This window comes from Gossypium arboreum, chromosome 2, assembly GCF_025698485.1.
Source record: "Gossypium arboreum isolate Shixiya-1 chromosome 2, ASM2569848v2, whole genome shotgun sequence".
NCBI classification, from domain to species: Eukaryota; Viridiplantae; Streptophyta; class Magnoliopsida; order Malvales; family Malvaceae; genus Gossypium; species Gossypium arboreum.
Genome location: NC_069071.1, coordinates 114088039 through 114311941, shown reverse-complemented (window position 1 = coordinate 114311941; position 223903 = coordinate 114088039). Strand labels below are relative to the sequence as shown.

The 223903-nt window shown below is 31.1% G+C and overlaps 21 protein-coding genes, 2 long non-coding RNA genes and 1 other non-coding gene across 41 annotated transcripts; 10 read left to right on the top strand and 14 right to left on the bottom strand.

Annotated features, from left to right (window-relative positions):
* Positions 1-11071: 11071 nt before the first annotated feature.
* Positions 11072-14309, top strand: LOC108467261 (actin-like). Of its 4 annotated transcripts, none has more exons than XM_017767857.2 (5): positions 11072-11255; positions 12462-12531; positions 12627-13020; positions 13335-13948; positions 14026-14309. In XM_017767857.2, the coding sequence occupies exons 2-5, from the start codon at positions 12472-12474 to the stop codon at positions 14089-14091; spliced, it is 1134 nt and encodes a 377-aa protein (XP_017623346.1). In that variant the 5' UTR covers positions 11072-11255; positions 12462-12471; the 3' UTR covers positions 14092-14309. The 4 variants fall into 4 exon arrangements, with proteins under 4 accessions (XP_017623346.1, XP_052881185.1, XP_017623345.1 ...); XM_053025225.1 differs by having other exon boundaries at positions 11072-11316; XM_017767856.2 differs by having other exon boundaries at positions 11075-11230.
* A 2579-nt stretch (positions 14310-16888) lies between these two features.
* LOC108466322 (pectin acetylesterase 5-like) lies at positions 16889-21927 on the top strand. Of its 3 annotated transcripts, none has more exons than XM_017766653.2 (13): positions 16889-17172; positions 17258-17340; positions 18234-18363; positions 18474-18553; positions 18974-19063; positions 19161-19285; positions 19421-19481; positions 20267-20320; positions 20429-20506; positions 20583-20688; positions 21128-21270; positions 21358-21461; positions 21610-21927. In XM_017766653.2, the coding sequence occupies exons 1-13, from the start codon at positions 16935-16937 to the stop codon at positions 21635-21637; spliced, it is 1320 nt and encodes a 439-aa protein (XP_017622142.1). In that variant the 5' UTR covers positions 16889-16934; the 3' UTR covers positions 21638-21927. The 3 variants fall into 3 exon arrangements, with proteins under 3 accessions (XP_017622142.1, XP_052877793.1, XP_052877802.1); XM_053021833.1 differs by having other exon boundaries at positions 21600-21927; XM_053021842.1 differs by lacking the exon at positions 18974-19063.
* Positions 21928-27067: 5140 nt separating this feature from the next.
* LOC108464120 (metallothionein-like protein type 2) lies at positions 27068-27877 on the top strand. Its single transcript, XM_017764226.2, has 3 exons — positions 27068-27232; positions 27347-27427; positions 27533-27877. The coding sequence occupies exons 1-3, from the start codon at positions 27168-27170 to the stop codon at positions 27621-27623; spliced, it is 237 nt and encodes a 78-aa protein (XP_017619715.1). The 5' UTR covers positions 27068-27167; the 3' UTR covers positions 27624-27877.
* Positions 27878-28689: 812 nt separating this feature from the next.
* Positions 28690-39628, bottom strand: LOC108466889 (E3 ubiquitin-protein ligase PRT6-like). Of its 3 annotated transcripts, none has more exons than XM_053025222.1 (18): positions 39226-39628; positions 37946-39055; positions 36522-37651; positions 36274-36414; positions 35670-35913; positions 34877-35578; positions 34465-34656; positions 33697-34373; positions 32975-33026; positions 32255-32885; positions 31204-31412; positions 30365-30885; positions 30171-30275; positions 29963-30029; positions 29733-29810; positions 29420-29488; positions 29174-29321; positions 28690-29080 (listed from the first exon to the last, which is right to left on the bottom strand). In XM_053025222.1, the coding sequence occupies exons 1-17, from the start codon at positions 39277-39279 to the stop codon at positions 29247-29249; spliced, it is 6057 nt and encodes a 2018-aa protein (XP_052881182.1). In that variant the 5' UTR covers positions 39280-39628; the 3' UTR covers positions 28690-29080; positions 29174-29246. The 3 variants fall into 3 exon arrangements, with proteins under 3 accessions (XP_052881182.1, XP_052881183.1, XP_052881184.1); XM_053025223.1 differs by having other exon boundaries at positions 28690-29028; XM_053025224.1 differs by having other exon boundaries at positions 36540-37651.
* Positions 39629-43243: 3615 nt separating this feature from the next.
* LOC108466321 (probable serine/threonine-protein kinase PBL10) lies at positions 43244-46801 on the top strand. The gene is made up of 6 exons (XM_017766652.2): positions 43244-43731; positions 43857-44185; positions 45021-45156; positions 45231-45379; positions 45471-45594; positions 46101-46801. Exons 1-6 carry the CDS (start codon positions 43680-43682, stop codon positions 46430-46432), a joined length of 1122 nt encoding a protein of 373 aa, XP_017622141.2. The 5' UTR covers positions 43244-43679; the 3' UTR covers positions 46433-46801.
* An 8238-nt stretch (positions 46802-55039) lies between these two features.
* LOC108466890 (expansin-A6-like) lies at positions 55040-57883 on the bottom strand. The gene is made up of 3 exons (XM_017767245.2): positions 57604-57883; positions 57211-57529; positions 55040-55822 (listed from the first exon to the last, which is right to left on the bottom strand). The coding sequence occupies exons 1-3, from the start codon at positions 57767-57769 to the stop codon at positions 55513-55515; spliced, it is 795 nt and encodes a 264-aa protein (XP_017622734.1). The 5' UTR covers positions 57770-57883; the 3' UTR covers positions 55040-55512.
* Positions 57884-67045: 9162 nt separating this feature from the next.
* On the bottom strand, positions 67046-69755 carry LOC108466456 (suppressor of disruption of TFIIS-like). The gene is made up of 8 exons (XM_017766816.2): positions 69601-69755; positions 69004-69090; positions 68820-68885; positions 68222-68319; positions 67985-68110; positions 67571-67897; positions 67418-67483; positions 67046-67332 (listed from the first exon to the last, which is right to left on the bottom strand). Exons 2-8 carry the CDS (start codon positions 69062-69064, stop codon positions 67180-67182), a joined length of 897 nt encoding a protein of 298 aa, XP_017622305.1. The 5' UTR covers positions 69065-69090; positions 69601-69755; the 3' UTR covers positions 67046-67179.
* Positions 69756-79973: 10218 nt separating this feature from the next.
* Positions 79974-81057, bottom strand: LOC108466320 (ATP-dependent zinc metalloprotease FTSH 3, mitochondrial-like). The gene is made up of 2 exons (XM_017766651.2): positions 80745-81057; positions 79974-80647 (listed from the first exon to the last, which is right to left on the bottom strand). Exons 1-2 carry the CDS (start codon positions 80778-80780, stop codon positions 80195-80197), a joined length of 489 nt encoding a protein of 162 aa, XP_017622140.1. The 5' UTR covers positions 80781-81057; the 3' UTR covers positions 79974-80194.
* A 1580-nt stretch (positions 81058-82637) lies between these two features.
* On the bottom strand, positions 82638-87610 carry LOC108467110 (ATP-dependent zinc metalloprotease FTSH 10, mitochondrial-like). 2 transcript variants are annotated; one of them, XR_001868765.2, is made up of 9 exons: positions 87276-87610; positions 86952-87180; positions 86793-86864; positions 86479-86606; positions 85418-85903; positions 84527-85294; positions 84001-84228; positions 83423-83597; positions 83208-83324 (listed from the first exon to the last, which is right to left on the bottom strand). XR_001868765.2 is itself a non-coding variant. In XM_017767624.2 (8 exons), the coding sequence occupies exons 1-8, from the start codon at positions 87333-87335 to the stop codon at positions 82842-82844; spliced, it is 2454 nt and encodes an 817-aa protein (XP_017623113.1). In that variant the 5' UTR covers positions 87336-87575; the 3' UTR covers positions 82638-82841. The 2 variants fall into 2 exon arrangements, 1 of the variants encoding a protein (XP_017623113.1); XM_017767624.2 differs by lacking the exon at positions 83423-83597 and having other exon boundaries at positions 82638-83324; positions 87276-87575.
* A 2371-nt stretch (positions 87611-89981) lies between these two features.
* LOC108467127 (mediator of RNA polymerase II transcription subunit 8) lies at positions 89982-97407 on the bottom strand. 2 transcript variants are annotated; one of them, XM_053025220.1, is made up of 12 exons: positions 96934-97407; positions 96712-96836; positions 96438-96562; positions 96175-96358; positions 95598-95705; positions 95439-95503; positions 94363-94659; positions 93989-94042; positions 92856-93059; positions 91704-91757; positions 90648-90708; positions 89982-90383 (listed from the first exon to the last, which is right to left on the bottom strand). In XM_053025220.1, exons 1-12 carry the CDS (start codon positions 97143-97145, stop codon positions 90184-90186), a joined length of 1689 nt encoding a protein of 562 aa, XP_052881180.1. In that variant the 5' UTR covers positions 97146-97407; the 3' UTR covers positions 89982-90183. The 2 variants fall into 2 exon arrangements, with proteins under 2 accessions (XP_052881180.1, XP_052881181.1); XM_053025221.1 differs by lacking the exons at positions 90648-90708; positions 91704-91757 and having other exon boundaries at positions 96934-97363.
* Positions 97408-102276: 4869 nt separating this feature from the next.
* Positions 102277-105645, top strand: LOC108466498 (laccase-17-like). Its single transcript, XM_053022841.1, has 3 exons — positions 102277-102427; positions 103379-104338; positions 105148-105645. The coding sequence occupies exons 1-3, from the start codon at positions 102277-102279 to the stop codon at positions 105276-105278; spliced, it is 1242 nt and encodes a 413-aa protein (XP_052878801.1). The 3' UTR covers positions 105279-105645.
* A 275-nt stretch (positions 105646-105920) lies between these two features.
* On the bottom strand, positions 105921-109231 carry LOC108461619 (probable protein S-acyltransferase 16). Of its 3 annotated transcripts, none has more exons than XM_017761518.2 (8): positions 108732-109231; positions 107720-107812; positions 107532-107633; positions 107367-107444; positions 107191-107289; positions 106638-106733; positions 106482-106533; positions 105921-106303 (listed from the first exon to the last, which is right to left on the bottom strand). In XM_017761518.2, the coding sequence occupies exons 1-8, from the start codon at positions 108996-108998 to the stop codon at positions 106092-106094; spliced, it is 999 nt and encodes a 332-aa protein (XP_017617007.1). In that variant the 5' UTR covers positions 108999-109231; the 3' UTR covers positions 105921-106091. The 3 variants fall into 3 exon arrangements, with proteins under 3 accessions (XP_017617007.1, XP_017617016.1, XP_052881179.1); XM_053025219.1 differs by having other exon boundaries at positions 106030-106319; XM_017761527.2 differs by having other exon boundaries at positions 105921-106533.
* A 1736-nt stretch (positions 109232-110967) lies between these two features.
* On the bottom strand, positions 110968-113325 carry LOC108461611 (L-type lectin-domain containing receptor kinase S.4-like). Its single transcript, XM_017761508.2, has one exon. It carries the CDS (start codon positions 113163-113165, stop codon positions 111144-111146), a length of 2022 nt encoding a protein of 673 aa, XP_017616997.1. The 5' UTR covers positions 113166-113325; the 3' UTR covers positions 110968-111143.
* Positions 113326-118853: 5528 nt separating this feature from the next.
* LOC108466319 (protein PSK SIMULATOR 3-like) lies at positions 118854-120245 on the bottom strand. The gene has a single exon (XM_017766650.1). It carries the CDS (start codon positions 120243-120245, stop codon positions 118854-118856), a length of 1392 nt encoding a protein of 463 aa, XP_017622139.1.
* Positions 120246-122490: 2245 nt separating this feature from the next.
* Positions 122491-123273, bottom strand: LOC108466318 (transcriptional regulator TAC1). The gene has a single exon (XM_017766648.2). The coding sequence runs from the start codon at positions 123190-123192 to the stop codon at positions 122752-122754; it is 441 nt and encodes a 146-aa protein (XP_017622137.1). The 5' UTR covers positions 123193-123273; the 3' UTR covers positions 122491-122751.
* A 5870-nt stretch (positions 123274-129143) lies between these two features.
* LOC108466691 (transcription factor EMB1444-like) lies at positions 129144-134402 on the bottom strand. 6 transcript variants are annotated; one of them, XM_053025214.1, is made up of 10 exons: positions 133930-134368; positions 133228-133398; positions 132838-132931; positions 132700-132741; positions 132540-132599; positions 130887-131567; positions 130709-130810; positions 130439-130585; positions 130225-130353; positions 129144-129379 (listed from the first exon to the last, which is right to left on the bottom strand). In XM_053025214.1, the coding sequence occupies exons 1-10, from the start codon at positions 134025-134027 to the stop codon at positions 129290-129292; spliced, it is 1614 nt and encodes a 537-aa protein (XP_052881174.1). In that variant the 5' UTR covers positions 134028-134368; the 3' UTR covers positions 129144-129289. The 6 variants fall into 6 exon arrangements, with proteins under 6 accessions (XP_052881174.1, XP_052881175.1, XP_017622554.1 ...); XM_053025215.1 differs by having other exon boundaries at positions 133228-133311; XM_017767065.2 differs by having other exon boundaries at positions 130225-130350; positions 133930-134364.
* A 16741-nt stretch (positions 134403-151143) lies between these two features.
* LOC128284146 (uncharacterized) lies at positions 151144-162985 on the top strand. Its single transcript, XR_008274478.1, has 3 exons — positions 151144-151246; positions 162026-162107; positions 162686-162985. It is a non-coding gene; the product is annotated as an uncharacterized LOC128284146 (long non-coding RNA).
* A 5860-nt stretch (positions 162986-168845) lies between these two features.
* LOC108463517 (delta-1-pyrroline-5-carboxylate synthase-like) lies at positions 168846-174453 on the bottom strand. 2 transcript variants are annotated; one of them, XM_053025213.1, is made up of 18 exons: positions 174253-174453; positions 174082-174153; positions 172954-173057; positions 172762-172864; positions 172297-172458; positions 171940-172217; positions 171542-171857; positions 171387-171464; positions 171216-171305; positions 171040-171126; positions 170829-170915; positions 170265-170361; positions 170068-170171; positions 169698-169951; positions 169553-169621; positions 169411-169477; positions 169270-169340; positions 168846-169164 (listed from the first exon to the last, which is right to left on the bottom strand). In XM_053025213.1, the coding sequence occupies exons 1-18, from the start codon at positions 174301-174303 to the stop codon at positions 169071-169073; spliced, it is 2184 nt and encodes a 727-aa protein (XP_052881173.1). In that variant the 5' UTR covers positions 174304-174453; the 3' UTR covers positions 168846-169070. The 2 variants fall into 2 exon arrangements, with proteins under 2 accessions (XP_052881173.1, XP_017618937.1); XM_017763448.2 differs by having other exon boundaries at positions 169698-169924.
* Positions 174454-191194: 16741 nt separating this feature from the next.
* On the bottom strand, positions 191195-191268 carry TRNAV-CAC (transfer RNA valine (anticodon CAC)). The gene has a single exon. It is a non-coding gene; the product is annotated as a tRNA-Val (tRNA).
* A 2377-nt stretch (positions 191269-193645) lies between these two features.
* LOC108461599 (protein RETICULATA, chloroplastic-like) lies at positions 193646-196364 on the top strand. Its single transcript, XM_017761487.2, has 7 exons — positions 193646-194476; positions 194601-194699; positions 194786-195006; positions 195086-195155; positions 195240-195319; positions 195526-195590; positions 195947-196364. Exons 1-7 carry the CDS (start codon positions 193931-193933, stop codon positions 196138-196140), a joined length of 1275 nt encoding a protein of 424 aa, XP_017616976.1. The 5' UTR covers positions 193646-193930; the 3' UTR covers positions 196141-196364.
* Positions 196365-196682: 318 nt separating this feature from the next.
* On the top strand, positions 196683-198732 carry LOC108466317 (protein NRT1/ PTR FAMILY 2.8). Its single transcript, XM_017766647.2, has 3 exons — positions 196683-196917; positions 196994-197211; positions 197307-198732. The coding sequence occupies exons 1-3, from the start codon at positions 196821-196823 to the stop codon at positions 198699-198701; spliced, it is 1710 nt and encodes a 569-aa protein (XP_017622136.1). The 5' UTR covers positions 196683-196820; the 3' UTR covers positions 198702-198732.
* A 1069-nt stretch (positions 198733-199801) lies between these two features.
* On the top strand, positions 199802-201610 carry LOC128285514 (uncharacterized). The gene is made up of 2 exons (XR_008275954.1): positions 199802-199903; positions 201435-201610. It is a non-coding gene; the product is annotated as an uncharacterized LOC128285514 (long non-coding RNA).
* Positions 201611-205350: 3740 nt separating this feature from the next.
* LOC108466316 (dynein light chain 1, cytoplasmic-like) lies at positions 205351-206431 on the top strand. Its single transcript, XM_017766646.2, has 2 exons — positions 205351-205568; positions 206055-206431. The coding sequence occupies exons 1-2, from the start codon at positions 205431-205433 to the stop codon at positions 206250-206252; spliced, it is 336 nt and encodes a 111-aa protein (XP_017622135.1). The 5' UTR covers positions 205351-205430; the 3' UTR covers positions 206253-206431.
* Positions 206432-209615: 3184 nt separating this feature from the next.
* Positions 209616-213388, bottom strand: LOC108466608 (BEL1-like homeodomain protein 9). Its single transcript, XM_017766994.2, has 4 exons — positions 212076-213388; positions 210509-210876; positions 210366-210426; positions 209616-210276 (listed from the first exon to the last, which is right to left on the bottom strand). The coding sequence occupies exons 1-4, from the start codon at positions 212853-212855 to the stop codon at positions 209830-209832; spliced, it is 1656 nt and encodes a 551-aa protein (XP_017622483.1). The 5' UTR covers positions 212856-213388; the 3' UTR covers positions 209616-209829.
* Between the last annotated feature and the right edge of the window lie 10515 nt (positions 213389-223903).

The window sequence follows — 223903 nt, the reverse complement described above, 5'->3', positions numbered from 1 at the left end:
TAACTCGAATATGAATTACACAATTCGAGTTATCCGGAAATCCGAATAAGAAAAGACAAAACTATATCGTTTTGATAAATGTTTACTTATTAAGTCAAAAGGTAAAACCATTATATTGTTTATGTAGTTAAATAAGTGTACTTCGTCTGCTAGTTAAATAATCAGTCCATGTAAACGCAACATTGAGTATAAATAATAGGATTCGTTAACTCGACTCGACTAACTCGAAATTTTTTTATTCAATTCGACTCGGCTCAATCGAATACTCACCTGGTCTAGATAGGTCTCCTCAAATGTTGCAAGCCTAGAATGTGTCTAATTAAAGAAGGAAGAGCTCAGAACATCTCGGAACATGGCAGACACTTCTAGAACGTATCAGAGGAGTTTAGAAGACTCAGAAGACACCAAAACCTTGTGGAATTGGGTCCAAGCTATCCATGTAGTAGGAACACATGTGTTTAAAATTTGACCCACACATTTTAAATATACTCAATGTTAAACTTGAGCTAACATTTAATGCTCAAGTTGACAGAATAACTTAATTGAAACGATATTGATAATTTCAAAACTTAATCAGAGCGCTCTGAAATTTGAGGACAAACTTAAAATCTGAACTATAATTCGAGGATTACGATGCAATTAACCCTATTATTTGTGAAAGTTGCGTGCATGGTTTATCTTTGCAAAGGGGGGTATCAACTAACTTTGACTTTGCATTACTTTCTTACTACCCAACCATTCTTTTATTATTATTTTTTTCGTTTTGAACTAATTAAAATCTAATTTTGTTCATTGCAAATGGAATATTATGACTCACTTGTCAACACTCGTGTGGTATAAGACCATGTTTTAATAAAATAAAACTTACACTTCAGTCAAACCAAAAAACTTAATACACGCCAATTTCTTCACCTACTCTTCTAGGTTTTTGCCATTAGCACCGGCGGAGCCACATAATTTCCTTTTCTCGGAATTAACTTATATATTTTTACAATAGTAAAATATAATTTCATCATTTTAATAATTTATATATTTATAATTTTTAAATGGTTAAATTAAATTTCTATCATTTTGAGAGAGTCAAAGTGTAATTTTACATTTATTAATTTAAAATTTTATAATTATAAAGAATCTAAATTAAAATTTATCATTTTAAAGAGGCCATGGCCTTCGGGTCTCTACTAAGCTCCCCACTCACCATTAGAATACTCATCTTTGATTTTTTTTTTTGGGGGGTTCCTTTAGGCTCTAGGGAAAGAAGGGAATTCTATGTTGGGAGTGCTTGAATTTTGCTTTAGATTTAGGGTTTTCTTTTTCAAAGCAAATAAAATTAGTTGTTAGTACAACATTGATGGAGGTACAGTTTTTGTTATAGAATTGGTATGCAGGGGTGAAGCCAAAATATTATTTAGGGGTCAATTTTATAATAAATTTTTAGAAGATTAAAGTACAAATTTATCATTATATTAATTTATAATTTAGCTAAATTAATTGAATATGTCGAAAAAAAAGTTAATTGGCCAAATAGGTTGCTTTTTTTTTTTTAAATTAGGAAAATAGACCGTTTTTGAAAAGAGTGTGTGAAAGCTCGTCTAGCTGAGCGCGTTTTTCCTGACATGTCAGCAGGAAAGCTTGTCCAGTTGGACACACTTTCACACTACCGTAAACAAAGCGTGCCCAGCTAGGCACGCTTTCACACACTCTCTCTAAAAAAGACATATTTCCCTAAATTTTCAAAAAAAAACCCGGCCTATTTAACTAATTAACTTTTTTTTTGGCATATATGGCTAATTTAACCTTCTAATTGCATAAAATTTAAAAAGATTAATAGGGTAATTTTACCATGTTAGGGGGCCAAGACCACTGCCTGCCCTCTTGTCTCCTCATCTGTTGGTAAGTATTTTATTGGTGTATTTTGGGAGAGTAGATAAGAAGGCACGTAGTGATAGTGCTCCCAAAATTGATAAATTTACCATTTAATCCCTTCGAAATTTATGAAATGACAAGTTAGTATGATGGGGTAATAAATTATGGTTCATGTCTAGCCCCTCTAAAGTAATTTTTTGACTTTACCCTTGGTGTATTTCAATGTGTCATTTAAGGTTTATATACATATTTGGAATCTAATTTCTAATTTCTTAATAATATATTATATATGCATAGTCTAAATTTAAAATTAATAATTAGATTTAATAACATAATTTAATGATTACATTTTGTTTTCAAATGTAATCATATAAAAATAAAATTATTAAAGACAAAAATATTAAATTTTAGTTTAAAATATAAAAAATATATTTTATCAATCAATATGAATTGATATGCACTTATATAAATTAGTATTTATCAAAACAATTAAAACACATTAAAATTTTGATTAAAACGAAATTTAAATTATGTGATGTTAATTTAAGGATACGAACTGGTAAAAGCGAATTCCAATAAATAAATAAATATAATTATGTATTTATAATAATGTATGTGAAACTTAATTGTATACCGTCGTGTAAGTGCATACAACCATATAATATAAACATTAATAAGAAAATAATTAAGACGCAGAGATTGTAAAGCCTAGAGACTTGGATTAGTACTAACAAGTGGTTGGGTGTAATATTAAGGCACATTACATTCTCAAGGAGAGTATCTAAGTTCGAACTTTAGAGATAACATTATTAGGAGGGGGCAACCACAAACCCCAAACATGGGCATGAAGTATATAAAAAAAAAACTGGATTAGGTTTCGGACTGGTCCTACTATCTTCGTAGCATTTCAAGCTTTGAAAAATAAATACCTAGAAAAGCACATTGTATTATTAGAATGAAAATTTAGGCTCGAAATTTAGAGACAATATTATTGAAAGTGAAATCAGGGGCAGGTAGGGACCTTGATCCCCTAAAATAAGAAATTTTTGTTTTAGACCCCTAAAATCTATAAAATTATAAGTTAATATATGGTAAAATTATAGTTTGCCCTCTCAAAAAGTGATAAAATTTTGATTTAGTCCTAGAAGCGAATCTAGAAATTTATTTTTTCCTTAATTTTGAAAAGAAAAACTAGACTTACTTTTTCATTTTTGAGGGGGTCAAAATATAATTTTATCATATATAAATTTATAATTTAATGATTTATATGGGGGATAAAATGCAATTTTTCATTTTGGGACCAATACCCTTGTCTACCCTCTTGTAATCGCCTTTATTTAGTTCTAAAACGGTAAAATTACATTTTAACTTTTATAAAAAAATATAATTTAATCTTGACTTTTTAAAAAAAAATCGAATTCACCCCTTCATAAAACGAATATAAAAAATACCTAGAGGTGACAGATAGTGGTAGTATGTTAATGAAATTGCAGTTATAATGAATGAGGTCATTGTGGGTTTTTGGCAGTGACACAAAGATAGTAGATCTATGCTTTAATTTTGTAATGGGTACTCCTTTTAGGCAATATGGGGTCACTTTCCATAACTTTTGTTGCAGTGGAGTAGATTATATCTAAGGCTTATTGCATAACTTTTGTTGCAGTGGAGTAGATGATATCTAAGGCTTATTGTGGGGGGAATTAGTAGCTTAGGTTTTCCCACTCTGAAAATGGAATTGAAAGAGTTTGTAATTTTGGTATCTCTTTCATTCTCAACTAACAACTATCACCAGCCCCCATGTTTGTTATTATCAATTTTAATGCACACATATTGTTGTAACCAAAAAAAAAAAAAAAAACTCAAGCGGTAAGTTTATTGGCTGAAGTGAATTCATTTATGCTTGAGATCAGGGTTAAGGGTAAAGTCAGAAACCTTTTTGTAGTGGGTCGAAATTAAATTGTATACTTTTATAAGAGCTAAAATTTAATTTTAATATCTTATATCTTCATAATTTTTAACGGACTAAATCGACATTTTATCATTTTTGAGGGGCCAAAGTGTAATTTTATCATTTACTAATTGGCACCACCCCTAATCAAGGTTCAAACCGCAAGTTTGCCTATGTGGTAGTGTAATGGGTGCGTGTGTGGGTGTGAGAGTTTGAACTTGTATTGTATAAAAAAATTGGTCAAATTCTACAATTAGACCTTGTACTTTGTGTAAATTGTGGATTTAGTACATGGATTTTAATTTGATCAATTTTATACTTTTCGAATTTTGAAATTTCAATCTTGACCCAATGGTGACTATTAAATCCGTTTGGTTAAATTATGTCATTAGTCCTATATTATGCATAAAGTTATAGATTTAGTCCGTGTTGACCAATTGAACATTTTTAGTGACTATATTTTTTGAATTTCAAAATTTTAGTCTTAATACAAATGACAGTCGTTAAATCTATTAACTGAGTTTTTGTGAGTAATATGTGAAAATAACAAATAGATATAGCATTACACATGTGATAATATGTTTGACACATCAAATTTAAAAATAACAGAACTTAATGAATTTAATAGTTATCATTTGGTTAGAACTAAAATTTTCAAATTCCAAAATTATGGGGACTGAAAATGACCAAATTAAAGTATATGTACTAAATCCATAACTTACGCAAAGTACAGGGTCAATAGCAGAATTTGACCAAAACATTCAACCCACATTAAATAAAAATAAAATCTTTTCAAAACTCTTTTGAGATGATAGATCAAAGAAATCTCACTCTCTACCACCAACCTTTGGTGCAACGGTAATACATATTGTACACTAAAAGAAGAATGCAGATTCGAATTATGGAAACAGCATTGTTGGAAAAATAATCATGAACTTTAAACATGAAAATATAAGAATAACAAAAAATTAAAAAAATATCTCTCTTTTAAATATTCAAATATGGATATGAATGTATTACATTACCTTATATTATTATCTTATAAGAGACAAAATTCTTTTGAGATGAAGGATCAAATGAAAGAAAATGAGCATGTCATTTCATGATCTATATGTTATTCGGCTAATGTTGAATTTAAAAAAAAATAATAATAGCTTAGTTGGCATTATCATTATTGCAGCAATTAGAAATATGCAGATTTCAGTGTATTTAAACGTATTTTTCCTTCAATTTAAGAATAAGAAAAAGATTGTAAATAGAATTTGACATTATATTAGGAAAAACTTAAAACCCAAAGTTTCCATGGATATTTTTTTTAGCTGCAAATCAGTCCACTAATTTGAACCAAAACATAACCTTATTAATTATAAAACAAAGACCAAATTATATAAAAGTAAAATATGTTAGAGTTGTATGAGGTGAATCCCATTTGATTCAGTTTGAAAAGTTCGAGGTGCAACTCATTTGTTAAAGAAATAAAATAGAAAAGCAAAATAAGGAATCTATGGGGGTGAAGGACCGAGGACCCAAGGCCATAGCTCACTAAACTCGATTGGGGAGTAGAGCCCCCTGGTATAGACCATGTCACACAGGGTTGTTTAATCATTAAAATATATAGTCGAAAACCTCTTGCATTGTTGTTTTTCAACATTAGTGAATTTCTCCTCTTTTACCCATAGTTTTTCCCGATAATAGTTTTCCACATAGAATTTGTGTGTTCTTAATTTTTTTCTTAATATTTTGCGATCACTCCTACTGCCATTATCGACGCATATTATAACAAAATACAAAAACTAAATTCTCAAATTAAATACAACATACAAATAAAAATTACATTTTAACCCTTTAACTCTTTTTAAAATACTTTGATATAGATCTAAAAGTAAGATATGTAATTAGAGGATGTGTACATATTTGTTGGATTTTAGGTACATGTTAATTAAAACTAGTTTAATAATATCTGTTTTTATAAGGTAATTTAATGAGGGAAACAAAAACTCTCTGATCTGATGCAGAAATTATATTGCATGCCAACTTGCATAAACCACATGGATCATTATTTTGACCCCATTGCTAACCATCATGCATCTGTCCTATAAATGCCCACAAAAAATCTCCATTTCTAAGTTTAATAATATAAGGCTGCCATTTTGGTACCCATGACCCAATTATCTATATTTTTGGACTACCTTTGAGATATGGGTTTAATTTCTTTTTTCCATGTGAATATGCTTTATTTTATTCAACCTTTATGTGTGTGTGTGTTTTGAGACTTGATGGAGCTTGTATTGCTTGATTACTATAGTTAAATTTAGGTGTAATTGTGATCAAGAATTGGGAGAATTATGTGGGTAAATTCTTTATGATTTTTGAATTTTTTAAAATTCAGATAACTCAAACTCGATTCAATTAATTTGAATTCAGACTTAATTCAATCTGATTTGAAAATTAATAACTCGTAAACGTTTAGTCCAAACTTGAAAATGACTCGAACTGAAATAACCCAAACAACTCAAAATGACCTGAATGAACTCCCCATAATAATTGAAATCGAAACTAACCAAACCCAAAATAACCCAAATCCAAAAATTTAAAAACTTTAATTGACTCGATCTCTAACCCGCCAAATTAACAAGTCTATAAGCATGTAGGTAGAACTCGTCCATGAATTAGATAATTCGTTAGTTTGAAGAACCAATGAAAGAGAGCTTAGACTCAAAGGCGAATCTAGAGAGGTCTAATAGGGACTTTTCCTCTAAATAGAAAAATTATTTTTTAGTCCCTATAAAATTAGAGACAATAATTTTAAGCTAGAAGAGCTTAAAATGAATTTAAAATTTTGAAATACGATCAAAAATGTAATTTCATCATATGAATCAAAGGGGCCCAAGCTCTCGTGTCTTCTTAAATCCATTCTATAGCATATAAATTTATTATTGATTGAGCATGATTAATCAAACTTTCAAATAATCTTAACTATACGATCAAACAATAAAAAAAATCACATAATTACTTTAACACAACCACCATTGTTAATTTTAAACAATAATTTAAAATCGAACTGCTGGTCAAATAAGTCAAATACTGATTTCTAGATCAATGGTCCAACTATGTGTTTGACAATAATTAAATAAAAGAATGTACAAAAAATGTCAAAAAAATTATAAACTATTTCAGCAATTGTTTTTTTTTTTTGTCTTGATTTATGGGTTTTTTACCATTTCATAAGCGATTTGTTGTATATTTAATTCTTACAAGTGGTCGAAAGAAATAGAAATGGTCTTCTTTTTCAGGCATTTGGATCAAGTTCAAATTTTGGAGTTGTTATTGTAAAAAGGGCTTTACCTAAATATCACCCCAGCTCGAACAGGTCTAATCTCAAACCATAAAACAGACGAGGACACCTATAATTATACACGAAAAGAAAATTTAAATTATACCTTATTATAATAGAGAAATCGAATAAAATCAAATTGATTTTTTTGAATAATTTTGAAATTTTTCTCTAAAAATACTTCACATAATCACTTTTAACACAATCATCATTACATTAATTTTAGCCAATGTTTTAAAAACCAATTCAATTATCGAACCAGTCAAACAATTAATTCTTAATTCAACCGGTTCGATTATCGATTTAATAATAATTAAATAAATAATAAAAATTTAAAATTATAAACTAATTTAACCGTCAATTTTTTTACTAATTTTAAATTTTAACTAATTCATAAATGTTTAATCTATATATAATTTTATATTATAATTCAATTCGACCCGATTGAATCGAAATCACCTATTTTAATTCACTAGTAACATATTTTTTTAATATATATAGATACACCTAATTATAGTGATGAGACTGAATCTCGAAGACATAAAATTTTTAGATCTCAAATCTTAAAATAAGATGATGTTGTCCACAATGTTGTGTCAGAATTGCTAGCACACACCCACCCTATGTAAACCCTGTAAGGCAACCTTTTATCATCATGATTTGCACGTCTAAGAAGATTTTGATGACAAACAATGTTCTTTAATTTTTCGATGTATGTCAACATGATATCATTGTCTGAAAGTTTTGAAAACAATGATGGTGTAGGGGACCATTTTGATTCCAAATTCCAGGTAGGTCACCATTGAAAAGCACCTACCAAATGAGTTGACTTGAAGCTTTGATCATGGTGAATCATAGTGTGCTGTAACTGCAGCCATTTTGTGTTAACATGTACAATAACAGTGACAATATCTATTTTTCACCAAATGTAATAAATTTAATTTTATTTTTGGATAAATTCCACCATTACTCACTAAATTATAATTCAATTTTTGTTTTGATCCCTGAAGTAAAATAAGTTATAATTTGGTCATTGAACTATTCGAAAGATTTCATTTAAGACACTGAACTATTTAAAAGTTTTTATTTAAGTCATTGGGTAGTTAATCTTTTTTTTTTTGTAAGCAAGCTCCAAGCGATGATTTAACGACCGGTGTTGTATAAGAGAAAAAAGCTACTTGAATTTTGATCTGTTGATTCGTGATGTTCAAAGTTATTTCATGAAAAAAATCGAATTGTAGAAGAGAAGGGGAAAGTGAGCTTTTAATTGGTGCAGACAATGCGAATAGAGAAAGCCATATAGCGTTAATTTTAATAGTCCAATAACTTAAATAAAAACTTTCGAATAGTTCAGTGACCAAATTAAATGACCAAAATAAAAAATTTACCAATAATTTAGTGACTAATGGTGAAATTTACAATTTTCTTTATCTTTTACCCATTAAGATAATCCTTATATCACAACTATTTAAAAATTATAAAAATTCGATGATTAAGTCTTAGCTTGATTGGCATAGATATTGTCATCAATACAGAAGGACATGAGTTCGAGTGCGAACACATTATCTTCCTATTTATGGATTTAGGAAGCATTATGGGTAGTTTTAAAATTATATATAATAAAAAAACAAATTATATCTATTTTTAACTTAATAATTTTCCTTTTTATGATTATTAAATTGTTGTGGGGTGAGAGGATACCCCAGAATTAATGAAGATTAAAAATCTGCTTAAACAATACACCTAACTCCAAATAAAATTTATATATAAAATTTATAAACTTTTAATATAGTACAAACAATGTGTAAATTCATTTTCGTAAATAATTTTTAAATTTATACATGTTATCACAATTATAGATATAATACATTTTCGAATCATTATTATTAAAATCAATTGTTATAAAATATGATCGGACTAATAAATGGTTTTGAATCAAAACAAATCTAAAGAAGATCCACAAATGATAAGATTTAAACTAGAATAAAATTTAGAGAAAAATCATACACGGTTTAAACTGCTTAGGACTCAAACTTGGAATCTCAAAATTATCCAAACTTCAATCTTCCGAAACCTCATTAGAAAATTAGTAAATTAAATAAAATTAAAATGAATTATTAAATATATTAAAATCTAAATATAGGAAATATTTAGTAAACTAGCGATGGAGTTTTTAGATTTCATAAGCGGGATTAAGTGGTTGACAAGTGTCTTATAGTGATATAGTAAAACATTAAAAAAAATTATATTTAAAAAAAAATGGACGTGTCAATTTTTTGAAGTTGTGAAATAGAAAAAAATACATTGTCAATTGTCAATGTACCAAATATTGTTTAATATATACACACATTAATTATGTTTGATACTATATTTTTATTAAATATTACAATTATTTTCTCTAAAATAGACCTATCAATTTTGATGTGAAGTAGAAAATTTAACTCGATCAATACGAATTGGATTCAACTTGATTTGACAACAAAAAGTCAACAACTCAAAATTTTCAAATTAAATCTTTTTGGAACCAAATTAGTGATTGAATTGGTTAGATTACTCATTCACGAACCGATTGGTTTAAATAAAAAATAATTAAAAATTCAAACAAATTAAAAATTAAAAAATAATAAAACTCAATTCAATCATCATTTCAACCGGTTTTTTAGTTAGTTAAACTAGTCAATACTAATTTGCGAGTCAATCAAAATTTTTTTATTCTAGATTGATGTATCGATTGGTCTTGTTCGATTTTGAAAACACTAGTTAAAACTAAATCTGAAGTGTCATAAACCAAAACTAACTCTATCACAAAATTGACCAAAATAAAGAATTATTCAAATCTAAAATGATTCAAATCTAACTTTTTCAAACAAATAATCCAAAATTATTTAAACCAGAACTAATGAAAACCTGAATTGATCCAAACCCGTAATATCTAAACTCAAAAAATCTAAACTTTAAACTCAAATAAATTAAATCCAAAACAAAATAAATCTAAAATCACTTAAACCCATTGTTGATCCAAATGAAAAAAGGATAAATCATAAAACTATAGATGAACTTTGGTTAAACGTGCAATGTTATAAATGGACTTTGATTTTGTGTAATTTTATACATAAAATTTTGATTTGATTTAAATTTCATAAATAACTAATATCATTATCGATATAATATCATTTTACGTTTGTATATTACATACACAAATAACTGTACTTATCCAATATAAAATAAATTAATGTATCCATTTAATTAAATGTATACAATTGAATCAAAATCAAAGTTTTATGTATACATTTAAACCAAAATCAAACTTTAAGGTGTATAATTGCACAAAACCAAACTTCATGTATCAAATAACACATTAAATAATGGGTTAAATCACTATTTGGGGTCTGAACTTTGTAACTTTTTTCACATTGAGGCTTGGACTTTTCTTTGTCTAAGTTAGTCCTTAAACTTGGCAATTGTTCCCACATTGGGGCTTGAATTTTTATTTCAAGTTAGCCCCTAAACTTGGCAATTGTTCTCATATTGAGGCATGAACTTTTTTTTTTAAGTTAGTCCCTGAACTTGACAATTGTTCTCATATTGAAGTATGAACTTGTCTTTATTCCTATATTTAGGTTTGAACTCTAGAGTTTTCGAGGACTAACTTAAACAAAAAAAAATTCAAGCCCCGATAAAAGCAAAATTACCAAGTTTAAACCCAAAAAGTAATTAACCCTTAAATCAAAGTTAAATGTATATTTATTCCAATTAAAAATAACTCGATTCAGATTCCCCAATTGGAACCATTATTATAGCAACTGATGGCGGATAATCTACATGATAGATTGTAGCTGTAGCAGATAACAAACGAATGCATTCAATCCACGTGTCGATTAATGAATGGCCCCATTTGTAAATCAAGTAAATACCCATGAAAATTAAAGGCATATCCGTCATATAAGTATCCCATTTTTTTTGCTTTATTCTTCCCCATTATTTTTTTGAAAACTAAACGCCAGGCTCTAAACGCGGGTAGCAGTTGAAGAAAATAACCTCAAATAACGTGAAATCTCTCAACACAAATTTTTTTTTTGAAGGTTAAATCTTCGAATCGATTTTTAGGTTCTTCTTTTTTCGATTTTTGATTTCGGTATTCGTTTGATTAGTTTTTCAGTTTTTTTTGGTAATGTTTTTGTTTCGGAGCTTGTGATTTTCTCTTGATCCGTTATTTTCTTATGAGGAATCGTTTTTTGTAATATATGAATCTTTTTTCCTGTTAAGTGTGAGAATCTAGAGATTTATAAGCAATATATATCCAAAATGTAATTGATCTTACACTACTTTTTTGTTTGATTCGTTTGCCTTTTGATCCAACCCGTTTTTTAGTTTCTTCTGGAAATTTTGGTTGTGTTTATGCATGGCAATGGATAATGTGGATTATTTTAATTATATTCGATAATGTTTTTGTTTTGGAGCTTGTCATTTTTTCTTTATCGTTCATTTCTTATGTTAAATCATGTTTTTTTGGAATAATTGAGATTTCTTTCCTATTAACTGTGAGAATATATAGAATTATAAGCAATATAATATATATATCCAAAATGTAATTGATCTTACACTGTTTTTTTCGTTTTGTTTGATTCGTTTGCCTTTTGATCCAACCTGTTTCTTTCAGTTTCTTCTGGAAATGTTGGTTGAGTTTATGCATTGCAATGGATAATGTGGATTCGTATAATATATCGATTCGATATTTTAATTATTATCCGTAACGCATTTGGAAAGAATGCTAATTTATTGCTCAAATCCGCTTGCAGATTCCGGTTCAGATTCATATATTGATTATCTGAATTCTGTTTATTACTGTGGATCCAGTTTTAGTTTCTTCAAGAAATGTTGGTTGAGTTTATGCATGGCAATGGATAATGCAGATTCGTATGATATATAGATTCGATATTTTAATTATTATCCATAATGCATTCGGAACGATTGTAGATATTTATTGTTCAAATTCGCTCTACTTTTGCAGATTACCAGTTCAGATTCGATTATCTGAATTCTGTTTATTATTGTGAATTGGTTTTCATTATCCGCTTTATTTTTAAATTTTCTTGGACTTACTAAATTCGGGTTTTAAAGATGATTTGTGCACTCAGATTTTAAAAAAATTGCAAATATCCGATCCTTAGTTGAGTTGTAGGATGTGAGAGTATTAAGTATATTGTTAGGATGTTTCCATTCAGACCAATCTACAATTTTGTTAGATATGACTTTTAATTATTTAGGATTTTGTTACTTGGTACTGATGTTATTTTATTACTAATGTTTCAGATTGTAGAAGATGGCTGAGGGTGAGGATATTCAACCCCTTGTCTGCGATAATGGAACTGGAATGGTGAAGGTACAAAGCTTGGTTCCTTATCATTATTTAAATGCCATTTTGGGTATTAAGTTTAGAGCTTTAGTTTAACATTTGTTTTGAGAATTGTTACGTAGGCTGGATTTGCTGGTGACGATGCTCCTAGGGCAGTGTTTCCTAGCATTGTCGGTCGTCCACGTCATACTGGGGTAATGGTTGGTATGGGACAGAAAGATGCGTATGTAGGCGACGAGGCTCAATCGAAACGTGGTATTTTAACTCTAAAGTACCCAATCGAACATGGCATTGTCAATAATTGGGATGACATGGAGAAAATTTGGCATCATACGTTTTACAATGAACTACGTGTTGCTCCGGAAGAGCATCCTATTCTCCTCACTGAAGCCCCTCTTAACCCGAAGGCCAATCGTGAGAAGATGACCCAAATCATGTTTGAAACCTTCAACGCACCTGCTATGTATGTTGCCATTCAGGCTGTTCTTTCCCTTTATGCTAGTGGTCGAACAACTGGTAAGCAATTCATTTTTTTTCTTTGTCCAAGTTATGATATGTTTTGATTTGTCTCCCGATGTTTTGTATGTTAACTTGTTCGGAATCTTATTGAAAGAAGATCACCTTCCTGCAATGCTTTGTTTCTAAGTTTCATGATTCTTTGATTGTTTTAATTCCGAAATATCAGTATTTAGTCATTGAGGAGCCTGATATATAATGAAAATTTTGTGTTTATCATAGACAGAGGTGTTTTTATAGTTATGTTTGGTTGGTTGTACTTAATTGCGTAATGCAGAGGTATGTGAGATTTTTGTTGTGTGTGTTTGGAGCAGGTATTGTGCTTGATTCTGGAGATGGTGTTAGCCACACAGTCCCTATTTACGAGGGATATGCTCTTCCACATGCAATCTTACGTCTTGATCTTGCTGGTCGTGACCTCACCGATGCCCTGATGAAGATTTTAACCGAACGTGGTTACTCATTCACCACCACTGCTGAACGAGAAATCGTGAGGGATGTGAAGGAAAAGTTGTCTTACATTGCTCTCGACTTTGAACAAGAACTAGAAACTTCCAAGACCAGTTCCTCTGTTGAGAAAAGCTACGAGTTACCTGATGGTCAAGTGATCACCATCGGTGCCGAAAGGTTCCGATGCCCTGAAGTTCTTTTCCAACCATCAATGATCGGTATGGAAGCTGCTGGTATCCACGAAACAACTTACAACTCCATAATGAAGTGCGATGTCGATATCAGAAAGGATTTATACGGCAACATAGTGCTTAGTGGTGGCACTACTATGTTCCCCGGTATTGCGGATCGAATGAGCAAAGAGATCACAGCATTGGCTCCTAGTAGCATGAAGATTAAGGTAGTTGCACCACCTGAGAGGAAGTATAGTGTGTGGATTGGTGGTTCCATATTAGCTTCCCTCAGCACTTTCCAACAGGTAAGTTCATCACACATACATTTTCGTATCAGTTCATTTTACGAACAATTTTTTAACACGGGACCGTATAATTGCAGATGTGGATTGCAAAAGCTGAATATGATGAATCTGGCCCTTCAATTGTGCATAGGAAATGTTTTTAAAGCACAAGCAAAGAAGAGATAGGCTAAGCCTCAACAACTGCTCTGTCTAAGGTTTCTTGCAATTTCATATTTTGGTTTCATTATCTGCTTTTATTTTTGGTTCCATCATGTTGTCGTTTGGACAATAATCTTGAAACATTTGATGATTGTTGGAATATTTATATTTTCAGTTATCATCTGTTTTTCTTTTTGGTAGTGAAAGATAATTGCCTAAGAAATTTTGTTGGCTAGTTTGGTTATTCATGTTTTCATCTTTATTATATTTGCTAATTATCACCTATTTGATAGCAATAATTCATTTAATCAACTTTTAATTATGAAAATAGTAAATTTTAATTTTTTTAAACGTATTTTATTGTCATGTAAGTAAATCATAATTTCTTATATAAATTGCAATTAAAGCAGAACATTAAAAAAGTTTGAAATTCATCATGGTTATTTTCCTTGCATATTCCTCAAATTCTCAATCTTCCTAATTATTAAATAAAATTTGAGGTAATGATATGGTACAATTTTAGAATATCATATATAATGTTTTAATAATCGAATCAATAGTTGAATCAGTCAAACTATTGATTCTTGATTTAATTAATTTGATCAGTTTAATTATTAGACCAACAATAATAAAAATTTCATAAAAATTTAAAAATAAAAATTTATTAAACCAATTCAACCTGTTCAACGACTGGCTTTTATATTAGATTTCGAACAATTTTCGGTTCAATCCAATCGGTCTGATTGATCAATCCAATCATGTTTTAAGAACATTGGTCACATCATAGAAGCTAAGATAAATATTATTGCTAAGTTTAGATATCAAATGAAACTAATTGTAAAAATTATACTATCCTCTTTATAAATAAAACTCTAAAATTCATTATAAAAATTTCCTGCAGTAATTTTTGTTTTATGTGAATAATAATTATGAAATCAACTTAAATAAAATCCATCATATTAGAAAAAGAGATTAAGTAATGGGTATTAAAATTTATCATATTATAGATTTTAAATATATTTTTTGGTAGAAATTTTTAAATATATTTTAAATAAAAGAATAAAAAAATCAAAATTCAGTTTTTGTCTTTGTATCTTGAAATTTGATTCTTATACATTAATTTAACATAATTTTTGTCTTTTATTATTATTAAGGTCATGTTTTATTCTAGACATTAATAGTATTAAAAGTTGTATTTAGTTGGGTGATGTGAACATTTAAAAAGTGAAGGTATGTTTAGGAGTCAACAATTAATTAAGCCAATCATTGATCGATTAATTAAGTTGGTTAACCAAAATTTTTTATTATTGATAATTTTTTAAATTTTGAGTTTAATATAAATTTAAATTAAATTGATCGGTTAAATTAAATTTAAATTATAAATTATATATTTATTAAAAATAATATATATTAAGCTAAGTTGATAGTTTTGGTTATGAAATTCGACTAAATTCAATAATCAATAATCGATATAATTAATTAAAATTATTTACTTAATTGAAATTAACATTAAATTGATTTTAATCGGATTTTATTCACTTGTAATTATGATTATTAAAATAATTATTTTAAAATTTAATATTTTTTTCCAATCTTACAAGTTAAGTATAGTTAGATGAGTGATGAAAACTATAGATTTGACTTGAAGTAAAATATTCTGCAGAGGGGAAGATAAATATAGTATTGAAAGCTAAAACGACGTAGCTTTAGATCTTTTTGTCTTATCCGGTTTTGGTGGTTGGTAATTAAAACATGCATTAAGTCCCTAAACTTTTCAAAATTTTGGAATTTAGTCCTTATATAATTTTCAGGAATTTAGTCTCTTAAATCGGTTAAAGCTTTTTGTTAAATTTCTTGGTGTGATATTTTGAAATAGAAAAAAAGTTCACACGTGGTTGGTAGCCATGTGATTAAAAAATGACGTTAAAATTAATCTAAACTTAACGAAAAAAATTAACAGTATTAATAGAAAGACATAAATTTTGAAATATGAAAAGTAAAGAGATTAAATTTCTAAAAAGAAAAAGTATAATAACTTGTGACATATTTTTATCAAACTAAAATGACGTCGCTTTACGCGATTGTCTTTTTCCGATATGGTGGTTGGTAATCCAATGTTAAAACACGCCACAAGTCGCTGTATTTTTCGAAATTTTAGAATTTAGTGTCTTAACTTTTCAAATTTCAGAATTCAAATCCAATTGTTAACCTGTTAAAGTTTTTTGTTAAATTTGTTGGTGTAATATTTTAAAATAAAAAAACTCACATGGTAACCATGTAATTAAAAAATGACGTAATTAACTTGGAATTAACAAATAAAAATTAACAAATTTAACATTTATACATAAATTTTAGAATCTAAAAGTAAATAAATTAAATTCTTAAAATAAAAGTATAAGGACTAAATTCTTAATTTTTAAAGAGTATAAGGACTTATGGCATATTTTAACCAAACTAAAACAACATCACTTTAGGCCATTTGTCATTTCTCGATTTGGTGGTTGGTAATCCATTTCTAATTTAAAAGAATCATTATACCATTATTTTTTATTGGCACAAATGAATTTTTTTTTTAAATTTCAAAATCTCACATTAATAAATTTTAAAAAATTAACAGTGTTAATTTTAAAATCTAAAAAGTATAGGGACTAAAGTCTTACAAATAAAAGTATAGGGATTAAATTTCAAATTTAGAATGAGTACAGGGACCTAGCCATATTTTAACCTAAAGATAGTATTTAAAACCAAAACGACGCCGCTTTACGCCATCTGCTTTGGTAGTTGGTAATCTGTTTCTATATTAAAGGAATCAAAATCCAGTGTTGCTTTTTATCCAACTTTTTTACAAATGGAAAATACTGGTTTTCGCGCCTTTTGTTGTCGGAGAAAGTGGGTGAAAAGGGATTGGGCTATCGCAACTGTCGCAATCACCGTCATCATCGCCGCCATCATCATCGTCATCCTCTTTTTCACTGTCTTCTCCGATTCTCGTAACCGCAAAACTTCCTCGCCTACTTTTGCTCCTCCTTCCGCCGGCGATTTCGTTCCGTTGACTTTGCTTCAAAGTGCCAAAGCTACAGGCGCCTGTACTGGATTAATCCTCCACCTTCTTCTCTAATTGTGTTATCATATATTTAAATTAAGTAATTAACTTTTTTTTAATGTTTTCAGTTTGCTTAGATGGAAGTTTACCTGGATATCATTTCCAGAAAGGCTTTGGATCTGGTTCTAGCAATTGGCTTCTCCACATCGAGGTAAATTCTCTACTTTTTCTTTCAAATTTCAATAATGAACCTGAATTCAAATCCGAGCCAATTCAATAGGATTGTAAATGCCATCAGTTCAACTCAAATTCGAATTTACTCCAACTTAAAATGATTTACGTTCGAAGTAATTTGAATTTGAAGTGATTCAAGCTAAAATAGTGTGAATAAGTAACTCAAGTTTAAGTGTGAGATTGATTCCATTCAATCAAGTTTTGTGAATTTTCTTTTTTTGACTCATCCAAAATAGTTGGATTTAATTTTCGATTTTTCATATTGATTTTTTATTTTGGATTTTTGAACTTATTTTGAGATAAATGAATTTATTTCAATTTTTAAATATTATTTAATAAAGTTTAAATTTTTTATAAATATTTTAAAATATATATATTTTCAAATAAATAAAAATTAATAACATTTATATCTATTTTTAAAAAATAATTTTATATAAAAACCTTTAAGTTTATTTTCAATATTTTAAATATAAAATATTTATTTTTTATAAATAAAATATTTATTTTAAATCATAAAATAAATTTAATTATAAATTAAATAAAAATAGAATACTATCCAGTTTAAATGATAGTGATTTTTTAATTTGTATTTCATAAACTATTTAAACTTTGGTAAATTTTTCGGTTTCTAAATTAATCCAAATAGTCAATATCAATAAGAATTAAAATTTAATCCAAATTCAAAATCATCAGAACCCAAAACCAACTTCAATTAAAATAAACTCAGAAAATTCAAAATCTAAACTCCCTCAATCCAAATGATCCAATTCAAAACCAACTCACTATTAATTCAATTATACTTGAATTTTTTTTTCTTTTTAACAATAATTTGACTTTTTGTTTATAAAATTTTCTATTTATTGAGTATAGGGTGGAGGTTGGTGTAATTCAATAGAATCATGTAATAGTCGAAAAGGAACATCTTTAGGTTCATCAAATTACATGGAACATCAAGTTCAATTTGCTGGGATTTTAAGCCAAGACCCTTCTCAAAATCCAGGTTTTTAATTTTTTTTTTAATTTTGCTTCATATTTTCTTTTTTATTGAAAATTTGTTGTTTAAAGAATATACTTTCAGCATGAGTAAACTTTTTTTTTTCCCTTTTTTAGATTTTTATAATTGGAACAAAGTTAAGCTACGTTATTGTGATGGTGCATCTTTTGCCGGCCACCCTGAAAGTGAGTTCAAGGTAAAACTAGTTAGTAATTTAAGAATTAAGATTGGTCTCTTTTTGGCATTAAAATGATAATGAGATTATATTAGATAAAAGTACCATGAAGGCTCTTGTACTAAGAGGTGGATTGCATTTTGCTCTATCTATTTAAAAATTGGGTAAATTAGTTTCTGTACATTAGATCAAAAAGCAAACTGATCATTCTGTTAAAAATTTGTGTGGTTATTTCATCAACCATATCAGTTTTTAACGGTAGAAATGGTAAAAAATTTTAACAAAAAGGACAGTGTTCTCTTTGGTCCAATGTACATGGACTAATTTGCCTATTTTTGAGTAAAGGGGTAAAATACAATATGACTTCTAATACAAGGACCTCCCTGGTACTTTTACCAATTACATTGTCATTATTCATGTTTTTGTTGTTGTATTTAATAGAATGGAACAAAACTTTTCTTTAGAGGCCAACTAATTTGGGAAGCAATGATGAATGAACTCTTATCACTTGGCTTATCTAAGGCAAAAGAGGTAGTAGAGATTCATATTAAATGGTGAAATTGTTAATTACGTATTTTTGTAATGCAATCCCTTTTGTTGCAAGGTAATGGATTTTATGAATTTGCAGGCATTTCTTACAGGATGTTCTGCTGGGGGGTTAGCAACTTTTATACATTGTGATGACTTTCGTGATCAGCTGCCAAAGGATGCTACCGTTAAGTGTCTTGCAGATGCAGGTTATTTCCTTGATGAGTACGTTCTTTTTGGTACAAATCAATGCCTTTTCAAATTATAGATTTGTGCATGTTTATATGTATTTATCAATCCATGTATGTATGCAACCATGCATTGCAACAAAATTATAACTATCTAGCTCCTCCATTGCAGGCCAGATATTCTTGGAAATCGCACCATGCTTGCTTTCTATCGCGATGTTCTCCAACTTCAGGTTTTTCAGTTTCCATATATCATAGTATTTAATTTCTTACCATATTATATCATTTGTTTTTGGTCATTTTGACTGTTGTCTATAAAAATTTAAGGTGGTTCAGTGTACATTCCCTTGGGTTAGACCTGTTAATTAGGCAGATGAAGATCAAGTTGGTTTGAATCGAGTCTATTTAGATTGGATCAATTGTCTATTTGGATTGGAGTAATTATTGTTTTAAATTTTCGGAATATTTCAATTCAGGTTAGTTTCTTGTTTGGATTGTTTCTGCTTCAGCCATTTTAAGCGATTGTTTCTGCTTCAACCATTTTAGGCTTAAGTCATTCATGTTTTTTTACATTGGGTCATTCCGAGTTTTGGTCACCTCGAGTTTGGTTGTTTCCTGTTCAAGTGGTTTTGGATTTGATTCAATTCGGGTTTTGGTTGAATGATTTTGGGTTATTGACTTGTCACATTGGGTTAGATCGAATTTTGGTTCACGTTTGTTGGATCTAGCTTTTATGTTCGGGTTAAAATTGACAAGGCTACCTTTGGTCCTTCTATTCACTGTTTTCAAAACTAGACCAAACCGGTTAGATTAGGAGCTGGTCGGAGTACCGATCTGGAATAAGAGGTTGGATTAGTTTACCCACGAATTGGTTGAACCAGCTATTGAACCATTTTTTTTAATAACTTGACTCTGTAAACTGGTGAGACCGAGAATAGGTGATAAGACCTGTTCGATTACCTATCCAGTTACTTGACCCTTGTAAAAGTTGTTAATATCTTGTCTGCCGGCATCTCAGGGCGTAGCAAAAAGTTTGCAGCAGGATTGTGTTGGAAGAATGGAACCGGTTAAGGCAGGTTCTTGCTTTATATATGTTCATTTTTTTCTCCTTTGATGTTCAATGTTCAACAAATTTACTAAAATTGTCTCCCATAATCTACTGTTTGCTTCAATTTTTCAGTGTATCTTCCCTCAAGAAATTATCAAAAATGTTAAGACCCCATTTTTCGTTGTCAATCCAGCTTATGATTCTTGGCAGGTGCCTTGTTATTTGCTAACTTTTTAGTGCTATTTTCCTTTTCAATTATATGTTCTAACACTGACATAATCTTTAGATAGAAAATATCTTAGTCCCTATTGGATCAGATCCCCAAGGCTATTGGAGCAGTTGCAGATTAAGCATTAAGAAGTGTGATGCTACACAAGTCAAAAGACTACAAGGTGGTTGATATGTAATACTTTTAGGACCGTACTAAGAGTCAGATTGCATTTTGCTCCTCAGAAAATGGATAAATTAGTTCATGTAAGCTAGATCAAAGGCCAAATTGGTCATTTCTGTTAAAAATTTATTCACATGTCCTGTTAAAAATTGGCATCACTAACGGAATAACCAGACAATAACATGTGATGCAGACGAATAGAGACTAGATTTAACAGTGAAATGAATGAAATTTTTAACAAAATAGCTAGTTTACTCTTTGATCTAATGTATATGGATTAATTTGTCCATTTTTTTGAATAGTGGGGAAAAATGCAATTTGATTGTTATTATAGAGATCTCCATGATATTTTTACCGACATTGAAATAGACATCATGCCTTGTGAATATTTCCAAGCACTGATGCAACTCTAATGTTGGGGCCTTGCTTCTCTCATTTAGGTTACCGTGATGCTATGCTTAAGGCACTAAGCATGTTTCAAAGAAACGAGGAAGGGGGTATGTTTGTAAATTCTTGCTTTTCTCATTGCCAGACATCATATTCTGCATGGCATTCACCCAATTCTCCAAGAATCAACAATAAGGTAAGTTAATGTCTTACCATGTACCGTATTATGGAGTATCAAATGGTAGTGTTCTCATATTTTCTCTTCACTCGGATATCAAAACAGACCATCGCGGAGTCAGTGGGTGATTGGTACTTCAATCGGAAAGAATCGAAGCTTATCGACTGCCCTTATCCATGCAATCCCACTTGCAATAACGATGACTACACGTGAGTTTTATAAACAACATATCCAGCGACTAGCATTAGTTTTTTTTTTCTTCCAGTAGACCCCAGTTTTAGACTTACCCTGTTGGATATTATAGCATTTGTTTTTTCATTTCTAAGAACCGATATCATTGTTCATAGTTGATTTCAGGTCGTCCGTTTTATCTGCTGCTGTATGAATGGATTCCATGTTTGATCGACTTTTCAATACCCCTGGCAAGTTCGATACACTCGCTCTGTATTCTTTATTTTAAATAACATTGATGTACACTTTGTATATCATCTTCTAATTGGTAATTTCAAAAAGCTTTAAAATCTTTCATTCAAATTGTATTTAATTTGAATAGAACCACTAAGATTAATTTGAACCGATCATTTCAATCTAAAGAGCAGTAAGTTGTTCTATATACCTTGTTGAACTCTAGTACAATCGATATGAGATTTATGGTTGTTTTTTAGGACCATTAAATCTTTCCCCATTTCAGAATTGCTCTTAGTGGCATGTAGATCATTAGTATCTCTAGAGTAAACTTTGATAGCAAATATTGTGGTCTACATCAACCTGCAAGATATTGTTTGTTTTGGTTAATTGAAAAGACAGCCTTGCAAGTTAAAAATAATGGGAATATTTATATATTCAATTGAATTTAATACTTGTGGTGTTCATGCGTTTTTGGTTGAGTGAGTTATATTAGATTTTTTCATGAGTCTGAGTGATTCTTAAGGGTGAGCTTGAAGAGTTGAGCTTATATTGACTTATGCTTGAATAGATTTCAACCAAGCTTGTCTAGCATTGTCGGTAAAGCACAAGGCTCGTTTGAGCCACACGTACGGAATCGATGCTTACTCCAAATACAAACATCTTATTGCCAAAAAACCCCTTGACTTTTAAGTGTTTTTTTTGAGTTTTTTAATTTGCTCATAAGCATCAAAGGTAATGAACTATGGGGAGTGCCTCTTGATTGATTCTCTCATGAAAAATCATAAAAGATGAACAAAGGGGAGTAGTCTTTTTGTTGCTTTCATACTTCCCAATATCAAAAAGATTATATTCTCAAATCCACTGCAATCGGACTTGGTTCATTTTGGACCCATCAAAAGAACAAGCAATTTCTAATTGCTGCTTATTCGATAATGGTCTAATTTTGATATTAGTCCTTTTATTATGTTAAAATTTCGAATTTAATCACTTTAATGATCTCTTTATTCTTAAATGTTAACACTGTGATTCTTTTTTTCTACAATTTCTATTTCGAGATAAATATCAAAATTATACATAAACTTCGATCCAATGTATTTGATATATGATCTGTCAAAAAATGTATTTAATATATAAATTTTGATTCAGTGTAATTATACATATGAAACTTTGATTGTGGTTCAAATGTATACATAAAACTTTCAATCATACAAGTTTTAAAAATAAAGACATTAATTTATTTCTATATTGGATAAGTATACTTATTTAGGTATGCAATTTGTAGTAGATGTAAAATGATGGTATATTGATAATAATGTTATTCGTTTGTGAAAATTGTATCAAAATTTATGTATAAAATTGTTCATTAGATTAAAGTTCATGTATAGTTTTAAATTTTACCCTTCCTAATTCTACCCATAATCCATGTCCTCCTAGTGGCTGAAATAGCAACAATATAATTAAAGTGATGACATTGATTTTTAAAAATTATCATGTAAATTTATTACAGATTCAACATAGTTAATTGAATTTTCACATGAATTTAACTATGTGATCGAATAAACGTTAAATAAATCTACATCTTACTAATAGCGTTATCAATTTGGATAGATTAATAATATTATAAAAATAAATAAAAATAAAGAGATTAAATTCCTTATTTCAACATGGTAGTACTAAATCGAATTAAGCCTTGATAATCACTTGTTTAGAACAGTTCATGGAGCACTTAATGGCTGTTGTTAGTGCTACGATGAATGCTGTTGTGGGGGGAAAATTTTTTGATTTGAAGAAAAGTGTAAAAATTCTCAACCATCCTTTTTAGTCAATAGTGAAGCAGAAAAAGTAATTTCATTTCATTGCTTCACAATGTTTCTAAATCATTTCATTGCTTCACAATTTTTCTAACTTAAATAATCATCAATAAGTCCTTTCTTTCTTTCTTTTCTTTGTTCTTGGGTTATTTAAAATCAATAATTTATTCATCTCAAATAGAGAATATTTACTATTTGATTAATTATGATGTTCGTTATTTTCAACCCGCTATTCGATTACTCAATTGGGATCAATCTAAGACTGTATAGTTCGCCAATATGAGTTTGCATGTGGTGGATTCATATCATCATGTAAACGAACTCACACCTAAAGAACACGTGTTAATCTTAGAATATGATATGTGTTCGCATGCATAGGGTCTATTTAGAATGTCACATCCAGATATCGTATCATATAGATAGATAAATTAATCTTTTCGAGAGAGAAACATATAAAAACACTCAATAATTTTTCCGAAGAATTTATGAAGGTTAATGTCCATTGTTCAGAAAAGGTAAAGAAAAAAGTAGGATACCTTTGCAATCTGATTAGAAATGAGAGGAGAAAAGAAGAATATATGATTTTTTTTTTTTTTTTATGAGACCTATGAATATTGTTGTAGATAGGGTTGACCCTAAAAAAGGGGTATGCCACTAAATGGGTCCAATAGGAAATTTTGTGATGAGGGTATGAAAATAAAATTAAAAAATTGGAGGGTTAAAGCTAAAACTTGTGTATTAAAATAGCTTAAATTAGGGTTTTAATTTTTAAAAGAGATTAAAATGATTAAATTAAATTATTAATATTTGTAGGAGATCAGAATTGTAATTGTACCATTTAATAAAAGGGCAACCTATTGTCTCATTAGTTTATGGTTTCTTCGATAGCAGGTAAATTTATGGTTGTACGAGAATGAGTTTGAATTATTCATTTACATAGATTTAAACAAATTTTTAAGTTATCTTATTAGATTGAATTTTTAAAAATTATCTAAATTTGTCGTCATTCAAATTGAATCCTTTAAATAAGTGCGAAGTTAGAATTTTTTTAGGCCGGAATTAAATTATATATTTTTATAATATTAAAAATGTAATTTTATCATTTTAATAGTCTATATTTTTATAATTTTAAAAGATTAAATAAATTTTCTATCATTTATGGGGAATAAAGTGCAATTCTATCATTACTAATTTAAAATTTTATAACTTATAACTAAATGGAAATTTTTTCATTTGAGGGAGGGCTGGGGCCCCTATTAATATGGGTGAGTGTTCGGTCGAATCGAGTGAAAATATTTCGAGTTAATTGAGTTGATGAATCCTATTTTTAAAAATTTAGCTTTCTTTATGTATTCTTTATAATTTTTTAAAAATATAATTTTGGAATTTTTATAAATATTTTGAATTTTTGAAAAATATTTTGAATTTTTTCTAATTTTTGTTGAGAGAGACAAATTTGCTCATTTTCAAAATTGAAAAGGACCAAAGAAATATTTACACCAATCTATTATTTGATTTATTCGAATTATTCGAATTGCAAAGTTCAATTCGAGTTGAACTCGAAACTCAAATTACTTATGCGAGTTGACTTGAATAACTCAAATAATTCGAATAACTCGATTTGGTAAACTTGAAATTTGAATTTTATTTTCGATTTTTTCGAATCAAATCAAGTTTTGCTCATACTTACCTACAAGCCACTTTGGAATCACCATAAATTCAACATTAAATATTGCCTTTCAATGATAACAAGTTGGACCAACAAGTGTTAGGTATAGTTTTAATATACATTGTATTTTTAAATAGAGAATGTATGTTCGAAATTTAGAGACAATATTATTGATAAGGGCAGTCACAATTTCCGAACATGAACTGTAAAACTAAAATGGAAGATACCCAGAAAAAAAAGTTTGATAACCCTTAATAAGATCTTAAATTTGAGTTTTATAAATGAGAAAACAACGCTGACAGAATTTTACCCCATATATAAAAATTTAAATTATTCGATTCTAAATGGGATAAATATAAAAACTATACACGAACTTTGATTTCGTGGGCCTTTATATATACGTAAAATTTTAAATTGATTTATTTTTTTACAAATCACTTACGACATTATCGAATTAACATAATTTTTCGTTTGGTATATTACATACACAAATAATTATATTATTCCAATATGAGAATAAATATATGTATCTATTTCTTTAAATGTGTACAATTGAATCAAATCAAAGCTTTATGTATACATGTGTACCATAATTCAAATTTCTTGTGTATAAATACACTAAATCAAAATTTATATATTAAATTACACATTAAATCAAAATTTATGTATAAATTTAATATTTATACAATTCCAAATTTAACCTAACAACAAATTGAATAGCCATAAATTCAGCATGGGTAGATAATAAATCTTATTAATTATAATTATCATTTATTGAGTAGTAATAAGTTAATTGATTCTTAAATAATATTTTTAATTTTTTATTATAAATATTCGTTTTACGGTTTACTTTTTACGATATTTAACTATCTCTTTCAACAATACTCGATTTTTTTATCGATTTTTGCTCGCCACTTTGGATCATCTGGAGTTGATTTCATTATTGTATTAAGTGCTTGAGTTGTGACAAAGCCAATGTCAATGTGTCATAATATTCTATTGATGCTGAGGCTAAAGTCTTTCTTGTGTTGGTGGAGCTTGTTCTTTATTATCTACGACGAGTGTTTGCTATTTTTTTTCTCTCTGAATTGTATAGTTCCATTTATTGAATGAATTAATGAATTTACCTTTAAAAATATATATAATATGTCTTGAAATTACATAATTTTGATAAAATTTTATCCTTTATTTAAGTATTCAATCCTATTGATTTCAAATTTAATCCATACTTAATGTAAACACAAAATCCAAAATTTTCATGCCAAAAATAAGTAAAATTATTTTATCGACTCTTCCCACCACATCATCTAATTATTTAATGATATTTCAATAAATTTTTCATGTTATTGATACATAATTTTGATAAATTCTTTATATTAAACCCGACCCCAAATTCAAATCTTTAAATCTTGAACCTTAAATTTAATTCAAAATTCAGGTTCAAATAAATTATTAAATTATATATTAATAATATATAAAATATTATTAAATAATTAAAAATAGACCATAGATAATATCTTAAAAAATAATTACAAATTCATTAATATCACCAGTAAATTGAGACTACTTGTTTCATCTTCAACATAATTTCAATGCAAAACAGGAAAATGAAATGACATAAATGTGATATGAAAATGGTGACAAATGGTTGGACCAAAACCAAGAGAATCATACATCAATATTTCCAATCTCATTAAATTCAATTTGGCCCCATGCCTAAGAAACTCAAACACGCAAATCACATCATCACCGTCCAATTTCACACCATGAAATGAAAACCGACTTATATCCGACGGTGGTAATTCAGGTCGAGGAACAACAACAACCACCTTGAAAACACTAGAGTTCTCCACCTAGGATCAGCATGACGTAAGATCATGAAACGTGGATGGTTGATATCGCAAGTCCCCCTCCCCCTTAGTTCTATAAATATCATAGACTTCTTAATAATAAGCCATTCAAATTGCGTTGTTGTTTCGATATTTGTATTAAGAATCGCCCTTTAGTGATCAGTGAGGTGAAGAAAAATGTCTTGCTGTGGTGGAAACTGCGGTTGCGGCTCCGGTTGCAAGTGCGGCAGCGGCTGCGGCGGGTAATTAAACCATCCCCTCCCTTCTCCGGCCATGAATTTTTCATTTTTTCTCATTTTTCATTAAAGGGTTATCTTCAAAATCATTTTTTCTTTTATCATTTTTGTTCTTAATAGTTGCAAGATGTACCCTGAGATGAACTCTGCTGAGCAAACGACAACCGGGACACTTGTTCTTGGCGTGGCACCCCGGAAAGCGTACGTATCAAAAGGATTAAATTGAATACTAATTAAAAGAGTTAATTTCATTGTAGAAATTCGATGTTTTAAGGTTCTGAACTATGTTTACTAATATGCTTGCAGGCACTTTGATGGAGCTGAAATGGAAACTGGGGCTGAAAATGGCTGCAAATGTGGAGATAACTGCACTTGCAACCCTTGCAATTGTAAATGAGAAAAAAAAAGCTAAGCATATTATGGAAGCTGATCTAAATAATATATGATGTATTTGGGTTTTTGTTATTAGAATAAAGCAGCCATGGTTCATTAGGTGTTTTGCTTCTTGTATCCATGGTTGCTTGGTTTGTGTATGTGTGTGTGTGTATATATAGTGAAATGAAATTATTTTAACTAGCTTTGTTGTGTTACTGCCATGTTATATAACTGATGAATGAATGAAGGAAAGCTCTATTTGCCTTTTGCTTACAAGATATCTTCTTCTTCTTGTGATCATTAAGTTACTTTTTAAATATTATAATTATTAATTTCAAGGAATTAGGGAATAAATTTACAATTTTGTCACATAATTGAAATTGAATAGATCTTAAAATTAAATATCGTATAAATGTATATATGAAATCTTAAAATTTATATAAATATAAATTATTATATTTATATTTGTAAAAATTAAATTAAATTAAAATTTTATGTATTAAATCATATAAAATTATATTTCATATATAACATTATAAATTTATCTCAAATAAAATTAATTAATTCAAAATATTTAAATTAAGAGTTCTTGAATTAAAATACAAAGAGTAAAGATTAAATATATTATTGACACAAATAAGCTAACTTTTTGAAAATGGAGAAGGTGAAGGGATTTTTGGATGTAAAAATCCAAAAGGTCCCTACAAAAGTTTTAGTGAATTTGGTTGACAAGGACATTGATTTGTGTGATTTTGGATGGGAAAATCAGAACCCAAAAAGACTTTTTTTTCGTGGTTTAATGATTGAAAAATAGTGAATTTATGGTCCATTCAAATTATACGAAAATTTATTTTATGGATTTTTATCATATTATTTATGATTTGTTTTAATTATTTAATAATATTATAATAATTTTTTATATTATTAATACATAATTTTTACACTAAACCTCTTGTAGACATAATTTTGGATATTATTAAATAATTAAAAAAGTATCATATATGATCATATATGGTTGGAAATACACAATTTTTTACATTGAATTTACTAAACAGAGTGGATCATGTTGAACAGAAAAAGCTTAGACATTCATGGAAGTGAGACCAAAGCGAATTTATAAGCACAAGATGAGAGCTGCTGTCAAGTGAAAATGTTGAACTATTTACAATATGTTATATATATATGTGCCCTTTAACTTGAGAAAGATTTCAACTGCTTTACATTAGAATTTATGGCTCTACTTATCAGAGATGAAAAGAAAAAACATGGAAAGTTATAGAAGAAACCAAACTGTTTTCTCATAGTGTTGTCTTCTTTGAAACCGGTTCCCAATCAACATGGTGATCTAAAGCCTGAATATGTTCAATTGAAGACTTGTCGGTCAAGGCATTGGACTCTACATGCCAGGGGTTCTTCGATTTAAGAGTCTAACAACATAATATGAAACAAGAGAACAGCAAAATCAGCCATATCTAACACCTGCCAGGAAAAAAATAAAATGAACAAAATCGGTTGAGACATGAAGACAGTCCTAGACCATTTTAACGAGACAAGGTACTAAAATGTTGTTACCTTATGGTCGTTAATATGAAACGTACACAAGGATAAGAATGCTCTCACCCACCACCTTAAACATGAAACCAAACTAAACCGCGAAGAAGGTATCAATGGTAGTTTGACCAAGAACCTTTGAACTCCGATCAAGGCCATGAGAAGCAACCTATTGAGAGAATATAGTATTATGAACATCAGAAAACAAAAACCTTAGTTTCCGTGAACAAAGCCAAAAAAAAAAAAAAAAAGCGATTTGGATATTACCATATTAGTTAGAGCAGCATAGCGTTCCTCGTTCAAGTAGAGCGGTTTTCCTCTACGCATTTCGTTATCCTGAAATAAGAAAATGATGCAGAGAATCAAGTAGACTAGCCTTTAGTAACCAATCATGTTGTAGCATTGAATTGTAACCAAAGAAGAATTGAAGTGGTTCCTTCGTTGATGAATAATGGGGTGATGGGTCAGGAGATATTATGCATTCCCTTCCCTTAGGATTCAAGAAAACATTTGCGGTGAGACCAAATACCTTACCTCTTCACCGACTACGAACTTTGTTAATGAAAGGGAAATACCTTACCTCTTCACCAAATGCATCCAAATAAGGAGACAGCCAAGGAGCTTGACGGGCACATCTTTGTAGCAAGATTGTTGTTCTCTATTACAACAACAAAGACTATTAGCCTTTTTCACAGGAACAGGGCCAAGGGGGGCAGGCAGGGGCACTCAAAGATAAACTTTTGGCTTCGTCTCTGCTTTTTCATGAAATATATTAAATAAAAATTGAAGAAAAAACTAGGAGATTGATACCTTTATCAACAGAAATACACCAATACCAGCTCCACAGGACTTTGCATGAGATTTGCATCCACTCTCCCTAGTTATGAAAATCATGAAGATCAAGGAAATTGGTACTTTAGACTTAGTAATGAAGCTTAATAATAAGAATACAAGAGAATCAATAATAAATGCAGAGATTAAAGCATAAAAAAGGCAACAAGTGATGTTGATCATTAACCTGCAGCATGGTTTAAACCCTGCACAGCATAATCTACCACACAACAGACATAACGCAGGTTCATGAACAACAGTTTTGCAGTCAGGGCAACACTGACTTATATACCTGTTGAAAGATGCATTTTTTCTCATGAATGAAAGTATTCTTGAAAGTGGACCGATATCAACTTGTATAAGGTCAAATTGGTAACAAACCTTAGGAATAGGTCTTGATAAACATGAGGCAGGCTCAGCAACTTAAAAGGAACCGCAGGATTACAGTAGAAAACATTTTGGACACTACTGGTTCTATATACCTTGTGGAAATGATGACACCATTTTAATGCAAACGATCGCGAGACTTCATCATCGAGAATAACATCTACAGGAGGAATCTTAAACATCTTCTCCAGTTTTTGTACTTCATTGAGCTCCGTTGAAGTATTTTTAGTTGCATCCATCATATGAGATGGCTTCCACATGTTATCACTATCACAGAATGGTGATCGGACAGAAGATTTAAGCATCTTCCACAACAATGCACACCTCCGCAAGTAAGGGAAACTCAATCTTCTAATAATATCTTTAATATCACAAGAAAGTTCGACTTCATTTGATACGAAATACCAGCGAGCAAAATCAGATTCTCCAAGAATGTTACAGATATCAGTAATTAGGCAATGTTGGGAACTTAGCTCATTGACGTTATAACCTTGTATCCAACATGTAATTATAGCCTGAAAATCAGCATATGACATTCACAAATTTTGTTGCATTGCAATATTAAGTGACTAATAGTTTCATTCATAGAAAATATCAGCTTTGACGAAATTTTTATTTAAAAATATCATCCTTTAAAACCTAAAATAAAACATCTTCTATGATTTGCATAAAGCAATAGAAATATCTGCCTAAAGTTTGAAAGTTTGAAAGTTTTCATTTGTTCATAACCCCCCCCCCCAAAAAAAAAAATAATAATAATAATAACCACACGCAGGCACACAAATATACTTAAAAGACTGAGGTAGCCTATGTTAAGAGAAATAGTGGCAAACCTGAATTACGGAGACAACATAGAAGACATGCACAAGGGATAGCACGGACTCCTCACATGATAGAAATGGGAATGGAAGAGAGAAGAGAACCCACATCAATGATGAGAAAGGGTCATGAGCAAGAACAGAATCAGCTGCCCGATTCCAAAACTGAATACCGGGATTTAATGCTTCCTTATCGTCAGGGTTCAAGATATGAAGGAGATTGTCTGTCAACACTTACAATCATGAGTAAACATTTAAACAAAAAGAATCCAAAACTAGGAACTTATCTGCTACTTAATTACTGTATTTAAACTAAATCCAAAATTAATAACATCCCATCCTTCACATATGTATATATTAATGCTGCTCTTCATTAAATTAGTTCAAAGAAATGTTCTCTCCCTTTCACTGTACCTCCATCCTCCTTTATTTTGGTTAAGTAGAGAAAAGTCAGTTTATTAGCGTGAGTGGAAAATTGTACCAATTTATTTCAACTTGTTTTCCCGAACGATCAAAACACCATAGTAAATTCTTCATATAGAGTTTATTGAGAACTTACTTGGATAACCATGATTTCTATATTTAAAATATATCTACACCTCTAGAATTTAATAGACATTCTGCATGAATCTAGTGCCAATTTTCTAGTGAATTTCGAAGGTACAAATACCATGGAAGCCCTTGTACTAGGTGTTAGATTGCATTTTGCCCCCACTAAAAAAATTGGCAAATTAATCTCTACACATTAGATCAAAAAGCAAACTAGTCTTTTCTATTAAAAAATTCGTCCTTTCCTACTATTAAAAACTGTCATAGCTGACAGAATAACCAAACAATGACACGTGGCATACTACGTGTGCCCATGCTGACATATAGGGACTAATTTTTAATAGTAGAAATGGAAGAAATTTTTAACAAAAGGACCAATTTACTCTTTAATCTAACATACATGGACTAATTTGCCCATTTTTTGAGTAGAGGGGGCAAAACACAATCCGACTCCTGATACAACAGCCTCTATGACACTTTTACCGAATTTCAAAGCAATAAATAGAGAAAATTGTACCTTCCACTTTATGTCGGGTGCTGTGGTAATCAGATAAAATCCCATTGCAAATAGACTGTGCAAACAGTTGAAGAGCTCTAAATCTTTGAAGAGCGTGAAGAGAATTAGTATTACTCAGGTTCTGGACAACTCTTAGCAACAAGGAAAAGATAAATTCACTAGAAGATTTAAATTCCTTATACAGAGAAGTAAGCGTATAATTTGTGGCCACAGAAGTCTTTAAACCACGAGCAGCAACTTCTGTTGACATAAGAGAATACTTGAGAATATCCCATATGATTATAGTGTGACTTAACCTTGTAGATCCAAAGAGCATCTCCTGGTTTTTTGAAAAGTTCATTTTATACAACGCTTGAGATATAGGTTCAAGATCCTGACTAATACTTTCTGTTCTTTGATGAGAAAGAGCTTTAATGAAATCAGGCCTCCCAACCACCTTTGCCGCAGTTTTTAGAAGAGATAACCCTTGCTGGAGCATAAGGGAACAGATTTCTTCATTTGATGAAGATGGAGAACCTAGAGCAGGCAGTGGATCAACAGTTACACTCATAGCCTGCCTTCCAGTCTTTCCATTCACCGCAGGCAAGATAGCATTCACTAGTTGTCGACACACTGGACAAAGAAACTCTCCCTGACAAGGCAAACAAGTACCAGATAGACAACAAATGTAAGATAAGGATTTTGCAAAAAGAGAAAAGCCAATTTCGAGTAAGCTTGTACCTTATCAAGATCTACAATAAGTGCCCCCTCAAAGAAACTTCTTCGGGCATATCTATGACCACAGAACAAGAAGATATCTTAAACACTTTCAAGAAAGAGCACTTCTATGCAGGCACATGCATGGACAAACCTATAACACCTATTCAAAGTTACCAAGTTAAAAGGCATTTGTGTGAGACTTTTGGTTCCTTGTACAATGAAATTACGTATAATTTTCTTTTAAAAATTTCCAAACTGTACACTCAAGATTCTTCAAGGTTTTTCAGGGTTCACTGTTACAGCACTCAATGTTATAAAAGGCATTCACTGAAAAATGATATTTATTTACATAGAAAAATAATAATTTCAGCAAACCTTATATTTTTATATGCTTCCTACCATGGTTTGTCAAGCATTTTCAAGTCATAACATATCATTGCTAATAGCTAATACACCCAAAGAAAAATCATAGAAGTTTGAGCTTTAGTTTTTAATAAAATAAATTTACACGAAATTTTCATTAATTAATTTACAATATAAAATTATCAAAAGGATGTATTCTTAAGTAATATTATTTTTAATTTCCACTTTATCCTAAAATCAAAGTTTTGAAGAAACTAAAGTCATATTAATATACGGTGGCAAAATGCAACATCGAGATAGTGACATCTTTCCCCTCAACCCCTAAAAGAAATAAGTAAATATAATAAAAATGAAAATGAATTCCCTTTTAGAAGACTTACCTTTCCTTCAGTGATGATAAATAGCTATCAAGACAATCCTGATGAACAGCATGTCCACATGAAGAGAGATGAATTCCATCACAATCTAACAGGCCAAGTGCATCATAAACAAAAGGCTTTGAAGCAGATTCTGTCAACTCTCTATCACCATTACAGTTCTCAAAACCCAAAGAGTTTTCGCTTGTCTTGCTCGAAAGAGAAGCAATGTATTTCCCAGGTCTGTGACAGTCGGCATCCCTGCTGCTTCCCAGAGAACCTCCACTGGCAGGGGATACATCATCCTTTTTAAGGCTTGAGCTTAATGAAGTATCACACATTTCTTTACGAATACGCACGCACATATCTTCTTCTAGTGTCTCCAAATTATATTCACTACTGTCCCTCATGTAACTAGATGAGAAAGGTGCTTGAGTGCTCCTCAGTGAAGGAAACCGAGACTTGATAAACTCGAGAATGACATTTACTTCACCACATTGTGCTTGCTCATTATCACCAGACTCAACAACCGAATTTTCAGTCAACTGAAATGGAGGAGAAGACAACCCTGAACTGCTGGAAGAGCCATTTGATCCAGATTGATCAGTCACGCTATTTGTGGGAATAGAACCTTGCTTCTTGTCTGCCCAACGATCTCCAGAAGGACAACCTCTATCAACAAAGCTCAAAATCCTAGATTTCTTTGTCCAAGGAAGAACAATTAGTTAGTTCTTGCAGGAAAAAAAAATCCATTTGTCTCAAGTGACAGTAACCTAAAGACTAATCACTTACCTGGAGAAGAATCAAGAAAGAAACAGGATTTTTGGAACTAGGATCATGGCAAAGAGAGCAACTTTGTTGCACAGCACCTTCCGTTTCATGTTCAGTTGCAGAATTAGGCATTTCTGCTTCGGAATTTGAATCATAATCAGCATCTGAAGTGATGCTTGACAGAAATTTGGATTGCTCAACTTTCATTTTAGCCTGCATGGAAAATGAAAGAATAAAGAAAACAATTCAAACCAACAAACTAATACACTGGATGATGTTCCATTATAGTTCAACTTCCCATACCATTTACATTTATGATATTATGCACTGAATTTGATTATAGACAATTAACAGCATTTCTGTTTTGAAGAACATAATATCTTTAACTTTTATTCTTAGCATAAATTCACCCAACTCCAGTGCAAAACCTCACCATTATGGCCGCTTGTCTTTCACGAGCTTTTGCCTTATGCATATTAGATGTACTATCAGTAGTAGGAATAGATTTTGACAGACAGCTGACCACTTCGGGTGCAAGTAGTTGCAGTTTGGCAAAGCAGTGGGAATCAACTTCAGCAAACTTCTTCAATAAGCTCTCAATCAGAGGAGAAAAACTAGAGTTGCTAGAATCCAAATAGCTATTTCGATTCACTTGCTGATGCATTCTCATTAAAGCAACAAGAAGTGATAACAAACTTTGTTTGCTGGCAGCATAGTTCAAAGATTCACCAATTTCCTCAACAGCAAAAACTGGCATAGAATATGAATCTTCAATATAACATTCCACATCAGTAGCTCCATTCTGCTGCAAATAAATGTCTAATGCTAGTGAAAGTAAGTGCAATGCTCTCATAAGGATACCATCAGAAGCACGTGATTCGGTGCATTTATCAGTGAAAACAAAATAAAATAACACAGCACGAATAATCTTAAGTGTCACTCTGCATGTAGCAATTCTAGCAACTCTCTCAAGAGGAGGATATATTTTTGTCCACCTAGGCAGCTGAGTAGTCATTGCAGAGACACCACAGAATCGGAAGTATCTTTCTTCTGCAACTTGCAAATCCCTTGATCTCCAACGAGGATGGTACAAATCCAGCTCCTTCCAATACACCCCACGCAATGAATACATTCCCTGACACATCGGCGTTAAGAAATATTAACTAATCAAAACATTTGCTCAACCCATTAATATTGAAAGAATATTTCAGAACACAAACTCCAACCTGATTTAAGTCTGATGGATTAGAGTATGCAGCAACTTTGTCTAAAATTTCCTGAAGCTGATCAAACTTAGAGAGCTCACAAGGTAGAGATTTCAGTAGTTGACTGTGAGTGGCATCTCCAATTGCTAACTTATAAATGAACTCTCTTTTCAGACTGTCAGCTATACTGCATCCACTGAATCGCCTTTCTTGTAATATTTGCATGACCAGAGTGAGCATTTCCTTTACAAGAATTGGCTCATACCTGAAAGCACCCATTGAACCCAGTGATACTGTTGCATTACAACAAACAAGAATTCAGAAACTTATAATCTTAAGTGTGTATGGTGGTCATGAGAGTTTGAGTGCATGTGCCATTTTTACTACTCCAATTTTGCTGTCCAAAGCACAAAAGAACAAATCAAAAAGCTTGGTCCAAACTAGCAAAAGGTATTTCCATTATGATAACAAGGTCCATAACATATGCTTGAAAACAGAATGAACCCTGCTATTGCATATTCAAGCAGACACATTTCTGATCATTTATGGAATCTGTAAAAGGAATTAAAGGACATTAAAAGCATTTCAACGGTACAAAGTAGAAGTTAAGGGGATAAATGCATACTCATTTGATCTTTCAAGATTTAGAGAAAGGTAGTTTAATAGCCCAAATCGTTCTAAAATTCTCGTAACATAGAGATCAGGAGCAGCTAGTGCAGCACAGCATTGCAGCAAAAATAGATCAAGCTCCAAACCTTCTTCAGACCTGCAAGTAAAGGACATCAGAAAGAACTTGACAACTAAAAAATGGGAACTTGGAGGGGAACTTTTTCTGCCTAATTATATTCAACTTATAAAGCACAATTGACCAACCAGCGAGAAGAGCGATACCACTTGTAAGATACTAGTCCAGCATCCCCATTCTTCAGCCACATTCCAGATAAAAATTGAGAACAAAACACCCTGATCCGCAAGGGATGCTCCATAACTGAGGCAGAGAACCCAAAAGGATGGCAGCCCCCAAGGATATGGCCAAAGAAATCTGCATAAGTTGGTGACGACAAACTTGGAGAACAAGAAGAATTTGTTATATTTGGCATTACAGATTCACCATAACACGATTTTAATGCCTTCTGCAGAAGCAAGGAAAGTAATCGATGTAATGGAATGTGAACGGATATCTCTTGCGAACTGACATCATAAATAATATCAGGCCATTCAGACAGACTCAAAACAGGTAGAACAGCTAGACCCGTGCCAGTGCCTGTCTCCATCTCCATGTCATCACTTGCTAGATGTCCATTATATACAGGTGAAGAAGATTCTGAGCAATGATTTTCACTTGAACCAGTTAGTTTACCAAAATATTTGCCTCCTCTAATTTCATATTGTGTTCTTTTTAAAAGATTCCTATCAGAAATGCCATTACTATTAGGAGAAGATATACTCTGAAGAGCTGCAGAGATACCGTCATCGACTTCCATCCAAGTCTCCAAAACCCTTAAGCACTCCTGTATTAACCAGATAGCAGAGGAAGGTACTGAAAGATGAGATATGGAATCAGATTCAACTTCAGTAACCTTTGACATACTCCTTCCTGTTAAACTACAAACAGAACTCTCTTGGGATAGCCTTCCTACTTTTGCATGCCTTACACCATCTCCATCGTCCATATCTTGCTTAAAAGTATAAGGAAGAACATTTGTTCCTTCACTTACAGAAACAGAAAATGCTCCATCCACCAAAGGGGAATGAATATTGGCAATAAAACTGCCTAAAACAAAAGGCAAATGTATGGAATCATTTTCTTCTTCTATATGGAGATTAGTTTCCCTCTTTATAAGGTTTATCCCTTGCACAAAAGCTAAAAGCTTTAGCCAAGTTCTTACAATGTCCTGTTGCTCATGGGTTGCATATTTGGAGACTACATCATGGCTCATAACAAACTGAATATGTTCAACTACAAGGTAAGTGGTATAATACAAATTTCCCAACTTAGTAACCTGCAAAAGAACAAAACACAAGTAACTTTACACAGACCGTAAAAATTTAACATGTTACCGTTCTCATTACTATAACTTGAATGACAGAAAATGCAAACAAACTCCATTTCTACTAGACTCTCTTTCTTATTTTTGAATAATTCATTCTACATTTATATATAGCATTTGTTACTTAAGTTGATTACCAATCCCTTTGAATAAAAGTGACCAAGTTGACCTGCATAGCCATATTACCCCAGTTGACTAAACAGCATCAAGTATGGTCAAAAGAATAGCAAAAGTTTATACAATTACCTTCAAATGGTCATCTTTCTGAGAACAAGAAATAAAAATGTCGCCCAGGCATTTCAGTAGCACACCTAGTAGGTCCATCTCCTTCACAAGACGAGCAGTTAGGGTTGGCACTGTGAATATTTGGGCAGAGAAAGTTGAGATTAGAGGGTACTTGCTCTTGAGAATGCTACCACTGCCATCTTTTATGGCTTCATTTATAACATTAGGGTAATAGCTTAAAAATACTTTAGAAAATTCATTTTTGAAGATAGGCTCTGCGAGCAATTTCAGCAGCAGTTCATGGAGTTTCTTCACAACACCGTCACCTATAAACCTCTCAGTTCTGATCAGAATACCCAATAAACCATCTAAAGAAATCATCCTCTTAGACACAAAACTCAGCAAACTCTCACTATTATTGCAAAAGTCTAAAAGCATCTCAACAACCACGTAAGTTAGTTCATTAGCAGCTTTCCCCTGCTCAGTGCCACTATCACTCTCTCTCGTTTTCCCTTCGAAGATACCTTCTGCTAAGAATAGCTTGTTTCTCCAAAAGTTAAAGAGAACATCAAGCACCGGCCCAACTGAATCCGCTATAGTCTCAGGAAGCTGTTGAATCTGTTCAGCACCTTTATGCTTCGAGCAAAAACCTTCGTGTTTCCATGCTGTTTCATCTCCACAATCACAACAACCACCGCCCGTTTTAAAAATAGAAAAATCATGACCTTTATGATTCCCATTCTGAAAACAAGGGACACAAATAGCACAAGTTGGATCAACCTCACATGTTCGGCACCTATACGCAATGTCATTTGATCCCCAAACCGCAGCACAAACACCTCGTTGATCAACACTCAATTTTGCTAGGCTTATCAAAGCATTCACAGGCTCACCTCGAAACATCAACCACTGTAACCAAACCAAACTCTCACGAAACCAGTTTTTCACAGATACACGCAGCCATTTCTTAGACTTTAGCCTAGCATCTTGTATAGACTCTACCATTTCCTCATCAGTAGGTAAGATTGCGAAAACTATCTCCTGCGACAACCCATTATCACTAACGAAATCGACTATCCCTTCGTAATGCCTATCCAAGTACTCCACTGGAATCCCTAAAGCTGCTAACCTCTGATCATAAATATAAACACAACCCTTTTTTCATCAGATACTAGTAGTTCAATATCAAGCAATATAAATACAAATGCTAATACAATATAATCATAAAGCTTCAATATTTTCACATTCAACCGAATTGAATAATCAAAAATTAAGTAAACAGATTAATACAAAGAACATACCTGTATGACTCGATCATGGGGTTCAATCGACGAAAAATTTGTCGGCGATTCCATGCTATGACAGTAAAATTTTAATCAATTTTGGAGCTTTCAAATAAAACCCGAATTACCCAAGTCCTAAATCATTCTAAATTCCTCGCCTTTTCACTAGTCGTCGACATTGCAGTGGACCAAATAGACCCTTCAGTTTTATTTTTTTCATCAATTTCTACCTTTTTTATTATTAAAAATGGTGACTTTACTCAGAAAACTTAAGCCACGTTGCGGATTTTTATTTGTACGGAAAAATTAAACTTTGTGATAGGGATAAAGATTTCTCCGTAAATACTAATTAATAATATCACATTGGAAAGATAAAGAAATTCAATAGGTAAATGTAAAATTCTCTAAAAGTGTCGCACTTTGATTCAAATCTCAAATTTGATTGAAATAGAATTTATACTCATCAGGATGTTTAAAAATAATATACGATAAATAATTAAATATATAGTTTAAAATTTATTAATAATAACCATGAAATATGTATGTTATTAAAATAAAAATTAGATTAAATTGTTTATCGTGTGTTGTCATTAATCTTGAGTCAATCTCGAGTTAAAGTGTGCATGATATAGTTAAAATGTATAAAAGTATAAAAATAAAACTTTAATTGAGTGGTAAATTAAAAATTTTACTATTGTGAGTTAAAATCTAATCAAAAGTTTTTTTAAGTAAAAATACTAAAATATATTCAAATAATATTACTTATTTTACTTACAAAAGGGTACTATCATAACTTTCTAACTGAGTTTGGTGACCGGATTGATGGTGACAACAACTCAATCAAGAATTTTATTAAAGTAATCATAATTTGCAAAATTTAATCCGACTGAATTAGAGCTCAAAAATTGATGTAACTGAACCAACTTTAGATCAGTCATTTAATCAACTTTAGTTATTGATTATTTTATATTTTTTAAATAATTGAAAATACATTAAATTAAATTTAGTTTTTTTTGTCGAGTCGATTTGAAATTTCAAAATTTAATAACTGATTGAAAATCAAATCTATAATCGAAAAATTGCCCAAACTGAATTTGACTAAACAGATTGGGTCAGTTTAGTCGGTTTTCTCAATCCTAATAAAAAATTTTCCTTCTGCTACCTATTTGGCACTTAGATGACATGATTCAAAACTAAATGTATTTAATAGTCGAGTGATCTACCCAAACTTAATGGCCCGCTTAAAATTGAGAGGGTTGAGTAAAAAAAAAAGTATACTTAAAAATCAGTTTGAGAAAAAAATAGACCCGTTTAAAATATGAGTTAGGATCGAGTTTAAACATTTAAAGCTTAGACTAGACTAACCTATTTCCTAAATTTATGATATATCATATAATTTATAATACACAAACATTAAATTTATATTTAGAACAACTAAGCCTGGGGCAGGATGAATTATGGAATGAAAGAACCAAATTATTGAAGATGGATGAATGATGATGAACGACAAGATAGATGACCTAATGCCTTAGGATGTCTGGATTTTAACATCCATATTTAATCAACCCTTTATTTACGAATTAGATTTGTTCATAGGTTACTTATCTAGGTCAAAGATCGGCTCGAAATTTGAGAGAGTTAAGATAAAAAAATTAGGTCCCTAAAAATAGGTTTTGGCAAAAAATTTTAGGCCCGTTTAAAATACGAGTCGAGTTCAGGCTTAAACATTTAAGGATCGAGCCTGACTTGACTCGACTCGACTCGTTTTTAAGTTTATAATATTTTATATTATGTTATTTTATATATTATATCATTTAGAACACATTAAAAAATAAATATATACTAAATATATAATATTACTCTAATGTAAACATTAAAATAATATTAAGATAACTATATAAAAATTTTCAATAAATAAAAAATGTATAAAATTATTAAATATTAAAACAATACAATATAAATCTTTTTTAAAAAAATAAAAATAATATGGACGGACCTAAAATGGGTTTGGGTTAATCTTTTGTAAATATGGACAGGTTTGGAGATAATTTTAAGCCCATATTTTAAGTCGAGCCAGACTTAAGCAAATATAATGTATGTTACTATTATATTTAGGCTTGGTCCAATCCAACTCATGAACTAAATCATACGATTCTAAAAGTACTAAGCATGATGTTATTAGTAAACCTATTTATAATAAGTATAATACATAATTTGACTCATAATATACCATAAATTCAACTTCAAAAATATCCAATATCAAGTTAGAGTTTAAAAAATTGTGTGTTTCATTTTGAGCTTTTATAGAAAATTCTGCTGGCTCAGGCTTCACTAAAATAATCATAACTTGAGCCCCAAATTTGTTTTGACATTTTTAAAATTGATATGTACCTAAAAGACAACTATTTGATCTAAAAGTAGATAACTCGACCCAGAAATACCTAGAACCCGTTCAAGAATGCTTGCAAGTTGGAAAATATTCTAGGCTTGAGAAATAATAGCTTTGGTGAATTTAATTTCATAAATATCACTCTATCCATACATGTATCATGATTTGTTATTAACTCAAGCAAAATTAATACATTGTACAACTCAAAATTTTTATTATTTCAAAAAGGCCTCCTAAGTTGGAAAAAAAAAAGGGTAAATTAACGAAGATAGAAAAACAAAGCGTTGACACAAATATCGATGTCAATTGTCTATCGACCTGAGAAGGAAGAAAGAAAGGGGGAAATGAAGGGGGTCAAAAGTTTAGGTTGGTGTGGAGAGCAAAAATGTATAAGAGAAAAAAGGTTGATGGTGAGTTAATGATCGGTGCGGAAAGAGGTGATATTGTTGTCAAAAGCGTGCTAATAGTTTCACCATTGGTGGAAGAGACAACTAAAAGAAAAGCAAAAAAGAGGATAAGGGAAAAGGAATGAGGAGAAGAGAAAAGGATGGAGAAGTAAGAAAGAGGGGAGGGTTGTGGTGGGTGAGTGGCCGATAGTCGACCCTAATGCCACCACTCGAATGGTAAAAATGGCTATAAATGAGGAGAGGGTTATCCATTTTAAAATCTAAGTCTAATTTTGTTTAGACCAAAAGTGGTATTTAAATAAATCACTCTTAACAATAACAACTTCAGAATTTGAACTTGATCAAAATACACTCGTAAATCTACTCCCACTTTTTCTAATCATTTGTCAATAATTTTTTTTTTAAGTTTAATACTTGAAAACGGACAACGAGGGAAAACAAGAGTATTTTAGTTGATAAACACTCGCAAATCTAACATGTTTCAAATTCAAATAAAAATAATTACATTTAACACATATTCAAAACTTAATATTAATATTTTTAATTTCAGCCTTTTTTTATCTTTTTAGTCTAAGGAAAAAGTTTTCATTTTTGACACCTCTCTAAAATTATCAACTTAATTTAAATCTTTTGAACCCTTTAATCAAATTAATAAAAAAATTATATTTTAAACTCGAAAATTAAAAATTTAATTCAGTAAACTACCATAATAATCACATTTGTTTGTCTCAGGTTACATTTTAGTCAATTATGTTATTATTTTGTTACAAAATGGTCACTTTGCTATTAAGATCTGTTACCTCCCAAATGACAGTTCAATGTGGTAATGAAAATGGGTTTTAAATGCCAACATAGATATCCAATTGGATGAGAAAAGTTAAATTTTTTTATGAAATAAAATACAAAATTTTGGGATCTCCTACGTGAATGATTTGGGTTTTAAGGTAAATTTTGTATTCTATTTTAATAAAAAAAATTAACTTCTCATCCTAACTGGATATCCACATTGGTATTTTAAACTCATTTTAATTGTATTGTCGTTTGGGAGGTAACATATCTTAACCGTAAAGTGATTATTTCGTAACAAAACAATTACGTAAGTGATTAAAACGTAACATTTCAAACATGAGTGACTAAAATGTAATATGAGGCAAATAAAAATGACTATTTTAAAAATTTACCCAATTTAATTTTATGAAAAGAAAAAGAGAAAATTCAAAAAAGCAAAGCACAACACAACGACAATAATCTCTAAAGTAAATCAAGCGGCGAAGACAAGGGTGTCTTTAAAACGAGTTATAAAATAGTGGAGTTGACTAATCATTTGAGAATAATCAAATGAAAAAGTCTTCTAATTTTATGGAAAAGAAGCCTTCAACCATGTACAAATTTTGGTTGGCTAATCCTTAAAAAAGCAACAGTTCATAATGGAAGAATGAAACCATTTTTTTATTTTTCTTTTTTGGCTTTGCTGATATTTTTATTAATTCTCCTCTTATTCCTAAGCTAAACCCATCTTCCCAAATTTGAAAAAAAAAAAAAAAAAAGAGTATCTTGCAACCCCAGTCACCACCAAGCTTTGTTCTTTCTGAATAAGCAAGTTGAGTTTTTTATTGTCCCCCCCTTTTCTGGGTTGTTTTGAGACAAAGATTTGGGTTTTTTCTCCTTCTTTTTTGATGGGAGCTTGTTGGAGCAATCAAATAAAGTCTATCTGTTCTTCAACCACAGGTGAGCTGAATGAATGTAATTTGGTTACAGCTTTGAACTTTTTGTTTTTGTTCATTAAAGGATTGATCTTTGCATTGCATGCATGTTTCCTATGTTTGTAATGTGAAATTTACAATTGTTTGTAGTTAATTCAAGTAGTGAGGCCAGAAATGATAAAAATTTGAGTGGTTCAAGCAGTAAGGTTTCTTCAGCTTGTACGATACCACATCAACCTTCAAGGAGTGAAGGTGAAATTTTGCAATCTTCAAATTTAAAGAGTTTCACTTTCATTGAGCTTAGGGCATCTACCAGAAATTTCAGAGCAGATAGTGTATTAGGAGAAGGTGGATTTGGTTCTGTTTACAAAGGATGGGTTGATGAACATTCACTTACAGCTACCAAGCCTGGTTCTGGTACTCTTATTGCTGTTAAGAGGCTCAATCAAGATGGCGTCCAAGGTCACAAGGAATGGCTGGTTAGTACCGTACATATATGTGTATATATGTATACTAATATATGTATATATCAAAGCAGTCTATTTAGGTAAAAGTGCCTTGGAGGCTTTTGTGGTAGAAGTCAGATTATATTTTGTAGATCAATTAGCCTCTGAATATGAGATCAAAGAGCAAATTGATTTTTACGGTTAAAAATTGGAATAGCTGATGGAATAATTAGAAAGTAACACGTGATATGTCTCTTGTACCTCATGTTGACCTATAGGGATCACTTTTTAATGGTGAAAATAGATGAAATTGCTCTTTAATCTAACGTATAAAGATTAATTTGCTCATTTTTAGTGTAAAGATTAATTTGCTCGTTTTCTAGTAGAGAGGACAAAATGTAATCTGGCTCTTAGTAGAGAGATTTTCATGGTACTTTTACCTCATTTTGGGGTGAAAGTATCATAGAGTCGCTTGTATTAGGAGTCGAATTGTATTGTCTCTTTTACTAAAAATGGACAAATTAGTCATTATATGTTAGATAAAAAAGTAAATTGGTCTTTTCTATTAAAATTCCATCTATTTGTATTGTTAAAATTTGGCATGGTTGACAGAGTAATCAGACAGTGCCACATGTAGCTCATGCTGACGTATGGGGCTCAACTTTTAATAAAAGGATCAATTTGCTTTTTTATATAACATGCAAGGATTAATTTGGCTAGCTTTTAAGTAAAGAGGACAAATGCAATTTGACTCCTAGTATAAGGATCTCTATGGTACTTTGGTCTATTTGGTTAAAATGTTTTAGATATGGTGAAATGATGATGATGAGAACATCATTTGATTTTCTGGTATATTTTGGTAATACAGGCTGAAATCAACTATCTTGGACAATTATATCACCCTAACCTTGTGAAATTGATTGGTTACTGTTTAGAAGAGGAGCATCGGCTTCTCGTTTACGAGTTCATGCCACGGGGTAGCATGGAAAATCATTTATTCAGAAGTGAGTTTCATTTTGTTGATGAAAACATTCATATAAATGTCTGCAATCTAATGTTTTGTTTGCTTTTAATTTAGAAACAGGAGGATCACACTTTCAGCCGCTTTCTTGGGGTGTACGGATGAAGGTCGCACTCGATGCTGCCAAAGGATTAGCCTTTCTTCACAATGCCGAAACACAAGTCATATACCGCGATTTCAAAACGTCAAATATCTTGCTTGATTCGGTACGTAGCTTAGCATGTTGAAAATATTGGAATTTTATTCATTCTACTTATGTGCTGCTATATATATTGTTGCTATATTCGATATTCACAGGATTACAATGCAAAACTCTCGGATTTCGGGTTAGCTAGGGATGGACCAACTGGTGATAGGAGCCATGTTTCTACTAGGGTCATGGGAACCCACGGTTATGCCGCCCCTGAGTATCTAGCCACAGGTATTGCTCCCTGCTCTGTTTTCTTTTGTAAATACTTTGTACACGTTAATCCGGTGCGATTTTGTTTTCGACCTGCACACTCTGTCTACCTATATTACTCAAACTCGGGTGTTAGTCAGGGGCATAGACAAGGGGGCCAGAATGGTAAGATTGACTACAAGATAGTTTAATGGTAAATATGCACTTTGGCTACCCAAAAATTTAAGATTCATTTCTGACCCCCTAAAGCGATTTTCTAGTTTTGCCCTTAATGTGAGTGTCAGATATGAGTATATATCGGATATGGGTATTTGCAGAGTTCTCAGAGGGTCATATCTTTCATATCCATTGTCTACGTATATGTCGGGTACAGGTACTCTAGAAAAAGAGTCCGAGTAAAATAGCATACGTAGCTATTTGGTTCTCATTGTGCTTAGCTATTTGTTAGTAAATCATATGAATTGAGATGACATATCATATACTCGAGTATCGAAATCGATATCAACATTTTTTTTTCTATTGTAAAGGTCATTTGACTGCCAAGAGCGACATATACAGCTTTGGAGTTGTTCTTCTAGAAATAATATGTGGCCGACGAGCTATCGACAAGAACAAGCCGTCTGGTGAACACAATCTAGTAGAATGGGCAAAACCTTACCTGACCAACAAACGTAGAATATTCCGCGTGCTCGATACCCGTCTCCAGGGCCAATATTCATTGAACAGAGTCCAAAAGGCGGCTAACCTTGCACTTCATTGCTTAGCCAAAGAACCCAAATCAAGGCCAAGCATGGATGAGGTCGTAAAAAGGCTCGAGCAGCTTCAGGAGCCAGGAGGTACACCAGGAAACGCCATGTAAACGCCGGTGAACCAACCACTATACCCTTTGCCTTTGCCGCCTCGTGTGTAAATGAAAATCTTTCGATGCAGCAGTGATATCGTTACTGATTTGAACATCCACGAGAACGGTTTTTCGAATTTAAGCGCGAGGATATGAGAGCATGCATGAAAATTTGCTGGTTTTTAGTGTACATATCATACCATAATGATTGAAAAAGTGAAGAATATTTGTTCAGTTTTATATGGAAAATGCTTTGTATGTAATGTAATTAAGCACATATTGGACCCTGTCCATAGATTAGTGAGCTGCATGTGTGTGTGTGTATACATATGTATATGTTGATTTGATATTTTAGTATATATACATTGAAATTATGTTCATAAATAAGTTACAAATATATTTTATAGTATTGAATTCAAAAATTATTAGTAAAAATCAAGGGGAAAGTCAATTTTTCTAAGGGTAAAATATAATTTCATTATCGTATTGATTTATATTTTTATCGTTTTTAAAAAGATTAGATTAAAATTTTACTATTTTTGAGAGACGAACTATAATTTCACCATATATTAACTTATAAATTTAGAAGTACTAAATCAAAAATTTTTAATGTTGAGGGGTAACGGTCTTGTGCACCTGTCCTTTTATTTAGACTTGTTCGTGGGTCGGGTTGCCCACCCAGGTCCGAAGGTCCGTCAAAATTTGAGAGGGTTTTGACAAAAACATTAGGCCCAAAAAATGACTTAAGCAAAAAATGGCTTAGGCTTGTTTAAAATATGAGTTGGGCTCGAACTTGAACATTGAAAGCTCAAGTCAAACTTGACCCATTTTAAGTTTATAAAATTTTATGTAATGTAGAATACATTAAAAAAATAAATTTATACTAAATATATAATACTACTCTAATGTAAACATTAAAATAATATTAAGATTACTATATAAAAAATTTTAATAAATAAAAAATGTATAAAATCATTAAATATTAAAATAAAATAAAATAAATATTTTTTTGCCTAAAATGGGTTTGTGTTAGTCTTTTACAAATATGGACAGATTTAGGTAAAATTTTAAGCCCATATTTCGAACCCGGTTGGATTTGAAAAACATAAAATATGTTTAAGCTCAGCCCGACCCATAAACACCTTTACTTTTAACCACGTAAAAATTATTAAAATCATAAAATATTTTAAAAATAAAAAAATTAATTTAACTGTCAATTTAATCGATTTGTGAGAATAACGAATTTAACCTTCTATTTTAAGTTAATATTTTATTTAAATTTTTATCTAACCGATTTATGAAAATAATTAATTTGAGTCATTGCTCGTAGAAAAGTATATAAAATAAAAAGCGAAAACGTGTGTGAGGATAACAGCTATGTCTCTCAATCAATTCTTTGATTAGTATTTGTGTTCCCATTATAAGACCTGGTCAAATAACTGTTTGATTTTCAATTTGGTTTTATTAGTAAATTGACCTTTAAATTATACCCTAATTCCAAATTAGTCTTTAAAGTTTTTCAACTAAAAACTATCAAATGTTATTTCAATTTAACCCAAAAACAATATCAATTAATAATAACACAACATATGATACATTCATATCGGAAGTTTGTACACTTTTTGGGTAAAATATGACAAAATTGATAGTTTAAGGAATCATTTCTAACCAAATAAAAACATTAAGGACCAATATAGAAATTGAAGTATAGTTTAGGGGTCAATTTACTTATAAAGCACATCTTTCTTTGGATCAACAAGTGGATTATTTTATTTGTAAGGTGAATGTACTTGAGAGGTCCCTCTAAAATCAAATTAGCCTCTCTACTATTAAATGGATCAATTTGGTCCAACACTATTAAAAAGAATCAAATAAGGTCAAATTGGAATATAGTTAACATTTACTGTTTCATAGAGTTCATATTTTTAAAGTTTTTATGGTTCTGTAAATGAATCTTTAGTTTGGAATTGAACTACAATTGAAAAAATAATTTTTAATATATTTTTATATAATAAATATTAACTCTGTTACAATTTGAGTTTATTTGATTCTTTTACTATAAGGATTAAATTGATCTATTTAATAATAGATGGAGTAATTTCATTCAATCCCCAAAAGACAAGGACCTCCTAAGTACTTTAACCTTATCTTTTAAGATTTTTTTTTGGATTTTTTTTGTCGTGATTTAAAAGGAGAGGAGAGGGGTTGCCTAAAGTTTGAATGTTAGAGCTAATAGATTTCATATAAGAATATTTGGATGTCCGATGTCTATTTTATATTTCATCATAATGCATTAAGATAGGTGGTCATGGAAAAGGATGTTAGATATTTAAAGGATAATGTTGCAAATTTTCTCAGCTTTGAGACAATAAATTATTGGATAAATAATTATAATTGTGTCGTCAATATTTGTGATCCTCATTAATACCGTGTGCATAAAAAATTTAAAAGATAAAATTATTTTCCACAGATATTTGGCGACGACATTAAAGGATTATATATAATAACTAACATATACCAACTAAAATTCTCCAAGTGACTGTGTCTTACAAGGACAATGTGATAGAGAAATAAGTCTAGAGCATGTTAGAAACATGATGGACCAATTGGTTCCATAAAATGAAAGTTTTCTTGGAAAAAAGTAGCAAATATCGAAGGTGGTCATATGTTAATGGAGGCAGATATTCGTAAAGAGATCCAAGACATATTATTTGATAAAATCTCAAGAAAAGTTTAAATACTTGAAATTATGAATATAATGAGATATCTTAATCAATTATGTCACAACCAAAAATGATATACCCGAAAAAGAAAATAATTGTTGACAACGATACTATACATAGAGCACTTCAATTTACGAAAAAGTAAGAATATTAAATGAAAATATACTTGAAAATATTGAGATAGAAACGGTTTGCCAAAATAAATAGACACAAGTCCAAGCACTTGGAATGTGTAAAGTCATTGGGGGTACAAGTTATTATTACAACATAAAAGAATCGAGTCATAAGATATGAAATTGACTTGTAATATAAATTTTTTGCATCAGAACGATTATGAAAAATGATTAATTTGAAACGAATTTAATAGTCTAGCACTAAATAAAGTTATTTATTTGCATCTAGAGGATTTACTTGAGTTCCGGTAAAATCTTTAAATGTGTATATAAGTTTGTTCGTATGCATTAATAAATTAATGTATTCATGTAATTAAGTTATTGTTATTATTGATGATATTAATGTATCAAATAACATTGGAGTTCTTGAAGAATTTCCAAGAATAATAATTAATTGACAGAAAACTTACATAATAAAAATATATAAAAATAAAATTTTCTCTCAATTTAAAGATCGAGTATTCAACAAAGACAAATGGTCATACACGATGTTATTATCATTACTTTTATTTTAAAATTTTTGGCTTATTTGTATTTTTTTTTCAATTGAGTTAATATTTAATTACCTCGTGATACTAACTCAGTCATAATTTTAAATGCAACATACATAAAACTCACGAACAAATCGAATTCAAATTGATTTTATCCACACAATTTTTCTATTTTCTCTCTTAAAAAAAAGGGTCATTTTCAAACTTTAAAGTAATTTACTTCCATTTCATCAAAATACAATCTTTTTCTTTTTTGCAAATTTGTATTCAACAAGCAAAATGTTATATTCTATTCTATGGCAATTCTCCAACGCAAATTTGTAGAACTTTGCCAATTCTCCATTGGTTTTAACCTTGCATGCAAAGTATGATAGTGATAAATGCTATATTGGATTCACAAATATCAAGCAAAAGATAATGTGAACTTTTTGGTACATATTCCATTTCCATTACCACCTCTTTGTCTCTACAATCTCCCCAATTAGTATATATATATATATATATACTATTTGGTGTACTGGTAGTATATGTTTTATTCTGCAAGTAACGAAAAATTGACATGTATCTTTTTAGAAATATTTTACTATCCCTATATGACATTTGCCAACCTCTTAACCCTACTTGTGGAGTCTAAAAACTTCACTAACGGTGTATCAGATAATTTCTATACAGGTTTGTTCTTGATATTTTTGGGTCCTAGGCAAAACAATAAATTAGGGCCCTTTTTAAAAAATTTATAAAATGTAATACAATAAAATAAATACATATACTAGTAATTTCATTAAAATAATATGTTTTATTACATTAAGCGAATAAGATATTTTTTAACGTTAAAAGCTTTACGAAAAAAAATTATTTTTGAGCCTTTTCCAGCCTTGAACACTTGGCGGTCGTACTCCCAAACTACTCCCAAGGCCGCGCTTGTTTCCATATATATATTAGATGTGCGAGGCTTTAGTAGTATTGACAAAGGTTGAAGTCTTGGCTCATTGAGTATCTAAAATTGTGCTCCATCATGCCCAATAACCACATGTGGTTTTATATTCTATTATTCATTCATTTGTGCTGTGTGTATGTTTGATTCTATTTTATAGTTTCTTAAATATGTATTTGTAATTGTATTATATTTGTATTTATAAATTCTGGTATATATATAAAGTTTTTTGATACGCTGTCAGTGAAAAATTTATAGCATAATCCAATGGCATCGTTTAAAGAGGATTGAACCTATTATAGATTGTAAAGGGGCAAGTATGAAGCATCCATTTGTTCCACCTAGGGAAAGGATTTTATGAAACAGGGACGCCACATCATCTGTATCAATTTTCCAATAGTTTTATGCCATATCAGCATTTTTAACCTGAAAAAAATCAAATCCTAATTAAAATTCTGAAATTTAGGATAAAATTACTGATGTGGCATAAAACTATTGGAAATTGATAATATCCCTATTTCATTGAGTCCTTTCTCATTCCACCTATTGCATTTTTCACAAGATTTTTTTTTTTTAGTTTTTCTTCTTACCTCTCTTATTGATGATATAATATATTAATTTGGTGAAATTATGGATTTGATCCTTAAATTATACTTAAATTTAGGATTTATTTTTGTAATTTAATTTAATATAATTTAGTTCTTCTACTTTTATAATGCCATAAATTAGTTCAAATAGTTAACACTATTAATTATTCCACTTAAATTACCGATATGCATTTTTCTTAAAAACACCCTTTCAATTTTTATGTGTCCTCAACTTGATACTTTTTCTTAAGTTGGTGCCTAAACTTTTTGGGGGTCCAATTTGATATCCAAAATTGACTCTTTTTTCCTAATTTGGTACCTAATCCTTTTTTTGTTCGATTTGGTACTTGTCAAATGTTTTACAAATTACTCCACTATACTAACAATGTTATTTTTTTATGAAGTAGCAAAAATAATCATTGTATGACCCATATGTGACAGATGATATGATATTTTTTTGTATTTTATATGTTCAATTTTTTTACTTTTAATTAATTAATTAATTAATTAATTAATTAATTCATTGAAAATAATGAACTTCTTTTAATTTGGGGTTTTAAAAATATATTTTTCTTATTTAATATTAATTCATTTAGCATAGCTTAATACATACTTTTTAACATGAATTTCCTCTAATAGTGACAATATTTTTGTAGCCTAACAAAAAAAAAACACCGTTAGTGTTCTGCGTAATTTGTATAACATTTAATAAATTTAGGTACTAAATTGAACCTAAAACAAAAAAAGCTTAGATTCCAAATTAGGATAAAACGCCAAGTTCAGGTACAAAATTGGGTCCAAAAAAGTTTAAGTACCAAATTAGAAAAAATTGTCAAGTTCAGATACAAAAAAGGTTTAGGTACCAAATTAGAAAAAAAGTATCAAATTCAAGTACCAAATATTATATTAAGCCAAAAAAACCTATGTCAACATTTTAATTGGAATAGTTAACAATTTGAACTAAACAATGATATAATGAAAGCAAAATGTCAAACTATGCCAAATTAGAGTATAATGTTAAATCCTAATTTAAATATTATAGAATGATTAAAATAATAAATTGACCTGTATTTTTATTTTTTAGTAAAAGGTATTTATCTTTAACTACTTAATACATATTCGAACATATATAAAATTTCATACAAAAAATATATTCGCATTCATCACTCATGTAATAACATTAACTAGTAACTTATTGAATAAGGGTTCTACCCAACGGCGTAGCTAGAGGGGCTGGCAAGGCCTTAATCTCTCTAAAATGAAATTTTTACATTTAGACCCTTTAAAAATTTTAAAAATTTAAATTAATAAAGATAAAATTATGCTTTGGCTCTCTTGAAATGATAAAAGTTAATTTAATCCCTTAAAAATTATAAAAATATAGGTTATTAAAATGATGAAATTATATTTTACTATCGTAAAAATTACAATATAATTTCGATCTCCCTAATTTTTTTTCTTTGACTTCGTACTAATTATACCAATATTTTCAAAGATTGGAATCTTAACAATGGCCTATCTCCACCGGCCTATTGCTTACCTAAAAGGACATACACTACTATTCACTTTAAATAAATTGAATGTCAATTTTTCACATAAAAAAGTTATCTTTATTTTTTTAAAAAGTTAAAGAGATACCCTTTTATGTGAAAATAAGATATTTCAAAAAGAAAATCATCTTTTAGTCACTAATCACTAGAGTTGGGTGAAAAGATTGGGATGTTAGTACATAGTTACAGTTTAGTGATGGTAAGTGAAACCTGTTGTAATTAGCATCGAGGAATGATCGCAAAGTAATAAGAAATAAAAATAAAAATATACCGATTTTACGTGAAAAACTTTTATAAAAAAAAATCATGGCCAGAGGAGAAGAAATTCACTATATTGAAAAACACACTATACAAGAGGAGTATAGTCCTATACGCTATAGTTTACTGATGGTGAGTGAATCCTGTTATAATCAATGTCCAATAGAAGAAGTATAGTCCTATACGGATTCAACTTGTGCGGCATGATCCCCTATTTTGCCTCTCTATTTTATTTCTTTAACAAGTGACGAGTCATACAACTCTAGCAAATCATTTCATTGATTTTGTAACTTTTTTTCCTTTAATGTCGTAATTGGTATCAAATTAAAATTTATGTGTATCTCAATCAATTCAACTTATATTCATCTAAGTTCTATTTCAATTGAAATTTTGGGGTACTGATATCGATTTGTACATATTGATACAAAATTTTGATATTTCTTTAAAATAAAATATAATCATTAAATTAAGTTATTTAATCTAATGAATAATTTAAAATTTTATATTTGTGCATAAACATGTATTTATGTATGGAATTGAGGTATATTAGTTATTTACATGGAATTTGTACAACTAGATTCACTTTAGTACTTGGATTTTTTGACAAATTTTTTTCACAAATTGATCCTTGAATTGAGATTATGTTAATGTATGATGATATTGCATTATGAAATTGCGTCATCTCATCACTCAATTTTTTTAAAAAAATTACAATTTTTTTTAAAGTTTTAGGCAATAATGTGGCACAATCTTAGATTATCATGTCATCGCACTTTAATGAAATTCAAACTTAAGGATTAAATTGAGAAGATTTTATCAAAATGGAATTAATTGGTAAGTTCAGGGACCAAAAATTAAATTAACACAAACGAAGATAATGGTTGAAATGGGCTCTCTTTTTTTCACTTTCTAGAACTGGAATTTGATGCCCCATCAGAAAAGGCCCACTTCGTAAATCACTTGCAAATTGCCATCGGACAAAACAAAACAAATGCTCTTCTATTACATCATAGAGATTTTCTTTTGGCATGATATTACATCATAGAGATTGAAAGACATCAATTCTATGAACAAGTTGAGAACTTGAAAGAAAGTTCAAGAATTTGAACCCCCCAAAAAAGAATGAATGAATGAATGTTTTAAGAGATTTTTTATTCATTTGAAATGATACAAGATAATAATGTGGATTGAGTTTTAGTCCAATTGACATTAATATTATTGTCAGTGTAGTAGGATGTGAATTCGAGTGTGTTAAAATGCATTATTTTATTATTTAAGAGTTGGGGAGGTACTATAGTCTGTAAAAACTTTACGATAATTAGACTCTAAACCCTAAACCCAAAAAACAAAAACAGAACGAAACTAAATAATCATAAATGGTTTGTAAAATTTAAAAAACTCAATCAAACTGAACTAAACTCACCCTTAGTGGAAGAAAAATAACGATCTCGTGCTATTGAGAATCACTAGAGTCATTGTGTGGCCCTAACATGGTTTTTTTGCACCATTCAAAACATTAGATCTATAGATTGGATAGACTAGATTGGTTTTGGACCAGATCAATCTTGATTGAGCTGATTCGAGTTTTAACATTTTCGAAATGATAGTTTCAAGTTCAAGTCATATCAAGTCTAATTATTTTGTGTTTTCCTCAAATCATATTAGGTTTAGGTCATTTTAATTATCTAATTGTTTTAGGATTTAATAATTTTGTATTCGAATTTGTTTTGGGTTTTAGTTATTTTAGATTTGATCATTCCAATTTTGAATTATTTTAAGTTAAATTTAATCGTTTTCGAATTTATCTTAATATTAAATTTTGATTAATTGAACTGGATTTTCAGAATCAAATCGAAATTGACAACTCAAATATTCGATATGAAGTATTGAAATTGGAACAAAAGTCACATTTATTATAGTAAAAACTATGCAATACATTTATTTATATAGTAGAAAACTACAGTATCATAGTAACAGTAAAAATGTAAAATTACTACATGACCAAAGAGGTGCGGGCTGCATTTTAAGCCGCTTCAGCTCCCTTTTACGACTTTTTTACCGCTCACTGCAATTTTTACTATTACCACCCAACTCAATGACAAAACAAAAACTAAAAAGAAACATTGCCTTACCCCCAAGGCCTAAGCTTAGGAAAAAAACAAAAATTACCACACATAAATTCACTTTAATCACTTTTGTATCTATCACTGTAAAATCCGAACAAAAAGGTAAAAACCCACAGTTTTTACCTCAACCTTAACTTTTACCGCCGCTTCAGATTTTCCCGGGAAAATGAAGGACAATTGAAGGGCAGGGAACAAAAGATTAAAAAGAAAAAAAGGGAGAAAAGGATAGGGTAGCAGTATGTGACGGGTCTGTTATTTAATAACGGAAATTCTTTCCGGTGAAGGTTTGACCAAACTGCCAGTTAGTCGGTGCCACGTTCCAAGAGGTGGAAGTTCGTTTGTCACTGCCTTTGACACGAAACGACAGCGCTTGGCCGACTAAAACGACGTTGGATTGCCAGTTTTGACCCCAGTTCCGGCTCATGCTGGTCCAACCGGTATTGGTTCCTTTAATGCTCACCTTCACGATATCCCCTGCACCCGCCACGTTGGTGATTAAAACCAAGTTGAAGTAACGGAAACCGTTGATAGTGAATCGTATTCCCCCTTGCTTTCGGCACGGCACTCTGTAAAAGAAAATTAAAATAAAGGGTAATTTATGGATATTAAGAAAGTTTTTGGATTAATTTCATTAAACATCCTCAAACCATCACTCAAATTTTAAATCAATCTCTAAATTTCAATCCTTCCGTCAATCCAACTGTTTATCGTATTTAAAACAGATGGAACATGTATGCATGAATTGTATGGACAGTTTGGACTTTATGTGTTTAAAAAGCAAAAAAAAAAAAAAAATCTCATTAAATTTAGTAGGACGTATGATGAAATTAACCCAAAATTTTAAGACCCTTCGGCGAGTGACGGAAGCCACGGCGGGAGATGACGTAGATTTTGTCTTTTAGTCCCATAAAATTTTCATTTCTGCCTTTGAGCGCTTTTCTACGGGAATCAAGGTAAGCTTTAAAGACAAGGGCGGCTTGGTCATATTATGGATCACCGCAAAACCGTTGGTTAAAAATGGGTAAACGACATTAAATTATGGATGGATTCTTATAGTCTAATCCTTCGTCGAGAAAAAGGGCGATTCCTTTGAGCCCCCTATTTGCATTCCCAATAAAGTGACGGGAAAAAGTCATAAAAACTTGCTTTTTGACAAGCATACAAGAAAAAAAAGGGTTAATTGCACCATTTTCTTTAAATTTTAAAATGTTTCTAATTAAGTATTGTATCAATCTGGTCTTCCTATTAACATAACCATCACCTTTAAAGTTAATTTAACCTATAAAATACAGGGATCAAATAGTAAATATGTTTCTACCTACTGCATGAACTTTGGATTGACATGTTAAATAAAATAACTATAATGCTATATAAATATGTTTTTACAATTTGATCCATGTGTATTAAATTACTTTACACCATATTTGAAATGACGGTTGGACTGATTGATAGAACATTAATTCTTTGAAAATTCAATTAGAGTATTTTAAAATAAAAGAGATCCACTTATATCGATGTAAAACTAATTGATATTTTAACAATCCGACCATTGAATTAATCAATATTTTACTTGTCATTCATATGAAATTTTGAAAATGATCCGATATCGTTATCATATCGATATTAAATATTGTTTATATTGTTTATATATTTAACGGTTACAAGTTTTTTTTGTAAAATAAATAGTTAAAAAATTACTCCAAATTTGACATGTAAAATCTATATAAATGAAACATGAAATACGATAGTTGGTTTGTTAAAATATCAATAATAATAAGGAAAGTTACGAAATAATGTTAGTTTAACCCCGGTGTAAGTAGATCCTCTTTTAAAATAAATATACCAATTTGAAATTTCAAGGATAGTTTGAGTACTTTTAGTGAAATTAACCGGAAATAGTGAAACCAACTTAAGAAATAGCAAGAGTTAAACGAGAGAGATTTTAGCGACTCACCGTCGGAAAGAAACGGGGACAATACCGGCACGGTACTCAGCGATCTTGAGGAACATAGGCATGGCAAGGTCAAAATGAGGCCGTGGGGGGTTACACCAACCACCATTATCGCTGGGAAGAGCGAAATTAGGAGGGCAAAAATTAGTGGCGGTGATGAAAATAGAAGGGCTACCAGGATGACACCACCTCGGGTCATTAGCACATTTGATCTCATAACAAGCACCGCAACTAAGGCCATTGTTAAACAATGCGGTGCTTAGAGCCGCTGTGTTGACACCGTAGCCTTGGCTGTATAAATTCCCATACCCACACGCACCACCTGAATAAAAAAATGGTGAAATTTGAGCAGCGAATAAAAATGGGTTTTTTGTTTAATGAAATAAAATTACTTACCCATTGTGCCAGAAGCATCACTGCCGCCATAGAAAGTGGCATGAGCAGTTTCCCAGTATCCACCGGTGTAAACACCGGGGATTCTTGCGTTAGTTAATGCGAAAATGGAGATTAATGAAGCTAAATGAAGCATGGTAAAGGAAGAAGATGAAGCAGCGGTAGCCATTGCTTTTTGTTTGTATAAAAGAGGAATAGAAATGTTTTTGGGACGAATGAAATGTGAGGAAGAAGGTGAGGAGTACAGGGTACTTATTGAGAAGCTAAGGGAATCACAATTCAGTGATTCACAAGTTTTAAAATATAAAAAAATAATATATTTTATTAAATTTGGAGTATACTTAAATTAAATGTTTTAGTAAGAAAGTATTTAATTAATTTTTTAGTTCGATTCAATTGGTTTGTATCAGTTCATAGGTTAATCGATCTTTTATTCCTTTTCAAATTAATATCTTAATTAATTCAATTCGATTCAAATAACATTAAATAAAACTCTCTCAAGTTCGGCCTTGAAGATTGTTTGAGAGTGCAGCTGCTCAGGGTCCAAAGTTGGAAGAGACTCAAAAAAATATTTTTCCAGCTTTTAATGTGGGAAAAAAATTTCAGACTAAAATAAATTAATTAAATGCTTAGGCTTTCAATTTTTCACTATAAATGCTTCATTTCCTAGAGTCCAAAAATCTTTTAATGTATTACATTTTATATTTTTTTTTTATAAAATGTCAAGAACGGGCCTGAGCTCTCTTAATATTTTTTCCATAAAACTCAAATCCAATATTGTTACAAATTTTAATTGATTTAGGTGCGTACTATTCGTACTATATTTAAGTTTTTAACTAAATTAGTATACGAACTAAGTTTTTAACTCAAATCCATTACTATTGTTAAAAACGAGTCCATTACAATTTTTCTGTTAAAAATTGCATCCATTACTATTGTTAAAAACGAGTCCATGTACGTCACTAAATTAGTATACGAACTAACATAACACCAACTAATTTTTTTTAAAAAATCATAAAATAAAATTAAAAAAACGAATTTTATTGTAAAGGTACTTATATATTTCAATAAATATTTGTAAATCAAAAACTTAAACTACAATTTTTAAAAAATAATTAAAATAAATGATGAGTTAAATTAAAATTTTAATTTTTAATATTCTCATTATAGGTTTTGATCATATTTGTTCATTTTTACACAATATTTAGAACTGCTCATTACCCCTTCCCAACCCATAAATAAGAAGATAATGAGTTTCAGACCATTTGAACCCACGTCTTCTACCATTCGAGTTAAGACTCCATCAACAATTTTAAAATTTTTAGACGTAGGTTCAATGTATTAATTTTATATTTTTTTTCCAAATGTCACATAATTTAATGTTGAAGTGTAAATTTTTAGGGTTATAATTCTAAGTATCTTTCAACCAAGTATTGATGGTTAAGAATTTTTAGTGATTTTTTTTCCTTTAAAATTCACATTAAACCTTTTCTTTTGAGCATCTTTTTAATTTGGATATTTCTTCTTTTTGTTGAGGAATTTTCTTGACATAAGATTTCTTTTGATATTTTGAAGGATTTTTTTTCTATGATATTTATTCTTCATTACTTATTTGGGACGATTTCATTGACTATATTCCACAAAGATGAAAAGTTGAATGTAGAAAAATGAAAAAAAAAAAGTATTCCTCGTAGATTTGATTAAAGAGCAAACCGATTTCTTTTATTAAAAATTTCATCAATTTTTACTATTAAAAATTTCATCAATTTTTAATATTAAAAATTGGTATAATTGATGGAATAACTATACAAGTACACTTGACGTGACATACCACATATACCTCATGGTGACGTACATGGACTCGTTTTTAACAATAGTAATGGATGCAATTTTTAACAGAAAAATCATTTTACTCTTTGATCTAACGTAGTAGAGGGAGAAAAATACAATAAGACTCCTAATAAGGATCTCCATAATACTTTATCATTATAATAGTCTTTGAATTTACCCTCACTGCTACAATATTAAATCTCATCGCTGTAATACAACACTATTTCTAATTTAACCGAAACCAATTTTATCGTCCATCCAAATAAACCCGAATCACTATCACCTATTCAGAAATTACAATGGCTACATTTTGTGAACGAGGATTAAACTTACATAAAATAGTGATGGACAAAAATATAGTGAAGGGGAATCGAATAAAAAAGAACATGTCAATTTATAGTTGAGATGTAATAATTTCGTAGGGTTAATATTTTTTTTTAGATAATTCCTTAAACTTTTAAAATATTTTATTTACATTCTTAATCTATCAATATTATATCAATAAGGTCCTTTCGTTATTAAATAAGATATCAGATCTTATGTGACGTAATTTAAAATGGAAAAATTAAAGAAAAATAAACATCGTAAAAATGAATGTTGTAAAAATCTTGATTTTTGAATTTTTTAAAGCTGTTACAAAAACTATTGTTCGTTCTCTTTTATTTTCGGTTTTTAAATTACGTGCATAAGATTTTATTTTAAATTAAAGTTTGTGATTATTTATTTATTTATTACAAGTTAGAATAGGAGACAAGAAAATCGTGATTTTAATGTGTAAGACGAAGAATCTCTATCCAACAAATTTGTGAACTATTTTGGTTTTATTAAAGTACTGTCCTTGCATTGTGTAGGAGAGTAGGGGACAATTACTAAGTGATATTAATGGTTAAACACGAGGTCTGGTCTGGTAATAGTTCATCTCATTTGTTAACCATGTAGTTAGGGGTGAAGTTAGATTAATTTTTTTATTAGAGTGGCGGGATTATATTATATATTTTTACGGAAGTTAAAATACAATTTTGTCATTGTATTGAATTATAGTTTTACATTAGAAGGACTAAATATAATTTTACCATGTATTAACATATAAATTTATAAAATTTAGGAGCGGACAAATTATAATTTTACCTCTTAAATTTCCATTATTCGAATCCGCATTACTTATTTGAACAACAAATTCAAATATCTAAATCTGCATCAAAATTGTATATTCATATTCGAACATCGGACAGATTTTAATTTCTAACATATTTGGATTGAATTTTTTTTTTACGAATTCAGCTATCTAACAAATAATAATTCGAATTTAGGTATCGTTACTAGGATAATTTGTGAATAATAAACAAATTTCATTTGAAATAGAAAAAAAATTAAATTTCATAGTAATGTTGGAGATGATGTACTCCATTATACATTAGATTATTATTCCAAATTAATACACAACAAGCATACTTTCTCTTGTCGGTGACAATAAATGCTATATAAAAACATATAAAATGTTTATTTATTTTACTATATTACCTGTCAAATCATTTCCTTAAGCTCTTATTAAGGCTAAAAACGAGGAATATTAATTAAAATTAAACCCAAATGTGTCTGTCAGCATAAGTGAGGGACTAAAAAAGAATTTTATAAAATTCCATAATCTGATGGTTAAGGATGTTTATCGCTTTAGGCGTAGTTTGGGTTTGAGTCGCGCTAGTTGTTTTAACTCACACGAACGTATATTATTTTATATTGACAACAATACTGATATTAATTGAACTAAGATTGAATCGGTAAGTAGTATTAGTAATGAAAAAAAAAGAATATTTATCATGACCAAAAACATTTTTCTATAAAGGAATTGGAAAAAAATAATTTGGATAAGACTAAAAGCATTGTGTGGGTACAACCATGTGGGTGGATCCTTATCAAGGGGACAATGCTCACTATCCCAAATACATTTAGACTTTGTTCATAAACTTGTCTTGTTTACATTTATCTTATTGTATCTAAATTCTTGAAATTGAATGGTTAATATATTAAAAAAACCAAATATTAGTATCGATTTATATTTATTAAATTGATATATTGTTGGAAATATATTATTGCAAAACGAAATAGTTAGTATTGATAGGATAAATAAATTGAGCGTAAATAATTGAAATAATTACTGTGTTGTGGAAGAACTACTGCTTTAGAAGTAAATCTGTCCTGATCGGTGTAATCATGTAGTGGAAATCACTCTCTAGGTTAACACGGTACTTCAATATTTGTACACCCAAATAAAGAATGTGAAACACAAATGGTATTACTCTTCTCACAAGTGTTCGAAAAAGTAGACTGGAAATTAAAGCCAAAAACTTAGTCAGAAAAATAGAAAACGAGCGAGCTAAGAAAGGTAGAGAATAGATTATTGTTTGCTTGTTGCTGTGTAAAATGAGAAGAATTACCTACTATTTATACTGTTTTCTGAAAGAGCAAAATAGTAAAATAGCAGTGTCAATTTTATTTAAAAAGAAACACGCACTGTCTATGTTGTAGACACGTGTCAACACGAACACGAACAAAGTCAAGCGATGAGAATAAAAGATAAAGCTATATTTAAACTCTGTTAGAAACTTTTTTCTATCGCATGACAAATTTGATTCGCACAAATTGCCTAATAGTAGTATCTGAGTGCTAGTGATTTGCTTCCGCTAATAGTGTGCTTGAGTTGTACTTAAAAATATATTATGACAATGTTTTAAAGAAAAATATATAAATAAAAAGGACTTATTTGAACAAAATGTACAATTTTGAAGACATTTTAATATATTATCAATCTAAAATTTGCCCTACCTAAGTAAGGCCCATGAGATTTCTTCATCCATTGAGATCTTCCTCTTTCGTTGCATCCACTTTGATTCATCAAATTTTATGGGCCATTGGGTCCACCCCAAAACCGACACCTATTTGCCTATTTGGTTAAGTTTAGAGTCTACTTTTAGGAAATGCATGAGTAGTTAAATCGGTTAAATCATTAGGATTTTATTTGATTAATTCGATCTGTTTATCCGGTTTAATTAAATAAATTATTAAAATATTTATAATAATTTTAAAATAAAAAATATATATTAAAAAATAGAGAAAATATGTTTAACTAATTTTTTTTAGTCCGATTCAACTAGTTATGAGTAGTTCGAGGATTAACTGATCTAACCACTCTCTCTGAATTGATACCCTAACAATGCTTGATCCAACCGATCCAATTTGATTTAAACAAAATTGGTCTTGAGTTTGTTATAATTAAGTCCTTGCTTGGCCTAATGAATAGGGTTTTAAGACCTTGATAAGTTCTAGCATCACGGACTCCAACATATAAACGGGTTTGAATTAGTCATTTATAAATATAGATGAATTTGGAAAAAATTTGAAGTTCATATATAAATATAATGTTGATATCATACAACCACCTAGCTTGGCCTGTGAACATTTATACTCCATTTTTGTTATATGATTCATAGAGACTAATTTTTTCGGGGTTTGAGACTATCTCTCCCAACAATTTTGTCTCCAAGATTTGAATGCGAATTTTTCAAATAAGAGTACAATATATCTTACCATTCACTTTTAATTGGTTAGAAAGGTGATCCTTAGTCGAGTTTGAATCAAAATAGTCTAGACTGAATCGATTAACATATTGTTTTTGTTTTGATACCCGGATTTCTGTTATAATTCACTTTTAATATACAATAAAAATAGTAAAAAAACCAAAGGAAGCTAATATCACCATGAAGGCCAATTTTCCTAACAATTGTAGTATGGGACTTCGTAATATATAAACATATTAAAAACGAATGGCTATTAAACATGGTGGTACTGTTGAAATTTCGTACATGAAATTAATGCAGTGTAGAGCTAGAAAGTTCCATGTTTTTGGCCTAAAAAATTAGGTGCATTGCTGAGAGAACATAGGCTCTGGATCTGAGATTTGGTAGTACCGGCAAAAAGGTATGTGGTGGTGTTTGCGGTGGTGGAGCAAAGTTACATTTACTTAGCTGCCTAGTTGGGTGGACTGCAATTATAGCATATTTGCAGATGTAGGGTATAATTTTTTTGACCCCTTTTTTAAGAAAATGTCAAATTAGTTCACATACATTAAATTAAAGAGAAAACGAGTCATTTTGTTAAAAATTTCATCCATTCTACTGTTAAAAACCGCTCATGTGCATTAGCATGTGATATACGTAGTATGTCATATGTTACTGTCTAATTATTTTATCATACATGCTCGTTTTTAACTGTACAAATATGTAAAAATTTTAACATGAAAGACCAATTTACCTCTTGATCTAACCTATAAAAGCTAATTTATAAATTTTTTTAGTAGAAAAGATAAATTAGAATAACTCTTAATATAAAAATCACCAATAAATGCACCCTTTCACTTAAGCTAAACATTTTTCATTCGAACTATTCATTACTTCATTCAAGCAATATATCGTTTTCAAGTATTTATTAAGTTATTATAAATATAAACTCGAAGATGAGCATTGAATACAAGCATATGTGGGTTAAAAATTTCCAAGTTGATCCATTTGGAGGACAAACAATAAGGAGCCAAAATTTAATATTATTATTATTATTATTATAAAGAATTGAATTTATCCATGTTGATTGAGTCTTTAACTCGATTGGTATGGACATTGTTGCAAATACAAGAAGATATGGATTCGAGTACGCTGAAGCACATTATCCCTATTTATGAATTTCTAGAAATTGGTATATTGTAACTAACATTCTCAACATTCACAAGAAGTTGTTCATCTAATATTAGTCAAAGAACGTGTTAGGTGCTACAAGAATTTGAAAAACATTCAGACAACAAACACACAAAATCTGTCGTGAAAATTTATTAGTTCTAGTGTTAATTTTTGCTCACATTTTAAATTAATCCTCAAATTTTAAAATATTTCAATTAAATAATTAAGATATAAGTATCGTATCAGTTAGGTTTATTTGTCTTCTTAATCATTAATTTTAATGTTAAATATTGTAACACCCCAAATTTTGAGATTAGAAATTTTGAGTTTTGAGGTTAGGGTTAGAGAGAAAGGTGTGCTATTGTGTTTAGCTACGTGTTTAAGTGTTAAAATGGGCTTGTTGGTCTAGTGGTTTGTTGTGTGTTAGTATACCTCAAGGTTTTAGGTTTGAGTCTTTGGGAAATATTTTTATTTCGTTTTGTTTTGTTAAGTATCAGTTTTGTTTTAAGTTAAAATATATAAAACTATTTATTGTCATTTTTATTGAGATTTTTTTTTCTTCTCTCTGGATGTTCTTCTCTTCCCTTTTCTTGTTCTTCTTTATTTTTTTCTTTGAAAACAATATTGCTTGTGGATGTTGGAGAGTCGTTTCCTTGTCATCAAGTTGGTGTCTGAACGTCTATGATCGCGAATCAGGTGTGGGATTCGAACCTCTTTTAATTTATTTGCGAATTGTTGATTTGCTGTGGAATTCGACGATCTTTTTGTGTGTTTCAGTAATTGAGAAATTGAGGCTCGTGTTGTTTATATTTTCTTGAAATTTAGTGCGTTATGGTTGGGTTATGAAACGTTATGATTGGAGGTCGATTTAATGACTGAAAAACTCGATTTTCAGGCTGTTTGCGAGTGTTTTTGTGACCACACAGTTGTGTGCCAATTCACACGGCCGTGTGGAATTAGGAATTAGGGTTTTCGGGCAAAATTTCCTGCCAGACGGCAGTGTGGATGATTTGGGGAAAATGGTCGATTTTCACACGGCCGTGTCCCCTGGGCACACGGGCATGTATATTTGGGAATTAGGGATTAGTGATTTGGTGCCACCTGGCTTGGCCACACGGCTGTGTGGCTAATTTAGGGATTTAAGGATCCCACACGGGCGTGTGAGACCCTCACACGACCGTGTTTACCCTATACTTTACTTTAGCACAATTGGACAGAGAGTTACACGGTTCGTTCACACAGCTATGTCCCTCATCCACATGGGTGTGTACCTCATCCATATGGGCGTGTTGACCCCCCACTTGGTTTAGGCATTTCCACACGACCAGAGCACACGACCGTGTGGCCCTAAGTCACTTATTTTGGTTCTGTGTGTGTTTTTACCTGAAAATGTGTCTGTACGGGTTACGACTCCTGGCTAGGCTTTAGTGAGAGTAATTAAGTCTTTGCATCTATGGCTATGTGTTCTGCTTATGTGTTAATTGTGACTGCTGTGTGTAAGATGTTTGATTTTGAACCCGGTTAGCTGGGTGAGTGTGCATAACTGTTCTGTCTAATTGTTTGTTGTTGTGTTCCTTGTTTCTGTGAGATTGTATGTATGCAAACACTTGCATAAAGTAAATTTTTGGGTTGGTTGCGAAGAGAATGAAGACTGATTTTGATCTGATCTGGCAGTTTTACTGCAATTTATCTGTACAGCAGTTTACCGCAATGCACTGTACTGCAGATACGTCAACTTTGCTACGTATTATTATCTGAGTGCCTTAGTCCACACACATGGTGTGTAGGGTTGGATGGGCCTTTTGAGGTCCTATGTGGTGTGTTTGGTTGGATGAGCTTAGACAGCTCTATCAGGGTGTGATCAGGGGACGGAGAGGTGTTTTGGCTGGATGGGTGGATTTTCACTGCTTGACAGCATTCATAAGCATCTGTTTAAGTGATTGGGTGTAAGCTTGTTTGTCTGCATTCTGTCTGTTTGACCTATCATTTGTGATTGTTCTTGGGTGTAATGACGTTTGGTAACACTGTGTGTGATGAGAAGTGCTTTGCTTAAGTACGTTTCACTGTTATACTGTTATCTGAAATTCTGGTCTGTAATTATGTTATTGATCATGTCTTGAACTCACACTGAGCTCGTATAGCTCACCCCCTTTGTGTTTCCCCTTTCAGGTACATTTCTAAATTTTGGCGCTGGACTCGATATACAGAGGTCACGAACAGTCACAGTTAAAAATAAATTAACAGTTCTTATTTTTAGTTTCCATTTTGATATACTATTGTGAAATGTAAGGTTTTATAAAAACTGTGGTATGAGTTCTGTTTTTTATTTTTCTCGTAAATCTTATTTTGTTCATAAATTAAACTTAACTGTAATTTTTCTGATTAAGATCTACAAGATTTAATGTTCTTGGTTTGTAAGGAGATAAATATGTTTGAAATGAAATTTGAGATAACTTGTTTTGTATAATTTCCCTACAATCACTTCGGTAATCAATATAACCTCCGAGATTCAATCTAAACTTTTAGGCCGGGTTTTGAGGCATTACAAATATCAACTCAAATATGAAATTGAATATTTTAAAATAAGTGGCTCAAATTATAAACACGTGCTAGATTTGAGGCGTTAAGAAAAAAAACTTTTCTAAATATAATTAACACGATATTTTGTTTAACATGTCAATTTCAAGTTGTCCATGCAGTAAGTATACACGTGTTTATGATTTGATCAGCGTGTTTTAAATATGCTTCGTATCAGACTTGAATTGATATTAAATGCTTAAATTTGATGATTAGATTGACAGAAAGACCTTACAATGGATATGGATTACCATGATTAGTTATGTACGACATTGTTGATATTGGTTAATCCCTTTGTTTTTTAATGAACATTGGAGAAAATTTGTCTTTCGCTTTATTAGATTCTTATTTTATATATAACAGTACATCTACATTATTTGAATTTTGAACAATGACAAGGAATGTAGACTACATTTTTTTTTCCCTCTAAACATAAACATAGGATCTAAGCTGTCACCGATGTCTCAACGGCAACTTGGCCGGCGTAACTAACATCGGATTTGACATCAGTTTCCCATAGCTCCGGTAATGCCTGCTTGATATTATGAATGCTTTCCAATGCGTAATCAGCACCTTTTGGTCTTTGGGAAGTACCAACCTGCAAACAGATCAGCTATTCATATACATTCCAAGCAAAAATATTTATGTTAATTGAGACACCAAAACACCTTCCATGGACTTACCAACACAGTGTGTAGACCGACACGTTTTCCGGCTTGGATGTTACGGACACTATCGTCAAAGAACAACTGAAAACGGGAGGAACCCGTTAGTTGGCCGTAACAACTTCGAAGAATAAAGTACACAAAAGAGTAAATTTATAACATAAATCTTACTGTTCTTTGAGGATTGATTTTGGCAATCTTGAGAGCAAGTTCAATGGCACTATCTTGTGGTTTGCAAACAATGGGTGTTTTAGGCAATGTTGCACCTGGCTTTGGGTCGGCAAAATGACCGATTATGTCGAAAATCTCGGGGTTGTTAGCAACACCAGTCGTGGCGGAAACCGATCCCAAGAACTCGACGTCATCCTCGTCATCAGAGACCGTGTTCTTATGGGTAGGATTGAGGGTTTCAAAGCAAATAATCCCTTCAAAACAGTCTTCTAATCCAAGTTTACTAAGAGCTTTAATTGCATGGACCCTATCAGCATTTGTGAAGATCTATATTGAACAGCATACATATTAATTGGACAATTCCATCAAAATAGGGTCAATATTTGCTTATATTGGGCATAGCCCATTACTTACAATTTTTCTAATAGGTAAAGTCAATAATAGGCTCCTCAATTGAGGGTCTGCTTTTAAGTTCTCATAAGGAAGCCCTCCATGGACATAGCTATGGTAATCATCATAGTCAAAGTCATAACCAACAGCCTGTCAAAGGAGAAATAAAAAAAGAGGTAACCCCCATTGAATTTTTAGCTTTTACCTAATGAGAAAAAAAAATTTGATGTTGAAAACAAGAAAAAATAAAAGTAAATATACCCTAAGGCCTGCCATTGTTGTCCCATAATTCTTATACAAGTAGTTGGACAATTCAACAATTTTCTCCTTTCCAATCCCCAGCTTTTCAACCATGTAATCTGTAAAAAAAATTAAAAAAAAATTTGGGTTATTTTTTTTGGTATCATACAATTAAAGGGTTAATATATAGCTACATATGGTAGCGACATATCCACAGCACACACGTACATACTACGTCTAGGGGTGAAGGGAGGGACAAGTAAGAGCCTTGACTCCCTTAAAATGAGAAATTGTGCTTTTAGCTCTTAAAATTCTATAAAATTTTAAGTAAATAAATGGTAAAATTATAATTTAACCCCAAAATTGTTAGTTTTTCTATTTAGTCTTCCTAATAACTACAAAGGTATATATGCCAATACAATTTCTTACTTTGCCTCTGATTAGGTTCAAAGGGAGCTGTTCAAATAAAGTTCTAATACTTGCCCTTTTGGAGACTCAAACCCGGATGGATTCTACATATGAACAATTTTTTACCACGGGAGTACAATTTGGGTTTAGTTTAAAAAAAAGAAGTTGGATGATACAATTACAAAGATCACAATGGCAAAAAATCCTTTACCTTTAATGTTGTTTCCACATGCTTTAGCAAGACCAGAGCTCAAGGGATAAAGGGTATCATCAAGATCTGCAAATTCCAATAGAAAAAAGGGTTTCATTATATCATTTAAAAGCCTTTTAGTTCATATATTAATTAATTAATTAACTAATTAACCTTTGATTTTTCTTTTTCTCATTTAGCTTACCAAAGAGAAGGCAATCATATTTAGGCCTTGGAGATAGTCCATATATGTCCTCATATTCCATTTTTTTTCACCCTTTGATCAATAGACCTTAAATCACCAATGAAATTAAGTTAACATCATAATCCAAAAATGTTATTATGGAGTTTATATTATAAAAAAAAAACCAACTCAAATGGTACACTTTTTAAGGAGTTGGAATGGAAAAATGATGATAATTTTAATAAAAAAAAAAGCATTAAAAGATGGTGCAAATTAAACATAAGAAAAAACCCAAATTTAAATCTGTGTGTTAGTATGATAATTAAGGTAAACATCCTAGATATGACTTAGGTTCGAATCGTGCTAGAAATTTCCCGTGGTTGAAAAAAAAACCCAAATTTCTTTCCACCATGAAAGAAAAGATCAGAACTTTTTTTGCTTAAAAAAATGCATTATGTCAAGTTGGCACTTTTCATTTCAATATGATAGGAAAACAGACATCAAAGAAATGATACCAAAAAGAAAATATTTTTATAAAAGCCCAAAAGGAAAAGCTTTGACAAAGAAAAGAAAAATGCAAGAAAATTTAAGGTTGTAATGAGAAAATAAAAACCATACCAGTTACAAAAAAACAGGGCAAAGCTAACAAAAGGAAGTGTCTTTGAAGAACAAAAAAGAAAAACAGAGGATTTTGTTAATGTTCTATAGGAAGAACAGAGGGCCAAGGAGGAGGAAGAACAGAGCTAGAATTGGGTTTTTATAGGCAAAAATGGTGGGCTCCTTTGTAATTTTAATTAAGAAAAAAAGACATTTTTTTCCCCATTATGTTGTTAAAGTAATCACATTTAACTTGTGTTGAACAAAAAGAAAACAACAGAATCTTTTTCTTGTAATGTTCAAAGTGCATGAGAAAGTGAGAAAGTCACAGGCAGTCACCTAGAAAAAGAAAACTTTCTTTAAAGGTTTAATTTTGATTTTAGTCCCTTTATTATGTTGAAAGTTGAGAATTGATCTTTTTATTTCAATTTGGTATAATATAATCCTTCAGTTTTATAATGTTATCAGGGGTGAAGCCATAAAAAGATTTAGTGGAGAGGAGGTGGAATTAAATTATAAATTTTTGAGAGGTTAAAGTGTAATTTTATCATGTATGAACTTATGATTTCATTGTAATTTTATCATGTATGAACTTATGATTTCATCTTTTTTTTTAAGGGACTAAATAGATTTGGTTTTTGTTTTGGGGGATCAAAGTATAGTTTTACCATATATTAACTTCTAATTTTAAATTTTTGAGGGGACTAAAAGGCCAACTTTCCATTGAGGGGACAAGGTAAAGCAAATTAGTCCTTATGCATTAGATCAAAAAGTAAATTGGTCTTTTTTATTGTTAAAAACTGGTGTGGTTGATAAAATAACCAGATAATTATACATGGTGTGCCACGTACACCTCATTCTGGCATACAATGACCAATTTTCAACAGTAAAAATGAATGGAATTTTTAACAAAACGATCAGTTTACTCTTTGATCTAACGTATAGGGACTAATTTGTCCATTTTTTTAGTAGAGGAGGAAAAATACAATCTGACTTCTAATGTAAGGGCCTCAACTATACTTTTACCAAAGATGACTAAATTATGTTAAATTAAAACAGGGAAACTAAATCTCAAATTTCAAAATAGTAAAAGGACTAAAACCAAAATTAAACCATTTAAAGACAAAATTAAGAAATAAAAAGAAGAAGGTAAAACCGAGTTAGCTGTCTGAATAAGACTATCAATGAACTTTTACATTCCCTGTTTTGTCCCTATTTTTCCATTTGTCTAAACTTAGGTCATTTCTTTATTATTAATTTATTACAACAAAACCCTATATTTGTCTGAATATGAAGCAAAATTTAATGTAATTTGGTGAGCTGTAAACTGTTCTTTGGCTTCTTGTAATCAGTTTGGCACAAAAGATTGGATGCAATGCTTAGCCTAAAAAACAGGTAATTCTTTTCATTTTTTTAATAAATATAAAAATTAAAGATACCATTTTTTTAATTTGTAGGCTAACTCTCAATTATCAATGTAAACAACATATAATATCTGGTTATGGAGTTCCATCCTCGTTCTGGGTATAAAATAATTTTAAAACGCGTGATCAATATTTACTAATTAATGAGGTTATAGAATGTAAATAATTAATTACTGAATTTGTTCTGATAGATGCTTTGAGAAATAAAAACAAAAACAAAACATATAATACCAATTTAGAGTTAAAGCTAAAATAAGTCTTCTTTCTTTGCTATCTTTCTTTGCGATGTATTTTAGTTAGGCACTCTGGTTTCAAAGGTTTTGATTAAATTTAAAATCGATTTGAGTCTAACTCTTAGATGAGATAAACTCTTTCGATATTGTCTTCATCTACAAAGTTCTTATTCAAAATCTTACTTAATAGATATTGAGTTCCTTATCGTTCAACCCAATAAATGTTGGTATCCATGGGTTAGGTAGGTTTGAAGTATGAAGGATGTACTTTAATCATATTTGGGCTAATTATGGTTTTAGTCCTTGTATTTGCTAGAACTTGGAATTTGCTCTCTTTGTTTTAATTTGACACAATTTGATCCCTCCACTTTAATATTAATGTTTTTTTCATTCACAAAACTTGTACTTCTAATCACAGTCTTACTCCTTGTATTATGCTGAAATTAGAAATTTAACCCCTTTAATTTTACATAATTTGCTCTCTCCATTTTAATAACATTTTTTTCCAACTATAAAACTCATACTTGTAGCATTACTTATCAAGCTCGTCTTCACTCAAACCTAATAAATGTTGCTATCCCGTATTAGGTAGATTTGAACCGAGGATGATGTATTTTAATCAGATTTGGTCTAATTATGGTTTTAGTCCCTATATTTTACTAAAATTTGAAATTTCATTCCTTCACTTTAATTTAACATAATTTAATGTCTTGACTTTAATAATGTTATTAGTAAATCTAAATAGATAACACTATGAAGCACTACCCTTAAAGTGATTACATGAATTTTCATGAATCTTTTAACACCATTAATATTGTAACACTTGTAACGTTATAAAAATAGAATGATAAATTATATCAAATTAAAATATAAAAATTAAATCTAAAATTTCAACATAACTAACAAACCTAAGTTATAATTAGACCATCGTAGTTATATAAAAATTCAATTTAAATCGGATTAAGTTTTTATTGAGTTAAAGAATTTGAACATAATTGCAAAGATTTTCTTTTCTTTAAAAGTGGTTTATTATATTTGGGGATTCAAAGTAAATTTATTCAAAACTTGAAAGGATAACTCAAATTCCATGAATTTACACCCAAATGTATATAAATATTCAAAATATTTTTTGAATTTAAATTTGATCATAAAATATGTTTTTAACAATCTTATTATACGTTCTTATCATATTTTCTCTTTTCAATACAATACTTAGAACTACCCATAGCCCCTCCCCGCTCTTTTCAACATAATACTTAGAACTACCCATAGCCCCTCCTCAACCCATAAATAGGAGAATAATGCGTTTCAGCATACTTAAACTCACATCCTCCTACACTGACAATAAAACCCGTATCAATCAAGACTCAACCGACTAATTATAAAATATCTAAGCATATTTTTTCATTTTATGAATAATGGAGGGGGAAGTACATGGGGTACTTTCTCTCATTATTATTTATCTTTTATTGAACAAGTGGTTGTAATGCTTTTCACAAATCCATGCAAAAAGAATTATGTCATGTGTTTCGTTTAGGTATGAAAAAAATTACTAGGTGTGAACATAGGTAGGTTTTTTTTTCTTTTCTCAGTTTGGATGTACGGTACAGTACATTTAATTTATTTTTTGTTTCACAGTACAGTATTATTATAATATTTAATCTCACTATCATCGTTGTTTTTACACTAATCACATATAAACGTACAGTCTATCCAAACCCACATTTAACGCATTTAAGATTTATTTAATTATTATTTTAAATTTTATTGAATTTAAGAAAAATAAATCAAACTATATTTTTGTAAAGTATTTTTTAGGATTAAAATTTAATTATAATCAAGAAAAAATATATGGAAATGACAAGTGTTGATTTATAAATTGATTTTTGAGTAAAAAAGTAGATTAGGAAGGAATATCTAGACATGTGATTGCAGCTGAAATTTTACATTACTCCACAATGAATCAATCATTGAAGATTGATGTGTTTTTTTAAGTTACAATAATTTGAGTTATTAATAACTTTACTTAAAAGTAATTAATTAATTCAGTTTGACTAGTCGATTGAGTCTTAACTCGATTGATATCGGCATTATTGTCAATGTAGGAGGACATGGGTTCGAGTGCACTGAAATATATTATCCTCCTATTTAAGGATTGAGAAGAGGTTATGAGTAGTTTTAGTTATTGTATTAAAAAAAAAAGTAAATATAATAGATCACTTCGATTCTAGAAAATGATAAATTTACTTTGAAACTCTTTAAAAATTTGTAAACTTACAAATTACTATAAGGAAGAGCAATTTTTTGGCTTCACATTAGTTTCTCTATAGCAACCAAGACGTCATTAGTAATAAAATGTATTTATCTGTCATTTTCTATATAATTGAAGACAAGGGACAACAAAATCATGTCTTTTAGCCTTTTATAATAATCAACATATATAGATAGACCATTACCTTTCTTATAAAAATGAACATAATTCTCATGTTTTGTGTATATACTCTCATTAGGATAGATTTTGATGATTTGATGAAGCAATGTCTGTTATGATATCCAACTTGTTATGATATTCACTGTTACTGACCCACTGACTTGTTAGTCCGTCGGGTTTTGACCCGCACGCCGTATGGGCGAACCGAAGATGGAGATGCGCAGTATGGGTTCGATTACACATGGTGCAAACCTTGTGTATGTGAACCCACCTCAAGGTAGGGTACATGTCACCAAGCATGGTAATTTACCTAACATATCACATCTATGAATAGTGACCGTATTATATAAATACATAGAATTAACTCATTTGAGGGGACACACAAAAAAATACTCAACAGAACTAATATTTCGATTTACGAATTAGTTTAGCTTAAATTATGAATAAGAAAGTTTTACAATTTTGGCTTTGGGAAAAGAAATAAATGATTACATACAGAATTAAAAATGCTCCCTAGATGGGAATTTGTTGAAAAAAAAAGAACAAAAAAGAATGGGGTTATAATGTAGATGTGTGTGTGGTGCTAAATGCTTCCATTGATATATGTGAAAAGGACTATCCCTAACTATAAAAAAGAAAAGGACTAGTAACCCTAATGAAAACCAAAGACATAAAAGTTGGCCATGTTTAATGTAATAAGGATAAAATTGAGAAGATTTTTAAACAATGGGAAATGTACAAGAAAGTAGATAGAAAAAGGAGAGGCTAAAAACCAAGAAGCGTGTGCACTAAAATTTATTGCAGAGGATGGCAGTGTAGGGAGACGAATTGAAATTATTTTGTCTATTTATATGAATTTCAGTAGATTAATTAAAGGATAAAAATGTAATTTTCTAGAATGAAAGTTAGAAAATTTACTGGAGATCAAAATGAAATTTTACCATATGAACAAAAGGAGTGTGGGGCCTTTGCCTCCCCCTTGGATACACCCTTGATAAGGTTAGTTTTGGATCCAATTATACTTGTTCATGAATTGGACTACTCGTTCAGGCCTGAAGATTCGTTTGAAATTTGTGAGTGTTTGGATAAAAATATTAGGTCCAAAAAATGGGCTTTGATAAAAAATTTAAGCCCGTTTAAAATATGAGTCAGGCTCGAGCTTGAATATTCAAGGCCCAAGTCCAACCCGTTTTTAAGTTTATAATACTTTATATTATGTTATTCTTACTTTTTGCGGCGTTTGGACCAAAAACGCCGCTATTAATCAACTTTTTGCGGCATTTTCTTGCAAACGCCGCTAATTTATAAACTTTGCGGTGTTTTTTGTCCAAACGCCGCTAAAGCCCTATTTTCCTGTAGTGTATATATTATGTAATTTAGAAAATATTAAAAAAATAAACCTATACTAAATATACAATAGTACTCTAATATAAGATTATATAAAAAAATTCAATAAATAAGAAATGTATAAAATTATTAAATATTAAAATAATATAATATAAATATTTTTTAAAAAATTTTAAAAAAATAATATGATCAAGCTTAAAATGGACTTGGATTAGTTTTTTGCAAATATAAGCGGGTTTGGGCAAAATTTTAAGCATATATTTCAGGTTGGATAGGGCTTGGACAAACATGAAGTATGTTAATATCATGCTTAGACTTGACTCAAATCTAGTCCGGCCTGGCCCATAAGCACCTCTAGATCCAATCAATTTGGATTGGGTTAATCTGTGTTTTGCAATTTTGGGTTGTGGTCAAATTTTAATTAGGATATTTCTGGATTGAGTCATCTCGAATTCTGGGTTTAAGTATTCAACTTTTCATAATCAAATCGAGTTGATCAAATTGGGTTTTTGAACTTAGGTAAAAATTAACATGTTTAAATATCAACTTCTATTTTAAAAAAAATTACTTTCACATTAAAAATATATTATCATGAAATCCGTAAGACGAATTAGATTTAACCATATGAAAAAAGAAAGGCCACGACCTTGGCCTCATCCTTGATCAGGTTGGTTTTGGGTCTTGTCAATGTGGACCGGATTAATTCGTGCTTTACAATTTTAAGTTATTTTAATTCAAGTCAATTTAGAGTTAGCTTCATTTTTTGTTTGAATCTACGTTTTGAGTTCAAATTTCATCATTCAAAACCGCATCAAATTTTACCATCCTAATTTAATCTTTGGAACCTTTAGATCCATATAGAAAAAGATAGTTACGTAATTGACAAAAACACCAGCCAAATTCCAACTCTTTTCTCCCTCAATTATTTCAACCAAAACGTAAAAAGGATGACCATGAAGATGACTTAATTGAATTTTTTAAAAATTTATTAGTATATTATAAACAAATGGGGTTTTTATTATTAAGGGCTCTTAGCTTTTAGCTCCCATTAGGTAAGGTTTGGTTTGATTGAGAAAAGTACAGCAATGGAGAGATCATAATATATAAATATTTACTATAATTATTAATTAAAGTAAATGATGTAAAGCTCTTTAGATGATTGCCATTTTCCTTTTCTCAGAATATTTTATTTTCACTTAGCATTTAAATTAGTCAACAATAGATATGACAATAATTCCAATGGATCAAAAATATCTTTTCACAACTAATCAAATAGGTTGACACAAATATTTTGAGCAATCATATGAATTTAATATTCACAATAAATATTATTGATTGAGTGGGTTTAAGTGTACTGAAATTCATTATTCTTTTATTTATGAGTTGGGGACGGACTATGAGTAGTTCTAGGCATTGTGTCAAAAAAAGCAGATATGATCAGAACTTATAATGAGATTGTTAAAAAAAAATAGATATATTAACCGGACTTGTATTAAGATAGTTTGGGTTGGGTCAATTTGAAATCTAATCGCTTTAGATTATTTCGGGTTAGTTTATTTTTGGTTACTTATTCAAACTATTTCAAATTCAAATCATTTTGAGTACGAGTTATTTTTATGTTTAGGTTTAATAAATTCAGTATGTTGAATTTTATGATAAATTTAAGTTAGATCAAGCTTAGAATTTCTAGATTTGAATTAGAATTGAACAATTTCCAATTGATTTTTAAAATATTTTAATATCCAATAATTACATTAAATCTAAATTAAATCTAGAATTACACTAAATTAAACGTCTAAATAAAATAAATATTTTTCAATATTCCTTTTTATCCACAAAATTCAAATCCAAAACCTTAAAATCCAAACCATATAATGATAATAAAAGAAGAGAAGATGCTAAATCTCATGAGGGTGGGGGGTGATGTGAAATATGGGGTTATATATAATTATATGCAAAATTGGATGACAGCAAGCAAATGAGTTGAGTGGTGCATTATTTGGCTGCTTCTTTCTGAACCTTCTGACTTTATGACCCCAAACCCTTTATATTTAAAGAGAAAATATCTTGCAACCTTTGATTTTGATGTACTCTTGTTTTTGTATGATTGCCTTTTGCCACGAGGGTTAAAATGAAAATAAATAAATAGGCAAAAACCATCTAATGTTGGACGGTAGCTCAATTCACCGACCTTCATTTGTTCATACCTTAAATATAATTATTATGGCATAAAAAACAACATAATTGTGCGGATTGATTCTTAGCTCAAATAGTATCAATATTGTTATACAGGAGGATATGAGTTCGAGTACGTTAGATTATGGAGGAGTATAAATATTTTTAGATATTGTGTCAAAAAAATTCAGATACTATCAACAACTATTGATAAACATATGAATTAAAATACGAAGATCGAATTACAACAAATTAAAATTGAAGAATCAAATTCTTAATTAGATCTATACAATTATAAATATTTCCAAAGTTCTCTTACCCCAAATGCAAAGAAACTTGAAATCTTTGTCACCCTTTTTGGGTTGAGATGAGTTGTAAAACAAATTTATATTGTATGTGCACTGTATTGTACAAATCTGTGTGGAGTTTTTGTCTTTTTGAGGTGAAAACTTTTTTTTTTTTAATTTAGTACTCAACTTGTCTTTGTTTATTAAAAAGAAATGTTAAGTCCTTAAGTAAAATAAACTATTAAGAACACAGCACAGTTCCAAAAAGAGACAACCTTACTAAATTTGATCCACCAATCGTCATTAAGGCAAGTACGTTTAATTTAAAGGATAGGTTGCTTAAAGAACTAAACTAAACTAAACTAAACAACAAAACTAATTAAAAAAAAAAAAGACAGTAGTGTTTGGGGGTGATTGCATGCAACTATTAAAGGTATCCATTGGTAATTATATAGAGATTTGGTTTTAAGAATTCAGCAATTATGCAGTCATGAGTGGAGAGAAGATTTTGAGTAGATATTAAGGGAGGCGAACTATGCCGCTCACATGTTGGCAGGAATGATGAAGAATTCTTCGATTGGTGCCTAGATTTTCCATACAGTTCTCTCTTTAGTCCTTCACCAATTAGGATTGATAACATGTCTGTGCTTTCGATTCCCGTTGCGCTAAAAAAAAAATTCCAATCACAATAAGTATATATATCATAATTAGTCAGCACTAAATTGAATAATTAAACTCAATAATTAATTAAATAATTAGTAGAGTTTGAATTTAAAACCTCAAAATTTTTCCCATTACATAATTAAAAACCTATCTTTATAAATAGTTTATGTAAAATTCAAATGAAGCTTTAGTTGAATTGGTAAAATTAAAAGTCTGTAAATCATAATGTTTTAGGTTCAGATCTCATCATTTGTAGTTTTTTATTGATTTCGCATAAAATATAAAAAGACAAAAACATTTTCATAACCGTATAATTAACTTTGTAAAACCCGGACAACAAACGCAACTAGACGACTCATCGGCTACAAATGATTGGAGATGGATTGAATTATTAGTCCTGCTGGAGAGCATGGTAAGATTTAGCATTTGCTTTTCCAACAAAGGAGACAATTGAATAATGTGTTTTGGTCCTTTTAGGAATTAGTTGTAAAGCTCTCTTTCTATATCAAGTCTTTTCCATGCTGTCAAGCAACATTAAAAAGAAATTTTGTCTACTTCTTCAGTTCTTGTAAGCCCACAAATGCAAGAAAACCATCCAATTATCATATACCCTTCATGAAATGTATGTGTATTATTATTTGGGAGTTCTATCTAAAGTATAAATGTCCAAAGATGACAATCAATGCATATGAACACACTTTCCACCCTCTTGGTTAAAGCTTGGATTTAAAGCAATAAAGTTTTCAGCAACCTACCATTGTGTCACATGTCAATACTTTAACTATATCATTTTAGATTCTTATGCACTAGCTGTGATATATTAAGTTATTTATTGATTATAAGTTAATTTATAATTAAAGGGATAATCGAAAATAGAAAATAATTATAATGCACACAAGAATTTATTGTGTAATTTGAAAGCCTTTCTACTTATACGAGAGCAATGCATTATGAACTAACTGTTTAAGTCGTTATTTAAGTTCAACTCACTTATTAAATTGTAATTCCACTCCTAAGGTCAAAGGACTAATGGTAAGGACACAAAGGACTAATGCTAAACAAAGGGCTGATATGATCAGATCCTTACATAGATCAAATAGACGAAGAAAACTCGATCCCAAAGCTCAAGGCTAAGGGATTGACATGTGAAAGGTAAGAATGAGGTAAGCATAAAATGACATGAGGTGATATCTTCGTATTCATGTTCACCTTATTATCTTAATTGTTCTATTTTCTTTGAACCCAAAATTGACTTAAGCATTAGATAACGATTAGAGTATCAACTCCAACACCCTCACAACTCATCATTTATACCTTTTCAGATTACATTTCGCCTCCATTACTCAAAAAGAGAGCAAGTTAGTTATTATACGTTAGATCAAAGATTAAATTATTGCTTTTGTTAAAAATTTAATCTATTTCTACGGCTAAAACTTGTCCCTGTACAACAACATGAAGTACAAGTGACATACCACGTGCAACTGTCAAGTTATCTAATGGTTACTCTAATTTTTAACGATAAAAAATGATAAAACCTTTAACAAAAACGACTAATTTTAACTTTAAAAAAAAAACCAAAATAAAAACTAGATAAAACCCAAATTACTGCACGTATTAGAGTTTATATCCATGTTAATTATTAATTTTAACATATATTACACGTATCAAACATGCTATGTTAATTACGTTTATATCCAAAATTGACATGTCTAAATGGTTCTATTGTTGCTTAGCTTATTTGGAGTTATTCAATCATTGTGCATTAATCATGTACAAATGTTAATATAATAACTACAAATTCTCAAAACAAATTTGGCCACATAGCAACTTCAAATACACATTAACGTGCTTTTCAATATCAAGATTCAATAAGTTAATTCTAAAAATGAAAACATCATAATAATGGTACAAATCTTCCATTTTCAGATTAGACATTATGTTTTAAGAGTTCAGTTTGTATAAGTGAGGGAGGCAAAATGAGCAAATTAATGTGAAAAAAAAAAAAACCTTGTATTTTAGAGAACCAGAAATATATGTTCAAGAACTATGCTGGTACTACCTAAGGTTCCAAGGGTGTTGAACCATTATCATCCAGTCTTGCTCTCTGTTGATGTGTCCTTGGATGCTTTCTTGCTTAAACCTATCATAATTAGTGGGTTCACTCGACTTAAAGGGGCGTTCACCAAGTACTCGGACCAAGTCCTCTTGGTGAAGTATGTCTTTCTCTAGAAGCAATTCTGCAATCTGAGCTACGTGTTCCTTGTGCTCCTCTATCAGCTGCACTGTTCGGTCGTATGCCTTGCCTAACCACTCTCTAACTTCGGAGTCGATGATTGCAGCGGTTGTGCTGCTATAAGGCATGGTCATCTCGAATGCATAGTTAATTCGAGGGAAAGAAAGAAGACCGACCTTGTCACTGAAACCATAGACTGCTACTTGGGCATAAGTCATCTTAGTTACTTTCTCTAAGTCGTTCTGAGCTCCGGTTGATATCTTCCCTAATAGAACCTAGTCCCCATAAAATATGCATGACATGGTTAAAAATACATCGTGCGAAACAGATAAGAATGGCATTGAAATGAGTAAAATGTTGGTTTCTTCTTACCACGAAACGAGAGCACTCATCAGGGATAAATACCATCTAGGATTTCATCTCAATTTGAGATACAAATATATCAGAGACATGCATGAGATATCTAATCCATTGCAGGATATCAAACCCAAACCCGGTAACATGTTGTACATACTTGCATGAGATACGTTATCAATTTTGATATGTTATACAAACAAATCAAACCTGAGTGCCAAACCAAAATGACAACTGAAATGATCTGAACTCATGTATGCTATTAGTATGTTCCTTTCTTGCTTAAGTTTAACCCGAGCTCAAAATATAGACATCAAATTTTGCTTAAATCTGACCTATATTTTAAATGAATTTAAGTTTTTGATTAATACAATTTATAAAACCTAATATTTTTATCCAGACTTTGGACCAAAAAGTTCAACATATTAAATTGCACTAATTTATAAATCAAGATATAAAAATAACATGAAAAGAAATTTTAAAATTTATATAATTTTAAATTATGAATATATAAAAGTTTATATAAATATAATATTTTAAATATATTAATAAAACTAAAATAATATTTTAGTGTGAAGGAGAGATTAATTATTAAGATGAAAAAATAGATATATAGTACAATGTAGATAGATATTTACTATATTGTTTATACCATATTGAGATTTCTCTAATGACTATTAATGGGAAGGGCTAAATTATTTTGTAGAGTGTTCTGCACCAGCCGTGATATGCTGAGTTATTTATCAATTATAAGTTAATTTATAATTAAATGGATAATAGAAGGATAAAATTGATTCTAATGATGTAATTCGAAAGCTTTTTTTTACATTTGTAAGTTTTTATACGAGAGCAATTCATTATGAATTAACTGTTTAAGTCATTATTTAAATTCAACTCACTTATTAAGTTACAATTTCACACTTAAGGACAAGGATGAGAAAACAAAAAAATTTGAGCCATCAAAGGACTAATGGCAAAAAGACAAAAGTTTGGTGTCACAAAGGACTAACACCAAACAAAAGACTGACATGACCAAATCCTCACACAAAGCAAATAGACAAGGAGGAGTCGATCCCAAGACTCAAGACTAAAGGATTGACACGTAAAAGGTAAAAATGAAGTAAGCATAAAAGGACATGAGGTGATATATTCCTATTCATGTTTACCTTTTTTTTTTTTTGAACCCTAAATTGACTTAAAAATTAAATAACGATCAGAGTATCAAGTTTAATACCCTCATAAGTCATCTTTTCTACCTTTTGCAGTTATCGCCATTTTCCAACTCTTTGATCGGTCCAAAACCACACTAATCTAAAAAAGGACATTTAACATGCAGAACAAAAGACGTGATAATATTTCCTTTAATCTAGTTTTTTTTTTTTTTGGCCAACTTTCCTTTTATCTAGTTTAATTGATTGGTTTTCTTTATTTAAATTGTATTTCAAATTCCTATTATCTTGTATTTATATTAGGAGTTAGATTATATTTTATCTCTTCTACTATAAAGTATCCAAATTAGTTTTATAGGTTAGATCAAATAATAAATTGATACTTTTGTTAAAAATTTCATCTATTTATACTACTAAAACTTATCCTTGTATGACAATATAAGATACAAGTGACATACCACATGCAACTGTCAAGTTATCTAACGATTAATCCAATCTTTAATGGTAAAAATAGATAACAACTTTAACAAAAAAAAAAACTAGTTTTATAAATAAAAATGCATAATACAATCTAACTTTAGTACAAAAACTTCGATAATACTTTTAGCTTCTTATTGCTTATCTTATTTGGAGTTTTCCAATCATTGTGCATTAATCATGTACAAATGTTAATATAATAACTACAAATTCTCAAAACAAATTTGGCCGCATAGCAACTTCAAATACATATTAACATACATACTTTTCAATATCAAGAATCAATAAGTTAATTCTAAAAATGAAAACATCTCAGTAATGGTAAAAATCTTCCGACATTCTGTTATTAGTTCTTTTTACAGCTTAAGAGTTCAGTTTGGACAAGTGGGGGCGGTAAAATGAGCAAATTAATGTGAAAAAAAAAAAAAAACCCTTGTATTTTAGAGAACGAGTAATATATGTTCAAGAACTATGCTGGTACTACCTCAGGTTCCAAGGGTGTTGAACCATTATCATCCACGGTCTTGCTCTCTGTTGATGTGTCCTTGGACGCTTTATCTTCTTCTTGGAACCCTTTCTTAAACCTATCATAATTAGTGGGTTCAGTCGACTTAAACGGGCGTTCACCAAGTACTCGGACCAAGTCCTCTTGGTGAAGGACCTCTTTCTCTAGAAGCAATTCTGCAATCTGAGCTACGTGTTCCTTGTGCTCCTCTATCAGCTGCACTGTTCGGTCGTATGCCTTGCCTACCCACTCTCTAACTTCGGAGTCGATGATTGCACCGGTCTTGCTGCTATAAGGCTTGGTCATCTCGAATGCATCGTCCCTTTGAGGGAAAGAAAGAAGACCAACCTTGTCACTGAAACCATAGACTGCTACTTGGGCATAAGTCATCTTGGTTACTTTCTCTAAGTCATTCTGAGCTCCGGTTGATATCTTCCCCAATAGAACCTAGTCCCCATAAAACATGCATGACATAGATAAAAATATATCATGCGAAACAGATAACGAATGGCATTGAAATGTGCAAAATGTTGGTTTCTTCTTACAACAAAACGAGAGCAGTCATCAGGCATAAATACCATCTGGGATTTCACGTCAATTTGAGATACAAACATATCAGAGACATACATGAGATATGTAATCCATCGCAGGATATCCCGAAAACATGTTGTACATACTTGCATGTTGTCAATTTTGATATGTTACACAAACATATCAAACCTGAGTGCCAAACCAAAATGACAAGCTGAAATGATCTGAACTCAAAATTATCCAAATAAAAAATGACCTAAGCATGAGACACTCAAACTCTTAACTGACCCAAACCCCAAATGGCCAAAAGATTTTAAAACCTGTATTTATCCGGCCCAGATTGATCAGGTCCAAAACCAACTTGACCCACCCAATTAACAGGTCTACTTGATACTAAAGGCTTCTGTTTCAACCTAGGAACTATATGTTCAAGCACCAAGGAGGCCTTCATAATTCAAGTTAGATACAACAAGTGTCTGATATTGCTGAAAGTCAGATATCTAAGTTCTAAAGAAGTCTTTGTTCACCAGTTCAGGAGGACATTATTGAGGTAGGAAAAGATGAGCATTGAGAAAGTGTTCTGAAATCTCACCTGCTCAGCAGCTCGACCACCTAGTGTCATGCAAGTCACATCAAATAGCTGCTCTTTCGTCATCAGAAGATTTTCATTGGGAACATACTGAGCAAATCCCAGTGCTGCAGTACCACGAGGAACAATTGTTACTTTAAGCAATGGTTCTGCATGTTCCAAGAACCAACCAGCAACAGCATGGCCTGATTCATGGTAAGCAACAGTTCGCCTCTCCAACTTGCTTATAACCTGCAAGCCAGAACAAAAATTTTAAATAAGACAAACCTTCATTGCACACTGGAAGCTGGAACCAGTCAGGACAAAAAAATATATAGATCATAGATCTTTGGGACGCTAAAACTGGAGATAAAACAGAGAACAAAAAGACATTTTATGGCAGAAACCGGATTTTGAAATTTGGAAATTCAAATCACTCATCTACTACATCTCCAGTACCATAACCAGCCACAGAGATTGAATAGAAATCCCAATAATATAATGCAGTGCATAAGTAAACAAAACAGGCAGATGATGAGGAACAACATACCTTGTTTTTCTTCTCTAAACCACCTATTACTCTGTCTATAGCTCCCTCAAAATGTTCCATGGTTATCACTGCACTTTCATTCCTTGCAGCAATCAAGGCTGCTTCATTGCAAACATTCGCAATGTCAGCTCCAGCAAAACCAGGGGTTAGAGCAGCAAGTCGCTGAGAGTAATACGATGGCTCATTATCAAGTTTTAGTTTCTTCAAGTATATTTGGAAGATCTGTTCACGACCCTTAATGTCAGGTTTGTCTATTGTAATTTGACGATCAAACCGACCAGGTCTTAGCAGAGCTCTATCTAAAATGTCAGGCCTATTTGTACCAGCAAGCACAACAACTCCAGAAGTTGTTCCAAATCCATCCATTTCTACTAGCAACTGATTAAGTGTACTTTCCCGCTCATCATTGCCACCAGAAAAGCCTCCACGACCCCTTGCTCTACCTATTGCATCAATTTCATCAATGAATACAATACTAGGAGCACACTGCCTAGCCTCTTGAAATAAGCTTCTCACTCTTGACGGCCCAACTCCAACAAACATTTCCATAAAATCTGATCCAGACATAGAGAGGAAAGGCACACCAGATTCACCAGCAGTTGCCTTTGCAAGAAGTGTCTTCCCTGTGCCAGGAGGACCAACAAGAAGAGCACCTCTGGGAATCTTAGCTCCTAATTCTTCGTATTTCTTTGGGTTCTTTAAGAAGTGCACAAACTCCATAATTTCTTGCTTTGCCTCGTCACATCCAGCAACATCTTTGAAGAAGACCTGAGATAGCAAGAAAACCATTGCAGTAATTATTATGATGGTGACCTTTAAATCTCACTTCATGTATATATGTGTGATAACAGCATTGAAAAATTCAAAAGAAAACATCTAACGATGGTTTACCTTGTCCTTTGCATTCTTGTCCATTTTGGTTATTTGAGCCTTTCCCATATTGAATAGTCCACGACCACCTCGTCCCCCAGGACCACCAACTCCAAATCCACTTTGCATTTTTCTCCCCATAAACCATAAGGATCCTAAGATCAAGAGTGTGGGTCCAAAGCGCATCAACTCTTGGAACCAATTCACCTCACTTACATAGGTTACAGGAACATAATTATGAGGATCTATCCCCAACGCTTCTTGGGCTTCTTCTAACTTCTCCTCAAAAGATTCAACACTCCCTATGTTAAAGTAGTACTTATATTGACTTGTCTTTGTTCTGGCAGGGGCTCCATTCATTGGAGCTTCTACAGGATCATCAGTGGTCTGACTTGCGTTGCGTGGTGAACTCCTCACGTACACTTTTGCAACCGATTTATTTGAAACAACAATTTTGTCCACCATGCCAGGTTCCAGGAGTTTGTTTTTGAACTCTTGGAAACTAATCTGAACAAAACACCAAACAGCTTAAAGAAAAACTGAAAAGAAAGAACTGGAAATTACAACAGTTGCAAGGAAAAAAAAAACGATAAGGCTTTGCTTTTGGAATCAGAGCGAAGCTTAAACATAGCCTAAAGGCATTAAATTTCTTTTTCGCCTGATAGAGGTTCCATGTTTTGCCCAATAAAACACACAAAAGGCGATCGATTTCAACATACAGTTTCTAGTCCTGGTTTCATCCAGTTTGTTTACTTTTTAACTTTAGTTTCTTACATGGGTATGAATAAAATTCTTGAACAAGATAAGGGATATGAATAAAGGGATCAGCCTAAGTCCAAAAAATTGCACTAAGACCAACTGGAACAAGAACCATGAAGATTATCAGTATACTATATCCTTCAATATAATAACTCATCTAAATTCATGTTTAGTAACTTCATAACAAGAACAATGAAATGATTGCTCAAGTTTTAGCATGCTATAAAAAAAGTTATCATCAAGGTGGTCCCTTGTAACATGCAATATATCATTTTAAAACCAGTCTATGTAATTTCTAAAGTCATAGGATAATAGCTGCTAACCTCCTGCTGTTCATGAGGACCGGATAACGAAGAGTACGTAATCCCAATCAACAATAAAGTGGTAACAATATTCTGCACCAACCTTTGAATGTTCTGAGAATTCCCAGGCTCACCAGCACCTGAATCCTCTGGAGAAGAATCACACACATATATAAATATATATATATTATATAAATACAGAAAGAGCTCGAATTAGTTAACAGCACTTAGCAATAAAGCTTTTCTGGTCTCAATATTTCAACTAAATCAGACAAAAATACTTCCCCTACTATCAAAGTTCTAATTAACCCCTAATTAGAACTTTAAAGACGTACCTTTGGATCCAGATTTCTGTTCATTAGCCTTAGGAATATCTTTCTTGTTCTTGGGAAAGTAATTTTCATAATCTGCAACAATGCAATTAAAAAATCAATAAAAATGTCAAATATTTATACAATAAGCATAAAAACAGTAACAATTATAAATTAACTCACTTCTTTTCTTAGGCCCTTCACTGCAAAAAAACCGCCTGATCCTAGGGTTCGCAAGAATAGAATCCAAATTCGACAACGGTGTATTAGTACTAAGCTGCTTCCCAACTCCAGCCGGTGCGAAATAACCCTTTACAAGCCCTAACCCTTTATTAATGCGTGAAATGCACGTATTTGTTACAGGACTTGGCACATTCGATTCATTTCGTAACAGTTTCCTCGATATAACATTCTACAAAACGAGCATTCATTTCATTATAAAACAATAAAAAGAAAGCATTAAAAATTAAAAAAAAAAGAATACAAAGAAGGAGAAGAATTTATTACTGTTCGGAAATTAGAGCGAGAAGAGCGGGAGAGAGAGCGGCCGATTCTGGAGAAACTCATTGTGAAAGTACCAACGATGTTCACATGAACCGATTCAAAAACAAAAAAAGCTAATTAACACTCAAAGGTTCAGTTTTTATGGTTTTTTTTTTTTTGTTTTTACTTTCTGGGCTCTGTTTGGCGGATGAGAAAATTTCTTTTTTTTCCCCTTTTTGTAATCTGATTTTGATTTTTTATTGTTAAGGTTGAAGAAGGGAAGAAAATGTAGAAGTGGGAAAAGTGTGGGATTTTTAACGGAGCCCGGTTATTGAGCTGCTTACCTTTTTTTTTTTTTTTTGATGAATTTACCTTTTTGGCCTTATTGATTGAAGTGTTAGCATGGGTGATATCGGTTCGGATCGATTTTGAAAAAATTGTACTTTCGATTTTATTATTTTAACTAAAATCAACAAGAGTATCGAAGATAACTTAATTGAATCTCATTAGTTTTTTTTTTTTAAAGTTTCACTAATACAAATATATTTAAATAACCATAATTAAAGGTGAAGTCGATTTTTTTTGAAATAGTTGAATTTGAATTATAAATTTTAGTGAGTTAAAATTTCAATTTCATCATTGTATTCATATAAAATTTTACAATTTTCAATGGATTAAACTATAGACCTTTTTTGTTTTTGGAAAGAGCAAAATTTTCCAAAATTTAAGAGGGACTAAAATAGAAGCTGATCATTAGATTAACTCAAAATTTTGCAAATACTCAAAGGATTAAAGGGACAGATTTTTATTTTTAAGAGAGCTAATGCAAAACGAACAAATAACTAAACAAAAATCGAACTAGTTCAAAGCGGTTTTGACAAATCTCATATATAACATAACCACAGGATGTGAGGTGACCCACGCATTGTGATTGCCTGAGACTCAAATTTAAAACTTCAAAATCGGGAGTTTTCAATTTTTGTTAATAATACCAAGACTTGATTAGTAAAATCATAGTTTTTTTCTTTGATACAATACTTAGAACTATCTATAGTCCCTCGTCAACCCTTAAATAGGAAGATAATATGTTTTAGAACACTTGAATCCATGTTCTCCTGAACCAGCAACAATATCGATACCAATCGAATTAGGACTCAATTCAACTAAATTTTAAAATGTTATGAAAATTAAAAAATAAATATTCATGTTGTTTTGAATAATTGTAATTTAAGAAGGTTAATTTTGTCATTTTAAGTGGAGTTTGAGAGTTTTTTATTTGTGGTAAGAGGCTAATACACAACTCCTTCTTGGGATCCACTAAAAATATAAACCAAATGGGTCAATTTATGGGTTCCACTATAACAAAATTTAGTAACAATTTCATTTCACATTTTATGTCAATATTCATTTTAATTATAAACATGAATTTTATTCTTTTGAAGTATTTTGTATACCGACAATCATTTGCCTAACTCCACATATAGGCACTAAAGTGTCATTTCATATACATTTTGATACAAATTTTTAGTGGTTAGTGTTCTTATCATATTATGATCATTTTAATGTTTTAACCTTGTATAGACTCTTGTTGACATTAAGAAAAATTTTCCACTTTGACATTTTTTTACCGTAGTGGCCTTACCCAATCTTTCCATAATAATTACACAATTCATTCATATGTGTACATATCCTATTAAGTTATAATTTCTTCCATGGAAACCTTGGTAACATTTTCACACAATTGGATACAAAGCCTCACATTTTGCCATAAAATTTCACACTAATATTAGTACAATTAAACACTTATTTATAGCATCAATTTCATAATCGCTAAGCCTCCTAACTTAAGAGAATGATGAGTATCTATGATACTTACTTTAATATATACTCTATATTGCTTAATCAAACTTCCATGATCTCCAATTCATCTTTGATCAAGCTTGGAACTTCATAAAACATTTGCTCATTTCCATAAAACAAAAATACATTAAAAATTAATATAAATTCCTTTAAAGTTTTCTCTTAATATTTCTTAACAAATATCAAGCTAAAAGAGGTGTAGGAAGCCATTTTTTTTTATCTTATTGTAGCTTTCTCACTCTAGCTTCAAGTCCTCTCTTTAAGCTTCATAAACCTTAAGTTGAGAATGATGAGATTAATGGTAGAAATGAGTTGAGGAGATTGTTTGTTAAGAGATTTTAACAACAATTGAAAGTGAAAGGTAAAAATTTTGAAAGAAGGTGAAATAATAAGGAAATGGAGAGGAAAAAGGGTAGCTATGGGATCATATGGCTGGCAGGAGAAGAAGAAAAAAACAAGTGGCTAATGGTGTTCATCCCACTTTTAAAATATCCACAAATGGGTTTAAAGCCCTAGCCCATTTTTTGTTTAATTTTATCAAATTGTGACCTATTCTAACGATCCAAAATAATTTCACATATTAAATATCAACTTTAAATATTGCTTTCATCATAAAAATCTCAAAAAAAAAATTTAACCAAATTACCATTTTTGACTTATTATTTCACATTTTTTTCAAATTAGATACTTATGCCCATTTGAGTTCATAATTCATCATAAATCTTTATTATAATCCCATGAGTGATAAAACCTTATTATAATCCCATGGGTTATAAAAATGGCACGTTGTCTCTTTCCTCCGCTAAAAATGAAAAAAATTACAATTTAATCTTTATACTATTCAATGTTTCAATATAGTCCCAAATGTGATTTTCATCACACCGAATCACATTTTAATCCATTTCATGCAAAATAATATATAATAATTAATATTTTCCATATTCGGATAATTTTGCACATTAGTACTCGTACTTTTCAATGATGAAATGGAAGATTATAAGCAAGCCAACCATAAACAAAGCTTTAGCATGACATCCACAAAACAAAACTATCGATACTTGTAGCTGATATATCACTGCTGGTTCTGCTGTCTTTGCTGTGCAAAATTGGGGTTATTTTGAAGAGCTGCCATATTAGATTGTAAATTCTGGGCAGTGCCCATATTACCGAATGCAGCTTGTGAACCATGCTGCTGCTGTGACTGCTGTTGCTGCTGCTGTGGCTGTGGCTGCATGGCCATAAGGCCTCCTGGATTGGATCCCATATTAAACACTGCATACAAAAAAGCCCGAAATGAAAATTTTTTAAGTCTGAACTCACATCAAACTCAAAGCTCTAAAGGCTATACAGTTGCATGCACAATGCGCTTTCAGTTTCTCCAAATTTTGGTTTTGTTGTGTTGAGGCAGAAATTGGAAGTCAAAAGAGGGAAGAAGCAACTGAGCACCACTAGATATAGAAATCAATACATGTATATGTATATGTATATGTATATGTATATGCATGCATGAAAGAATGTCAAGACCATTATTCATACTTTGGTCACTTAAGATTTGGGATGCATGAGTCCGCTGAGGATTACTACCAGGTAGTCCAAACTGCAGAAAGAATTGAACTGAATGAGTTAGGTTACACTTAAGAAGTTAAGACAAAGGGAAAAAAAGAAAACCGAATGTAGTATATCAATAAGGACAAGTATACAAATGCAGTAGATACAGACACCAATTACATATACAGCTTTAGGGACAATGGTTAATATGTGCCAAACAGCTGCCTGATCTGCAGCAAAATTGTGTGAACAAGAAGTGACAATTTCTAGCAGGAAGAAAGGGAACAGAACTGAGAGCCAGGAAACAGGATTTGACAAACAGCACTATCCTAATCCTGCATCTATGGCCAAACCATGCTCCCCCAGACCACCTTGCTCTTGTTTTTATGCTTATTTAACTAACCTCTCTAGTTTCTTAGATAAGAATTAACAGATGCCAAGAGCCAAAGTGTTTAGAAAACCAGCCAAAAAGATAAAATTGGAAAACAGATATTACTTGCGAATCCTATACAAAGGAGAGGCAAAGACATCAAAGGCTTAGCTACCAGCTCTTTTTAGTCTCAATCTAGCTGAAACTCTATGACACAACTAGTTTTGATTGAAACAAATCTATGGGTAAAACCAATGATTCAGTTCATCACAAGTGAAAAAGTTCAAAGGTTTTTAAATCTGCACCAGATATGCCTAGATAATTAAGGAAATAGTAACCATCCCTATGGACTGGTATAAATCTCTAAGACCAAGGAATCATGTTCCTGTAAGAATTTTAGAGAAGAAAATCACACAAACAAAAAATTGTATACATCACCCACTCACAACCACATGAAAACTGAAATTTTACAAGCTTTTGATATTTACACAAAGTGAACCTTAGAAATAAAGACAGCTCCACGATTCATGAAGAACATGGAAGCTTAGAAAGTCTTTTCTTCTTTTTAAATGACATTTATAATACAGACAAGATAAATTTCACAATATGCATGATTTATATGAAGGGAAGTCTGACTAAGAAAAAGAAACTCAGCAAAAGCATTAGCAACTAACCTGCATCCTTGGTAGTAGTGACTGAGATGACATAGTTGCGGACATGTTTGGAATCTAAATCAAAACATTTAAAATACAAATTTAAACCATGAAAGATATAACTTCAATATAAAGGAGGCAAATCAACATATGTGTTGTCATATATGGATGAGAACTGCTGAATTTGACATGCAAAGCTGTGAAACAGAAATTTCATCCACATTTCATAATCTGTAAGAAATGTTTCATTTCATCCTTCTGACCTAAATCTGTCATATGCACAACCATGTTACAATCTTACATCCTTTATCAGTCAAAACTAAAATCTTTATCAAATTTGACACATTGATACCATGTGTATGTCCATGCGGATAAATCCACCAAAACAGCGAATGATGCGCATTTCCTCATTGTATAATTGTATCTAATTTACCTTACTATAATAGCATATATTTTCCTATTTGATCACTTCTTCACCACATCGTCTCAAAGCATTAAGTTGTACAAAGGAATATTATATCATGATATACTCCAGCATTAAGCTCTACAACAGGAAAATCAAAATAGCTGGTATCAAAATTTGAAAACCTTATGAAAACCAAATGAACATTAACCAACCAACCGTGCCACTCATTTCCTTCCATCATCTTTTACCAATGAGCAAAAAGAAAAAAATCCAAATAAAGGAAGCCCTTTTCTTTTGTCTGAGGCAAGTCATATTTGTTCCCTCCCTCATAACCAAGAGCCTATCTTGAATCAATACTGCAAAAGGCTTTTCCAATCCTAGAAACTATAAGTTCAATAACTATGGAGGAAGCACTCTCTTAAAGAACATCAATAATTCCAGGATGAATAAAAACATAATTAAATAGACAATTTAGTGTTAATAACTAAAAGCACCTATAATGAACAAACTAACAGAAAGTTATTTGAGTTTCTGCTTAAACTCCCTAATGTTAGAAGGTGGACACATTTCCTAAGTTGAGAAGCATAAGTAAAGGTACCATCAATCTGGTATATCTTTCATTATAATACAAAAATCTAATTCAGTGAATGACCTTATCCAATGATAAGTTTTATTTTAAGGAGAAAAAAAAAACATCATAGATGATGTTTTGAAGGAACAAACGCAAGAACACATATCATAAAACAGATTGAAGAGATATAGCTAACCATTTGAGTACTTGGTGTCCCCTGAGCAGCATTGAACAATGCAGTATTTGCTGCACTGGAGAATTGGCCTAAATGACGACTCAACTGATTTCCTTGATTGAGTTGGCTTTGACCTATGCCATGCTGCACATGTCCTGGAGGAAGCTGCCTACCCTGAAATTGCTGATGGCCCAAGGGTTGAGAAAACTGCATCTGGCCATGTAACTGGTGGAAAGAGATTTTGGTTTCAGTTAAACCAATAGTATGAAGAAAAGATGTATTTTAGAAGGGTAAAACATGCCTCCTCAAGAATAAATTGTCCCAAGTTAGATCCAAAAGAAGGAAGAGATAAAACCACTCATTTGAAGGCTCACTTCACATACCTGCATCAACACACCACCACCCCAAGCAACTCCTACCCTCTCCGCTTCAAACAGAGAAAATAAATTGAAAAGGACTACAAGCCTAAAAAAAGGTCAATGGTTCCTATAAATTCAGTAAACAAAAGGAAGGAAAACCAAGATCTTCATATTTTGTTTCACAATAAAAACGTCACTGGTGCTTTTACTTCCATATATTTTGCTTAGCAGCTTTCATTGAAAGTATTCATCTTTCAAGTGTAGCTGATTCACAGAATACCTTCATAGTAATTCACTATTGTAGTTATTTCAGGAGGCAGTTGCAAATCTTGTAAAATTTTCTCTATGCAGTGGAAGTGATTAATAGCTAACAATCACTTAACATGTATACAAGTTTGAATGAGAACTGTAAAATATAACAAACATCCACCCACTATCATTTTAACTTTGCAGTCTTTGCAAGAAGCACTTTTAAAATTTTGTTCTCAGATCTGCTGTATAAAACTCAACCTGAAATCAAACCCCAAAAACAGTCGTACTAAAACTTCTGGTTTATTTTAAGCTACCCAAGTGCAGGCAAGCAGCTCCAAAGACTCACAGAACAAACCCATTTCCTGAACTCTAAATACTTAAATTTACTAGGTTATGGCAATAATGATATTCAAAAGCACAACTTAGACCCATAACTGGCATGCAGTTTTTCAGGCACTGATATATATGAAGCATGCATTTGTAATTCATAAGAAATTTCAGATAAAACAAGAAGTAAAGGAAAAGAAGTCATAAGAAAGTTACCGACTGAAACTTTTGCTGAGTCTGACCCTGGAGATCATGAAGCGGCAGCTGATTCTGTACCAAAGAAATGATTGTTCATAGTTATAATACAACTGAATGGCTGAGAAACATACGAAGCTATTCTATGATTCAACAAAACAAACATAAAAAACTAATTCAAATTTGCTTAGGAATCATAAGATTCAGCAAAATTAACTGTCCTTTACCTCATGATAGTTTTGAAAACCCTTCAATCCAACCAAGAGTCATAGTTACTATGTAAAATCAAAGCATGCACTTACATGCATATGTACATATAGATGTCGATATGTCATGAGCTACTCTTATGGCCTCACAGAAACTTTAAAAGCACACAAAATAAGCAAAATTTATACCTGTCCCAGTCCTTGCATCGTAGACTGCCTAAACTGTTGCTGAGCAAGGAGTTGCTGTTGATGCTGAGGCAATTGCATCATTTTTTGCCTTTGCTGCTGCTGCTGCTGCTGGTGTTGTTGCTGCTGCTGCAGTTGCTGCGTTTGTGGCTGAGGAGATGGTGTGTTCATCATAGTCGTTGCAGACCTTGGTGAGTTGGCATATGGGAGTGGAGAAGTTGTGGTGTTATCATAGGAGGTAGCACTAGTAGCAGCAGAAGGAGATGCAGCCGATCTACCAATAAGTTGTGCTCCAGTAGCCTGGCATAAGAAGACTAGAAGAGTAAAGCTATTGCATATAAACTTTGATCTTCAGAAAATAAGACACATAACCAGAAATGATACAGAATGGTTTTCATAGGATCAGAAGCAACTGATAAGTATAATCCAAATAAAATGATTAAAATAGAATGTGTCTCCCATGAATGACTTAAAAATGGAGAGGACGAAGAATTTATCAAGAACAGGATCCTGATCTGGCCTTTGCACTAGGCCAATGATCACAATATTGTGGCTATAATGGTTGAATTTTACTCATAATTACGTTATCCTACTCCTAGCCTAGCACCATTTAAAGAGAATGATGAGAACATATGGAGGTCACAATCACCTAAGTAACAAAGAGTATATAGTGTGCTCTAAGAGAGTCCAAAGTTGAGCTCATACAGACTTTGATATGAATGTTGCTCTTTCAGAATCAGATATTCATTTAGATAAAAATCATGTTGAAATATGTATATATTTTAAATTTATTTAGGTAGATAAATCTTATTTAGGTAGATAAGTTTTATTAATATTCTAGAAATATTTTATTTTATCTTTTAGTAGTTTATTAGAATAAAGGAACTATTTTCCCTAATGTTTTAGTAATTTATTAAAATAAGGAATTATTTTCCCAATTAGGATTAGGACTCTTTTCTCTATTTAAGTTCAGTTCTTTAGTTAATAATAAAAGAACAGTTTTATTAAAAACTCTCTTAAAAACTTTCAAATAATGTAGGTTTAGGAAAAGACTGATTAAGGGGAAGTCAATGACTAACCTGTAACAAAGACCCCTGACTGCCAATGTTGTTTGACATAAGAGGAGTGTTCTTCATGTACATGCCTGTAAGCGAATTTGAAGTATGCTACTAAACCGCACAAGAAACTTTCTAGTATTGAAATAGAATAAAAAACTATAATAGATGTACGAAAATTACCAGATGGATCAGCAAAAGATTGCACTCCATCAGTTGCAGGCATAATGTCCACCAGATGAAGTGGAAGCGAAGGTGTAATCAGCTTCTGATCTGCAGGTAGACGCAGACCTGCATACAAAGACCAATCAATAATTGGATGATAAGCATGCTAAGTTCAAAGTACTAGGCCTTTCTCTAGAACATAAATAGTCAAACCAAATCTTAGATGCTAATTCTAAAGAGATTCATCTACAGGTCCATTAAACTTCAATTAACCATAGAAATCAATACAGAAAACTTTCATCTACCATTCCATTAAAATTCAATACATTCAACAACTGTATCAATTGACTGATGTAGATGATCTATGACCAAAGGGCATTCTTATAAAACAATACAAGGAAAACTATAATAGATTTTCTAAATTTAAACCTATTTTCAATGAGGGGAAAAAAATAAAACAACAACCATTGCATATTACCCACCGAACTATCAGTTGAAAACTATTAGTAGCCTGCAGTTACAAAATCTAGAAAGATATCTCGTTACATCTCATGGTCTAAATATAGTTGCTACACTAACTGCTAAAGACTATCACCTTCGCCAAAATTAACAGCAGTACGGAGTAAGTTCTCTTGTTCTTGAATTTTAGCAGCCTGCCCCTTGTCTAGAGTAGGAAGAATGGCTGGCCCTTGACGAGAGCCAAAACAATATGCTTTGCGGGTATCAGCTAATACTTTCTCAGCACTTTCACATGCAGCCGCAATCATATCAATTCTAGCCTGTAAAACTATAATAATCACACAACTGAAAATAACCAGATTCGACCAGAAAAACAATGATTGTGTGACACTAGCTCACCTTTAGCTTATCAATTTGTGAAGGTATCGGCAGATTTTGCATTCCTAGAAGCAACTGCTCTCGCTTCAAATTATCCTCCACTTCCATCTCTGGCAGTAGCTTCGAGGATAACATAACCGGTAATACTACACAGCCAATGAACTGGATTTAATTACTCAGTAATTACAATGAATAAAGATAAGTATTATTGCCAATCCTTATCTCAATCAGCATTTTAAGGGGAAATAAAACAGCTAATAAACTTGATGCGTAAAGAGAAAAAAAAAATGCGTACTGGGAGCATTGTCAGCATTAACATTTTTGGGATGAACAACAAAAGCCTTTGAAACCTTTTTTATTTCATCCACAATGTTGAAAAGTTCGAGATTCACCATTGAGTATTGACCCAAAATATCCTGCCTGTTTTACGAACAAACAAAAAAGAAAAACCCTAAATATATAATATGAAAATCTGAAGATTCAAGGTTATAAAAGAAAGAAAGAGAAGAGAGAGGACCATTTGGGGGTGGTATTTGTGCGAGAATAGGCGTCGAAGTCTTCGAGGATGCGAGTTATGGCCTTGAAAAGGGAAATGGCTCTGGTCTTTACAGATTCCAAATTGAGCTGTTGTTGAAGCGCCTGGTTCAGCCTCTCCGCCCCTACCACTGCCTGATTCTGCTGCTGTGGCTGCGACGCCGGCTGCGATGGGTCCTGAATCATTCCCTCCATTTTAGTTTAGCTAATCTTTCTGTCTTCTTCAAGATTACAAACAGTTGCAGACACTGTTCGTCTTGTTTGGGGATGGTTAATAAATGGGAAATTTTTAGGATAAACTACCAAGTTAGAGGGGTGAATTTGTTAGTCGACTTCTACGAAATAGAATAGAAGTCCATGTCCAACATAAATTAAAATTTTAATTTTTTTTTTACGATCTCCTCGTCCCGCTAAATACTTCTATTGAGATGGAATAAGAAAATTATTTAGATTTTAATTTATAAATTCATGATGTTAAAAATAATATTTATTTTTGATTAATGCAGATAATATAAATAGAGAAAGTTATATAATAATAATTTTAATAATTTAATGATTTAAATAAAAATTTTCGAATATCTTATAATTTTTTGATATTAAATGGTCAAATTAATAATTTAACGACCTTAGTGTAATTTATCTTTCTTTAAAAGATATCATGTGGCATGGATGATGGAACATCGTAGTCTCCAAACGAGTTGGTCGAAAGGAACACTTGCCAATTAAATTGACACATCGAACTGATATGTCTTGTGGTCTGTTTTGTTTCAAATTTTTAGTGCTTGATTTTCCTTTTTCGAAAGTATTTTTAGGTCATGGTTTTCAACCTACCTTTCTTGTTTCTATAATTTGATTCTTTTTGGATTACTCGACTGTTGGAACTTCAATTTCTTTATTGGAACTTTAAAACAAGTTATTTGCTTAATCCAACTCTTAATTTTCTAAGTTTTTGTATTATTAGATTTATGAATTGGACGGATTAGGTTGGTTTTGGATTGAGTTAATTTAGGTCAAGTCATTTCATGTTTGGATTATTTTGGGTTTAGGTCATTTAGGGCTCGTATAATTCAAGTATGACAATATACTTTTCATTTCGGGTCATTTTGAGTTTAGATCTTTTCAGATTACTTCTTTGGATCACTTCATGTTCAAATCATTTGGTGTTCATGTTATTTCTAGTAAAATTATTTTTGGATTTGGATGGGAAGGATTGGGGTTAATAACTTTTTATTGTCAAATCAGATTGTGTTTGTTTGGATTCAAGTTAATCGGGTTATGTTTTTGTATTACTAGATATATTAATAGTGGGTGGATTGGGTTGAATAAATATGGGTCGACTTAATTCGAGTTTTAAAGTTTTTCAATCATTTCAAGTTCGAGTTGCTTTGGATTTGTATCATTCAAGTTTGTCAATATGATCCTTCAGATATGATCAATTCGAGTTTAGGTCATTTAAGATTACTTTTTTAGGTCATTTAGGGTTCAAGTCATTTTCGGATTTAAGTTGGATTGATTCAAGTTATTAACTTTTTGTTGTCAAACTGAATTGAACTGGAATTTGATTCAATTAATCGGGTTAAGTTTTCGAGATCATATAAAAATTGATAAGTCTATATCCAAGGGTGGACTGTAATGGAGGCGCCCAAATTTTCAGAAATTCTTATTATGCCTTTTAATTTTTTTAATTTTTAATTAAGCTCTCATTAATCTCACAATATTTTTAAAAATTTTAAATAGACCTCAATTTTATTAAAGAATTCTCATTAAACTCCTAAATTTTTAAAAAATTTTAATTAGGCCCTCCAAACATAATCCCAAGATCTGCCACTAGCTATACCTAACACATTTCGGATCATGTTACCCTTCAAAAATTTTAATTAGGCCCTCCAAACATAATCCCAAGATCTGCCACTGGCTATACCTAACACATTTCGGATCATGTTACCTTCTAACTACATTAAAAAGATTAGAATTTATATCTGACATACACACTCGAATTGAAATATCGTATTTTTTAGCCTAATCTAATTTATCTAATAAAACCCTAGTTGTGTAAAACTAATGAAGTTGATGTTTAGCAATATAATTAAACAAAAGCTTGCTTTACATGGAAATCATTTAATAATAAGGTGAGAATATAATTTTGCCTTAGTTTGGAAGCCAAAATAGTTGAGGTCGGTCCAATTTGAGGGTCTAAAAGAGAAATTTAGAAACAAAGGGAAGTAGTAGGAAATACCTTCAAAATACGGTAACAAAGAGCACCTATACCTACAACTAATTGAGCTTCTCCAATACATGCCATTGCTTGTTAATGCCATGGTTGAATTTTCTTTAATTTCTAGAGCTTATTTTGGCTATTATTTACGTTAATTAAAAAGAAATACATAATCAAGTTGCAAAAGTCATAGATATTGAATTCATTAAGGAAATTGGTAGCTTTCAAGTTTCATTTATGCATTGAAAGCTTTGAAAAAAAAATGCAAAAATCTTGTTCGGATTGGTTGGTTGGACCAGTTGGATTGGGAATCGATTGGGATATCGGTTCGGAGAAAGACATTAGACTGATTGAGTCAAGAATAGGTATGGATTGGTTAAAGCAGACGAAAAATTGATTTTGTTTTTAATTTATGAATTTTAAATGATTTATTTACTTGAATCGGACAAATCGGTTGAACTAGTTGAATCAGTGGCCTAGCTATTTCGACCACCAATTCGGTTCTGAAACATGCATCTTTATTACTTAAGTGAAGAATTAGGGACAAAGCCAGACTTATTTTAGGGCTAAAATTGAATTTTAAAATTTTGAGGAGGTCAAATATAATTTTGTCATTATATTAATTAATTAATTATTTCAAATTTTAGAAGGAAATTAATTGAAAATTTATCATTTCAAGGGACTAAAGTACAATTTTATAATTTAAGTTTTTTTTAGAGGGACTAAAATGAAAAATTTTCACCTACTTTGCGATCGTTGTGAAGAACTTTCTAATACTTAAAACAAGAAGAAAAATGATCAATCATAACTATTCTTTTTGATACAATGCCTAAAACTACTCATAGCCTCCATCCAACCCATAAATAGGAGGATAGTGCGCTTTAACACACTCGAACTCAAATCCTCCTGTATTGACAACAAAACTCATGTCAATCGAACTAAAACTCAATCGGCAAAATGATAAATTTTTTGAATCATGTCACCCATTTTATGCAATAGCGAAAGTAATACTTAAATGAAATTGCTGGTGAAACTTAAACCTAGTGGCGACGACTCTCTAAGATGAGAAATTTATACTTTAGATCCTCTGAAAGCAATAAATTTATATGTTAATATATGGTAAAATTATATTTTAGTCTTTAAAAAATAATACAATTTGATATAATCTTTCTAAAAACTGACAATGGTATAAAATTTTATTTTGTTTCCCCGTAAAAATTTATAATTCAATTTCGACCCCTCAAAAAGTTTTTTATTAACTTCACCTTTATCAAAAAAAAATGAGGTTACCACCTTAATTCATGTGTTAAGTAAAAAAGTCGCTATAATAAAAGGGTCAGGAGAAATTTCTTACTTCATCAACACTCTAAAATTCAGCTCGACCAACACCAAAGCTGACCAATTTTTGTTTTTCCAGTGGTCAATCTTAAACTCATCAATCATGAAAATATATATATCAAAGTCTTAAGGTGCTACCTAATTTGATCAATCATCATAACCCTATATATATACACATATATTTGGCCCTTTTTATTACACATTTGCAGCTGTTTCGTCACCAAATCATCTGCTGAACCAAAAATGGCAACAACTTCACATCTTTCTTCAATGGCGATGCTTTTTATTTCATTCTTTGTTGTATTGATGGGAAATGCAGAAGGGGAAACTAGGCACTATACATTCAATGTATGTATATATATGTATGTATGTATGTATGTATGGTTATTTTTGAATTTCAAGCTGATGGTTTTTTTTTTTTTTGAATGGTTAAGATTCGATATCATAATGTTACGAGACTGTGTCATACGAGGACCATTCTGAGTGTGAACCGACGGTACCCAGGGCCACCATTAGTGGCTCGAGAAGGTGATCGAGTCATTGTTAAAGTGGTTAACCATGTTGCAAACAATGTTAGCATTCATTGGTACGTAAACTTTCATATTATCATATATATATATATATATATAGTGGTGTTCATAGCTCGACTAGGTCAATCCATGAATGATATTAATTTACATAATTGTTTAAAGTTTTCGCTCGAATTATGAGCATCAAAATTTTCCTCCCAAATCTGTCCATATTACTTTTGTTTAATATTTAGTAGGTTAAAATATATCATAGGTATCCCAAATTTGAAATTTAATCTATATACTTTTATTTGAGGAATTTAATCCTCTACTTTTCATATTTCAAAATTTAGGTCCAACTATTAACATTGTTAAGATTATTTTGTTAAATTCAGGTTCGTTATAATATCATATTTTTAGTTACATTGCTACCAAGTGAATATTTTTTATTTTAAAATGTCACACTAACATATTTACCAAAAAAAATAACAGTGTTAACAAATGGAGTTGAATTTTGATATGAAAAGTAGAGGACTAAATTCTGAAAATAAAAGTATAAGGACTAAATTCTAAATTTAAGAAAGAGTAAAATTTAATAATTATATATGTTTCTTTTACTAATGTTATAAATATATTCCTTTTATTAAATTTCTACACAAACAATTTAGCATACCTTTTAATATGTATATTTTTATAGCATAATATACTAAATTTTCATATTATATGCATTATGTTATATAAAAATACATGTTAGCTAAGCTCGAACCTTGAACATTAGAGATTAATTGACTAAGTCCTTTTATTCAAGCTCATTGTTCGTATATAAATTTTTTTATCTTAGTTTGCTTAAATATTGAACCAATTTTTAAGTTTAGACGAATAAATTAACGAATTTTAAATATTGATCTGTATTGTTTTATTATATGTAACAGGCATGGAATTCGATAACTTACGACAGGATGGTCAGATGGACCTTCATACGTAACACAATGTCCAATTCAAACAAATCAATCATACATATACAATTTCACAATCACAGGACAAAGAGGAACCCTCTTATGGCATGCTCACTTTTCATGGTTAAGAGCAACAATCCATGGACCTATTATCATCCTCCCAAAGCACAATCAATCTTACCCATTTCAGAAACCCCACAAAGAAGTCACCATCATACTAGGTAGGCCGAAAAGAAAATAAATTTGCATATTAAGTTAAAAAGTATTCGTGTTTTCTAAAACCATTATATATATATATGTATGTTTATATGTTTGAATTTGGGGTTTCAGGAGAGTGGTTCAACGTAGACCCGGAAGCTATAATTAGCCAAGCACTCAAAACAGGAGGTGGACCCAATGTTTCAGATGCTTATACTATGAATGGCCTTCCTGGGTTACTCTACAATTGTTCTTCTAAAGGTATGAGTTTAATGCATTATAAGTTTTGTTGATACATGGGATGGTGGCAGATATGGTCGGTTCACCCTGTTTAGGATAGGGTGAAGAGTCGTTAATATAGATGGTTAGAGTAATGGTTGAGGAGAAAAAAAGGAGATTTAGGTTTGGCAAGAAAGATGAAGATAGCGGGTAAGCTAGTGCTCTCCTTCGGCTCTTGTACCTTAAAAGTTTATTGTTATTATCTCGAGGCATTATGTGTCGAGTTAGCATTGGCGGATTAGAGACATGTGACATGACATAATAGGTTTAGGTAGGAGCGAAATTAGAAAATTTTTCAGGAGTAGAAGTAAATTATATATTTTTATGAGAGTTAAAATGTAAATTTTTCATTTTAATAGCTTATTTCTTTTTAATTTTAAAAGGACTAAATTAAAATTTTATTATTTTAAGGAGGGTAAAAGTATAAATTTTATCATATAATAACTTAAAATATAATAAATTTTAAAGGGTCAAAATGAATTTTCCCATTTTAGGGGGTGAGGTCTTGCCAACCCTCTACCATTATTCTTAGGTTTAGGTTGAGTGGCGCTAAGATGTGTTCGGGATAATCTTAAATAGGTCGTGGTGGTTGAGACCTACAATTAATAAATGAGTCCGCTAGTCAAGGCAGCCCCAAAAATGGTAAATTAGCTTTATAATCCCTTTAGTTTTTATAAAATCACAAGTTAATATAATGGGAAATTTTCACTTTTGACTCCCAAAATTTGTTATTGATTTTTGGCTCCAAAGCAATATCCTAACTTCGGCTCTGTCAAGCAAGTTGCTAGCCGAGGGATCTCCCTGAGAAGCCTTAGATGAGAGTGACAGCTCGAAACAGATTGGATTCCTAGCTAGCTTTAGCAAGTTTATAACAACATTTAAGGTAAATTTGTAACATGTTTAACATGATTGTGTCTACATAATCATTTGCAGATACATACAAGCTAAAAGTGAAGCCAGGGAAAACATATCTCTTAAGACTAATCAACGCTGCACTCAACGACGAGCTCTTCTTCACCATAGCCAACCACACATTAACGGTAGTCGAAGGCGACGCGATATACACAAAACCGTTCGACACCGATAAACTCCTAATCACCCCGGGCCAAACCACAAACGTTCTATTAAAAACCAAACCTGAATACCCCAATTCCAAATTCCTCATAGCCGCTAGACCATACTCCCCCGGTCAAGGCACATTTGATAACTCCACCACTATGGGCATCCTTGAATATGAACACCCATTTAAAAAACCATTCAAAAACCTCACTTTAATTCAACCAAATCTCCCACAAATTAACGACACACAGTTTGTTTCAAATTTCACAATGAAATTTCGTAGCTTAGCCAATTACGAATTCCCTGCAAACGTACCTAAAACAGTGGACAAGAGGTTTTTTTTCACTGTTGGACTTGGGACAAGTCCTTGTCCTAAGAACACAACTTGTCAGGGTCCTACCAATTCAACTAAGTTTGCAGCTTCGGTTAACAACGTGTCGTTTACGTTACCTTCGGTGGCAATTCTTCAAGCTTATTATTTTGGACAATCGAATGGTGTTTACACGACGGATTTTCCGGTGGAACCGATGGTTCCGTTTAATTATACAGGGATTGCACCGAATAATACGAATGTGATGAATGGGACTCGTACGGTGGTGTTGCCGTTTAATACGAGTGTGGAGCTAGTGATGCAGGATACCAGCATTCTTGGTGCTGAGAGTCATCCATTGCATCTTCATGGTTTCAATTTCTTTGTTGTTGGACAAGGGTTTGGGAACTTTGATCCGGTTAAGGATCCGGCGAAGTTCAATCTTGTTGACCCGATGGAACGGAATACGGCCGGTGTGCCTGCCGGTGGTTGGATAGCCATTCGGTTCTTAGCAGACAACCCAGGTAAATAACTTGTTTTCGGATCAATTCGGGTTATAAAATTTTCATGTTTATTTGGAGATTGTAGGTTTAGATCATTTTAAATTTGGGTGATTCAAGCTTTTTCAAGGCTGATCATTATAAGTTCAGATCTTTTTATGGCTCGATCATTTTACTTTATTTGTTTGAGTCATTTTGAATTATTAGTTGGGTTTTTTGAATTTGGGTCAATTTTAGTTTTATTTTGGGCAAATTCGAATTATCAAATTATTTAAGTTTTTTAGATCAAATCAAGTCATTTCAGGCTTTAGATTCGAGTTGATTAATTTAAATTTGAGTTTGGGTTGTTTAATATCCTGATCTTTTTGAGTTCAATCATTTGGGTTTGAAGTTTGAATTTTTGAATTGGATCATTACGAGTCCAAATATTGTAAGTTTTAATAATTTTGAGTTTTGATCATTTCAAGTTTAAATTATTTTGAATTCGAGTCAATTTGAGTTTGAGTTGAATTGATTTAAGTTATTAACCTTTTATAATTAAATCGAGTTAGGTTGAATTTGAGTTTAAACGGGCAAAATAAAGGGCATGCAATGGCCATGCCCCCTCAATAGAAATGGTAAAAACTACAAGTTAATATAATGATAAAATTATACTTTCAACTCTCTAAAAATTTATTATTCATTCTTAGTCCCTTAAAATAAATTTCTAGCTTTTACCTCTTAGCTAAAATCAAAATTGAAAATTTTATTTACGTACGTAATTTCATGAACATGCAAAAATTTGTTGCTTCTTTTCTTCTGATTTGTGGAATCCTGTTAAAAACTATAAACAGGGGTGTGGTTCATGCACTGTCACTTAGATGTTCATACAAGCTGGGGACTGAAAATGGCATGGATAGTGTTGGATGGTCCGGAACCGAATCAGAAGCTGCAACCACCACCGTCCGATCTTCCACGGTGTTGATATCAAGTAACCATTACTGATCTTCTGCAACATTGATTCCGCGCTACCGTTACCGTTCCGAATCGCTCTATAGCTATACAAAGTAACCATGTCATTCCCTTTTTGGTCATCGTTTTTGAGTCTATCAATTATGAGTCGCCTACATTTCTTCATTGTAACTTTAATTTCACGCCATTGTGGAATTGAGTCTATCGATTAGGTTGTTTTGCTATGTTTTGAGGGCATAAAACAGCAGTTGAGGTGTAAACATCTGATGGATTTGTCTTTGTTTTAATTTTAATAATGATTTGTTTGTAATAATTAAGTTTAAGCTGTTATCATTACTTATTTGCTGCAAATAAAAGTTATGTAATTTCTTGCTCCTAAACTACACTGCCCAAAGTTCAAAACATCATTCAAAACATCATTGCAAGCTATAATCCGTCAAATTATATTGAATTTAAGAAATATTCTTCTACTCATCGATGAGTATTAATCCATCGTATTGATTATCAAATCATTGCTTGAAATCACTAATCAGACCTTAAATAACCCGACTCAAAAAACCAGGGTGAATGATAAAAAAAACCCAACTGAAAAACTTGAATAACCCAAACCCGAAATGGCCCGAGAATTGAATAGATAAGAAGAGGAGAAATTCCATTGAGAAAAGAAAAACACCTTAAGAAATTTTTATTAGTGTTAAAAAGGATTTTACAGTTCTTTTACATGATTGATACACTTTGTTGCCTATTGATTTGCATATGATCACTTCTACAATGATGCCTTCTTTATGAACAAGGTGTCAAATTACAAAACCTACCATTAAACCACCTACACAAACCATAAGCTCCAAAAAGGGTAAAGGGTAAGAGAAGGGAAAAACCAAAACAAAAAGAAGAGTAAAACCCCATCAAATCCTATTTCTAAATTTAGTACTGCTTTGCCTGGTTTAACTGTCAACTTACAGGACCCTTTTTTCTCATCCTTGACGATTATCGGTTGTTGTAACGACGGTAATGGTCTTTTTCGCAAGGTGACGGCATCTGTGTTGTAGGATAACTTAAAAAGGGTATCATATGGTAAGCATTTATCAATCCCTCAAGCATCGAAAAATTCGTTATTGCCAAGGCAATGTAAAGGAAAAAAAAGAAGTGATATGTCATTTTGATGTTGATGAAGTAGATACTCTATCGTAAGCAGTTCGAAAACGAAGACCGTTACCTATGTGTCTTGAAAATGAGCATATCCAGCAGAAGATACTTGGACCCAATACCTAAAATAATTCAGATGGCAACAGATGAAAATATGAGCTATAACGATAAAAATTAATGAGAAAACAGAATAAGGCAACGAATGAACCAAGTTAATGGATATTACCATTGTTAGATTTTCGTAGGCACCAAGATCATACGGATGCTTATAGACAGTCCCTCCTTTCTCCGCGAGCCACATAGCTCTCACCCCTTCGTGATACTGCCGATTTAATTTTTAAAAAATCAAGGAAAAGTAAAAAAAAGGTAAAAGTACCACGGAGGCCCCTATACTAAGAGTCGGATTGCATTTTGCTTCATTTACTCAAAAAATGAGTAAATTAGCCCTGTACATTAAATTAAAGAGCAAACTAGTACTTCTATTAAAAATTTCATCCATTTCTACGGTTAAAAACTGATTCATGTATGTTGACATGAGGTACACGTAGCATGCTACATGTCACTGTTTGGTTATTCTGTCAACCATGCCAGTTTTTAATAGAAAAGACCAATTTGCTCTTTGATCTAATGTACATTGCCCATTTTTTAAGTAGAGGGGGTAAAATGCAATCTGACTCCTAGTACAAGGGCTTCCTTGATACTTTTACCGTAAACAAATCGTTCTAAATGTCAAAGGCAAGTAGCAATGAGCAAAATACAGAATAAATGTTTTTAATTACCTCAATTGTGGTCTTATTTTGCAAAATAAGGTAGATATGCCAACCCAAGAGAACACTTAAAGCTACACTTAAGGGGACTAGCAACAGTCCAGAAATAACCTGAAAATGATAAGCGATAAGCATTACACGAATACATTAAATTCTAGCTCTAAAAGGTCGGTAACCGATGACATTACATATGCGACTCTGAAAGTATCTGCACTGTGCTGCTTATCATTCTGGGAATCGTCAATTAGGCTCCCCACTAGTAAAATCTGAAATTTAAGAGAACCAAAATGAGAAAAGGACCAGACAGTTTCGATCAAAGGGGAAACACATATGTTTATTTCGATATGGCATACCAGGGAATAGATGCAAGCAATCACGGCATATACAACGAAGACGAAGAAAACCTTGTAGTTGGCGTGGCCGACACAATTATTTATCCAATTGCAATGGTGATCCTTATAAATCAATAAGAGCGGTTTTAGCACGTTATTATTGAGGGCATTCGAGACGTGAAAGAACGACAAAATAGATTTGCACGTACCATTCTCAGAATGCATCTTTTGCAAACACGACAGTGATGTGCACGAGGAGGCTTAAAACAAGAACACTTTTGGCAAAATCTCAAGTCCCCTCCCTAGAAAAACATCCTGAACAAAGGTCACAACCTAGAAATAGATGGAACAAGATAAAAGCTATGCAATAAAAACATAAGTCTATTGACCTCCCAAACACGACAAACTCAATTGTTTTGGTTCCAAGTTATTGTTAAAATGTGAGATCAATCGTGATGCACAATTACGTCAACGTATGCTTTTAAGTTATCCATTTTGACAAATTAGGAATTACAACATGACAGAAGATGACAATTGTTCCGTGGATTATGACAATAAAAGTACCGGTTCACACTGCCGGAGCGTCAACATTACACCAATGATGCAGCGCCAGAATAACACTCTCATTTATGATTAACTATGAAATAACACATAACAGAATTCATTACGATAATAGATCAAATGTACAAACATGCGACAATGACATAAGCTTAACTATGAATACAGTGCAGCTAAAGGGCATTAATTTTACAATGCTTTTTTTAAACACACTAATGGACAGATTATTTTTACTTGATTTTCCGAATAGATCATCAATTCATCATAGATTAGAACAGCCTCTTGACAATGCATTTTGTTCATCTATTTTTTGTTGGCATCTTTGACACAGTATGAAGAATATAAATTAATTATACAGATCTCAATAATCCAAAATTTCAAAACTTTCACCAAATCTAGGCATAATTCAACCCCTAAAGATCCTTTTTTTTTCTCTCCATATGCAAAAATTGCTAATTTGCACGCAATAATCGAGAAAAATAAAAGAACCCCAACATTAATCTCTTCATTTCTAACAAAACCAAATTGGAGAAATTAATATTTTCATTAAAAAATTCAAAATTCATCGAAATTATTACCCAAAAAAAAAAACCAAAAATCAAACCTTAGCAGACATAGCAAAGAATAGAAATCTGCAATCTTTCTTTTCTCTTTTAAGCGTACCTTGCGTTTGATCTCATGGATAGGAACTTCAGGATCTTCAATGTCGGGCATGAAAGAAGATGGGACCCGACCCGGATCCGCCAAGATGGCATAGGCGTAATTTAAGACACACATGAAGGCAACACCGGTAAAAGCGACGGCGTTCATGATACCAGGTGAGGTCATTAGACCAAACCAACGATCAATGAAAACGAAGACCGTACAAAAGTAAATGAAAACGATGGCCGATACGACAACGGTTACAGAAAAGCTGAAGCCTCGCTTCATGGCTTTTCGTTGTAAATTTTTTTATATAAGTAATGTTCGGACAGATTGGCGGAAACGCCGGCGTGACAAACGACGGCGTCTCCGGTGGTGGTGGTGGTGGTGGTGGTGGTGGTGAATTTCGAGGTGGATCTTTTTCCCTTTTTTAAAAAAATGGATTTTTTTGGTTTGCGGGGAAATTTTGGAGCTTTAATTTGGAGCGGTCTCTAGATGGTGCGAAATGCTGTGCCATTGAAGTGTTCTTTCTTCTTTTTTTCCACGAATAGCCCTTTCATTTCTTTTGAATTTCAAATTGGCCCCTGTTAGAATTTTGTTTTACATTTTGGTACGTATGAATTTGGTAATTTAAAACGTATAAAATTTAAAAATAAGAATTACAAAGTTAAGAAATTTTATCTACAAAAAGTCATAACATAATGAAAAAATCCAAACTTTTGTTAAAATAATAAAAAATTCCAATTTTTTCAATTTTTTATTTTTATCATTCAAAATAATCCGGACTATCTCTTATTATACGCTACCGACGCTTAAATTAAACTTAAATTTGAAGTTACATACATGAAAGTGGATAATAGTATATCAAAACTAGTTCGATGTATAAATGAAGTTAGGAACGATTTAAACAAATACTTTTATTTTTTATACAACAAATACTCATATTTATATTATTAAAATATTAGTACAAAATATTAATAATATTGTTTAGAATTTAAAATTATTAATTAATTAATTTTATTAAAATAATAAAAATATTAATTATTTTATGTTATTAAATATAAATGTCTATTTAATAATATTAAAATTTACAATATTCAATACAATATTTTAATATTTTCAAAAATAAAATTTATTTATTTTTGATAAATTACATTCTTAGAAAAAAAAGGAGAGCTGTTTTTATAAATTGTCTTATGCTTTTCAAAAAGGAAATGTAATTTATAGTAAAATTGTTTATTTTTCATTGATTAATAAATCATTTTTCGCTAAATAAAATTTATTTTCAAGACAAATATAAGAAAATATTAATTTACTATTATATTAATTTGTAATTGTTAAAAGACTTAAATTTTAAAATTTTAAAATTTGGGACCAATTCAAATCGAGATTATAGTTTGATGGCATCAAAACGCAATTAACCCTTAGTTACATATACTTTTTAGTAGAAAATAAATGAAAATAATTATAATTTAGTACATTTAATTAATCATGGTGGCTTTGATATGGATTGAGATTTGTAATTTTTATTCTAGATTTTTCGATATTCAATAATTACATTAGATTTTAATATATAAAATCTTAAATCAAATTGGTTTAGATTTTTAAATGGAGATTAAACTCTTTACCACTTGAACTTGAAATTTTTCGTAAAAAACATTGATCTCTTTACCACTTAACTCGACAGGCATCGATAAGAACCCTTGTTTGAATTGGGTATATATATTTAGGTCCATCTTTACTTTGGGCTTTTCTTTTACATCTTAAAAAACTAAAATAGTGTTATTGAATCAACACTCAAAAGCTGGCCCATACTCTTCAAGGTCTTAAACCTTAAAAATAATCTCTACAACCCCATTTTACTGTACTCTTTGCTAAAGTATTAATTTTTTTATTGAATTTTTTTAACATTTTATCAAATAAGACCCTAGTTTTTCTATTTTTTAAAATTTAAAATTTAAGTCCAACTGTTAAGTTCAGGGACTAAATTTTAAATAAAAGTATAGGGACTAAATTTGAAATTTGTGTAGAGTAAAAAAGCATATTTTGAACTTTGAAAAAGCAGTTTAAATCAATTACTTTATTATTATTGTCTATTTCTTTTGATTTACTATGCTTTTTGGTACAAAAGAAATATATATGGTCCCTCCAGAGCATAACATTGTCAACTTTGTCATTAATTTTAGCCAAATACAACCAAAACTCTGGCTACCATTTCAGTTTGAATTCAATTTCATCCCTCATTAATGCCTTCGTATGTGAGAACTGAAAATTTTGTCATTGAAAAATGATGCTATAACATGTGAAATATCTGCCATTTTTGTTTCCCTTTAATTTGGCTTACATTTTCCACATTTTGCATACTATAGTACAAGCTCAGCCTTGAATGTATATATGTATGTATGTATATATATATATAAGTAGTCTACCTTCTCAAAGAGAAACAATACTAGTACCACCATTGCCATTTTGATCCGTGAAAGAATACGAACTGGTATTATCAAATGTTGAGGACATGAACGAATGCAGAAAAGTGTCAAACCCTTCGCCAACTCCCTCGTATATCCTCGATGGTTTCAAAACTTCTGGTAATTCAGCCTCTCCGTCGAGATATCTCACAGCTTGCCTCATGTTAGGTCGTGCCATAGGCGCATCATTTGAGCAAATTAGGCCTAATTTAAGCACCAACAACATTTCATCTTCTTTATACTTGTCATTAAGCCTAATGTCTACCACATCGAAGAGCCTCCCTTGTGTAAACTTCTCCCAAACCCAATCAATCAACACTGGTTCCTCTTGTGATACATTGGACTCGATGGGTCTCCGCCCGCATGCGACCTCGAGCAAAAAAGCACCGAAAGCATAAACATCGGAGCTCGTTGTGGCCTTTCCTGTCTTAGGTAACTCCGGTGCTAGATACCCTAATGTTCCAACAACCCTAGTTGTCCCTGGATTCGAACCGTGTTCATACAGTTTCGCCAACCCGAAATCTCCTAACTTTCCATTCAATTCATCATCTAACAACACATTACTAGCTTTAACATCTCTATGAACCACAATTTGTTCATACCCTTCATGTAAATAAAGAAGCCCTGAAGCAACACCCTTTATAATATTCAATCTTTGTTCCCAATTAAGTACTATTTTAGGGTCATCAAACAAGAACTTATCTAAGCTACCATTAGCCATGTAATCATAAACAAGAAGAAGGTCACCTCTTCTCCTACACCATCCCAATAATTGAACCAAGTTCCGATGTCGAAGTCTCCCAATACTCGCGATCTCCGACATGAACTCGCGTAACCCTTGTTTCGATTCGTGAGAGACTCTCTTGACAGCAACTTGGGTCTTAGAATCCTTAAGCTTTCCTTTATAAACTTTGCCAAAACCACCATGACCAAGTAAAGCTTTGTCACTAAAACCATTGGTTGCTCTTTTGAGTTCATGGTAATCATATCTTTGTGGCCCAATTTCCAATTCCCAATCTTCAATCACATCAGCATTCTTGATCTTCATAAAGATATAAACAGCAACGGATAAAGCTGTTATTACAAGAACAACAGATGAAACCGAGACACCAACTGTTAAAGCTGTATGTTTTTCCGGTGGTCGGGGAAGTGAAGGTAATGAAGATAAATCAAGAGCTTGAGCTTCTCCATTGATTTTAAAGCTCCAACCCAGAATATAATGGGAACTAGCAAGTAAACCAGTTGAAGCTGAGAACCCAACATACATAAACTCTTGGAGAAAAGGTGAAAGATCTACCTTAAGCGACAAGATCGGCAAACTTGGTTTTTTAGAACTCAAAGAAATCGTTACATTAACAAGTTTTTCAACTGAGTCATACTCGATCCAAACTAGAATCGTTTCCCCACTCTGGAGACTAACATTTTGCTTCACCAAACCAACCCCATCGATGTAATAACCAGCAGGAACCGAAGCAGTTGAGTTCAAGCTGTTTATGTCGATTCCAACATGGTTGTCGTTGATGTCTTGGAACTCAAAATCTTGAACCGTATCGAACTCAACCGCAACGAGATAATCAGACGAGTTTCCCACATTGGTAGCATTGAGGATCCCTAAGTACTGTCTAGGCAGTGCTTTGAGGTCTTTAGAAGCGGCGATTGTGAAAGCCAAGCCATGGCCACCGAGCTTTGGGTACTCAGGGACTATGGCCATTGCAAAGGTGGTTGAAAAGGAGAAAGCTTGGCCATTGCTGGAGTTTTTGAATCTAAATGGTGAGCTACAAAAGGCATGACCCTGTAAACGACCGGTGTCGTTTGTTAATTTTAGAATGCCATTGGCTTGAATCTCTGCACTTCCTGTTAGTGTTAAGTTGGTGCTGAGATTTGGGGATTTGAAACCTGGGAAGAAGACAGTAGCAGTGGGTTGGGAAGAAGAAGAAGAGATTAAAAGGGGGATGAGAGTAAGCAAAACCGGGAGGAAATAAGGCATTTTTTAAAGATAAATGGAGAGTGAAATCTAAAGGAATGTTGTGTGAGGTTTGAAGGAAGTTTGAGCATTTTTCTTTGGGGGTCTTTTTGTCGAGACAGAAAAGGGTCGGTGGAATACCTGAGTATTTTAGATATTTTCATTTTCAACAGTTGCTCTTCTGTTCCGAAAATTGAGTTTAAAATATTGTTCAAGTTTAATTCGAATAAAATATATTCGTATTAATTTTTAAAAAAATAATATATATACTTAAATAATATTAAGATTAATGTAATTTAATAAGAAAATATCTCACCTTAATTTTTTGTACAAGCTATTTTTCAGTCTTATATTTTACTCAAACCTTTTTACTTTTTGGGCGAACCTTCAAGCCTGGCTAAGTGGCCCAATCCATGATCCTCAACCCATAAATGAGAGGATAATACATTTCAGTACACTCAAACTCAAGCCTTTTTACAATGACAACAATGTCCATACCAATTAAATTAAGACTCAATCGACGTTAAGATTTATTTATTTATTTTTAAAATTATTAATGTTAAGTTTACATAAATAAATAATTTTAAAATGATAATCAAGTACCACGTTAAAAGAATATTTAACATGAATACCAAATGATACGCCACGACTTTTAAATAAAAATAAACCAACTTTTTAATGAATATAAATATTTTTATAAAATAAATATTAAATAATTTAACATACTCTACTATGTTAAACTCGATTAATAAATGAATCCCAAAATATTATTATTATTACTTAATTTAATAAACAAACATAAATAAAATTATTTATCTAACATTAGTGAAGTGCAGTGGCCAAATTAGGGGGCTCACAAGAGTCCCGACCTCTCTAAAATGAAATATTTTTTTCATATGATTCTTATATAATTTATTAAAATAATAAAATTATATTTTTTATTGTAAAAATTATAATTTAATTTTGACTCGTAAAATTCTTTTTCTGATTTCAGCCCACACGGAGTGGCCTTGACGATGCCATGCCATCCCAAACCAGACTCGAAAAGTCTGAACTGTTGACGAGAAAAGCATAGGTTTCATTTATGGTGCATAGGTCGAAGAACAAGACACATTTATGGAGTGGACTTGGTCATCCAGTGCAATTGATGACTACTTTACTAGGATATAAAAATTAGGTTTCGAATATCTAAATTTGAGATTCATCGTATGTAAATATATTTATAAGTTTTCAAGTTTTATTACGTGTTTTTGTAATATTATTTAATATTGATATTATTATTAATTATTTATGAAACTTAAATTAAATAGAAATTTGAGTAAATTATATTAGTAGTCGTTAATTATTAGTAAATTTTTATTATTCGATTATGAAAAGTTATAAAATATTTTCTTAATTATTTAATTTTGTCTTTTTGATCATCCAACTATATTAGATTTTTGTGTGTTCTTACTTTTATGTTAGTTCGTTGGTGATAAAAAAGATAAAATTGAATAGTTCAATGATAATTTTGTAAATTTTCATAGTTGATTGATAAAAAAATACTAATAACGGTAACTAGTGTAATTTACCCTAAAAGTTTGCTTATGTGCCTAGATCTGCAAACATTTTCGCTAATAACCTTGCAATAGAATGTCTAAGAACAGAGAAAGAAAGTTGCTTGGACTTAAGAACGATGAACGACACTGGAGCGGGATCTTTGCTCGTCACACCAAGGGGACCAGATTGTTAGCAGAAAGGGGAACGTTTTGATAGAAAGAAAGGCAAAGAAATGCAAAAGATCAGTTTTTTGGGAGCATTTATCTTTTAGGAATCTGGCAACGACACAAGCTTCTATGGTTTACTTTTGGAGAGTGAGTGCCAGCTAAATCTAGGCTGACTTTTAATTTTTTTTTTTTTCAATTTCATTTTGTTTATTATTTTAATTCTTGTTTTCAATTATGTTTGTTTATTCACTCTCGTAAACCCATCTTCAATGGGTTAGTTTATACTTTGATTTGTTTTATTATAAAGTTCAACTCGATTCATTTAAAAAAAAATGTACATAAAAAAAATCAAGGAGGTTAAAAAAATCAAGGAGGTTAGAGCCTTTGCTCCCTTATTAAATGGAATAATAACAATTTCAGTCCCTTCTAGGTACAAAATTTTCATTTTAAAACTTGTTTAAGCAAACTTTTTACTTTTTAACTCTTCAAATTTTTAAAATTTTATTTCGACTCAATATTGAATTTCTGTCTTCACCCTTATTAGTTACTCAATTGATTGAGACAGAGAATTAAATTTTGAGAATCAAGCTAAAAAATAATCATAATTCTTAGTCAAAACTTTGAAAATTTGAGGGTTTTTTTGATAAAGATACCAACATACGACAATCCATTAATTGATTTGTAAGTTTTCCTTCTTTGAATTTTTTGATTGTTGAAAAAAACCATCATTGTTGATGTTGTCTTTAGTTCAACGTAATGTCATTTGAAAGGACATGTGATTAAGGTTAGACAGATTTCTTTATTCAAAATTGAAGGCTTAAAAGGACAAATGATATTATTACCACTAACATACTTTGTTTCTTACTTTTCAATTACAAGACACAGGAAAATATTCAAAAATTTTTATTTAAGTCTTTGTATTGTTAAATTATTATTATATATTTTTCTTTGTTTGTATTATATACACCAATCGAAAACTTTCATTCAATTTCTTATCTACAGTTCAATTTTTTTTTTATTAAAAAACTTTAAATGTCACATATCTGCGAATTAAAATTTAAACATCTTTCTTTTTCGATATCTAACATTGACCGTCAGATCGACTTGGATCTAAGGTACTAAATTTTACTCATCAATGGGTATTGATGCACCGCACCGATCATCGAATTGTCGCTTGAAGTTCATTGGCTAGATTTAAAAAAAAAATACTTTACACCCCAATGACTTAAACAAAAATTTTGAATAATTCATTAATTATTTTGTAATTTTTAAAATTAAATGATCAAAATATAAATTTAGTAATAGTTTAGTCACATTGGGATAATTTAGTCTACATTTTAATGGGATAAGTGGTACTAATAATACTCTAGACATCTTTTATAATTTAGGTGAGGAATGGGACAATAAAGCCAAAATTATATATATATATATATATATATATTTATAGATTTGATGGCTTAATAAAGATTAAATTGCTGTATTAGTCTTTGTATTTTATGAAAGTTATGAATTTAATTTTTGTACTTTATTTTTCATCAATTTTAGTCTCTATATTTGAATTTCAAATTTTAACCTTGATCCAAATAATAGTAGTTAAATTCGTTTAGTTAAATTCAAGTATTAGTCATGTATTATGCATATTTAGCCCATATTCTCTAATTGAATCATTCTAATATTCTTATAATTTTCGAATTTTGAAATTTTAGTCTTGACGCAAATAATAGTTGTTAATCCATAAACTAAATTTTTAGTGAGTAATTTGTAATAAGTGACATGGTATTACACATATGATAATATATATATGTTTGTGCATAAAATTTTGGAAAATAGCAAAATTAACCGTTATCATTTGGTAAGGACTGAAATTTTAAAAATTGAAAAATAAAAAACTAAAATAACCAAATTAAAATATAGAGACTAAATAAACAACTTTTACAAAGTACAAAGATTAATATAATAAAATTCAACCTTTAACAAATAATTAAAGCACAACATATTGTCTTGTAGGAACAAAAAGGAAGGCTTGCATATATTTAAATGCTAACCACACATGCACAAACTACACTACCACATATGTTAACTTGTAAATCGAATTCTGATCTCGAGTACGAATGAACTCTCTTTCGACTAATGAAGCCAGCTCTCGAGTTCATCTTCCTAATATCATAACAAGGTATGAATTTGCATTTGTGGATGAAAGGAGTATCACTGACAATATCATACTTGCCAAGAGCTTGGGATAGGGGAGATCAACCTTATCTTCAAGATGTGCCTTGAAAATTAAAAACATTGTTCTCATTAATTAGTTTAATCACTAGCTGGAGCAACCCTAAATCATAAGAAGAAACTTTCCCTAAATTGGCTTTAAATTAAGTTGAAATTTTCACAGATAAAATATTGGAAAGCAAATAGTTGGAGCAATGCATGGGCACTCATGGTGTGCTTTTTCAGACAAATGATCATGTGCTTCATATTTAAAAATGATGTAACAGTTATTTAACTACTACCAATACTGACAATCAACAGTGTTGCCTTGTCGGTTCATTAAAGCAATGAACCATTTGCGGTAAACAAATGACAAGAATCTAAAATGGCTTCTCTTGTTGGCTGTGTTTTATGGTATTCTCAGTATTAAATAGTACATACAACCACTACTGAAAAACATCACCTTGGGCCATGTGGGAACTTAAAAAAAGAGCCATGGGGTTGCTACTTGCTAGTCCAAATTTCCCACAATGAGCTGAGATTTATGCATCCACTTGGTTTAACAACAATTTACCTTTTATCATTCAACTTCAAAAAAATTATAAAATGGTCATTGAACTATTCGAAAGTTTTTATTTAAGTCACTGGGTTGTTAAGTTTATTTTTAAAAAAAGTCCAGTTAGCGAGTTTTAAGCGACAATTCGATAATTGGTACTGTGGGTTAGTACCCATTAACGAGTAGAAGAACATATCTTAGATCAAAATCAATCTGATGGTAAGTGTCGGAGATTAAAGAAGAAAGTTGTTTAAATTTTAGTTCATAGATTCGTAATGTTCAAAGTTATTTCATGAAAATAAAGTGAACTATAGAAAAGAAGGGAATGAGAGTTTTTGATTGGTACATGCAATGTGAACGTATAAGGCTATATAATAACGATTTTAACAGTCCAATGATTTAAATAAAATTTTTTGAATAATTCAGTGACTATTTTGTAGCTTTTTGAAGTTGAGTGACCAAATCGTAAACTTACTAATATGTAATAATAATATTTTTTTTTTTGCCTAGTTTTGTTACTAGTGTATTAATATGGGAAAATATTTATTTAATACATATGTGTTACAATAGTCAGACATAAAATAAAGAATACTTGATACAAATTTGATGAGTAAAACACTCCTAAAAAAAGGACTTCTTCAAAATAAGAAAAATAATTTTCTTCTCTTTTCAAAAATAAGTCACTTGAGTGAGTGGCTAAATTACCAATTGAAATTAGTTTACCGCTAACTCATACTAAAACACACTGAAGAATAACTCGTATCAAACATAACATTTTTGTGCTAAAATGACATAAAAAACAAAACCTACTAATTTTGACTAAAAAAATTACTCGAGTGAAAATGAGACACTAGTGCTTACAAATTACTCGAGTTTGACTAAAAACATTTGAACTCGATCTGATAATTATCGATTGAAGCTCAAACTTGAGTAACTCAAGCTATTGGTTGAGCCGAAATTGAACTTAGTAATACTTGATTCGAACAACTCATAAGTCTTTTATTTTTAAAATATTATTAAATTATATTATTGTCCTTAATATATGTTATTAACTCTAAATTTAACTATGGAGTAGAGTTAAAACTTGAGTACTTACAAGCTTAATTGAGCTGAGTTGGAGTTCGAGCATGAGTATGAAAACGATAAACGAGCTTAATCAAACTTGAGTTCAAGCTCAAGTAGTTGGATTATATCCTCTGTTGCTCCATTGTTTAAATACCTTCATATCTTCCAATAACGATCATGCTAGCAAATGCCTCCTCTTTTTCCTCTATTCTCATATCTATATATACAACTCAACCCTACCAAAATCTCCACAATGGCAGTCTCCGTTCTCTCCAAATCCGAGAAATGTAATGTTTGCAGTAACAAAACCGTCGGCTTCGCATCCAAGTTTCGTTGCTCTAAGTTCCTCTCTTGTTGCCACTGCATTGTATCGTGCGCCACCGGAGCCAACCACTCGAATATCTCTTCCAATGCTGCTTTCCACCCTTCGGCTACACCTTGCTGCCCTTCACGGGCTTCGGCATCTTTGTGCCAATGGCTCTTAAGCTTACCTCTCAACATTTGCTTCAAATTCATCGGCAACATCTCGAACATGTACCCCCTAGCATCGTTGGTGATCATCTTCGAGGAATAAAAATAGGCTTCGGCCATGATTATTACGTTAGCGTAACGAAGAGCAAGCCCCGCCGCTCCCACCGTGTTCTCCGGTGCCGATTGGACAAGCATTTGGTTCTTTTCAGTTTTTACATCCATGTATCTGATTTTGGTGATGAATTTATCGATTTTTGTGATGGATGAAAGACGAAAAGTTACGCCTTTAGGTGATTTTGGGTTTGAATTATAATGTAGCCTATTGAAATTTCGATTCTTGGTGGTGATACAAGGAAGGCTTGAAACAAAAGGTTCGAAAACGGTACATATTCTAACGAAAATGACTGCTACAATTTGTGCCATTAATGCAACGATTTTATCGAATGTTTGATTCCAAAGAGAAATCTTTCGGAAATGAAGAACTTGTTTTCTTCGTGAAGATATTTCTTCGTTGAAATAATCAATTTTGGACCCACTATTTCGTCTCCATTTCTTTCTTTTCGATATCTCCATTTCATCGACGCCTACCAAAGATGCATATAAAACAGACGTCGAACATACATATTTCTCCATTTGATCAATGGCTTTCACAACATGTTCGGTGTTAAAATCGAGGGTTCTTGCATCAATGATCCCTTGTTTCATGTTATGATAAGCGATGTCAAACCTATTGAGTTCGACATCGATACATTTCTTTCCCAAACGAGAGACAATAGCGGCTGCTTGGTCGAGATTCTCGAGCATCTCTTCACATGCAAGGCTAAGGAGATAGGTTTCGTCATCGGAGTTCAAAGTGACAACGCCTGGGGATTTCATGATACCATTACGAAGTCTATGGAATTCATCGTCCGATAATGATTTGTAAAGGGCGACAAGACGGACCATACATTTGGCTGTCTCGAAAGCTAATATTTGAAGCGTCGGAGAACAGGATGATGATGATGATGATGATAATGGTAATGATGACGACGACGATTTTGTGTGGCGAGAAACATGGGATTTGTTTGAAGCTTTATTTACACCTGCAGGTCGCCACGCCATGGATGGACAACACGACCAGAATGTTGTTGTTGTTTTTGTTTAGGGGATCCCAACGTTGGAATCCGTTTGGTTTGGTTTAGGGTTTTAAGGATAAAATTATTTGGAGATGATTTGAGGAGATGATAGAGATTTAGGGACATTTCTAAGCTTTTTCATTGCCTTCCATAGATGGAAAATTAGAAACATAAATCATGGTTTTTTTTTTTAATTTGATTTGTTTTCTTTAGAGGAGAAACATAGAAGGGAGGGAAAATTACAAAAGAAATTGGGTGTATTATGAAGTTCTATTTATTTGCTTGTATAAAAAAATTGATGAACGTGAAATTAAAGTCTAATAATCATACACCTGTTCATGGGCCGAGTCACCCAGTTCGTTCGAAAAGTGAGAGAATTTGGATAAAAATATAGGTTCGAAAAATGAGTCTGGATAAAATAAGGCCTATTTAGAAAACAAGTTAGACTTCAGGTAAAGCTTTTTTTGTTTGGGCTCGGCCCGAATTTGCAAAAAGGAAAAAATACTATTGTTTTCTTGCTATTTCTCATTGTTTTGTTGTTGTTTTTCACTGTTTGGCTACCATTTCACTATTATGTTGTTACTATTTTGTTGTTATGTTTGGATATTGTATAACTCTTATTTTATATTTATTTTCCTACTATTTTAGAGCATTTGCTTGTTAAGTTGCACTTATTTTAGTGTTATTTAAGTATAAAGATTTTTTTTAATTTATTCTCAATTTGTAGGAAATATTTATTTTAACATTTTTAGTGTTTTGATATATTATATATCTTAATATATATATATAAATATAAAAATTTAATATGGACAGCATGAATTGAGCCTGAGCCTATCAAATGAGCCGAAATTTTGTCAAAACCTAACTTGACCCATAAACAAGTCTACATTTTAATCACTTATGGTAATTTTAGATAATTCCTAATTATTATTTAACTAAGGTTTGTAATAGTTTTGTATACATCTTTTCATGGGCCAAGCTTATGTATTATATCATCATACTTTATTTTTCTCAAGTTGATCCGACCAAAATAAATGTCTCAAAATTTATCTAAAGTTACTCATATTTATAAAGCACTTATATTATTTTTAAGTATTTAATAAATTTATGTTTTTATTTTATTAAAATTTTATACATAAACAACTCAACATATTTTTTAATGTTTACACCATAATATTATATATTTAATTTTATGTGACATAAATTACATAATATATAAAAATAAAATAAAACAATATAAAAAAGTACGAAATAAGTTAGGTTGGGCTCAAATCTTTAGTATTGGAGCTCAAACTCAACCTATATTTTAAACGAGCCTAATTTTTTTTGTCTAAGCTTATGTTGAATTTTTTTTACACAAAGCTTAAATTTATCTATAATTCTTCATTACTCTTAAATAAGAGGGGAAATACACTAAAGTACATTCGAATTCACGTTTTCCTAATTGTCTTAATAGTAATTAATAATGCCAACTGAACTAAAGCTCGATCAATAAAGCCGTTGGAATTAATCATACTTTTTTTTTTATGCTTCAATGCAACTTTGTTGAGAAGAGGACTAAACAAAATATAAAAACAATCTTTCATTAGAAAAGGTAAAATAGAGATACGCTGTTCATACAAACTTTATCAAAATTAATTATTACAAATATTGAATTAAATAATTTAATTAAAATTAAACACATACATAATTTTTACAAGAGTAAAACTTCAACCTGGACACTCAAAGTCGTAGGGAATGGAAAACTTAGAACTACTTTTGTTTCATGGAAAGCTAGATTTTGGTATACATCAATTAGGGAATGGAGTTATAGATGTTGAAAAATCGAATTATAAATACGTATGATCAATTGAGTTAAGGTTCAGTCGACATCATTATTATTGTAACATGTGAAAGAATGTAAATTTAAGTGCATTTAACACGTATTATCCTTCGATTTAAGAATTGTATTTATAAGAAAACTAACTTTATGCATAAATCACCTGTCATGCTCTTATGAGCTTGGGGTGGGGGAGGGGCAATGCTAACTTCATGAAAATCGTACATGCATGCATGCATGTGTGTATGTATGTATGTATATGTGTGTATGTATGTATGTTCAATATAAGGTCAAAACTATGAATATGTTTTGCCTTCACTATCACTAAAACACACTATTAGAATTCATATAGAGTTTATCTATATCTATATTGTATATATGATTAATTTCTAGAATATATCAGCATATGAAGTCAACAAAATACAAGGATCAGATTATGATAAAAACTAAATATATCAGCTTCATGAACAAAATCCAAATTTGAATCTTCATAATTCAAAAGAGAAATTGAAAATAGAGAAAGCTAAAGAAGGAGAAACCTTTTTTATTATTTGGATGTCCATCAACCATCATCATCGATCATATAAATCGAAAAGATCAGCTTTTCAATTGATGCAAGGATTGTTGGAGTACGCCCGCGATAAGATACTATCCATTTCATAGATAAAGACCCTCATGAGGCTCGAGAGTCGGGTCCTAACCGTAGCTCAAGATCCAATTCTACCTGAGACGACGAACCATGACTCGATCCCGAATTCTCTCCGACCCCATCTTTTCCCTTAGGGCTGGCACCAGAACCATTGTCATCCCTAGAAACTTTTTTCTCTCCACTAGATTCTAATATGATTTCCGAAATTAGATAACGATCTTGAACTTGAACTTGAACTCGATCGAGTGTTATATCTGAAGAAAGTACGTTTTCTTCGAAAGATTCCCTAAGTTTAGCCCTATCTTTCCTATGGATGTTCATATGACCACCAAGAGCTTGAGCATTCGAGAACCCTTTTTTGCAGAAAGAACATGTGTAAGACTTTGAATGAACTGAGACATCTTCTTCTTCTAAGGACCAAACTATTTGGTCTGGTTTTTCAAGTTTTGGGTGTTTCGTCTCCATTTCTAAAGCTTGAAAACAAGAGAAGAAGAGATGAAAGAGGGGGCACAAGAGAGTCAACTTGTAGGTTTATTTGTAATGTTTTTAATTAAGTACTTAAAAGGGTATACTCCTTACATGCATGAACATTGAACAACATTAGTTTTATTTTGGATGTCTGAATAAACATCTCATTGACCAAAAATACCTGTCACGTTTTATGACTAATAGATGGATTTATATTTAAATGATCTATATATGCATTGATTAGTTCTGGTAGTGAGTCCAACGTTTATAATTTTATAAAATTCAAATATGCAATTTTGTTTTGGTATAATAATAAATTTAGTCCTTAACGCCTGTTAACTTTTTATCTTTTGGGAATGAAATTTAGTTATTAACTTTTAAAAAAGAATCAAATTATTTTTTTAAATTGAAACCAGGGTCCCCATCGTCAGTAGTGTGACTATTCCCTTTGCTGTGGTTGCTCTTCGAAGAGGTAAACGGTTGGCCATGAAAACATGAATCAAATTGCTTTTCTTTAATAGAAATATTAACTAAAATATTAATTTTTTAAATGGTAGCCTGTGTGGCAATCCATGTGCACTTCATGCTAACATGCGCTATTCAAATAATTTTAAAATTATAAAAAAAAATCGAAAGTTCATTAAAATTCTTAAAAAAAAACATAAAATGCACAAGAATCGCTATGTAGGTTTCCATATTTAAAAAGTTAACATTTTAGTCGGCCTTTCCATTAAAATAAATCAATTCGACACTTTTTTAAAAATTAGATGGTCAAATTTGATTTTTTTTTTAAGTTGAAGAGTTAAATTTACTTCCAAAAAAAAAAAAGAATAAGGGCTAAATTGACAAGAAAATGTAAAGGTTAAGGGTTAAATTTGATATTACGCTATTTTTTTAAAATATAAAATTATTATCCATATAAAATTTGAATTTGAATTTGACTTGATTAAACTATCTGCTGGATATCCGAATCTTATTAAATATCCGTATTAAATTGTTATCAAATGCCACCCGAGCTGTGCTTATTTCTATACATTTTTTTTAATTTTTATGTTTATGTTTACTTTGCGGTCCATATTCTAAATTTGTAATTGCCCTTCTTGATAATGTTGTACCCAAAGTTCGAACACATGTTGTTTTTCCATCGGAAGTCTTTTAAAATTTTTTGTTTTGTTTATTTTGTAAATGAATCAATAAAATTTAAAAAATTGTAGTACTTTATTTACAAAATCGCACGATAAAAATGTTCAATTAGGCTACGTGGAATAATTAGTATGCTTAATTTTTTTGGTTGATCAATCATTCAAATTGACCTAACTAATTATTATATTCTATATGTATGTATAATTAATATATGATTTAATGGACGACAAATACTGTTCACCCTCTAATCTAAGGGACATTTATATAATAACTATATACCAACCATGAAGTTGGGCACATCCTAAAACAACATTAATTAAATCATTTTCTTTGGGTTTATAAGTACGTATTTTATTAAGAGATTAATATCATCACAAATTGGTCGATTAAGTCTTAGCTCGGTTGGTATGGATATTGTTGTTAATACAAAAGGACATGGATTCGAGTGTGTTGAAGCGTATTATCTTCTTATATATGGATTGAAGAGGGGCTATGAGTAGTTCTACTCATTATATCAAAAAGAACAGATATGATCAAAACCGAGATTATTCAAAAAAAAATAAATAATATCACAAATTCAACTTAAAACCCATGTATTTGGAAAGGATTTTAAAAACAAAAGTTAGTTGCCGATGAGATTATATATATTGCTGGTGATGTAATGCATTACATTATTGAATTAAAGATATTTTTCAAAATATCCTTAAATAATAATTTAGTTTACAATTTTTAATTTTTTTTGGTAAAAGAGAAGTAAACAAACTAATTACATAGACTAGGCCACCCCCAAACGGGGAAATGTTATACAAGTGTAGACCGCCTCTTCTATCACGAACTAATTTGACCAGATTATCAACATCTTGTTTATCCTTTCTAGAGATGTGTCAAATACTCCAATTCCTATTTGCGATAAAAGATAATGAATTCTCCTGATCAAAGCAGAATTGGTACCATCTGAAAAACTCTCCTGGATGGCCTAATCAGCCTCAAGATTATCAGTTTGAATCAACACATTATCATAACCCTGATCTATTAAAAGAGTCAATTCATCCAATATGCCACACAATTTAACATCGAATATGGAATAGTTCCCTAAGTATTTGTTGAAGCCAAGAATCCATCCTCCATTTTGGTCTTGCACCATTCCTCCTGCTGCAGGAAAATCGGTTGTATTTTTAACAAACCCATCAGTATTTAAATAGACCCAATTACCTGTCAGTATTTTTAAAATGTATAGTTGATACAAGTTTTAAGTGTAGAGCATCTACAATTAATTTGGTCCGATGTAAGGACAAGTGGAAAGGTGTAAGATTGAATGGGGATGGAAGAATGATGAAGCTATGGGGGCTCTCTTATGGAGAAGGAGAAGAAAAAGGTGGGAGAGGAGACTCATTGTTGTTAGAATCAGACCAGCTGATCAGATTGGGAACTGATTAAGTTATTGATTCAGAATAAGGGGTTAAATCGATTGACCCACAAACTAATTGAACCAGTTGGTAGACATGTTGAATTATTTTTGTTTATTTTTAACTTTTTTATTAATTTTTTGATAATTTATTCAATTAAAATGGATAGATCAATCAAATCGAAAATCAATAGTCTGACCGGTACAACCTCTGGTCCAATTCTGAAAACCTCGAAAAGACTCCCTTTCTTTGGCCTTATTATTTGTAGGATGGTTATAAGCAAGAACGAAGCCAAGAACTTTGTATTGGAGGGGTCAAAATGAAATTAAAATATTTTGGGAGAGGCCAAAGCTAAAATTATTTATGTTTAAATGGTTGAAATTGAATTATTAATACTTAAAATACAAAAAATGCAATTTATACATATAATTTAAAAGCAAAAAATGATTATATTAAATAATTAAATTTTAAAGAGACTAAAAAGATATTATATCCTTCAACCAAGTACGAAGGCCTTATATGCCCTATTTATGTATAACAATATTTAATTAAATCCTCAAAGAATCAATATCGTATGAATTTAAATCCTTACACTAATTTAGCCATTAACTTAAGCATTAAACGTCAATTCAAATATAATGTGGATCATATTTTAAAACACGTAGATTAAATTGTAGATACATACCTATCGTAAGAATAGCTTATATCTAATATGTTAAAACAACAAAATAATACTAAAATCGAAAAATCTAACATAAAACCTTATAAACTAATATATGTTATGGAAGAACCGACATTTATTTTATATTGTCGAATCCCAACTTTTTTTTATTAATCTCATTATAAGTTCTAATCATATTTGCTCTTTTTAACACAATATCTAGAACTATCAGTAGCCCCTCTCCCAACCCATAAATAGGAGAATAATGTGCTTCAGTATACTTGAACACACATCCTCCTGTATTGATAATAATACCCATATTAATCGAGTTAAAACAAACAGCATCGAATTCAACTTTAAATATAATATTTTTATTAATTAGTGGAGTTGAATTGGCCTCAACAACTATTCCCTTTAACCTTTTAACTTTTGCCTGACCAAGATTCATAAACATTGACTTTTAATTATAAATAATTGCACCTTGCAATTTTAAATTCTTTTAATTAATTTTGCAGCCGTCTAATACATTAACAACGTGCCATGTCATTTATAATACAACATTTTAAGTTGTCTGATGAGTGAAAAATATTTATGTTAAAAACGTGTTGGATTATTAGATATGTGATTTTTTATTTTTAAAAAATAACATATTAATAATTTTTTACCGACGAATCAATTTAAAATCCGCACAAATTTACTCTTAAATCAGTGACATGACTGGCGCGTGTTACCCAATTATAGTATAACTTTTCAATTTTATAGAGGAATTAGCTTCTTAGTTATATTTTTTTTTCCTTAGCACAATATATACTATGGTTTCATTAAATCTCTTAAATGTATTATTATTTATAGTAATAACTATTATAATTATAGTTGATAATGGCGGTAAAAAGATCTTAAAGCAATAAGAAAAGAAAAAATAATAACACACAAATTGTACGTAGAAATTCTTTCGTGAAAAAATCACGGACAGAGGATGTTGAAAAATGAATGATGCATGAGGAGTTTCAACTACATCTATTTAAGGGTTGAAGTATAGTTCTATACGTCCCTTAGCCTCTCGCCCCCATATATCCTCTTATTTTGCCATTGTATTTATTTCTTCAATAAGTGACGGGACTTGGATCATGCAATCTCTAACAATAACCTTATTTAATACTTAATTTTTTTTTCTATTTTCATACATAATGTCAAATTTCATTTAAAAAGTTCTATTATAAATGGAATAATTGGGTATAGTTGATAAATTTAAGATTACAAGACCCAATTTAGTTGCCCCATTGAGGCTTTGTTAAACATGTTATACTAGTCAAAATAACATTATAATATTAATCAAATTTTCAATTTTCAGTTATTTTATTATTCAATTCTAAGGTTTCAATATGTGATCCAAATTGAGCCGACTTTGTGCTTAAATAATTATTATTATATAAAAGCTTTTCTATTTATTAATTTATATTATCTCTATTAAATTTTATATAAATTAATCAAAAAGCAATTAATTAAGAAATTAATCAAAATTGACTATAAATTTCTTTCCAACAAATTTGAATTATAAAATTACGATACATGGATGATTTGACATTTAATGATATAATTTTATAATAAGGTCGGATATCGACCCATGGCACACTACTTGAAAAAGACACTTCGTTAGTAGTGATATATACATATACATATACATATGTATGGGTAAAATTACACCCAAGATCTTTAAATTATTTAAAAAAGTTTTAATAATTATCGATAAGTAGAAGAATATACCTTAGATGCAAGCCGATCTGATTATCACTATCAGAGATCGAAGAAGAATACTATTTGAATTTTGATTCGCAGATTCGTGACGTTCAAAATTTTTTCATGAAAAAAAATGAATTGTAGGAAAGGAGAATGAGAGCTTTCAATTAGTGCAGACGATGTGAACAAAGAAGGTCATATAGCAACGATCTTAACAGCCCAGTGATTTAAATAAAGACTTTCAAATAATTTACTAATCATTTCGTAATTTTTAAAGTTTAATGAGCAAAATGTAAACTTGTCAATAGTTTAATGACTTGGGTGTAATTTATCCTATATATTATTTTCAATTCTTATATAATATGAATTATTCCTACATATAGAGTAAATAAAACATAGTTAGTTGCACATGCAATGTATCTGAATATCTCATCTACTATCTATTAAAAAATTGATTAATTTTTTAATGTCAAAATCCATATTCCATCATCGATCTATGTCGTCTTAACGTCTACTTATGTTTTATAATCTTAAATATTTATTCAATATTAACTCAATTAGTTAAATTTTTAGGGTGGGTTTAGATGGGAGGTGCGTTTACCTGTGGTTAGTGTAAAAACAGCGGTAACAGTGAGATTAGAGATCATAACGTGAAACAAAAAATAAGTTAAATGCATCATTCATCCAAACCCACACTTAATCTATGTCAAAAATCAAGATTGGCTAACAACATTATATGATTTGAGACTATTCATACGACGAAAGAAGTTTAATTCGAGGGTAAAAGTATTATGAGTCAGATTGTATTTTATCTTATTTATTCAGAAAATGAGAAAAATAGTCTTTATACGTTAAATCAAAGAGCAAATGGATAATTTCTATTAAATATTTCATCCATTTCTACAGTTAAAAACTGATATAGTTAACAAAATAACCAAATAGTTACACATGATACGTGCTGACATATAAAAATTAATTTTTTACTGTAGAAATTGATGAAATTTTTAACATTAAGATAAATTTATGCTAATTGTATTAATTTATGAATTTGTGAAAACTTTTAAAAAGTGTCAGCGTGCAATTTATTGTTACTATATAAATATATACATTAATTGATTGTGTATCAAATACAAACTCTGACTTTATATTAAATTTTGCTTGAAATTGGGTTCCTTTGACGCTGTAAAAGCTGCATCAGAGGCCAGAAAATATCCAATCTATGAAAGCTCCTTGAAGCCTGCAAATTGGAAACTATGAATACTAATATATGCTCAAACTCAAAGCACACACGCACACACATATATACAATAGAAATTAAGCTTGTTGAGAGATTTTCAGAAGAAATATTTAATGTGCCCTTTGTTCATAGTAGAAAGATTCCTCAACATGTTCGGTATTATCTTAAATTTAGATTTTATTTTTTGATTCTATAAAAAATATAAGATAGAAGCAAGGTTCACAAAGCAAGAGTGTCTCTAAAATAACACACTGTCACATTGGTAGCATTTATGCCCTTAGATGCCATTTAGGGCTTGAGTTCAATTATTGGCACCATTTCCTTAGTAGGTAGCTGTGCATCACGTATGGCTCAATCGGATGAGACACTCTTTCTTTGTGAACTTTGTCTCTGACTTAGCTCTTGATCATTGGCAAACTTAGTGTTAAGGTTTGTTTTTTTGAGGGGGCTAATTAAAATTTCAAAAAATTTAAGGGTTTAATTAAGACTTTCAAAACTTTTGGAGGGGTTAATGAAAATTTTTATAAAATTTGGCGGTTTAATTAAAATTTTTCAAAAATTTTGAGAGGCTTAATAAAAATTTCTAAAAATTTTGAAAGACCTAGCTAAAATTTTCAAAAATTTTCAAGGGCTTAACAATAATTTTGCAAAATTTCGGGCAGCCAACGTCCCCTTGACTCCCATGAATATCCACCAATGCTTTCGATGGAGTGTACAGACAAAACCCTGAATTAAGACAATACCAAACATATTGAGGAGTCTATTAACTCCAAATAGGCGATACTTCAAATATTTCTCTTGAAAGAATTAAAAATCCCTCAGAAAGAGCTATATATCCGATATACCTCAACAATGAAATGAGCCCATGTATTGTTTGCATAACTCTCCATTACACCCTTCAAGATTGTTAGATTAAAACTTCGGATCACTTGAGCTATCTCTAGAAATAGACCATGTTCATTGCAAAGCATCTGCTGCGGATAGTATTTAGCGATTAATGACTAGTGTGCACATATGTGTATGTGTATATATATTCATGTTATGATACCCAAAACATACCTCTATGAGTAAGTGGCCTGGATATGGAAGATCTTCCACAAAAATGGGGTATACATTCGGTTCATCTCCGATCTCGAAGCCCCAACTTGTTTCGAGTTGGTAATTTTCTTTGGTTTCAGATGATCTAATATTCTTACGACTGGTCACCTGTAAGTTCAAACTCATTACAATGGCTTAGTTTAGTATTGTTGCTGCTATAAGAAAGATTGATTTAAAAAAAGTGTCACGTACAATGGCAAAGCTAGAGAAACAAACTCGAGCTCGACATACCTCGCGGTGCGCCCATTGCTGCAATTTCTGAACTTGGTTGGTCACTCTCCTTAAATACATCATGTGTTTAATGGTTTGATCCAAGAGACCATCAATGCTATACTGAAGTTACCAAACAAGTAACATTGATTACTTTGACAAAGCATATAAGAAACATAAATTCAAAGCTAGCACTGACCTTAGCACCATTTGGAACAAGTTCTCGAAGCTCTTTAAGCCGATCTCGGATCAACTGTCTATCCCTTGGCCTAGCCTTTGGGTTGTCACCCGGTTTAGCCCTTCTTACTTTGATGCTGGACTGCTTTGGTCCTTTTTGGGTTTCTCCGTAATAGTCACTCTCCACGGTTTGAGGTTGAGAAGATGTAGGAAGTTGTGTATTTGATCGATTAGGCATATCGAAAGAACCCTCGTAAACATGACCAACCACAGCTTCCAACAGGTAATCTGGTTCACTGCCTTCGGCTAACATCAAGCCCGGCTCGAGGCCGCTAAAAAGGCCCTCATTCTCCCACAAAGATTCATTGCTTTGTCTTCGAAAAGGTGGTCCTAGTAGTGCTTTATGTAATTCACAACCTTTGGGAAAGCTAAAGAAACTGGCATTGGTGACATTGGTCCTATTTTCACATTCAATGTCAAGAATCTCATATAAATATGTTCCAGGAACGTGGAACGTGTAGCGGTTGACAGTGTCGACCGTGTTTGGATCTTCGGAGTTCAATGGGTTCATCGATGCATTGGTTGAAGACTCTTCTAAGTTCTCTGGGAGACTTGATATTGGTGACGAAGGCAACTCGATGTGAATGCTGTTACATGTAAATCTATCTTTGTTGAATGCTGTAATGGACGAATCTTCAGCAACCTGACATGATAAGATTCACATGTTTGTAGAAAGACCAGTTAATCTGATTTTAAACTTAATTCAATCCAAATTCATCATAAAAAGCTAATAGTCCAATTTTGACTAATTTAAAAATAAAAGTAACACAAATTTGATGAGTATTTTTCTCGTATCTATTAGATGGTGGTGTTTGCCTATTTATATGATATGGGTACTATTTATTGATGTAATTTTATGCACATCAACACGTATACTATCTTAAACATAACATGTGCTTATATAGTCTCATGCGTGACTTCGCAAGAGAACATAGGTACCCATATTGCGAGCTCAGTCTGCGAGGTCAATGTACGAGCTCGATGGAAACTGGACCATCCGACCCGAACTCATTCTGGTCTTGAGCCGGTGATAACAAGTATCATAACAGAATAAAAAATAACTTGAACAAAAAATCATCTAAATCTAGAATGATCCAAACCTAAAATGAACTAAATAATTAACCTAAAATGACCAAAATCGAGTTTCAAATTCAAAATGACCAAACCCAAAAAGAAAGATTTATAATTTTATTATTCCTAAAGAGACTGAACTGAAAATTTTCATTTTTAGCCCCTTGGCTTCCCCTCTACCCAAATCCAAAATGACACAGATCTTGAAATTATTGGAACAATTAACTCCAAATTATTCATGTCCAATTTGGATGACATAACCTGAAATGTCTCAAATATGAAAAAGCTGACAGAAAACAAAAATGATCTCAAACTTAAAATGGCTCGAATAACCTGAACATGCAATTGACTTGAATTCAAAATGATCCAAATTGATCTGACTCGTATTCACCTCATCCGACACCAATCCAACTAGCAGATATATATGTGTTTGAAACCTACTAAAGACATGAGAAGACTTGAAAATTTTACAATATCAAAGAATCTATTTCAAACAAGAACACTATTATAGCAACAATAAGACAAGTTCAAAACAAATACACACCATCTCCAATGATGCAAGTTGCACTACTCCATGTGGAAGCACAGGTATCAACACAATTGTCTGTGGATCATCACAAATAATTAACATATAATCATCCAATTTAAAGATCAAAATGTGGTAAATCTACCATCACCATCAATTGTACCAAAGATTATATTACCTTAATTCCTAATGCAAATTGAAATAGCCATTCCTCTGGACACTAGCAATTGAAAAAATAACACTAATTGTAAGCTTGGAGAGAGTATTTTATTCATCTATCACTTGCAATATCACAACATCATATGTAGAAACTTACCTCATCAACCATCGTCCAATTAGCTTTGCTAGTGAAAATGTCATCATAGGAAACCCAATAATGCTTCCCTGTATGTGCTACTTTACCCACAACCCTGATAAAATGTGGAGACACAATGTCAATTGAAGTTAGATGGGTCAATCCATTTTGAGTTCAAAGCTTGGGTTGTTAGAGTTAGATCATTACAGCTTCTTATAATTTCTGGTTATGGTGTTCAAATCATTTGAGGTCAATTTGAGTTTGGATCCATTCATGTTTGGGTTCAACTGATTCAGATGGTTGATTTATGATTAAATTGAATTGTGTTGAGTTTGAATTTAAATTCAAATAATTGGATTTTCAAGTTGAATCAGAATTGATGAATTTAAATTTTGATCGAAATTTGCTTACCCCTTCCCCAATGTGTACTTCAAATGAGACATATGAGCCACCACCAAGTCCATGCTTGATTCAAATTGGGATGGGATAATCTCACTATTAGAATAAACATCACTTGAGATACTTTCCATTGATTCACTTGGTATTGGATAAACAAAATATTCATCTTCCCACGTCAAACTCCTGAAATCACCAATCCCACATCGGGAATTGTTTGATTATTTCTGATAATAAAAGATTTATTGGCAGATTATTGGTTAAATGGTATAATATCCATTTTAGTCCATCCCTTTTATCAAGCATTTAATTTAAGCTTTTTAAAGCTTTTTTTTACCTTGACACCAAAATTTTAAATATTTATTTTAAACCAACACTGAATTCCTGGCTTCACCTTATTATCAATTTGAATCTATTAATAAAATCATAAAAATAAAAGATTAAATTATATCAAATCAAAATAAAATTGATTCAATCTCAATTAAACCATAATGGAACTAAAATCATAATTAAATCAAAGACATCCTAATACAAAGATTAGTGAAACCATAAACTTTAACCATTTTATCGATTTGGATTTACCAATAACATTATAAAAATACGTAATCGCCTATTGATTAGATATGTATTCCAAAAGTAGTATGTGTTGAAACCATCTTTTGTATAAAAAAATTGAGATTCAGCCATAATAAAAGAGCATTCAAACGAGAAACTTACATGGGGCTCTGGTGCCCAAGCTTCCAAAGTACAGCATATTTCCATGGTGAATTGGTGCAAAAACTGTTCAACAACTGCCTTAAACCAGTGGCAGCCATTTTTCAACACAAAAGCAACAGCAGCAACAACAACTACAACAACAAAACACAGAGATATCTCTCACTACTAACAATCAAACAACATACAACTCCAAACCCATCTCCAATTTTTGCATATTCAAATGAACACTGCATTAAAACCCCAAACTTTCAAAGCAAAAACGGAGCTTGAAAACTTAAAACATGGAAGCTAGAACAAGAGGAAAAAGAGAGCTTTGTGATAAGGGATGGTAGAAGAAAGAGATGTTGAAATCCATTGGATTTCATTGATTGGAACTGTTTTTTTTTTTTTTTTAATAGTGCTACGAGTGGTCGTAATCGAGACTATTGAAACAGATATGAACAAAAATAAAAATTTTGTATCGTTTCGATTTATCTAAATTTTGAGTTTAATTTATTTTAAGTTCAAATCATTTAAGCTTGAGGTTGATTTTTTTAAGTAAAGATATTATAAGTTATGATCACTTTAGGTTGAGACATTTCGAGTTAATTATTTATATTATTTCAAGTTTAGATCAATACAATATTTTAATACGAAGATAAGTGGTGGTTGAAAAAAATAGTTGATAAGTGGATGAGAATTAGTGTGACTTTGTCATCTCAAAAGAGAACTTATATACTTATATTTATATTTTAATTACACCTAGTAGATATTAAATATGGTGAGTGAAGATGACCTTTTGGAGTTGGATACATTGTACATGTGTCTATTTATTAATATAATTTGTTTAAAATATGAGTTGTGCTTGGATTTAAATATTTAAAGTTTGAATTTTGTATGATTCGACTCGTTTTTAAGTTTATAGTATTTTATATTATGTGATTTATAAATTATAACACATTAAAAAGATTAAGATGACTATATATAATATTTTAATACATTTTATCACTACAAACATAATTAACCATTACAAAGCACAAATGACAAATTAGACTTAACCTAGGCCAAAATAATTTTAAATAGAGAAATTATTTTATGGACCCTTTTCACCACATCATTTATGGTTCCTTTACAATTATTTAATGACATTTCTACAATTTTTCCATGTCATTAACACATAATTTTGGTAATTTTTTTATCCGAAACTCAAAACCCTAAACCTCAAACCTAAACTCAAAATCTCAAACCTCGAACCTTAAACTCTAAATTCAAGTTCATGGTTCATGGTTCAAGATTCAAGGTTTTGAGTTTAAGGTCCGGGGTTTGGAGTTCAAAGTTTTGAGTTCGGGGTTCAAGGTTTGGGTTCGTGTGCAAGGTTAGAGGTTCAAGGTTTAGATTCGGGGTTTGGAGTTTAAAGTTTTAGGTTTAGGGTTCAAGGTTTGGGTTCGTGTTCAAAGTTCAAGTTTCAAGTTTCAAGGTTCAAGGTTCAAGGTTCAGGTTCAGGTTCAGGGTTCATGGCTCATGGTTCAGTGTTTGTGTTTGAGGTTCGAGATTTGGGTTTGAGGTTTAAAGTTTGGGGTTTAGGGTTCGAGACAAAGAAAATTACCAAAATTATGTGTCAATGACATGGAAGAATTGTTGAAATGTCATTATGTAATTGGAAAAGAACCATGGATGATGTGACGAGAAGGATCCATAAAATAATTTATTTATTTAATGACATTTCAATAATTTTTCCATGCCATCGACACATAATTTTTTTACCTTGAACCTCAAATCCAAAATCCAAAATCCAAAATCCTAAACCTCAAACCATGAACCCTAAACCTCAAATCTTGAACATCCAATCTTAAACTCTAAACCTCAAACCTCAAACCTCAAACCTCAAACCTAAATCTTATACCCCGAACCTAAATTTGAGCTTAGAATTTAGGGTTTAAGATTCAAGATAGGTAAAAATATTACTAAAATTGTATAAATCTATATATGTAAATTTAAATTTGAGTAATCAAAATTTCAATATCATCATAATTTTGACACGTGGCTATATTTTTTATAACTTGAGACCAGACAAATAGGTTTTTTTATTAGACAAGTAAATTTTAGACTTTGACAAGATAAATAAAATTTTGTTATAAGACAAGACAAAAGATATAAATTGTTGTTTTGGATGTTAAATATATTTTAATACAAGTTAATGTAATTTAGTGATAAAATTGCAGTCTAAAGTTGACATTCTTTTAAACAAAATAAAATAATGCCGACATACTTAATTTCCATATCTTAACAATAACATCAACATTTTTGTCAAATGTATAATTTTTTGTGTTGAAATATTTTCAAGAATAATACAAAATACCAAAAAGATGGAAAATGGGGGACTTTACAAAATGGCCCCTCTAATTTACGCAAATAGTACAATTTGACCCTCTAAATTTCTAAACTTTGAGATTTCTTGCCTCATCCTTACACCCATCCATCGCATCCAATCATCACCATTGCTCGCCACAATATGATAGCTTGTGTATGATGCATAAGCTAGTTGTATATATCAATTGAAATACAATAATTATTTAATATTTTAAAATTTAATTAATAATATGAAAATAAATTAAGCATATTATTTCATAAAAAATTTATTTTTAAAAATTTAAAATTTTAGATTATATTTTACATAAGGTAAACAATATTGCAAAAAAAAAAAGAAAGATTTTAATGTTGTATATCATAAAATAATATATGTTGTATATGAATAGTGTATAAATTTTTAAAAAGGTTTATATAATAATAATAATAATAATAATAATATATTAAGAAAATTATGGTAATTTAATTGTTTATGAGAATAAAACTTGAAAGGAAAATAATAATTATGGTTATTTTTTATCATTATTTCATCATTTATTCTGATAATAACTGTAGCGACGTAAAAATTTTGGCTTAGCTTGGTCGCTAATTGTGGCGATTTATTGAAAAAAGTTTGAGATTTGACGTTTGATTTTTGAAATAAACAGGGAGTCGCCACCGATCCTTTTTCCTAGGTGTGATCGGACACCTATTAGATCTCTTATTAAAACAAATAAAGGCTGAGTTTAGGTCTACGTTAAAATCCAGAGAAAAATTAGGATTCAGGAGTCGGTTATGCGCGAGGAAGGTATTAGCACCCTCGCGACGCCCAAAATTGGTATCTTATAAACACGTGTTGTCTTGATTTTCAAAAAATACGAGTTCAATATAACATTCAGTCGTAATTCAATTGAAAAGACGAGAAATTTTAATCTTTTCGGTTTTTTGAGAAGGGTATACCGTTTTAACACGAGCCGTCAAATTCCATCCAACATAGCGATGAGATTCGATGGCTTAATGTTGAATTGGTATATTGCCTTGATTATTAATTAAATCATGAAAAAAAATATTTATAAAGTAAGAATTTAAAATAAATCAAGATGCAAACAATGACATTATTAATGAAAAATGTTAACATAGAATACTAGAACATTAGAAAAACAATAATAATGATATGAAAGGAATAAAGACAAATCATGAACAAATACAAAATACACTTAGTAATAATAATATAAGATAATATGTATATAAGGTAACATAAAAATATATACAACTAATGATATGAGAGATACATACATAATGTAAAGTTAAAAATAATGTGCATAAGATAGTTAAAATAATATATATACATGTATTTATAAGATAAAATGTAAAATGTAATATAGCATGAGAAATATATATGACGTATATGAAGATATAATATTAAAAGATACGTATACGTAATGTATATATATAATAAAAACATATATATATTATAGTACTAAAACATTTACATAGTATATACACATTGAGAATAATAATAAAAACCTATTACGATACTACATAGATATATACCTATATATATATATACAAGAAATATATACATACATACGAAAACATATACTAAGATTAACAACAATAGTAATAAAGATGAAAATATATATATAAAATAGTAATAATATATATAATTAATAAAAATAAAAATAAGGAAACATGTATGATATGTATATAAACTTATATGATATATGTATATATATTTATACTAGAAATGATAATAAAAACTATTTGTACACTATATAGATACGTACATATATAATGATGTTATAATAAATAATGGTATTAGAAATATACATACAATATTACAATATATATATATCTAACAATATTAAAATATATACATAACAACAAAAGTATGATATTAATAACATATATATATAGAATAATATAAAAGGGTATGTATATGATGTATTATTAAAATAAATACATAATGTATACCTAATATAAAAAAATATAAAAACTTACTAACAATATTGCACAAATATATTATAATATTTTAAAAATATACGTCATACATATATATATATTAGAAATAATGACATTAGCTATAATAATACATTGATAATAAATAATAATAGGAATAATAAACAGTAATAATATAAAAAATAACAAAAATGATATGAAAATCAATTTAAATATAAAAAGGACTCAATTTCAAACGAAAACGAAATCTTGGGCGAATTTGAAAATAAAAAGAAATGAGAGGGCTTATTTGAACACGTTAGAGATGTGAAGGGACCAAAATTGAAATATTACCCTTGGTCAAAATGTTGCGCGTTAACAGGGGTTAGATTGTAAAACAAGGAAACCTTCAGGGCCAAATTAAAAAAATACGAAAGATTTAATTGCAAATTATAACAAAAGCGAAGGGGTTAAACGCACAATAACCCCTTCCTTAAAAAAAACACTCGGATCCTAACGGGTCGGGTCGGGTCAGTCCGACCCAGGGCAAAATGACGTCATTTTATGCCCTGGGTTTTAAACCCAAAACGGTGCCGTTTTCAAGGGCTATAAATAGCCTTTAAATCAGAAAAAAAAAGTCATTTTGGGCTGGGAAAGAAAAAAAAAAGAGTGAGGGCAGAGCGATTTCCGGTGGGACCCGGCCAGGGGTCCGGTCACCGGAGCCTCGCCGGCGCCGGCCATCGTACATGGTGGCTGGAGAGGTAAAATTTCTGATTTTTTCTTTTTATTTATTTTATATTTTTTTCTATATATGTTTGTAATGTTTTTAGTATTTATGTGTAGGGGAAAAAAAGAAAACAGTGATTAAAAATAAAGAATTACCTTAGGTTTTTTCTTTTTGTTTCTTCAATCTCTGATTTGATGATGTTATTGTATTTAAATGCTGATGAATGTAATATTTGCTAAAAATCGAATGGTTTTTCTTTGTCTCTTTGATTGAACTTTTTCTCCTGGAACCCTTTTTACATTTTCTTTTGATGGCTTTATAGCCGAATGAAATACAAACTTTTCCTATTTCGTGTTGTCTCTGTTTCTTTTCTACCTTCTTGCAGTCTGAGAGGGATGGTGGAGGTGTGATGAGAGAGGGTTGGTCTTGGCTGGTCGATGGCGTAAGGTTGGTGCGGCGCCGAACATAGGGTTAGGTAAAGAGAGGCTAGGGTTTAGGGTCTTAGGCTTCTGTTGGGTGTTGGGTTTAGTTGGGCTAATGGGTATTGGGTAGGTTTAGTTATTGAGTTTGTTGTATTGGGTCTGATGGGTTAAGGTTGGGTTTATGTTATATTTGGGTTTTGGGCATGGGGTTGTTAAATGGGTAGTTTTAGGTTTAATTTGGAAATGTAACTGGGCTGAGTAGTTTAAAACGGCCCAAAATTGGCCTATAACAATAACAATACTTATAAATTTATGTCATAAAAAGTATATTTAAAAATTAAAAAAATTCTTTTTAAATATTAAAAAATTAATTAGATGTTGACGTGTCATCTATGTGTATATCACGTCAGTAAGGTTAACAAACGTTACCTTTTTCATCTATTTTAGGATGATTTGACAAAAAATACAAGTTTAAAGGTTAAAAGAAATGAAAAATAAATAAAATGTTAAAATGACTTTTTTGTAAAGTCGAAAGTCCAAAAAAGTTGTTTATATCGTGTTTTTTCTCTTTATTAGTATAACTAGAAACATAATTAATGCACTTTTTACCTTTAAATTTTTAAAACTATTATTTATCGAACAATCTTATTACATTTCGTATTTAATTTTAAGTAATATATTAAACAAATTTTATAACTTAAATTAAGTACTTAATTTTTCAGTTTATCAAACAACACCTTAACATAATCTTCCTCCAAATTAAGTTTAGTTTAATAAAGTTTAGTTTTTATAATTAAAGTTACAGACTATATGAACTGTGTACCAAAATATTATAAGGTCAATGTTAATTATGCAAACATAAAAGATTTTCTTGCACCATATCATGGGATATAATACTATTTTAGAGAATGGTGCCAGTTTCAAATTTTGAGGGGAAAATGAGCATGCGGGTAGTGTAGTATTCTTGATGGCAGATCAGAAAGGTAATGAAATGGCTTCAACTTTGGCGGTAGTAGGTATTAATCGTGGTGACATGTTTAAAGCTTGGTGGTGAGTATTAGTTTTGATGTCGAATATTAGTTTTCAATAGTAGGAAATGTTTTATTGTGGGATTTTGTAAGTTGTTCCTTTGAATGTTGTTCTTGTTGTATTTACAACATGTCGAAACCATTTTTTATTTGAAAGGAAAAACGGGAATCGACTTTTAACATCGAATGTGGAGTCACCACCAATCTCTTTGCTTAGGTGTGATTGGGTAACCTACTAAAATATTTTGTTCCACTTAAAACAATTTTGGTTCACGTAAAATTTTAAAAATAAATGGGTTTGGGAGTCAGTTACGCATGAGGAAGGATGGGCACCCTCATTACGCCCAAAAATTGGTACCAAATTGATTTGATGCTATCCTTATATCAAAGATTTAAAAGACTGATCTTTCAAAGCATGATTCTTTAAAATGTGTGAATAGTTCAAGTTAACTGTCAAAATTCTCTCGTTTCAAAGATATGCAGCATCATACCCAGCACGATTGGATACGATCCATTATACCTTCAAAAATACGATTGATTTTTGACTTTCAAAAACTCGTACACTAAATTTATAAAAGGATATCCAAATATTTAATTCACCAAGAAATCATACCCAGCACGGTAAGGCACGACTTCCCGAATTCCCAAATATAGGATATTGCATTATTTCAGAATTTTTGAACAATAAGGAAAATTAGAAATTCGTTCAAAACACATTTATTTGTTTTAAAATAGATGGAATACTTAATGCATTATATCGAAACATTTGTATAGAAAAGGATTAATGAACATGAAATAATATAGTACAATAAACCACAATTAATGAATCCAACAATTATGTACAACTATTCTAAGTAAAAGGTAACCAAATTCTTAATCATGGATGGAGAACAATTGATACAATAAATAAAACAATGACTAAATTGTCGAAACCATCCCTTGATTTAAAAATTTTAAAATTAATGAAAAACGAGAGAATCGACTTTTGAAAAACAAATGCGTGGAGTCGCCACCGATCTTTTGTTTTGGTGTGATCGGATCACCTAAAAATGAGGTTAGTTTAATAAGACATTTTTGGTTTATTAAAACAACGATTTTGGTCTACGAACTTTTGAGAAAACGGATTCGGGAGTCAGTTACGCATGAGGAAGGATTAGCACCCTCACTACGCTTAAAATTGGTACCGAATCGATTAAATACTGTCCTTATGTCTAAAATTAAAAAGTTTTTGAAATGTGATTCTTATTTTATAACGTTTGAGTAACCCGAGTTGGTTACCAAAATCTTCTTGTTTCGATGTCCAAAAGTTTATAATTCGAGAATTACAAAAGGATGCTCGACTATTTAGTCCAACGAAAAACAGAAACCCAGCACAGTAGAGTATGATTCCTTGAATTTTCAAACATTGACCATTGCCTTATTTTATAAAATACGTGTGAAATTCTGAGGAGATATTCGATTATTTTGGACAAATGAAAAAGCGCAACCCAGCACAATAGGGCTCGATTCTCAAATCGTCAAACATCGAACACCGCCTTCATTTTGAAAGATTTTAGAAAATGTGAGTGAAACTCCGAAGGGATCTTCAATTGTTTCGAACCAATGAAAAAGCGCAACCCAGCACGATAGGGCACGATTCTCAAATCGCCAAACATTGAACATCGTCTTTGTTTTTAAGCATTTTTTATAAACATGAGTGAGGATATAAAGGAATGTTCGATCGTTTTGAGTAAACGAGAAATCACAACCCAGCACGATAGGGCATGATTCTCGAATTTTCAAACGCCGAATATTGCCTTCGTTTTAAATAATTTTTAGAAGATATGAATGAAATTTTGAAGGGATACTCGACTACTTTGAGCAAACGCGAAATTGCAACCCAACACGTTAGAGCACGATTCCGCGAATTGCTAAGTATCGAATCTCGTCTTCGTTTTGAAGAATTTTAAAAGATGTGAGTGAAATTTCGAAGTGATATTCGATTATTTTGAGCAAACGTGAAATTGCAACCCAACACGTTAGGGCACGATTCCACGAATTGCCAAACATCGAATCTCGTCTTCGTTTTGAAGAATTTTTGAATGAATGATTATAAAGCTAGCTTAAGACGTATTAATTCGATTTGAAATAAGACGAAATTAATCATAAGATTCGGTTTTTATAGAAAAACCATAATTCAAAAAAAACAAGATGGAAAACAAAGCTATAAGGTAATAGGCATATACGAGATGTGATCAACTAACATACTAATAATTAAACGGGACTAATCTAAAAGGGTAATGCGATTGCAATAATGCATTGAGAGTAGTTGGTGTGATGACATATAAAAATGCGCAAATGACGTAGCAAATATACAAGAAGTATTGTGAAGATAATTAACACATGAAATACCAATGATATAGAATCAACACGACACAAAAATAATGGACTAAAAATGATGGACTAACAATCAAGTAATATATGCTAGAATTTGAAATAATTTATAAAATAAAAATTAAGAATGTTTATATACGTATGAGTGAATTTTGAAGCAACTATATACAAAATAACATGGAATTAAAAAATGAATTATATAAAGAAAATGGATTAATTTTATCACAAATTATATATATATATATGTATGAAAATAAACTAGAAATAATTGCTTGTAAAAAAAAATCGAAACATACTCAAGATTGAATTATTTATATCATAAATTATGATGGATTTAAAAAGCACGTTTATGTATAAAGAAAACTATATATATATATATAAAATATAGGTTTGATAATGTATGTAAATCAAAAACATGTACTAATGTAAATAAATATAAAATAACTTAAATTTTATGTAAAACATACATACAAAACATATTTGAATAGCAAGAATATGTATTAAAATACATGATCAGATATATATATATATATATAAGAAATAAGTGGTAAATAAAATGAATAATGACTTAAGGTAGATATATATATATGTATACATACACATATAAGTACAAGATATATAATACGAAAGAGGAACCTTAAAGTGGATAATAAAGTATTTTAAAATAAATAAATAAAGTTTAAGGATACACTTAAAATAAAATATAAATAGTTTAAAATATAATTCATGAAAGGAAATATGAAATAGAACATTGAATACATAAAAGATTTATATATGAATAATATCTTTAAATACGTTAAAAATAGATAATGTTAATATATACATAAAAGTTTAAAACAATAATATTCAAATAATAAAACTCACAACAAATAATGAAACAATTTTTAAAATATGTATATGCATATAAAAAATATTTAAAACAAAATGTATATAAAACTATTCAAAATGAGTAACATGAAACAATTTAATGTAAAGTTTAAAATAACTAAAATGGTTTGAAATAAACAAAAAAGGTTTATATATACATGAACAAAGGCTTGATCGAAATTAAACTAAAACAACAGGGGAAAATTGGGAAAATAGAACAAATAACAAGGGGGACCAATGTGCGAGGTGCGATAATGCAGAAGGATCTAAACTGAAAATATACCAGTCCTCACAACGCAGCATTAAGACGCAGACTAAAGTGCAAATATGTATAAATTATAGGTCAGATTAAAAAAAATAAAGGAAACTGGACTCGGTCTAATTAAGCACCAGTGCAAAAGGAAGGGACTAAACGTGAAATAATCCCCTCTCAGCGAGAGCATGCGGGTCCTAGGGTGGAGAAATGGGTCGGGTCGGACATGGCTATACGACACCGTTTGGATAACCATTAGGCAAGGCCTAAAACGGTGTCGTTTGAGGTTGTATAAAAGGGCTAAATCGGTAGCTTTGGCCGAACCTAAACCCTAGCATCATTTCCTTCTTCCCCAACAGCCCCTAAACCTCTTTTCTCCAATGCCAAGCCGTCACCATGTCAATGACCGGCATCCTCAGGCTATGTGCGAAAGCTTTGTGGCCTTGAGGTTCCCCTTAAGTCTCCGATTTCGGCGAAGCAAAGGAGAACCGATGGCCTATTTTCCAGGTAAGGTTTCATCTCCTTTTTCTTTTATTTTGATGTAAAGAATGCAAAAGCAAATCAAAAAGGCAAATCGAAAGAGAAAAGAGCGTGATAAACCCCAAAGATTCAAAGCAGAAAATCACCTTGCTCTATTTTTCTTTCTATTCCTTCTGAATGCGTGTGTAAAAAAATACAGGGATTTGGGGCTTGGCTTTATAGCCGAAAGAAAATGAAAATAAAAAGAAATCAAAGTCAGAAATACAATTTGTTTCTATTTGCTGCTGTTGTTTTTTTGTATTTGCAGTCACGGATCTTCTTGGCATGTGTACTGAAGTCTTGGCGTGGCATACGAGGGTCGTGGCGTGGTGGCTTTGGACGTTAGGCGCACGGAGGCTGGAGTGGCTAGGCTGCTAGTGAGGGCTGCTAGTGAGGGTTGCGGCGCAAGGGAACCCTTGCCCTAGGGTTTGCTGACATTGGGTTCATTTTTGATATTGGGCCTATACTTGGGTCCTGGGTTTTAAAAATTGGGTCAATAAACTGTTAATATTAGTTGTAATATTTGGACTTTTATGATAGACCATTATTCTGGTATTATTCTTTGGACTTTTGGTTTAATAACTTGGGATTTATTTTGGGCTTTAACTCTAACGTGGGCCCGGGCAAATTGGCCCATTTACATAAATGATATACATCAACAATAAATATGGCACAATATAATTCACAAAACATTTACAAAATAAAATGGAAATTTGAAGTGGTATAAGATATTTTCAAAGTAATGATGAATTAATAAACGCATAATATATATAATATATAAGTTGACAAATTTGCATAAAAACTAAGGGTATATATTTATTGAAATAAACATTATAGAATATAAGTTCGAACCAAATTATATGTAAAATATTTTAAACAAAACTAACAATGTACATGATAACTTAAATAATATATAAAATATGATAAAATGATAAAATACATGATAAGATATAATATTCATAATAGATTCTCAAAACATGCATATATAAATTGATTTAGGAATAATTATTTGTAAAAAAATACCATGAAATTAATAATGTATATAAAATTAAGTTAGTCTATCTTATACACATACTATTATACATAAAGCATTTAAAAGAGATACTAAATAAAATACTAAGATAATATAATATAAAGAAACATTTCAAAACAGTAATTTCATAAACACGAAACGAAGTTCCCAAAACAAAGTGTCATATATACATAAAAATATTAAGTGAATCATAAATCAAGAAGTATTTCAAATAGAAAACTCTATTAAAATAATTTATGTATCAATATATATAAATATTTAAACAAAACCTTATAACAAGGTGTTAAAGTAATGTAATGTAAATAGAATTTTAAAATGATGATTTTGTCAAAAAAAATAAGAATATTGTTAACTTCAAAATAATTGTTATTATAAATTAAAATTTTAATAAGAATGATGTGTATACAAATATGTGTAAAATATTTAAAGAAATAAGATGCACAATGTAAAATAATAAGATGAACAAAAATCTCAAAATAATTATACAAATGTAAACAAACAAAATTATTAACATGGATTAATACATATAAAAATATTAAACGCATTTTACATTAGTAAACTATACAAATGAAAGACCAAATTAAAATTGAATCCAAAATAACAGGGATAATTTTCAAATAAAAATAATCGTAAATAAGATCAATGTGCAAGGCACGTAAACATATGGGGACTATAATTGCAAATATCCCTGAACTCAAAATGCAGCACTGTATCGCGGACTAAAATGAAAACGCACATGAATTAAAGAGCCAAATTAAAAACAAAGTAAATCAAACAAGGCACAATTGAATGCTCGCGCGAGGGGAGGGATCCAACGCGCAAATACCCCTTTTCACAAGAACACGCTGGTCCTAGGGGAGAAGAACCGGATCGGCTCGGGTATGTTTAATACGACACCATTTTAGAACTATTGAATCAAGCTCAAAACGGCGTCGTTTTTAGTTGTTTATAAAAGCTCATTTAAGCCTATTCGGCCGAACCCTAGCCTCCTTCTTTTGTTCTTTACTCCCCTCTTTCTCTTTAGCCAAACCCTAAATTCCCTTCTCAAGCACAAACCACCATCAAGAACGGCGTCTCGTGCTTCTAGCTTCGACTTATCGCTCTTTGGCCTCAAAATCCCCCCTTTAGCTTCGATTTCGACGAAGCAAGAGAGGATTGACGGCCAAATCGCACGTTATGGCCCCTTTTCCATCTCACATTCATTTTTTTTTAATGTAAATGATAAAAACCAAAGAAATAAATAAAATGATCAACAGAAGATTAAAAGGATTTAAGAAACGATGATCACCTTTTCAGAAATTGTTTTTTGAATTTTTTCTATTCAATATACGTATATTGTGCGTGCGTACGTCCCTTTGCAGGTACATTCGACGGCTTTTTATAGCCGAATTTACAAAGTAGATAATAAAAAATAAAATTACATTTTTTGCTGTCATCTGCTGTAAATTCTATTATTTTTGTTCTTTCTCGTGCTTTCTTTTGCTACGTTTATTTTCCTTCTCGCAGGTTCTGTCGACGTGGAGGCGTACGGAGAATAAACCACCCGTGGAGAGGCCATTCGTGAAAGACCACTTGTGGGAGCCCATTTCTGGCTAGCTGCGGCGCTGGTGTTCCAGAAACCTCTAGGGTTTCTGGTGCCTTTCTGATATTGGGCTCATTTGGGCCGTCTGTAAGTTAGGTTAGGGGTTTTGGGCTTGGGATTTTAATGTTTGGGTCGGATTTTATGTAATTGGGTTAAGGGATTTTGGGTATTTGTTTATTTTTGGGCTAAACGAATTGTAAATGGACTTTAGATCCATAAAGATTTATTGTTATTTTATTTCTGTTTGGTTTATTATTATTTTTGAGTTTGGGTTTTTTTTCTGTTTTTTGGGTTTTCATGGGCCCGGGCAAATTGGGCCTATTACACAACAGATCAATTTGAATGAAGCAAAAAAAAAAAAAAGTGCCAAACACAAGTACCATAAATAGCTCATGAACTATTTAATTTTAGACATTCAAAGCTTCGAAATGCGGTTGAGAAGACATGTTACATATTTCATAACTTCAATTATAGGTGGAATTGAGATGATCCATGCTTTGAAGTGTACATGGAAGAAGGAAATCTTGATAATCTTAATAATGCAGATTCAAATTCAGATGATGATTAATTCAGTTAAAGACCGACAAATTATGATTAGGAGCATATGTTAAATATTAAAGAGAGAATAACCGAATAAATATGCACTAGAACAATTAGAAAAATCACATATGATGTTTATTTTTCTTGCTATTTTTATTCGTAATAGTATTATCTACTATTTTTTAGACTAACATAATACATATAATGGTTTGATTTGATTTTAGTTTTGTTACTTGTTTAAAGATTATTTTATCATACTAATAATTTTATATAGTATTTATTAGTTTTAAAAATATAAATTCTTTGTAATTACAATTTGTACTACCAAACATGATATAATGAATTACAATGTAATTACACCTTGTTAGCCAAACATGTATAGGGGAGCATAATTGCTACTATGATAATTACACTTTTATTTAATTGCTTTGTGCTATCTAAACATACTTTTAATGAAATTGCAATTTTCAGCTTGCAAGACCGACATCATGACTTTATATCATATTTTACTAAGGGCCCCTTTGGATGAGCGGTGTATTTACCTACTGTTAGTGTAAAAATATCAGTGATATGAGATTAGATACTACAACGTGAGATAAAAAGAAAGCTAAATACACTGTACTAGAAGTAAACGCCATCCAAAGATACCCTAAGTTACCCATCGATAACCATCCAATATCTGAGTCGACGTCACTACTCAACATAAAGAGCAACACGACTCGCAATTGATGACTCATCTTCCATTGACAATTTGTATAGCGTGTTGCAGCTTCATCTCAGTCTTACATCGCAACACAACTAAGACTTTTTGGTCTTCCTCTTAAACAATATTGAAGGTCACAACTTAGACATGAAAGTGATTTTGTAAGTAAACTCCAATAGCTTGGTTTACAACTAAACTTTCATGGAGAAAGGTTTTAGTAGAGAGTGATCTAGATTAGAATATAAGTACGAGGTAGTGATTTTGTAAGTAAACTCGAGTCTCTTGGTTTACAACTACGCTTCCAAGGAGAAAAGTTTTAGTGGAGAGTCATCCAATTTTATTATTGAATGAATCAGTTGATTGGGGCACGTCCTTTCAAGTTTATTAATGTATGGCTCACCAAAAGAGATTGTTCGAGCCTTATCAACAAAGCGTGAGGGTGAAGCTGGATGTGGTGGGGTGTTAAGAGATGAGGAAGTTGTGGCCCATTCATTATTTTCTGAGCCGATTGATACGGCAGAGATATAGGTTATTAAAATTACCTTGAAAATGCATATTAGCATGGGATGGCATGTGAAAGTGTTGTTTTGGAGTGGTTGTTAAATAGGATTGCTAGGGTCGTGGTGGAATTTTCTCATAGGTGTTGATTGTTGTATTAACCAACTGGTTAGTGTTCACTTCACATTGGTTTATAGGCAAGGTAATGGTATGGTTGCAGCTTTGGCAATAACAGGGGTGAGAAGATTAGTGTTATTTAAAGCTTGGTGGTGATATATTTTCTTTTTATCTATTAGTCATTTGCATAGGTGATGGTTGTTTTGTAATACCTTATTTATCTGGGTGTTTTGTAATATTTTTGTTTAGGAAACAAGTTGGTATTTACCAACATCTTTCAATTATTAATATATTCATATTGATGAGAAAAAAAAAGGGTGTGAGGTTGTTGCATGATGAGTATGTAAGACTAAGATCATAGCTTATACTTATGGAATTATAGGAGATTAGCTCACTTGACAAATCCTTCTAGATGTAGAAGGAATTCGAGTTGTGTAATTAACAGTTTATCAATTATGAGAAAAATTTTATACAAATTTATGAAAGTATATTTAAATTATATTCAATTTATTAAAATTATTTTATACAATATTATAGCTGGAAATAAAAACATTCAATTTGAATTCATATCAATTGAATCACAATTTCATAACTAATTAATTAATTTGCCATTGTAAACTTCATAAGTCCTAAGGAAAAATAATATAGAAAAAGCAAGGGAGGTGACCATGTGACGCAAGCTTTGCTCTCTTATCACCTAACCCTTTTATAAAGTAAAGGGCGCCCCTGGTTTTTTGCTTATGCTTAGGAGTAGAGGTCTTAATGGGCCCGGTTAAGTCGGGTATGGGTCGGATCTAAGTATAATATTATTTTATTTTATTTTTGTCTAAATTTGGTTTGACCTTAAATTTAAGTTTAAAATTTTGCCCAAATCTATCCATATTTGTAAAATACTAACCTAAACCCAATTTAGGCCCTTTTATATTATTTTTAATTTTTTAAAAACTTATTTATATTATTTTGTTTTAATATTTAATAATTTTATACATTTTTATTTATTTAATTTTTTATATAGTCATGTTAAAATTATTTTAATGTTTACATTACAGTAGTATTATATATTTAATATATGTTTTTTTAATGTATTCTAAATTACATAATATATAAAATAACATAATATAAAGTATTATAAACTTAAAACAGTTCGGGCTCAAGCCTTGAATATTCAAGTCCAAGCCCGGCCCATATTTTTAACAGACCTAATTTTTTTACTCAAATCCTTCTAAATTTCAAACAGTCCTTCAGGCCTAAACAAGTAACCCAGCCCATAAATAGGACTATTTAGGAGTAAGGAACATTATTCATCTTGAATTTGGTAACTATATATTTGTACTTTTTTTAATTGATTTAAAAAATATAAAAATTTGTTGATGTGGCATTTTGAGATTGTGCGACATCATCATTTGAAAAAAAAATTATATAAATTTTCAACTAATGATATGGTACAATTTCAGAGTGTCATATTCAGTGCTTTAACAATTAGATTGATGGTTGAACAGGTCAGACCACTAGAACTTGATTTAACCAATTTGATCAGTTCGACCATTGGACTAATAATAACTAAATAAATAAATAAAAATCAAAAAAAAAAATTATTTAACCGATTTAACCTATTCAACTATTAATTTTTTTATTTTTACCAATTTTAAGTAACTTTCGAGCCAACCGATTCAACCGCTTTATTTAAACGGTTTACATCAATCAGTTATTGATTTAACACTACTTACATCATTAAATCTTGATAAAATCTAAATTTAAAGACAATAATAAATCTAATTTCGAAGTTCAGATTATGTAACAGCCTAATTTTCAGTGGTATCGGGAATAGAGATTTGAGATCACCAAATCCGACGAGAGAGTTAAAAATTTAATAAATTAATACCTATGAGTCAAATGCGAATATAAAAGCATTTTTGAATTAGTGAATTTGATGATTTAAAAGAATTAATTAGGTAAATTGGGTCGAGAATGAGGTATTGAGACCTCGACTTCATAAATCGAGCCATAAATATTTTTAGAAATATTTATGGAGTGTTGGTGAGGTAGTATTAAAATTTAGTCAGAAAATTTTGACGTTTGGGTGGTTAATTAAATAAAAAGGACTAAATTGAAAAGGGTGTAAAAATTGCTGGAAGGATTAAATAGCTCAGTTGTCAAATAAGGAAGGACCTAAAGTGCAAATAATCCTAAAGAAGATATTTTTGGCGGCAATAGCTGAGAAAAATCAGGAAATGGATGAAATAAGGGCAAAATTGGAAAATTGCCAAAATTGGCTAAATAAAAATGGGACTAAATTGGAATATCTAGAATTCTCTTCATTTCTCTTCATATTCATCAGCTGAAAAACAGCCATGGAGGAGGGTTCAAGCTGGTTTTCATACTCTAGCTTCATGTAAGTTTAATTCTTGCTTTCTCCTTGAAATTTTTATGTTTTTGTGACTTTTACAACTAGGTCCACTTGTTGAATTCATTAGTTTTTGATTCTATGAAAGAAATTGAAAGTTGCTATGAATATGTGCTGGAAGTATATGATGATTTGGCATGGAATTAGAGCTTTAAATTATTTATATGCTGATTTTATTGAAAGAATTGAATAGAAAGTGTATGTTTGGGACCTAATTGTAAAAGAGTTTGAAGTTAGAGTTCCATATGGAAATTATGAATTTCAATAGTTATGAAATAACTTATAATGTCTATAAAAAATATTAATTTAGAAAATTATCTTAATTGAGGGGTTAATTGAGCAAGGACTGAATTGTATGAATTGTGAAATTTGGGGCAAAATGGAAATCAACATTTTGCACTAAAACTGTTTTAGACAGCAGCAGTAGTCTAACTTTGAAAAATCACCAAAAATTATATAAATCTAATTAGGGGATGAATAAAATGTGAAATTAAAGCTTATTGAGTCTAGTTTCTTATAAAAGAAATTATGTAAGCAATGGAATTGTAAATCATGAGATACAATAACTTTTGTGAGACAAGGTCAGAATGATTTCGAGTTCCCCTGTTCTGGCTTTGGAAAATCATCAAAAATTGGATAAAAATAATTAGGAGCTTAAATTTATATGTTTAGAATCCTAAATGAGTCTATTTTCAAGAGAAATAAACGAGGACATCATTCGGATCCTGTACAAGAAAATAATTATTTTTTAGTGAAGAAGGGTCGGAACTGTCAGACGGCAGAACAGGGGAGACTTTAATGAATAAACTGTATTAATTGGCCCAACAAAAAAATTATGAAATTTTTATCGTAAGAAGGTATATGAGTCTAGTTTCAGGGAAAATTAGTGGATCTTAATTTGGAGTTCTGTAGCTCAAGATAAAAATAATTTAGTGACTATGACACAGATGAACAGTTTGAATATTCACATAAGTAGATAGTGAAAATTATGGATAATGTTACCTACAAGTGTGTTGTTTATACTAAGGATGTGGAATGGAGAGGAGGAGGAGAAAAAATATGTATGAATATTCAGCTAGCATGGCTAATTTGTATGTTTTAGGCTCAAGGACTAAATTGAATAAAAGTAAAACTTTATAGGTAATTTTGTAAAAATGTCGAAAATGACTAAATTGAAGGGAATGAATTGTTTTATTATCTAAATTAATAAATTGAATGAAATTATCAATTTAAGATTGGGTGAAATTTGGGAATATGGTAAATTACCAATATGCCTCTAAATCTTGGTATTTCTGCAATTTAGTCAGGTAGGTTCGTATATCCTGCATGAGCATGTAAATATGAAAATTTAAATATTGTATCGTATTTTATATGATATTTTAAATTGAATATATGAAAAGAATGTTACATGAAACATGAAAATGAATACTAAATAATATAAATTAATTGAAATTATTCTGAAAATCTTGGTAATGCCTCGTATCCTATCCCGGTCTCAAGTACGGGTATGAGGTATTACAGATTATCTCTTTTATTATTAGATAAGATTAATTTCCAACCGTCTGATGATGCAAACAATGACTTCATCTACACTAAAGACAATGGAGTTGGTATCAACTTTTAATTTTAATAATTAGATTTAATAAATTTAGATTTTAAATATTTCAATTTAAAAGAAATTTACATGTAAGGGTGTAAGAAAATTGGGTCATATCTTATTCCTATGTGCCAACCCAAAGGATTGATTTGCAAATTCTTAATTATTATTTAAATCATATGATATTGAAATACAGCTAATAGAAGTCAACAATTTGAAGATATGGATGAGAGGATCTTATTTGGGTTTTTCCTCTTATCTATATCTTTCATTAATTTCCTTCTAGAATTTAGATTTAATTATTATCAAATTATGCGGGTTGTGTTTTAACTTGATTGATATAAGCATTATTGTCAGTGCAGGAGAATTGGGTTCGAGTATGCTGAAGCGTATCATCCTCCTATTTATGGGTTAGGGAGAGGTTATGGATAGTTCTAGACATTATATCAACAAGAATAGATGTGATCAGAATCTATAATGAGATTATTTAAAAAAATATTATTGTTGAACTATGTTCGCTAATTATTTTGATTTTAAATGTTGATATAATATTTTTTTAAATAGCAATCTCATTATACTAATTTTATCAAATTTAATAGCATAATGATAAATTTAGTCATGAATGTTTAGATCTTTTTATCAATTTGGCCATCAACATTTTAGAAAGTGTTGAAGTGTTAGCGTTAAAATTTTAAACATAATAACATGTATGGCAGTTGTAACGGCCTAATTTTCAGTGGTGTCGGTAATGGTGATTTGAGATCACTAAATTCGATAAATAAGATTGAACAATATAGTAATTTAATATTTATGAGTCAAGTAAGAATTTAGAAGAATTTGTGAAATGGTGAAATTAGTGAATTAAAAGAATTTATTAGGTCAAACGGGTCAAAAATGAGGTATCGAGACCTCAAAGTTGAAAATCGAGCTATAAATATTTTTATAAATATTTATGGAGTGTCATTGAGTTAGTATTAAAGTTTTGTTAGAAAATTTTAACGTTTGGATGGCTAATTAATTAAAAGGATTAAATTGAAAATAGCACAAAATTTGTTAAATTGTGAGTAAATAGCTTAAGTATTTAAAAGATGGATTTAAAGAGCAATTAGACCCAAAGGTTAATGGCTGGACGGTTTGGGTATGAAATAAGCAAGAAAACAATGTGAACAAGGGCAAAATTGGAAATAGATAAAAGTTAATAGTTAAATAATGATGTGATTGAAAAATCTAGACATTTCTTCATATTTTCTCAGCCAAAACGCCATAGAAGGTCTGGAGAAAGCTGGTTTTCATATTTTTACATCATGTGAGTCTAATTCTTGCTTTTTCTTGATAATTTTATGTTTTTATGACTTTTACAATTAGGTCCACTTGTAGAATTCATTAGTTTTTGATTTTATGGGTGAAATTCGAAGTTACCCTGGATGGATAAGGAATTTTATGATGAATTATTATGAAATTTAAGTTCTAATTTCATATTAAGGTGGTTTTATTAAGTGATTTTGATAGGAAATGATATTTAAGACCTAATTGTGAAAAAGTTGTGAATTGAAGGTTGCTGTTGAAATTCAGAATATAAAAGGTTTTGAAATAGTTTATAATGATAAAATAAAGTGTTAATTGAGAAAAATTAGTTCAATTGATGGGTGAATTGAGCAGGACTAAATTGTGAAAAGCTGTAAATTCAGGGTAAAAGTGCAATTTTGAAATTTGAACAGCATAAATTGTGAAGTGAAATAGAAATCAAATAAATGCTAATGAGTAGAAATATTTTATATTATAGATCAAGAATCCAAAGAAGAACGAGGAAAAGAAAAAGTTATGAATAGTCCCTAAATTTCAATATCTTCTACAAATTAGCCGGGTAAGTTCATATGGTTGAATTTAGATGTTTATTTGTGAATGATTGAAGTTTATAATGTGTTATTATATACGAATTTGTTGTGGGATTGTGTAGATTTTGTTAATGAAAGAATAAATGTGGAAATGCAAATTAGGAAAACGCAGGATTGAGTACGTTAAGTATCGTGACGTGTGATGAATTGATTGGATAAGACCATGGTTGTTCCATGGCAAAGTGTGAAATGTAGGTATGGTATCATCCATACTGAGTTGTGAAATGTAGGTATGGTATTATCCATCTTGAAATGTGAAATGTAGGTATGGTATTATCAAATCCATCTTGAGTTAAGAAATGTAGGTATGGCATTTCCCATACCGAGTTGAAAATGTAGGTATGGTATTTCAATGAGGAAAACCATACTGAGTTGTGAATCGTGGCATTGAGCAACGGCGTACTCAATTTCGTAAGCCGTTTCCTAATTTGATTATAAGAAATAAAGAGAAGTGATCCAAATGGAAGAGATTGAGTAGTTATTCTTGTTGAGCTCAACTATGTTAATTATTATAACAATGATTGTGAATCGCAGAAACTTTAGTAAGTGTTTTGGTATTGTTTGGAAATATTATGTTTGGTAAGCATTACTTTTAACCTATGAACTTACTAAGCTTCAATAAGCTTACTTGTGTGTGTTTAATATTTTTATGTAGATTGACTTGAAGTGAAGTGGGTAGATCGGATCAACACAACAAAGCACACTATCCAGATCAATTCGGTAGCTTTTGTTTTATGTTTGAAGATTTATATGGCAAGTATAGAGTTTGAATGAATTGAAGTAAAGATGTTATAAACTAGTTAACAATATTTGTACTAAAACAGTTTTGGTAAGTAGCGAGTAGTTTGACTTTGAAAAATCACTAAAAATAGTAGAAATGGAATTAAATAACGAATAAATTATGGAATCGAATCTTGATGAGTCTATTTTCATATGGAAGAATCAAAATAGGTATATGAGCTATATTTTATGAGATGTTTAAATTTTTGTGAAACAGGGCGAGCAATTTCTGGATCCCTGTTTCGACTTTGAAATTCACCATAAATTTTACAAAGATAATTAGAAGTCATACTTTATATGTACAGATTCCTTATTGAGTCTAGTTTTAAGACAAACGGCATAGTCATTGAAGCTCTGTACAGATAGATATCTGATTAAGTAATACACAAAGGTCGAAGCATTGAACCACAAAGCAGGGAGACTTCAACTAATAAACTGTACTAATTGGCCCAACCAAAATTCTAGAAAAAATTAGTAAGTAGATATATGAGCCTAGATTTGGGGAAAATTTACGGATTTAGATTTGAGTTTTGTAACTCAAGATATGATTTTTTTGCATCATGAACGCAGTTGGACAGCTTGTCCGGAAAGTGTGATATAAATTGTTTGAATTTGTTTAAGTGCTCAAATAAGTTTAGTAATGCCTCGTGCTCGACTCGTGACGGTCTCGGGTAAAAGGGCGTTACATTTATTGGTATCGAGCTTTGGTTTAGTCGATTCTCGGAACGAATTTGATGTGTAAAATGTTTAAAATACATGCCATATAAATCTGTGATAGTGTGATGTGAATGATCCGATCTAATTACTAATTTTGTTATAGATTGTAAAGATGTCGATAGACCCGATGGTGCTAGTCAAGAAGAGGAAGTTAATAGTAGAATCTGAGACTTACGAGCGAGGAACAAGTGGTAATGTCCCTATTTCTTTGATGAGAGGGAAGAACTTAAAAATATGATTTACGGATTAATGAATCGGTGTATCATGAAATAATACAAGGAAGAAGTCAGCACAACAACCTCCTCCTCCCCTCTTGTACCACCGATTACAACCCGGTTGCTCCTTCTTTAATAGATGAATCTAGCAAAAGAACACCAATTGAAAAACTCGAAAGTTTGGAGTGAAGAATTTCGAGGAGATCGGACGATGATCCGGTTAAAGCGAGTATTGGTTAAAGAGTTTGGAGAGAGTTTTAAACAGATGATGTGTTCTCCGGAGGACTATTTGGGATGTCGATTTAGCTATTGAAAGAAGAAGCGTATAATTGGTGGGAAACCATTGAGGCGATGGTACTGCAGATAAACTTACAGGAATTCTTCCAAAACGAATTTAAGAAGAAGTATGTGGGAAGGAGATATTTAGATAAGAAGAAGAGAGAATTTCTTGATCTTGACAAGGGAATAAAACAAGGGCGAATATGAAAGAGAATTTGTGTATCTCAAGAGATATGCTCGGGATGTTGTGCAAGCAGAGGAAGAAATGTGCATTAGATTTGAAGAAGGGCTTAATGATGAAATCGAATGATGATTGGAGGTACAGAGATTCGGAATTTGTGATTCGTCGATCGAGCTCAAAAGATGGAAGAAGTGTATAATGAAAGATGCAAAGAGAAAGAAGAGGTAAAGAGGTATACCAAAGAAGTTTCTCTAGACCAACTTCGACTTTTTCGCCAAAAAGTTCGAAATGATTCGGTCGACTGTTATAATCCGGAACGATTGAATAAAAGTAAAACGACTCAACAAGATGTCGAGCAACTAAGAAACCAGCACTAGTGCTAGTAGTGTGCAAAATATTCCGAGACTTAGATGTAAAAATTATGGTAGATTTCATATTGGTGAGTGTTGGGGAAGAGCCGAGCTTGCTATAAATGTGGTGGAACGGATCATTTTATTCGGGATTGTCATCAATTATTAAAGAAGATAGAGAACAAGGGAGAAGCAAGCAAATACTCCTCGTAAAGGTAAACGTTCGGGTCAAAGTAGTCTGCTGGACTGTTCATTGGGGAACGAGAGATCTGCACTCGATCGAGACAAGAGTACCTGACGTACATATGCTATCCGGCAAGGGAAGAAGCTTCGCTCCGGATGTGATAGTGGTAATTTCTATCTTTTGATGATTACAGATATGCTTTAATTGATCCCGGATCTACACATTCATATATTTGCACTGCATTAGTGTCAGAAAAGAAAATGACTGTTGAGTCTACTGACCTTGAATTGCAAGTCACTAATCCACTAGGGCAAAGTGTGTTGGTTAATTTAATATGTCGGAATTGTCCACTGAAAATACAAGGTGTGAATTCTCTGCTGATTTAATGTTGTTACCTTTCCGAGAATTTGATGTTATTCTTGGAATGGATTGGTTGATTGAACACGATGCCATAGTGAATTGTAGAGAAAACGGATTGATTTAAAATGTCGATGGGGAAATAGTTTCAATGAGTTTGGGGATAAAAGAATGATGTTAGAATTATTTCACTTTTTTATTTCGAAAATTGATTCGGAAAGGTAATGAAGCATTTTAGCTTATATTCTTGATACTGGATTCGAATTGAAGATGGAACAATTGTCGATTGTTAATGAGTTTCTTGATGTGTTTCTGAGGAATTACGGTTTACCCCGGATCGTGAGGTTGAATTCACAATTGATGTAATTCCTGCATGCAGCTCCAATATCAATAACACCGTATAGAATGGCACCAATGAGTTAAAAGAGTTGAAGACACGATTGCAAGAGTTATTGGATAAAGGGTTTATCGAATCGAGTACATCACCTTGGGGCACACCTGTCTTATTTGTGAAAAAGAAAGATGGTTCGTTGCGATTGTGTATTGATTACAGGCAGTTGAATAAGGTAACAATTAAAAATAAATATCCATTACCTCGTATCGATGATTTGTTTGATCAACTGAAAGGTGTTGCAGTGTTCTCAAAAATAGACCTTAGATCTGGGTATTATCAGCTGAAGGTTAAAGAGTGTGATGTGCCAAAGACTGCTTTTCGAACTCGGTATGGTCACTACGAATTTTTGGTAATGCCTTTTGGTTTAACGAATGCCCCTGCTGCATTTATGGATTTAATGAATCGAATTTTTCAGTCTTATTTGGATAGATTTGTGGTGGTATTTATTGATGACATATTGGTCTATTCAAAGACAGAATCCGAACATGCACAAGCACTTGAGAATTGTACTACGACGTTGAGAGAAAAAGCAGTTATATGCGAAATTTAGTAAATATGAGTTTTGGCTTCATGAGGTTGGATTTACGGGTCATATTATATCAATGAAGGAATTCGTGTGGATCCAAGTAAAGTTTCAAAGAGTGGTGAATTGGAAAACACCGAAAATGTAAGCGAAGTGCGAAGTTTTCGGGATTAGCAGGATACTATCGCCGTTTTGTAAAGAATTTTTCCATGATTGCTTCACCAATAACTCGTTTATTACGAGAAGAATGTTGAGTTTATGTGGTCGATGAATGTCGTGAGCTTTGATCGATTAAAGAAAATGTTAATGAAGCTCCAGTCTTAACTCAACCGTAATCGTATACCGTATGTTGTGTACTGATGATGCATCTTTAAGTGGTTTGGGTTGTGTGTTAATGCAATCGGAAAGGTGGTGGCTTATGCTTCACGGCAATTAAAACCACATGAAAAGAATTACCCTACACATGATCTTGAGTTAGTTGCAATTGTTTTTGCCTTAAAAATTTGGAGATACTATTTATATGGTGAGAAGTGTTATATGTATACGGATCACAAAAGTTTGAAATACTTAATGACTCAGAAGGAACTGAACTTAAGACAGAGACGGTGGTTAGAGTTGCTGAAAGACTATGATTTGGTTATTGACTATCATCCAGGGAAAGCTAATGTAGTTCTTGATGCCTTGAGTCGAAAGTCATCCTTGTTTGCACTTCAGCAATGAATGCTCATTTGGCTCTTAATGAAGAAGGTGTTGTATTAGTAGAATTGAAGGTAAAACCAATGTTTCTTCAACAAATTCGAAGCTGCAGAATGAAGATCCAAAATTGGTCTTTGAAACGACAAATGGTTCGGGATAATTTAGATTCGAGTTCAAGATTGATGATGAAGGTATATTGCGCTATCATAATAGGATTTGTGTTCCCAATAATTCGATTTAAAGAATGATATTCTTTCGAAGCACATAATAGTATGTATTCTATTCATCCGGTAGTACAAAAATGTATGGTGATCTGAAAAAGACATATTGGTGGCCCGGTATGAAAAGAGAAATTTCGAATTTATTGCAAAATGTTTGATTTGCCAACAAGTTAAAGCGAGCATCAAGTGCCAACGGGTTTATTACAACCCATTATGATTCCGAATGGAAGTGGGAGCATATTTCAATGGATTTTGTGTCGAGGATTGCTGTGACTCAGAAAGAAAGATTCGATATGGGTGATTGTTGATAGATTGACAAAGTCAAGACACTTTATTCCATCGAATAGATTTTTCACTTAATAAGTTAGCGTAATTGTATGTGTCGAGATTGTGAGACTACATGGAGTTCCAATATCTATCATTTCGCATCGGATCCGAGGTTTACTTTAAGATTTTGGAATAAATTGCAAGAAGCCTTAGGCACCAGATTGAATTTTAGTACTGACATTTCATCCTCAAACAGATGGACAATCGAGCGAGTGATTCAAATTTTAGAAGATATGTTAAGATGTTGTATACTCGAGTTTGGTGACAGTTGGGAAAGGTATTTACCGCTATGAGTTTGCTTACAACAATAGCTATCGGTCTAGTATAAAATGACACCATTTGAGGCTCTTTATGGTAGAAAATGCAAGACTCCATTGTGTTGGTCTGAATTGAGTGAATCAAAATAGTTGGGGTTGATTTGATTCGAGAAACCAAGAGAAAGTCCGGATTATTCGAGATAGTCTAAAAGTCGCTTGGATCGTCGAAGTCATATGCGGATTTAAAACGAAGAGACATAGAATATGCAGTGGGTGATCGAGTATTTTTAAAAGTTTCACCATGGAAAAGGGTGTTACGATTTGGTAAAAAGGGAAAATTAAGTCCGAGATTCATAGGGCCATATGAAATTGTGGAAAGGGTTGGTCCTGTGGCTTATCGTTTGGCTTTACCTCCTAACTTGAGAAGATTCATAATGTGTTTCATGTGTCTATGCTAAGGCAGTATAGGTCAGATCCTTCACACGTAATTCCCCATACTGAAATTGAGCTTCAACCAGATATGACTTATTCAGAAGAACCAGTGAAGATTTTGGCTCGTGAAGTTAAGGAATTGCGGAACAAAAGAGTACCATTGGTTAAAGTATTATGGCATCGACATGGTATGGAGGAGGCAACCTGGGAAACAGAGGAGTCAATGAGATCACAGATCCAAATCTATTTTGGTAACAAATTTCGAGGACGAAATTTTTAAAGGGAGGAGAGTTGTAACTACCTAATTTTCAAATGGTGTCGGTAATGGTGATTTGAGATCACTAAATTCGATAAATAAGATTGAACAATATAGTAATTTAATATTTATGAGTCAAGTAAGAATTTAGAAGAATTTGTGAAATGGTGAAATTAGTGAATTAAAAGAATTTATTAGGTCAAGCGGGTCAAAAATGAGGTATCGAGACCTCAAAGTTGAAAATCGAGCTATAAATATTTTTATAAATATTTATGGAGTGTCATTGAGTTAGTATTAAAGTTTTGTTAGAAAATTTTAACGTTTGGATGGCTAATTAATTAAAAAGGATTAAATTGAAAATAGCACAAAATTTGTTAAATTGTGAGTAAATAGCTTAAGTATTTAAAAGATGGATTTAAAGAGCAATTAGACCCAAAGGTTAATGGCTGGACGGTTTGGGTATGAAATAAGCAAGAAAACAATGTGAACAAGGGCAAAATTGGAAATAGATAAAAGTTAATAGTTAAATAATGATGTAATTGAAAAATCTAGACATTTCTTCATATTTTCTCAGCCAAAACGCCATAGAAGGTCTGGAGAAAGCTGGTTTTCATATTTTTACATCATGTGAGTCTAATTCTTGCTTTTTCTTGATAATTTTTATGTTTTTATGACTTTTACAATTAGGTCCACTTGTAGAATTCATTAGTTTTTGATTTTATGGGTGAAATTCGAAGTTACCCTGGATGGATAAGGAATTTTATGATGAATTATTATGAAATTTAAGTTCTAATTTCATATTAAGGTGGTTTTATTAAGTGATTTTGATAGGAAATGATATTTAGGACCTAATTATGAAAAAGTTGTGAATTGAAGGTTGCTGTTGAAATTCAGAATATAAAAGGTTTTGAAATAGTTTATAATGATAAAATAAAGTGTTAATTGAGAAAAATTAGTTCAATTGATGGGTGAATTGAGTAGGGACTAAATTGTGAAAACTGTAAATTTTGGGGTAAAAGTGCAATTTCGAAATTTGAACAGCATAAATTGTGAAGTGAAATAGAAATCAAATAAATGCTAATGAGTAGAAATATTTTATATTATAGATCAAGAATCCAAAGAAGAACGAGGAAAAGAAAAAGTTGCGGAATAGTCCCTAAATTTCAATATCTTCTACAAATTAGCCGGGTAAGTTCATATGGTTGAATTTAGATGTTTATTTGTGAATGATTGAAGTTTATAATGTGTTATTATATACGAATTTGTTGTGGGATTGTGTAGATTTTGTTAATGAAAGAATAAATGTGGAAATGCAAATTAGGAAAAACGCAGGATTGAGTACGTTCGTATCGTGACGTGTGATGAATTGACGGATAAGACCATGGTTGTTCCATGGCAAAGTGTGAAATGTAGGTATGGTATCATCCATACTGAGTTGTGAAATGTAGGTATGGTATTTCAATGAGGAAAACCATACTGAGTTGTGAATCGTGGCATTGAGCAACGGCGTACTCAATTTCGTAAGCCGTTTCCTAATTTGATTATAAGAAATAAAAGAGAAGTGATCCAAATGGAAGAGATTGAGTAGTTGTTACTGTTGAGCTCAACTATGTTAATTATTATAACAATGGTTGTGAATCGCAGGAAACTTTAGTAAGTGTTTTGGTATTGTTTGGAAATATTATGTTTGGTAAGCATTACTTTTAACCTATGAACTTACTAAGCTTCAATAAGCTTACTTGTGTGTGTTTAATATTTTTATGTAGATTGACTTGAAGTGAAGTGGGTAGATCGGATCAACACAACAAAGCACACTATCCAGATCAATTCCGGTAGCTTTTGTTTTATGTTTGAAGATTTATATGGCAAGTATAGAGTTTGAATGAATTGAAGTAAAGATGTTATAAACTAGTTAACAATATTTGTACTAAAACAGTTTTCGGTAAGTAGCAGTAGTTTGACTTTGAAAAATCACTAAAAATAGTAGAAATGGAATTAAATAACGAATAAATTATGGAATCGAATCTTGATGAGTCTATTTTCATATGGAAGAAGCAAAATAGGTATATGAGCTATATTTTATGAGATGTTTAAATTTTTGTGAAACAGGGCCAGAGCGATTTCTGGATCCCCTGTTCTGACTTTGGAAATTCACCATAAATTTTACAAAGATAATTAGAAGTCATAATTTATATGTACAGATTCCTTATTGAGTCTAGTTTTATTAGAGACAAACGACATAGTCATTGAAGCTCTGTACAGAGAGATATCTGATTCGTAATACACAAAGGTCAGAGCAGCTGAACCCTGAAACAGGGGAGACTTCAACTAATAAACTGTACTAATTGGCCCAACCAAAAATTCTAGAAAAAAATTAGTAAGTAGATATATGAGCCTAGATTTGGGGAAAATTTACAGATTTAGATTTCGAGTTTTGTAACTCGAGATATGATTTTTTTTGCATCTGTAACGCAGTTGGACAGCTTGTCTGGAAAGTGTGATATAAATTGTTTGAATTTGTTTAAGTGCTCAAATAAGTTTAGTAATGCCTCGTGCTCGACTCCGGCGACGGTCTCGGGTAAAAGGGGCGTTACAGCAATCTACGGGTATTTCATGATTTTTTTTTTACTTTTTATGAATGAATATTTTATCATTTTTAATTTATTTGTTAACATAATATATATAATAAATAATATTATGTCAACATGAAGTACATGGAAACTGTCACGTGAGTTGTCATACCAACATTGTTAAAAATTTAATATTAGAATCAACATTTTCGTTAAAAACCAATTTGACTCTTTTTGAAAATTTGATTGTCAAATTTAACCCAGAAAATAAAAACTAAATTGACAAAAAATATAAACATTAAAATCTAAATTTATCAGTATGCCTAAAACTTGATCAATAAGAATACATATTTTTCAATCAACGGTGATATTTGGGGGAAAAAAAAACCACCTTAAAGAAATGGTCGGTAAAAAAAGACAGACAATATTGTTCAATGCTGACAAAATTTGGTTGGAGAAAATACAAAAGACCACATTAGACATTGTCTTAATAGGAACTATCAAGTTGTATAGTAGACAAGGAAATTGCCTTACATGGTTATACCCAAATTCTCAATATCTTTATTTATTTACACTAATACCCATTATTTTCTTTGTATTCGATATCCTTAAAAAAGTCTAATTATGCCCTAGTCCTAGCATTCTTCAAACTTTTGAAATTTAGTTCATCTGTTTTTCATCTTAAGAATTTAGTCCTTTTAATTATCTAATTTAAAGGACCATGTTAATTGACTTCCATTATAAATTGAATATGTGGTATAAGTTAAAGTCAATTAAAGAAATAGAGGGATTGAATTCATTGAATTAAAAGTAAAAGGACTAATTTAAAAAAGGTATAATGATAAATTTAGTCCCCCAACGTTTACAATTCTTTTTTATCAATTTGGCCCTTAATTTTCTTTTTATTTTAGCTAGATTTGGCTATTAACCTTTTAAAAAAAGTCAGATAGTTTTTGTTTAACGACGTTGGAGTGGCAACCTGTGTGGCAGTCTATATGTACTTTATGTTCGCATGACACTATTTGTCTTACATACCCAGTCAATAAATAATTTAAAATCATAAAAATATTCAAAAAATATATACAAAAATTTCATAATTTTTTTTAAAAAATAGCACAAAGTAACGTGGATTGTAGTCATGTTTAAAATTTTAACATTTTAGTCAGTATATCAGTTAAAAAAATCAATTCGGTTATTTTTGAAATATTGATGGTCAAATCTAACTCTTTTTAAACTGACAAAAGTTGAAAACGTTTATACATTTAAAAATCAAAATAATACAAGCTGGAAAATAATTATATCTGTTATTTTTAACACAATGCCTAGAACTACTAATAAACCCTCCTCAACCTATAAACAGGAGGATAATAATTTCAGCGCACTCAAACCCACGTCCTCCTGCATTGACAACAATATCCTACCAATCGAGCTAATATTCGATCGATAACACGAAAAAAAAATATATTTAAAAAATAAATAAAAAAGGATGATTTAAATCATGGAATGAAAGATTTTGGGGAACCACCACATATTTTTTAAAATATATTTATTTATTCAAAATAATCCAGAACATATGATAATGATATGATCTCTTTTGGGATTGGGATATATATATTATATGCTAAACCAAGAATTTTTCCAAGATCTCAACACCAATTAAATAATTAACCAAATGATGTGCCACCAACTTAATTTAATTAAATAACTTACTCTAAAACCATGTTCAAACAAACATATATTGTTAAATAACAAAGGGACACTATGAGTTATAATGACTGGTTCCAAATAGGGATGACCAAAGTTTATTATCTGCCCATTTTTATAATATTTAAACCCGAATTTATATATGAATTTTGGTCTAATAGTCGATTTGTTACATGAATTTTGAGTTTATGCAATTATACATACGAGGCTTGAATTGTTGTTCATACTTATACATGAAACACTTGGACTAAATTGTAAACGCGTAGATATTTACTACATAGACAATATGAACATAATGTTTTAAAAGAATAACCTTTCTAAATTTTGTTGATGATGTCTGATTTTTAATATGTTAGATTCAAGTTATCTGTGTTTATAATTTGATCCATGTTTTTTAAACTTAAATTAACGAATAAGCTAATGAAAAGTTATTGTTAGAGTTGTTTAGGGCTTAAGGCGGAGGGCCGATATTTTTAACTTTTAAACAGATGTAGTCTAAACTCTTCTTGTATTATTTAGTTTTCAACATTAATGAATTTCTTCTTCTTTGCTCGTGGTTTATTTTTCTTTTCTTATTGCTTTGCGATTATTGTTCTATATTGTCATTATCGACGTTTAGTTTTAAGGGTTCAATTAAAACATTTGAAGATTTAGGGACTAATTTAAAATCTAGATAGTTATTTGACAATGTTTGGTGAAATCAACCCTTAATATTTGCTTAATTGGTGACTTAAAAGGAAGGACCTCCCGTTTTGTATTTATTACAGTTTAGCCATTCCTTTCAAAGACAGAGAATCCAACCCATTACTCCACGTCACCAACCTTCCTTTATTAAAAACCAATCTCCCCCCATACATTCCTTCCTTCAAAGCTCAAATCATAATCAAATTTCAGACCAAACCCCAAATCTCTCTCTTTGTCTGTCGGATAATTCCAATGGAGGGTCTTATTCCTTTTGTTTATAGAGCAATAATCCAATACAAAAATGGAAGACGGGGCCATCATGTTTTAGCAACATGGTTCAATGACTCACCTTCAGCTTCTTACATGAGACTCCCAACTGGTGATTCTGGTCGGTTTCAAACATCTGATACACAACAACTGTTTCAATCAGATTGTGTCAATTTTTCAACCTCTTCACCTGTTTCTTCTTCTACCACCACCACTTCCTCTTCACCTCTCTATCGTCGTTTCATCACCTCTCGCCGTGTCGTTTCATAATCATTACATTGAATGCAGTGACATGTCTGAAGGAAGCTGAAGGTGTGCCACTTACAATACATATGGTGTTTTCTTTTTCTTTTTCTTTTTCTTTTTAATCAAATTGGTTGAGGGAGATTAGTCTCAGACCCCTTAAACAGTAAAAATATTGTGTTCGGCGTGTCTATGCTTGATTTTATTTTCTGGTTCCAAAGAGAATCCAATCGGGTTCACATAGAGTGTCTAATCTTGTATGGCATTAATGGTAAGACGCTCCATTAATTTCGTGAACCTGATAAAATCGAACATAAACACTTAAAACACAATACTTCCACTGTTTGAAGGTCTAAGACAACTTTTCCTCGACAACCTTATTAATAAGTCATTTGTGTTGTGAACAAAAAGTTTTAAGGATGTATAGGGACACAACCAAAGGGGATTGATCCCTATGAACTTTTTGTTCTTGTTATAGTGTAAAGAAATGTAATAGAATTGTGATGTTTGATAAAAATGTTCTTTTATTAAATGCTTTGTAAAGACAAAGAAGGGGCTTCTTTTATGTCATGTTAATTGTTGAATTAAATGTAGTAATTAAGAATAATTTGTGTTTTGGGATGTTTTTTCTTCCTTTGAATTGTTGTGAAAGTGGGTGCGTGGTTTTTGGAGTTGGTGAGTGGGGTTATCATTTCAGGGTCTTTATTATTATTATATATATTTTAAATTGGTATAATTTCAAATTCCATCCCTCTATTTTACAAATTTGAGAAGTTAATCCCTCCGTTTTAAATTGTCAAAGGTTTATGTTCGTATTTTATGAAAATTGAGAAGCCAATCCAACAGGGTACATAATTTTATTAAACCTTGCGATTAAATCGTTGACATAGAAATAAACTAAAAGCAATTTATGCGTTTATTCATAGCTAAATTAACTTCTCAGTTTTCGTAAAATATGATGTTAAAATTCTGACAAACTGAAGTAGGAGGACTAATTTATCAGTTTTTATTAAGTAAAAGGATGAAAATCAAAATTAGACCTTTTTCAATTTGTCAAATAAGAACAGCCGGCTGCAGTGTATCTGAATATGTTTTCTTATTATGCAAGATTTCAACACATAAATTTAAAAACAACTTTGATTGTCCATCCCAACTGAAAATCTAAAAATATAAAATAAATTAGGGATAAACTATAAAAATAGTAATTTCTGTTTGATTCAAATTATATTTTAGTCACTTATGTTTGAAATATTACGTTTTAGTCACTTACGTTATTGTTTTGTTACGAAATGATCACTTTGCTATTAAACTCTATTACCTCCCTAACGACAAGCCTATGTGACAGTCTAAATAAGTTTTAAATGCCAATTTAGATATCCAACTAAAACAAGAATAGGCTTTTAATTAAATAAGCTCAATCCTTTTGGATTAACTCCGAATTAAAAAAAAATTATAAAAAATGAAATTTTTGGTATTAAGATAGTTAGGCAGTCATTTTCTTAAACATGGATAAGTTTTAAAAAAAAAAACATTTAAAAAACAGTGTCTGAGAAAGACATTTAACTTCGAAAGAAATAACGTGAAAAATACCATTGTTTGAATCAAGTTATGTACAAAATTGGTTAGAATTTTATTGTCAACTCTAAAGAGATAATTATTTAATATCTAAATATAAATAATTATTAGAAATATTGAAATAGTCAACCTTTTTTCTCTACTACTAATTAAGGAAGAAAATATTGGTTAAAATTTGGTAGCAACGTAAGTCAGTTGTCACTAGGGGTGTTTAAATTTCAGTTAAAATTAAATTAATTAATCTAATTCAGTCGGAAATCGATTAATAATTAATCAAACTTAATAATTAATAATACAAATTATATGTAGTCAAGCCCGTTCTTGACATTTTTGGAGGCCTCGATAAAATAATAAAATGGGGTATTAGATTTCTTAAAAGTTTGAGAAAAAAAATTTTAAGTCCTTAAAAGTTGGTAAAAAAAAATTGGGCCCTTAAAAGCTAATTTTTTTTTTGGCTCCTTAAAAATTGAAAAATAATATTTTGGACCCCTTTCAGCCTTGAGCCTTAAGCGGCTGCACCTCCAGACTACCCCAGGGCTGGGTCTATATGTAGTTTTAATTCGGTCAAATGAACATTATCAATTTATTTTTTTATATATTTTATACTTATTTTAACAAAAAAATAAAACATATAAATTTTGGTTAATTCGATCGGTTAACGGTTAACCAAATTAACCGAAATATTTTGGTTCAATTAATAGTTAAAGGATTAAAAAGATCAATTAATTTGGTTAATACTGATTCTGTTTAATTAACCGATCGGTTAACCGTTTAAACACCCCTAGTCACTATATTTGTTTTCAGAATCGGAATGGATCGATTGGATCAGGAATTAATTAGGGTACCAATTCAGAATAAGAGGTTAAAGTGGTTAACTCGTGAATCGGTTGAAGTAATTTTCTTTATTTTTTTAATAATTTATTCAATTGAACCGATCAAATCGATTGGATTGAGAATCAAGGATTTGACCGAATTGATCACCGATCTAATTTTAAAAACCTTGAGTTGAATCTTTAAATGGAGTAAACTCTCCTAGCAGCTCGACTCAAACCCTTACCTAAGGTACATAATCTTACAATAATCAAAGGGTTAAAAAGAACATATCCTTTTAAATGTATAATGGAGTTTGAAGGGGAAGATCCTTGTGTGTGTAAATAACCCCTTTGTCACCATCTACTACCTGCCCACTGCCTCTCAAAATCCTATAAGAAAACACCAGGAAAGAAAATATGAAAGATGATCAATTTCCATCATTAAAAAATCATTCTAAATTAAAATAATAAAATTACGGTTCGGGACTCGCATACCATCGAGTTGTTAACAATCCTTCGACTCCGACCGGACCACGAGCATGAATTCTACTGGTACTTATTCCAACCTGTAATCCAAAAAACAGAACATCAATCAACAATGTTGTGTAACATTAAGAACTTGGAAAGATTAAATACCTCGGCACCGAGTCCGAATCGTGCTCCGTCACAAAACCGAGTGCTTGCATTATGAAATACAGCAGCACTGTAAACAATTAACAGATGTTTAACTAGTATTCCGAACAATAAAAACGAAAACTCTAAACCTTAAAATCCGAACCTGTCGACTCCATGTAAGAAAGTTTCAGCAACTTCATGATTTTCAGTGATAATGCAATCAGTGTGAGAACTGCAAACAGAAGTAAGTTTAATCATACTACCAAGCTCAAGAAAAACGAATTCGAGTTCGGATATTCGTGGCATGCCTTCCATGTTGATGTATATGATTGATAGCAGCTTGGACATCGTCCACGATCTCGATTGTGCAAGCCATCGAGCTGTATTCGTGATGAAATGAACAAGTCTCCGGTATGTTTAACAACGAACTTGCTCTCGGTCCACCATAAAGTGTAACACCTTCATGTCGGAGATCCGAAACGAGTTCATTGAGTAAACCGTTACTCGATAAATCCTTGTGTAGCAGAAGAGTTTCCTGAGAACCGATGGGAACCGAATAAACCTATCAATTGAACGGGTTAAGTTGATTCTGGGTTGGATCAATATGGGTTTCGAGTTAAAAAAATTCGGGTTATTTCAGTTTCGGGTAGGATCATTTGGATTAAAATGAAATTTTACCATAGCATTACATGCTGCAGGATAATCTATCTTTGCATCACGAACAATCTGTTTAGCCATATCCACCTTAGCAGATTTGTCCACATAAACATGGCAAATTCCATCTATACACAAACGTCCAAATATCAATACATACATACATACATACATACATACATATGTATATACATACATACATGCATACGTTTTTTTCTTACCAGCATGACCAAGAACAGGGATTTTGGTCGAATTCTTAATTTGAGTAACAAGTTTATTGCTGCCTCTGGGGATGACAAGATCTATCACATCATCAAGCTGTGCCAAAATACAAACTTTTAAAAAACCATCATATATGTATATGTAAAAGTATTATGGACCTTAATGTATTAAGTGCCGGATTGTATTTTACTTTCTCTACTTAGAAAATAGGTAAATTAGTCTTTATATATTAGATCAAAGAGTAAATTGGTCATTTTTGTTAAAAGTACCTTTCAATTGTACTGTTAAAAACTAGCATGGCTAATGAAAACTAGACATGGCATGCCATGTATACATAATGCTAATGTACACAGACCAGTTTTTAATAGTAGAAATGAATGGAAATTTTAACAAACAGATCAATTTGCTATTTAACTAATGTATAGGAACTAATTTACTTTTTTCTAATAAAAGGGACAAAATGTAATCCAACCACTAATATTAGGGCCTCCATGGTACTTTTATATATATATATATATATATATAACAAAGAACTTATATCAACTCAAAATTGTACAAATCACCTTAAGTAAATTGGGAATATCCTCTCTTGAAGCCACTAGTCCAATGAGTTTTTCTCCGATATTTTCTGGGATGGCCGAAGTAATCACCTGAGAAACAAAAGTGATAAGGCAACAAGGGTTATGATCTCATATAAATAGAAAAAGCAACCCGAACCCAAGTTTGGATTTGAGTTAATCGGATCGATTTCTGGAGAACATGGGGGAATCGAACCTTGTGCAAGATTGCATTAGACCTCTTAGCTTCTTTGCCACCTTTGAGCAATAGGCCATTCCCACTTTTAACGGCTAATGAAGCAATCTGTTGAACATCAAATTGTAATCTCAACAAATCCTTATGTGCTAAAACAATACCGGATTTATACGTCTTAAGGTCAATTCTCCGATTACCTGAACAAGAGCATCGGGTCGAGACTCGAATACGACCAACAGTACACCGAGAGGAGAAGATGTTTTCTCCAAGATGAGTCCATCTGCAAGCTGGGACAAAGGCAGTCGAAAGTGTCAAATTAAGGACATATATCGACGCATTCCTTAAACGTTTTTCGAGGATTTTGTAACCTCTGTTCTCTTTAAAACTTGGCCGATAGGATCTTCCATGTCGGCAAGTACACGAATTGATTTCGCAAGACCGGATATCTGTAAAAACGAAATAAGTCGGATGAAACTCGTGCTAAAAGACTAAAATGTGACCCCCAAAATCAATAAATGCTTGCCTTTCCGGGTTTCAACGACAAACGAGATATCAATGACTTCTCGTATCCATCATCCTGAGCAGCGGTAACATCAGCTTCGTTTTCAATCTTAATTAGACTCTCATTAGCCTCGAGGGCATCGGCAATGTCGAGCAAAATCTTCCTCCGACCTTCAGAGTTCATTGCCTGAAGTCGTCTCGAACATTCCCTTGCCGTAACTGCCATCTCGCGTACACCGAGTTCTTTAACCAAAGTCCATAAATGTGCATCTCGATGAAACAGAGTCCCGACACACTTCCCTTGAAGTACCTTTATAATGTTATCAGTGGCATAGCCACTTTCAAAAACAGAAGTAACATCAAAATACAGAGAGGAGACACCGATATAACCTATTTACAGAGTTCGGTTCCGGAACATACCTCGTAATAATAGAAGGAATACCGGCATAAGCTGCACAGACAGCTGCATTAACCTTTGCAGTCATACCACCCCTACCAAGCCTAGACTTATCTCCAAACGTAATTTCACATTGATGTTTCTCTTTTATATACGTATGAATCAGTTTCGAGTTCGGGTCACTTGGAGGACCGCTATAAAGCCCCTCCACGTCGCTCAGCATAACAAGGAGATCAGCTTTTAGTTCCATAGCTAAAAGGCCGGCAAGACTATCATTGTCCCAAAATATACCCGACGAATCCTTAAAAACAAACAAACAAGTTACTAATTTCAACTCGAATCTAACATGAAACATATTTAAAATTTGATCCATGGGATACCTCGTAAGGCGCTCTTCGAGTGCTGACTGCATCATTCTCATTAAAAATAGGGATTACTTTCAAAGACAACAAAGATTTCACTGTTTCAGACAACTGTTTTCTGAAACTAGTGTCCCTAAATTCAGTGTCGGTTACAAGATATTGTGAAGAAGTAACATCAAGCTGCATAAAGAAGTAAAACAGTTACCTAATTGAATATGAAAGACATGTATTAAGAGTAAGATTGTATAATGATACGTGGCATGCCACGATGACCTCATAGTGACGTACAGGGATCAATTCTTAATAGTAATTTACTCTTTGATCTAACGTATAGAGATTAATTTGCCTATTTCTTGAATAGAGGTGAAAAACACAATCCGACTCCTAGTACGGGAGCCGCTATTATACTTTTACCATTGTCTAACTAATCAATTTTCGATTTAACCGATTAGTCCAATTTGATTATAAGCAAGACTAGCTAACCTGGCTAAACAAGGTGTCATATAGAGCCATTAAACTGCTTTGCCCAACAGCTGCACAAGCTTTGCCATCAAGTTCAAATTGTGCATTTTGAAGATCAGCCAAGCTAATATACAAATAAAAAAGGGACTAAATTGTTTAATTTATTAAAAAAAAAAGGCATTCAAGAAATTGATTGATAGATGATAATCTTACCTGCTGTTGACCAATTTTCTATACCTAAGCCTTTGAAGACCAAGACCAACAGCACCTGAAGTGACCAGCACTATCTCATAACCTTGAGAATTTAGTTCCTTGAGCTGCAAGTAACCAATTCAATAAAAAATAAAAGACGTAAAAAATTCCCATGCTTCACCAACAAGCTATTGGTCTCAATAAAAAATAGCTAAACTACCTTAGTAGTTACTCGATTATTAGTAAATATTTTTATCACATAATTATGAAAAGTTACAAAAGAGTCACCCAATTATTCAATTTTATCTTTTTTGGTCACCGGTTGGCTAAACAATGCCAGCTTTTAAAATTAATGTAATAGCAATTTTAATCCTCAACATTTATACATTATGTCAATTTAGTCTTAATTTTTTTAAAAATCTAACCTCAACATTTATCCATTTTGTAAATTGTTCCTTTTCTTTTTCATTTTTGCTTTTTTTTGTTACCTTTTCACTTAAAAGTTAAAAAAAGTAAATTTATCCATTAAATTTGATTGAAAATACACATAAAAAACAAAACAAAAACACCCAAAAATCTAATATAATAATTTTGATATTTTCTCATTTTTTCAAATTAACCTCAAAATCACAAATCCAAAAAAAAAATCAAATTACACGTTTAAATGTTGAGGGTTAATTCTTTTTTTAGATTAGAGACTAAATTGAGATAATTCATAAATATTGAGAGTTAAGATTATATTATACCATTTTTAAAAGTTGTCACTAAAGTGCTAAAACAAGGGCTTTTTTAGGGAGGCGAAATTAAATTGTAATTTTATGATAGTAAAAATACAATTTCACTATTTTAATAGCCTATATCATTATAATTTTTAAAGAATTAAATCAAATTTTTATTATTTTTAGGGCCAAGGTACAATTTTACTTTTATTAATTTAAAATTTTTAATTTTTAAAATTCATAAATAAAATGTTTTCCATTTTAGGGGTAGCGCCTGCCCGCCCCCAGATTTCGCCACTTGCTAAAAAGGATAAATTGAATAATTAAGTGATTAAGAAAAATTATTAATAATTGGGTCTTTGCTAGTGTAGTTCACCCTAAAAAATATCCCATATTTCTCATTATGCCCTCGTCTTCTTTAATTATTTACCTGTTCACATAAAGCACCGAGTCTACCCACCGCTAATCTTCCATCACCTCGAGTCACAACAGCTGTTCCTACCTTTTTGGGTTTTTTTTAATCAAAAACCCAGAAATCAAAATTAGTTTTTATTAATTAAAAATATCATTCGAAATTAATTTTAAAAAATGAGACAGAAACCTTAACAATGAGCCGCTTGACATTTGTGACAAAAGCACGAGAAGGATCCATGGAGGCAAGTGATTGAGTCTAGCTGAGTCGAGTTTATCAACTCAGAGCTTTCAGTTCTTTTATCTGGGATTGGGAGTTTCAGTGTATAACAGTGGAAGAGAGATAGGTCTTGGAGAAGAAGATGAATGAAGGCAACGTTTTGCCACCTTCTATAAATAGTGTTGTTTTCGGGAAAAAAAAGTGAAAATACAATTAAAAATTAAAAATTATTATTTATATATACATTTTTTGGAAAATTTCTGAACTAACCCTTAGTATTTACATATTTTATTAATTTAGTTCTTTTTCTCTTTTTTAAAAGTTAAATTTGACTTCAACATTTTAAAACGAGTCAAATTTGATAATCAAACTTTAAAAAGAGTTTGTTGCTTTTAACGAAATTCTTGACAAAAACGTAAAAATTTTAAATATAGAAATCTATATTGCAATCCACGTGTACTTTATGGTTTTATTTTAAGAAATTTTTATATTTTTAAAATTTTGAAATTTTAAATTATTTGTTGACGTAATATATAAGATAAATAGTATCATGTCAAGCATGAAATATCGTAAATTGTCACACAAGATACCAAATCAAAATTATTAAAAATTAACGTTTTAGTTGGTATTTCAGTTTTAAAAAACAATTGGGCTCTTTTTGAAAGGTTAATAGTTACATTTAGCTAAAATAATAATAAAGACTAAATTGACAGAAAATGTAAAATTTTAGGCTCAAATTATTATTATGCCTACAAATAAATATTCAAGCTATTACAAAATCAAATCAAATCAAACGATACTAAGTATAAACAAATTAATAACTTAAATAATTCGGATCAAATTACACCCACGATATTAACACATATTGAAGTTGAAACACATATAATAATTACATATAATAAGACTCGTATTGTTTTAAAAATTGAAATGAAATCAAATTGAGTATCAAAGATAATAGAATCCGACCCGATTCATTTTTATTTTATAAAATAAATCATTATAATATTTTAATTATTTTCATCTACTCGAATATAAAATATTTATTTTGTATTATAAAATATTAAAGACTCAATACAAACTAAAAATAATATACGTTTTTGCTATGAACTTAGTAATTACGTCTTCTTTAGTGTCTAAATTTTAAAAATATAAAAGTTTAATAAAGTGACACTTTGAGACTGTATCACATCATCATTTGAAAATTAAAATTTTATATAGATTTTTAAATGATGACGTAATAGAATCTTAGAGTGTCACCTATAATATTCTAATAATCGAATTAGCGATTAAACTGGTCAAACTATTAGTTCCTGATTCAATTTATTTGGTTGGTTCAATTGCTAACAATAATTTAAATTAATATTTAAAATTTTATAAAATTTTAAAAAATTATTAAACCGATTCACCTTTTGCATGGTCTAGAGAACATGGCAAAAATGGCCACATGAGAATTTGGAGATAAATCAAGAAAAATGTAAGATGTATGACAAAACATCATTAAAAGCAATGCTAAATCTTTAATATTCTTTTGTCAATATTGTTGTTATTGCAACAATTAAAAGATTTAATATCATTAAGATTCATCAATATTTATTGATTAAATCTTAACTCGATATATTATTGTTATTGTAACAAATGGAAAATTTTAAGTTTAAGCATCTTTAAACATACATTTTATCTAATTTATTGGTTTGAAGAGTTTATAGATAGAAGTAGATTTTGGTATAAAAGAATTTATTGGAGATTTAATAATTATATTAAATTTTTCAACTATATTAATTTTCAGTGTAGGATTTATTGATGATGGATCATAATAGTTCTATGCTTCTTTAATGGTGTGCTTCTGATGTATTCTTTTTATCGAAAAAATTACTTTTTCAATTTAAAGAATTTCAATCCAATCATTACGCAACAAGTAATTTTGATCAAAATTTGCTAGCAATATACAATCATACATTCGAAAGCAAATCACTATGAATTTAATAAGCATAACATACGATAAGCAAATTTTGACAGAAAATAACTATATAAAAATTTAAAATGATAAATAATAAAATTTCATCTTTTGATCCTCACTTTTTTTTTTATGAAAATTCAATAAGATATCATGGATTACACAGATATAGGGTTTTCAAGTTGTGCGGGTCAAAAAGATTTTTTTGGGTTAAACACTTAAATTTAGCTTTAATATTGAATTTAGCATATAAGGTTTTTTTTTGTCTCAATTTGATACATAAATTTAGTTTCAGTACTGTTCAAATAATGACATAATAGAATCTTAAAATGTCACATGTAATGTTTTAATAATCAAATTAATGGCTGAACTGGTCAGATTATTAGTTCTTAACTTAAATTATTTGGTCGGTTTTACTGCTAAAAATAATTAAATAAATATTTAAAATTTTATAAAATTTTTGAAAAATATTATTATACCGATTTAACCTATGGCCCAGGGAACATGGCAAAACTGGACACATGAGAATTTGGGGATAAGTCAAGAAAAATGTAAGATACATGACAAAAGATCATTATAAGCAATGACTGACAACTGAAATGATGAATGAAAGGTGTGTTAGGTGTGGGTCCCACTATGTGGGAAACCCATATTTTCTGCCACATATTTAGTGTCTTTGTCTTCTTGGATTTGTCAAAATAATAATAATAATAATAAAGAGCCATTCATTTTGGCTTTTACGGGTGGTGTGGGCAAAAAGTGTGTGAGCCAAAAATCTCAAATTCATCCAGAGAAAAAGAGAGAAGAAAATTTCAGTTTTTCAAAGCTTGGTGCAGCAGTGATCAACTCTTCGATCGAAGGTTCATCCGTGGTTCGATTGAGCTGATTTTTGGACAGCAGCTAGGCGATAAGGTGCTCTTAACTTTGTACGGTCGGATTTTTCATCCGAGTCTTGTAGCGTCGAAAATACCCATTTTTTAGCAGCTGCGTTTTTGGTGATATTCTCTCATTTTTCTCTCTTTTGCTAAAGATTACATATTGTTAGCCTTGTTGGAGTTGAATGCTTGTTGTACGCTTGATATTGTGATTTTGTAGTTGAACATTTGATGATAGTGGAGCTCTTGATCGGACTCTAAAGTCCCGTGGTTTTTTACCCTTGATTTAAAGGGGTTTTCCACGTAAAAATACCGGTGTCTCTATCTATTTTTGTTGTGGTTGCATTAGTTGATTTGTGGTTGATTAAGGTTGCTAGAGAACATATATTGTGCTATTGTGCTTGCCATAATTTTTTACAGGAGTTATAAGGAGAGAAAGAACACCGGTTCTGCTTTCGCTTTGTTTCGGTTGTTCGGTTTCTTCCCAACAAACTGGTATCAGAGCTTGGTTATTGTGTTAGATAATTATGGAAATTAATACGAGCAAGATGATTATGTTGAATGGCACAAATTATCAACTTTGGCGGAATAAAATGAAGGACTTGTTGTTTGTGAAGACTTTGCATCTTAGGTCTTTACTACTCAAAACCCGATTGAAAAGTGATGAAGAATGGGAATTTGAGCATCAACAAGTGTGTGGCTTTATTCGCAATTTGTTGAAGAAAATGTTTACAACCACATTGGTCGGAGACACATGCTCGAACATTGTGGGAGAAGCTTGAAAGCTTGTATGCTTGAGGTCGGGCAATAACAAGTTGTTTTTCTTGAAGAAAATGATGGTATTTGAAATATAAAGAAGGAATGTCTATAGTGACCATGTTAGTGAATTTGAGTGTGATGAATCGGTTGCTTGGTATGGGTGTCAAATTTGATGACGAGATTTTAGGACTTTGGTTGCTTGCTACTCTATCGGACTCTTGGGAGACCTTTCGAGTCTCACTCATTAATTTCCTTACGTGGTATTATTACTTTGGATTTGGCTAAGAGTGGTGTGTTGAATGAAGAGGTTAGAAGAAGATCTCAGGGTTCTACATCATAGTCCGAGGTGTTGGTTATCGAGAACAGGGGAAGAAACAGAGACAAAGATGGAAAGGGTAGAGATAAAAGCCGAAGCAAGTCAAGATCGAGATACAAGAATCTTGAGTGTCATCATTGTGGTAAGAAAGGTCATATCAAGAAATATTGCTTCAAGTGGAAGAAAGAGAACAAAGGTGGTGGTGATAAACACGATCGAAATGACGATGAAAAATTCGAGCGTGTTGCTACTGTTACTCGTGAAGATCTGTTAGTTATTTGTGATGAGAATTTGGTCAACCTAGCATACGACGAGACTAGTTGGGTGATTGATACTGGTGCATCACTTCATGTCACGTCGAGGAAGGAATTCTTCACATCTTATACTCCTGGTGATTTTGGGGTATTGAAGATGGGTAATGATGGTTTGGTTTCGGTTATTGGTATGGGAGATGTTAGCTTGGTGAGTAACAATGGAACAAAGTTAACTCTCAAGGATGTTAGACATGCACCGGATGTCCGTTTGAATTTGATTTGCAGAAAGCTTGATGATGAGGATTCTGTAACACCTTGGTGAAGGCGGTGGAAGTGACTAAAGGCTCCTTGGTTGTGGCTCGAGGAAAGAAGAGCTCAAATTTGTACTTGATGCAAGCTTTGACTTCTCGAGAGCGGTGAATGTGACATTGAATGACACTCAACCGAGTTGTGGCATAAACGACTCGATCCACATGAGTGAGAAGGGCTTATTTGTTTAGCGAAGAAGAATCAACTTTCGGGTTTAAAGAATGCTACATGAAGAATTGTGCTCATTGTCTAGCGGAAAGCGGAGAAGAGTTTCATTTAGAAGCCATCCTCCTCATAGGAAATCAGAGTTGCTAGAGTTGGTCCATTCAGATGTTTGTGGTCCGATAAAAGTAAGATCACATGGTGGTGCACTTTACTTTGTGACTTTCATTGATGATTGTTCAAGAAAGCTATGGGTTTACACTTTGAAGTCTAAAAATCAAGTCTTTGAGGTGTTTAAACAGTTTCAAGCATCAGTTGAAAGGGAAACTGGGAAGAAGTTGAAGTGCATTCGTACTGATAATGGTGGCGAGTACACAGGGTCGTTTCATGAGTATTGTCTACGACAAGGAATCAGACATCAGAGAACACCACCAAAGACTCCACAGTTAAATGGGTTAGCTGAAAGAATGAACCGAACATTGATTGAGAGAGTCGATGTTTTTGTCGATGCAAAGTTACCAAGATCGTTTTGGGTGAAGCTTTGAATCTGATGACACATGTGATAAATCTGTCTCCTAGTGTTCCTTTGAAAGGTGATGTGCGGATAGAGTTTGGTTTGGTAAAGGCGTGTCATATGATCACCTACGTGTGTTCGGTTGTAAAGCATTTGTTCATGTTCCAAAGGATGAAAGATCCAAGTTGGATGCCAAGGCTCGACAATGCATTTTTATTGGTTATGGTCTAGATGGTGAGTTTGGTTATAGACTCTATGATCCGATTCGGAAGAAACTCGTGAGAAGCGAGAGATGTTGTCTTCATTGAGGATCGGACCATTGATGACATTGATAAGACGGAGAAAGTGGATTCACAAGGTAGTGGTGACTTGATCGATGTGAATCCGGTTCCCTAGACTCTTCACCGATCCTATCCGGGATGATGTGCATGGTGATGTTAGTGGTGACCATCGGACTATAGGTGACTTTGATACTCCCATGGATGATGTTGTGAATGATCAACAACAAGCACCTATAGCTCCACCAGCAGTTCCACTTGAAGGTCTTCCGAGATCGACGATCTTTTGTCGGTATTCTCGATGAATATGTTCTTTGGTGACGGGGAGAACACAATGTTATGAAGAGGCTATGGAGAGTGAATGCAAAGATCGATGGGTTGAAGCGATGAAAGATGAACTTCAATCCTTGCATGAGAACCATACTTTTGAATTGGTGAAGCGCCTAAGGGCAAAAGAGCTTTGAATAATCGGTGGGTTTAGAGGTTGAAGCAAGAAGAGAAGTCTTCATCTCCACGATACAAAGCTAGATTGGTCGTCAAGGGTTATACTCAGAAAAATGGGGTTGATTTTGAAGAAATATTTTCTCCGGTTGTGAAGATGTCCTCTATCGAACTATCTTGAGTTTGGCGACTTGTTATGACCTAGAGGTTGAACAAATGGATGTGAAAGCGCTTTTCTTCATGGTGACTTGGAAGAAGAGCTTTACATGGAGCGACCAGAGGGTTTTGTTGCACAAGGGAAAGAGGACTATGTGTGCAGATTGAAGAAGAGCTTGTATGGTTTGAAGCAAGCTCCAAGGCAATGGTACAAGAAGTTTGAGTCTGTTATGGGGGAGCAAGGCTACAAGAAGACTACTTCTGATCATTGTGTGTTTGTTAAGAGATTCTCTGGTGATGATTTTATTATTCTTTTGCTCTATGTTGATGATATGCTTATTGTTGGTCAGAATGCTTCTAGAATTGAGAAGTTGAAACAAGAGTTGAATAAATCCTTTGCAATGAAGGATTTGGGGCCGACAAAGCAAATTCTTGGCATAAGACTGACACGTGATAGAAAGGCCAAGAAATTATGGTTATCACAAGAGAGGTACATTGAGAAAGTACTTCAAAGGTTTAGTGTGGACAAAGCTAAAGCGGTGAATACTCCCTTTGCTATGCACTTTAGATTAAGTGTTAAGCATAGTCCTTCCACAGAAAAGGAGAAGGAAGAGATGCAGAAAATTCCTTACTCTTCATAGTGGGTAGTTTGATGTACGCAATGGTTTGCACGAGACCGGACTTGGCTTATGCCGTTGGTACAGTTAGTCGGTTTCTTTCTAATCCAGCAGAGAGCATTGGAATGCGGTGAAGTGGATTATGAGATATCTTCGTGGCACTTCCAACATGAAGCGTTGTTTTGACAATGAGAAACCTGTTCTTGTTGGGTATCTGATTCGGACATGGTAGGAGACATTGACTCGAGGAGATCTACTTGAGTTACTTAATCACTTATGCGGGGAGGCTGTGGCATGGCAATCGAGGCGCAAAAGTGTGTTGCATTGTCCACCACCGAATCGAGTTCATTGCGAAAGCAAAGCGTGTAAGGAGATGCTTTGGATGAAGAAGTTTGTGCATGAGCTTGGTTTTACTCGGAGAAGTATGTCTGTCTTGTGATAGCCAGTGCTATTCATCTTGGTAAGAACTCAACTTTTCATGCTAGATCTAAGCATATTGATGTGAGGTACCGTTGGATACGAGATGTTCTTGAAGCTAAGTTGTTAGAGCTTGAGAAGATACACACTAATGATAATGGTGCTGATATGTTGTGAAGGCCTTACCAAGAGGAAAGTTTGAAGCATGTTGTTTGACCTCCGGCATGGAGGCATTCCCACATAGTTGGAGGGAGATTTGTTAGGTGTGGGTCCCACTATGTGGGAAACCCATATTTTCTGCCACATATTTAGTGTCTTTGTCTTCTTGGATTTGTCAAAATAATAATAATAAAAAAAAGAGCCATTCATTTTGGCTTTTACGGGTGGTGTGGGCAAAAAGTGTGTGAGCCAAAAATCTCAAATTCATCCAGAGAAAAAGAGAGAAGAAAATTTCAGTTTTTCAAAGCTTGGTGCAGCAGTGATCAACTCTTCGATCGAAGGTTCATCCGTGGTTCGATTGAGCTGACTTTTGGACAGCAGCTAGGCGATAAGGTGCTCTTGACTTTGTACGGTCGGATTTTTCATCCGAGTCTTGTAGCGTCGAAAATACCCATTTTTAGCAGCTGCGTTTTTGGTGATATTCTCTCATTTTTCTCTCTTTTGCTAAAGATTACATATTGTTTGCCTTGTTGGAGTTGAATGCTTGTTGTAGGCTTGATATTGTGATTTTGTAGTTGAACATTTGATGATAGTGGAGCTCTTGATCGGACTCTAAAGTCCCGTGGTTTTTTACCCTTGATTTAAAGGGGTTTTCCACGTAAAAATACCGGTGTCTCTATCTATTTTTGTTGTGGTTGCATTAGTTGATTTGTGGTTGATTAAGGTTGCTAGAGAACATATATTATGCTATTGTGCTTGCCATAATTTTTTACAGGAGTTATAAGGAGAGAAAGAACACCGGTTCTGCTTTCGCTTTGTTTCGGTTGTTCGGTTTCTTCCCAACAAGGTGCAGCATCATTAAGATTTCTTGGTTAATATTATTACTATCCAACAATTAAAAGATTGTAGATTTGAGTATGTTTAAGTAAATTTAAAGGATTTAATATTATTAATATTTAATGATATTTATTTATTGAATCTTAACTCGGTTGATATTATTATTATTGCATCGATAAGAAAATTTAAGTTTAAGCGCATTTAAACATATATTTTCATCTAATTTAATGATTTGGAGAGTTTATAGATAGAAGTAAATTTTGTATAAAAGAATTTAGTGGAGATTTAATAATTATATAAAATTTCAGTGTAGGATTTATTGTTTATGGATCGTAATAATTCTATACTTTTTAATAGTGTGTTTTTGATGTAATGCCTTAAGGGCGATTCTTTTCTATCAAAAAATTAATTATTTTTCGAATTAAAGAATTTCGATTCAATCATTCACACAACAATTAATTTTGATCAAAATTTGCTAACAATATGCAATCACACCTTCAAAAGCAAATCATTATGAATTTAATAAGCATAAGTTACAATAAGCAAATTTTGACACAACATATTAACATTAACAATTATATAAAAATTTAAATAATAAAATTTAATCTTTTGATCCTCACAGTTTTTATGAAAACTCAATAAGATATCATGGATTGCATAGATATGAGGTTTTCAAGCTGTGCATGTCAGAAATATTTTTTTGGATTAAGCACTTGAGTTTGGTATTGAATTCAGTATTTAAGTTTTTTCGTCTCGATTTGATATATGAGTTTGATTTTAATGTTTAAATTAGTACCCAAATTAAATAACATTTTGTTGCCTAATGAATGTTTGACACATATGTTCTTGTAAAAAAAATATAGGTACTTAATTGAGACCAAAAAAAAAAACTTGATACCAAAGTCAAACTTAGGTACTTAATTGTGATAAAAAAACTCAAGTACTAAAGTGAAAATTGAAACTAAATTCATGTACTAAATAGTATATTAATCGCTTTTTTTTCTCCTGAGTTTGTGGGTGAGGCGAGTCGCTAACGTTGGTGATCAATCAAAATCATCCCCAATGATTAAGTGAGAGAAATAGAATGAAGACGATGAACCAATCGACACGTAGTGCAACATGACAATAGAAATTATCGTCATTGATACCAATTGTAAAATTATTTGTGGTTTTGGTTTATTTACTTTACAAAAATTCAAACTTTAATTTGTCAAAAAAAAAAAAGTGGTTATTGTGTTTTATGAAAATCGAGAAGTTAGGTTAATTGGCTAATAGCATTAAAATTTATCGTTAAATTGTCTATTTAAAAATCAACAATTCGACAATTTTTATGTAAGAAAATAGCATAAATTTGTTATTTAAATTTATGTATTTACTAAAATCTTGATTCAAGTTTAAGTTCGATAATCTGTTCTTTTTGACATAATACTTAGAACCAACCTATAAGTAAGAGTATAATATACTTCAGCGCACTTAAACTCACGTTATTTTGCATTAACGTCAATACCTATACTAATTCAGGTAAGACACAATCGACAATTAAATAATATTTTTATAATTTCATTAATTATACTAAATAGCTACAACTATTAATGGTAGAAACAAATCACTGCCCATACACACCACAGCAAGCAACACTACTGCAATTCGAACTCAGGTAAATTTAAGAAGAGTGAATAATCGATTGCAATATAGGGTTTAACATTGTTAATTATTTTGATTTAATATCAAACTGGATTTTTTTTTTTAAATGCCCATCTAACTCGTTAGGGGTGCTTTTAAGGAACAAAACATGATAGCATTGTTGAATAAAAAGTACAAATATTGTATAAAAAAATATATTAGGACTAAATCTCAATTAGAGTATAGTAGAAGGACCAAAATCAAATTTGACCTAAACCATTCAATTTTATTCACCTACTTCAACGTTATAAATACACACCACGAAGATTCCACTTACATATCCAAACATCAAAAAAGCTTCAACACTGTAATGAAGTTTTCCCCACCTGAAAATTCCCCAGAGATATAAAACATCATTCTAAAACATGCATTTTCTTTTGTCAGAAAAATGAGATGTCGTGGCAGTTCAAGATTCACATGAGATCTTGTTGTTTGCAATGGAAATGACAGATTTTCCTTTGATCCCTTAATCTTGTTTCAGTTGTTCACGAATCTGCTCAGCCTTCCATATTTTTTTTTATATTTTGTTCTCTAGCTTTTTTTTATTTGAATAAACTGGTATAAGTTTATATTTTAATTATTTAATTTTAAAAAATTAAAAGATGGTCATTAAACTATTACAGTCGAAAGCTTTTCTTCTCTTTTTTTTTTATAATTTAATTTTTTTTTATGAAATAGCTTTGAACATTATGAATATACGAACTAAAATTGAAATAATTTTTTTCTCCAATCTCTGATACTGACGATCAGATCAACTTGAATTTAAGATATGTTCTTCTACTCGTCGATGGATGTTGATCCACCATATAAATCGTCTTATTGTCGCTTGGAGCTCGTTAACATAATAGCAAAGTAGTTTAAATGATAACTTTTGAACAGTTCAATAATTATTTTGTAATTTTTTAAAGTTGAGCGACCAAAGCATAAACTTACTAATAATTTAATGACCTTAAGTCTAATTTACCCGTTTTCATTATTAAATTTTAATTTAATTTTCTTGTTTATTTATCTATAATAAATTACTACCATTAATTTTTATCATTCACAATTTTAATTTATTTTTCTTAAAAAGAAATGTTTTCTCATCCACATAGTGGTGATAAGAAGTAGTCTAATTTTCTAATACTTCTGAAAAGGCTTAATATAAGTTTTAGTATTTTAATTTGACACTATTTTTAATTTGGTACTTAAAATTTTTGGTCTAGTTTGGTATTTAAAATTTCAAATATATTAATATTATTATTTTTATGAAGTAACAAGAAAAATTAATGTATGACCAACATCGACGGATGATATATATATTTTTTATATTTTTATATATATTCTATTTCTTCTAATAATGATAATGTTTTGTGAAACTAAGAGCTTTGTGAAAACTATGCCATACTTTAAGCATGCGATTTCTCTTAAATCATTCACGCTACTAATAATTAAAGTAATCTCAATCTCGATAAAAAGTAAACAGAGAAAATTCTAAATAAATGTAAGATATAATATGAATGGTTAGCAACTTAGCATGATGTAATTTAGAACAAGTTTTGCATGTGTATAACAATAATTCAATTTTAGGGCAATTTTGCCTCGTCTTTTCTAATATAGATGTTTTTCGAGGTGTTTGATTCCATTACGTTGTTGATTCACAGTTGTTGCAGATTTATCAAGCAATCTACTTGTTAGTATATGCTATATTTTATAATTTGTTATAAATTATTATAAATTTACATTTTGGTCATTTAATTTAAAAAAATATAGTAGTCAGTAAAATATTCAAAAGTTTTTATTTAAGTTATTGAATTATTTAAAAGTTTTTTATTTAAGTCATTGGGGTGTTAAGTTTAGTTGGCGTGATCCAAATAACGATTTGACTTTCAGTATGATGAATTAATACCTATCAACGAGTAGATACTTTAATTTCAAGTTGACTTAACGATCAGTATAAAAGATCAAAGATGGGATAGAAAATTATTAAGTATACTTGTGATTATGTCATGTCAACAGAGATCATTATTTCATTGACAATATTTCTCAAATTTCATAATCATAATAATTAATTTCAATTTTTAAAAAAACAAGGCAAATGATTTATATTTTGTAACTGGATTATTAGTTAAATTAATTAGGTTCAATCCGCTAAATTATCAATTTAATTTCAATTAAATAAATTAATACAAAATTCATAAAAATTTAAAATAAAAGATATTAAAATTGTAAAAACTCAGATTCAATTATTATCTCAATATGTTTTTCCCTTACTCCAAATTGATACCAATTAATTTCCAATTTAATTGGTCTAATCGATGAGTCAATATTAAATTTTAGCCACGAAACCAAAAATTTTATATTAATAAACCAAGAACTTTTGACAGCGATACATATTTTTTCTAGCAAATTTGGAGTATAGTAATATTAAAGGGTAAATTACATTTTGGGTCATTGAACTTAGTATAAATATTTTATGTAGGTCATAAACTTTTAATTTTATCAAATTACATCACTGTATTTTTATTATTCCAAATTCCAGAGTTATTTATTGCTATTCTCGACAAATAATTTCAATACAAAATCTCACTCAACATGCATGTCTGACTTATTTTTTAAAACGAAGCTAATTAAGACTTTATCAATGTTTTTGGAATCAGATTAGTGGTTAAACTGGTTAAATTATCGGTTCCTGGTTTGATTGGTCAATAGATTCAAAGCAATTAATTATTAAAAATGGAATATTTTATTCAATTAATTTTTTTAGCTCAGTTCAACCGGTTTTTACCTCTAATTAGACAGATATTCCAGTTAATCCGATTCAAACATTCAAAGATTTTGTGCTAAGTCACTCATGCACATTGAACTGATTCTTTTTTCTTGTTAAAATCACTTTACAAAATTAGCATAAGTGACATAATCTGTTAATTCTATGAGTTTAGTGATACAATTTCATATAATTAAAAGTTTGATTGATACTTAATGCTAAATTTATTGACCCAAAATGTAAATAATCCCAATAATAAAATATCAAAACTCTAAAATAAAAATCTATATTAAACAAATATGTATTTGATGTCACACTATTGTCATGCATGCAACACATATGGCATTATTAAAATCATATCAGAACTGATCAAATCAATAATTGATCGGTTAAAATTAAAAATAAAAATTTAGTTCAATTATCAAAATAATCAAAATATTAATTTAATTTAATCAATTTTTGTCAATTTATAATTTAAATGATTCATTATTTATTTTAAATTAATATTTAAATTAAATTTCGATTCAATTAATCTAACTGATTAATCTAATTTGATTTAAATAACCTTATAAGAAAGAAACACAGTGGCTGGACAAGGACATTATATCTGTCTGTCAGGCTCAAGAATCGTGTTTGAACAAAGTGAAGCATGTAAGGACAAGTTATTGACCTTAATTATTGCATCATTTGACTGTGATTGTTCTAACCAGTTAACAGTGCCAATTGGCGTCATTGTTGTGGAGAAACTGTTGGAAATGGGTCTATACTAGACACGTAAGGCTAGTGATATGATTGATTTGAATAAATAAATTCAATCTGTTCTTAAACCAACAATTAAATCAAGATAAAAATCGATTGAATTAATTAAATCAAATTTTATATATATTTTTATTTTTATAATTTTTAAATAATTTTCGATTGAATTAATTAAATCAAATTTTATATATATTTTTATTTTTATAATTTTAAATAATTTATTTAATTAAAATTAAACTGATAAATTAAATAAAAAATGATAATTTAATTAATTCCATTATCAATTCGATTAAGAAAATATTGGATAGATGATAACTTGGCCCCACATCTCAATTTCACCACAAATTTCATCAATGCTTGGTTTATATTTATTTAACTATTAATATTTACGGTGGAAAATCTTGGTACATAAATTTGAGAGAGACAATTATAAGATTAAATTTATATTTTTAATTAAAATATATTATCTATAAGTACTATATATTAAAGGATGGTTTAAATGAGCGATACGTTTACTACTGTTAATATAAAAATTGTGATGACGATAAAATTAAATATTATAGTGATACTGTAGCGTGAGACAAATGCACCTCACCGCCCATCCAACCCTACCCTAAGAATTTATAAATTCATAAGTTTTATAGCTTTATAAATAAAAGTATATGGAAAAAAAATTACCATTCTAGTTTAAATATATTATAAACTTGAAAATAAATTCGGCCAGACTAAATTGAAGATTCAAATATTAGATTCAAAATTTTATCCATATTTTAAATAAATTTTTTTTTTGTTATCTAAATTCATCTTTCGAGTTTAATATTTTTATCATTGTTTTACTGATAGGGTTTGCAGTCAAAACCATTTTCTTCCTTCACACTCAAGGGTCAATCTTTGTACAACTTTAGGAAACTTTTGCATGCCTCCATTGAGATATTGGAGGTGAAAAAGGAAAAAGAGAGATGAGGTTTTCGGTTCTCTCACTTTGACCACAATGAATTTCCAATAAGAGGTTCACACGATGAGCTATTAGCTTTGTGGTAGAGTACACTCTTGATAATTGCATCTTTATGCTTGAATTATGAGTATTATTATTGGAATTTGAATTAAATAAATTATGTTTGTATATTCAAATCCATTAAATATTCGAGTTTAGTGATTTAAATAATTTTTAAATTAATATTTTAAAAGTAAAAGTAGATAATAAATTTAGATTTGAAAACCATAAAATAAAATAGATTAAATATTGAATATTTAAGTTTATATCTATTATGTCAATTGAGTCTTAATTCGATTAGCATCGGTATTGTTGTTAGTGTAGGAGGACGTAGGTTCGAGTGCGCTGAAGCACATTATCCTCTTATTTAAGAGTTTGGAAGGAATTATGGATAGTTCTAAGCATTAAAAAGAGCAGATATGATAAAGACCTATAATGATATTAATGTTATTATTAGCAAAAAATATATATTTTTTATAAACCATTATCTTAGAAGCGCTCATGGGTCGAGTCAAAATATGATATTAACATATTTTATACTTGCTCAAGTCCAGCCTAGGCTAGAATATGGACCTAAAATTTTGTCTAAACTCGCTCATAATTGCAAAAGATTAATCTAGCTCTTTTTAAGTCCGCCCATGTTATTTTTTATTTTTTAAAATATTTATTTTATTTTATATATTTTTTATATAATCATCTTAATATTTTTTTAGTGTTTACATTAGAGTAGTATTATATATTTAGTATAGGTTTATTTTTTTAATATGTTCTAAATTACATAATATCAAGTATTATATATAAACTTAAAAAGGGTCGGTTCGAGCCTGGGCTTTGAATGTTGAAGCCCGATCTTGACCCATATTTTAAATGGGCCTAATTTTTTTACATAAATTTATTTTTCAAGCTTAATATTTTTACCAAAACCATTCCAAATTTTGGGTGAGTCTTTAGGCCTGGAAAAATAGACCGCCATTATCAGATATACTTTAAGATGATGCTGTAAAGAAAGGAATAATAGCTGCTTTCACACTGATTTTCAAGTCATAAAAAAAAGTTGAAGCAAAAGTAAATTCTTCAAGTTCTAAGGCAGAAAACAGTTCATAACAAAGAAATTCATGAGAAGTACAACAGAAAAATGAAATTTACAAAAAAGAATTCTGTTATATAGGTATAAAAATATATATAAGAATTCGACCCGGGCTTCGACCCTAATACCTATAGTTTAAGTAACATCTGACACTTCATTTGAGGGTGTTTCTTCTCTATTTTTTGTACCAGAATACCGTCCCCTCCATCTTGACCTCCATTGATACCGTATATCAACAAATTCTAGATTGATTGAATTCATAATTTACATGAAAACTCTATAAACCATACCATTTGAAAACATTTTATCACCAAAAATTGACACAAGTTGTATATAAACCAGACATTGTTCATTAAGATAGGGAAACCAGCGGCAGTAGCATTGCCATCAAACACCGAGGTATCCACCATCACAAGAACAGCTGCCGTTGCTGCTGCTTTCACCGCCGTGTCGGCGTCGACGTTGTGTGTTGAGACAACAGCAGAGGAGACCGACCAATAACATGAAAACCCATGCTGATGCTATAGCTTGTGCCCATTTCAAGTAATGCTCCATTTTTGTAGGGTGGTTCTCCTTTTTCTTTACTCCAACTTTGATACTTGTCTTTTTCTTTTAGCCATTTATCTCATAAACTTGACTACCAAGTTACCTGTATATCTTATATCCTCTTACAAAGATATATAACATATAAATGTACAATGTATATATACATGCATATATGTAATGTTCAGTAAGAATACAATAGAAGCTCTTGTCCTAGGAGTTAAATTACATTTTGCTCCCTCTACTAAAAAAATAGCAAATTAGTTCCTATATCTTAGATCAAAAAGCAATTCAGTCTTTTCTATTAAAAAATTCATCCATTTGTATTGTTAAAAATTAACACATGGTGTACCTCATGCTGACATATAGAGACTAGACCTGTTCATGGTCCAATATACCCGTCAAAGCCCAAAGGCCTACCCAAATTTTGAGAGAGTTTAAGCAAAAATATTAAGCTTGAAAAATGGATTTGTACAAAAAAATTAGACTCGTTTAAAATATAAGTTGGGCTCAGGCTTGAACACTCAAGCCCAAGTCTCGACCCACTCAACCTTTTTTTTTTTTAAGTTTGTAATGTTTTATATTATGTAATTTACAATACATAAAATTAAATCTATATGTAAACATTAAAAAATGATAAGATGATTATATATAAAATTTTAATAAATAAAATATATAATATTATTAAATATTAAATTAAAATAATATAAATATATTTTTTTTTAAAAATGAAAAATATGGGTTGACCTAAAATGAACTTGGGTTATCTATTTTCAAATACGAGTGGACTGGGGCAAAATTTTTAACAGGCAGAACAATTTGTATTTTGATCTAACGTACGGACTAATTTGTTTTTTTTTTTTTTAATAGAGGTAAAATGTAATCCAACCCTTAGTAGGAGGACCTCCATGGAATTTTTACCCTAATATTTGCATACCCAAAAAGAAACTCGGAGCACCATAAAACCAAAATGCCAAGCCCAAAATTTAAATTGATCCATAAAAAGATTGGTTTACTAAAAATCCAACTGCAACAGAAAAAGGGAAACAGGCTAATGTCTGAGCCCGGGTTCGAACCGGGGACCTCTAGTGTGTGAGACTAGCGTGATAACCAACTACACCACCCAGACAACTTATGATTATTGATAGCCTTCTTGAATCGGTTCTATTTAGAAGACTTAAAAACAAAATAAAACCTTAAAAGAAAAAGGGTAAATATATATCTTGGTACCTAATTTTTTTTTTAGTTCAATTAGGTACCTAAACTTAGCTTATTTGTTCTATATGTGTAAGAATAGTATCCTTCAATTAAGGAACGAGATGTACCAATGAACTATTGATTGACACGTTATAGAGTGCATGTTGAAGTTCAAAAATTTACCAAGCCTGACGTACTAGAATCAATAGAATTTGCCTTACCTACCTATTATCCAAGCACTTCTTCATGTCAATTTTGGGGTGGTGCTAATCCTTTAAACTCACCGATATGTGGAAGGACAATATCTTCCTATTAAGCAACGAGCCATGTTAATGAGCCATTGATGGGCATAGTAGAAAGTGTGTGTTGGTGTTGCCTTATCTACCTATTATCCAAGCACTTCTTCATGTCAATTTTGGGGTGGTGCTAATCCTTTAAACTCACCGATATGTGGAAGGACAATATCTTCCTATTAAGCAACGAGCCATGTTAATGAGCCATTGATGGGCATAGTAGAAAGTGTGTGTTGGTGTTGCCTTACCTACCTACTATCCAAGCACTTTCTTATGTCAATTTGGCAATGGTGTTGGTCTTTTAAACTCAATTTATTCTCTAATTAGGAACCGATTTAACTATCTAGTCGGATGAGTTTATTTAATAAATATGGATATATCCAATATTTATGGTGGAGGTAATAATTTTCAAATTTTAACATTCACGATGGAGCAAAAGGTGGAGCATAGCATGCCAACGAAGGAACATTCATCCCTACCTTGCTTGGTAATAATCTTTATGCAACTTTCGCAAGTGTCATATCTAACATATATATTTTCATACATTGAAAACATTTGGTTTAAGAAAACTAGAAGTCTATCAACTTCGATATTTATAAGTATCGAAATAGCTCTAAGTAATTGTTTTGAATGGTAATAAGAGTGAAAGGAAAAAAAATTGTCACCTTCAATCTTTATCATCATCAACAATAGTGGGCTATTTTACTAATCTAATCTAAAAAAAATTTATATTTATAAAAATGACTCAGATTTAAAAATAATCACCAAAATGACCTGAAATTAACAGCAGAATGAGGTTTTAGGAACCCAATGGCAGGCACTACCTAGTGTTTTGGTCCTATGATTGCCTGATAATTGTGTCAGGCTTTAAAAAATTAATTTTTTTGACTTTGAGAACCCAATGACCGGCACCAGGGTATTTTTTTTAAATCGTATCATACTGGTATATAAAAATATCAATATTTTAAAAAATTATTTTACATGGCCAGCACCAGAGACGTAAAAAAAAAAAATTTAGAGTTGGCCAGTAGATGGTCGGCAGCATAATTTTTTTATTTTACATGTTTGGTGCCGGCCATCAGTATAAGAAAGTAAAAAAATTGTATCGGGACACGAAAAAAGTACCTAGTGTTGGCCATCTACTGGCCCACACCTAAAAATTTTTATTTTTATTTTTATATATCTGGTGTCGGCCATTAAATGACCAGCACCCAAAAAAATTTTTTTTTTTCATATCTGGTGTTTGCCATTACATGACTAGCACCCAAAAAATTCTTTTTTTTTTTTACATGTTTGGTGCCGCCCATCAGCATACCAAAGTAAAAAAAGATTAAAAAGGTATATGGTGCTAGCCATCTATTGACCAGCACCAATTTTTTTTAACATTTCAGGTGCCGATCATGTCAATTTTTTTTTAAATACTGATATTTTTGTATATCAGTATGATACAATTTAAAAAAAAACCTGGTGCCGGCCATTGGGTTCCCAAAGTCAAAAAAATTAATTTTTTTAAAGCCTAATACAATCATCAGGCAATCATAGGGCCAAATCACTAGGTAATACTGGTCATTGGGTTCCCAAAACCCCATTCTACTGTTCATTTCAAGTCATTTTAGTAATTATTTTTAAACTTAGGTTATTTTTATAAATATCAAAATTTTTAGGTTAAATTGGTAAAATAGCCACAATAATGTGATGTGAATAAAGAAACAAAATAATTCTTTCCCAAACCCTGTGTATTGACCTGATGATTAAAATATTCATCGTTTCAGATATAACTTAAGTTCGAACCATACTAATTGTGTTGCTTTTAAGACTTGTCACTTCTATTATATTTCAAAAAAAAAATAAAAAATCAAAGACTGAACCTGAACTTGCAAAATGCAAATTTGACAACGAAGCACCAAATCTTTGACTTAAAAAAAAAAAAATCATATATTAACCTAAACACACGTGTTAAGTTACCAAAAAAACCCTAAACACACACGTGTGTTAACATCCCACCGTACGTACAAATCCTCAGCCTCACTAGCTCTTCACTAACTCAACTCTGTGGGAATCAAATAATCCAAAGGAATTTTATACGTCTCTTCTCTTACAAAAAGCTCACCACTCAAACCTACTTGCCGCCGCGTCTCCGCCAAAGCTTTCATTTTTACTGCCGGTTAAACAAAGGGTTTGTTTCTTCTTAAAAGCTGTTAACTTTTTTTTTCCTTATTCTAAGCTTAAGTTATCTTTGGGGTTGTAATAAAGTTGCAGCCTTTTTAAGTTTCAACAATTTGTCGACACAAAAAAAAAAAAATGTCGGGTTTTGGATTGTCACATTTGGTGAATGTTAAGAACGATGTTGTTTTAAGGAATTTATGGAGTCAAGATTTGAGCTTTATTAAAAATGGTGGTAAAAGTTTTGTTTTTCCAATGAAGAAGAGACAAAGGGTAGTGATTTTAAGTTTAGCTCACCGGCCTGAGGCGGAGGCTGAGGCGGAGGCGCAAGCTGGGGCGGCGACGAGTATAGTAACAAAGGGAAGTAGTGAGAGTAGTGAGAGTAGTATTAGGAAAGAAGAAGTTAGGATTTTTGGGGAAGCTAAAATTGATGCAGGAAATGGTGGGGGTTCTTTTTATGGGAATGGTGGCAATGGTGGCGGTGGTGGAGGAGACGACGGTGGTGATGGCGGTGATGGTGAAAAGGGTGATCCTGAAGAAGAAGAATTTGGACCATTAATGAAGTTTGAGGATGTAATGAGGGAGACAAATGCTAGAGGAGCTACTCTTCCTTCAGACATGATGGAGGCTGCAAAGACTGTTGGGATTCGTAAATTGCTTCTTCTTCGGTATTTAGATTTGCAGGTAATGGATTGATTGTAATGAAATTTAGCTGATTTACAATTAAAGTTAAATTTTTTGCATTAAAGTTTGAATTTTTTTTGATTCCATTGTGTTTGATGATGTTGTTAACTTGTTGTTATTGCAGGGATCAAGCTGGCCTTTAGGATTTGCAATGAGGTCATGGGGAATGCTTCGAAACCGAATGTTAGCCGACCCGTCTTTTCTTTTCAAAATCGGAACTGAGGTTTGTTCAATGAATCCATCTTTATCGGTGCATTGTTCAATGATCGAAACTGGATGGTGATTTTGCATTGCTTCATTGTAACACAGATAGTGATCGATTCGTGTTGTGCTACCCTCGCGGAAGTTCAAAAGAGGGGAAAGGATTTTTGGGCAGAATTCGAGTTGTATGTTGCTGATCTTTTAGTCGGAGTGGTAGTGAACATTGCTTTAGTTGGTATGTTAGCACCTTATGCACGTATCGGACAACCATCTATATCGAAAGGATTCCTTGGAGGCATCCAAAAGGCTTATAACGCCCTCCCTAGCAGGTTATCATAAATTTATTTGATATAGATTCAGTATGATGTGCTTATTTTATTATGTACTGATATTTGCGATCTTGTACAGTGTGTTCGAAGCGGAAAGACCAGGTTGTCGATTTACGGTAAACCAGAGAATTGGTACTTACTTTTATAAGGTAAAAAGTTTATGTATAGGCTGAATAACTTAATAGCTTTGTCTTCGGTGGATAGATGTTAATATGATGAAAAAAAAATTTCAGGGAGTATTGTATGGAACGGTTGGATTTGCATGTGGTATTATTGGCCAAGGGATCGCGAATTTGATAATGACTGCCAAGAGGTAAATGCATCCTTATTTTTATCACTTTGCTGACTTCCACTTATTCGGTTATATGTGCGTGCGTGTGTGCGTGTATGAGATCTAAGACTGTATGGGAAAATGATGGTTTCTCATTAAACAAATTGTAGTTCTTTCGATGTGCTTTTAAGCACACGTCATTTTCTTGATCGTTCTTGTTTCTCACTGAATGTTTTTCCGTCTTTTAGGAGCATGAAAAAATCGGAAGAGGACATACCTGTGCCACCTCTTATAAAGAGTGCAGCTCTCTGGGGTATGGATGCATTCACTTCTCGAATTCTAATCTTTACAATTCAAGGAATTGTTGCAATAACATGATCGAAAAAAAATCGAGTTAATGACCTTGATAAAAGTACCATGAAGGCCTCTATATTAGGGAATAGGGAGTTAGATTGCATTTTACTCTCTCTACTCAAAAAATAGGTAAAATTAGTCATTGTATGTTAGATCAAAAACCAGTTTGCTCTTTGATGTAACATATAGGGACTAATTTGCTATTTTTTAAGTAAAGAAAGCAAAAAGCATGATAGTTTTACCTAATGACCTTGTATAAAGTTCCTTTACGTTGTTTCTGTAATTGTGATTCATCATTCATCTTGTATTTCGCAGGTGTTTTTCTCGCGGTTTCATCTAATACTCGATACCAAATCATCAACGGATTGGAACGGTTGGTGGAGGCATCTCCTTTGGCCAAACAAGTTCCACCCGTTGCAATGGCGTTCACCGTCGGCGTGCGGTTTGCCAATAACATATACGGCGGGATGCAATTCGTTGATTGGGCTAGATTGAGTGGCGTGCAATAAACTGCAAACATGGTTTTCATGTACTTTAGCTATAAATATCCCCTATTTAACCATTTGGGGGGGGGGGGTTATAGTTATGGTGTTAAACATCAATGTTTTAGGCACAAATCTTTTGAATTAAAAGATGAATTGTTTGGTTGCAAGGCTGAAAAGCAAAAGAATGTAATGCACTTTTGATTGAGTCCCCAAAGTATCATATCGTATCAATTGGGTTCTTCTATTAACCATCAACTTGGGGGTATATTTAAAACATTTGATCAAATTATAAACACATGTATTCGAGTCTTCATGCGATAAGCACTTGCATGTTTAAATTTTGATTATTAAGTTTTAAATAAATTTCATGTTACACTAAACTAGATTTAATGTCCAAATCGACATAACTAGACATACTGAAAGACTTGAATGATATGATGTTGTTATGTTATTCTAAATATTAAATTATAACATTATGAAGTTTTAGTCTAATTTAGAATTTGGATTATAGTATGAGGACATAGGGTGAAAATATTATTTTAGTTTAACCATTTTTTAACTAGTAATCCTTCATAATTATGACATCAACTCAGTTCGGAGTATAGATCCTTTGATTTTGCAGCAAAGATAGACACACAATAAGAAAGCGTGTAAAGTAGGGTAAACCAGAAAAAAGGAAAAACATTTAAACCAAAGACAAAGATATGGCTGAAGGATCAAATTCTTCTTTTGATGATCCTCGTCTTTCCCCATCTTCTAAAAAACAACCTGGTGGATGGAGGGCTGTCAAATACATTCTTGGTGATTCATATTTTTGACGTCTTTTCCTTTGTTTTTGTGTTTTTTTCTCTTACAATTTATGTTTATGTTTTTACAGCGAACGAAACCTTCGAGAAACTTGCATCAATGAGCTTGATTGCGAACATGACTGTTTATTTAAAAACCAAATACAACATGGAGGGGGTACTTCTTGTTAATGTCATCAACATTTGGTCCGGTACCTCTAGTTTCATGTCGATTGGCGGTGCTTTGATTTCTGATATGTTCTTGGGTCGATACCTTATGCTCCTCTACGGCTCGATCTCGTCCTTACTGGTAAAACAATATATATGTATGTATGTATGTATGTATGTATGTATAGATAATGTTGGATCTTGGATGGTAATGAAATTTATGTATGATTCAATTAGGGGATGATGATCTTGACCCTTACGGTAATAGTGCCTAAATTAAGGCCACCAACATGTATTGGCCAAATCAATTGTATAGACCCAAGCTTATGGCAGTTGAGTATCCTTTATGCCGGTTTAACATTGATGGCCATCGGTGCGGGCGGTATTAGACCTTGCAATATCGCATTCGGGGCAGATCAGTTCAATACGACGACAAAGGAAGGAAGATCGCAACTTGAGAGTTTTTTCAATTGGTGGTACTTTTCGTTTACGTTTGCTCTTGTGATAGCATTAACGGCTGTTGTTTATATTCAGACTAATATTAGTTGGGTCATCGGTTTCGCTATTCCAACTGCTTGTCTTTTGGTATCCATTGTGATTTTTGTAATCGGTCACCACTCCTACATAATAGTGAAGCCCCAAGGGAGTGTTTTCGTGGACTTGGTTAAAGTGATCACGGCCGCTACTAGGAAGCATCGTTTAGATTGTTCGAGGTGTTCGTTTTATGACCCGGATTTCCATCCGCGTACCAAACAGCTTCGATGTTTAGAAAAGGCCGCAGCGATTGCCGATCAAAATGAGTTAGATGAGGATGGGAAACCGAAAAATGGTTGGAGATTATGTAGTATTCAACAAGTGGAAAATCTCAAACTATTGCTTGGGATGATGCCTGTTTGCTTAGCTGGAATTGGTTGTTTTATGACAATGGATCAACAAACTACAATTGGGATTCTTCAAGCAATTCAATCTAACAACGTGCTTCGATCGGGCTTTAAGATTCCACCGGGATGGATGGGATTGTCGCCGATGATTGCCCTTTCGATATGGATATCCACTTATGAGATACTTTGGGTACTACAAACAAAGAAACTGACAGGGAAAGCTAAACGACTTACAATGACACAAAGGATCAACATTGGCCTTATATCCGCAATGGCTTGTTCCATAGTAGCATCCTTCATCGAGAAAAAACGTCGGACCGCAGCATTGAAACACGGCTCATTCAAATCCCCGATGAGTATCTTAATGTTGTTGCCACAATTTGCTTTATCAGGATTAGTCGAAGCATTTGCCGCCGTGGCAATTATGGAGTACCTAACAACTCAATTGCCAGAGTCCATGAGAACCGTTGCCGGTGCTATTTTCTTCATCAGCTTATCGATGGCAAGCTACTTGAACTCGATGCTCGTCAATATCGTCCACAAAACGACTAAGAAAGGTGGGAAAACATCATGGCTAGGCGGTCATAATCTTAACAACGATAAGCTCGAAAACTTCTATTATCTCGCGGCATCTATAGAAGCATTCAATTTCCTTTACTTCAATCTATATGCGAGACGATTCATCGCCACTTCTTGCACCATTAATAAAGAATCCAAAGAAGACCAACATAACAATGAAGATCAAATATAAAATAATAATAAAAAAGTTTGAAAAAATCCAAGTCCAGACTCCAGATTTTTTTCAATCTCATAGTTAGTCGATTTCTAGCAAATTCATGTTGATTTCTGTAGGTTCATAAGTCACATGTAGCAAATAAAATATGGAATTGTCTAAATTTTATTAATATCTTATGAAAGTTCTCATTAGCTTTTTGATCTTACATCTTCAATTCATAATTAGATCCGTATTTTAAAGTAGGTATAGTATAATTTTTGCTCCCTGAACTTGGTAATTAAGTTCACTTTAATATTTTTCACTTTTGATACTTGAATTTGATAATTACATCCATTTTTGTCTTTGAACTTGAAAAACATAAAAATTTGATGACATGGCATATTAAGATTTTGTCGCATCATCATTTGAAAATTAAAAAAAATTATACAAATTTCCAAGTGATGTGGTACAATCTCAGACTGTCACATGCAGTGTTTTAATAACCAAACCGGTGGTTGGACAAGTCAGACCATTGATTCCTGATTCAATCAATTTGATTGGTTTGACCATCGAACCAACAATAATAAAAAATTCATAAAAATTTAAAAAAATTATGAAATTGGTTCAACTATCGATTTTTGTCCCGATTTTCATTTTTTTGTGCAAATTTCAACTAATTTTCAAGTCAATTGGTTCGACCCCTTTGTTAGGACCATTATATAGATCAATTCTCGGTTTGCCCTGTAACATCTCCACTTAAAAAAAAAAAGAAGAGAAGAAGAATATTTATGGTAGAAGTTCTTGAATAAATGATCTATAAATAAATAGTAGAATAAGAAATTGTTATCGTTTTTAGAGAAAACCATCGACATGAAAACACAGAGGATTATTAATAGGAGTATATGGTTAAGTTAAAAATTCAATATCGAGTTTAGGGATTAAATTGAATAAGTTAGACAAGTATAGAGACTAAAGTGTAATTATCTTATTTTTATTTTGATAGAAAGGACTTAATGGTAAATTTCCATTACTTAAAAAATCAATGGTTTCATGATCGCTTTTAAATGATTTTTTATTAAGTAATAATATTTAATTAATTAATATTATATATATATATATATATATATAAAAGAGAAAAAAAAGAAAGATATCTTTCTCATCTTCTTTCTTTTCACATCAAACAAAGGGGGAAAGAAAAAATATTTCTTTCATCATTTTCTTTCAAATTCAAGTGTAAGGTATGGTTTTCTTCAATTTTTTAGATTTTGAATCTTTGAATCTTGCTTTGCATATATATACCAATAGTTTTTTTGTTTTTTTTATTTTATCAAGTATTTTAAAAGTTGCCATTAAAGGACATTGATGAAAGCTTAAAAAACTTAAGTGAAATAAATATATTTTTGGATAGAAAATTATTAGAAGATGAGTTCTAGCTTGTTAGAAGTGTGAAAAAGAAACAAAAATGGATAAAAAGTTTATTTGGTATATTTGGCCATGTTAAAGGAGATGTAGAGAACATTGACCACTTTATGTAATAATGGTGCTAAATGATAACTTGTGAAGCAATGAATACTCTGGTGAAGATGGAATTGAAAACGGATAATCGAGTCGAAAAATATGTGAATTTTGGACTAGAAAATTTAAGTTGTCAATATGAATAATCATGCATATTTAAGTTTATTTTTATTAGTTTTAGTTTTAGAATGGATAAATAATATTATTTCGTATTGAATTGCTCCGATTGTAGCTAAAAACAAAGCGAATATTTTGGAGAAAAGTGAAGAACAGGAATAAAGCGATTAAAACTTTGGTTTGTCCTAATATCTTATTTTCATTACATAAAGCTTTAGAATATATAATTTAATATGACTAGTTATATTTTATTTTATTTTATTTTATTTTGGTGAGTTTTGGATGAGCTTGAATAATTTAGTTAATATTTATAAAATTATGTTTCGAGATGAATATCATGTTTTTCATAAGACTAAATTAGTGAATTCATAGTTATGATTTGGATTTGAGTATTATGATTTGAGATGATTGAGCAAGAAAATATTTAATATGTTTCAAATTGGAAGCCTATTTTACATTAGGCGATATGTGATTTGAACATGAAACGGAATTGAAATAAGAATTATATGAAAATGGAATTAAAATGGATCAAGAAATTTGGGTTTTACCCCGTTTTACTAAGTTAAACTAAATCAGATATAGTTGACATGCCAAAAACTAAATTAGATATAGTTGACATGCCATAGAGTCTTTATATCAGAGAATTTAGATCTCCCCAATTCCCAAAGGGTTGAGGGAGAAAAGGCCAAGTCGATCAGTTGTTATTATTATTAGCCCCAATTCTCAGAGGGTCGTGGACTACTCTGATAGTCATTTTTCCCAAACAACTCGAGGCGGCAAATTCGTGTATCTGGTTATGAGTCTAAACTTTAGTACGGGGTCTAAATTAAAAGAAAGCAAAAACAAAACTTGAATTTATTTGAATTTCCATATTGTGCAAATTAAATTAATTCCCGATTTTGAATTTAATTAAAAAGCTTATTTTCTTTATTCGATTTGTCAATATCAAAATATTAAAGTTTATTAATATTAGATTTTTCTCTTATTGTGATGTTATTAATGATATTTATAATCATGTTTTAGTTTATTTCTATCAATTAATTTGTCTCTAATATTTATGTAATGATTTATATGATATTAGCACCATTGAGCATAAAAATTGCTCAGCGTACAGTTTATTTATTTTTTCGTGAGTAGGTAGTTAGATTCGATAGATCATTCCAGCAGCATCTGAAGAACCGAAGTTCAGCTCAAACAATGTTGGTGAAGAGTTTACTTTATAGTTGATGTAAATGGCATGTACCTAGGCTTATAAATATATAATAGTACGTCGTAAATTGAATTTAAATAATTTCATTATGTTTTCTTAGCTAGTTGATAACGTCACAAACTAACTAAAATATGATAAAGGCAAGCGCACCTATCGAATGGTAGTATAGCTACGGTGAGTCGGGAATATCATATCCATGAGGACTAAAAGTACTAGTAATTACTATCTTTTTATTATCTAGCCTATAATTTGAAGGATTGTTTTTAATCTAAAATTAAACTAATTACTAAGTGACAGACAGCGAATTGGGAAAATAGTTGAAGAAAAACTTATAAGAGAGACCATACCCAGGAAAGAATCCACCTAGACTTCACTTATTATTCTAAATCTGAATTAAACGATTTATTCATTCGACTTGATTCGTAGAAATCCCTAAATTATATTAATATCTCTTTCGATAATAAAAATAACTAACTATAGGTTGATTAATTGAAATCTCTTTCTAATTAAAACCCCTATCGTCGCATTAACTCAATCTATGGATTCCCCTATTAGATTTGACTCTAATCCTGTAGATTTATGTCTTCCTATTTCTAGGATTGCATGCAACTTCACTCAATTATACTAGATCTACTTTTAAACAGGGACTTTTGCTCCATTGAATAAGCACATCAATCATGAATTAATATCCTGAAAACATTAAACATGAAGGTAAATAAACATAATTGAGATCAAGAACAAATATTTACCATGTAATTCAGAAAAATCAAATAATAATATCTGTCATAAGTTTCATCTTCCTTAGGTATCTGGAGAATTTAATTGATACTTAGAAAGGAAAACATCTTAAAAATAGGAAAACAACAAAACATAAAGAAACCCAAAAACTTCTGAAGAAATTGAATGGAGATCTTTAGTCGTGAAGGAGATCCTGCTTCTGAGTTGAGTCTGTCGGCGTTCTTCGAGTAATTTCTGCGTTCTACTCTGCATGTCCCCTTAGGTCCTCTTCTAGTATGTATTTATAGACTTTAGAATGCTTAGAATCCCTAAAATTTAGCTTTTTCTATGTGTCTTGAAAAAAGGGAGCGATCTCGACACAGGCTGCCACATGGGCATGTGGCCAGCCCGTGTTGAAATGGTCTTGGCTATGTGGATTTTTAAATCATCCATTTTGTCCGTTTTTGGCCCGTTTTCTGCTCTTTTTGTTCCCCTATGCTCTCCTAAGTATAAAACATGAAATTAAAGGATTAAAAGCATCAAATTCACTATATTAAATAATAAATCATCTAGAAACATGCCAAGCATGGGATTAAAATGTGTTACTTTTATGGTTTATCACTAGTACTTTATAACTAATGTTTTGATAAAATAGTAAAGCATAGGAATTTAGTTTATTAATATGTTTTGAGAAATCGTAGTGCTGGGAATTTATTTGGGAGATAATTTGAATGTGAATATTTTTTGAAAATCTAAATTTTATAGGGGGTTTTATGTAAAATAGGCAGAAATGATGCCGGAATTTTTATAAAATAATTTTACCACTACGTTTCCTTTTAAAAAAAAAATAGAAAAGTGAGTTGCTTCAGCAACGAAATTTGACATTTTATATTCAGATCCAACAACTGGGTCTAGTATAAGGTGTCACATGCCCGATTCGATCCTGTTTCAGTAACACTAGAAACATTATCAAATCTTGACTAAATTCAAGTTTAAGGACTAAAGTGAACCAAAAAAGGTACAAGTACCAAACAGAACCTAGTTATCAAGTTCTAGGCCAAAAAATTTGTTATCCCTTTAAAATAAGGGTAAACTACAATAATATTACTAAACTATTAGTAAGTTTACATTTTAATCACCCAATTCCAAAAAGTTACAAAATGGTCATTGAATTATTGGAAAGTTTTCATTTAAGTCATCAAACTATTCAAAAAAATTTATTTAAGTCACTAGGTTTTTAAGTTTTTGTTATCTTTGATGTCCCAAGCTTTTGATATAACAACATTTAAGATAAATTTTATATGTATTATATGTCCTAAATCATTTGGTAAAAATATGATTAAAAATTTTATCAAACATTTTCAAAACAAATTCAAACACTTGCAAAATACTCAAAAATATGTTTTAAATGTGTTTTAATTTATATAAATGTTTTGGGGTTAATATCAGAGTGTTCAAAGAAGTTTAAAATTTTTTAAGGGACTTTGATATTCAAGTCTCAAGACATACAACTTTATGTCTTGAGACAAGACAACATTGAAACAAAATTCTACTCTAAAGGTTGCATGTCTTGAGACAAAAGTCCATTTTTCTCGAGACAGAAGCCTATATGACTTGAGACATGGCCTATCAACGACTATATAATGACTATTTTTCAGCCTTGTCTCGAGACATGACATGCAAGGACAATTTTTAAACCCGAAATTAATGCTTCCAATGACTAGAATTCATCTCCAACAGTCATAAGCATCGATAAACTTGTTCCTTAATATAAATACACTTCAAGACTTAAAAAGAGAGATATGCAAGCATCAAGATCAAGAGAAAAGTATTCAAATCTTTATTCTTTCATTTCTCTTGTAAATATTCTATAGGAGCTTATTGTTAAATCTTTAGTCACTCCCATTTCATTTTTTTTTTTGGAAAGCTTAATTTTTGTAAATACATACCTTATAGAGGGTTCTTTGTTTACTTTCTTTCACATCAACAATTGCAAATTGGAAAGGTTTTAGTTCAGACATAAAAACTAAGAAATGTTCTAGTTTAGCCGTAAAAGCTAGGGGAAAAAGTTTCTATCTAAGTTTTGTGAAAAAAATAGAGATTGTAAAGGTTATACATTTTCCTTAAAAGGTAACAATTTAAGAATAGTGAACTGGGAAATCTTTGGTTGAAAGGTATACCAAGGTACCGGAGGTAGGGAATTTAGGTCAAATCACTATAAATCGAATTGTCCAAGCTTTTCTTCTCTTTCTTTATCATTTAGAAAAGTTTGCAAAGAATTTTAAAATACAAATTCACCCCCTCTTGGTATTTTCGGGCCTACTAGTTTTTTTAAAGTCCCGATAACAAGCTCTAACCTACAATTCGACGATCGGTATGGTGGATCAATACCCATTAACAACTAGAAGAATATACCTTAAATCAAAGTTGATCTGACGGCCAGTGTCAAAAATTCGAGAATAAAGTTGTTTAGATTTTGATTTGCAAATCCGTGACATTCAAAGTTAGTTGATGAAAAAAAAAACTGAACTATAGAAAAGAAGGGGAATGAAAGTTTTTGAATGGTGCAAGCAATGTGAACAAAGAATATCATATAACAACGATTTTAACAACCAAGTGACTTAAATGAAAACTTTCGAATAATTTAGTAATCCTTTCATAACATTTTAAAGTTGAGTGACCAAAGCATAAACTTATTAATAGTTTAGTAATCTTAGGTGTAATTTGATTTTTTTTAACACTCTTCAAAACATTGACACCCTAATTTCTGACCACCCACCAAAAGAAAATGAAAGAAAAAGGTTGAATCATTACAGCCATATATGTTGGAGAGTCCCAAATTGTGCATGGTGGGGACTTGTAACTTTTGATACTTTACGTAGTCCCTACATTGAGAAAATATATTTTTTGTTGCATCTTATTGAAAATGGGCGGATTTGGGTTCGGATCGAAATTGATAGGTCTAATATCGTCTGGTTCTTTTTTCGGCCTTTCTTTCAGGCCAGCTGTTGTTGATCACAACATTTCAGAAAGCAAACAAAAATCTCAGTACTTAAAACAAAAATATCAGCATGTAACACCCAATTTCTACCTCTCATTCATTTCACAATTGCACTATATAATGGTAATTAGCTTAGAACCTTCTTCTGTTCATCAACTACATACATAGTTTTCACCAAAAAAAGGGCCATATTGTTCATAAAAGGATGCTTGAAGGAAAAGCCGTAGTGCGTGAAAGTGATATGCCAATGGAGATGCAGAACCGAGTAATGGAGTTAGCATATCAGGCACTTGACCTCCATGAGGTCTCGGATTGCCAATCCATAGCTCGTTATATCAAACAGGTCTGCTTTTAGTCTCGGAGCCTTCTATTAATAAGTAGCACAAATCTCTAAAATGAATAGTATATTCGAGTTGGACTAGGATGTAGCTCAATCAGTCTCGCTGAATCAATTTAGGTTTTAAAATTTTCAAGTCATTAGAGATTGTTTATTGAATTTATTTTGATGGGTTATTTCGAGTGTTTCCATTTCAAGTTTGGTATAGGAGTTCAAGTTACTTGTTGGGTTCATTCGACATCAATCGTTTTGGGTTTAGGTTATTTTGAGATCTAAATTGTTGACTTTTTATGATTAAATCAAGTTGAACCAATTTAGACCGGATCAATTTGTGTTTTAAAAGTTTTGGGCCATTTCATGTTTTGTTCATTTAAGTTTTGATTGTTTTAAGTTGTAGTCATTTGGAGTTCAATTCTTCAAGTTTAGATTCGTGTAGGATTAATTGAATCATCTCAGCATTTACTACTTTAATTTGTTCAACAATTTATGCAGAAATTTGATGAAGCATATGGGACATCATGGCATTGTGTGGTAGGCAAAGACTTTGGGTGTTGCATTTCACATCTATGTGGAACCTTTATCTTCTTCCATGTTGAAATAATGGAGTTTCTCATCTTTAAAGATGGCAAGGACTTAAATGAAACCAAGGAAGAAGCCATTGGAGTGATGCAGAAAAACCCAGAAAATTAAACCATCATGAATAATTGTTACAAAAAAAGGCATTTTTTTAGCTAAAAAATTTTGCATGCTGAAGATTTTTCAATATAGTGTAACCATGGTTTATATTACAGGTTAAATTTTGATATTTTTCCCTGTATTTTGTGAAAATTATGAATTTAGTCTCTATACTTTAATTTGATCGTTTTTAATTTTTGTATTTTTCAAATTTTAAAATTTTAGTCTTCGCTAAACAAGACAAATATATTATCATACTCAGCTTATTATTTTGATTGACTTTTCACTAAAAATTCAATTAATTAATTAACGACTATCATTTGTGTCAAAATTGAAATTTCAAAATAGTCACTCCCCAACGCACATATATAAAGATAATGCATTTCAACGCACTCAAACTCATGTCTTCTTATATTAATAATAATACTCATATTAATTAAATTAAAACTAATCAAAATGTAAAAACTAAAATTCATCAAATGTACACGAGGGATGCTTGCCTTCCACTAGAATTTCATTCTCTTTAGAGAATTTAATGTCATTTCGAATGTCATAAGCAGACATCTATCATTAATGTGATAGATCAATGTCAGGCTTGTGGACAAGAAAATGAAACATGTGTCTGAATTTTTATCATTTTTTTATTTTCTTTTTATTTTAAGTGGCATAATCAATGGAATCTTTGAACATTCTTCTTTTTCTTTTGTTTCACTTCGGCTTGAGAATAGATTCATGCTTACTTTACAGTTGGATTCAAATTCATTTAACTTTATTTTGAAATTGATTTAAATTTAAAACATAATAAACTTAAAAATCCTTATAAAAAAAATTTCGACCAGAAAAAAATAATAATACAAGAGGTTTTCAGCTATATCCATATAAGGGTTAATCAATTTGTACGACATAATCGGTACTACGAAAATTTGGATCACACAATTCTAATAATCAAAATGTATAAACTTAAACCCAAAATTAATAAACACAAACTCAAGCCCAACAAACATAAAATTGTTCAATTAATAAATACGCTAGGTAATGACTAACAGATCAAGAAAGAGATGCTTGACCATGGTAGGAACTTTTCCTTAACCTAGCATCCTCCTCCTGCCTTCATGAAAGCAAGTTTATGAAAACTTGTTAAATAAAATAAAACTCGTCAATTCAAGTATAACAATTATTTTTTGACACGAGAACAAACACCTTTGAGTAGGTATTACAATATTTATAAATGCTCATTGCCTTAGTGTTGACCAAGACATTAAATCATTTAAGTTTTTCTGCAATACTGCATTAGAAGTCTCATTAGAAGTCGCTCTCAATGATATTCTCTTACACCCTTTGATCGATTTTCTATCTTATATTTCACTTGAGCAATTCATTCATCTCGTTTATAAACCATTCAATAAAACTGATATCAATTAATTCAAATCTAAAATGATCAAAATTCAAAATAATACAAATCAAAAAATTTAATATTCAAACAACCCTAAATCGAAACAACCTAGAAATCGAACTATCCCAAACCGAAATCACCATTCAATCATTGCCTAATCTTTTTACTGACACACAAATCTTTGGCCAGCTTTTCTAACCCACTTTTTATTAGGAGAATTTACTTTTTTTTTTCACTTTACTAAGCTTTGGATTAATTGCATATATAAACATTGATAAGATGCCTAACCTAACTGCTAGATTTACAACTATGCTACCATCATTATAATCATTAAAAAATAAAAAACACCCTTTTGTACTTGTATTATAAGAATCAGATCAAATTAATACTTCTAATTAAACAGATCGATTTAGATTCTATATTATTAAAAACAATCAAATATTTTGTATAAAAAAATTTAAAATTTATTTTTTAATTGCAGTTCAATTTCAAAACAAAAATTTTATTTATAGAACCATAAAAATTTAAAAATGTTAGCCGGTTAAACATTAAATAATATTTTTCAAATAATAAATTGTAACTCTATCTTAATTTGACATTATTTAATTCTTTTTATTAGTACAGAAATTAAATTGATCTATTTAATAATTGAGAAACTAAGTTGATCATTTCTCTATATTATAGGGGACCTCTTGATTACATTCACCTTTTTTTTCTCTCTCAATTTCTCAAGTGTGAACCACAAAGTGAAAACCCTTTCACTATTACCCTCTTTTTCCCTATACCTCTTTAGGGAAAAAAAAGCACTTTCACCAACTAGTAGATCATCAACTACCATCCATGCAACTACATGATTGTCTTCCCTTCAATCTAAAATTCTATTCAACACCCTAATGTTAGATACATTTTTAGGGGTTAAAGTATGTAGGAGGTCCATGTATAATAAGGACTAGATCGAATTATTCTCTCTAATTAAATGGATAAATTTAATTCCTATATTTTTAAAAAGAATCAAATAAGTCCAATTTGTAACAGAGTTAATATTTATTGTACAAAAATCTCTTCTTCTTTTTTTTCAATTGTTGTTAAATTCCAAACAAAAGATTTCATTTACAAAACTATAAAAACTTTGAAAATATTAACCCTATTAAATAGTAAATATTAAATCTATTCCACTTTGGCCTTATTTGATTTTTTTTAATAGTACATGGATTAAGTTGATCCATTTAATATTGCAGAGAGACTAATTTGATCAGGTCCCTATGACAAAGGAACCTCTCTGATACATTCACGCAATTTTAGCCCTTTTTCTTTATTTTCCCATTTGTTCTATACATCTAAGATTTATTTACTCGAATCAAAGGAAGCTAGAAATTCTTTTAGAGGCGAGACTAAATTATAAAATTTTTGACAACTCAAAATATATTCATTATTTTTAAATAAATTAAATGAAATTTTTTCATATTTGAGAGACCAATTTACAATTTTACCATAGACTAATTTATATTTTGATTGATTTAAAAGATAGAATTAAAAATTTTAAATTTAGGAAACTAAGACCCTGCGAACCCTATATTTAACATTTTATTTACTTATTGACCTAGCATTACCCAATGAGCCAATAATAATAATATCACATAATCTAATTTAACATTAATCATTTAATAATATTATCAATTAAACTTTAATATAAGACAAGGACCTCCAAAGCAATTTAACCTATTTACTATGTAATCATCCAATATCACCATGATTTCTTTTTATTATATCTACAATTTTTTTACACTACCCGAAACCCTTTCCCAATCTATAACATAAATAAGATTCCCCAATCCATTAATAACCCATAAATAAGATAATGATGTACTTCAATGCATTTAAACCTATGTCTCCATTATCATCATCCCCCTGCTCAAACCAATTTGTTTAATGGTTAGCTTCGAATCTTAAAGCAAATTTATGCTTATTCTAAGGCAAGCATGATATCATGGCATGAAAATATTTAATTTTTTTCATCATATAAATTATAAATTTACATAACCCTAATGATGCTTTTCAGCTTCCCACTCTGCTTATAATAAATATATAGCTCATCTACATGAAACCCTTTGCAATTATATTAATAACTCTATTCAATTGAATAATAATGATCAGAAAAAGCTTTTTTCTTCTTTTTTTTTGCTTGTAACATTTTTTTTTTCAACCCACAAAATCATGCAAAAGCTGCCCTCCGACAACATCCCTTCCGAAATGCCGACCACCAATAACGTATCCCTCACTGTTTCCCTCGATGCCAAGACCGAAACATTGACCCGCGTTTATGGGAAAGGACTCCGATAATCCGATACTGTTGTTCTGATGAAGACCGAGTGTTAAGGAAACACTGCTGCTATGCGGGTGGGTAGAAAAGCTGTTGTAGGAGGTTGACATGTTTGGCTGTTCATTTCCCACAGGTACATTGGGAAGTTCATTTCTAGTACGCTTTGATGGCGTCTTGTCTTCAACCCTTTGGGCTGATGTCGATGGGTTTTCATCGCCTGACTTGTTGGCATTTCTCTCGTCCTTTTGCCGTGTTTCGAGCATGTGTATTTCTTCCACCATTGGTTTCCAAAGCCGAACTCTTGCATTGATAAACCAATTCGAGACCTATTCCATATAGGTATGCTTTTCCGTGTTAAATTGAAAGCCGGTCCTGATTACTATAAACGAAATAGACATGACAATAAACCACACACCTGGTTACGTGAAAGACCGGTTTGTTTCGCCAACATTAGCTTGTCCGTGTCGGTCGGATAACTGAAACATAGACGGCATTAACCGTCTACACACTAATGCATACTAAATGGTTTATCTACACGGAAAATTTTAAAGTACTTACGGGTGTAGAAAGTGTTCAAATAGCCATGCTCTAAGTACGGTCACTGCACGTTCGGGAAGGCCTCGTTGAGGACGCCAAACTGGTTGGTTTTGAAGGAACCCGGAGTTTTGAACAGCTCGGTTATAAAAGCTTCCATCACCATTTCCGAACCTCGGACCTTCGTTTTTCCCGGGGCTTATCTGAGCATGAGCTTTATTAGTAAACTGAAGCTGTTCGGTGATTGCGTTCTTCAAGTACCTGAAATGTTTAGACATAGCTTTCATAGCCAAGTTTGCAAATGGAGCTGCATTCCCTAGTCCGGCGACACATTCAAACGAAGCGACAACGGATTGCATCTGCTGATAGTATTGCTTGTACCTCTTGTAAACCTAAATAACGATAAACACTGTTAGCAAGTCGTAAAGCAATGCAATGATGCCATATACTTCGATACATCGGACTCAGACATTAGCTGACAGTAAGGAACACAAATTGGACCTATATGAAGTGAAGAGCAATATGTTGGAGACTACTAGAAACTATAGTTACCCCCACTTAGTACGATTCGAGCAATACGTAGGAGACTACTAGAAACCGTAGTTACTCGCTTATGATATCTTTATTTGCATTTCCACCATGAAACACCAAAATATTTCAGAAAAACGAAGGAATACATCAATCTTATTCATCATCATGTTGTCCTATTAAGCTACCTTGATAGTAAACAACAACAGAAGGGGCAACCTAATACGTTCGGGTTATCGTTTACGAATTAAACCATGCAACATATATAGTTACCCCACTTATACAAGTGAAGAGCAATACATAGGAGAGTTAATCAACCTTACTCACTGTCGGGTTTCATCAATATTGTCCTATAAGCTACAAAGTAAACAAGAACCGAATGGACAACCTATTATGTTCGTGTTATAGGATACGAAAGCATCACACATGCTATTTTCGATCTTTTATTGTTACCGAAAACAAATTTCTAAAAAGAAAATCTACAGAAACTAATGTTACAAGCAGACACGCACACTAGAGCTTTAAAGGACAATAATTCAAAGGACATTATAACCCAACATGGTATACCCCATAGGGGGATTCATGATTAATCCCCTTTTATGGTATAGACAACGAAAAATCCCAGAACGAAAAACAGTACATCTTAAATGAAACCCATAATTATACCATCCGAAAAGGAGATAAATAATCATTCCGAGTCCGATTCGATCGAGAAAACCGGTGAAGTTACAGCTTCGTTAGGCACATTAAGCCCTTAAATTTGGGAAACATTGTGACTTATTTAAGATTCTTTATAACACTAACCTTGGTGAATATATTCCATCCTATACCTATAGCTCTGACCACCCTTTTTTAACAAAAAAGTAACCATTTTTTGTGATCATCAAGGCAAAAGCTTTCATTTTTACAAAATTGGTGAACATGGGGTATAATTTAGTACCAATTATGCATGCAAAAAAAAAAACATGAGTTGCATGATGGCTTTCAAGACCCTTATGGCTAACCCAATGAAGATTTAATGACATAAATCCAAGTAAAAGTATATCAAAGAAGGGAAGCAAACCTCGTCGAGAATTGAAATTAGTGTTGATTTTTTCCTTTGACCATCACCTCCGCCGCCGCTTCCGCTGCTATCTCCGCCGTCAAGAGGGTTAGTGTGGGGATTTTGCAATGGAGGAAGCTCCATGAGAGATGCTTTTTCAGTGTAAATTCCCTTACCAACATCACAAAGCTCTTCTAATAACTGTTGTGCAGGCCTTAAAAACCTTGAACCTTTCAAAATGGAAGCATAGCCAGTGAAAGGACCGAGTGGGACTGAGTTCGATGTTGAACCATTAGCACCACTAAAAATGGCTGGAACCATATCAGTATAGATACTAGAGTTTTGGTGGGTATAATGAGAAGATAATGAAAGAGATAAAGGTTCAGGCTTATAAACCACCACTTCACCACCCCCACCACCACCGTTATTATTATCATAAGACAGGTTTTGTGGGGTATAAAGAAACTGGTTGTTGTTGTTGTTGTTGTCCACATCATGAATGGAGCTAGGGTTCAAGTGATCCAAAGAAGGAGAAGAGTTGAAAACCCCACCAACAAAGCCTGTGAAGTTCACGCCATCTTTTGTACCCGACGGAGGAGGGTGGTGATATTCATGGCTTCCGGCGGCGGCAGCGGCGCAAGTTAGCAAATCGGAAGAAAGGAAAGAAGGGTCATAAAAAGGGAGTAAACCCGAACAACCCGAAAGAGAAACACCCGTTGTTGGTTCATTTTGAGCCATGATTCTTAGCTTATCTCTTCTGCTTTGTTGTGGGACATGGTAGGGCTCAAAACCCTCCGCCATAGCCCTAAAAAAAGAAGCAAAAGAAAAGAAAAAAAAAACCAACAAACAACTTCTCTATAAGCTAAAAACTAAATAACAGTGAAAGTGAAAAAGCTTTATTTGATTAATTTAAACGATGAAATGATTGTAATCTTCTGAAACTGGGAAAATATAAAAATGGCAGAGAAAAGAGAGAGAAGTGGCGCAAGTTAGCAGAGTATGATACGTTCAAGGAACTGAGATTTTTGGGGTATCGATGCACGCTTTTCACTTTGACGAATCTTTTTTATTTATTTATTTATTACAGAAACTATATATATATATATAAACATATTCTAATAATCTAATAATGTCTGTCACTCACTTTCAAACTAAAACAAACACTCAAACTCAAAAAAACAAAATCTCTGTTACTGTTTCTTTTATGGCGAATGACTATGAGAGAAGTGTGGTGGTAGTGATAATAGGGGTGGAGAATGGGAAGATGACTGGTTTTTTGCTGTAATAATTGAAACTAAACTGTGTTGCAGATTTTTCTGACTCTTTTTTGTTGAAAGGGTATTGTGCTCTTTTAATCAAAAAGAAATTAAAATATTCAGTGGAATTAATTTTTTAATTAGGATAAATTACACACAATATTAATAGATGATTGGTAAATTTATATTTTAGTAATTTAACTTCAAAAATTAATAAATTGGTCACTAAATTATTAAAAACTAAATTTGTTTGAAAATATACAAAAAATGGAAACATACAAAAATTTAATATAATAATTTTCATTTTTTTTATTTTTTAATATTAACAGTCAATGTTACAAAGAAAAATACAACTGTAAAAAAAAAATTATACATTGTGTAAATGTTGAGTGCCAGGGGCGAAGCCAGAAAATTTTTTTAAGGAGGTTAAAATGAAATTTTAATTTTTATAATTTTAGAGAGCCAAAGTGTAATTTTACTTTTATTAATTTAAATTTTAAAATTTTCTAAAAGGCCAAAATAATAATTTTTCATTTTAGGGCGGGCCCTTGCCAACTCTCTTAATTTGCCTCTGCTGAGTGTTAATGTTTTTTTAAAATTAAGACTAAATTAATATAATTTATAAATATAGAGGATTAAAGTTGTTATTATGTCAATTTCAAAATTTACCACCGTTAACCGATTGGTGACGATTTTATAACTTTTCATAATTGAGTGATCAAAAAAATTTACTAATAATTAGGTGACTACTAATGTAATTTAAATAAAATAAAATTTTATGTAATATAAATTATATAACATATAAAAATAAAATAATATATTACAAAAGTATAAAATGGGTTGACTAGACTGAAGTCTTGATTTTTAGAGCCCAAGCTCGGCTCATCTTTTAAATATTTTTTTTCTTGAGCGCATTTCTTTAGTCTTATATTTTTATTCAAATCATCTAATATTTCGAGCAGGTCTTTAATATTAAAACTATTAAAATGATATTAAAAATGCATATCCAAGATGAACTAAAACAAAAAGGCAATCAATTGTATTTGTATATGGACATCTATTTATCTAGATTCATTTTTAACGTATTATTTTAGTGATCTTTAAAATCATTTTTAAGATTTTTGTTAGAATAAAGAAGGCCTAATGGATTTTTTTGTTATCGATGACTCAATTAGGTAAATCATTTTTTTAAGGGCTCGATTGATTTCATGGACTAATATTTTTACTTTATTTAATCGAATTTTCTTATCAAATAAATTTTAAAAATAAATTACTAAATATATTAATTTTTAGTTAGTAAATAAAATACAGTTAACAAAGGAAATTAAGATAGAAACATAATATATGCTCCATATTTATATAAAACCTATGTCGAGAGAGGTATTTATATATGAGGTTTGGGTTTGAGTTTAAGCTTAGATTTTTCAACCTCGGATCAGTTTGGTGTAACATGTTTTATTGTTCAAAATTAATAAAAATATATAAAGATAACTTTATGTTAACATTTATATATTTTATAATTAAATTTAAATAAAAATATTTTTTAAATAATAAAACGAGTCTGGCACGTATTCAAGCTAAAGAAATTTTTGGAATTAGATCTTAACCCGGCCCATGAACTTCTACTTTGGGAAAATTTTAAAATATGTTTAAATTAACCATTTATAAACATAAATATATTTCCACAAAATTTAAAACTCATATTAAAATTGGATAAATATAAATTATGTTAGAATGAGCTACATTTGTAGTCACCCAATTATTGATAAGTTTCTTTTCTAATAACTCAATTATAAAAAGTTACAAAATAGTCACTCAGCTATTCGATTTTTTCTTTTTGGTCACAATCATTAAATAGCTAATGGGAAAATGATGTGGCAACTTTTAAAATTAGCATAATAACTACTTTAACTCTTAACATTTATACATTACATCAATTTAGTCTTGATTTCTTTTCTTTGTAACTCTTTCATCTAAAAGCTAAAAAAAAATAAAAAACAAATTGTCAAGCAAATTTGATCAAAAATAGCAAAAGATTTAAGATAATAATTTTCATCTTTTATCGTTCTTTTAAAATTAACTATAACTTCGTAAATGAAAGTAAAACGCAAAAAAAACTCAAATTACATAACTTTTACATGTCGAGAGTTAATTTTTTGGAATCAACAGTAAATTAATACAACGTATAAATTATGAAAGTTAAAATTATTGTTATATCAATTTTAAAAGCTGTTAAGTTATTTTCCTGTTAATAATTTAACTATTGCTGATGAGAAATTCGAATAATTAGATGATAAAAAGAAAAAAATTAAATAATTAAGTTGATTTTAAGTGAAGAAAAAGAAATTTAATATTACCCATTTATCTGATTGGACCCATCAACACTTTTACTTGTTTTATATAATGTTTTATTCTGAATTACAGATAGAATGGAAGGCTGAATTTGGCGTTCTCAACACTCATCGCTTTTATCCATTGCCCAATGGTTGTCACTGGGATTCCATTCTCGTCTTACGAGGTTTTTGAGCTTTTAACCATGATTTCAATCTGATAAATTATCGATCAAAACTCGTTTGAATTTTAATTCAATTAATATAAATATTATTGTTAATATAAGAAAATGTAGGTTCAAGTAAGTTAAAGCGCATTATCCTTCTATTTATGAGTTGAGGAGGGGCTATGGGTACTTCTAAGTATTGTGTCAAAAAAACAGATATAATTAAAACCTATAATGAGATTATTAAAAAAATCATTAATACGAAGCAAACCCAGAAATCAGAAAATATATCTAGAAATTTTATAATTTCAAACCATTTTAAATAAAAATGTTAATTGCACTAGATTTTTCAAATAGGGAAAAAGCATTATGAAAGCTCTTTCTACTAAAAAAATAGACAATTTAATCAATATCGTTAGGTTAAACAATAAATTAGTCTTTCTGTTAATAATTACATTTATTTTTATTGTTAAAAATTAATTTATATATGTCAACATAAAGTACACATGACACTCTATTTGTGACTATTTTATTATTTCACTAGCCGCAAAGTATAGGTAAATGATATATAAATTCACTAGCTTCTTTAGAGCAAAGATCCTCCCTTGTAAGCCATTTAGAAATCCATTTCGACACGATATTAAGGTAGAAAGCTTAGGCTATCAAAAAAAAAATAGACCATCAAACCAGATGGCTCTAGCAAACTCACGGTTAATGAAGAGATGTTCTGTTGATTCAGGGTACATGTGATACAAAGGGCACTCGATCATGAAGTTATAAATCTTCAAGCTAACTCTAATCGAGATGCTTCTACTATAGATCTTCGGTCACAACATTACAAATTGTTAGCTTGAATTTGATGTAGAGCAAATCTTAAAACACATGTATTGAAATTTTAAATATATGTATACCTATTATATAAATAACTTAAATCTAACATCTAAAAAAAAAAAAAACCAGACCATTTTACCATAGAAAAGCAGTGTTTTTTAAGTTTAAATTAAATGACATTATTTGATTTCTTTTAAATAAGTCATAATCATGCTATCCATGCTAGACCTGTTCATGAATCAGGTTAACTGTCTAAGTCCAAAGGTTCGTCTGAAATTTAGGAGGGTTTAGGTAAAAATATTAGACCCGAAAAATAAATTCGAACAAAAAATTAATCTCGTTTAAAATATGGGTTGGGCTTGGGCTTGAACACTCAAGGCCCAAGCTCGGCCTATTATTAAGTTTATAATACTTTATATTATGTAATTTATAACACACTAAAAAAAACTTATACTAAATATATAATATTATTCTGATGTATACATTAAAATAATGTTAATGTGACTATATAAAATTTTCAATAAATAAAAAATTATTAAATTATTAAATATTAAAACAATATAAAATAAATATTTTTTAAAAAATAAAAAAATAATATGGGCGAGCTTAAAATATGTTTGGGTTAGTATTTTACAAATATGAGCAGGTTTTGGCAAAATTTTATGCCCATGTTTGAGTCGGGTCGAGCTTGGACAAATATAAAGTTTTTAATATCATACTTGATTCGACTTGGCCCGGCCTATGCACATCTCTAATCCATACGGTAAGTACAATATACTTAAAATTTGATTTATAATTTTTAAATATATTTCAAGTTATATTCAAATTAGCATTGAACTTTTAACTAATTGCTAATATGATATTTTAATGATTGTATTAAAAGATTTTGAAGTATCTAATTCAAAATTTAAATTTGGGAATATTGATGAAATTAACCCAAGTAAATCTATGATTTTTTTAAGATCAAGAGAGACTAATTTTATTTTGGGTTGAATATTACTAGCAGCAATGACTAATTTTTTTATTGTGTGTGTTTTTCGAGGAGGTAAACGATTAGTCATGAAATTTATTTCATTTGATAAAAGTACTATGGAGGCTTATGTATTAAGAGTTGGATTACATTTTGCTTCTTCTACTAAAAAAATGAGCAAATTAATCCATCTATGTTAGATCAAATAGCAAATTGATTCTTCTATTAAAAATTGCATCAATTTTTATTGTTAAAAACTAATCCCATGCGCACTAGCACAATATACACGTGACATGCCACATGTCACACTTCTGGTTATTCCGTCAACCACTTTAGTTTTTTACCGTACAAATGGATAAAAATTTTAATTAAAAGGATTGATTTGTTCATTGATTTAACGTACACGGATTAATTTACTTATTTTTTAATAGAAGAGGCAAAATAGAATCTGACTCATAGTATAGGTACTTTTACCTATTTCATTTCTATAAATGAAGATCGAACCTCTAATCATATGATCAAGAGACAAGATGAACACTAACACGCTACATTTTGTGATAGAGAGATTGACATAATTTAAAAAAAAAGTTAAACTACTATAAGAGATTTAAACTTGACAATTATTCTCACTTTCGAGATTAAGTTTTTTTTAATTTAAGTTAGATTTTAAATTTAATAATTATTATCATATTAAACCTGAGCTTTTTTTTAAAGATTAATTTGAAAAAAAAAAAGTTAGAACCGTCAACGAATAGTAGAAAAAATTGACTGTAATGGCGTCAGCAGTTGCGTGAAGAGTAGGATGGATCCCTTGTTTGAGCATTGAAAGTAGTGTATGTGTATAAGCATTGAGCAAAGAAAATCCTTTGTTCAAAACTCCAAACAAAAATTAAATAACAAAAACGAACACTCTGAGTACAGTACTGCAAAACGACACTAACTTTTCTCCCTCGAAGTTAGGGTTTCAAATCTACTGTTACTGTCACAGTATCTACTGTTTGGCGGCCTCCATTACTGTAAAATAAAATATAAAAAAAGGTCTATTGGTTACTTGCTTACGTTTTCTAGAAAATCCAGACATTGGCTTTGTCCGATGAAAAACCCAACTTAAAGTTGCTCTGTTTTTTTTTTTTTTGCTTGTAAGAAACCACGTTTTGGACTCTCCTTTGAGGAAGTAGTACGATGTTTTAAGTTATACAACCTTTAATTAACTTTGGAGTAAATTATACTCAAGTAAATTTTAATTTTAGTTATTTAATTTCTAAAATTTATAAAATAATTATTGAATTATTTAATTTTTTTAATTTTGGTTAGTTAGTTTTAAGTAATAATTCGACGATCGATGCAGTAAATTAATACCCATCAACGAGTAGAAAAATATATCTTAGATCTAAATTGATCTGACAATCAATATCAAAAATTGGAGAAGAGAGTTGTTTATATTTTGATTTATAAATTTGTGTTATTCAAAGTTTTAAAAAAAAAACTAAATTGTAGAAGAGAGAGGAGGAGAGAGCTTTCAATTAGTGTAGGTAATTCGAATTGAGAATGCCATTCAATAATAATTTTAGCACCTAATAACTTAAAATAAAATTTTCTAATAATTCAATAATTTTTAAAATTGAATGACCAAAACGTAAATCCCATATTAAAACGTGTAAGAGTAATAGTAATAGTGATAGAATTTTTATTTGATTTGAGTCCAATCATCACTTCAATTATTTGATTTGATCTAAATTAATTTTTATTTGATTAAACTTTTTCTACTTATTTTAGATTATAAAATTTTGTATTTAAATTTCTAAAACATCTTTAAAATACTATGCTTATCCGTCATCGTTATTATTGCAACAACGATAAATATATAGATTTGAGCTTTGTTATTGTCAAATATAATTCATTATAATCTATTCGTTTTAGTTAATGGACTTGACAACTATTTCCACGCAAGGCTCAATGAAAAGTTACATTATTTTATTTAATAAGCTTGACAATTATTGTTTGAGTCAGAATTAAAAATTTAAAATTTGAAAAACAAATGAACTAAAAATATGAAATTATAAGACACGGAATAAATCCACAACTTACAAAACTAATAGCAAACTTTGACCTAACAACTTTAATTGCTATCATTGAGTTCGATATTAAAATTTCAAAACTTGAAAAAGTATAAAAGATAATAAAATCTGAATCCATAATTTACGAAACCATCAACAAACTTTGAAACAATCATTTGATGTTAAAATTTCGAAATTCGAAAAATACATAACTAATGTGACGACAATAAACATTGAATCTGGCTTTGGAATTTTGCCGGTGGCATTAGTAGTAGGTCCCAAACCCTAAATCACAAAAGATGAAACTTCGAAAAGTTTCAGACAAAAAACATTGTTGAACTTTGTGACCTTTGGCATTTGGGATCATGATTATGATCCAAATACAGTATCTCCTTCAAACTTCTTTTTTCTTTTTTGCTGTAAGATGAATTGGGTATCCAGCTCACTGATCTTGCAGTCCACTTCATTCTTCAAAACTTCACTTCAAACTGTTCATTGGGTCATCTTTTGTCTCTCAAAGACAGCTTCTTTGTTTCATGACATGTTTGATTTTATTTGAACTCATTGGCGATCGAGGGGAACTCAGACAAGACGTAATCTGTATGTTTTTCCTTCAGTTAGCTTTGACATTAGCAGTGAAATAATGGGTTATTTTCTTTGGAAGGTCCCTGTGGTATAGGTTTAATCGCAAAGTACTCGAAACAATAGGAGAAGAAGAAAGAGGAAGGAAAGTTAAAAGAAAATTAAAGAAAAGGGGTAAAATTGCTCAAAAAGAAAAATAGGAACTAGTTGTGAAATTACTTAAAATATTTTTCATTTGACATAATGACATAACGTGCCATTTCGATTCGTCATTACATTATTAACAATAAGTAACGATTTAGTGACTAAAATATAATAAATTAATAATGTTAGGGACTCTATCGTAACTTTAGATTTAAAATATGTAGTTTACTAATGAAAAATATGAAAGGTTAAAATCTATTTTTAAGATTAAAAACTTAAGTTCAATTATTAATATCGTTAAAATTCATTTGTTAAATTCATTACTGCAAATAAAAGTGTAGCGACTATATTTCAAGTTTGCGAAGTATAGAGACTTATATCATATTTTAACAATTATAAAATTATGCTAAGAGTGAAAGTCACCAGGAAAAATGTGAAAATAATAAAAGGTTAAAATATCCTATAGTCCTTGTACTTTTCAACAATCAAGAATTTAGTTCTTGTACTTGTATTTCTAGGAATTTAGTCATCTACTTATTAAATTTTAAAATTCAAATTCAACTGTTAATATTGTTAATTTCAAAATATGTCCATAACCAGATCGATGGCTAAACAAGTTAGACTGTTGGTTCCCGATTCAACCGTTAGACCAACAATAATTAAAAATTCATATAACAACTTGTTCAATTGTTGATTTTTATCTCCGTTTTCGATTTTTACTAATTTCAAGTAATTTTCGAGTCAATCAATTCAACCCCTTTATTCGGACTGTTTCATCAATCAATTCTCAATCAATCAGATCCGATCATGTTCCACTTACATTGGTCACATCATCAAATCTTGACAAAATTCGAGTCAATGACTAAAATAAATCTAATTGTCAAATTCAAATACCAAAATGAACCTAATTATCAAATTAATGGATAAAAATTATATTATCCCTATATATATCGGTATCGATATAATTCGTATATCTTTTATATCAATTTTACGATGTATAAAAATTAATTATTTCAAAATTTGTCACAAATTGAATGATAGAAAGATGGCATACACAAAACATATTACAAGTTGTAAATGTCAAATTAATGCATGCTATATGAGTGGAGGCAAATAGAAAATTTCTAAGATGGACCCATAAAAGAGATTAAATAATTGTGGTGCAAGCTGTAAGCACTAAATAAATATAACTCAAAAAGCAGAACAAAACCAAACAAATGTGTGTTTGAAAAACATTTATGACTGTTTCCAGTCAATTTGTGTAAGGGAAAAGTGTTGCAATAATCTTCAATTATGGTTATAAATCAAACTTCTTAAAGCCACTAACAACGATTTCAACCCTTTATCCTCACCGACTAAGACATTAATTTTACGGTAAACTATTAAAATAATCACTTTTGTTTAGTTTAAGTTACATTTTAGTCATTTATGTTTGAAATGTTACATTTTAGTCACTTACATTATCGCGTTTTAACATTTTAGCCACTGAACAATTAATTTCTGTTAATAGTGTAACGGTAAGCTGACGTGATACGTTAAATCATCATTTCAAAAAAAAATTAGGTTAATTTATAAAATTGGTCAAAATAAAAAAAATATAGGGACTAATTATAGAATTTAACCTAAAATTTTCGTTTGAAATGATGATTTAACGTGCCACGTCAACTTACCGTTACACCATTAACGGAAATTAACGACTCAGTGACTAAAATATTACAACATGATAACGTAAATGACTAAAATGTACATTTAAACATAAGTGACTAAAATGTAACTTGAACTAAACAAAAGTGACTATTTTGGTAATTTACCCTTAATTTTAAGCCTTCCAAATTATTAAGTATATAATTATTGATTAATCCGCATCCATATATGTACATGTTTTGTCTTAAAAAAGAAATTCCATATATGTATGGTTTAAGTCGGTTTAAATCTAGTACTATTCGGGTCAGATGGTATTCAAGTAAAGCCCTCCTAATAATGTCGATTTCAATATTCGATTTTGGTCCAAATATCTAAAGAAATAATTATTTCCACTTCTTGCAACGACTTGTTGGTTCGGAAAAATGAAATTTTAAAGTAACTTTAAAATAAAGTGATTAAACTTAAATTTTACCATTTAGGAATTATACTTTTTTTTTTTTTTGCTTATTGTAAGATACAGTATTTAAGGGTTTTATTTGGATTTTAAGCCACATTTTTTTATGTTGGATTTGGGCCAGATTCTTATTTTTGGGTTTATTATTTGGGCCAAGATTTATGGGTTTGGGCTAGTAAATATAACAAATCATTTTTACTTGTTTTTTTTATCGGTTCAACTGGTTTCAAATCTCGAGTTAATGACGGTTTTGAGCGGTTTGCTCAAAAGTAGGTTCAATGCCCCTGTTTGAACACTAGTTGGTCTCACTGGGGACCGACCTGTGCATTTTTTTTGGTGAAATAAAAATATAAGCAAACTAATTACAGCATAATATTTTGAAAAGGTAAAAACCCTCTTGTCTTGTCCATTTCAAGAAAGACTCGGACCATAATGGGAGGGAGATCAAAAATCTGTAAACCTTCTTTTTCGAGTAATGCTTGTTTGACTAAGCAATCAACAATTTAATTTTGTTCTCTAGGGATGTAATGCAGGGGCCATTGTTTCTCTTGTGGTAGAATATTCTAAATTCGTCTAATCAAGGCTAAGATCGATGTGGAGGAAACACTGTCTTAAATAGCTTGAACAACTTCCAAACTATCCGATTGGATTATTACTATGTCACGATCTCTTCGTTGGATAAGTTTGACACCCTCCACAATGCCCCAAAACTCAACAGAAAAAACCAAGCACTAACCAAAGATCCAATCTCCATTCTCATCCCGAACAACTCCCCCGTAATTGCATTTCCTGAGTCAAATTTTGTTCCAACGAGATTGGCTATTTGTATGTATTTCATAATGCTAATATATTAAATAAGTCCTTGAATTAGTACACTTTGTTCAGCTAAATCATTTTTAAAAAAATCATATTATTTTATTTTTATTAAAAATTCATTAATTTTAATTTTAAATTAAAATTATTTTAAATAATTAAGGTTTCTCCAAAAGTATTTTTACTTGTAGTTAAAATTAAGGGTTTTTATGAATAAAAAAACAAAACAGAACTTTTTAATTAAAAATAAAAAGTATAAGGACTTATTTAAGAAGTATGCCAATTTAATGATTGTTTTAGTACATTAGCCATTTTTATTCTATATAAAAAAATTTCATCTACCTAACCCAATCTAACTAGTTGGGCCTAGTAGGTTTGGACTTGTCTACTATTAGCCTTCTTTAGGTTGGGTTTTTCAAATGACCCATGTGGCCATGAAAGACTAGAACCGGTCACCCTTGATCAGCTAGGCTACGTTAGTTATGAGCCCATATGTTGGTTAAGTTATTCATCGATAGGGTCGGATGATTAGGGATGGTAATAGAGTGGTGGTAAGATGGATGTTGTTAAATTCATCACTATTTTACCGATAGTATACTTT

Bases quoted from the DNA above. Each gene is read 5' to 3' on its own strand.
- LOC108466318 (XM_017766648.2), bottom strand. From the start codon at position 123,192: ATGGAGACGAAACACCCAAAACTTGAAAAACCAGACCAAATAGTTTGG.
- LOC108466320 (XM_017766651.2), bottom strand. From the start codon at position 80,780: ATGGTATTTATCCCTGATGAGTGCTCTCGTTTCGTG. The intron at 80,648-80,744 runs GTAAGAAGAAAC...TATGGGGACTAG, and splicing joins ATGAGTGCTCTCGTTTCGTG to GTTCTATTAGGGAAGATATC.
- LOC108466319 (XM_017766650.1), bottom strand. From the start codon at position 120,245: ATGGCGTGGCGACCTGCAGGTGTAAATAAAGCTTCAAACAAATCCCAT.
- LOC108466608 (XM_017766994.2), bottom strand. From the start codon at position 212,855: ATGGCGGAGGGTTTTGAGCCCTACCATGTCCCACAACAAAGCAGAAGA. The intron at 210,877-212,075 runs GTTTGCTTCCCT...ATCGTTATTTAG, and splicing joins TAATTTCAATTCTCGACGAG to GTTTACAAGAGGTACAAGCA. The intron at 210,427-210,508 runs GTAAGTACTTTA...TCTATGTTTCAG, and splicing joins TTTGAACACTTTCTACACCC to TTATCCGACCGACACGGACA.
- LOC108466498 (XM_053022841.1), top strand. From the start codon at position 102,277: ATGTTTGAATTTGGGGTTTCAGGAGAGTGGTTCAACGTAGACCCGGAA. The intron at 102,428-103,378 runs GTATGAGTTTAA...AATCATTTGCAG, and splicing joins CTACAATTGTTCTTCTAAAG to ATACATACAAGCTAAAAGTG. The intron at 104,339-105,147 runs GTAAATAACTTG...AACTATAAACAG, and splicing joins GTTCTTAGCAGACAACCCAG to GGGTGTGGTTCATGCACTGT.
- LOC108466317 (XM_017766647.2), top strand. From the start codon at position 196,821: ATGGCTGAAGGATCAAATTCTTCTTTTGATGATCCTCGTCTTTCCCCA. The intron at 196,918-196,993 runs GTGATTCATATT...ATGTTTTTACAG, and splicing joins GGCTGTCAAATACATTCTTG to CGAACGAAACCTTCGAGAAA. The intron at 197,212-197,306 runs GTAAAACAATAT...TGATTCAATTAG, and splicing joins GCTCGATCTCGTCCTTACTG to GGGATGATGATCTTGACCCT.
- LOC108467127 (XM_053025220.1), bottom strand. From the start codon at position 97,145: ATGGAGGGAATGATTCAGGACCCATCGCAGCCGGCGTCGCAGCCACAG. The intron at 96,563-96,711 runs GTACGCATTTTT...TTGGCTGTGTAG, and splicing joins TAATGCTGACAATGCTCCCA to TATTACCGGTTATGTTATCC. The intron at 93,060-93,988 runs GTAACTTTCTTA...TCTTTCCACCAG, and splicing joins CTCAGCAAAAGTTTCAGTCG to TTACATGGCCAGATGCAGTT.
- LOC108467261 (XM_017767857.2), top strand. From the start codon at position 12,472: ATGGCTGAGGGTGAGGATATTCAACCCCTTGTCTGCGATAATGGAACT. The intron at 13,021-13,334 runs GTAAGCAATTCA...TGTTTGGAGCAG, and splicing joins TGCTAGTGGTCGAACAACTG to GTATTGTGCTTGATTCTGGA. The intron at 13,949-14,025 runs GTAAGTTCATCA...GTATAATTGCAG, and splicing joins CCCTCAGCACTTTCCAACAG to ATGTGGATTGCAAAAGCTGA.
- LOC108466322 (XM_017766653.2), top strand. From the start codon at position 16,935: ATGGAAAATACTGGTTTTCGCGCCTTTTGTTGTCGGAGAAAGTGGGTG. The intron at 17,341-18,233 runs GTAAATTCTCTA...TATTGAGTATAG, and splicing joins ATTGGCTTCTCCACATCGAG to GGTGGAGGTTGGTGTAATTC. The intron at 19,064-19,160 runs GTAGTAGAGATT...ATGAATTTGCAG, and splicing joins GCTTATCTAAGGCAAAAGAG to GCATTTCTTACAGGATGTTC.
- LOC108466889 (XM_053025222.1), bottom strand. From the start codon at position 39,279: ATGGAATCGCCGACAAATTTTTCGTCGATTGAACCCCATGATCGAGTC. The intron at 29,489-29,732 runs GTAAGGTATTTC...TTCTTATTTCAG, and splicing joins TGGATGCATTTGGTGAAGAG to GATAACGAAATGCGTAGAGG. The intron at 29,322-29,419 runs GTAATATCCAAA...TTCTCTCAATAG, and splicing joins ATGCTGCTCTAACTAATATG to GTTGCTTCTCATGGCCTTGA.
- LOC108464120 (XM_017764226.2), top strand. From the start codon at position 27,168: ATGTCTTGCTGTGGTGGAAACTGCGGTTGCGGCTCCGGTTGCAAGTGC. The intron at 27,233-27,346 runs GTAATTAAACCA...TGTTCTTAATAG, and splicing joins TGCGGCAGCGGCTGCGGCGG to TTGCAAGATGTACCCTGAGA. The intron at 27,428-27,532 runs GTACGTATCAAA...ATATGCTTGCAG, and splicing joins GGCGTGGCACCCCGGAAAGC to GCACTTTGATGGAGCTGAAA.
- LOC108466890 (XM_017767245.2), bottom strand. From the start codon at position 57,769: ATGGCTACCGCTGCTTCATCTTCTTCCTTTACCATGCTTCATTTAGCT. The intron at 57,530-57,603 runs GTAAGTAATTTT...TTTTTTATTCAG, and splicing joins TGATGCTTCTGGCACAATGG to GTGGTGCGTGTGGGTATGGG. The intron at 55,823-57,210 runs GTGAGTCGCTAA...TTTCTTTTACAG, and splicing joins GTCCCCGTTTCTTTCCGACG to AGTGCCGTGCCGAAAGCAAG.
- LOC108461619 (XM_017761518.2), bottom strand. From the start codon at position 108,998: ATGAAGCGAGGCTTCAGCTTTTCTGTAACCGTTGTCGTATCGGCCATC. The intron at 107,813-108,731 runs GTACGCTTAAAA...ATGTTTTTCTAG, and splicing joins TCCATGAGATCAAACGCAAG to GGAGGGGACTTGAGATTTTG. The intron at 106,734-107,190 runs GTAATTAAAAAC...TTAAATCGGCAG, and splicing joins AAAATAAGACCACAATTGAG to TATCACGAAGGGGTGAGAGC.
- LOC108461599 (XM_017761487.2), top strand. From the start codon at position 193,931: ATGTCGGGTTTTGGATTGTCACATTTGGTGAATGTTAAGAACGATGTT. The intron at 194,477-194,600 runs GTAATGGATTGA...TTGTTATTGCAG, and splicing joins TTCGGTATTTAGATTTGCAG to GGATCAAGCTGGCCTTTAGG. The intron at 195,156-195,239 runs GTAAAAAGTTTA...AAAAAATTTCAG, and splicing joins TTGGTACTTACTTTTATAAG to GGAGTATTGTATGGAACGGT.
- LOC108466691 (XM_053025214.1), bottom strand. From the start codon at position 134,027: ATGGCTGCCACTGGTTTAAGGCAGTTGTTGAACAGTTTTTGCACCAAT. The intron at 131,568-132,539 runs GTGTGTATTTGT...TTATCATGTCAG, and splicing joins AACTTGCATCATTGGAGATG to GTTGCTGAAGATTCGTCCAT. The intron at 129,380-130,224 runs GTATATCGGATA...TCCAATTTGCAG, and splicing joins GGGCTCATTTCATTGTTGAG to GCTTCAAGGAGCTTTCATAG.
- LOC108466316 (XM_017766646.2), top strand. From the start codon at position 205,431: ATGCTTGAAGGAAAAGCCGTAGTGCGTGAAAGTGATATGCCAATGGAG. The intron at 205,569-206,054 runs GTCTGCTTTTAG...CAATTTATGCAG, and splicing joins TAGCTCGTTATATCAAACAG to AAATTTGATGAAGCATATGG.
- LOC108466321 (XM_017766652.2), top strand. From the start codon at position 43,680: ATGGGAGCTTGTTGGAGCAATCAAATAAAGTCTATCTGTTCTTCAACC. The intron at 43,732-43,856 runs GTGAGCTGAATG...AATTGTTTGTAG, and splicing joins TATCTGTTCTTCAACCACAG to TTAATTCAAGTAGTGAGGCC. The intron at 45,157-45,230 runs GTGAGTTTCATT...CTTTTAATTTAG, and splicing joins GGAAAATCATTTATTCAGAA to AAACAGGAGGATCACACTTT.
- LOC108467110 (XM_017767624.2), bottom strand. From the start codon at position 87,335: ATGAGTTTCTCCAGAATCGGCCGCTCTCTCTCCCGCTCTTCTCGCTCT. The intron at 86,865-86,951 runs GTGAGTTAATTT...GCATTGTTGCAG, and splicing joins TGAAGGGCCTAAGAAAAGAA to ATTATGAAAATTACTTTCCC. The intron at 84,229-84,526 runs GTATGTTGTTCC...TCTGGCTTGCAG, and splicing joins GTTTAGAGAAGAAAAACAAG to GTTATAAGCAAGTTGGAGAG.
- LOC108461611 (XM_017761508.2), bottom strand. From the start codon at position 113,165: ATGCCTTATTTCCTCCCGGTTTTGCTTACTCTCATCCCCCTTTTAATC.
- LOC108466456 (XM_017766816.2), bottom strand. From the start codon at position 69,064: ATGGAATATGAGGACATATATGGACTATCTCCAAGGCCTAAATATGAT. The intron at 68,111-68,221 runs GTATATTTACTT...CTCCTTTGACAG, and splicing joins CAACAATGGCAGGCCTTAGG to GCTGTTGGTTATGACTTTGA. The intron at 67,484-67,570 runs GTAAGATTTATG...TCCCGTTTTCAG, and splicing joins AAATCAATCCTCAAAGAACA to TTGTTCTTTGACGATAGTGT.
- LOC108463517 (XM_053025213.1), bottom strand. From the start codon at position 174,303: ATGGATCCTTCTCGTGCTTTTGTCACAAATGTCAAGCGGCTCATTGTT. The intron at 173,058-174,081 runs GTAAATAATTAA...GGTTACTTGCAG, and splicing joins TCGGTGCTTTATGTGAACAG to CTCAAGGAACTAAATTCTCA. The intron at 171,858-171,939 runs GTATGTTCCGGA...TGTTTTTGAAAG, and splicing joins ATTCCTTCTATTATTACGAG to TGGCTATGCCACTGATAACA.